We start from the raw sequence: 259,192 nt of genomic DNA, 5'->3' as shown, positions 1-259,192 counted from the left end.
GCCATTCCACATTCCTCCACCAACCTCCCCACATTCTTTCCTTACAAAGAGGGGGCCTTACTGACTCTCTCTCTCTCTCTCCCTTTCTCTCTGTCTCTCTCTCCCTCTCTCTCTCTCTCTCCCTTTCTCTCTGTCTCTCTCTCCCTCTCTCTCTCTCTCTCTGTCTCTCCTCTCCACTCTGTCACTCTGTCTCTCCGTCCCCTTCTGTGCCCTCCCTCACTCTCATTCTCTGCCTTCTCTCCTATAGCACTCCCCTTCTCTCTTTCCCTTTTACTCTCTGTTCCCTTACTCTTTTCTCTTACTCTTTCAATTCTCTCTTGACTTTCTTTCTCTCTCTTTCTACAGATCATGCCATTGCTGGTTTCTCCTCACTTTCTTTCGTGCATATTTTTTAGGGTATTTATTCTGTGTGTGTGTGTGTGTGTGTGTGTGTGTGTGTGTGTGCGTTTCTTTGTGTGTATGTGAATGATTCACACTCCCTCAGTCTTGGAAAAAAAACCTGAAACTTCCACATGTTCTGGAATGTTCTTTTCATTATAGCACTGAGGATGCAGACTCTGTACTTATGAGAAAGAAACAGAGCACATAGAGAAAAAGAAAGGGAAAGAATTTGAATATGGTTAATAATAACCCACAAAGAAAAAAGTAATGGATTAGATAGATAGATAGATAGATAGATAGATAGATAGATACTTTATTGATCCCCAGGGGAAATTCAAGGTCTCAGTAGCATACAGACATCACACACACATTCACTAACAGCAGAAAAAAGTAATTAAAAGTATACAATGTAAAAAACACAACTAAGCAATAAGGACGGTAGAAGATAAAGAATATACTAAATATACTAAAATAAAAATTATACTAAATAACACTTAATCTAAATCAATTCTAAAAACAGTATCCACATAGTGAGTGATTAATCAATCAAGAGGCGCTTGCAATGACTGAGGCAGGGACTGAGCCTGTGATTCTCTGTGCATAGTAAGGTAAGGTAAGGTGCTCTGTGTGAGTCAGTGTCATGGTGATGGTGCAAATGAGTAAGTCCAACAGTGCAACAGTGCAAGAATAAAGTCTATATATATATCTATATATCTATATATATAACTATATTAAGAAAAGGTATAAGTGTGGCCACAGTTCGGTTGTGGCATGGAGGGAGGGGTTATGCATATGTGCTAATATAGCACGCAAACAGTGAGGCAGAAAGACAGTGGTAAAAAGTGGCTAGTGGACAGACAGTATCCAAACATGGAGGGGGTGAAGAGCCAGACAGACTATGCGGAGAAGCTTATCTCTCCTCTTCCCTTAAGTGAAGCATTGAACAGTTCAATGGCCCTGGGGTCAAATGACTTCCTCAGTCTGTCTGTTGTGCAAGGCAGTGAGCGAAGTCTCCAGCTGATCAGGCTCTTCTGCTTTACAATAGTGCTGTGGAGTAGATAACACTCATTGTCCAAGATGTTGATCAGTTTGTTCAGGATCCTTCTGTCAGATATTGAAGTGATGCACTCCAGTTCAGCTCCCACTACAGAGCCAGCTTTCCTTACCAGCCTGTCAAGTCGCCCCGCATCCTTCTTCTTTGTGCTTCCTCCCCAGCATACCACTGCATAGAAGAGGATGCTGGCAACAACAGACTGGTAGAACATCCTGAGGAGCTTGCTGCACACATTGAAGGACCGCAGCCTCCTCAGGAAGTACAGCCTGCTCTGCCCTTTCTTGTAGAGTGCGTCAGTGTTGGCTGACCAGTCCAGTTTATTGTCCAGGTGGAGACCCAGAAACTTGTAGGTGCTTACCACCTCCACATTGACCCCATCAATGGAGACCGGTAGCAGAGTGGGCTTAGACCTGCGGAAATCCACCACCATCTCCTTGGTCTTTAAAGTGTTGAGTTGAAGATGATTGAGTTTGCACCATTGCATTGGAAGTCCTCCACCAGGCTCCTGTACTTCTCCTCCTACCCGTTCCTGCAGGGTATGCTGGGATACGGGAGCGAACATTGGGTTTATGTCTGTATTTCTCCTTAGTTTTGAGTGTAATGTAACGTCGGTGTCGTTTGGACTGAGTGCTAGCCTCCCAGAATGCAATGTGTGTGAATGCTGGTTTGTGTAATGTCGGTTTTAGTGAGTGTAATTGCGTTTACCATGTCATGTATGTGTTAGCTTGTGTAGTCTTTCTTTACGTTGTACCTCATCTATATTACCCGGTGTATTGTATGTGACTACCCTGTTCATGTATCGTGCTTGTTTTATTGACTTCCCTTGTGTTTCCTATGTAATGGTGTCTTGGTATGTCTGTGTCCCTGCTCTCATTCTCAGCTAATAAACCTTTTGATTGGACAGCTGTGTGTGTCGCTATCAAATCGTTACATTGGTGTCAGAAGCGACTTTCAAACATGGCCTCCGCTCAGCGAGAGAAGCTGGGAGCGGGAGACCTCACTACTGGGTGGAGGCCCATGCATGAGGATCCGGAGAGAGTTCTTGTAAGGGCTGCTAAAAAGCTCGGGGCCTTCTATCGCTACTGCCGACGGAGGAGAGGAAGAGGTTCCTGGACGACGGACGGTTGGCAGAGGCGCTGGGGGCAGCGAACTCACGACGGTGGGGCAGCTTCGACGGAATGGCCCTCTGAACTTTAAAACAGTTGGGTGCGTGTGAGAGGCACCGTGCTGTGTGGGCGCCCTTTCTAGTTGGTCTGTTGGCCGGCACCTTTAAAAAAAAAAAGTTTGTGGTGTGGAGTTTGATAGCATGGCCACCTCGGGGGTCGTGCCTTCGCTGAGGCCGCGAGGGAGTGGAACGGGCCAGGAGCAGAGCAGGACGGCTCTGCGAGGAGGCAACACGAGGAGGGACGCCGAAGACGGTAGCTGCAGCGGGAGAGCTCAGCGTGGTCCGGTTGCTGCGGAGTCGGTGCCTGTTTGTCCTGGTCGGTGAATCGACGGAGCGGAGTGGCGTTGGTGCAGCTTCATCTGACCCCCCTCGAACCCCGGTGCTTGGTACAGTGTCGACGGTTGAAAAGGCCACCTAGGGCCCCGTCTGGAAAGGAGGAGTGCCGCGGTGACACGCCGCGGAAAGTGCAGCCTGAGGGCGGCTGCTGAGAGGGAGCTGGTGACGAGCGGGGACGGCCACGTGGCTGCTAGCACGCCCGCACTGGATTGCTAGCAGCGTGGCTCCCCGTTGAGTGAGCTCCTGCGGAGTGCACCCCATGTGAGTTGGCGGTACTGTCGCACTGGACTGAGTGGCGGGCGACGCGCGCCGACGTTAGCATGAGGCTACCTTGTGGTCATTGCCGAGGACGGCAATGGCTTGTTGGGGGAGCTATGTAACGTCGGCGCACAAGACATTGTTAGCGTTCTCCCATGCAGGGTATGCTGGGATACGGGAGCGAACATTGGGTTTATGTCTGTATTTTTCCTTAGTTTTGAGTGTAATGTTAGCGTCTTTATTGTAACATGTTTCCCTTTTAGTTCTCCCTCGTGTGTGATCCTTTTGTGTGGGGGGCTGCGTCCACCCCTGTATGTGTAGCGTGTGTGTGTACTTGACCTGCCCCGTGTGTATTGTGTTCTGTGTCTGTGACTCTGCTCTCGTTCTCAGCTAATAAACCTTTTGATTGGACAACTGTGTGTGTCGCTATCAAATCGTTACAATACGTTTGTACATAACACAATCATCTAGATAGATAGGCTCAACAGAAAATCAGAGAGAGCTGATGTGTGCTTTACACTGAATGTGCACAGATTACCAGGACAGTTAGAATGATCAGACATCATGCAGTAGCCAACTACAGTCGCATCTCTGGAATGTGGAATGTGCAAGGGGTTCTAAGAATACTATCAGTGTTCTCCGTGAAATTCCATACTCAAGTATGCCCGTCTCCCACTTATATATAAAATGCCTTTCAGATACAGTCAAAGCAGTAGCAAAGACATTTGAAGACTATGTGTTGGAGCATGATAATATTTCCACAACAAGAGATGTCGCTGTACAGATAGCTGTTGTCATCAACCCTCATTAGGATAGTTTATGGCCAGATATCATCTTAATTAACAGTCATGTGTCACTCCAATTTTATAATCAGCAAGAAACAGAAACGCTGGTTAAATTTTTGTGTAGGGCTTCTTTTGATTTGTGATGGCATATCTTGATTATTGTGTGTCATGTGTCAGTTGTACTTCAAATCTTCTTTAACAGTCTGCTGGCCTGAGAAGGGCAAGGGCATGCCCATTCTTGTAAACACATGCTGGTACTTGTCCTTGTTTGGCTGTTGACTTAAACGGCGGTTGTGTGTTTGTCTTTGTTTTTATGTGGTCATGCACTTGAACACAGTACAGAGGTCAAATATGCTACATGTAAGAGTGTAGCGCTTAATTCAAAAGACATGCTGCATTTCATTTACATTATTTTGTATAAGAGAGAATGAGAAATGGAAAGAGAGAATGACTATGCACGTGTGTGTGTGTGTGTGTGTGTGTGTGTGTGTGTGTGTGTGTGTGTGTGTGTGTGTGTGTGTGTGTGTGTGTGTGTGTGTGTGTGTATGTATGTGCAGTATTTATGTATTGTATATGGTTAGGTATGTATATGCTTGTGTGACAATATGCATGTATGTTTGTGTATGTGTATGTATGTATATGTATAATATATGTGCAGTATTTATGTATTGTATATGGTTAGGTATGTATATGCTTGTGTGACAATATGCATGTATGTTTGTGTATGTGTATGTATATGTATAATATATGTGCAGTATTTATGTATTGTACATGGGTATGTATGTGGGTGGGTAGGTGAGTGTATGTTTGCGTGGTATAGTGAGGTTTTTATTTAAAAATATATTATTTCCTATGAGACACACTCTTGTATTTACACATACACTAATAAAAAGTTAGACAAACCACAGTGCAGCTAGCATGAGAAAGCACGCTCTCTCATGTAAACACACACATTTCTGCTTCCTGTTGCCTCTGCATTGTAATAACACACAAAACTTCAGTTAGCATCCTCTAGAAACTGAAGCAATGATCACCAGAGGAACATTAAACAAACATACTGACTTTTACACACACACACACACACAGAGAGTTTACAGGCCCACATTGGTCCATACACACAGTACATTCATTCATTCCACAGCTTAATCTAAGACCTCATGACAGGAACATGCCTTGTATGTGTGTGTGTGTGTGTGTGTGTGTGTGTGTGTGTTTTGAATGTGTTTGTATGTTTATGTGTGTGTGTCTGTGTCTGTGTGTGTGTGTGTGTGTGTGTGTGTGTGTGTGTGTGTGTGTGTGTGTGTGTGTGTGTGTGTCTATATCCACAAGTTGTGATGTGTGTTGGATTGAGCAGTAATTGTATGAATTGCTGTTAAGTCATGCCCAGACAAGCAGGAATGTGTAGAATTCAAGCTGGAGCCAGAACAATTTTAGATGTAGCATTCTATTAGATTATTTTTAACAAACCTTGATCACATAACAAACGCGCGCACACACACACACACACACACACACACACACACACACACACACACACACACACACACACACACACACACACACACACACACACACACACACACACACACACACACACACACCCTCCCAGGCACATGCACACACACAAACACACAAACACACACACACACACACACCCAGGCACATGCACAGACACACACAAACACACACACACACACACACACACGCACACACACACACACAAACACACAGACACACACACAAACACACACACACACACACACACACACACACACACACACACACACACACACACACATCTAGGCACATGCACACACACACACACACACACACACACACACACACACACACACACACACACACACACACACACACACACACACACACACACACACACACACACACACTCACAAAACACACACACACACACTAATGGCATGTTGTTTTGTAACATTATGTGGGATTACTCTCTTTAGGTTCAGCTGAACACAGTTACCTCAGAGGTCATTCTCTGCTTCACTATATCAGGACCATTAGGTTTCCACACACTCCACAGTCCTGGAGTTTCCACAGACTCCAGGTATGATACATGCAATCAGTGCCTTGATATGGTCATATTGTCACAGTGTGCTATGAAGAGTCTAAGTGAGTTCTGTGTGTGTGTGTGTGTGTATGTGTGTGTGTGTGTGTGTATGTTTGTGCCTGGGTGTTTGTATTTGTGTGTGTGCATGTACCTGGGAGGGTGTGTGTGCGTGTGTGTGTGTTTGTGTATGCGCCTGTATGCGCCTGTGTGTGTGTGTGTGTGTGTGTGTGTGTGTGTGCGTGTGCGTGTATGTGCATGTGGGTTTGTGTGTGTGTGTGTGTGCTTTTTTAAATGGTCAGTCTGCCGTTAATAAGGCGGACATCTTTCCTTCTCTGGACTGGCCTCACAGTCATCACTTCAGTTTCTTGCTCTTATTGAAACATGGATTAGACCAGAGAGCACTGGCAGACATGCAGCACTGTCAATCAATCAAGCCCTTTCCCACACCAGTTGTTTTTCTAGTAGAGGAGGTGGCACAGGCTTTCCTTTCTCTAACAAATGGAAGTTTACACAGTTGCTGCCTGCACACAGCTATGACTAATTTGAATATGCTATCATGATAACTGAGCCATTCAAGTTATACTTGGTGGTTGTTTATCATCCTCCGGGACAACTTGGCTGCTTTGTGCATGAATTGTTCATTCTGCTGTCTGCAATTCTAATGGATAATTGTTCATTATAATCCTTGGTGATTGGGGATAGATTCATGGACAACTCGCATTCAGTTGATTTCCTGTCCTATTTAATTAATTTGATTATGAGGATGTGCATCCTATTCACAAAGTTAGTAAGGAGCTGGATGTAATTCTGCTAAGTAACTGTACAACAGAAAATCTTATGGTTAATCCATTACATGTATCTGGTCATAACTTTATCAGCTTCTCTGTGTGTGTCCTGGAAAGTCTACCTGTTCCTGCGCCTATAGTTTCATTACAGCGTAGTCCCAAAAGTCTCTCAAGCAATCATCTCGCCACTTTGTTGGAATCTGCTTTACTCCCAGTTCATTCTTGTCACTAGGGGTAATGGTGCTACAGACCAGGGGCGCCACTAGGTGGGGTAAGTTAGGACGATTCTAAGGGCCCAGCACTGACAGGGTGCCCCCAGAGAGTCCCCCCCCCCATCCCCCTCCCCCAATAATACTCAGGGGGTCCAGAATTATTGTCTGCCATGGGGCCCGAATTATCTAGCAGTGCCCCTGCTACAGACACTCTTTGCTCTGCACTGGCATCTCTTCTGAACACTGCATGTCCTCTTTCCACAAGACCCACACGTTCTAAACCCCGTCACCCATGGCTAACTAACACGAGAACCGAGAAGTACGAAAGGAACTTAGAGCTGCTGAGAGAAAATGCCACACATTCAAATGATCTTAGTTACTACCAGTCTTTGCCATCTGCTTGTTCCTCCACAGTAACTCAGTTTGCTAAAAAGGCTTACACAGACATCAGAGTTTCTTTCTCTCTTTTTTGTCTCTTCTCAATCCTCCTCCGCCACCATCAACTACAACTGTCTGCAGATGGCTTTGCAACATTTTTCACTGAAAAAGTTGCTAAGATTAGTGCCCAGTTCAATAAGTCTTTAAAAATGCATTGCCTTATGTAAACATGGAAGCATTGTTGGATTCTTTCTCTCCTCTTAATGAGGAAGAAGTCTCTATACTTCTTCATCGAAAAACAACATGCCCTTTGGATCCTATTCTATTCACTTTTCTGCAATCTACCACACACCCTATTTTTTCGGTGGACACACATATTAAAAATTCATCACTCAGTTCTGGAAAAGTTCCTTTGTCTTTCAAACAAGTGTTACACCTTTGCTCAAGAAAAGTATACTCAATTCAGCTGATATGAAGAGCTATACCTGTCTCCCTTCTTCCTTTCTTGTCCAAGGTTCTTGAGAAAGTGATGTTCAAGCAAGTTTCTGATTTCCTATCTCAGAACAACCTACTAGACCCTAAGCAGTCTGGTTTCAAAAGCAGTCATTGTATCGAAACTGCGCTTTTATCTGTGACTGAAGCATTGAAAGTAGCTAAAGCCTCTACTCAGCCATCAGTTCTAACTTTACTCTATATCATTTGAGCTAGGAATTTTCCTAATGGGTTTACACCCTACCTCAAAGGACATCCATCATGGTATGTCTTGACGAGGACAGGTATCAAAGTTTCATGACCTCACCACAGGTGTCCCTCAGGGATCAGTACTTTGGACCACTTCAGTTCTCCATTTACACGACTTCCTTAGGTGAACACATTTTCTCCCATAGATTTGCCTATTACTGTTATATGGATATGGATACACGTCTGGTTCCAAAAGTGCTAACGCTAAGCCATTGGGCTGAAACATTAACTGACCAATCTAACCAATCAAACTCGACCAATGTTCGACCAAGGGAAAAAAGCTTCTGGGGGTGTGTTTGGCTCGCGGTTATCATGCAAATGACCCTAGAGTGAAATTCACTCCGAACCATTGCTTTAACTTCACCCGTCTTTCACACCTTGTGACTCTAATTTCTGCTCGGATTGCAGCATCCCTCAGGAATATTTCGGTCTGGATGAAAGATCGACACTTTCAGCTCAATCTCTCCAAAACTGAGCTTCTGGTATTGCCAGCTAATACAGCTGTTCCCCAAAATATCAACTTCCAGCATGGCTCATCTTCACTGACTGACCCATTCACAAAGTCATGTTGGTTCATTCTATACAATATTTGGAAGATAAGACCTTATCTAACATAATATTTCACATGTCTTGTGCAGGTCATGGTTCTATCCAAACTAGACTATTGCAATGCATTAGGCTATAGCTGGCCTTCGTGTTTGTGTCATGAGAGCATTACAGATGATTCCAAATGCAGCTGCACGTCTGGTCTTTAATCAGCCAAAGAAGAGATATGTAGGACAATTACGGGTTCTGCACCGTGCTATCTTAATTTTACGGTACAGGTCTACGACCCCCTAGCCTGCTGCAGTCCTCTGATGAGCATCTGCTATGTCTGCCTTTTCTTCTGTGATTCCTCGATGTGGAATGATTTACCGGAATACTCTCCATGCTAGCAATAGTTTGGGGATTTTCAAAAAGTGTCTAAAGACTTATTAAAGACTAAAGACGCAAGAATTATTCTATCTATTACAATTTGCACTGTTAATTTCTGTTCGTTTAAATTTTTGGGCATATGACTTTAACCATAACTATAAACTGTTTAGTTCAATGTTAATGAATGAATGAATGAATGACCTTGTCACTTTGGAGTCAGTTTGGAGAAAAGTGGAGAAAAGTGTCTGCTAAGAACCATAAACACAAACACATGTATGTACAGTATATATGTATATTGTAAAGTATGTTTAATGATTCTTCATGGTAGCCTCCCTTTACCTTCATGACTTGCTTTGCGCTCTATTGGCCTGATCATAACCAGCTTCATAAATTATACACACACACACACATACACGTGTGGTGAGTGTACTTGCTTCACATGGGACAGTGTTTTGGTGACGGTGAAGGGTTTGCCGGTGGTGATTCTATGAAACAGACCATCAGGATGTGCCACTGTATGAACTCCACCCCTGGCACCTTCCAACTTCCCTACTTGCACTCAGAAATGTTTTCTTCCAATACTCATTTAATTATCAGCCTTCTTTCCACTGCAAGACACATGCACAAGCCCAGACTTCCATTGCATAACCCCTGTTTGCTGAACATTGGAGGCATTTCAGTACAGATACTTTGCCCCTTATTTCTGTTGCACACACACACACACACACACACACACACACACATACACACACACACACACACACACACACACACACACACACACATACATACACACACACACACACACAGATGAACACTCACTCCACCTCATGGCAAAGGGTGAAGTGGAGGGAGTGTTAATCTGTCTAATATATACATATTCACTCTCTACAGAGTACACGGTGGCAGTTAGATGGCTGTTAATCTCTAAACCTCCTGCTCTGCATCCCTTTCTCATCCCCTCCCTCTCTCTTCTTCTCTGTTCCTCTCTCCCTCTCTCTTTCTGTCTCACCCTCAATAGTCCTAAGAGAGGAAGTGATGGATGCAAACATGGATCTTTAAATATGTGCATGCACGCACACTGAGAAACACACACACACACACACACACACACACACAGCTAGTGCACTGTTTCCATGGAAACGACGGGAGACAGGTTGACGTCGTTTCGCTTCAGGTTTCCAGAGACTCCAGTCACATTCAAATTCATATGTCCCTCCCTCTCTCTCTCTCCCTCCCTCCCTCTCTCCCTCTCTCTTTCCCTCTCTCCCACACACACAATCTCTTTCTCTAATTTCCCTCTCCCTCTATTTCTGTCTCTCTCTCTCTCCTTTTGCCACCCTCTCAGCCCTCATTCCTTTCTCTCATCCCTCTCTCCCCCTCAACTTCTGTCTTCTTTCCTCTCTTGAGGGAGATGAATACAAAGGCGGGAGAGACAAAAAGGGAGGGAGAGATGAGGAGAGATAGAGGGAGAGAAAGCCAGAGATAGAGAGATAAGAGAGGAAGAGAGAGAGAGAAAGAGGTGGGGGAGAGAGAGAGAGTCAGAATGAGATGCCTGCACTCTAGCTTGCTCAAGCACTGACAATAACAGAATTTAATAATTATTAAAGGTTAGCATTAGCAGCCCATGTGATGCTAAGATCTTCCCACTTGTCCCCTGCTCTGTCTATCTCTCTCTCCCTCCTCGAATACCTCCTTCATCCCTTCCTCTGAGTCGCACAGAGGGATAAGCACCTGGAGGACAGCATGAAGGTTTATATGGAGAGAGGGAGGGAGAGAGGAGGGGAAGGATGGCGTGAATATTACCGCTTCACCTCATGAGCTATAATGACAGCTCAATACTGCTGCAAAGGACACTGGCATTACCTGCAGTGGGATGGCTATTGATTTCAGACACAAAGAGAGAGAGAGAGAGAGAGAGAGAGAGAGAGAGAGAGAGAGAGAAAGAGAGAGAGAGAAGGAAAGAGAGGAACAAAGGAAGACTTACATAACTGACCTGCATTTTAAGCTGAGCCACACTCCTCTCAACTCAGACCTTTGAGACACAAATACACACACATACTCACACACACACACACACACATTCACATAGAAAGAAATACAAAAACAGGCAAGGAGAGAGAGAACGAGAGAGAGAGTGAGAGAGTATGTTTTTAAAACTCCACCAACTCTGTTCTTTTCTTTAAATGCTTTCATCCAGCGAGCTCTTTTCACTCACCTAGTTACAGGCGTTTATTGTGAAGACCTTGACCTCATCTGCTGTTCCATTGGCAGCCATTTTACTGAGCATGGTCCCTGCACACCAATGAGATGGAATGACCCGACTCACCTGGATATTTGTGGTAATGGACATCACGGGTACTTTATGTGTGAAACTGGCAAAATTGAGATCACAGGTCAACAAAAAAACACAGAGACTCACAGACTTGTGCACAATGCATCACAATTCATGGTCACTTCCAAAATGGAACACAGATCAATTGATTTTACACTCTAATGGCCCTAATTTGAATGATAGGCAATGAGCAAAATTATTAAAGGAGTTAAAGTTTCTCATGCATGCGTGTGGGGCATCAAACTGATCCACCAATGTTTCATCCTAAGATCTTGTTCGTGGTATTAAACTAGCAAATAGATTGTTCCTCGTTATTAAATTAGCTCTAGACTGCCCGTCTTTGAAATTAAGGCCCTGTCTACATCAAAAAGACAGACATTGGTTTAGCATCTTACCTCTCCCCAGTTCTTCTCAGCGTTAGGCAGTAGTCCCCCTGTGAGAGTGTCATGTTCTGGTTTGGGTTAGGCCGGTCATTCCTGCACGTTTACACCCTCTCCCCAGCTCTCCCCAGTGGGGGTACAGGAAGAAAAAGTGTGGGTGGGCAAAAACTTCGATCTGAGGGGGGTTTGTGTATAGGCCCTACATCACCTGTTTGTAGCATTTTACACTTAAACATAGTTACTATACACCCTCAGGAAAGTCTTCTCTGAGGACTAAATATAGGTTCTGCAGAGAGGACTTCACAAGCACATATGGTTGTGTTTACGGTTCTTTGTAGCTAACCTACCCAGCTACTTCTCGAAAAAAAAACAAAAAAACACATAAAGCATCGTCATTCGTCACATCTTCATCACCCTCACCATTCTTAAAAGGCGCTTTATTGCACCATTTTGTTTTCCAGAGCATCTGTATCATCCGCTTCTCCACCATGCCGGTGTCCACACAAAAACCCACCCAGTAATAGCTGTTTCTGGGGGGGGTGCCTGACCCTGCGCGCTGTGTGTTCGCCCAGGCAATCAGGTGCGCGCAGCAGAGGCGGCAGTGGCGGAGACAGCAGCGGTCTACACAACAGAGGCTCCAACTGGACTGGCCTCTCATTAATTCAGGCTATGCTGCCATGGAAACTACTCTTCTTCATTTCTCGGGGACTGGACTTGATCTATTTATCTGCCCAGGAGATGAAATGCCCCTCGAAAGACACTTCCACCCGCTCATTGCCACACACGTACAGTAGAAGGCATGCTTTTTTTACTCCCACTCATGTACATACATGCGGCCGAGCACCCTGAAATATCCCCCCATACGAATTCTCTTGACATCTGGTTTTTACAGAAAAGATTAATGAATATCTCATTTTTGTAAACTCTAGAAAGGCTAGATGTCTAAGGAACACACAGAGAGAGAGAGAGAGAGAGAGATGTAACACTACATCAGTGCTGCACTCTCTGCATCACACTCTGCTGCAGCAACAAAACAATTACAAACAGGCTTTTCATGAGGCGGTATTAGCATGGCTGTCAGTCAGGCCAGAGCCCGGTCCTGAGACGCAGTGCCTCCTCACAGTCTGCGGCCATGACACACCAGACACTGACGCAGTAGAGAGAACGTGGGGGAAAAACGGCTTTCCGTTGTCTGAAACGATTCCTCTTGTTTACCGCTATACCTAAGGAATAACAGACAGGCAGACAGAAAGGCTGCAAGAAAGACATAGAGAGAGAGAGAGAGAGAGAGAAAAAATTGAGGAATCTGAGAAATAGAATAGAATAAATTGATATATTGTTTTGAAAGTGTGTGATATAGCATGACATATGTGAATAAATGAACATACTATGTATCTGTCTCTCCCAAAGAGAGAGAGAGAGAGAGAGAGACAGAGACAGGGAAAGGGTCAGCTTTGATTCAATTTCAACATCAGTTTCATTGTGAAGGTCTAGGTGTTACCTTGTACCTTGTATGAGTGGCCAGTCTACACAGATGGAAACAGGAAGGAGGTAGAGAAGCTAAGAACACCAGCCCACTCCTTCCATTAAATCTTTCCCTTCAGCTCACCTCTGCTCTGTGCTTCCAGCGATGAGTTGAACTTTCTTCCCCTCACTTAAGAAAGTGCACAGTCAGCCAAAAACAAAAATAAGGAGGTTTTTGTGAAAACACTGGAACTCTGAGTGCTGAGTGGACAATCCGGATCTTTCCAGACAGAGATTTGGAACCGAAAAAATTAATATGGAAAGAGACAGTTTGTGTGACGTTTTTGTGTGTGTGTGTGTGTGTGTGTGTGTGTGTGTATGTGACAGAAAAAGAGTGGGAGAGAGAGAGATAGAAAGATAGAACGAGAGAGAGAGAGCAGGGTAAATAGGGTCACTGAGCTCACTTACTATCTTCAGTTGCACCACTATCTATCTCACTATCTATCTCCCTAATGGGAAAGTCTCAAATTCCACATGGGAACAAAATCAGTTCCCACAGGGAATATCTGCGCAGATAACTGCTTATTTTAACTGGATAAATTAATTTGTTGAGAATGTTTTGGGCCTTGATGTTGATGAATCTTCATTTTCTCCATATTTATGGGTATTATGTGAAGCAAATCCACTTGGGGGCCACTCTATATTCAAGGGACTGTACTTTTTCAGTTTTTTGCACATGGATAGAAAAACAATACAGATGCTAATTATATTGCTAACTCAAATAAATTAAGTTGAAGACCTGATTTCATAGAGGTATAATCACTAAATGTACAGTATGTGTCTACAACAAAACAGTCGTACATAACTAAAATCACTGATGGTATGTGACTACAGTGTCTCCCTGAAAAAAACAAAACTCTTGAGCATAAACTTCAACATAAATCAGAAATACATCCCCAAACTTTGTGTGAATTCTGCTCAAACACAACGCACCAATGTAAGCACCCACTCACACACACAAACACACAGACACAGTTTCGAAAGCAACTCCATCATTTGAATTTCAGAATCTCTCTTCTCCAGATTTCCCTTTTCTATTAGGGGGTGCTAGAGGGCTCTTTTCTCTCTCCTTTGTCACAAATACACACACACACACACACACACACACACAAACACACAGTGAGAGACACACACTGTACACGGCACCTGAAAGAGACCTCTTTTTGGTGGCCCCCTTCTGCACACACTGACGAGGACATGAAAAGATCTGGGGAGCTGGCTGGGGAGGGGAGGGGGGAGTAGTATAGCAATGGGGGCACCTAAGGGGCTTCGCATCTCCTCTCTCTTACACTCTCCCCTCTTATCTCGGGCACTTGGTACGGTCCAGACATTCATGCCCAGTAGTTTCTAACACATGGTGAAAAGGCTTCCATCCAGCAACTGCTGACAAACCACAAGCAGGACTTTCTCCCTGCTTTCTATCCTACATTGAGTCCCTCTAACACTCTACAGTCCTCACTCACAACTGTTTAGCGAGTGAATCATTACGAAAACAAAGCAGTAAGCTATAAATATACAGACAGCACCATGAATAGATGTGTAAAGCTATGCTTGCAATCCCATTTCAATTTATTTTTAGTTTCCACACAACCTCCCCTCAGGAATGTCTCTCCTGAGCAGACGTAACTTCACTACGATACAAACATTTGTTCATATCACTCTGCTAGCGAGGCACTTTATTAAACGCACAGGTCTAAATAGTGACTGACCGCCACTCACTCTCCTGTGTTTCACAAGGCGTAGTAAAGGGCCTAATACAACTCATGACATGGAAATGGCGTCGCGGCACCCTGACGTAGAGCTGGAGATAGGGGTGAGTGGCCTTTCACAGCTGAGTGAGCATCTTAATGTGATGGCAAGGTGAGTGTGCAGAGCAGTGGGATTAGCTGGCGTTCTATTTCCTCATTTCAGATGGGCCAAGGTTATCAGTGAGGGAATTACCCCCCCCCCCCCCACACACACACACTGCCTATTCAGCAGCTGTGTCTAATACAGAGCTAGTGTCATACCGACTGAGTTTTTCATGCACGTCTAATTGGGTTGCAGGGAAACTCAACTTTCAACCTTCGATCAGGGTACAGCTTAGTCCATCTTGAGCTTCAATAGGAAATCGTAGCATCCTTGTAAGGAGCTGATTCCTCAGCTACAGATGTGGCATTTGTAGGCTACCCCACGATAGGCCTATCTGTTTGCCATCTTTTGGAAGATCAGAAAAGAGCTCTGGGGTTGATTGTACACTCTTAAAACGAATGTGTTGGAAACAACACAAACTGTGTTGACCCTATCTGGACAGAGATGTGTTAAAAACAACGCAAGTTGTGTTGTTTTCAACTCATTCGTTTTAAGAGACTGGGGAAGCAGAGTGAAAGCCAAATGTGAACGTTTCATTCTGGTCTGACTTTTCCAGCCGTAGGAGATTGAGTTACTGGAGTGATTTCCTCTCTGTCGTGGTGTTTATATGCTGCTTTATAATAAATGGGAGAGGATCTAAATTCACACAGATTAAAGTGCCACTAAATGCATTTACTACGAGGTGTCACCCTCTTGTGGTTGTAAGGAGAACAACACCTCAATTGCATTTTATTTGGGACATTTTTGGCATTCCACCAGTGGAGGCAGTCAAGGTTGTAAATGTTTGTTCTGTTGTGACGGCATGACCGTAATCTTTCAATTAAGGGCCAAATAAAATAATAGCAACCCAGTGCTTAAACATTTGCAGAAAATATGACATCTATACAAAAGTAAGCTTACAAAAATATTGTGAAAGGTAATTTCACATGGAAATTTGCAAGTTTTTGTTTGGTAGCTTTTAACATGGACTTGCAAACAAAATCATAATCCAACTCTAAAGATGATTATGTTTCTGAGCACTTTAAATCGGTCACTTGACTGGGTGTCTGTTTGTGGCAATGCTGGGAAATAATAAAAATATACGTATTATGAATGAAGACGCTGCATATGCAAAAATGACTTCAGGCAATACCGAAGGACACTCCCAAGTGGAAAATGCGAAATTTATTCAATTTCAGTCTTGTTGCAGTTGCTGAACCCCAGCTAGACTGTTAGACAAAAACAACATTCTATACATTTTACATGTTTCTCTCCATAAGCTCATCAAAGCAAATGTAAGGGGATTTTTTTTTAAATACAAAAAGGTGGCAAATAACCTTTGAGATTTATAAGAACAAAGAAGTAGTATATTGTGTCAATTACATTGTCAAAAATCAACCATTATCAATATGGCAGTATTCCCTTATGCAAAAGTATAGGCAGTAGACACAAGGTTAATTATGAAGAGCCTGCCATTGGATATTAGCTCTGACCAGTTCATCCAAAACACAAGCAGGAATAACAACCTTCACAATTCACTAGGGACATTCAAAGGAGGACAACTGCACCTAAATCATCCGTTTCTGTTTCCAATCAATTCTAAAGCTCTGGGTTCCAAGCTCTTGGGCTACAGTCAACAACCGATTCAACTGATACACGACAACTCCTAAACGAGTGGGCAAAAGCCCACCCACCATCAGTAGAATATTTCTCTATACACTCATGGCTTGCAATAATCTTTATTAAAACCTTAGGAACAATCTTTACACTCTCCACCTGTTAAAGAGACACCTTCCCCCTCCCTGCATCTATTAAAGTCTGTCCATCCAACAAGAATGACAGCAATAGCAGTCCATATTAAACACAACAAACACTGTCCACCTTTCAAGTATATCCCAGTCCACATCTTTATCCAACAAGGGCCTCTTAGGTTTAAAACAAAGCTACCAGTTTAAGTGCACTCAAAATAACTATATTTATATTTAAAAAAATCAGCATAATAACATTAAGAACGGTAGACCCTAATTACAATAGTAGTTATCATTATTTCAAACCTCCTGAACATTTCACAATATACATATGTAACCATAACAACCAGAATCCACCCCACCCTGAGTGCATTACCACTGGTTTCAGGTTACACCCCTGTAGCCATAAAAATACAACATCATTTTGGTCATTTAAATAACAATAATAAGGATGGATGGAGCCACAATATTAATATTAATCATTACAGTAATAATAGCAATAATTACACCTATCATTTCAGCATATTCTCATACGTGACCAATTCTTTGTCTTCACAGCCATCGTATTTAAAGCAAAATAGAGCACTCTCACTCCTTCCACCTTCACAATATTAAGTAGTAAGAGCCACTTGCTCTTTCAAAGTTAGAACTAGAAACCCTCTGCTCCTGCTCTCTAGATAATTGCAAGATATCTTCATCAGGATTCATGTTACTGCTGATGTCCCTCCTGCAATACAAAACCAAACGCAGTGATTATTATTTAGACGGACAACAAATGGCATTCATGGTTGAATATTCTCAGTGTCGTATAGTCACACTAAGCAAGCACACAGGTATTATCACAAACACCTAACATGTCAATGCATTACATACAAAGCTGTGTAGTAATTGCTGTGTGGTTTGAGTTTGTGTTTGTCTGTATAAGGTGGTGGTGGTAGTGGTGTGTGTGTGTGTGTGTGTGTGTGTGTGTGTGTGTGTAAGGTGGTGGTGGTGGTGTGTGTGTCAGTGGCACCACCAGAAATTTTGAACAGGGGTGGCCAGATTAGGCCATTGCGAATCTTTTTGGTAGCACATCAAAACTGGAGGAGGGGGGGGGATTTAAATGACTAGTTGGCTACTGTAGTAGATCACAGTCCTTTGAGGCCTCTGCTATTTTTAGTGTTATTTTACTATTACTATTACTATTACGCTCTTATCTTGGTCATCGTAAGGGCCATATAATAAGACCAAAACGCTATATCCTCAATTTTAATGCATTTTCATAAATCATTCATTTTTTATTTTGTTTTTGGAACTTTAATTGGGTAATTGTTATTTACTCAATCAAAACAACACAATTGCACTTTTATTGATATTACCTGAAAAATACAATTAAATAACATGACTTTTTTTTTTTTTTTTTTTTTTTAAACGGATTTATAGCGTATTGGAAAGAGTTCTTTATAATGCTAGGCTATATCGTTTTCAAGACAGTCTAGGCTACCCATATCTGGGAAAGTATGATGTGATCATGCTTGCATATATCTTATGTCAGCCTTTATATTAAGGAAAGTACTTTGTCTGCATCCATGTCACCATGGTAGAAATATCTATTCAAAAGCACAGTTGAACTGTGCATGCCATGACCAACTTTTGAGTCTTTGATTTGGAAAGCAAGTTCATTATTTTGGGCTGCTGTTACATTAGAATTTCAGCCCAAAGTTGGATAACATGTAGAAATTTGCTGCAATTTCAAAACCGGATTACTGGGGATCAGCTTACAGTACAGAGGAATGCTTCATGGGATAAATGCAGAGACCAAATTTCCCTCACGGGATCAAAAGAGCATATATACTTTCATATTATCGTATCTGGTAAGGTCTGCTGTTTTATTTTGATATATGGTTTGCTATGTGTTGACTAAAGTGTTGTGAGATATACCACCGAGAGTAATGGGTGTGGAGATGGACGAAGTGCTGTGTGCAGATTGGAAAAATGATTACATTTCATGTCCGTTAATACGTTCATTTTCTCACAAACCAATCACAACACCTAGCCGCTAATATCAGTGGAAAGCTCAGGTTCCACTCTTCCACGTCATATCTGTGTGATTTGTGTGATAAGTACTCCCTGAGCTATAGAGAATAATGGGAATAATTTGGACACATTTTGCGTCCGGTGGCCATGGGGGCCACCCCTGGCCTCTTGGTGGTGCTCCTGGTGTGTGTGTGTGTGTGTGTGTGTGTGTGTTTGTGTGTATAAAGTGGTGGTGGGGTGTGTGCGTGTGGTGGTGGTGGGGTGTGTGTGTGTGTGTGTGTGTGTGTGTGTGCGTGTGGTTGTGTGTGGGTGCGTGTGTGTGTCTGACCTTAGGACATGGCCACCATACACTGACGACATCTGTACAACTTGGGATCATGATTCCGGATATGATTCTTGACATTCTTTTGGCTGAAGAAGGTCTTGCTGCACAGCTACAGAGGGAATAGGACAGAAAATGGAACAAGGTAATAACTGGAAGCGATGACACATGACCATCTTTCCAACTTATGATACCAATGATGACAGAAATTATTTGAAAAATGACTTTACCTTTCCAAGAGGGGGGGGGGGGGGGGGGGTATGACCACCTACCGGGCAGGCGGAGCTACGGGGGGGGGGGGGGGTGTTGACCTACCGGACAGGGCCAGTGCTTGCCCTCGATGTGGCGGATACGGTGCATGATGAGCGCATCGCAGTCTCTGTAGGAGGCGCGGCACTGCTGGCAGGCGTGGGACCCGCGTGGGGCCTGGGCACTAGGACCGCGCAGCTGCTTGAGTCGCGCCCGCCGGATGGACTCCAGCAGGATGGAACGCCGGCTGTGCAGCGGCAGCAGCTTAGCCAGATTCTGTGAGGAAACACACGTGCGCACATTTGCACACCAAACATCAGCATTAACAGTGCTGTAACAGAGGAGTTCAAACATCAGCATTAACACAGTGCTGTAACAGAGGAGTTCAAACATCAGCATTAACACCGTGCTGTAACAGAGGAGTTAAAACATCAGCATTAACACAGTGCTGTAACAGAGGAGTTCAAACATCAGCATTAACACAGTGCTGTAACAGAGGAGTTAAAACATCAGCATTAACACCGTGCTGTAACAGAGGAGTTAAAACATCAGCATTAACACAGTGCTGTAACAGAGGAGTTCAAACATCAGCATTAACACCGTGCTGTAACAGAGGAGTTAAAACATCAGCATTAACACAGTGCTGTAACAGAGGAGTTCAAACATCAGCATTAACACCGTGCTGTAACAGTGGAGTTAAAGGGACACCAGGCAACGTTTTTGTGTTAATTAATCATCTTCGTAAGTCGGTATATGGTTAAATGACTCATTACAGGGCGAATGAAGGCTCTCTCGCCCACCCCTACTGCCTGTAGGAAGAATATCCCACTTGCAAGTTCGGTGTATCCTACCCGCCGACCGAAGCAGGATCAGTTTACAGCACAGAGGCAGGCTAACAAAACGCTAGAGATTGTTGCAAACGTGTGTATAATGGAAGAGCCGGCGAAGAAGCAGCGAAAACCCTTGACGGAAGACGCAAAGAAAAGGAAAAGAGCTTCAGACGAGCGAGGGGGAGTTTCGTAGAGAGAAAAAACATCAGGCTTGCCTGGTGTCCCTTTAAAACATCAGCATTTACGGCTCCTACACACAGTTGCATGTGTTGCAGTGCTGGAGACGCATCCCATTCACTTTACATGGGCTTTCCTCATCCGTTGCCGAACTGAATTGTGGATCCGTTGCATTGCGTTTCTCCCGTTGCTTGTGTTGAGAAGTTCAGCTGTTGCTGCACCGACAGACGGCACTGGCCAATCAAGCCAATCGACGGACGGCACCAACCAATCAAATACGGTTATACTTCAAGTCATTTGCATAGCTACCGTCGGGAACACCCACTGGCATGCGTTGACAGAACGCAACTGTGTGTAGAAGCCGTAACAGTGCTGTAACAGAGGAGTTAAAACATCAGATTAACACCGTGCTGTAACAGAGGAGGAATGATGTGCACTTCGAATAGCCCAGGCTACTTTGGACTGTCTTTAGACTTTGAGTAAGCAAACGACAATTCCAACTGCAAGGTCCTAAATTGATACGAGCGATAAGGGTCCCGAATTAAAGAACGTCTCAGAATGCCACAAATGCAAAGCATAACCATCGACAAGCAACGAGTGGCAGAGTGTGATGTCACTTATAGGCCATCAGAGACTGTTTTTGAGTCACACCGTTGCAAATTTCATATGATGCATCATTCCACAAAATGGTTTGTTTTCTCGATCATCAAGTTATTCAATAGGCTAAGCATATAGCCTTGACTCAAAACAGCTGTTAGGATTATGTCATTTTGATTTGTAAAAAATTTCACATGCAGCCATGCTTAAATTCTGCTCACTTCACATTTATTATATTATTATATTATCTGTATTCATTACTGAATACTTGCCTGGAATTATGTTTTTCCCCATCATCCTATTTTTAAAGCAGGCCTACCTGCAGGCATGTAATTGGGCTACAGGAATAGCATGTTTGAACGGGCACTGCACTAGTCAGTAGGGGTGTGACTTTCGAAACTGACGTCTCGAATCAGTGTCGAGGCTTCGAAGCACAAGTGTTTCGAAACACTGCTCCGAAACGTGGTTTAAAACAGCCATGTCATATGACCAAAGCTAAGTAAACCTTCGGTGCATTTCACCGGTGTTGGCGGCAGGCGTGCCAGCGCGTTCAATTAACAGTGTGCTACTGAAGACTTTTCTTAAGCAATAACCATGATGGTGTAGTGGTTAGTGAGGGTGTTTTTGCACGGCAGTCCAGGCTGCTCAAATGTGGTTCGATCCCCGTTTGATTTGTAAGGTATTGTTTCAGATAACATGTTTATGTTTTCTTACTTCATCATTAACCACTCAGTTTCAACTAAACTCTCAGAATGGTCAAAAAGCAAACACATTGCGACATCGAGAGTTTTTATAAGAAAAAAGTGATTTAATGAATACTAGCGCCAGCAATAAGATTCTCTTTATGGTCACTTCATGTGGTCTCCCATCCAGTAATTGACCAAGAGCATCACTGCTTAGCTTTAGACCAAGACTGAACACAGGTAACACAGTGAGCCACGGACTTTAAAGTCTACGTCTCCGATATGAAGCATGACAGATTTGTTTCACCCTAAACAGCTCTGAAGTGTCGGAATTGTTTCGAAGCTTCGGAACAATTCGGCACAATTGCTTCCAACGTTTCAGTGTTTCATAAAGCCTCGCTTTGCCCATCCCTACTAGTCAGCATTAACACCGTGCTGTAACAGAGGAGTTAAAACATCAGCATTAACACAATACTGTAACAGAGGAGTTAAAGTTATTGGCACTTTGGGGGGGGGGGGGGGGGGGCTGTGGCGTAACTGGCTACAGTGCTCATACCACATTCGGGTCCACGTGCCCACGGGTGGAGCTTAATTTCCCGATCCAACCCCATCCCTCTCTTTCACTTGCTTCACTCTCACTTTGTCACTCTGTTCACTGTTCTATCAGATTAAAAGGCATACCAGCCCCCACAAATATTTCACACTTTTTTTTTTATTTGTGCAGGCAAAAGAACTGCCTGAAAAGAACTGCCTTAACTTGTTATGACTATGGGGTCTAGGTATGACCACATCTGAATGACGTCTGCATTATGTTCTGTGATTGAGAACAGACCTGTTTTAGCTGGGGATTTACGCAACTCTATTACATGTATAAATCACAGCAAAGCTAGAAACAAACAAACAAGAATAAAATACGAACAACAAATCAAGTAAAAACTATTGTTATCTCCTTTTACAGCCAAAGCCTCTAAAACCTCCAACTTAAAACAGATCCCCCTAAACCTTAAATCTGAACACAAAGGTCCAATATGTGGCAGAGGGCAAACCAAACACTTGAGGTGGTTATTAGCAGTTGAAAACCAGCTAATCTTCCCTTTGCACAGCAACTGCTGTGACTGTTGACAGCTGTTAGACATACCATTGACATGTTTGTCAGGAGATAAAAAAGCTTTGGGGGACTTTGGTAGCATGATGCCTCAAGAGTGTTGAGTAGTAGCAACATGATCAGGCAATAATATAATAAAGGTTGCCATCTTAAGATCAGATTAACGAGTACTTGCTTGCACTTATCAAATGTGTAAGAGAAATTCAGACTATAACAAGACCACAGCACACAATAAATATGGTGTCTTACCAAACATGAATGCTAAAATGTTTTTGGTAAAGTATAGCTTGACATCATAAAGTGTTCCACCCTTCAACCACTATGTTCAGATCATAACTTTTACCCTTTATACTATGTGGATTAATACACAAATTCAACACTACTTTCTGACACATTTGAAGAACTTCATCTCCTTCTGAAAAAGTCGATCTGGTAGTTCGTTGCCAATCTAATTGTTATGTCTGACCACTCACCTTCTTAAACTCTGCATTACAGAATGCAAAAGTCAGCCTAACATCAGATACAGGCGGTACGTAGTACTGGAAAGGGAGAAGAGCAGCTGCCAAAACCAGGGCTGCTAACTCAGGCATTGGGTGTGAGACTCACAACTGACACATTTTACATTTCCCTCAAACTACACATTTTCTCATGCTACTTTTAATCTACGCTTTCTCTGACATAGGCTACTTGTGATTTTAAATTAAACTGTCAAAGAGATCCATGTATTAAGGCAGACGTAAGGTGGATTTAAAATATGCTGGCAGCTACGGTATGTAGGAGTGCATATGAGTTTTGTCTCAAAACGAAAGCACAACAGTGTCTCCTTTATCAAGCAATAAACGACCGACTAAAGTAATTAAGAACTGCACCACACCACACCACCTTATCCGATGTATCAGTAGGTTATCTTCACTCACTGAGAAATTTTCAGTGACAGACTGAAACAAACTAACTTTAGGCTATGTGGAAAGGTAACATGAAGCCATGCATAAAGAAAAAGGTAACTAAAGAAATTATACTTTAAGAAATGTCTTTTTACTAAATGCATACCTTTAAATCGCTATATCTTTTTCATGAACATGACCCATCATATACAGTGCAACCGGAAAGTTCAGACCCGGTCCGTGTAACGCTTTGCAGTGCTTTGTTCTATTTGCTCCATCCATCTGATCCAAATAAAAAATGTGTTCAATAATCCAATTTTCAATTTTTTTAACTGGTCAGCAAATAGATAATTGCTGCAATTTTTTAAATGTGTCATTAGTCACGCAAGATAAAGAAAAAAACAGAAACTGGATTGGAAACAAAAGTAAGGGGGGGTGACCTGATACATATTGGCGCGCGGTGTTGGTGATCACATTTTATCAGCGGATGTAGAGATGGAGGGCTATCAAACACAGTTCAGCTTGCATCAAGGTGCCAAGCGATTGATAATGTCAGCTCGAGATCAGAACTTCAGATGCAGAGGGAGACATTGCTGCATCCTGACACTTATGAGTACGTGTTCTAGGCCTACTCATGTTCTGGGAGGCTTTGGAGACCTACATGAGCATTACCAATGAACCGTAGTAGCCTACAGCAATGTAGGCTATTTGCTGTTGAAATTAATAAATGGATAAACTGATAAATTAGGCCTACTCACTGTTGTGTCTTTGTTTAGCCTAATGAAACCTAGTCTAGCGTAAAGTGTTAAATAAACAAAAATGTCCCATATCAAACAGTGCTTGGGGTAGCCCGTGTAGACTGACGTTGATGGCAAAGCATTCTGCTTTGGGCAATTATTTGCTATGGTATGGCATGGCTATGGTATTCAAATATACAGTAGATATGTTCAACATAGGCTGAAAGTTATGTTTAGCGTGCCATCTCCCAAAAATCGGCGAAGTTTTAGTTATTAATCTCTAAAGTAACGAGTCAAAATCACGAACAACTTCAGGCGGCGCTCTCTTCTGGCCCAGCTAGATGGTGTTCTCCCCCCGGTGCTCGTGGTTCAGTCCAACCACAAGCGCAAAAAAGGAAAATTAGAAAATTGATGCATCATTTAAATTTTTAACTTCTGAACAGAAAACCGTAACTGTGCTCAATTGAAAATCAAAATAAGCAACAATAACCCATTTACTGTGCCGTCCTAAAGAATGGATAACGGATTTTTAAGCCTATTTTTATATTTTTTCATGTGAATTCTGCAAATAGAACATAGCACTGCAAAGCGTTACACGGACCAGACCCTTTCAAGTTTTCCACATTTTGATGTGCTTCAGACTCATCTTAAAATGGATTCAATTATTTTCCCCCCTCATCAGTCTACACACAATCCTCCAATACTTCACAAAAAAAACAGGCATTTGGAATGTTTTGTAAATATATAAAAAAAATGACACTTGCAATTGTGCTCTGGTGCATCCTACAGGGTCCTTGGTTACCCGTCTGGCTGAGCAGCCAGATCTAGGAAGACTGTTGGTTGTTCCAATCGTTTCCATTTGAGAAAGATGGAGGCTACCATGCTCTTGGGCACCTTCCAGATCTGTGTCTTAACATAACCCTGTCTCGCAGGTCTATGGACAATTGTCTCGACCCTGTGGCTTGGTTTTCACTCTGCCATACACCATCAACTGTGAGACCTTATATGTGTGTCTCCTAATAATGTCTGATGAATTCATTTAGATTTATTCATTTAGGAATTCATTTATTGCAGGTGGACTCCAATCAAGATGATCTCAAGGATCATTGATAGAAGTAGGATGCACCTGAGCTCGATTGCAAGAGCCATAACAAAGGGTCTGAATACTTATATAAATGTAACTTTTATTTTTTTTATAAACTTACAAAACACCTCAAACACCTGCTTTTTGTGGAGTATTGTGTGATAAGAACCAAAATTAATTGAATCCATTTTAAGGAGTCTGAAACATAACAAAATGTGGAAAACTTGAAAGGGTCTGAAAACCTTACGGTTGTACTGTATCTTCTGGCCAATTGTATAGACTTGTAAAAATGGACAAATACACTCTATGGAAAAACGGTTGCACTGCAGGCTTTTAAATGACACCAACACATGGATTGTTATTTCGACTGTCTCGATTAATGAGAACAGTTTATCCAGAAGAGTTAAGAGGAAAGTAAGAGGGAGCTTCTGAAGAAAGCAGCGAAAGAAGAAGAGTGCAGGAGCAAGTCAGATAACAAGCACGTTGTGAAAAGATGGAAGCCCTGCTGATGTCCAGAGGAGAGAGGAACAATATTAAGCCATGAAGGCTGTGGTAGTACCGGCAAGACTTTAAAAGTACTTTCACCCTGTACATGTATACAGGTTGGCATCAAGTGTACATCCAAATAACTTGTGTACTAAACTCATATTGGTACTATCCATACATACTCCAACACACACACACACAGCATTTACCTTTGTGGGTTCTCTCTTCGTGTCTGACCTCTTCTTGGTCGCAGGTGGGCGAGCGTGACCTTGGGTGACCCTCTGACTCACGCTCCTCTCCGCCGGCTCCTTCTTCACCTTGCGCCGGAGCGCTTTGGTGTTGCGCTGAAACGCCGCCACCGCTTGCGCCGCCTGGCCTTCCCGCCGCAGCCTCGGCCTCATCTCCACTCCTCTCCTGTCGGCCACGTCCCTCCTGCGGAGCCGCCCGGCGCTCAGGACGCTCCCGTGGGCCGGGCTGCCGGGGGGCACGTTGCCGTGGGCAACGGAGCGGGTCAGGCAGATGTCCACGCTCTCCTCCTCCCTCTTGATGCCGGCCGCTGGCCTGCAGAAGCTGATCAGGAAGCCGGGATCCAGCAGCTTCACTGGCAGCTTGCTCTGCCGCTTGCCCAGCTCCGGCGTCTCCTGATCGGGTAGCGGGACTGACAGCGGAAGGGGGTCCGCTGGCTCTTCCTTGATGGCTTTGTACTGAGGGTGCTGGTGGAGACTGTGGTGTTGGCCCCATTCTTGGCTCTCCTCTCCCTTTCCCATCTCCCTAAGCCGTCGTTTCACCTTACCCCTCTGCAAACCAGACTTGTCCGAGGAGCCGATGCTACACTTCTGTCGGCTCTGCTGCACTGCTAGACACCTGCTGTTATACCTCTGCGTGCGTCCAGTCATGCCTGACGACCGCGTGTGCACAACACCGTCACTCAGGCCAGTCTTTTTGGCTCTGGGGGGAGGTGTGAGAGACACTCGTTGCCTCACGTGGCTGGAATTGTGATGCGGGACGGTGACTGTGTGAGCAAAGACTGGGCAGTCCACAGGCTCCTGTTTGACCTTGACAGCGGGCTTCTTTGGGGCTCCAGGTGGCCATTTGGCCGACTTGGCCTGGGCACGCGGCATCTCTCTCGCACGCCTGTACTCCTGTGGCACGCGGTCCTCCGGACGCTTGCAGGGAGTGGGCAGAAGCGGTGGGAGTGTCACCTTGCTGCGGGTGTTCTTCACAGTGGACAACAGGGGCTTGTTGCCGTGGACGGCCACCTTCTTCTTCAGCTTCATGTTGTCAGGCCTGATGAGCTCTGGGGGTTCGGCCTTGATCACCCTCCGCAGAAGCTCCACCCTGGTCATGTCACAGAGCGAGAACGTCGGGTTGATCTCGGCCAGGACGCCGATGCTGGACCCAATGCCACCCGCCATCGCCCCTGGTGCCAAATCGCTCCCTTGGGCTTTCGGTTTCCGCCGGGCAGTGAGCGAGTAATTGTTGACCTTAGGTTTCCTCAGGCGGTTCTTCTGCTTCCAGCCAGTGAGGGCATCTGGACCGGGCAGCAGGGATTTCCTCTGCAGGCCCAGGACGCTGAGGAGACGGTACTTCTCTTGAGTCCGCGGGCTCAGCACCTCTTCCTGCACGCGGGCACCCTGGACCTCTTCCTCCACCGGTTCTTGCTTCACCTTTGTTGGGGTGACCAGCCCGGTCACTTGGCTCTGATCTACCTCAGCCGCCTGAATCTCAGGAGGACTGCTGTGCCTGTGACTCAAACCCTTGGAGGAAGCAGTGGCAGTGGAGCTGGAGCAAAAGGAGGAGCCCAAGCGTCTCCTTTTGCCTTTAAAGGAGCTGTCCAGCTTGGGCAGGAGCCTTCGCAGTGCAAGTGCGGCCCCGGGGGTAGAGCGGAGAAGGCGGGCAGGCTGTCCACGCACGGCCCTGGGCTGAGGAGGAGAAGTGCGTTTGGCTGCAGATGAAGCGGAACCAGGCGTGGGGGAGAGGCTGCACGTGGACAGTTTCCTCTTGCTGGACGGAGACTTGAAGTCCATCAGCTTCAGCCTGCGGGTGGGACTGCAGGGGAAGCCGTTCTCCTCGGGCTGAGGGTGGCTGGACTGAAGTCTGTGCTGAGGCTGGGACAGGCCTGGCCACCTGGAGCACTCCCCTTCGGACTCGTCGGAATCATCCAGGGTGAGCTTAAAGTTGCCGTCGGCATTGTGTTCCCTGCACTGAGCAGCACAGTTCCGGAATGGTCCTGTATGGTGGTGGTGGTGGTGGTGATGGTGGTGGTGGTGGTGGTCGTCACCATCATTCTCCTCGCTGCTCAGCTCCCTCTTTCTCTTCCACTGAAACGCATCCGCTCGTTGTGCAAATGAAGGGAAGGTCCGTCGGCTGTTAGGCACCTCCAGAAGAGGACACCCAGGGGCCAGAGAAAGAGGAAGCCCAGTGCGGTGCACTGCCCCTGGGGATCCATTCTCCCTCTGGATGGCTTTGCAGGCCTCCAGAGCAGGCCACATGCGGAGGTGTCTGGCCATGGTGGACACCTCAGGCAGGTTCTCAAGCTTCAGAGTCAGCGTGGAGGTGTAGGAAAACTCCAGCAAGGGCATGAAGCTCTCCTCACTGAATCCTGAAAGGAGTGCAGATGAGAGAATCACCATGTGGAAAAGAGCCAAAATCAACAGTATTTACATTCTTAAAGAATTTTACACTCTTGCATGCAGTTAAACATATGCAACACATGCTCAATAGTAAAAATGTACTTGAACATCAAAATAAATGTGCTACGTCACATAAAAAAAAACAGACAGGGTTACGAGTTAATAAGCTGTCAAAACCACCCTGACCACCCTGTGCTGTTTTTGAAGATCCCAAAACATTTCTCTAACAAAATAAGTTGCAGTCTCATCAGCCAATACTCTGAACGTAAACAGACTGACAACACAACACTATTTCCTTTCATTCCGTTTCATGTTTTAATAAAACCTCATAAACTGTTTGCTAAACTAAATTACTTTGAGTCATCTAGGGTCATTTCATAACACTGCTCCACAAACATGCCCATGCAGTCACTCATAATAGCTGGGTACTCTGTGTATGCAGGTGTGGTAGCAGTACCTGTGAGATCAATGTATGATTGTGGAACAGCAGCAGAGTCCATTTCAGTAAAAACTTCCTGGAAGTATTCGCTGACGGCAGCCAGAACAGCTTTGTGGGCAGAGAACGCGTGGCCACCGCCCGTCTTCAGCGTGATGTCACAGAAGAGTCCTGCCTCCTGTTGCGCCTTCAGCTTGCTCAGCACTTCCTGGCTGTGTGACATCACCATCCTGGACACACAGCGGTCCTTTAACAACACGAGGGAAATTAAACAAACAAACAGGTGATTTAAAAACTGGCCGAGACAACTGGAGTATAAAATATGTTGCCATGACGTGATTTGAAGATTAACATGCAAGTATACACACAAGGATACAATGAAGTTTATTGTCACATGCATATAGTTACTGACTGTAAGAAATGCAGTGAAATTATGTCTGGTGTCAGCCTATTTGTGCATGTATGGGGGGGGGGGGGGTAAAAAGTGCAGTAGAAGAGGGGTTTAGTAGATTAAGTGGCAAGGGCTGCATAAGAAAGGTGGGGGTGGATTGGGATTAAGGGGGGGGGGGGACACCAACAAGGAGCACCCAAGAGCAACAGGGGCAAGGAAAAACTCCCTTACTAAGGAAGAAACCTTGGGCAGATCCACGGCTCAAGGGGCTAACCCAACTGCCAGGGGTCTTGGTGTGTATGTTGGGGGGATGACAATGAAGATGGGATAATATGCTGTGTATGTGGGGAGAGGGCTGTGTGCAATATGTGTGTTGGAGAAGCTTCCTCATGAGACATAATATGAGCTTCCTCATATTAAAATATCAATGGAATAACAACAACAAAACTAGAGAGGTTCATAATGAATCATTAAAGCTCCATCACTTTCAGCCAGGGCTCGAATTATCTTTTTGTCTTTAAGGGGTCTCTCTATCTCATAAAAAGTTGGCACACCCCGCGCATAGCCTAACAAGGCGATACAATTAAATAGCCAAGGCGCTTTCGCGCAGTATATGCGCACGGTAGGCCTAGGCTTTACCTTGACACACGCACACAACAGGTGTTTCAAAATATCTGGGAACTTTCCGGAGCTCTGAATGGTAGAGGATAGCTACAGATCATCAGTTCACACAATCATTGTAGGCTGCATTATGGGCCATAATTTATGGCTTTGTCAATCAACATAGAAGAGGTGAAGCGCAAGTTCAACAGCAAACAGGACTTTTCAGCACGTTTTAAACCATGCAGGCTAGCCCAATGAACGCCTATGTAAATAGACAAAACACTCGCATCAAAGCAGGGTGACTTCTTCAGATTTGCGAGTGCTGTCAAATACGGTTTGCTCATATAGTCTAGTGGTGTGGTGGTGAAGTGTCATGCTGTGTTCAAGAGCGTAGGGTAGGGGTACGTCGCGTAGTAGCCTATATTTTAATTTCACGTCTTTAATGGTAAGAGATTGCACAGGGATGGATAATGAGCGGTTGTTTAAGATTAAATTACAATGCCAGACACCTTCAGATATGAGAGACCCCCTCAGGTTTTGCCCCTCTCCCCCCTCAGCTACATAACATCCTGGACTTTGGACCCACAATGGCTGCCTTGCACTACTCCACTTGTACACTTGCACACTTTGCAACTTGTTGTTGTTGTCCTGTTGTCCTGAAAACACTTCTGAACACACTTCTGCTGCTCTTACATAACTTGCACCACTATGCTACTTGCATACTTAGGTCAAACAGAATTACCTCAGCCATTTATTGGCCTGACTTTTGCACTATTATATTGACTGTCTACTGTATGCACAATTGCACAATTTCAACTCAAATTTTGCTGCTCTTATTTTCTTTACTGTATGTGCCTTCTTATTTTTACTTTTTATATTGTTTACTTGAATGTTATGTTTGTCTGTGGACCTAATTGGTAAAATATGTCTTGTCTCCACCGTGGGATAGTAGGAAACGTAATTTCGATCTCTTTGTATGTCTTGACATGTGAAGAAATTGACAATAAAGCAGACTTTGACTTTGAGGTTTTTGACTTTGTTGCTTTCATGGGAGCCAGTCCTCACTTTATGGGAGCTCGGCTCCCTCTGGATCCCACATAATTCAAGCACTGCTTTGAGCCTTACCTCTTGTCTGTCGGCCTTCCTGAGTTTGCACTCCTCACACCCAAGGACATACTCCCTCACCTGAAGGTACATTCCTGTAGGGATATTTTAGTGTTAATCAAACCTGTATGACACAAATAAACACATTCAATAACCCTAGAAGTCATGTTAAATGACTAAAAGCAGACAAAGGACACAAAGTTTAGCATCCAAATAGTTACTTATTACTCTGAGGAAGACATTCATATAATCTGGATCATATGCTGTTCACATTAGTAGTAAGCAAAAATGCCTGGGTAATAATCAACATTCTACTGTTTAAGATGGATTCAAAATGCTGGTTAAGTTTAACTTCAGACACAGTCACTGTCAAGGAGGATACCTATACGTATCTGCAACATAACTGTAGAATATGAAGTGGATAGAACGTTGATATTGATATGGTGTTAAGAGTCCTTCAAAAAGTAGGCCTAAACAAGGGCATTTTCCATGAAGCACACGCATAAGCATGTTTGATGTAAGCCTACAAATCCCCTTTTTCTATATACACTAAGGATACGGGATTTGTTTAAAAATCAAGACAAACAGTAGGCCTATAGTCGAAACTAATTTGACGCATCAAAGTGTCTTCACACGAAAGACAGTCTGGCTGAGACCAACTGATAATGTCCTTAAATAACCTATACGCGTGTCGGCGATAAATCACCGGATTTCCGACATTCCCAAAACATCTGGGGGACTTCAGGAAGTGGGCAAGTAAGCAAGTAGCCATCCGAAGAAGAAAGTGGAAGGGCGCTTGACTGCTACGGAGACGTAGTAGCCTACACATGCACACACATAAGTGACATGGAAGTTACCAGTGAAAAGCTTGCTGACGACCTTTCTGTAGCCTACAGAAGGGGCTGCATTTTTTTTTCCTACATAGAATGAAACTGCGTAGCCTACACAACGCATAGGTTACGAAACATATAGCCACTTAAGGGTTCAACGTATGTCGTTTCTGGACAGGAAAACAGGAAAACAACACGAAACAAAGGGAAATAAACAATTTACCTTCCCACCAGTAGTGCTCTGCCACGAATCTGTATGTGTCCTCAAGGGTGTGGTGTCTCCTCCCCGGTCGCTTCTGATGGAAAGTAGCGATGGCGTTCAGTCGCTTCTCTTCGGCCAGTACCTCTCGGTACTGAACAAAACCCCTCTCCAACTTTTTGCGGTACAGAGAACCGCCGATCTCTTCGAAGTACGGTGACGGCGGCGAACTGACGCTGCCCTGTGCCGTGCGGACGCCATTGACATCTCTCACGAGCTCTTGTTGTCCATCCGCTGACTGTTTGATGGTGCCAAAAGTGTCATCATTAGCATAGTGCGTATTATAGGTACAATCGCCAGCCATTTTTGCCCGGTTCCTTTTTTTAATGTGCTTCCTCTTGTCAGTGCCTGTTTACTCCGTACGAGGAGGGGAGAAACCTATCTATAGGCACCTTCCTACCTTCGGATTGAAAGGATGCTTGAAAAACTGCTCGCTACAAACTTTCCACCATCCAAGGAAGTTGGTGATCCACTTGACTCCCCATTGAGATGGCGGGGTCATAAATAGCCCCTTTAGAGACCACGAGCATCACTCCATGAAACTTTAACCATGAAACTTTAAAAATGTAATATGACCTATTGCATAGCATCCATTTACACCAGGGCTATGGTTAAACTAAAATGCAGGGAAAAAACACTGCAAGACTCAATTATTCTGTTTTTCAAACATTTAGACTCCGATATGGCAATAGCCTACCAGGAGTAAGCTTCAATCCAAACAAATTATAGTCAAGTGTACATGGGTTAGGCTATTAAAATATTGCCCTTTAAGCCTTCACACAATACACTACTCAGAATATAGCCCACACCCGTCATCTCACAGAACTGATTACATTTCTTCTATGTAGAAGTATTCCTACATTTCCTTTGTGATAAACGAGAAAAACAAATCTGAGCTAAATCCAACAATAACACTGCACGTGCAGCACAGACAAAAGTCTGATGCTGTCTTCTTCAAGGGAGTCCACCAGAAACATTCAGTAGGATCCGGTGTGTTAGGCTACTGCATTGATTTTGGCACAAAGCAAAAGTTTGACGTACAATCAATTTCGAATTGCACTTAATCCGTGGCAAAATGCTGTTGCGAAGGCGATCATGTAATAATTCTGCGCATTATAAGGTCCATTCTCCCCCCGAAGTGAAGTAGCCTTGGGTACCGCGCCAATGCTCAATGTAAATAAGTCCCGCAATTTTGCCAGATACTGGTTCAAGCGAAAGTGTTTACAACGTTCTGACACAGTTACAGAAGCGTAAACCAAAACCATCGACAGAGGAGGACTAGGGCCAGCGTGCAGACTATCCAATTTCCCGCAAACAATTCCAATAGCGTGGTGATGTAGCCCACTGTCGAGAGACGGCTACCCTCTAGCTGTAACTTGGGATTTCTTTAACTCGGCAGCAACATGCTGCAGCTATCTATCGAGCATCGCGAGTTCAACGACCTATGCGCGAGAAGGTGTCTCCCTCTAAAACACGGAGCCGTCAAGGTGAGTGAGTGGCCTCGGTTTGATAAGAAATCCGTTTCGTTTACCCCTCACACCGTCCAGTATCTCTCGCCTTTACGTGAGGCTAGTCAGATGATCGAATAATCCAATTTTTTAACTCGTAACCTTCTGTTGGTAACCAGATGTCAACCTAACATCGCGCTAACGCCCAGTGTCACTCCCCCTCCCTCACTGCATACCGATTAGCAGACCTTTTAAAGAACTTTAGCTACCGGCAATCCGATTGGTCTTTGGAGCTGCCACTCTATGGTGCCTACTGTTTTTTTCTGGTAGGTTTTTTTTCTTGTTAGGCTATATCAAGATAGGTTGTTGACGTCAATGTTGCCTTACTTGTGTAGGCTATGTCGAATTGTTCTGTATGAAATGGCAGTAATTACAATGGCCACAGACGCTGTAAGCACTATCCTTTTTTGTCGAAACATTACAGGCTACCAAGAGTCACGCACTACTAGCTTATTACGCGCGAGAATTACGTGTGGGCTGGGCCTAGATGAATTATAAGCACTGAAACGCAAAGTCTTATTTACGAGTAGGCTGTTCCATATTCTCTTGGACTTGGGAAATGTCTCGTGTCATATTCCAAACAAGCTAACACTGAGGCTACATTTTTTGTACGTTGTTTGCAATCACAGCAAATCTGTGTGCAGCTTTGGATAGGGTAGCCTATTGAAAATGCATAGGCCTATGTCAGAACAAATAATCATTAAAAATATATATATATTGTAGGAGAACAGCAAAAAGAGGAATAATGATAAAAGCATGTGTGTATGTTTACCCGATTATTATTATTTATTTTTTAAAAATACATACATAGCCTACTGTATCATCTGGGGTGGATATGCCTGAAGCATTCATGTAATAAAATGTCTAAATGTACATCTAAAGAATGTATCTTCCTGGGTTTTTAATAAGTGCTAGCTCTGGGTATCACCATGTTATGCTTTCAAAAAATTCTAGATAACCCTAAAATGCAGAGTTTTTCATAATTGCTATGAAACTATGAAATAAACTGCTGCTAGGAGAAAATAGTCAATGCCGTACAGTATAATCCATACCGCCACACAAACAAGACAGAAACTGACCAATTAGGCTATAGTGCACTGTATTTCTGTTTGCATTCCGGCAGACATAACTTGATGATATAATCAAGTTCAGGAAGTCAAACATTGATCCCGTGGCTTCTCATTGTGATGGCATTCATGATCCAGACACAGCATTATGCCAAATAGTCTTTCAATCCCACAAATTAAGTTTATACACATTGATTATTGTAGTATTGATTATTGATTCGCTTTTATGGAAAGACATGATGTAACATTGAAGGTTCTTACTTTGATACTACAGTCTACACCGTTAGATTTGAAAAGCGGTTGCATCCTTGTTCTAGGTGAGAGCAATCGCATGATGGTTATAGATTCTAAATCTTGTTTTTTTTTTAAGACACTATGGAAAATTTCTCCAGCATCCCAGTCTTTCCCTGGACACTCCATCAGTTTGCTCAGTGGCTCCCAAAGCTGATGCTGTCCACAAACAGGGGGCCCCAGACGGTTTGTAGACCTGTGGCTTTTATGCCACTCTGTGCTACCCTTAGTCACGCCCACATGATGAATGTGATATCATCGAAAGTGATACTGAGGATGGCTAATTTCTGGCCTATAGTTTAGTAAGCCTCCAACTTCCAAAAAAATTAAAAACACTGATGCCCCTCGTCCACACTATTCACAAACCTTACTTCACTTCACAAATCTTTATGGCATAAAGATTGTTTTTGTCTTTATATTACAGATCTTTTGTTCTCCCTATTCCTTGATGGATATTCTGATTTTGCTTAAACACATTTTTATGGTCTGCCAAGGACTCTGCACAGTCTCCTGAGTAGGAATTAGTGTCTGTGTTGAGAAATTCAGGTTAGGGCATGCGTGATCATCTCTCCTTCCCTGTATATCAGATATTGGGTTTCTAGCACTTCGGTTATAAGTGAAAAGGGAGGGCTGTAACTTGATTGGCCATTGCACTCAAATATCAACAACCTATTGCTGAATCGTGGATTATGCCCTTAAAACTGAGAGGGTCTGCTGCTGATTCAGTGCTTGTCCCAATCTTCAAAGGCCAGCTCATGTTTGTGATTCAGTGCAAGTGCATTTGTGAAGGTCCATGCCTTGTGTAGAAAATCGGTGTATGCTCACAGCCCTTATGATTGTGCATTAAAAAAAGATACCACTAGTTTGTCTGTGCATCTGTGGTCTGTGCATTTATCTTACAAAACCTTCTCAGGAAATCAAGTAAACATGTGAGCCGAAAGGATTATTTTGTTGGAGGAGCTGGAAGAGTGGAACATTATGGGATATGAGTGTTTGCTTTCAACACAGGATGAGTCACTTCCAGAGAAGCAGACTTACCCTCACACACACTCCATGAGTCAGACGAGCTCCATCCACGTCTGATGGAAGCGTCTTGATTGGTAAGGCAGCAGGAATTTCCTGGTGCTTTTGGTGAAAGAGCCGTGGCTCTCTAATTCACATCTGGCATGGATCTCACAGCAGCGTCCACTGCACCAACACCACAGCATTAATCTGAGACTAAACTATTTGCCCATGGTATTGATAATCCTCTTCGGCCTGTGCTAGACCAATGCTCAGATGCATACTGTTGAAATGTTGGGCAGCCGTGGCCTACTGGTTAGCACTTCGGACCTGTAACCAGAGGGTTGCCGGTTCGAACCCCGACCAGTAGGCACGGCTGAAGTGCCCTTGAGCAAGGCACTTAACCCCTCACTGCTCCATGAGCGCTGCTGTTAGTGCAGGCAGCTCACTGCACCGGGATTAGTGTGTGCTTCACCTCACTGTGTGCACACTGTGTGCTAATTCACGGATTGGGATAAATGCAGAGACCAAATTTCCCTCACGGGTATATATACTTATAAATGATCTTTACAAGGCATCATCAGGAATTAATACAATTTGTGTTGGTCATATCAGATCATCTCGGCAGAGGAAACTGGACTGACCTTCAAAACTAAAGTTAATATACAGTTGAAACGTTGGCCCCCAAATATATGCGACACTAAGTGTAACAACTTTTTCATACAAACATCAATAAATGCTTCACATTTTCTTAATTTAGTGTCTACCTTGTGATGTGATTACCTGTGATTTACTATAGGCACAATGTGACATGTGACACCATAGGGGGAAAGTCCATTGGATTCAACAGGCAAAAACTGGCAGCTATTACAGCTTTATACACTCTAGATATCAAAACAGTCTGTTTTTTTTATTGTGTATTCACTTGATATAGCATGAAGGACTGCCAAAACATGATTCAAACTGGTTAAACACTGTTACGGACATTACGGTCCAGTTCTTCCCATCGCAAATCAATAGGATAAAGATCACATGGGCACTAGGCAGGTCCTTTATGACAAACAGCCCTCCAGCTGACACTTCTGTATACAGATATGACTTAAACACCTGACTTATATGACATTGTCTTCCTAGAAAGGAAAACGAGAACTATACGAAGCTGACCAGAAGCAGCCTAGATGTCACATGGAACTCTACATTGGTTTTCAGTGTACTTTTGAGTTTGGATGTCATCTCAGGGCAATGTAGGTGTCAGTGAGTTGACAAACTCTTAATTTTGAAGAAACACAAAACAACTGAACAAAAATATAAATGCAACACTTTTGTTTTGCTTCCATTTGAATGGGAATAAAATATTTGTCCTATGCACATAAACATTATATCTCTCCAATTTTGTACACAAATTTGTTCAAATCTGTGTTAGTGGGCACTTTGCCAAGCCTGACACCTTTGCCAAATAATGCAACACCTGACCTGACTATGTGACAAGTCAAAAGATGCCGATGAAAACGATAATTGCAGATATGCCTTGGACTGGTCACAATGAAAGACCACAGTAAAATGTGCAGTTTTATTATACACAATATGCCACTGAAAAACAAACATATTACATTTACAATGTTGTTCCGTACATTAGTGTGAAGCAAATCCTCTCTCAGGCAATAACAATTAGCCCACTGAACTGCCTGGTCTTTTGAATTGATTCTTATCATCAGTTGTGACCTACCCTTAATTTGCAATCATCCAGGAAAAGTATTAAGATTTGCTGACCAGGACCAAGGTCGACCCAGTTATAGCCTACCATAAACTACATTGCAAGTCTGATTATTACCATTATAATGTCATAAAAAAAATAACATAAAATACTAGCAGGTCATGTTATGGATAATGCTTAATACATTTAAACTCTAATATCAATGATAAGCGAAGTCTATAAAGCTAACAAAGCTCAACAACTAGACAGAGTCAATTTGCTAGTTTAACATCATGGGTAAGCAGTGGTGTAGTCTAGTTAGCTGTAGTGGGTATATGATGGTCTAGTTAGCTGTAGTGGGTAGGCTATACTGGGAGTACTGGTGCATTCATGGCACTTGGAAATGACAAGCACCGCCCCCGTGGCTATTTTGTTTTCCCCACAGCAAGTGCGTGCTTTGCCGTCGTAATGTGTGACAAACACGGATGCCACAACAAAGGTTTAAACATAAGCTCACTAATCCTAAATAAACAACTTTATTTGCTTAAAATATAGTGTAAGACGCTTGTGAAAGAAAGATGCAGCTTTCAGGTGACAAAAACGACAAATTCCCAAGTTCACATTAAAACTGTTGGACCAGAGCGGTAGATAAAACATGCTTTTCTATGGCTCTGTGTTGGACATGAAAGGCCATTTGGACTACAAACGAACTACAAAGTGACGACAAAAGTGATGACGAGCCCCTAACTGAGCAACTCTGTTAGCAAAATCTAGCCCCAGTTTCCAACCTCTGACTCACACTATAGCCTACACGACGTGAATGATGCGGAATGATGATGTTTTCACTGGGGAAAAGGTTTTTCCAATGTCCATGAAGGCTAAGACACTGAAGTGCAAACACTGATGAATCAGTTCAATGCTCCCAGTATTTCACGTGAGACCTTTGCTTGCTGACAGACTGCATTTTGCCCGCCAAACAAATTAGGGCCCAATATCTCGAAAGCCAGTTTTCCCAGGGTGCCAGCCTAGGCTACTACAGATCATATCACATACAGTTCACACTGTATTTGGAATCATGATACTGTAGTATTAATAGTCAACATCAATAGCATTTATTTAATATTTACTTGAGTACTGAGACTACAATACACCTGCACACCTCCTGGTCTTTGGAGTTTAACAGCAAATTTTTGAGGTAATGCCAGTTGTCTAGATCATATGGCAAAATATTTTAGGAACCTTACATAAATCTCAGCTGTAATTCAAACTGCATGCTCCTTTCGTCAATGTGACCCAACTTGGTGTCTTTAATGACTCACATGGCTGCAACACCTGGATTGCAACTGCTTAGCAACACATGTTATTCTCTTCTTCAGGTTCAGTTCAGTGCCCAATTAGGAGTCACTTCTTCTGGCCAGTCATGTATTTAGACCCGTTTTTTCCCCACAGTGATAAAAGGTGAGGTTGTACTTTCTTGCTCTGATACTGTAGGAATATCTTGTATTATAACTCGGAAGGTGCAAACAGTCAGCTCCCCAAGGCTGGCACTATAAGCTTCAAGTGTTAACATAAATTAGACTTCGGAGTTCAGTTCTACAGGGTATTTAATTTGCCTAGACTGTGACTGATCCATGATGCTGACATGTTTTTTGCACTTCATGAAGATAATCAAGTCCATCTTACTGAATGGATGTGTAGTGTAGTGTAGACATACTTAGAACAAAAATGTTCCAGAAACGTATATTTTGAAAATTCTTTTATATCACTTTGCAGAATATCAAAAAATAAAAATAAACTGCTTAGATTTTAGAATGTTGCATGTGTTTTAAAGATAAGACAGTGAAAAGGGGACCACATTACATGAAAAAGAAATCTTTCTTTTTTTGTGTGTAGACATTACCAAGTATTGTGAGCACATAGATATTATAATATATACAAAATGCTACCTTACAAAAGAAAAAACAAAAGAGCAAACAGTTTAACAGTTTAACAGCTTTAACGTTAGAATGTAGACCGTAATAATGGTGCTCCGCACGTGTCTGTATGTGTGTGTGTTAGTCCCACATCGACATGATCGTTGCTTGACATTTTAAACCCTTTCTTCACCTCTCCACTTAAAAGGATTCGGATACAGTACTTTTATATAAGCGCACATGCAAATACATGGGCACTCTTAGAAGAGGGCAAATGGTGGCATTGTTGAGTCTGAGTGGGAGCATGAGGTACACAGATCCAGAGGTCTCCAGCCGGTCTCAGCCCGTGCTGGGGTCTCCCTGGACAAGAGCAGGGGCAGGGCCCGCTTCAGGTTCAGGGGCACTGGATGCCTTTGGCTGGGGAGAGTCCGTCTTTGGACGCTTGGACTCCGGAGGGTTGCAGAGAGGGTCACTGGAAGGGGATGGTCTCTCTGAAGAAAACACACACAGACACACACAGACAAACAGTTCAGCTGACAATAGTATGAAAAACAATAGCCTTACTATAGTGACAGAACCAGTTAACATTGCTTTTAAAGTGCTTTGACATCACTTTAGCACTACAACAATACAAATTGCATACCGTTGCTTAAAATGCTTGATACACCTGTCTGAGTCCCGCCCCAGTCGACTGACATGACTCACCGTGTTTGGCCTTTTCAGTGGAGGAAGGTGCGATGGAACTCTGAGAGGGAGCAGGTGATCGCAGCATGACTGAGGTCAGAGAAATACGCCTACAAAACAGGAGCCAAGAGTCAAATCTAAGCACAGATCAAAGCCAAATCTAGCCTAGAAATCTAGACGCACCCATAGCGGCAGCAAATTACATTTGCTTCCAGGGCTAGTCTAGCAACTCTCCGTTGGCTTGTGAGCTCGAAAAATTCAACTTCAAATCAAATCGTGTATAGAGTCCTTAGGCGGGCTTAACATAATGATTGATGGCAGAGTTGCAACGGTTTGGCTTGAATTCCCTGCTACTTGAAAACAAAGAAGATGGATGTTGCTGTTGGACAACAGTGTGACACAAGTTAAGCTTGTTTTAAGTTGGCAAAAGTTTGAACTAGCCAACTAGCTCTGCTGGTGGGAAAACGCATGGGACTCAGCGCTGTCCTATTGCGTGCAGAGGGAATTTGAAAGACAACCGATTATCCCGCCCCTCAGACTGAGCACTGCGAACGGTGAGTGCCCAGACCCTACATTTTAATTTAAGGCTAAGCCAAATCAGCAAATCATGTTCATTCCCAGAATTAAACAAAACAATACTTTAGTTTTCAGTGTATGAGATTATGACCTATTGAGTTGCATCCTCCTTAGGCCACTGTTTGAGATGTCGCTGGGTTGAATTGAAAATATATCTATTGGAAAGTCTTACAATTAAATAAGAGTTATATTCTATTACCAAATTTTGTTTGTAAGTTTGTATTTTCTGAAGATCTAAATCCACATGGAAGTGTGAGATAATTAAGCTTGATGAAAATGCCATCTACGCTGCACCATCAGTGCACAATTCTACATGTCACCATTTAGGTTTCTTTCCTTACAACCACCACCACTTCCTTGTGGTCAAGAAGTCTAAAATCGGCAATAACGAAAGTGTAAGTCTACACTTAAATGTCAAGCCCAAGAAACACTTGGGACAGGCTAAAGGAAGTACGCTACAACATATTTGTTGAGTAGTTTTAATATTTAAAATCAAAAGTTAACTCCACTTACACTCGCAGGTTAGTATACAAGTGTGTTTGTAATAAATTACTTTTGCACCAAGCCCCGAGAGATGCTTGAAAGCACCAAACCTTGAAATTAAGTAATTTCAGTACATTTCATTTCTAGATTTATGTGTAGTGACTAGTGAGGAACCAAAACTCTCTTCACAAAGTGAAATGAAGTAGTGAGTCTGATGGAACAAATGCTACACCTCTTTCTAATGCTGGTAAATCTAAATGTGCTGGACCATATGCTACTTTGGTGCTTATGGTTTCTGCAAAATCAACTGAACAATTGAAGTGTGGAGAATCTAATCGATTTAACCATGTATATAGCATGTCCTTATTGACAGAAGTTTAAACATGCATGAACTCTGGCTAACATTGCCTGCCTTCCATCAGCAGAAAATCTTTTTTAAGCCGTGCCATCTACTCAATCTAAGTAGCATAGGACAAGCTCAAACTGGTGATCTGGAGGGCTTTAAAAGAGAATTCCGGCTATTTTTCACATAGATCTCCGTTTCTCGAGGTCACCAAGTACTGTCGGTACGAACCCCCCCCGAAAACAATCGCTTCTACCTAGCTCGAGTTGCTGCAGCCAGGCCGCTACAGTGCTAGACTCTGGGGGGCATGTTCAAGAGCCCCCATGTTCATACACACCAGGCTAGAAAAGGGACCTGCGTCTGATTGGGACTCGGCTTTTAATAAACTTTTTACAGTATTTTCTACCATCCCAACTTCCTGCTCTTCGCTTTAGTCCCCATCCCCCAACTTTACCTTGTAGCAATCTCACTGCAGTTCCCCACCATTACACTACATTTATTTTTAACTGGGAGGGTGGGAATGAGCATATACCGTCAGCTGTCAGACAGCATTTCCTCAACCTTCACCGTCAGGGGCACAATTGGCTAGAGTCACTGAGGCAATGACTGCTGTTGTATACCCTCTCCATCATTCTAAGGACAATGCAAGACAATAATTGCAAGAGAGGATTCAAAATGTCACCTTAAAGAGCTATATATTTCTAAATCATTATTTCTAAATGAAATGTAGCTATATACAAGTCAAAAGGTTTTAGCCTTTTTTTGGTTTTGACCTAAGCTTTGACCATACTGCTCATCTGGTCCCTCTGGACCATTCATACCTCATTATTTCCCACTCTCCTTCACACTTCCTTGATTTTGTCCACCATCAGTTTTGTCTTTGGCTTTCTCTCTCTATCTCTCTCAAAAAAAAAAACCCACACACACACACTTTCTCCCGTCTCTTGTCCGGTCTCGCAGACCCTTTACGGTACACAAGGACAGACTGGCCATTGTTTTAGAGCGGCGCTAGGGAACTCATTGTTACTGCGCGAGCGGCAGGGGGTCTAACGATCCCTCAGCCTGGGTGTCCCTGGCCATCAGACCTGGCCGGAAAACCAAAACAACACCAGGAGTTCACTGCCAAGTCTGATCCCTAATCCTTTTCATTCACTGCAGCTGCCATGTGCTCTGCTGGCAAAATAAATATATCCTCAACTACAAGCGGTAAACAAAAATGAAGAAAATAGCATTTAGAGTCATATAGATAATAAAGAAGAGTGAGTTAGATGCATTATGATGACAAATACTAGGCAAAACAAGTGAAGTACAGAGACTACCATGTTTTACAACTTCTTGGTAAAAAGCAAATACAACACTGTTTCCAAAAGTTTGGAGGCATCAAATTCAAAACGAAAAATCTACTTCAAAAACAATGACATTTCTCAGTTTCAACAACTGTAGGGTTGGGTAATCGTCAGTGTTGTAATGTAACGGAGTACAAATACTTCGTTACTGTACTTAAGTAGAAATTTCACGTATCTGTACTTTACTTCGCTATTTAAATTTATGTCAACTTTCACTTTTACTCCACTACATTTCCTAGATAAAATGTATACTTTTACTCCGTTATATTTCCACTAAGCATCTTCGTTACTCGTTCCTAAAAGATAGAATTAGAAGATGTGTGCGACTGTAATAAGGGATGTTTGGCGAATCACTGCTCCTAGATTGCATTACGCACGCTGCACGCTCTATTTCAGCGCTTGTTTGTTGCTAAAGGACGAGGACACACAACTGAAACTGCCATGGAAGCACGAGCACCTACTGCAGGACCTCCCATTATCATAGACAACCACCCCGACGATAGTGGTGAACTCGGTGAACAGGGTAGTGGTGAAGAGAACGTCATACACCGGTGGCCGTATTTGCAAGAAATGTTTCTGTACATTGGCAGCTTTCTGTAAACTGAAAACACACTGGGTAATCAGGAGAATCAGGAGAATTCCCGGTGGGCCGCTTCACTTTTGGGCCGGTCGAGGAAAAAAATATTGACATTTGTCACGTTAGTCTATCTTTTCTTAAAGTAGGACACGTTCCGCATTATGTGCATGACACCAATGCAATGCCTCTGCATGGGTTGTAGCCTACGTGAGGGAGTTCTCCCCTCTCAAAAAGATTTGGTTGGGTCCATATAGCCCGTCTTTTCCAAAAAGTTTTCTCAGATACGGATAGCCGAGCCGGCCCTACAGTAGACAAGCGTCAGGAAGGATGGAGGGTAGAAAGAGGCCAGGAGAGACTGAGCAGCAGATCAACCAGTCGACCACTGAAAATGATGAGCCCGAAATTAGTGATGAGGAGGCCATGACTACAGGGACAAGTAGAGGATAAATTAAAGTTATTTAATGTAAGAAAGAGCAATTACCATACATGATAAACCTATATGCCTTGTTTGCTCGGAAGAGGGTGTAGTAGCCTAAAGGAGTAGGCTAAATCACCAAACAACAATATAGCCATGCAAAAAACATGTAACCTAAACATTAGTTCAATATGCCTCTTTGTGGAAGCGTGGGATAGGCTACATTTCAAAGGCTTTCTTTCTTTCTTTCTTTCTGTTTTTGTTAACTTGTGGAATAGTGGAATATTTTTTTGTTAACTTCTCAGTTGAAGTGAATTATTATATAACCTTTACACATTTGTTGAACCATGGTACTAATCAAAACTACAGGAAAGTAAGAGCTGAAAGGTTGCTTAATTTATCCAATTTCCACTATATGGAGAACGTGGGCCAGTCTTGGGCCTGAAACTCCCGGGCACTAGCCTAGAAATCTAGACGCACCCTAGCGGCAGCAAATTACATTTTAATGTGGGTCTGGCTCGTCAGGCTACCCGGGCACTGAATTCTGGCAACTTTGAAAACCAGCTTCTTTTGAAGATGAACAGACACATTTTCAGTTTCAACGAATGACTGGCATATTAGTAGCTGCTGGACATAGGTGGCCTGTGTGTGTGTGTGTGTGTGTGTGTGTGTGTGTGTGTGAGAGAGAGAGTGAGATGGTGACCTGGGGAGTAAGCCCTAGAAATGCTCATACCACATGACCAAAATGTTCTCCCTACCAGCAGGTCATTTTTTTGAAAGAAATAAGTTATTTACTTTTCATTTTTACCTGAAGTTCATGCAAAAGTGAAATTTCTGTTTCTGTTTTTTTCTTTGAAATAAGATATGGGAACCCTGAATATGCTTTATGCTTTACTATAAGAAAGCCAAAATAAAGTTCACAAAAACAATTCAAAATAAAACCGCTTGCTTTTTACTTTTACTTCAAATACTTAAGTACATTAAATATCATAAAATTACTTTTGATACTTAAGTACAGTATACATCAGATACTTTAAGACTTTTACTTAAGTACTATTCTAAAAGGTAACTTTTACTTCTACCAAAGTCTTTTTCTAGTACGATACTTGTACTTTCACTCAAGTATTGCTTTTTAGTACTTTATACAACACTGGGTATCGTTTGGGTTTTATCCGATACCGGTGCTAAATCGATACTTTTAAAACGTTGCCGGTGCCGAAACGGTGCCTGAACAGGTACTTTGTTTTTAAAATGTTTTAAATTAAAATGGTCTAAAGCAAGAATTGCTTTTTTTTTTTATTGATAAGACAAATTTGAACATGAAATTAAACTGTTATATTCAATTTACTATCAATATCTCATTAATAATACATTTAAATGTTAAAACAGCTTGCCATGCATGCACACACAATGGTAAGCTCTGCTTTCAAGTTTACCCAGTGTAGGCGGTTAGCCATAACGTTAAATGTTAAAACCGCTTGCCATAAAACTACCAGGTCATGGACAACGGCATAAAAAGCAAGCTAATCTAACAGGGACTCTACTTTCCAGTTAATTCAGTGTGTTCCCAAATGCTTCAAGAAATAGTCACGTCTTAACCCATAACACGCAGTAGTTTTGAACATGTTAGTCTACATGTCAGTGTTGAAGTGTTTAGATTCCCAGCGCTAGGCTAGTAGGTATTTTAACAGCAACTATGGCTATGCTCTAACACCAGTCAGCTGAGTTTAATTAGAGATAACGTACGGAGATGGTTTCGTAGCCTCTTTGACAGCTCAGTGACATGTAACCTACATATTTATGTTTTTGCCAACTAACTTTTAACATGATCTTCATATTCATTGTGATGCTATGGGCCTCATGCACATGAAAGATTAATATCATGCCATTATGTTGTTTAACACACCGTGAAATAAAGTTTTCACCTTACAACTTTGCTGATAACATTTCAAATAAATGTCAGCAAATGTCAGCGCATTAGCAAGGATATTGTGTAACGTATAGGCTAGCCTACTGTTGATGTTGTTTCATAGCCTTTTGCTTGTGTGTAGTTAGGCCCACTGCTAGATTTTGACAGGAGCTTGCGATATCGCTTTAAAGTAAGCTACTTGGGTTCACACAAGCTGTCAAACACTGTCCACTCGCCTGTGTGGTGCACCCCTCTGGTTTATACATCCAGTGTTTATCATATGTCAGCTAACTGTATCTGGATGTGTTACTATCAGAGCAAGACGTTAGAGATGGCGCATGACATGCAGTCATGCCTCCTATAAACGCTAATAATAAATTAATAATAAATAAATTAATAACGCTATTTAAGCACCGAAATGAGGCACCGAAATCCACGTTGTTATTCGATGCAGTTACTACCGTTTGTGTCGGCACCGGTGCCATATTAGAACCGTGTTTCGGTGCCCAACCCTAAACAACTGATATGTTGATGTCTTGGCTATGATGTGTAAACCATATAGTTTATTGAGATTAGTGCATTCATATCATAGCATCCCAACTTTTTTGTAAAGTACTTTATTAGTCCTGAATGAAATTTGTCCTCTGCATTTAACCCATCGCGAGGTTGCACGCACACAAACACAAACACACACACACGCAAGGAGCAGTGAGCTCACCAAGAGTACACAAACCCTTAGAACACACATACACACCAGAGCAGGGGGCAGATAAGGTAAAATATTCCTGTTACTTCATAACATGTTAAGATAACAAGGTAACATGTTCCTGGTGCTAATGATTAGAAGGTTACGCCTACCTCATTTCACCTCACAATAATCCCTATATCTACTTAGATAACACTCCTTTATGATAACCACATGCCAGTGAGAGAGCTTACATGCACTTACACATTATTATGAGTTGAAGAAGCAGAAGAACCAAATTTTACTGCCACTGCCAGATCCACAGGTAGTCGGATTTCTTATAAGATTTCTGCTCATGCACACACAGGTAGCATGAACACAGAAGGACCGGATTCCCATCCAACCTCTCTTATTGGTCATGTACCTGCAATGCTAAGCTGCTTGCTTGGGATTGGAACATCTGAAACATGTCATATAGCTTCATCTACCCCATCCTTGTGCTTAGGGAGAGAGTTAACCATTAGGCCTCTTGTATTAGTCTTCATATGGCAATCAGCAGGAACATGAATTAATGGAGAATTTTTCAGATTGTTAACCAAAGCCCTACTGACCAGCCATCTTCCTAAAAGCAGCTTATTCAGATCGTTCAACAACTTTGATAACTTTTAATTGAATTTGATGCAGTCTTCAAAATTAATGTGTAAAAAGTAAGGATGGGAATTGATAGGATTTTATCAATATTGATTTCATTGTCGATTCTATTTATTGGTCGGATTCTTGATCATTTATCAATTTTCTGTGTGAAAAAGGTACTCCTTTTCAGTATCTACACAGTTGTCATTATCTATAAGTTTGAATACGGTGTAGAATATACCAAATAAAATTCAAATTCAACTTAAATGTTAAAATAAATGACAATGCTCCTTTTTAAGGGGATATCATTTGAAAAGTATTATTCTTTTTTTCTATTTTTCTTTAAAAATAAACATGTAAACATGTAGCAGCTTCGTCAATTTTGCAAAAGCAAACTGTTTTGTGTGGTGTTCTAGCCTACTGTAGCCTGGCCTTAATTGCCTTTCTACGTACTTCCGCTCGATTTTCAGCATACCAAGGGGATGGCAAATGGCCAGGCTAAGCCTACTGGTAAGACAACCTTTATTACTGCTTCAGAAAAACACATTGTTGGCCTTCAGCTGCTTAGAATAAGGTCAACCACATTGAGCTGCATTGTGTTTCAATTTCACTTTCTGCTCAAGCCAGAAAGAGCCATATACCATGGTCTGAAAAACATGTCAGCATTGATAAGAGGAATTGACAGGGTTCCCGCTCTTAAGTCAAATGTAAAATTCCCTGACAACAAACCTGAATTTCCATGACTTGTAATAAATGGTACAATATACTGACCATTTCAATATACTGAAGATTTCAGAGCAGCCGCGTAGCATTCAATAATCTTTTACTTTTTTTTTTAAGAGTGAAAGATGAATAAATAGGCATTGAAAAAAACAAAGTTGGGCTAACCACAACCACTCAAGCAAGCAGTAAAGCTAATAACCAGATATACACAATTCCTGCGTGGAAATATCTTTAAATCAATGTATTTTGGCAAGTCAATTTTAAACTAAACAACTTTGCCCCAAAGGGATAACATTTCCTGGATTTCCATGTCTAGAATAGACTTTATCCAAAAATTCCATGACCCGTGGGAACCCTGAATTGATAACGCTGATGGAGGTGTCCAGTTCCAATGAATTGAAAAATCTGGAACTGGTTCTACTCGATTCCCACCCCTAGTAAAAAGGGTTGTAGCTGTAAAGCTTTAAATCCTCCATGTCCAAACTGTGCAATCCCACTAGGACTATGATACACTCCTTGTTGATGTATCCATGGATACAGATATGGCACTGAAAATGGAATAATGCAAATGTACCCTACATGCTCATCAGATATGCCAATATATACTCATCAGCCACTTTATTAGGTACACCTTGCTAGTACTGGGTTGGACCCCCTTTTGCCTTCATTCTTGGTGGCAAGGATTCAACAATGGAAACATTCCTGAGATTTTGGTCCATATTTACATGACTGCATCACACAGTTGCTGAATATTTGATGGCTGCACATCCATGGTGCGAATCTCCCGTTCCACCACATTCCAAAGGTGCTCTATTGGATTGAGATCACTTTGGGGGTCATTTGAGTACTGTGAACTCGTCGTCATATTCAAGAAACCAGTATGAGATGATCGAGCTTTGTGACATGGCAGGCTATCCTACTGAAGTAGCCATCAGAAGATGGGTACACTGTGCTCATGAAGTGATGGACATGGTCAACAACAAGACTCATGGTTGGCTAGGTCATTTAAATAATGCCCAATTGGTACTAAGGGGCCTAAAGTGTGCCAAGAAAACATCCCCTATACCATAACACATTGTTTCCCAACCTTGGGGTCCCATGTGGGGTCGCCTGACATTCATATGGGGTGGGCTGAGATACTGGGCATCTTTAAATTGACCAGTACATTACATAAGGAATATATAGTTAGAAAAACCTCATGAAACTAGTATGGATCCTTAATTACAAACAAGCAATGTAAAAATTAACTGAGACAGCACGCATGAGATATTTGATTGATGTTATCAAAGTGCCACTCTCGATTGGATGTTACAGCAGTGATGAGATGCGGGCTCATGTTGTGAATGATTGGGGTGGCCAATGTTTTGTGACATCAAAATAGGAGGATCACCTGCCAAAAAGGGTTGGGAACCCCTGGCAGAACACCACCGCCAGCCTGAGCCTTTGATACAAGGCAGGATGGATCAATGTGGTCATGTACTTTATGCCTATCATCCAAATGTCGCAGCTGAAACAGACTCATCAGACCAGGAAACATTTACACAATCTTCTATTATCCAGTTTTGGTGAGCCTGAACAAATTGTAACCTCAGTGTCCTGTTCCAGGAGTGGCACACGGTGAGGCTGCTGTACCCCTTCTGATTCAAGGTTCTTCACGTTGTGCGTTCAGAGATTCTCCTCTGTATACCTTGTTATAACAATGTTGTCATTTGAGTTACCGTAGCCTTTCTATGAGCTTGAACCAGTCTGCCCATTCTCCTCTGACCTCAGGCATCAACGAGGCATTTCCACCAAGAGAACTCCCGCTCACTGTATATTTTCTCTTTCTCGGACCATTCTTTGTATACCCTAGAGATTAGGGCTGAAACGATTACTGGAGTAACTTGAACAATTTGATTACAAAAAATGTCATTAAATTCCCATCACTTGCATATGTGGCCTGATGGTCAGCTCACGGATCATTGTTTCACAAAATTAAGTTGAAGAAACCGCCCATAAAAGGCAGAGAATGTCCAAAGTTTGGGATCATTTCAAACTTAGAAAAGAAGACAACAAGGTGCAATGTGTCCACTGCAAAGCAGAACTGGTGTACCACAACTGCACGTCAACAATGATTCAACATCTGAGCCAAAAGCATCCAGTTGTTAACTCCAGCTCACCAAGAATTGCCGACACAAGATAATGTAAACATTGATGTTAGCTGATTAATGTACTAGTGCTAGTTAGAAGGTACGGTATTTGTAGCGGCAGTAGCTTAATGTTGTCAGTCGATATGACTTGATATGATGTTAATTTGTATAACCTTCAAGTAGTAAACTAATTAATGTTAAATTACAAGTTAGCAATACAACAAAGAACTCATCACACATACACTCATCTATCTCTGTCATGGCACGCACATACACACACACAAAAACACACACCCATATCCTGCAGCCCTACTAGAGATGGTTGTGAGTGACAATCAGCAGTACATCAGCAGTTCCTGAAATACCTGCCCATGTGGCACCAACAACCATGCCACATTCAAAGCCACTTAAATCACCTTTCATCCCCGTTTTGACACTTCAGCAAATCAGCTTGACCATGGCAACATTAGGTGTGTGTCGGATAGTTGAATCATTGGTTAACCGTTCGAGATGTACTACATGAATATTAATATCCCTATTTGGTTATTCTATGATGCAAAGAATCATGATAAAAGTTGTGGTACCATGGTATCATACCATGTTATGCTACCATGGTAGTTCTGTTAATGTTAGAATGTTGTAATCACAATAAAAAGTAGATGAGAAATTTTTGCGTTTATTTGTCAACTCTTTTAAATAATGTATTTGAGTGCGCAGCCTACACAATGCACAAAAATAATAAGGAGACCCCCGAACTCAGTCTAAGGAACGACCATCTTTGCATTGCGTTGCTAGAGACTCGTTACTAGGCACACCATACCGGAAAAGCCAGAAAGTATCCACCTTATGCTCTTGATAATGCACCCCCAAGATAGCAGTGCTGGTAACACGAATAATCAAGTAATAACCGAATAACAATGTCGGTTATTATAATATTTTAAATTATTTGTATGCACACCCCTAGTCTACATGCCTAAATGCATTGAGTTGCTGCCATGTACCTTGGTTGATTAGATGTTTGTATTAATGAGGAGTTGAACAGGTATGCTGTAGTGTATATAAATACCCATATGGACATCCTAGTGGAAATGTCTTTTATATGACCATATACCGTCAAATTGCCTATAAAAGTATACCTCAGGAAGTGGTAAATTCCTGCATATGGTTTCAAAGCCATAATACATAATCTACATCTACAGGTATAATAAATAAGATAATATAACTAGTTGACAGTTTTGTGGAAACTATTAAGATCTCGTTCGCCCTCCATCTACAATCTTACAAATAATGGACACCACTTATGTTCCTTAAGTGCTAACAGAAAAAACACAAAAGCTTGAAGGAAGCAGAAGGTCAAGCACCAGAGATGCACTGTACCTGGGAGTAGGACCCTTGGCAGAGCTGCTCTTCTGCTGCTGGTTTGTCAGTCCCAGGGGGGTGGAGGGAGCAGAGGAGCCCTTGTTGTTGCAGGGGGTGGATGGGGTAGTTTTGGGGGTGCTCGGTGTTGTTGATGCCAGGGTGCTTGTCGCAGACACTGCAGGGGCATTGGGGACGGGGGTTTTAGGGGTGCCTGGGGTTTTTGTGAGGGGTGTAGCAGCAGCGGTCGCGGCGGAGGCAGAGGCAGCCGGGGTGGCGGGGGCTGAGCTAGGGGTGCTGCCGGTGTTTTTGGGGGTGCTGGGTTTGCTCCAGGCGGTCGTCAGCGTGTTGAGGGTGATACGGCGAGGCTGCGACTTCGCCTGCGGGTTCTGCGGCGTCTTCCTCTCCTCGGCGCGGCTGAGTTTGACAGGCGGCGGGGAGGCTATGGTGGTGCCGGCAGAGGGGGAGACAGCTGCCGCTTTGTCCTTCTCATGACTGCCAGGGGTGATGGGAGTGCGGGGCACAGGCGACGCCGTCCTGCCATTGGAGGTCCTCCGGCCCTTCTTCTCCTGGGCGGAGCCGGGCGTGGGGATCTTAAGGACGGGAGGCTCTTTGAGAGGGGTTCCGAGTTCGCCCTCTGCAAACGTGACAAAAGAGCAGTAGCCGTCCGTCGATGACACAGACAGGATTAAGCCATCTTTGGACCTGCAAGTGAAAGACAAGAGATACTTCCATTCACTTTCATTTAGCATTTAATACTTTACTTTATGAATACTTTCATTTAGTATTTAGACCCTTTGAGAAAGCCAACCTAAAAATAAACATAGAGGCATTGTTAGAGAATAAAAACAGAGTAAACACACTGTTTAAGTGACTTGACCAGGAATGTGGGGAATCGGAGTAGGTATGCAACAATACAACAAAGATGTTTGGGGAAGAGGTTGTTAGGCAAAGGGAATGTATGCAAGAATACAACAACTATTTGTTTGAGAGGATACGCCTTCATAGTCTTTGTGTGTGGTGCTAAACCAAAAATACACAGATTCCAAACTAACTACCCAAAGGTAATGAGGTTGCACACACAATCTTTGTGAAACTAAACTTGTCTGTTTCATTTGTTTACTTTTGGCCAAGTCAACAATCATGTGAAAATAACCCGTTTTAGACTTTAGGCCAGAAATAAACAGGTTAAATAGAGACGAGTCTAGTTTAACAAAGACTGTTTGTGCACAACCTCATTACCTTTGGGTAGTTAGTTTGGAATATAACAACTATGTTAGGGGGAAGTTGGTTCGGTACATGGCACTGACCAGCTGAGGTCACTGAGTGTATGATAGTGTATGTTGGAGACGTAGCCAAACGGGAGAGTCTGCTGGGAGTCGTAGAAGAAGAGGGAGTCTTCCGATGCCACAGCAAACACCACGCGGTACGGCAGCTGGAGGGTGTTTGGCAAGGGCTTGACCTCACCATCTGAAAGAGGTTATGAGTAAGAGAGATGCTTCATATCTGAGGTGGAAAGACTCAATTTGTGAACCTCAAAGCAGCCCTTAGAGACAACTATGATGTTTTAAAATGTGTCTGGATTAAAGTTATGGATGCTGCATTAACACAATGTACACAAATGTAAACACCTAAAATATTGGTCATATATTCATATTTTTGAAGTAGAAAAATAACATTTAAGTGCAGTCTAGGCGTCATTCAAAATAACATTTTGGCAAAGTGATTTTACTCAATCCTTTCCTTGCATCATCAAAGACCATACTGAATGAGATCCATTTGTGCGAGACCTTTGCCAGGTACTTCAGATTAATTGATGGCCCAAAATATATTCAACAGATAATTCAGCCATTTTATTTCACACAAATGAACCATTTTTAGCCCAGTGTCAAAGATACATACGATTAGACTATGGTAAAGAGTTCAAACTGTATTTAGTGCTCACGTAAAACCAGAGTACAGAAACTCGATCACTGAGCTGATCATAGCTAGCTCAACGTCAAAGCTGGTTTTACCCCAAGGTCAAGCCATGACTTCACTCTCCCAAGTTAGACTTGTCAGAGCTTATAGTTAGCATGCTAGTGAGCTCTAACAGCGTATCCTAACTGTCCAACTGTCAAATATGCCCTTCCATTGAGTCATATTTCTCATTCAAAATAGCAATGTCAGCGACAAAGAAAATAGAGACTGTGTGTCTGACAAAAGTTCATAATGTGACAGTTAGGACAATTGAAATCAAACTGATGATGTCACCAACAATCGCTCGCATCGCGTGCCGTTAGGATATGGGGTAAGGTATAGTGATGGTGACACTCTCAAGGATGTATTGTGAATTCTCACCTTCTCCCTTCTTTGTTCGCAGCTCAAAGTAGACAGGGCAACAGCGCACGGCTAGCGTGGCCTTACCAGGACTGGGCAGATGTGCTACCGGCCTATTGGAAAGACAGGCAGATTGATTTAGAGCGTAGACAAGTCATGATGACTTTAATGCTGTAGGGCAGGGTAGTCCAAGTCTCATCATAGAAAACTATCCTGAATTGCATAGTTTAGTTGCCGTCTCATGAGAATACGTCAGACTGAGTTAATAATTCCTTTGGAGCTAACTGAGAAGATGTAGGACAACAGGACAGGACCACTGCAGGAGAATTTGTTAAGGGCCACAGAGCAAAGGATAATACAGACAATGTAATAGCAGGCAGATGAACACACACTTAAACAAAGCTATTCTCACACATGCGCACACACACACCTTTTGAAGCTTTTCCTGGAAAACACATATGTGGTATTGGTGACATTCTCTCCAGCTTCCACACATCCCGCTGAGAACAAGAAAGATTCCACACACAAGTCAACAAAGGAAGGTGATTGCATTAGAATAATGATGTATATGTGAGCATGTACGTGTATGTCAGCATGTTTGGGTGTGTCTTGGGTGTGTCTTGTGTGTGTGTGTGTGTGTGTGTGTGTGTGTGTGTGTGTGTGTGTGTGTGTGTGTGTGTGTACCAGGGGCCAGGAGGAAGGAGCCATCTGGCGTGAAGGTTAACCGTCTGAAGAAGGACTTCATGCTGTCGTCATGAAACATCCTGTAATTCTTCACCTATATGAAAGTGTGGGTAGAACAGAAACAATCAAAGTCTTGGCAATAAATAGGTATTCATGACATCCTTCTGAAATCCTTTATGGCTCAACTGACGCAAAACTGTCCAAACAATTGCCTGCCTAAACGTTTATTCTGGTTTGATTCTCCAAAACTCCTTACTAAACGTTTTGATCCTAAAACTGTTCCAAGATAAACAAAGCATTCAAAATAAATACCTCATACACACTTTGCTTTAGGGGTGGGCGATATGGCAAAAATATCATAAAGATTTTTTTTTTCCACGATTCACAATCTTATCAAGATTCCTTTTCATGTTTTTTTTTTTTTTAAATAAACATTTTATATCTGTATCGTGTCACGCAGAAAAAGTGTAGTGGGAATCTGAGCGCAGTGAGGTCGCTTGAGGTAGTTTGATGAAGCTGGCCCTCGCAATACCCTATGCAGAAGAAAAACCTATGGTTGCATGATACTAACGGTCACTATCGGAAGGCTGATGATCGTAGAGACATTTTGATTGTTTACGATCTAATAGTCATCTCGCACACCTTAATAACTCCTGTGTCTTCATTTTCATATACCTGTATTTTTTCCCCATGAGCTGAGGCTGAGCACAAAAGAAAGGCAAGTTATGACATTATTCACAGACTGGGAAAGGTGACTTCATTCTGTTGCTCAACAAGGGAAAACAAGGGCTGCCAAAGCAGAGTGCTCACTCCTCAGACTGGTCGCAGGAGCAGACAGGCGAAAACGTGGCTAAATCTAGCAATTGCAACATATCCTAACAACCGTAGGTAGTGATCCATTGTGGTGAGCTTGCCTAGAAAGAGTTGGGAGACGGATCTCAGCTTAAGATCATACTGAGTATGGTAGCCTACTAAAGACCAGATAAGAAAAAGATGTAAATCCCTGACTACCAAAACACTTTTTTAAATTAAGATGCGGCCTCTTTGATGGATTTAAAGATGCCCCTCTAGCCTATTTTATGAGCTGTACAAAAATGCACTGGGAGTGTCAAAATTCCAAGGCACACCTCACTTTTCCTTGCGGTACACTGTATACAGTAGATATAGAACCACTGGTATAGATGACAGGATTTAGCAGGCACTAGTCTTTGGCGTTAACTCAAACACTGACTGATTTGAATGAATGGGCCAGCCTAAGTCTTTGCCTAAAGTCAGCCTCAACCTGAATGCGAAATATGAGCCATACAGACAGCGCTGCTGTTAAGTGGACTTTATGCTTTGAAGAAGAATATGAGAACATCACAGTCATACTCTGCACTGAAATAGGGAATGCATCACAATGAATGTCAACTGAGCTGCCCACTGAGAGTTTCTTTCTATTCTGCAGCATAAATCTAAGACTGCCCTTTGTCTATGTGGTGACAAGTTTCTATTAGTGAGACAAACCACAGCTGCACAAAATGTGTAATGAGTCATAAATTCACTACATTGTGAATTGATCTGAACAGACACACACACAGACACAGCAGCAGCAGCCAATGTCACTCAAAAATGGGTGAATCGGGGATTAACAAGGTCTACAAATGCTCAAAAATATCGTCCACGTACCTCTCCCTCTGCTGCAGAGCTAGAGGCCATCTTGCTGATGCTGAAGGCCCTCTTTTTCAGGTGGGTATTAAACACACGCAACACTCTAAATAAAAGGGTAATAAACATAACAGGTGGGAAGTTGTCATTTTCATCATATGCTGTTAAAGAGGCAGCAGGGAATATTTATAATGACATTATTGGCTCTGTCTGTTTTTTCAGCTGCATATAACTATGTTGTGGAAGCAGTTATGTTGGTCAAAGGGGTACATACTGTAAAACATTGTCATCAAAGCATTCTTATCACAAAAATGTTGACTATTACAGTGGGTGCCAAAAACTATTTCTCTACCACAGGCTACAGCCTTGAATGTTGCCTAGGATACAGCGGGGAAAATAAGTATTGAACACGTCAACATTTTTTTCAGTAAGTATACTTCCAATGAGGCTACTTGCATAAAATTTTCACCAGACACTAGTATTAACTTAGATAATCCACCCATATAAAAAAATCCAAACATTAAAGTCCATAGGTAGAGTTATGTGTAATAAAGTGGAATGACACAGGAAAAAAGTATTGAACACGCCTGCTGAAATGTCTTAAATACTTTGTGGAAAAGCCTTTATTCGTAATGACAGCTTCAACGCATTTCCTGTATGATGAAACTAACCAGTTACAGTACTCTGGTGTGATTTTGGCCCATTCTTTTCAACAGATAGTCCTTTAATATTGAAGATTCCAGGGGTCCCTCTTGTGAATCCTGATCTTTAGTTTACTTCTAAAACTGTTCAATTGGATTGAAGTCAGGGCCTTGGTTTCCTTTCTCTGAAACCAATTGAGAGTTTCCTTTGCTGAATGGTTTGGATCATTGTCCTGCTGGAAGGTCTAGCCATGTCTCATCCTCATCATCCTGGTGGATGGTCAAGATTCTCCCGGAACAAAATGACTCAATTCATCATTCCTTCAACTGTATGAAGTCTGCTAGTACCATGAGATGAAAAACAGCCCATACCATGATGCCACCACCTCCAAACCTCACTGTTGGGTATTTTTAGAGTGATGCACAGTGCCATTTCTCCTCCAAATATGGTGTGTAGTATGACATCCAAAAAGTTCAATTTTGCTCTCGCCTGACCAGAATACATTCTCTCAGTATTTCATAGGATTGTCCAAATGTTGTGTAGCAAACTTTCAACGAGCTTTGACATGTTTTTCTTCAGCAATAGAGTCATGCGGGATGAGTGTGCATAGAGGCCATGGCGGTGGAGTGCATTATCTATGATTTTCTCTGTAATAACTGCACCAAGTCTTTTTGGAGCTTTCTCCGAGTGGTCCTTGGCTCTTGGGCTACTCTTCTGACTATCCTTCTGACTTCCTGGTCAGAAATCTTGCAAGGAGATCCTGTGCATGGCCAGTGATGATGCAGTATTGTTCCTTCCACTTGCAGATAATGGCTCCAATACTGCTTGCTGGATGCTTCGGAAGTTTTGATTTGCATCTGTAACCAGTTCCATTGATATGTTTTGCAACAATAAGGTTGCAAAGGTCTTGGGAGAGCTCTTTGCTTTTACCAATTATGAAATGCTTCTTGTTTGACACCTTGGTAAGAAAAAACCTTTTTATAGCCCACCAGTATGTATTAACCCAGCTTATATCAATTTGCACAGATAGGAGGGATAATTTCTCTAACTACTTATAGATTCCAGTTTGTTCCTTGCCATTTCTTGCCTTTGTGTACTGCTTTTTCTTAGTGTGTTCAATACTTTTTCCCTGTGCCATTCCACTTTTTTACTCATAACTCTACTTTTAGACATTAATGTTTGGATTTTTATATATGTGTGGATTACCTAAGTTAATACTAATGTCCGGTGAAGATTTCATGCGAATAGCCTCACTGGAAGTATAGTTACTGAAAAAAATATTGACGTGTTCAATACTTATTTTCCCCGCTGTATATTCAGCAGTTAAATGAGAGCACCTTGCCAGCGGCAACTGGAGCTATTACAGGGTTTCCCCAGGTTTGACCACCCCAAATTTAAGACTTTTTTTAAGACCTTTTTAAGACCACTTACATGAAAATTAAGACCTACATCGCACCCATTATGCGGTTGTAAAACACCAGATCAAATCCATAATGAGAATCAAAACAACACTTCTCCATGATGTGCTGTCTCTCCTTTCAACTGATTATGTTGATTCATTGCAGCCGGTGCGAAAACCCAAAGTATTGTTTGCGCATACCACGTCAAGAATTGCGATTTCGATACTTCGATAATTCTTAAAAAATTTATTTGATTTGGGGGCCCGCACCACCTTGACGTCATCAGTAATATTGAATATAGTGTTATCATTCACACCAGTGGGCATCCTAGATTCTGCTTGACTCTTTCCACAAACGGAAAATGATGGCTTATTTCATATGTTTCTATTTCATATATCTTCAAATTCATATAAAGTGTACATTTGTTAATGTATAGTATTTTTGAATCTGCATAATTACAATTAATCTGCTTAATTGCTAAACATATTTAGTAATTTGAATACTTCATATTTATTTTTAAACTATTACACCTAGGCAAATTTTAATGTGGTGTGGAGGGCTAATTGAGTGTACATTGGTGGTGTGTAGGCCTAGGTGTAATTGAGTGCCTGTCACTAAAGAAATACGCGAGTAATTACTGTAGCCTTCAGTCTCACGGTTTTAGGCTAGTGAATAATAGTTGCACATTGCGCACAAGGATATGTGGATGCAATTCATTATGTTTTCTAAGTCATTAGATAAAATAAATGATAAAAAAAACTAACAAGTTGAAGAAAATCATAGAAGGGATCATAGAAGAGATAAGCGTCTTGCAATGTTCACTAATGATTTTAGTGAGCACTAATGACGAATGACATACATGACCTGAGCTAGCAGGATTAGTTAGCAAGGAGCTCTCTCCAGATGTAAAAGTTTGCCAAGGTTGCGCAGCCTATTTCTAAATGACATTAAACCCAATAGTAGACCTAAATCTCATAGCCTAAGTAGGTTAGCAACACAAACTTGAGAGGTGCAAGTGAGAACATCAACTTGATATTAGCCTATTATTATGTGTTACCACAGAATCACTTAAGCTAAACTAGCAGCCATGTCTCGCTGTTTATGGCATGACAGCTGCGCATATGTGTGTGAGGAGAAAAGACGCACAGCCACAGGCTTGGGGAGGAGGCACTAGAAGCATGCCTTGCGCACACGAACGTTACTTCAAAAGAACACAGTCATTCTTAAAAGTATTGATACTAATAAAATTAGGTATTTTGACAACTGCTAATAGCTATTGCGACACATTTGTAGTATCGGTGCACCGTGCAACACTAAATTAGACGTTCTCTGGCGTTACGCAAACCCCCTGTTGAATTTTCACATTGTTGTTGTTCCCCTCCTCATTTCACCTTGAGTTGCAGGCTAGTTAGTATAATGAAATTTAAGACCTTCGCTTAAAAAATGAAGACTTCGGCAACGGAATTTAAAACTTTTTAAGGCCTTAGTTAAGGAACATGACATTTAAGACCTTTTTAAGACATTTAAGACCCCGCGGCTACCCTGTATTAAACCTATTCTCTATCAAATGCTCGGTGTGTTATGGGATTCAAGCAAATAAACACCAAAAAGTATACTGCATGCTTTACAATGTATCCAATTTGCCTACCTGTCACAACTTAATGTGCAAATATACTGTCCCAAAGGATCCCAGGTCACACCCTGCACATAGCTTTTGTGGTCATTGAAGATGCACAGCTTCTGACCTGCATATAAGCATCAGTCACACACAATAAAACTTAGACAATGTATGGCACATCACAGAAATTGCATGCCTTTACACACACAGAAAACAAGGCAACAGGAAAAAAAGGAATTTATATCCATATACTGCATATTGCTTTCAGAATAAATTAAGAAGCACACAAAAATATACCCTTGGTCACGTCCCACATGATGGCGGTGTTGTCCACAGAACCAGACACCAAAAAGTTTCCATCATTAGTCCAGGATATGTCATAAACATCCTCAATATGACCCCTACCAGAGAGAAAACACAGACCATCATAACACTGGTGTTGGGAGAGGGGGAAGCATTAGCATCCAGCATAGATAGTATGAACAAAACAGGGGTTAACATTAAGGGAAGGATTAGAATAGGGAGGCGGAAAAACACTGAGGATTTCATGCTTTGGTCAGAACTACACCTATTACAACCTTAAACTACATAATATGAGACCTTTGGTCAGAACTACACCTATTACAACCTTAAACTACATAATATGAGACAATTAAGGAAAAGAAAATCATGTCCGGCTCACCTCAGAGTCTTTAGAACATTCCAGCTCTCCTTGTTGAGCTTTGCATCATCTTCCTCGTAGAAGGCTGAAGCCGGCTCAGACTCCTTGGTGTCATTCAGCTTCCACAGCAGGATGACGCCATCTGAGTAACCACACAACTCTCATTAACACACTGCTAAAACATTTCTTACTCCACTCAAGAAAAACCTCGCAGCACTAAACAATTCTAATGGATGTTAGTGACCATTGGCATATTTATGGAAAATGAGTTAAGAACTCTGGAAGAACTCTGTTTATGTAAGCACTGCTAATCACTAATCATTTTCCAGTAAGGCTTCAAAAATGACTGGGATCAGTAAACTCAGCTAATTAACAATATTAAAGAGAAGACCAAAAGGAGTGGATATGTAATCAAATTTCCTGCTTGCTAGAAAAAGGGTGAGTTGAAAAGTAGGCCTACACTGTCAAAAACACACTGTTACAGAATAAATTGCAACAACATAAAATTATTGATTTTACTATAATGTGATGAATAAAATACATCAGAATTGTTGATATAATCAACCATTTCCACAAAACTACATCACCACAAACCCACCATCTCCTCCAGACGCCAGGAGTTCTTTGTTGGGGCAGAAGCGGACCACGTTTACTGCTTTAGTGTGGCGAGCCAAATTGGACAGGAACTCCACAACAGCCTTCCCATCTGGACCTTTGTCTACTCGCCATATCTACAGTACAGGAGGAGGTCAAGGTTAGGATGCTCTGAGTCAATGGCCGTTATACTATGTTATAGTGGATCACATACTGTTGATGACAGTCAGAAGAATCACTAAAAGTGCATCCAACGCTAACTGTATACCGATGTTATCCATTTAGTATTGTAATTCCATCACTTCAAAAATGTTCCCAATGTCTAATTGCAATGTTGGCAGGGATTAATATAATCTGGTCAAGTGTGAATAGCCATGGTTAATTCCTTTAAGGGGCTTCTGCGTCTTCTCTTTTCATCGTCACCGTATAAACGTAGCCTATGACCCAACTCATCCTGAAATTATATGGCACAGTAGCATTCTTTCTTCCACAAAATGATGCCACTAACCTCTCATGTAGCGCTTTCTCACCAGAGGTAGGAAGTAAGGAAGTACTTTGTTACTGTACTTAAGTAGCAGTGTTGATAGATGACTGTTTACTTTCATTCCCCTACATTTTAACATAAATATATGTTCTTTCTATTGCTAAGATTTTAGTGTCTAAAAGAAGTTGCTTATACTTTTACCAGTATTTTTAACACAGGTATCTATACTTCACCTTAAGTATAGAAAGTGTGTACTTTTGCCATCTCTGTCTTCCAAAAAGAACATCCACAGAGCCACAAAACAGACACAAGAAACCCAAGAAACAATACATTGTTGTCCCATCTGTATGTCTTCTTACCCTAACTGTTGTGTCGACGCCAGCGGTGGCCAGCCGGTCTATCCTGGCCTCAGGGTTCCTCTGGAAATCTAAACTGTAGACGGGCTCCTTGTTGTGCCAGGCGATTTCACAGGTTATCACCTTCATCCTTTCTCTTACTACAACCAAAGTAAGCAAAGACAGAAGTTGACAAGGCGATGTGATAAATCACTTGAAAACTAAGATGGGGGACAGCACGAAACTAAGAAAGAAAAATATTTACGTTTAACAAAGCAACACAGTAACCTATGGCTAGCTAGGTATAGGCAACTTCAATCCCTCACACGAAAAGACAACTTACGTTAACGTTAAATGCAACATTGACTTACTCTTTGCTTATAAATAAGTCAAGTTGACGTTAACAAACACCAGCTGCTTACAAATTGGGATTTTTATACATTATAGCGGGCTAACAAGCTAACGGCGCCTGTATAACATCAAAAAATAACGTTAACGTTACTGAACATAGCCAGAAAACTAACGTTAAGTTACCTAACGTTATTTACCTCCACTCTAACTGTTACACTGCACGTAAATATTTGCCAACAGAAACTCAGATGAGCAACTTTGACACAAAGTCAAATGGCTGTAACATTTACTTAGGCCTTGAATGAAAGTGATGTCTATGCATCTCTGGGTACATTAACTAGCTAGCTAGCTTGCATCGCCTCTTCACTGCAAGGTAGGTTAGCTATGCATTAGCTTGCTGGCTATATCTTGCCAAGTAATACATACATTGCCAATTCAGAGTTCTTCAGAGAAAAGTTCGGTGATAACTGCAACACGATCACAACAAATACACTACTGCGACAATTAAGAACATGAAAATTTAGCAACTGTCATCAACAAGGGTTTTTGCTAACCTTAATGTTCTCCGTTCTCAAAATGTTCACAACGCTGGTTGCCCAGCTAGCAAGTTTCCCGCTCTGATTTTCATTCGCGGTCAAAACAGAAGTGTCACTGGAGGACTACGTCACATAATATGTTCATAGCTGCGCCACTAGAGCGCATTTAGAGTGGGCCGAAAAGCGAAAAACAGCCGAAAAAGAGACCAAGCGTCAGCCCAATACTAGAAACATTGTTACTTTCTACATTTTTAACACACTTGAGATGAAGATGCACTTCAAAAAACATCACAAACGCTGACAACACTTAATCTTTTCCACTCATTTTTTATTATTGGTCAAGAAAAATGGTAATGAAATATATGTATAACAGTCTGAAATATGTAAAGTAAGTTAACATCCAGGCAAACATACTTAACAATACAAAAATATCAGGGACATTTACACAGATTGTAAAAGAACTGACAGAACATCTTTTGGCAACAACTTAACATGCCTATGGACTATAAAGGAAAGCACTCAAACAGAGAGGCTGTAATGCAGACAAACCCAGAATGTACTGACTGTTGAAATATTGAATTGGTTCATTTCTTGACCCAACATGACTGATTTCTACTGGGCCCTTCCCCATTTTGCTTGTTAGTTACACTCCAAAAATCAAATGAACATCATAAAACATAACAAAATCTCTCACATGATTACTTAAAGAGATATAGGAAAAATATATGCCTTCCACAACTAATACATTTAAAATATTAACAACAGAATATCTTAGGGTGAAAGCTTATGTAAAACACTAAAAGGAACATTCTCACCATTTAACATGTTTACTGTCAACTACAAAGTATATACCTGGTGGTAATGAGTTGTGCACATTTCTCTGAATTTCATTAATAAAATAAAATAAACAATGAGTTCTTATCCACTGGATTGGTGGCGATCCAAAAGAAAATTACACTTTTTTAATCTTCAGTACAGTAGTCAGTGCAAGTGCATTTTTTTAATGTATAACAAAGTAAGCAGCAGTACAAAAATATTTTTTTGTGAAATTATGTACAATATAGAAAAAAGGTACCGGTACATTCAACAAGGTTATTTTTTCCATTTTTAGATATAAAAGGAAGCATGTTATGACGATCTTTAAAAGACTTGAGTTTTGTTTATTGTTCTTTTTCTACCCCAAGATGGTTTTGGTTTAGACTAAGTGGCATCAATCCCATTCTCACTCTGCGAGATCTCCTGGATAACTTGATCTAGAATTTCATCGATGACAGAGCACTCGTAGTTAACTTGATTAAGGTCAAGAGCAGGCACAAATGTGACCAGAAGGCGACCCACACTTCGCCGAAGTTCACTCAGCCTGAGGAGGGAAGAGAGACAACAATAAATGGATCTTCGGTCACAGAAGTTTTGTCTAAGATGACAGCTGAAGCATCTAGTAACTGCATGTCCTTTGAGACTTTCCCCCTATTTTTAAATCTAAATATACCCATTCACCCTCTACACCAAACACATTCAACCCCCATGCCCTTCATGCTGCATATGACTTCAACCTCAAATGTATCGAAAATACAGTAATCATGGCAAAGGTTATGTTTCTGCAAAACCAGATGAGCCTCTGGGTTTAAAGAAATTAGTCCATACAAGCAAATACTTTGTGATAAAAATATGCTAATTTCTAGTGTCATAACTGAAGGAGGACATAAAATAAAATTATCTGATGGCAAATTTTTATGACCAAAATGAGCATATGTATAGACAGTGGTAGTGTAGTGGTTAAGGAGCTGCGCTAGCGTGCAGTAGCCTGAAAGTTGTCGTTCAAGATCAGGCAGCCTGCCGAGAGACCAGCAACAATAGGCGTCATTTGACCATTAAACCACACAATGATCCAAAATATACAGCCAAACAAGGTGAGAAATGGTTAACCGAGAACAATATCAACATTTTAGAGTGGCAGAGCCAGAGTCCAGACCTCAATCCATCAAAAAAGTGAGCACAAGGCCAGAGTGATGGCAAATAATCGTTCCTGACTGAAAACCCGGATTGCTGTTAAAAAGGTGTGGTCTAGAATGCAAATAAAGATGTTTCCATTGATTATTTAAAAAGGGTATGAATAATTTTTCATAAAAAATGCTAAAAAAAGATATAAACGATTATTTTTTTGATTCCATGTTTCTACCACATTGTCTTACAACCTTTTGTCATGTTGCAGTGTCATTTTCAGTCAGAACAAACATATCAGTCAAGAGAAAATCAACTTTAAATCAATATTTGCCAGGGGTATGAATAATTTTGTTCTTAACTGTAGATCTCCACGACGACACATCTAAATTATGTGTAAACACACCCACCCTGCACAGAGCATAACATTTCTCGACCAATTTAACTCAATGTGAAAAATAGTCTTTAAAAACGGGGGCGGATTAATTTTGCTCAATTCAATTATTCACTTTACAGGCAATTCCTGTCCCATAACTTGTGTTAGGTCACAGGCGATCAAGGATCCACAGCAGCATAAATTTTTGAGTTGAAGTTGAAATAACATCAATTTTTGTGTACTTTTTGTACTTCAGATATTTTTATCAGAGTAATTCTCTACACAAGGACACAATGGTAATTTGTGTGTGTGTGTATGTGTGTGTGCTCATTGCGTACCTCTGCTTTTCCTCTTTGCTAAGCCGGTCAGAAATCCCGTGTGTTTGGCTGTTCCCCTGACCCTTTCTCTCTCCCTGGGTCTCCACCTCCATCACACCTCCATCCTCAACCCCATTCTGCCGACGCTGCTCTACCGAGCCATCGGCCTGCACCTGGCGGCTTTGGGAGGACCCACTGGCTGAGTCCACTCTCGCCTCGGCTGAACTCTGGCCCTGTGCGGCTCCAGCTGGGTCCCTGCTCCCATCTTTTCTCATCTCCTCCAGTTCTTTCTGCAGCTGCTCCATCCGGGAAGCCAAAGCTGCCTTTTCCACCTCCAGGCTGCCCAGCTGTGTGACAGAGGGAAAAAAAAGAGTGTAAGAGAAAAGCGGTTCATCATGTAGTGGTGTCACATCCCCTACGTGCCCCCTTTTTGTCAACTGACCTAGTTGTACAGCTCGAGATCTGGAACAAAAATCTATGTGCAGCTCTGAGGACAAAAAGTGTCCTTTATAGTGTCAACTCACCTTAGATTTCAGTTCATCCCGGTCCACATTACACTGGTCCAGCTCCCTGAGCAAGAAGTCCACTTGCAGGGCCAGTTCATCGTCCACAACGTTAACCTGAGATGAGCACGCCCCCTCTTCCCCTTTTTGCCCTTTTTTTGGCGAGCTGCTGCTCCCTTCCCCTCTTTTTTTCTCTTGCCATTGCCTCTTCTCCTCCGCCAGAGCATCCCTTTCTTTCCGAACCTGCTCTAATTGTCGTTGGAGGCTTTCGTAATCCCTCTCGTCGCCCTTCGGCTTGTCAGTTTGGCACCCCTGATGGCTCACTTCTTGCTTCACGGACTTTTGGGAGAGCTGCAGGACATTCTGCTCCAGGTCCTCCACCTTGACGATGAGCTGGTGCACCTCGTTCTGGTACGCGTCCCTCTCTGAGGCCGTCTTCTCCATCAGCTCCATCAGTTGGTCCTGCTGCTGTTGAGCCTCGATGAGGAGGGCGTTCTCCCGCGGGGTCTGGGGCTCTTGTGGAAGCTGCACGGCCGCCCCTCCCCCCTCTTCGTCTGTCAGCGGGTCCGTCTCATTCGCTTCGGCCGTCACCTCGATTTCACCGCCTCCTTTGCCGCCCACGACCTCTGTAGACCCCCTCGCCTCGTTCCCCGGTGGACTTGCTGAGCGGCCCTCCTCTGCTGCAGCCACGTCCATCTGCGATGCTGATGCTGCCTCGTCCTCCGTTTCCTTCGCTGCCGTTTCTTTTGCGAGTGTTAGAGTGCCCGTGTCTGTTCTCTCCACCTCCGCTTCCTTCGTCCTGTTCTTCTCTCGGTCTTCTGCTGTGCTTTTCACCTCCTCCTTCTCCTCTTTGATAGCAGCGCCCATCTCCGTCTGGGTGGTGGTACTGACCTGCTCCTGTTGCTCTTGCGGGCTTGTCGAGGGTGCGTGGGTCGGGGTCGCTGCAGAAGTCGCCGCCACCGCGGACTCGGGCACCTCCGGGGCCGCGTCGTCGGTACAGTCCAAGAGAAGCCCAGGCACCTCGCTGGTCCGCCGCTCCGTCTTCACTCGGGAGATGTCAAAGGTCGGCACCTTGGGTTTGGGGGTGCTCTTGGTTTCGTCGATGACAATGTCCTCGTCCTCGTCCTCATCGTCATCGTCATCAGGAATGACCACTGTGGGAGCCGGGCAGGCTGCAGCCGGCGAGGACGCGGTCGCGACCTCTGACCCAGGAGAATGGCTGGCACGTGCTTGCTTTGCTTCTGCACCGTCAAGCCCTGAAGTTCGCCTCCTCTTCATTCTAGGAGTGAGTGTGTTTATTAGCATATGACTGTGTTTATTAGCTATTTCTATGATAAAAAATTGTTTATGTTCAGATTTAAGCATTCATTACAAGTTACATGACTTTGTCCTTATGCTATTTTGTAGTACATAGATAGATAGACAGATAGACAGACAGTGATGGGCAAGCTACTTAGAAAATGTAGTGAGCTAAGCTACCAGTTACTCTATATGAAATGAAGCTTAACTACACAAAAGCTTCCTCTAGACAAAATGTAGCTAGGTAAGTTACATACATTTTGCTAAAGTAGTTTACTTTGTATTTTTACAAAAAATTTACATAAACAAAAAAGTGAACCAGCTTCAAGACAAATCAGTGCTTTTTGAATGGCCTAGCCAATATAACTCAAACAGATACAGTAACTTATTTACCTTTATTTACACATGTAGGCTATAACATACAGTTAAGAACAAAATTATTCATACCCCTGGCAAATATTGATGTAATGTTGATTTTCTCTTGACCAATATGTTTGTTCTGACTGAAAATGACACTGCCACATGCCAAAAAGGTTGTAAGACAATGTGGTAGAAACATGGAATCAAAAAAAATAATTGTTTTTATCTTTTTTAACATTTTTATGAAAAATGGCAAGTCCAAAATTATTCATACCCTTTTTAAATAATCAATGGAAACATCTTTATTTGCATTAACGACTCTGAAAATGTTTCTTATAATATCTACCAAGCCTCTCCATGTCTCCACAATGATTCTAGACCACATATTTTTAACAGCAATCCGGGTTTTCATTCAGTATTCATGTATTAGGTGTTTTTCAGACAATGGAACCTGGTGAACTTCTCAAAGTAAACGTTAACACTAAAACAAGGGGCTACATTGAGATTTTTGGTGGAAAAGATCAGGTAGTCTGCCGAAAGACCTGCCCCAATGGGCATCATTGGACCATTAAACCACACAATGATCCAAAACATACAGCCAAAAAAGGCAAGAAATGGTTAACCGAGAACAATATCAACATTTTAGAGTGGCAGAGCCAGAGTCCAGATCTCAATCAGTCAAAAAAGTGAGCACAAGGCCAGAGTGATGGCAAATAATCGTTCCTGCCTCAAAACTCAGATTGCTGCTAAAAAGGTGCAGTCTAAAATCATTGTGGAGACATGGAGAGGCTTGGTAGGTATTATAAGAACCATTTGGAGAGCTTTGATGGTAAATAAAGATGTTTCCATTGATTATTTAAAAAGGGTATGAATAATTTTGGACTTGCCATTTTTCATAAAAATGTTAAAAAAGATAAAAACGATTATTTGTTTGATTCCATGTTACTTTCTACCACATTGTCTTACAACCTTTTGGCATGTGGCAGTGTCATTTTCAGTCAGAACAAACATATTGGTCAAGAGAAAATCAACATTACATCAATATTTTCCAGGGGTATGAATAATTTTGTTCTTAACTGTATGTCCAGTTCAAATACAATAACCCTTGATTGTTACTCACAGCTCCAAAATCAATTTGGGGAAAAAAGACATATACTGTAATAACATTATAACAAAAGGCAGATACTGACAGAGAGTGCATATGGCCCATGGACATGCTCAATTTAGGCATTTCTTAAGCTTGCAGGATCAACTGCAAGCTAACTCAAAACTCCTTAACTATATTTGAAGTACAATGGCAAAGGAATACACTTTGTAACTGTGCATGCATGCATGTTAGCAGCATCTTCATTGTTTGGTGGATTTTTGCCTGTAAAAGCTTCACCTTCTCTTGATTATCTCAGATCCATTGAATAGAACTGAACTTGCATATGAATGTCCAGAAGAAGTTCTACTGTGAGTTCCACAAATGCTCTGGAAAATGTAGCTTCTGTAAAAGCTACTGCACTACATGGTCAAAAATTCTATTAAAAAGCTATCTGCTTCAGAAAATAACTACGCTACCACCAAGCTACTGAGAAATGTAGTTACGCTAATAGCTTCGCTACAAGTAGCAAGCTACTGCCCATCACTGTAGATAAATGGATAAATAGATAGATAGATAGATAGATAGATAGATAGATAGATAGATAGATAGATACTTTAATAATCCCAAAAGAAAAAGTAAAACTTCCAGTCGCTCAGTACCACAATAGTACAGATATAACAGTAGGAAAGCCCTATATCCTTTTAGTGGGCTAAAATGAAGGAATGGCAAGGGTTTTTGGCAAAACAAAATTACTAGTAGACTAGTAGTAATTACTAGGGGGGGGGGGGCAACTGGCTACAGCGCCCGTACCACACTGAGGTCCAAGTCCCAGGTTCGAGTCTGACCGGGGTCATTTCCCGATCCCACCTCTTCCCTTCTCCCTCTCTCTTCACTGTCCTGTCACAATAAAGGCAAACAGCCCAAAAAATATATTTTAAAATAAATAAATAACTGAGTGTTGTGTACCTGGATGGTGTGGAGAGGGAGCAGACACTCGTGATGATGGGCATCCCCTCAGAGGACGGGCTGAGACCTGTCCAATCAGAAACATGCGCAGTCAATCCCAGAGCACAGGAAAATGCCAGCCTCATTACCAAAGCCAATCACACGCGACCTGCCAGAGCACCAATCACACGCCACCTGCCAGAGCACCAATCACACGCCACCTGCCAGAGCACCAATCACACGCCACCTGCCAGAGCACCAATCACACACGACCTGCCGGAGCACCAATCATACACAACCTACTGGAGCACCAATCACGCATCCTCTCATCAGCCTTCTCTCACCTGTCCGACTGTGCCCGCTGGAGCTACGGGGGGCTGTTGCCAAGGCACTCCTCTGGACAGGCACAGCTAACCTGGCAGGCAAATCTCTCTGTGTAGACAGATATATGAGCACACACACACACACACACACACACACACACACACACATACACACACACACACACACACACACACACACACACACACACACACACGTGAGCATTTGAAGGTAAGTTACATAAGCACTCAAGACATCCATAGTTGTCAAACAGCAGCATGCTCAACGGAAACTCAGCCCCTGACTTTTCCTTCAGGTTTTCATAGCAGCTCGCTTGAAGCAGACCACTTGAGGTAGACCCACTGACTTCTGTCATTAGTCACTCTTGTCTTGTGAGTCTGAGTAAAGCACTTGTGCTGTCAGTGCAACTGTGGCCATCTTCAGCAGAGTGGCTCACTGAGCCTCCTGCTCCCACATGAAGCGTCTGTGGCAGCGCACGAGCCCACCCAACCGCCCAACCACCCACCCACCTACCTACCCAACCCTCACCCACCGACCCAACCACCCACCCAACCGCCCAACCGCCCACCCACCCACCTACCCAACCCTCACCCACCGACCCAACCACCCACCGAATTTCTGAGCTGCTGCTTGAGACGCTCGTGCTGCCGTCGCAGCTCGTCGTTCTGCTCCTTCAGCCTGGACAGCCTCTCCATCTCCTCCTTCTTCCTCGCTTCCTCCATCTGACAACACACACAGACACACACACACAAACACGTATTAGTACACAGGCCAGTAATGTTTTTGAACTTCCTTCATCTGACAGTGGGGGAATACATGAACACACTGAAAAGATGATGATTGCAACACACACGCGCACACACACACACAGTCGTGAGGGCTTGTGAGTAGGCTTGTGAGGCCAAGCATGTGTGCAGTACCTGCTGCCTCTGCCGCTCCAGCTGGATCTTGCTGAGGCGTTCACTGTGTGGAACAAGTTGGGAACAATAATCAGGTTACAATTTGCATTGGAAGCAGGGTTCCTACAGGTTTCTTCAAGTCAAATTCAAGTCTTTTTAAGACCATTTATATAAAAACTTAATACCTATTTCACAGATTTACCGGCAAAGAAAAACTATTTTTTTTAATTTGTTCATTTATTTCTCAAACAAATGTGAAAATGTGGACTTTGTAAAGCATTATGGAAGAATGATGTAACATTGCAGCATAGTAGTGAGTACTTACGCTACAACACCACACCACAGACACAGACCACAGCACAGACACAGACCACAGACAACAAGCCAAACAGAGGTGTGAAAAATCAAAGAAAATTTCAGCAGACCACAAATATCTCATATCTCATCTACAAGTGGCTTTACGCTAGATTTACGCTTGGCCCCCAAAACATGTCTGTGGTATATAGCATCTGGCCCGCACAGGAGTACGACATCGTCAAACTATGACCTCCGTAATTTCCCCCATTCATTCTCTATGGCGAGTCTTAACAATACACGTGAAATACTCTTTTTGTCCACTGGTGGTTGTTTTGGCGCTGTTTCACATTTGCCATTGAAAACGGAATGAAATGTAGGCCTACCTGCAAACAATGTAAGAGGCCTATGCTCACTGCATCAGTGCTCAAAGTATTCTAAAAGTTTATCAATTAATTGTTAATAACTAATTAACTTCTATTCAAGTCATATTTCTGGGACTTTCTTGGATAATTATTTCTATTTTTTATTCACTCGTTCAAATGTTCATAGAGTTCACAAAGTTCTCATTAGGTGATTTCAGATGTTTTTGCCAGCACTTAATAAAACTCTCATAGTTTGAGAACTTTGAATTATTTGTAGGATATTGCTTGTTCACAACTTGAGCTGTGTATGCAGACACAGAGTTCAGAGTTCACACATTTTGAATAAAATACTTTTGGGACTCCCTGCTAATACTTTTTTGGAATGCTAAAGTCTTTTTATTAGTATTATTTCATTTGAGCTACATTTTACACTGATAGGATATAATGGCAACATAAACACAGCTAACAATGGTATTAAATTGCAGTAGCCTATGATCAAATGTAATGGAATATTCAACTAAGGTAGACTGCTGTTGTTCACAGCACTAAGCTATTTATGGTTACTGATACTCCGAGTCTCTGGCCCTCTCTTAGACCCAGGCATAGTGAGCTGGCCCTCGGAAGAAAAAGTTTGGGGACCACTGGTGCATGGCATGGAGAAAGATGGGCAATGTCTTAACTGATGTTATATCACATCTAGAGGTTATACATATGCTTTTAGAAAATATATCGTTTATGGTGTTTTGTTTCCCTTAATAATGCAGGCCAAAATGTATCCGCTGTTCACTTGATTCGCCTATACAGAATAGAGGAATATGGTATGGAGGAAGATGGGACATAAGTTGATCAATGCTATATTTCATATACAGGGCATATGCTTTCAGAATATGTATAGTTTTGGCTATTCTATGACTTTGGTAAAACCATGACCCATGCATAGGCATGCAATGTTAATTATTAATCTCAAACTATATTTGTGTTTGTGTTGAGTGAGTGTTACTCATTGCGCGGCTCACGAGCCACATGCGGCTCGTCAAGCTATAATTGGTGGCTCGCATGGTATGAAGCGCGAATGAAGTGGCCACTTCTAAAAGGGACCCACTGTATGTGGTAACACAGCCAATACATTTTTTCAAATGTGCTTCATAAACATACAATACTGCACTGAAAAAATGCAAACATCTGAATTATACTTCTCCCTTCACCCAAATAATCAAGGTGAAGGCTTACAGGATAGTAAAGCAGAGGGTGACTTACTGTTGTTTGTAAGTTTTTGGGTAGGAGGCCTCATCGTCGTAATTTATTAATACAGCATGCACCTTTTTGTCAGATGTCACAACAATAGTCACCTCTTTGGAGGCTAGCTGCAGTTATCTGAATAATGCTTAACTATGTGTTTGTACAGCTTTAACATTGTGGAACACTTACATGCAAAAACACACTGGCTCTATTCAGCCGAGACTCAACAACCATTTCCATTGATTCAAAGGGCCAAAATGTAAAAATAGACACCAATTTTGCAACAAACCAGTCTGAAATAAGCCTGAGAAATGTATTAGTCTAGTTTAGTTAGAGACTATTGTGCAAAAGTGACAAAATGCTTGTTTATCTCGCCACGCTTTGTTAAATTTACATTTCCCGATAACCCCAGCATGAAATGGGTAGCTAGGTAACATAAACAAACGTTAAAAAAAACAATATAACGGCGTTATATACAAACTTTCTTGTGTTCTGGTTAGATTTTCTTTGATTTTCCGCGCTTCTGCTTGGCTTGTTGCTTGTGGTCTGTGTGTTGTAGTGCTGTAGCAAAGTGACGTGTTCGGACCCGGGGCAGCGTTTTCAATTATTGGTTCCGCCACTCTTTATTTAGGCTACGTTATTTAATCAAAATAATAGTGGTTGACAAATGAACCTTTTGAGGAGAATGCGATACGGAGAAGTTACATACTGCACACATTTTAAGACACAGATATCAAAATTCAAGACTTTAAGTCTTTTTAAGGTATTATTTTCAAATTCATAAATTCAATGCTTTTAAGACTTTTTAAGACCCCGCGGGAACCCTGTGGAAGTTCATCATCAGTCATCTTGTATAGGTTAGACAATTATTACTGAAGACGTGAAAAAAACTGAAGGGTATGGTACCACACTGTGAGGATGGACTATTAAACCGGACTTCATCATTTTTTGTGCTCCATTTTATCAGGTGGTCCAGAAAAGGGGCATTGGTGATCCATTCTCTACAGAGCATAAACCCTCCCCTTAAAGGGATACTCCGAAGTAAAAACAACCTGGGGTCTATTACTGCTTGATAACGAGTTTAAACCTTCGTTTGGGACAAAATTACATTGCATTGCCTTCTTTCTGTTCTGGTAGCTTCTTTTCTGCATTCGACATCTTGTAACTGCGTGGATCTGGCTAATTCTTACAACAGAAACAAGCAACACGTTCAGCCAGATCTGCACAACACTTGAAGAAGTTGAACGCGCCTACTTATTTGAAGAAGTTGAACACGCCCACTGATTTGAAGCTACCAAAAGAAGTAAGGCAATGTGTTTTGCATTCAGAAACCTTCCTTGTTATAGCCTCTCTGTTAACAAAGTTTGCAATACTTGGACACTACCATTGAAGTGTAAGGCTATTTTGAACTTTGCCAGTGGTTTAAAAATAGCGATTTATTTTGACATGGCTGTGTGCCCTCCTAAAGGTCTACCTGAAAATTCCTGATTTTGCTCCCAAACGAAAGTTTGAACCTGTTATCAACCATCGGAGCATCCCTTAAAGAGTTGAGTAAGCAGAGAAGTTTAGTTGTGAAAATTAGTTGTCATAATTTTGAAACCTAATTTCATATACTTGGTAGTGTTTTTAATGATTCAGATTTGTCTGAGTGGTTAATGACACATTTGTGATGAGATCTACGAAAACCCTTCACACGGTGGACTCAAAAATCCTTGATTTTTGCTCAGTTTCAACCCTCTCTTAAGGTTCTGATACCATCCTAGCAAAATCCTGGATACCATCCTCTCAGAATCTTAGATGTTGCTAGGATGGTATCAGAATCAACAAAGTTGGTAAAATTGCACCATTTGAAGGGTTTTCACAGATCACATCACATTTTCTGTGGTGTGACAACCTCAGAACATATTTAACCTTGGTTTACAGCAGTGTTACTCCTTTTTTTTTTAAAGTATATTTTTTTGGGCTTTTTATGCCTTTGATGCGACAGGACAGTGGAGAGTGACAGGAAGCGAGTGGGAGAGAGAGTCGGGGTGGGATCCGGAAGGGACCACGGGGCGGGAATCGAACCCGGGTTGCCGGCGTACAGTGCAGGTGCCCCAGCCAGTTGCGCCACTGCTGGGGCCACAGCAGTGTTACTCATTGCGCGGCTCACGAGCCACATGCGGCTCGTCAAGCTATAATTGGTGGCTCGCATGGTATGAAGCGCGAATGAAGTGGCCACTTCTAAAAGGGACCCACTGTATGTGGTAACACAGCCAATACATTTTTTCAAATGTGCTTCATAAACATACAATACTGCACTACAAAAATGCAAACATCTGAATTATACTTCTCCCTTCACCCAAATAATCAAGGTGAAGGCTTACAGGATAGTAAAGCAGAGGGTGACTTACTGTTGTTTGTAAGTTTTTGGGTAGGAGGCCTCATCGTCTGAATCCGCTTGTTCTTGTGGTACATGGCAACTCCTGAAAAGACAAACAAAGAACAAAGAAATATTAAAGTTTTTATTATAAAAAAGTATTGAGAATACACAAGGTTGAGAGCACACACTACAGTATTTCAGCCTTATGATGTGCATGGGAGCCGTTGGTGAAGCATTCCCACAACTGTTATTCAGTCTCAAGCTCAAGCCCATTAACAGCCTTTTGCCAGAATCGTGGTATGGGAATTGAGACTCTCCCTACATTGCATGTGTTTACCATTACATTTTTGTATATTAATGTTTGTTTTAGTTCAGGTTCATGTAAAGTGTGTTCATTTTGAGAAGAACTAGTCTTCATCTTCAGTATCTCACCAACATGACACTAACAACGCATACATTTCTGTGCACCTAATTTTCTCTCTCCATGAACAGCTCTCTAATAAAGATCATGCGATATGTGATATGCAATGCCTATGCTTCTGCAGAGAACAGTGCTGACATATAATTAATATCATGTGATGCAGTCTCCAATAGCAGGAAAGACTGCTTAATCCTTGAGTTGTCTATTATCTCTCCTGGTAGGAGAATGTAAGGTGTCCGTCTGGTACCAATGGCTACTTTCAAATTGATGTCATGTTCTACAACCACAATAAGCATCATATGTCATCCCTCTCCATTTTCAAAAAACTCCTGAAGACCCAGCTCTTTAGAGAACATCTCCTCTCATAGCAACACTTACAACAAGTCTTGCTGATCCTAGCACTCACCAGCCGTCTTAAACTGACACGTAACTGTTAAAAACAGCACTCACTGATGCACTTATTCTTACTGTACTCTAATGTTTTTTAAATTGTCCTAATATTGTTGAGAATTGCTCTAAAACTTAAACTGTTTACCATGTTGTTAGTCGCTTTGGCTAAAAATGCGTCAGCCAAATGTAATGTAATGTAATGTAATGTAATGTCAGGCGATGAGGTTACTAGACATTTAGAAACTACATTAAGCTACTAATTCTTTTAAACTATAGATCGTATGATCCATGGACAGTAAATTGTGAAATTTCGCTATATTGTTGGATGAATAAATTAAGGGAAGCACAGCAGACAAAATGCCCTTTTGTTTTTGCTGTGGTGTCTCACACAACACTTTACTAGAACCCCCCACATAACTAATTCGGAAAATGGCATAAAATAGTGCGAAGAGAGGGGTCACCTGAACTGCGGGTCTGGATTCATGTGGCAGAACCACCGTTCGGGGAGTCTGTCTGGGTCGATGCCGTCCGGGAGCTTCCTCCACTGTAGACACTTGTCACACTGGACCCAGTTCTGATCTGGACGCTTGCTACGAGAAAACAGAAACAGATCAAACTAAATTGCTGATCCATTCCAACATTATGCCGCCCCTTGACCAGAACATGGCATGGCAGGTTTATTTATCCTTTATTGCATGGGGCTTTACATGTCAACAAAGCCACTCTGGGTCATACTGGGAGTTGAGTATGGAATGGTTCTATTTTAATATTAAAGTCAGCCATTTACTCACAGTGACAGTAGTCACATGCGTCACAGTAATACAGCATTCACAAAATGGTCATTGCTGAAGTCATCCTCAATCAACAACGTTATGGGTTACATTCTTCTTCTGCTCTAATTTCATGATGCAAAGTCACTTACAGGGTGTCCTCCAAAGGAATTGTACAGGTAGGGTGTTCTTGGTCCCTCTTGTAGCGAATCTCTTTCCAGTACTCCTCAAGTTTCATCGCAACACTGTTGATAGTTTTCCTGCAAAAAGATTCACCCATCCAATAAAAATTAGAATGCTTGTGTCTTTACAAAAATAGAGGATCTTATTGGACACAAACTGGTACACAGTGATACTGCTACTGCTGACCTGTATTCATCTGTGTAGTCAAAATCCTGTTTGTTGTGAGTTGGTTTGAGGAAGTTGCACTCTATAACACCTATGACACCTACACCCTTGATGTTGGCCTATGAGAGATACAGAAAAAAGTTAGGTTAGACACAACACAACTAAGAACTAAGAACCGATGAAACGCACATTAGAAAGTGTCACCTTCACCCACCTTGAGCTGGCAGCCAACACGCTCATATGCTTTGATCAAGCGGTTTTTATGGTACATCATTATACCATAGTGGTCTTTGCTTTTGGTGTTGTAGCCAAAGGTTATTCTGACACGTGCATTCTGTGCTTAGGAGTTAAGGAGCAATGACATCAACGTAATTCATTACTGCAGCTACCAGTGATGCGCATAAGCGGATGCCCTCGGTGACTAGCGGTCATCCGCCGTTACAAGTCAGATGAAAATATTTTTGATGATATTCGAGTCAGTAAAAATGAACTTTAAACACATTAGTCAAATTTCACCTAAAGGCTTTGATCAAAGTAATAAGCCCGAACTGCTCTCTAAAACATCACTGGGCTAACTCCAATCACAAGAAGATGCAGTGTGTGCTTTTTGTTATTCTTGTGTTTGTCTTACATTTGTTTAACTAAAGGATGCCGTGCATGCTTCAGATAGGCTAAGCTGTAAGAAAGGGCAATTCCTGTGTATGGACCCACGCATCATTGGTAGCTACTATCCACAAGTTCATCAGATCCCCAAAGCAAACATTAAACCCTACGTCATATAATCCCACAATTTAATGCCAATCCCAGATGTTCTCCACCATCATTTATGTCAAACCATTAACATCATAGATTCTGTGAAATCACTGAAACCATCAACAGAACATGAAACCATGTGAAAACATTAATATAACAAATTTCTAAAACCTTCAGACAACGACCAAGTGGTCAAAAGATACGTGAAAAATGGGCCTGTAGCTGTCTTTGCGGCTGTAGGCCAAGTTCTTGGACACAAGCTGGGTCTTAACCTTCTGTCCCCTGATGATGATTTGCATCCTTGGCTTCAGGTACAATATGCTAGTATATGCCTGAAAACAACAATAAAACCATTCAACATCCTCTTGCAGTTTTAATCATATTGAAATAAGTAAATAAATATTTGTACACATCAAACAAATGACAACATATACAGTAAGCGATAAAGAAAAAGGTAGATGTGTGACCTGCCGCAGTTCTGACTCACCCTCAGTGAGAAGTCACTTTCTGGGGGGGACTCCATCACACGCTCTGGCCGTTTGTATGCTTCCCGGTTGGATTCAAAAACAGTCGGAGGGATCCGTATGTCGTACCGGTCTGAGCTGAAGTCAAACTCCATTTGTCCTGTTGTAGTTCTGCAGGACAGTGGGACACAAAGATTATTCGTTCATTTCTCTTTGATTTGTTGGCCCTTCCTCTCTTTGGAACACCTAGCTCAAGTCAGACATGCATACCTAGATATTATTTGACCGTCTAAACCTTTTACTGAAATGTTCTGAAATTACATTTTCTTAAGGAAACTGACAGCGCAAGCAAGACACAGGCATTGTGTGAAACATAAACAAATCAATTAAAACTGCCACCGTCACTAACGTGATGTAACAATGTGTTTAAACATGTTTTTGTATGTGTACGGTTCATATATGCTCTAAAAATACAAGTGAAGTGTAAAAAAAGAAAATTCCAATGGAATTCTATCTCGAAGAATAGACAGACATCAGACTATCCTATCAGATTATCCTCACAATCCTCACAGAGAGCACACTAGCACGCAGTGACACAGTGACTGCAGTCACGTTGATGCTACATGTTTTTGTCTCCTTGTTGAGGTGTAATCATACATTCACTCATTGTGAATAGTCGCTCACTTTCTGAGGTTCCAAATGATGATGCGGGTGCCAGTGGTAGCCATGGTTCCATGGGCGGTGATGGCAAGCAGCTCTGAGTACAGTTCAGACTCCGTCTGAAACAGCGAGTATTTTAGAATGTCCTGCAAACTGGCCGAGTGCTCTGGCGTGGAACTGAGTGGTGGCGAACGTCAAGGTTAAATGAGAACACAGTGACACAGCACAACAGATTCTGTTTATATGTATATGTTATATACATACTTATACAACAGTTAGCGCCACTCAAACTATTCATTCATTTCTGATTGGACAAGAGACATTCCAGAGTGGGGATATGCCAGGACACCCCAACACGGACAGTTCACTGTTAGTGATCACTCCAATGTGAACGCCTCATTAATTCAAAATGAGAGCAGCGTCACATTTGACAGTTATTGAGTGAGAAAATGGAGTAAATGGAATTGGGTGAATGGTAGAAGGGGGTCACTTGCGCTTCAGCCTGGTTGTTGCTCACGGAACAGGACGCAGAAGACCCATGATCTAACTAGGACCAAGAAGCAGGACCGGAGCACACAACTTAAGTGATTTTTATTAGTGCAAACCGACTAACGTTTCGACGCCCATGCGGACTCCGAAGAAGACTCAAAACGTTAGTCGGTTTGGACTAATAAAAATCACTTAAGGCGTTGTGCGCTCCGGTCCTGCTCCTTGGTCCTAGTTAGACCATGGGTCTCTCCTCTTTGGAATTGGGTGAATGTTCAATTTAGCATGAATATTCTGAAAAGGATATACTGGCTTGGTCCCACACGTCTGAAGGCAACGATGGGGACGACCACATGACTAGCTCCTGTCCGTTCCAGGTACGTCTGAGAGAGCATGCCCACACACATGGCATCCCGGGTCTTTGACAACACAATGGCATCCCTCCCCAGGCGCATGGAGCCGGACTTGAAGCCATTACCATACAGACCGACGGGGACGTGGCCATTTATAGTCTGCTTCTCACTGAAGCCAAAGCTGCAAGACAACATTACAGAGATACATTAGAAAGGCCTGTTAATCAGGTATGCTTAAAAAGCAAGGCTCTATGGGATGTACAGTGTTTCCCATACATTGACAGCATTGACCACCACACAATGATTTTCTATGTTGTGTTGTACTACTTAAATTGGATGAACTCCTTTTATTGTAGAGCTATGTGCACTTTTGCGCAGCCTCTCTGTCCCTCAATGAACCTGCATGCACGTTTAAAGAAAACAAAAAATCCTGCAAGGATTGTTGTTGGCATAGAAGACGACTAAGGCTAAATCATGATTAAATCCGGTTAGCATCATAACCATGTTGCACAAATTTGTTCAAAACTGTGAACACCCCCTGTCACCTACCACCACAAATAGAATTACATTCTGTGGGAAACACTGGATGTATGCCATGTCATTATTGTGAGAGAGGCTGCTTCTAGAGTTAGATTATGTACTCTGACCATTCCACACTATAGTGCTTTAAATAATTTATTTAATTCTGAACAAAACATTATCGTAATTTAAAACTGATATTAAGAGATATGCATTCAACAGGTTTCGTGGTGAAACATACTGTCCTTGGATGAGTGTTCCTGGTTTAATGTGACTCACCTCAGCATCTTGTGCATTTGGTCATAGCTCAACCCGTTTCCATTGTCCAAGAACGTCAGACAGTCAGTGTTTCTTATCCGTGTTTTATCGATCCAGAACTGTTGGGCACTGACATCTGGATCATAAGCATTGTCTGGAGAAAAAGAAAGAAAATGGCAACATGGCAGACATCAGAGAGCAGATGCATGCAGCCCCACCCCACCCCACCTCTAGCCTGGCTCTGCACGCCTAGTATCTCTTGTTCATTTTCATTTCATTCCATTTCATACTAGTCTGGCACTTGACAATACACTAACATTTCAGTGGACACCTTCAATTTATTGCAGTGTTTGCGCCGATTTGGCTGAACGTGATACATGTTTGTATTGTAAGATTCAGCCAGAACTGCGCAGCTCTGCAAGAAGTCGAACGCGCCAGCTGATTTGACACTACCGGAACACAAAGTAGGACAAGATGTTGACTTCAGAAACAGTCCTTATTATAACCTAAGTTTACAATACTTTGATTTGTCTGTAGGTACCCTCTCCACACAACCACCGAAGTCTAATGCTATTTTGAGCCTTGTCAGTGGTTTGAAAATAGGTTATTATTTTTATGTGGCTCCATGCCCGCTGCAACAAGCCATTTTGTTGCTAATGCAAACAACGGTCTAGCTCAAAAGTCCTCAATTAATGTAATTTCATTCCCAAACCAAAGTTTGAACTCATTATCAGCCATAAATAGACTCTAGGTTCTCACTGAACCACTGAACCATCCCTTTAAATATGGACACACCATTTTAAATTACACATTTACGACATAGTGGGGGGGCAGTAATAAACACATTGTAGTAATTCATCTATAATCTTTTAATCTATAGCTGTAGCAGATGGGTATGGAAACCAGACATGTTTTCTTTGTTCAGTTCCCTTCCAGCTAAGCACCAGAGCAACAGAAAAGGAGACGCACCACAGAGCTAGGCCGCCAGCCAGCCAAGCTGCATCTGAGCAAACACACCGACAGCGCCAACCACTGCGCCAGGCAGCATTAGAGTCGCTACACTCCTCTGCCAGATGCAGAGCTAGACCACAGGGCAGGAATAGTACTGAGCAGTACGTGCAATTTGAGTATCAGGCTATAGTTTTTGAATCTTAGCAGATGAGTTAGCGGGTGAGTAGGGGTGGGGGGGTTTGATGTAGGATGACGTCCTGACTGTATCCATGTGGTAAAGCTTGAAACAAAAGGCACCAAAGCAAGTCACATGAATTCTGACATGACTGTTCAAACAGTGGCCCAAATCAGAATCCTTGTATGTGCCAGATTCAAAGCCAGATTCTATGTGACTTCTGTTGTACACATGGTTATGAGAAAATCAGATATTCGTCACATTAACTGGAGGAAATAAAATCAGATTTGTCCTGGCATTAATGGAATGTGAACGTAGCCTAACAAGTAAAGCTTCCTTGCACCTTGGCTGCCTTCTCATTCAGGTGGCCCCTTAGGGCTGGAGTGCACTTTCAAATGTCCCTAGTTTTTATAGAGCATTTCAATCTGCTACTGGAGGCACACATGCACTATGGGGGCATGTCTGTGAGCTCCCATTTACATGCCCACATACAGTAGTGTAGCGCTGTAGATGCCTGGCTGCATTAGCTGCTGGCTGTACTAACTAGAGCTACGTAAAAACGATTGTTTTCGTTTTTTATAGTACCGACTCTTTCGAGAAGCGGAGATCTATCTGAAAACTCACCGGATTTCTCCTTTAACATAGTGCTCTACAAAATGTCGACTCTAACTTGTTTTTTTTTTTAAATAAAATAAAATTGTTCCAAGTTACCATTAGCTCAATGGTGTTTTCTGTGCCACTGGAAATGCCTTAGGAACGCACCTGTTTGTTTTACGCAGTTGAAAGGGTCTATAGATACAGATTTCTTTGCCCCTTCATAACCATTTACTCCTCTACCTAAATAGTGATGGCTATCTATCTACCTTAAAATACTGTTGCTGGTAATGTAATCAGCAATGATTCTCTGAAACATGAAATTAATAAAACTAATTTCATCACCAAGTCTCTAGTAGTTCTGTTCCCAGGAAGCAATCATATACTTGGTCTGTGTATTGCTGAGGATCTAAGTGTTTTCTGTGTCGAGTGTGAATGAGTTGAGTGTTTGAATGAGAAATACTAGAGATGCTGTTAAAAGACAAACTTTAGCAGATCTTGACCTGAATAATATGACGACCGACAATGGATGCAGTGTGCCTAGCATTTAGCGGATGTTGACCCCAATATAGTGACCGACTGCATGCAAGTGCCTATGGGCATGCTTCGTATGAGCACTGCACTAGTTTAAATCAGAGTAGACCACACTGTGTGTTTCCATGGAAACAACACCCAGGCTACCCTGCTATGCCCTGCAGGGGGACCAACCCTTGACAGATGGAACACTTCGGGCACACGACAACACATGACAACCTTTCTCCTACTACCACAGAGCATTAAATGGGATATCTGCCTGGCAGAGGTGGATGGCTAATTGGACTATTAGACTAACATTTGGACTATTAGACTAACATGTACCAACTTGCAAAGTAGGGAACCAGCTCTCAGACATAGTCCCTAAATACATTTAACAAACACATACAGCTTTACTGTTTTTCATCTTGTTGATGGGAGAAGTTTCAACTCAGAAAAAGAAAAGGGTGGGGAGGCATCTGAGTCACACTGACTAATTTATTTCTCAACTGGATTGTTCCAGAATTAGATACAAATGGAATACAGGCAAGCAAGCAAGGACAAAAATGTAGATAGTGTTCCACTGGTTTCATGTTATACATTCATTAGTATTCCAGAATAGGCTGTATATTAGCAGGGAGCAATAGATGTAACAGAAATAAGAAACCTTAACTACAGACTCAGACTCACCAACAAGCTCTGCAATAGCACTGAAAGGCCAGGTGTGACTTGTGGAGTTTGTGTGCAGGAATTTCGGGCTGAGCTGTTTAGAATGAAGAAAATAATGGATGCAGGTTAAAGGAAAACAAACAAATAAGTAAACTACCATTCAACATACCCAATATAAATTGAGAAAAATAAAGTTTACAGTACAAAAATGAGTGAGCATAAACTTGTGAACATAGTTCTTGGATGCCTACAAACAAATGTAGGGCCCCTAAGAAAGGCCTAAAATCACTCTCCACCGAAGTTTGTTTGTTGTTTGTTTTTTAGTGACCATGTGTCTGGATCATGATGCAGTCACCTATGGAAAATTACAGGTGCCATATTACAAGATATGGGCGCAACCTGCACTTTGTCCTGCACTGGTCTTGGCATGAAAGTTGGGCGGCAATCGGTGCTGAAGACTTGTTGATGCATCTCAGACACCCTAAGCAAACAAACTAAGTATCTGAGGGCTATTTCACCAATCCTATATAGTGGATTAAGCTGTAATTTTTTTTTGTTATCCTGGCTGAATTTTAACCTGACTCTCGCCAGATGAATTTCGTTCCGCCTAGCTCCACTCACATCCATCTGGGATCGGTTACATTGAGAGTGATTTCAGCACGAGATTGTATGGTATAGCCAATCAGGACGCAGGGCGGGAGTTTCATAGATGCGACGTAGCGTAGAAGCGACTGTGAAACTGTTCTCAGTGTCACGGGTTGGCTTCGATGTGAGTGGTTGAAGTAGCACGTCAATAGATGACGGACAAGTGGCTTATCCAATCTTATGCAAGGATTTTTTAATAAGGCCCAGCCTTCTGAAGCAGCACTCCAATGGATCGATTCCAGATGGATGAGTGGATCTAGGCGGCACGAAATTCATCTGGCGAGAGTCAGGTTGCTGAGAATAGAAAAGTATTACGATTGTGCCGGTTCTCCCCTACTCTCGCATAGTAAATGGAATGTTGGAACATTGCGCTCCCCAACACACACACGGAAGGTCAGGTTTGCTTCATCTTTTGAGAAGTTTTGTTTAGAAAATAGTCAGGGGGCCAATTCTGAAAAGGGCTTCCGTTAAGACTTTTGCGGACATGTTTTGGTACAAGCTGTCACCCTATTTTTTTAGGTAGAAGACACCCATAGGTAAGATATTAGGGTGGTTGTCAAGCTGAATTTTTTTTTGTGTGACTTGTACAAGCAATTTCAGGCCAATTTTTTGGTTTCCTGCTCAACACGACATGCCAGCAATAAATGTTGAATATCTCCACAACCACAAGGACCATATACATAAAAAAGGTATCAAATGAAAGCTAACACCCATGGGCTGTCTGCAGAAGTGTCAGAATTGACATTTATTGTACAGTGTAAGAGATAACAGAACTAGAACATGAAAAAAACAATCTCCGCCTAAAGAGAACCAGTTTTCAAAACCTCTATCAATCAGTACCCCTATCAACCTTTAAACTTGGCTTGACTTAAACTTGGCATTCCCATAGATAGGGGTACTGATTGATAGAGGTTTTGGGATACTATGTCATGTTTCCAAGCTGATATTCACTTTGAAAACTGGTTCTCTTTAGGTGAAGATTGTTTTTTTCATGTTCTAGTTCTGTTCAATACATGTTCATTCTGACAGTTCTGCAGACAGCCTATGAGTGTTGTGATACCATTTCTATGTATATGGTCCTTGTGGTTGTGGAGATATTCAACATTTAGTGTTGGTATGTCATGTTGAGCAGGAAACCAACAAATTGGCCTGAAATTGCTTAAAGTCATACACACACAAAAAAAAAAATCAGCTTGACAACCACCCTAATGATCATGCTTGCACATAAATTGGATTATATTGCACATTTGCCCAAAATTACAGTAGGTAACATGGAAGAAAATGAAAGCACTTTGGGGGAAAAAATCCGCTTTTACCACTTATAAGAATATGGTGTTAAAATGGACAAAAAAACATTTTCTAAGCTGACAACCTGGCTAGAACACATGTTAAGGGGTTAAATATTAATACTGGATAGGTTGTATGCTTGTACCAAAAAGTGTCCGACAGAGTTTTAATATCAGTTTTGGCCCCCTGACTAAAACCTGAATCCATGTCATAAGATGGTCCCTCACATAATACATCACAAAATCACACACTATGTATACACATTTTTTTTTTGTTGCGGTGATGGCGGTGACAAGCTCAGAGCCGCAACTAGGCGTCACGTGACGGCGATATTGCAGTTATGCGGTTACCGTCCCAGCCCTATGCATGTGATGCACAGACCTGGAGGTAGCTGAATTTATCCTTGATTCAGTTTCACAAAAGCAACTTAAAGCACATATAGGCCTGGTCACACCTAGAACTAGAACTGTTATAGCCATTATAGTTATCGGTACCAATGTGAACAGGCCTTTAGTTACCATGGGGATTTGTTCTATGCAGCTAACCTGGTCCAGACTAGGCTAACAGCCAGGCTTGAATAATTCAAGTAAAGAATTGTGGCCTTGATCCTTCTCTCCCTCAAAACTACAGACCGTTATTACCGTAAAACTCCAAATAATAGCCCGGGCTTTTATTTTCCCAAATCGCCAAACTGCACCGGCTAGTATTAGAGACAGGCGTCTATATGAGACAGGTCTTTAATTCCCTTTACACAAAACTTTTCCTCTGCAAAGATGGAAAATATTATCGATTTAATTATTTCAAACACACTGAATGTCTACCTATATGACTAGGCTATCTGATGACAATAATGGATAATCATTCATTTAGTGTTGAGATGTTGTTCATTGAGTGAGATACAGTAAGATCCAAATAGAGGGGATAGCCAGAACAGATGAAACACGTTTTAATTAAACGTAATCTACAAAGAGATCGTATCACACTGAAAGCTCATATTTTGTCACTAGCAAATAGCCTATATCGGTCCTTTGTCAAATACAGTTGCATTATCAGCGCTGACCAAAACTGTTCAGGAATTATTTATGCAAAAGTGGAACGTGTTTAATGTTTCATTCTCCCTCCTTTTCGGCACGAATGAAACAGCATGAGAGAGCATGAACCTTATTGTTTCTCCAGTTTTGTATTTGCCAAATTTGACAACAGTCTACATTCAAATCATAGCCTACTTCCAGGCTCGCGGGAACATATTTTTGACCACGTGTGCTGAATAACAAAATAATCATGGATGTCCGACGATTTCTCCCCCAGCATATGATTCGAATTTAGACGGCTAAATACGCCATTTCACCGCCGTATATGAGTAGGTCTAAGAGTGAGAAGTTTTATAATGCCCTGGGCAGCCACATTCCACTGCAACTATGCGCAGCACTTGCCACTCCGACTCATCAATAAAAACTGTGCGCGTACACAGCAGTCCCATAGAAGCGCACTTGACTTTACATCATTAACCTATTTCAGTAGGTTATATAGCCAGAGAATGTCCGTATACATGCTCTGATATAGCCTAGTCTAAGGTAAATTCCTTTTCTGACTTCTTTCTCTTTATCGCCATGGCATTTAGAATAAAGAATAACGTTCGCGAACCGTTCTGGTTTTGTTGCCAGCATAAAAACAAGCTTACCATCGGCCTATCCGCAAATTTTAAACACAAGGGATGAATTGAACGATGACGAAGTCGGACATATAGGCATAGTTCATATTGGAAAAAAAGTTATACAATTTGGAACTCTAGCTTTTTCCCACCGCACCGCAGTCTTTTAATGCCATCTAATCATAACGTGCACAGTCTGCGCCATACTTAAGCCCAAATCACACCCAAGATGATAAGCAGCAACTTCATGCAACATTCTAAAACCTTGCAACTGTGACCAGACATGTGAATGCTTTGCGACGGCTTGTAACGACGTGCAACATCTAATTCACACTGCTGTATCCTTTCTGTAACGGTTTCGTGTCATTGCGAATCTTTAAACAGACGATCTGACGGGTTTTAGAAGATTAAATACAACCCGAAACTAAAAAAACAGACCAGGCCTCTACTGGAGACCGGCCTTTAACCCAAACCTATAGCCACGCCAGGCGTTTAAAAGAGACAAGCGTCTCTTAGGGACTCGGCGATTATTTGAAGTTTTACGGTAGTCACAATTTGTATCAAAAGTTCTAGAAAAAACAACTTCTGTCTCCACTGGAAAATACAATCTGGTTCTGAAAGTATCACAGCACTGAGACAGCATAATTGACCAATGACCTTTTAAGATCACCTGATGATGGCATTTGCTCAGTCCTTTTTTGTCAACGACGCTGGTTTTTCTGAAACCGGTAAAGTTTTTTTTATCTGTTAGGCCTAGCATCCACACTACCCCGGCAGTTTAGGGGGCTGTGACCGTTTAAAAAAAAAAAAAAAAAAAAAACGGGTTCCAGAGTGTTGAATTGGTTGAATTAGGACAGTGACAAAATACAGCAAATGAGGCAGAAAGACATAGGATGAGGGGAAACCAGTGTGAGGAGTTGGAACACCTGCAACACTACAAACATATTTTTCTTCCTTGTTTTCTTGCTGTAAATCAGTGCACAAATGACTAGGGTAGCTTGTTTCTCAGATAGATATTAATTTATTGTTAGTAATACAGAGTACAATGAAATTAGTAGCAATCCACATGGTGCATTTACACAAAACAGACAGCAATTAAAATACAAGAGTATAAACTATTATAATTAAAGTGCAGAATATATAGAAAATAGAAATGCTGAACTATAAAACCTATAAGACAGAACAATATTAGCCTACACTTGGTTATCTTTTACAATGTTGTTAGTGCACTTGTGAATATTGGACGCAAACAGGGTAAAAAATATCCTATCTTGTGCTTGGTATTGCATCATTCCACATGTCACGTATTGCTTCATGACAAAATGTATTCTGGAGATCAGATAGATCAGGCTTCTCCTGGTGAAAGATCTTCTGATATGTGACCCCGTCAATGATTAATCATGTCCAAGGCATACCACAATGACTCCTAGATTCCTGATTACAAGATGTGTGGTGTGAAGAGTACTGTAGTCTGACAACTCTGAAAGTCACAGTGTTTTTCCGTGACATAACTTAACAAGACCAGTCATAATCATGAGCCACCTCTTTCCATACGAGCATAACTGATGCGCTCCCATGCCAGACAAAGACAGCTTTGCAATGTTGCCATTCACAACACTGTTTCCTTTGGTGTGATCCATCCTTGTTATGAGGCGGCACAGGCCTATAATAGCTCTTCGTTGTCTAGGGGTTGTTGTTACTTAACTAAAAGCCTTCCGCAACTTGCAACACATACCGCTTTAACCCCCAAATGCTTCAGACATAATCAGTTTAACAACAAGGCTATATTCATGATGCTTATGCTACTGTTACAAAGGTAGGCTACCGCACTTTTTAATGGCTGCGTCAGGTTGTAACAAAGGTAGGCGACATGTCGCTAAATTCTTAACAAACTACAACATTTTTTTTTTAAATTCTGTTTCAACTTTCATGGAGTTACAGCTTTCAAGTCTAACGTCTTTGTGTAAATCGAGTTTGAACGGAGAGAATAGAAAAGTATTACGATTGTGCCGGTTCTCCCCTACTCTCGCATAGTAAATGGAATGTTGGAACATTGCGCTCCCCAACACACACACGGAAGGTCAGGTTTGCTTCATCTTTTGAGAAGTTTTGTTTAGAAAACCTGAATCCATGTCATAAGATGGTCCCTCACATAATACATCACAACATCACACACTATGTACACACATTTTTTTTTGTTGCGGTGATGGCGGTGACAAGCTCAGAGCCGCAACTAGGCGTCACGTGACGGCGATATTGCAGTTATGCGGTTACCGTCCCAGCCCTATACATGTGATGCACAGACCTGGAGGTAGGTCCTAACTGTGATGTGTGTCAGCTTGGCAGGAACATCAGAGAGCGGTCACATACCTGCGGCATCCTCACACTCCATTCCAGCGCTACAGCCAAGCCCAATCGTCGGTTTTCTCATAGTTCAGGTTTTATTTGGGTTATTAGTGGTAATCCAGAAACTCATAATCCAAAACTAAAAACAAAACTTTCATAGTGGCAACACAAAGGGGAAACAGGCCTCAGCTCCCACTGAGCCTTCCAAAACTAATTGCGAACCCCCAAAAAGTTAGGACAGGTGTTCAATTTACCGAGGTAAATTAGGTAGTGAGTGACATCACTAAAGCCCCGCCTGTAAGTCACTGCTTTCCCTGCCTTCCCTATGTGTCCTAACCTCTCCTAGCATCCTCCATAACTATATTATGTCACTGATAGCGATACTCTTGGTGTCCACCACAAGGACTGCTCATCGTATTTGTACATCCTTTCCCAACTTCTTGCGCATTTTTTCCCATCCGAAGAGCCAACATCTGAACGCAGTATTTTGCTGCTCTTACCCACCTTCTTTGCATTTATCTGTTCAGCGGTTGGAGAAAGCCAGGGCTTCGTCTGCTGGCGGAGACTGAGGCTGTGGAGTGGGGTCTACTGAAGAGGGTCTTTCAACCACTTCCTCAAGAGGTTCCATGAAGGACTCTGGTTTAAGAGTCCTTACTTCTGCCCTGTGTTTTCTTTGATTTTCCCGCCATTGCTTTAGCGTCTTTTCATCTGTGACTTTTGACAAACTCCTGATTGTTGGATGATCAGGATTTGAACCCAAGGCAGCAAGCTTTCATCTCTGATAGCTGAAATGCAAATTTGATGCCGTTATTGACATATTCTTTTCTGCTTGTCAATATAACAAGCTATCAGGATTAGTATTTGGATGGACAATCTCCTAAATCTTTTTTTTTTACTGTGACAGAACAAGGTAGGACTCTTTGTCCAGATTTAAAGAGTATGCTAAAGGTAGCTATTATTCTGACTATTGCAATCCCTATTACCTTTCTCGTCTCCTTTCAAGCAGCTTGGCCCTTGCTACTAGGTCTACATTTATTTTCTGCCTTTGCCTTGCAGTCCTCTATTTGATGACACCTATATAAAAATCAAAAAATAATAATTTGGTCAAAAATATGCATTCAAATATGAACATGTATTATGTTTAAAACATGTTTAGGCCTATTAATATCAAATGCCTCATTTATCTGGAATATAAATAAGATATTTATAGGCTATTTTATATTTATAGGCTATTTGCTGATGATATTGTGATAGAGCATTGCACTTCTACTCAAATATCTACATCAAACGATGACCTTGACCAATAAAGTGATTCACTATTCACTACATAGCATAAAGTGTTTTCTGGCATTTCACCTAGTGACATACAGGTTACAACACCATGAAAAGGTGGAATGACAAAATGTATAAGAGATTAAACTCACCTTTATGGGAGACTTTAGGGCAAAGATTCTAGGGGTCCTTCTGATGACGTCACAGCTGTTGTTATCATAGACTGTATACAGTCTATGGTTGTTATGGTTTCAAAATGAAGAGTGATGTGGATATGGCTAATGTGGATACTGTAGAGATATTGAATGTTTCAATGCCCATAAAATCCGGCGCAATTTCACACTGATACTAACTGAAAACGTCTGGTCTCTGACCCTTCTAAAATACAACATGCTTACGTCGGTGTTGCAGGCTTTCAGTTGTACCATCAAATATTATGCAAAATGATAGCATGTGATGATCAGGCAGGCCGCTTGTCTCTAACCAGCAAGACAGACAAACTGTTTCCGTTTGACAAGGAAACGAAAGCGAAAGCATTTTATTCATTGGTCTGAGAAATCATTCAGCATCCCCCGGGTTTTTGAAACATTCCGGGCGACGTAGAGATGCGTCGTGTACGTCTTTGACAAAGGAAGATGAGAACCATTGGGCAACACCGTGTGTGACAAGGAAAATAATCCTCGCGTCACCATAACAACTTAGCACATGACGAGATCTTCAGAAACGCCTCTTCTGCAAAACTAAGTTTATTGAAAGTTGAGACAAAATAAAGCTGCCAGACTACGACACATTCGCATGGTAAATAACAACTTAAGTTTGTTGTTCATTTGCTAGCCATTAGATATCTCCTCTTCCGTCCGTAGCCAGCTAACGTTAACGTTAACGTTATGCTAAGTGTTTTGCTGTGATGGTTCTAGTCACATGGTATGTATATGCTACTAATGCAGATGACACGTGGTGGTAGTGCCTCTTTGCACATAACAATAATATAACATCCAATAAATATGCCTCCTAATTGTGTTGATAAAAGTCATTAATGTATCACTTACTGCGCTCAGAGGTATGCCCCGATCAGTCAGCGCCGCCATTTTCCCCGACACAGTTTTCTTTCACGCCTCGCTGGGGGAGGACCGAGGACCGACTGGTTAGCGCAATCGCAGTCGAGAGCCCTGTTCCATCAGAAAAGAGAACGATAAAAAAAGTGCCGTTATAGTGGCTTAGCGAAGTGAAATTACACTGTGCAGTCTGCAACATGAACAGTTTAGCAAAGGCGTTATATTGCAATTCAGTTATGTCTATATATATAGGCATACTAATTTTGTGTATTGTACATGTTATGTTAGCATAGCATAATCACTCTTTCAGAGCCCGGATAGCTCAGTCGGTAGAGCATCAGACTTTTAATCTGAGGGTCCAGGGTTCAAGTCCCTGTTCGGGCGAAATTGTTTTGGGGTGCAATAGCCTAGCTGCTACCCTACCCTACCTGTAGAATGCTTCCAATGTTCACATCACATCACAGCGGGTTGGTTCTTAGCTGCGAAAACAATAACCAACCAAGCAGGGGAAGCTTCGGTTGATTGCAGATTGTTCCATCTAAAATCGAAAAACAGAATTTAGTTTGAAGTAGATTATGTTTCAATTTACCATGGAAACGAGATAAGACAAATTTCACATGACAACATTCAAAAATGGTCATTGAAAAAACAGCCTCGTACAAGTTAAGATTCTAGGCAGATATTCTAGAATTTATCCATCAGTTTATTTCGCCAAAGATCCTTATATTAATATACAACTGTCTCTGATTTCGCTTTGACATTCTTCTTAATATTTTCACAATAAGACCGGTCTGTCCCAGATAAGCTGTGATGGAGACAAGTAGGCCCATTTTTGAATGTGTCAATCATTTGCATCCAGAACAGTTTACCGTTTTAAATGTAAAATATCTAAAAATCTTGAAAATCATGAAAGTCTGTCTGCACTCTCCCATCACTGAGGCTTCTTGTTCATATTTCAGGTGCTGAATACACTCAAAGTCACCTGGAGCAGACACTCAAAATGGAATGAATGCTAGGTCCAGTTTTCATTACTTACTGTAGCTTTGGAAAAGATCTAAGTTATCAAAAAAAAATTTTTTTTTAGATCCCACGGACAAGTAATGGGCATGTGGTAGCGTGTTTTGTTTCCAGTGAAAATGTCAGGCTTATTATGAATAAAAACATCAGTGATTCACTGTGCTGATGCTGAAGCATATATCTGAAGTTGACGGTGTCACAAAATTGCATGGTGTGCTAAGTATTGTTATTGTTACACCCAGATTGTAATGTTGTGCCAAATGTCATTGAGTGACCAAATGTCTGTGATGTCTGGATTTGTGTTGTCTGGATCAGGTATGGACAGCTTAACTACCATTTCAAATATGTTATTATGCTGACAATATAGTATATAAGACTGTCAACTTGGCACAAAGACTAGAGATTCAAAATGGATGTTAGAGCTGTGATAATATTGTTCATCATCACAGTGCAAAGTTTGGCTGTACGCACTCAGGTAAACACTCAAAACTGATAGAATCTGTTAATTTTATATTTTGGCAACAAGGATACCATCGTAATTGGTTCTGTTTAAATAGAGGTCTTCCAATATGAAGGAGAAGAGAAGAGTCCGAAGAAGATTTTCAGGTAATTGCCACCACAAACACAAGACTATTTTTTAATCACAACATGCAGCCGTTTACTTGATTTTTTCCTAATGGTTAGATGATCACACCATGTTCAATGAGATGACAGCCATGGATCAAATCATTGAGGCCAACGAGTATGAAAGAGGCAAGTCATCATTTGTAAACATTTCCCCCTTGATTTCCATTTTTTACTCACTGAATTTACACTGATTTTAAAGCGTAGTTTTATGCTTTTGAGCTAAACTACAATGTGTACATTTTCCATTTCTGCACAAACTCAACATTTCACATATACTTTACTTGAAATAGCATTCTTGTTTTTTTTCTTTCAGCCACCATAGTAACCGAAGGAACAACTTTAAGAGAGGGAGACATAGCTGTCTCCAACATGGGTGGAAGGACATGCTTTGCCAGAAGCTGTTTGTGGTCTAAATCTGTAGATGGCCATGTGTACATAGCTTACACTTTTTCACCAGAATACAGTAAGTGTCAAAGTCAAACGATTATATCTTGGTGTAATAAAGGTGGACTTACCAGTAAATTTTTTTTATAACTTTGAAGATGAATTGGATAAGAAGACCATCACGCAGGGCATGGAACTCATTGAGGAGGATACCTGTGTTCGCTTTGTGCCAAGGACTCACCAGAGGGACTACCTGGACATCAAGCCGAAGTCTGGGTTTGTATCTCACCAATATGTCGTATGCCAGTTTCCTTTCCTTAACACGGCAAGTCCTTGTCAGCTGTCAGGCTTCTTTATACCGGTAATCAAGACTTTGGTGATACTAATACTGATCCAAAAGCCCTCTGGAATACTTCTTAAAATTAAATCTGTGGTACAGGTGTTGGTCCTACCTGGGGGTACGTGGCGGAAGGCAAGCTCTGTCTATGCAGACACCAGACTGCATGTCATCCGGTGTGGCTGCCCATGAGCTCATGCATGCCTTGGGATTTGTGCATGAGCAGTCACGAGCTGATCGTGACAACTTTGTGACCATCAAGTGGTCGAACATCTGGAAAGGTAAAATAGAAATGTATTAATGCAGGGGTTCTCAAAGTTTTGATTGGTAAGGGCCAATTCAGGAACCCAACATTGAACTGAGGGCTGCCAAAGGGGCGGGGGGAGAAAAAGAAAAACAAAACCTGGGAAAAAAATCCCATTTGTAATCATTTTAATGACCAGGTTGCATCTCTACAGTTTATATTTATTGCATTAAACACATTTTAATTCATAACTGAGGCTAAACCTGGCAAAACTTGTGAAAAAATTGCAATTCACACACAATCCCTGGGGTTCTCTACCCTCAACAGACAAATTTGGTTCTGGTTGCAGTCCATTTCAAAAACAAACAGTCTCAGTGTGGATTTAGAACAAACAGTCTCAGTGTGCCTTGCTTCTTATCAGCATAGGCCTTATTCAGGGCAAAGCACCACAGGAAAACCTGACGGCCACAAAACACCACTAAACGGAGATTCATTCTTTTCAAAGCACACAGTACAGTTGTACAGTTTTACAGATGTTATCAGATGTTATCGCGGGCCGCCAGAAATGTTTCCGCGGGCCGCACTTTGAGAACCTATGTATTAATGGAAAATGTACACCAAGGGTTAATGAAGACGGTTATCAGTTTTGGTCATATGATTATTATCATCATTATTAGTAGTATTTCACAGCTTTACTTTTTTATTTTGCTCCGTACAATCAGATCGTTTGAGGAATTTTGAGAAGTTCAAAATGAATAACCTGGACACTCCATATGACTATGGATCTCTGATGCATTATAGCATGTAAGTGGGTTTTACACTATATAAATTCCTCAATATACCAGGGAAAATTGACGTTGTACTAATGACTTTTTTTTTCATCAAGGTATGCCTATTCTGAAGATGGGGATCCCACAATAGTTCCAAAAAACAGCTGGAATGTTCAGATGGGTCAGGGATATGGCCCCAGTCGTTTGGATAAAGTCAAAATTAACAGACTCTACAAATGTGGTTAATGGTTCCTTGTACACAAAAGAAAAACACTGCCTTAATGCTTACTGACTGTGCTCTGCTGTTTGTATTTAGTCATGTTTAATGTGCCTAAGACTGATTAAAATGCTTATCTTGCTTATTACTTATTTGAACCTTTACACGATTTCCTTCTGTGTCTGTTTATCTGGTCTGCCTGTCTTATTCATGTTTATACCATGGTCTAGGTTGAAAAGGGTGTCGTTTAAAAAGTTATATACTACACCTATAAAATTATTATGACGTTGCTTGACAACGCCTGAGTTAGTCCGCTCAGCTGTGACTTATCAACATTCCACAGTGTTGCGATAAACAGCTGAAAAAACTAACGATTTTAGCTCTAAAACTCATTTAGTATTAATAATTGATTTCATATTTATTTATTTTGTAAGTGACCATGGTATAAACGGGATAATGCCCTTCGATGCGTCCATTATCAGAAATAAATGGACTTCGCGGAAGCAACCGCCCTCCGCTTCGCATCGGACGGTTCACGCCTCCGCGTAGTCCATTTATTTTTAACAATGGACACCTCGTCGGGCATTATCCCTTACATAATAAAGACCTTAGCTCTTGCAATATTGCTGTAGTATTTTTTTTAGAAATATAAAATACGCCCCTTATATCTTGGTCATATCTTTGCCTATTTTGGTTGAAAATCAGGAATGTTTACATACACAGATTGGTATTAATAAATGCACAGATGCACCAATATTGCTTTCTTATAGCAACATGATGCAAGAATGTATCTCTTGGGGCCAATTTTCAATGTGGGTACAGCTTTAGCGTAATTTCATCAAAATGAGTAATTATTTTAAAGGTTGTATCAGCGATTTCAGGCACAAAAAAGGCCCAAACATAATTGATCACATATATCTAATCTTTCCTAACAATCCGTTAGCTGCCTGCCCCATAAGCAGGCCGACAAAAAAACGCATCTCTGTAGGCAGCCTAGGCTCCGAGATCTGTACACAAAAACAATAACAGGGGTTGGCAACCACTCAATAGCAAAATAAAGTGTTTCAACCAAAAACCGACAAGATGCGCGTTTAGGAGAGTTTCAATTGCACGGGAGGGAGGGGGAGGGAGTAGCGAGCTAGCTCTCTGTTTTGTTTGAACATCAACAGAAGTGACGTATCCCCGCTATCGCTGATACAACCTTTAAGGCTTGAAAAACAACATAGTATTTCTTTAATGAGAGAACATTCTTAAAAATCATGATTTCACATATTGTCTATTTATCTCAACTATCTCTTTATCGTCTGTTTTGATATGTTGTTCATCTCTTATAAAACAAAATCTCTAATTCAGTTTTAAAAGTAGTGTTTCCATATAATTTCACATAAGACGATTACTCCAAATGGTCTATTTATCCTCTATTTTTAATATTATGTTGTGCAACTTTTATAATCCCAAGAATTAAACATTTTTAAATTTAAGTTGTGCTTCCTATAATTGCAGTTTCATTGCTCATACTAGAGTCTTTTATTCAAATAAATCTCCATAAAATGAGTTTAATCGTTCAACAGAAATTGTATGACATCATAGGACATGTAACTGCAGCCTCAGCATAAATACAGACTTGATTCAACACTATCATTTCAACAGTGCAAAGCAGCCCATGCAGCTGTTGAACTAAATGGCCTGCGATTGGCCAAAGGATTAAGGTGACTCCCTTAAACGCAAAGGTTCGATACAAACCTGAGAATAAGCAATGATTGGGACCATCTTTGCAGTCACCCTCGCAGTGGTGACGGAAATTTGGACTTTTCCTCTGAAGGTAGCTATGAATTAAAGTAATTATAGCGACTTGATCATGTTTAATTGATTAATATACATTAGTACTGATGCATGTTCACAGAATTCCACTATGGTACAAGAAACAGTGGTGAGGGTCAAAAGAAGATACTCCGGTAAGTCACAGTATTCTAGTGATTAAAATGGCATTTACAAACATGAAATTATTATTTTCTGTAGTGATAATATCATCTTAAACAAAGTTATAAGAGTGCTCTTAAGTAGGAGAATTCCTTGAGTAGTCGTTGAATAATTGTGTCAGATTTTGTTCATTTTGCAGGAATGTCTATCGACCCTGAGGACATCAATATCATGGACATGATCATTATGGCAAACAGAAGTGAGTTGGACTACACTTGCCTAAATGTCCTGTTGCAGAAACTTTGAATACAAAAGGTTCCTTTCTCTGCTTCCAATAGGAGTGGGATTTGCAGGACTTTCCATGCGAGATGGTGACATTGCATCGAATTCAAATATACGCAGTGCCCTTATTTGTCCAGCTAACTCTTGCCTTTGGCCAAAATCAGTGGATGGTTTTGTCTATGTTCCTTACATGATTTCTACATTCTATGGTGAGTACATCAAAAAACGTTTTGCAATCACAAAATTAATTCAGAACAAACAGTGAGATAAAAGTATTTATAAGACCCATACTCAGTATACCTAGAGGTCAGTAAAAGATAAAGCATAAATATGACCAGTGGGCTTATCGAGAGAGGTGGTGATTTTCAGATGACATGGACAGGATCGCGATAGAGACAGGTATGCTGGACATCTCGTCTCAGACATGTGTCAAGTTTGTACCACGAACCCATGAAGCCAACTTTATCGACATTCAACCCAAGCGTGGGTAAGAGCCTTTCTGTTTATAAACTATTAAAACAAATTTGACTGTTTTTATTGTGTTAAAACAATGGCTTGTAAGTCTGGCCCACGCAAATAGTCAATTTTCTTTTGATGGAAGAATGAGATGACCACCTCAAAGCGCTCTTCTCTCTCCTGCCTCTCTACAGTTGCTGGTCCTTCTTAGGCATGATTGGTGGACCCCAGACTCTGTCCCTGCAGACCCCGTCCTGCATGTGGTCAGGGGTGGCCTCCCACGAGCTCATGCATGCTCTTAGTTTTGTTCACGAGCACTCGCGCTCTGATCGTGACGCCTATGTCACCATCCTGTGGAGAAATATCATGAGAGGTCAGTATTTGGTTCCCTATACCCTAAGATACACACTGTTCTATCAGATAACACCAGATGCAACTTGAGTGGTGGTTTTGCGTGTAATTTTATGTTTATGTTTGAGTTCATGGACAAATTGCTGGTTACTAAGGCCTTGTTATTTTTTTGCTTACATGTCTGACAGGCCAGACACACAACTTTCAAAAGCATAACACCTACCTCAACACAGCATATGATTACAATTCAGTCATGCACTATGGAAGGTAAGAACTGCCACACAGAGTGTGTGTGTGTATGTGTGTGTGTGTGCGTTTGTCAGCATTACTATTATGGTTCACGATAGATCAATCCAGGAAACAATGGCTGTTTTTTTCAGGTATGCTTTTACTGCAGATGGTGAACCAACCATAATTCCCAAACCAGACCAAAGCATCCCTATTGGACAGAGAGATGGACCTAGTGTATTAGACATTCATAAAATAAATGTCTTGTATAAATGTGGTAGGTCAAATGATCTGTTATCCTGCTGTTTTGATTAAACATTACATAATTAAATAATTACATTCTTTCATGTTTAATATTGTCAGTTTAATAGTATGTCTTCAAATATATTCACATTTTGTCTAAATTACTTTGATTAAGTAAAACAAAGTCTTCCTTTTCTCTCCACTAGGTGGCATGGTGTAACAAGGAAAATTCATCATTTCATTTCATGTTTAGCACAAGTAGTTTACACAAATGAAAATGTACCTCAAAATGAATTATATTCACTTTAATTTGAATAAAGCAATAGAGATTCTGGCATTTTAATGCAGTTTTGTCAATTATTATATGGTCATAGTCATATCAATACGGTCATCTCTCTCTACAGTTAATACACCACCTTTATGTAATACATGTATTGACCTTTATATGTCATTATATGCCTGGTTATCCCCTGATTATAAAAAAAACATTTATAGCTACATAGCTGGGTTTAGACTAAAGGCATGAGTAATTCATAACAGAATGTCAGGTAAGTATTGTGAAAGATCAATCTACAGTACCCTCACTGTGCCATACAGTAACTCCTGCCGTTTACATTGGTAATTAGATGACTGGACAGGCTTTTACCTGACATGCCCTCTAAATAATCTATTAGCAGTGAGGTGACTTTTGAAGATTTTTTGGGGGGACTTGGTGATCCCAAGATGATACCTTTGTCTATAACTCTCCAACAGTGGTTCTTATTGAATGTTTTGCCTACTGTATCTTACCATCCTCCATACTGTACGTGGGGGCAAGATAACCATGGGTCTTTGTCCAAGCATGTTTGTCACTTCCAGTTGATGTCCAGTTGATGAGAACCTTTTAATCATTGTTTTAACTGTAAATATAGGCATTTTCAACAAAGTTCCTAGTTTTTATAGACAGCCGACTTACAAATGTCAACACACTTTCTTTTTATTCAAAGTATTCTATTTTTTCCAATGTTGAAAAATGACTAGCGGATTTAGCCTCTGTGTCACTTTATTTTCATACCTTAGTGAAAAAGAAAGTTACTTCTGAAAGTTCACAGACACTCTGATTACAGTTTTTTCTGATTGCTTAAGCACATTTTTTGTAACTATGGCTTTTTTTGCAAAACTCTATACACAAATAGGAAAACCTTTTACCCAATCAGCAAAACATTGTAGTTCTCTTGCAAAAGCTAACGCACCTTGCTTAACTCTTCACACCTTCATAAAAATGGTGTTTTCGTATCAAACAGTAAACACAAGCCATCACAATAGTAAGCACACAATGTGCCAACTACACACTGATGGTATGAAAAAAAAACACATGGCTTTTGCTTTCTTTGTGCACAAGTTAGACTATGTCAGTTTGAGGTCATACTTTTGTTAGTTCTGTAAACATACAGGGATCCAAACTTCAAGTATTGGAGTTTATTTACACACATCAAAACAAAACACAAGTGTGTTTTTCCAAGTCCAAACACAAAATAGTAATTTCAATGAGACAAAACAAATCAGTCTACATCGGGTCGTCTCTCTCAAAATTTCGTCTACATCACATGCGATGTTCTAGTCCAAGGCACCGGGGAAAATATATTCTGGAATGCCGTATCCACGCCTGACATGACAATATCCCCACATGTAGACTGATTTTTTTGCCTGTAAAAGGGCTATTTCTTACTCTTCTTACCCTTCCTCTTCCCCTTCTTCGTCCTCCTCTTGCTCCTCCTTGTCCTCTTCCTCTAACTTCACCTCCTTGTCCTTGAGTGCAAAGCAGTGTTTGTGCTTTTAGTTTTGCGAACTCAGTGAGTGGTTTTGCTATAAGTATTAATAGTTTTAGAAATTGTGCTATAAGAATCACAGCATTCAGAAAAAAATGTAACTTAAATAAGTTGAAATTAGATAGGAAAATGCTTCTGTTAGGTTTTGTATATAAGATTTTTCTATGGGTGCCAATAATTGTGAGCGTGTTTTTGTTAAAAATATTTATTTCTTTATGACATTTAACCTTTTTCTCAAAATAAATTTGCTTCCCTTTAAGAGTGGATTTTTCCTCCTTGTTTTCGTTGTGAGAGTAAAATAAATCACCAAAATATTATTTTGTATACCTGTTTTTAGTCAACTTTACCAAAGGTGGCACTAATTCTGGAGGATACTGTAACTAACAATTCGTTCTATTCAGTCTTAACAGTGGGCATAATAGTTATGCAAGTATTTCAATTGATATGGTTCAAATAAGGATGTGATTGTAACGTGATTACCACGGCATTGTGATCCGTTCAATCTAGATAATCTTGTTATTTAAAACACCTTGCCCTTCCTACTCTTTTCAACAATAATATTCAGCTTCTCTCTCTTACCTTACAAAAATGAAATGTGTTTGCGGCAGATTTGCTGCAAACTTGTGGGTGATTTGTGGGAAACAAATGAATTCACTAGAAAATATTGCCAGAAATGTTGCTAATGTTGGCCGCTATAGGCAAACTTCCAGCAAAGTTCTGGCAACAATGAGAAGTTTGCCACTAGTGGCAAATGTGTTCGCCAATGGTTTGCCACTACACTTAGCCAATAATGGCAAACTTCCAGTGAACTTCTGGTGACAGACCTAATTTCCATATGACATTGCTGCAAATTTGCTGCACATTGCCAAAAGTAAACCGCAACTGTTTGCCAGAAACCTAATTTGCATGTGAAATTATGACCTTACTGCAAATTTGCGTCAACTGTTCGCCAGAAACCTAACATTTCTGTAAGGGTTCTCTTAATGCACCAAAACACTTTCTTTTTTTTTTTTTTAAAAAGACCCTAAAGTTCTCAATCTCCACATTTATTATGTTTCAGACAGAAAACAGAATCTATTTAAAAAAAAATCAATACACATAATACAATGATATTGACCAAAAAATAATAATTACAACAAATAATTCGAAATAAAAGACTGAAATATCCCACCTCTAAAGGTTCATAGTTGATGATGTATGTCAGTAAAACAAAAAACAAGCCATGAGAGAATTGCCTGTAACCCTGCGAGACAGGATTGCGTCATGGCACAGAACTGGGGACAGAGAATCCTGCAGCATTGAAAGTGCCCAAGAACATGGTAGCCTCCATTCTTTGAGAGATAAGGTAACAATCAGTCTTACTAGATCTGGCTGCCCAGCCAAACTGAGCAATCAAGGACGAAAGGCCTTGGTCAGACAGAACCCAAAGGTCAAAGTTCAATTGCGGAGATAGGAGAAACTTACAGAAGGACAACCGTAAGTGCAGACGTATAGACACAGCTCTGCACAAGGCGTTGGCCTTTATGACAGAGAGGCCAGATGAAAGTAGCCTAGAAATCTAGACGCACCCTAGCGGCGGCAAATTAATTTGCTCAGCCTGTACGTCTAGTTCTATTGGCTGACGCTGTGGACGTCATCCAATCACAGCGCTCTATTTTGTTAGAGTCTTAACAGGATGGCGACAGTCCTGCGACGGTGAACAACAAGGAAGGTGGCTATGGCAAACGAAGAGCGGTTGTTTGAATCCTTAACTTTGGAGGAGTTGGACTTGTGCTTTTCTTTTAAAGTTGAGCAACACAATGCACTTGAGTCATTCCTTTCGAAGAAGGATGTATCTGCCGTTTTGCAGACCGGATACGGATATGGTCGTAGCGCTGGCCTATTGCATGCCTAGGCAGTTTGAAAGACAATTCTCTGCCCGCCCCTTGGATTAAGCGGGGTGAATGGCTCGATTCCAGACTATACATTTCAATGATATAGGATGGCCCGCCAGGCTAAGATGAAAGCCCTTCTAAACTAAAAAGCACATAAGTATAAGTATACTCTTTTGATCCCGTGAGGGAAATTTGGTCTCTGCATTTATCCCAATCCGTGAATTAGTGAAACACACTCAGCACACAGTGAACACACAGTGAGGTGAAGCACACACTAATCCTGGCGCAGTGAGCTGCCTGCAACAACAGCGGCGCTCAGGGAGCAGTGAGGGGTTAGGTGCCTTGCTCAAGGGCACTTCAGCCTTTAGCACTGGTCGGGGTTCGAACCGGCAACCCTCCGGTTACAAGTCTGAGGCGCTAAACAGTAGGCAACGGCTGCCCCCTCAACATGACATCCCATTGGGCGTTTGCCAAAAAAATACCGACCATAGTCCCGTTTCCATTGCCGCACCTGGAACTTGATTTTTACGGGAACGGGAATGTTTGTGCATGTTTCCTTTAGACGAACGGCCCGGTAATGCGACATTCCGGGAACTTCTACGGACTCGAGATGTAAATGAGGAGAGGACTGAGTGAGGGCATGTTCCTGGACAAGTTCCCGCCTCCTAGGTTTTACCCCGAACACTCGCAATGGAAAGGGGCCTCATGAGGCCGTTTCCACTGCAGGAACTCAGTAGTTTCAAGGGTTTCACACCTTTGTTTCCCACCGCAGGAACTGCCCTGTACCATCACTTTTAAGAAACTTTTGCGGGGGGGTGAAATAAGTCTTATGAGTAGCCCTGAAACTGCTGAGTACCACTACAGGCAGAGATGTGAGATGTGAACGAGGCGTGAAACGAGGCATGAGTGGAAGACAACAACAGGTGCCATTTTTTAAACCCAGCAATTCAGAGGTTACACAGACAAAGCTAAATTCATTAGGCCTACATTTAGCAGATGAAAAAAATAACTAATCAGAGTGTTGATTGGTGGGGGGGTGTATGTATGTAGATTGATGAAATTAATTTGAGTTGAATTTAATAAATTTCTGGAATGTAGCAAAATGTGAAAAACTTGAAAACAGAAAACTTTCCAAATGCACTCTAACTCCAAAATGAGCTTAAAGCAAAACACCATGGAAAAATGTATCTATGCCCCTTGACTTCCAAATTCAATGCCTTTTAGTGCTGTGACAGTACCCAGTTAGTCAAAAACTGACTAAAAGGGTCATGATCCTACCCAGTCAACATCACATTGTGCAACATCATGCGTCCCAAGCGTACACTGGCAATCTCAGAGACATCATTCTCCACTGTCGCACCAGAATGAGTTTGAAGGCATTATTTTAAGGTAAAAGACCTGCATTGTGTTGCTTTAAAGAACTAGTGCACCCTGTTTTTGTATTTGCGAACATTACATAAAACCTTAACAAAGCCAGAATGAGGCTGTTTCTTTGTGCTGTATACTTTCTTCAAAGCAGTTTTGTATGATCTAGTAGGAAAAGCCATGTTTGACAAACCTCTGATGATGCGCTCCCCAGTTTTCTGTGCTCTCAGGTCGTTAGTGAGTGCTCTTGCAGAGGGTCATTGAAAGCCAGGACATTCCTCTCCTGCATCTTTTCCTACGAATTTTTGTTGTTTTTTTCTTTCCACTGTCCAGTGCGAGCAAGCTGTGAAGGAAGTTGATGGACAGGTACGGAGAAAGGTATGTAAGGAACAAATAGCAGGACCAAAGAATCAGCATGATGTCAAAATCTTCATGAAATAGCGCTATGTATGAACTAAAACAAAACTGAACAAAAATAAAGTCTTATAGCATATTTAAAATAAAAATAAAGTAAATAAAACAACAAGAAAACTAAAAGCAGATCACAATGGCTGGCATCCTAAATCTCATTTCATTCTTGTGTTCCCTCTCAGCTTTTTTAAGCTGCTTGCACCAAAAAAAAATTAATCATGGGCCTCATTCATTTTTGTAACACTGGATAGTAGAAGCTGGAATTTGTCATTTCATGATTTTGTAAAAAAGGTCGATCAGCAAATTGTTCAGTGAATTCCGTGAAAAGTTGGGGGGGGGGGGGGGGGGGGGTTATATAATCATCATGTCTGCTACATTGTATACAATCTTGGACCCCCTCCAGACAACATATGTCAATCTACAAGTAATAACTAGCCTATTATTCTATATCTTCTCAATGTGTGTGTGTGTGTGTGTGTGTGTGTTTGTGTGTGCGTGCACACGTGCAGGTGTGTTTGTGTGTGCGTGTGTGTAAAAGCTTGCCTCTTGTGGGATTATTTTTTATCTTTTTTTCTTTAATTGTTTCAGGGCTGTCCACATCGTCCTGCCTACAGATGACCCTCACAGGAACACACTGTCAGAACCATGTTGATTTTACAATGCCACAGCAGGGTGGAATGATATGAGGAGTGCATGTTTTTGAAGATTTTGTCTTTGAATGTTTTGGCTGAGCCAGGAGGAAAATAAAGTGGTCTGATGAAAAGTAAAGTTGATAACAGAGAGGGAGTGCTCTTGTTACCTTGAATATCTGCTCTTTGTGATTGTTGATAACTATCATACTAACTACCCGATAAGTCGGCTCTGCTCCTCAACAATTGGGGCCCTAATTTAAATAATGGGCAATGTGCAAAGACACTCAATGAGCAAAGGGTCTCGCGCACACGCTATTGTGTGACGTGTGGGAGCATTGAGTTAGTTGACACACAGCTGCTTGTGCTTAGAATCGTACTCGTGGTATTAAAGTAACAAATAGATTTGGACTTGTTATTAAATTGGCTTTGGTGATACTTTGCACTTTGCCCATCTTTCCTAGTCTGCAAAGATGGGCAAAGTTGTGGTATCTCTTATTCTAAGTAACCACACCAACGACCCTTTTTCTTATGATGAAAGATTTTAGTGTTTGGGGGAAAAGCATTGTATTTTCCCATGTGTTGCTACCCGCTGTTGACCTCTAGTCCTACTGAAGGCTTTGGGCCGAGGTACCCATAGTAGGCTAACCATCGATACTGAAAATGTTGAAAAGCTATTCAGGGTTATTGCCAGGTATTGTAGGCGATTTGTGCTTATAGTTGTAAATTCTACACCTGTACAGGAACTTTTAACAATGAACTTTTAATGTAAAAATGGCAAATCTGCCTATCTTATGGTGTGACAAGTTTGACCAGCAGGTGTCCCCATCGAGCTATGATTAGAAAATCTTGGTGGACCTTGGTTATTTCAATACAATAGTGGTGGTATTGAAAGTATACTACATAGTTCTGCTTATTATAAGGTTGAAAACGTCAGTGTTTAGTTATTTTTTATATATAAATCATACATTTTTGCACGACTGTAAAAATGAGCGTAGTACTGTTGTACAGTAGTAGGTCTAGTAACTTTCCGTCTATTCATAAGTGGTCCTGTAGGAGTCGCCTGGCTCCATTATACTCACTGACCAATAGAATCACAGAGATCGAGCGAGCTCTCCCTAGTAGAAAAGCCCAAGCTAGATTGCAGCACACGCGACCTTGGCGCAACTTGAGGCTAGACTACTTGAGAAGACTTACGAAAGAGCAACTGCCAAAATGAGTGACAACGAAAAGGAATTCGTCGGTCGGGTACGTGTGCTTAAAAAACTGATTTAAAAGTAATATAACGCAGTTAATGTATTTCCCCCCCGATCTTACATCTATCTCAAAAACACAGTTGACGTTATTCATTCGCGACGGAGAAGCTAACGATTTATGCTAGCAGCTAGTTAAAATGGCTAACATTAGCGTGGTTGTAATGTTAACATAATCTGTGATCAACGACTGTTCACAGGCCGTAGAGTTATGTGTCGAAATGAAGCTGAAATATTGCCGTTTGGAATATAATGATGGGTTGTGTTGGTTACCTGAGATTTACTGCGTCGGATTGTATTGGTTTTTGTCCGAGTAATTGCAAACAAAGTAAATGTTCGTCGCAGAGCAATATGCTTACGCTTGTCGCGAAATGTGGCTCTCCTATTGTTGGCTAGCCATGACTAGCCAAAGGAAGCTAACGTTACTTCGTTTCGCGTGCTATCATCCCCGTCGGCCTCGCATCGATTTGCTAGGTCGTATACACTCACATTTGTATTACAACGTCGAATGTCACTTTGGAGGCAAGAAAAACGAAATTTCGATATTTTGGCCATTTGTTTGTTAATATTAGTTTGTATGAACGTAACGACAAAACTCCCTAGTCGACGACGCTTAACGTTACCGCCAGTTGAATAATTCCCAACGTCCTGGATAAGCAGTATCCCCGTGCAAGAAGAGTCTAATGTTAACATTAAAAGTGGGAGAAAATGATGTCATTCTATCGTTTCGTACTGGATTTTTTCTGTCCTGCTAATCGTTATCTAGGCTACGTTACATTATATCCTTCCAGTTGGCTATTCAGATAGGCTAAGTAAGCTGGGCTGGTAACGTTAAAGCTAACACAGGCCAGACTGTCGCGCACACATGTCAGTAAATCAATTGTGGTGTGACATTTTTCCTTCTGATTTTTGTGTACATCGCGTTTTATGTTGCAATTTGTTTAACCTCACATTGCTCCCCAGTGGCCAACTCTACATGCACGGAAGCAATAGGACAACAGCAAAACATCTGATACATGGGCTTAAGGAATACTAGTTCACTAAGGCGTCAGCAATGCTTAACAACTCTGTTAAATGCAGTGCATTTGCATTATTGGCTGAATGTCTGTAGTTTATTTGGGGTCTTATGGTTGCAATAATGTCTGTAGTAAAAACATTCTTTATCCTTTTCTTTTTGTTAAGGTTAAAGTTGGAAGAAGACAAATGTGGAAGAAGTCAAATATGAAGTTTTTAATCAGAATAATTTGAAGCTCGAGTGTGTGAAGCTGAATTTTCAGAATGCATGCTTGTTATGAGGTGGAAAGAAGCTCCTGTGTAGACTATGGGCAGTGTGAGAAATTGGGGAAGAGGATTGAAGTCAGAAATTTGAAGAAAGAAGAAAAGATGTATTTGAAGTAATGAAGTTAAGATCAGAAGTAATCTGGGATATGATCACAGTGCTAAGTAATTATTAGTATGTTTATCCAATGCGTGCATGCAAAATGTTTTACACACAAATGCTAAGGGTAACTATAGTCCCATAAAATTGATAAATAAAATTAAAACGTTAGCATTAATTACACCGTGGCTTTTAATTCTGCACACAACACATCTATTTGACTAGTGTTAGTCTCATGGAACACCTGTTAAGTGTAACAATGTTTTTAAATTCTATTTTGAGAACACACACTCAGCAAATGCCAACGGATATAACTTGACTAAATAGTTGCAAAAAACCATGATAAAGCTGATTTACCCATCATGGGTTGTGCATGTGTTCCTGTGGCTAATTTCATGTCGGTGTGGTTAATCCAGGAGTCCCGCTCAGCGTCTAGGAGTGTTAGCCCCAGGCGCTCTGGCAAGTCTGCCAGCCGCTCGCCAGCACACTCCCCTGCCCACTCCAAGGAGGACTCCCGCCACTCCCGCTCTAAATCCCGCTCTCGCTCCAGGTCGAGGTCCAGGTGAGTTAACGCAACTCAAATGGAAATGAACGTTAAGAATTGTTCTGTTGTCTCGAAAGTGTTCACTGAACCACTTAGTTGGATTTATGATGGTAGGTTAAGGCTAATGGATTCTTCATGAAGGAAATTAAGTTTGTGCTTCCAGATTTCAATAGGGACCTACCTTGGTTATGTTTTTACCATTAGCTAGCCTGTACTTGCACTGCTTCAGCTATGAGGTGTCTAGTGCGTGGGTACAGTCATTTTTATACACCAGCCCAGATTGACTAAGCTTCAATTTGATTACTGACAAAATCCAGAGGCTGATTTAGCCATTGTTGGTTCACTCTGTTGTTATGGTGGTTCTGTAGGTCAGTGTTGGTTCACTCTTACGTTTTGGATAATTCCATGATGTGTTTTTGTTGCTGTTGGGCAGATTAGAATTGCTCGTGGTGATTTTAAATGTGTTGCATGCTGTAGCTGTGATGAGTAGAATAGTCATTGCTAACTTGTTGTAGTTAGTTGAAGTACATTAAGAGCGAGAATGCGGTCATTCCTAGAGCTGTAACGATACACCAACCTCACTATTTTGTGAGGGGGTAGTTAAAATGTAACATTTTATTAAATAACATTTCAATAGCCTACCTTAGAACACCAGAGGATTACAATATAATGTATAATATATCTGTATTATTTTATATCCTGATATTAAGAGAGAGAATACTGAATGTCTGATATGTATGACGGCACACTTTATGCAGATTAGCCTATAGCCTAGGTCTACTATTTTTATTACAACTCTACCTCTTTTATTCAGCTGTCTGGTTGAAGCTTGGAAATATTGTAAACAATCATAGTCTACTGATTGGACTGTTCAGTTTCCCCATGTGAGTTTAAGTTTCAAGGTAATACTTGTTCTCCTTGGGACAGGCCCTTTTGGGAAACATTGGTATTGAGATGATCAGTCAACTTCAATACAAGAGTTTTAAACAAATATGTGCAGCATGCTAATGATGCTAAGCGGATTTAATAGTAATTTATCTAGTCGTCTTCTATGCGTCCTTGCCTTCACGATTGTGAATGTTTTATTTGAGCTGTGTCCATTGAGCGGGAGCGGGGCAAGGAGAGGGTTTACTTCTATACTGTGTGGTAAAGTTGATCACATGGTCTAAAATGAAAGCAGTGAGAGGTATGAGATTATGATTTTCCTTTTTTTCCTTTTGGACAACGTAGGCTACCGGTAAGTAAAGCGGGAGATGTGTTTTGCTTATGCGGTCACGTAAGCTGCAAAGCACTGCGTGAAACACTAGAAAGGGTGTGTCGCGGTTCTGCCTTTTCACACCGCGACACAGGTTCGTGGATATGAGTGTCGCGATTTCGGTTTTGAATTGCATATCTTTACAGCCCTATTAATTCCTGATAGGGTTGAACATTTACAGGATTTCACGTGGCTTAATGCTGCACAACGCAACATGTTGCTTATAGGCTTAAAAAAGAAATGGGTAGGACACTTGTAGGAAAACAAAGAAAAATTAATAACAATAATGAAAACATGGCGTGCCCATATACATTTAACTTTTTAAACTGTATTTGATAGTCACAGCAATTTATTTATTGGCAATTGTAGCTTGCGTGGCTTTAGGCTGCGCAATGGAACATAGCCTGTTGCAGGCTACTTTCAAATAGGCTGGACAGAACTGTGTTGGATAGTCCACAGAAATCTACTTATTGGCAAGTGGTTGGCTATGCAACAAGACACTACCTTGAAAAAATGGGCTGGACACCAAGGGCCTGTACTACGAAGCGGGGTTACTGGCTTATCTGGGTAACTTCGAGAGTAACTTGATCACGTGTGGCGTATCTTCGCCAAGGTGCAAATCGCGAGGTGTTCTCTTCGCAGGGCGAGGGGTTTTAGAGACCGCCATATACAGTATAGACTATATATATATATACACCCGTCATAGCAATGCCCCTACGTGGACATTCATGTTTTCCATCTAATCGGTGATGCTGAACATCTGAGCAAGAATACTGTATGTCCGAAAATAAATCGGGCCTAGCCTAGCCTACGGTATGCTGAACTTCCGAGCAAGAATAGCCTAAAATAAATCGGACATAGCCTACAGTAGGCCTAATAAATTAAAATCACCATTTTAACAAACTTGTTGAATTGAATACTGTACCCTGCACATAAAGGCTACACATTTCCACAGCACCAGAATCCGACCAAATGCCTCCCTCAACCCCTTCCATAATCGGCCTTCCACTATTATTTGCGATGACCAACTCTTCTGCTACTGTAAAACACTCTGGTGCCTTACAGTAGTGTTCAAAGACGCCATTTTCTTGTTAACTGTAAAACAGAGGCCAAGTGAGGGCTATAAGCATACTAGGCCTACATGTTTTCATAATTAAGAAATATTAATGCAAGTTATAACTATATAAACCTACTATTCTGAATAATGTTTTTGTGTTTCATTTTCACCTGCTGCCATGTACATTTGGCAATGGTGTTGCATCTGAAATGTTCACAGGATTAGGCATACACTAAATCAGTCAATGGGGGCTACTTAAACATTCAATTATCCTATTACTGTAATCTATATGCCCACTTCTGAATTGTGTTGCATCTGTAGGCATTTCTAACTAACTCAAAATAGGCAATTTAATTATTTCAACTCATTTCAGACATTCTGCAAGCTATTAATCCTCCGTAACACATATTTGAAGAACATGTGGAAATAAAACTTTACTTTTAGGCATTTAGGCTACCCGATCTGCAAGACATTGCCAACAGCCTTGCCTTGCTTTGTTCACTGCCGACATATTTGATTTTTGTCATAGGGTTTTAATTCCTCATAACTTGTCATAATAATTGTGCATTCCTCATCCGTAAAAAAAGGTGCTCGCGTCATCATTAATGTGGTGACTTGCGCTGCAACCCGCCCCTTTTATGTGAACGCGCACAAACTTCAAGGTTAACCCCGGCTCAACAAATCAACTTCATAATTAGCGTCGTAGTACCGATTAACACCACTTAAGATAACCAGGTTTTGTCAACCCCGGTTTAACAAAGTAACCCTGGGTTACATCTGGGTAGGTTAAGCTCCCTTCGTAGTACAGGCCCCTGTAGGCTAACAAAATAAAAAACATGACCATGAAACCACTGTGATTTCCTAAAGTTACAGGTTGGTTAGTCTATTTGTTCTTATTTAGAAAAATGAACATATCTACATGTTTTGGGGGTGAGGCGTGTACGCAATCACAATTGGGTTACTGTCATTTTGGCAGCTGAAAATACCCGCTCAGATGGACTGAGGTCGCGAGTACACATAGCGCCGTTATGTCAATTTAGCAAGCCTCAGGAATCTTGTTGCCTTGATTTTCCACCACCCGAGATTTGTGCTGTTTTAAAAATGTGCGAGACCTTATTAATTTTATTTAGTTTCGAATTCAGTCGACTAATTTCTTAATGACAAATAATCGATCATCGATTATTTATTAACAACCCTAATTCCTGATATTACTATAAGATGAGAATGGGGAAAACCCGAATGGGGAATGGTGCTGTGGCATTAAATGCCAATTTTAACATTTGTAGAAATTTCGAATGTAAGTGAAAGCTCGGTGAGTTAGAATGTTGTGAATTTTGATTGTATCAGATCATCAGTTTGCGGTTGTCATAGTATGTTCATCCCTCTTTTCTGCCTTGTCTTAGGTCTCGTTCTCACCGGAGCTCCCGCCGGTACTACAGCAGGTCTCGTTCTGGCTCTCGCTCTCGCCGCCGCCGCTCACGCTCGGGGAGCCGCGAGTATGGCCGACGCCGCAGTCACAGCCGCTCGCCCATGTCCAACCGCCGGCGCCACATCGGGAACCGGGTAAGGGATCCCCAAAACCCCCATTCACCAATGCACCTCCGGGTAAGACCTCCACACACACCCCGTTCACCAATGCACCTCATGGCTCATCCACCTGTAGCACAGTGTTAGAAGTATGACTGAAAAGATTCCCTGATAATGGGTTGAATTCCATTGAAGAGAAAATGCAAATGCACATGTAGCTCAGTGTTGCTCTGAAAATAAGCCCTGATAATGGGCTGGAATGGTTTTTCTCTCCATGGAAGAGAAAACAGAAATACACACAAGTATTCCTTCACTAGTACAGGAAGTACAGGGAATGTCCACAGCATTAGTGTTATTGTATGGATAATTGTTGCACTATGAAAAGCTTGTGACTTTCTCTGATGATGAAGAGCTCAGTTCATTCACATTCATCTTTGTCTCCCACGCTGCGGTCTCTCAGGCCAACCCTGACCCAAACAACTGCCTTGGCGTGTTCGGTCTGAGTCTGTACACCACGGAGAGGGACCTGCGGGAGGTGTTCTCCAAGTACGGCCCGCTGGCTGATGTCAGCATCGTCTACGACCAGCAGTCGCGCCGCTCCAGGGGATTCGCCTTCGTCTACTTTGAGAACAATGAGGATTCCAGAGAGGTAATCGCTTTGGTAATGAGACTTTACTGTGGATTTATAGAACTTGGGCTTGTTTGTTTGCTTTGGTGTGACTGCTTTCTGTGATCAAACATGTGGTGTAGGGACTAATGCGCTAATCATCAGTCAATCACAATCTTGTGAAATGTTGTTGGGGTGGGAGTGAACTTGCAGCTAGTTACTGAATTGAAAATGTATTTATTAATAATAGATACAGCATATAGTAAGAGCTTTTTCTTTTAAATCAAAGAAGTTCCTTGACTTCCTGTGCTATTTTTCTAAATATTAACTTGTTATTATTCAGGCAAAGGAGCGTGCCAATGGAATGGAGTTAGATGGTCGCAGGATCAGGGTTGACTACTCCATCACAAAAAGACCTCACACCCCCACCCCTGGGATCTACATGGGAAGGCCCACATAGTGAGTTTTGATTGTTCATAATGTTACCCTAGTCGCATTGACATGGACACATTTTTTTCCTCAATCAGATTAAAATGAATCTAATCAAAGATTTCAACCAAACTGTTTACATGAACACTAAATAAACCGATTGCTGTTTAAACTGCATTTACATGGAACAAGCATTTAATTATCTAGAAGCTCCAAGTCCTATTGCCACCATGTGTTTACGCTACTGTGCATTATGTTTGGGACACCTGCGCAGAAAGAAGAAATATACTCAGAGTTCTTGTTTACATGGGTGAATTTTTCAATTCATCAGATAATCAGAATGGAGTGCACCACCTCTCTCGATCCGATTGGAAATTTAGTCGCATCGGGCCAAATACGATTGGTTGAGGTGTTTACATGAGGCATTTATGTTCCGATTGAGCCATTATTCCGTTTCTAATCAGATTAAACTTATTAATGTAAATGGGGATAGTGTTATTTCTATTAACTATTTTGTCAATCTGTACTGTAATGTCTTGATAAATGCATAGCTGGACTTACATGGAAAAAGCATTGAATTAACCCCCTGTTCCATCCTGCAGTGGTGCCCCCAGCATGTCGTCGTCTTCTCGTTCTTCGCGATCTTCACGCGAGTATGACCGTGGCGATCGTGGGTACGAACGTGGGTACGAACGAGAACGAGGATATGATCGTTACGACGATAGAGAATACTACAGATCTTATAGGTAAGATGAAAGCATGAGAATATTGATTTGCTTATGTTTTGTCTCATCTCATGGTGTGAACATCCCAGTCCATATTGCTCTGGAAAATAATTTATCAAAGATATAGAATTGTATGTTATATCAATGCTTAAATCCTGTGGTTCTTCTTTTCCCCTTTTAATTTAAAGTAGACGGAAGTCCCCATCTCCTTATTACGGCCGAGGGGCTTACAGATCCCGCTCTCGCTCGCGTTCTTACTCTCCCCGTAAGTATAACGAAACTATTAACCACTTAAGTGCTTTATCTCAATATGCTTCCATCACAAATTAGCACCTTTTAGTTGGCTTAAGTATGACTAATATTCTTTACCCCCCCCCCTTTTGTCCACCACAGGTCATTACTGAAAGAAAGGATAATGTGGTGATCGTTACTTTACCCAGAAAGGATCAGTGGTGGTCTGTGACTTTTGGTGTTAGGTTTCATTCTTTAACTTTATGCTATCGTTTTATGTATCCGAGTATGCGCATGTAGTTCCAGTCGTGACATCAGAAGTGAATTGCTGATTTTTTGCACTCGATGTCTCATGGAACTGGTTTCCCTTTGTAATGTAAGGCTTCTGTGAAGGTGTAGAGAGCACACAACCTACAGCTCTCCCGTTTGTAATGTGTATATATTTCATGTAGCCTGTATTCACAAAATAAACTGCGTCTTTACACGTTTTACCCAAGTTTATTGTCCTTTTGTGTCTGGTTTCAGGGTGTAGAAAGATCAAATTTCTCATACAGTGTGATTACATGGAAACTTCATTATTCAAGTGTAACCATTGACAAGTATGCATACAGATTAATAACATGAAGCTGAATTTCTTTTTTTTCGTCTTCCCCACAATTAACACATTTGATACTTGCAGTACATGGTGGTACACATTAACTAAAATGAAGGTCATGCATGCATGCTTTCTGAGAGTAAACTGATTATATGCAGAATTTGGTGCTCATTGGATGTAGGGAAGGAACTCGAGAAATATATATATTTGTGGCCAGTAGGCGGTGCTGTATTAATTCCGTCAATAATCTCATGGAAACGGTACGGTGATGGGCTACCTTTTGTAATTTCTCTAGGTTAACTTGACATTGCTATTGCTCTGAATATTTTAGGAAATCAGGGAACTGCTCATAAGTCTTCCTGATAAGCAGAACAGGAATCCGAGGAAAAGGTAGCTGAATATTGTTTGACTTGTCCAGTATAGTACTATTTACAATCAACTGGTTTAAGAAGTATGCTTAATGAAGTAGAAAAGGCAATGCTGACATTTGTGTAGGCCTATAATAGGCAGCAAGAACAGCGATGTAAGTATTTTAGTAATGACTGTTCTAATTGAATGCACAAGTATAGTATAGGCCTAGTGTAACTTTATTCAAATAAAATTACAACGAATTCTAACGGCTTATGTTTCTTGTATAACATCAAGTATGTTATTACCTGTACGTAGATATAGGGTTTTGTTAGGCTGCATCAACATGCATTATCCTTATGCTGATTGACAATAAATTCAATCAAAAGTTAAATTCTGTTTTCAAAAATCAGGTAAATGTTAGGTAGGTCGTTACTGTTTGCAAAGCCGTGGACATAAAGTTTTATATTATGTTTTTATTATTTATTTACACGTCTTTTAAACATTCCACAAGATGGCCCTAAAACAGTAGAAATCCTTCCATGTAGGCTATAGATGCGCCTTTTCCATATAGGGCCTATGGCTGTGTGGGCGTGCCCTTCTCTAAGGAGATTCCCCGAGTTCCCCACTGCATTCGGCTTGTAGCCTACAGATACCCTGCGCTCGGACCTTGGATGGACATTATCCATTCGCCCTTCAATATGTCATAGCCTACATCGATTGAAGAGACTACGGGGGTGTGATTCCAAATAAGGTTGTAGTTTTTTTCAATGGCCCTGAAAACCTGGGGACTTAAGCGATATGCGGCGTCTCAATCATTCTAAACTATGTTTTAGATATGTGGACCGTATATATGAGCTGTCATCACATTACATGAAGAGCCTGATAGTGAATAGGCCTTCCTTGCGTTTACGTACTTCAGAAACCTACGTTGTAACCTAGGCTATAGCCTATCCCATCGAGATGTATCATAACCTAAGTCCACATGTACCGTGGGGATCCTACAGTTCAGTTCTTACCTTGTTCAACCACTGGTTGAGACACTCCTCAATGGCATGATTTGAATGAACTTCCATAGCGTAGGCCTACAGAGCTCAATTTCATACTCGGGTGTCTGGTCACAAATAGGCTACGCGTGGCCCTACATAAATAATATGATGCTGTATTCCGTAAACACATTCAAACTAATTTTCTGATGTATAAGAGCGATTTTATTTAGAGGCGGCGCTTGTTGGCTTCAGAGTAGCGTCGTAACGACACTTTTTTCAATCCCAGTAAAAAGAGTTTGACCAGGAACCGAGTTGTAGCTGGGGGTCGACTGGATCTGGGGGGTGATTGCTGCTTTTCAGCAGAATTTTCTATTTTATTTTTTATTTTCTTATTGTTTCATATTTTATCGAATTCATTACTTCCACCGTAACTTCTCTACCAGGATTTTATTAGATCATGAACAAACTATATGTCGGGAATTTGAGTCCTTCGGTCACCGTCGAGGACTTGAAGCAGCTCTTTGGTGAGAGGAAGCTTCCAGTGGCCGATCAGGTCCTGCTCAAATCCGGCTATGCCTTTGTGGACTTCCCCGATCAAAACTGGGCCATTAAAGCAATTGAAACTCTATCTGGTAAGTGCATTTTCAATTCCAAGGATAACAAATCCGTCATGTGTTTTATCGGGTCTTCACGTTTGTAGCCCTCTGAGCATAATTGGAAAAGAAAAGCAAAGTAATTGTGATTACCTTACCAGTATTCCGCTCGGGACTGTGCGCCGTTAGGCTACATCAGCGCTCGAGTTCTCACAGATACCATGGACGTAAATATGTGGAAATTTCAAGTCATAAAGCAGGACTATGCAACGCGTTTTTGTGATAAACGAAACAGTACCCAGCAGTTACACTCTTCACCTTTATTTTAGAAACATTCTGTGTTGAATGGGGCTTCTTACCAATCAGCTATAGGAATGTATGGGATGGTCTGATGTTCGGGTAGGCATAATTATTTTTCAGTTATTTTTTATCTTGATTTTATTGAAAAGAACCGACCGTATTAACTGGAAAGAATGTGTCATATCCATGTTCCTACGATGTCTAGGTATGTTTTTACGAGGTGTCTTGAAGGTAGGTGATGGGGGTCCGGAGCAAAGTGCTAATAAACAGGTAGCTGGGGGGACGAGGTGAGATCCCAATTCTAAGCTGCGCCAGGCCACTCATACATAATGGTATCGAAAATGGAAAACACCTCACTTTGCTCTGGACGTATTTCGCACCACCAGAGCTTCATAAACATGATGAGGAGATGCATGCATAGGAGAGAAAGGCACATTCTCGTGGGTACAAATCGGTCCTCTTTGATGTTCCATTCTTTAAAAAAAAAAAAAAAAAAGTATCCTCATTGCTGTGTGGTTTGTGGGAGTGGAAAGCATGGCTGCCCATTCCTCATCGTGAGCTTTTAACTATGAGCTGAAGCATTTGGCGCCGAATTTCCAAAATATGATTTCAAAACTTCTCGCCAATGAATATCACACGTTACACACCTTGAAGCCTTGCTCTGTGTTGAATGGTTAAACTAAAGGCCTATGCCGTCATTTGTTCCAACAGTAATTTAGTCAAGTTCACGTTTACCTCATATGGTATAGCATACCCATAGACTGTACCAATGCACTTGTATGTAGCTTTAGAGGAAATGTAGCTGCTACAATGTGAACATTGCCGTTCTATAAATTCCTATCAGTCGTCCTGTGAGAAATGTTACATTAGGTTACGTATGATTAATGATACTGTCTGTTCCATTCCCCCCTCAGGAAAAGTTGAATTACATGGGAAGGTGATTGAGGTAGACTACTCTGTTCCCAAAAAACTAAGGTAATGTTATTGCTTAATTTATGTTTTCCTTTACCATCTTGCAGCCTTCTTGCTTGTATTTCGCTGTGGCCTATTGCAAATACTTTTCTGTAGGCCTGTGTGGAATTAGTCGCTGTCTCGTTGTCCCAAGACACTGGCAGTGTGATGACATGTAGAATCATTTTACATTAAGGATTCATAGGGTAGCTTAATCGTCTCTTATGCACAACGTAAACAAGCTTGACGTTATACCTCACGTGTAGTTGCCATTACAACAAACAGTAGCCTAGCCTACGCTAGAGTTACTTAGACCAGTGCAGACCTCTCCAAACATGATGTGGCCTTTTACGTTGCAGTTTACATTGTTGGTGGTAATTTTACCTCTTATGAACGTTGTGAATTAAATGGGGACTGAGTATAAGCAATAGAATGTCGTTGATAATTCTGATATGTATATTGTATATTATAGGTGTAGTAGACTATATTTTTACGCTTTTGGCGAACAGTCAGTGAAATACTACGTAAAATGTCAAGCTAATTAAAAACATGAAATGTGGAGTTTTTTTCTGTAGGCTACATCGATATTGTTTGGCTATCCATGTTTGCGATTGTAGTCCTATGTTTATGAGCCACTGCAGTGCTGGAACAACGAACGTACATCGTGTTAAATTATTGGACAGGGCATTTTTGTCTTGGCCGTGAATCAATGTCTCTAACCTACTGATTGCTGATATGTCAGATTCATGTTCGACGGCAGTTTTTGCCCATGCGGTATGGGTTCTCAGTGCGTGACCTCATGGCAAATGGTTAGGCCTTGGTGGTCACGTGATTCCCTCTGTATGTACTTCCTCCATGCACATGCACACATATGAGTAGGCTTGCTAGCGTCTATCAGAATGTAGGGCGAAGTCTGAGGTAAAGATGGGCTATATGCTGTAAGAAATGCACGTCTCGGCCTCGGTGTTTTTGTGAAAGCTTGGCCTCTCGGGAGACTGAGATACTGTTGTTGAAACAAGGTTATTTTTTGTTGCAATTAGATTTGACCCAGACAGTCATCAAAATGTCAATGCGTCCCCAAAACTTCTGACGTAATAGTGTACGTTTTAGGTGTTCTCTTGCAGCGCTGTAAGTTATATTATGTGAAAGCCCTCGCATGTATTTCCACTGTAGCTCAGTTCATGGAGATTGAGTTAAGATGGCCACAGCCTTGATGTGGAAGAGGCGGCCATGGTGGAGAAATAGCCTACGCCCCACAAGCCTCTCCCCTATTCTGCTTGCAGTGTGTGTAGCGAAAGCACAGAATTAATAAGCACTAAATTGTGTGCTCTTTTTTTTATTTTTTTTATTTAATTGATTACGAACCATGCCGTTTCATATTAACATTATAAGTTATTATTTCGCCAATCAACAATGTATACATGGGTTTGTTGAGTATGTTGATGTCACGGCAGCAACATTTGACAGATGCTTAAGAGATGGTGTGTGCTTTACGCAAATCTGGCCTACAGCAGTCAATTAGACTAATTAGGCTCACTGATTAGAACATTACGCTGTAAGATAGAATGTGAATGACTGGTTAAATCAGTGTTTTATTACTGATCATTAATATGAAGCAAACAACTAACTAAATGTAGGCCGAGGACACTGATAGAATAGCGTGCGCAAATGGTTTTGAATGTCGCATTGCGCATGGCTCAAAATGAACACTCAGATTTGGAAACTTTGTTTTACAGAGTCAGTTTGTAATTTCCTATTCTGAATGTTGAGAATATGATCAAGTTTGCCTCAGGTAAACAGGAAATATATATGACAAACGGGAATGTTAATTTTGTAAACATTATTATTTTGCATTAGTACAGCTCCAAAAAAGCAGGCCACCATATGTGTTTAAATGTGCATCAATTGGCTGCATCAGCATAATGTCCACTAGGCCTATTTCACAAAGTTAAGCTGTGATCAGGTTTGATCAAGCACTATGATTGCTGTCTGTTCTCATAAAATGTCTCAGCTGTGGAGAGTCAACATTTAAGTTTAAAAAATTCTGCCTTAAATTCCGTTTTAACAACATCTCTGTTTAGGTTAAGTAATCACAAGCACACTATCTTAAAATGTAATCCAATCATGCAGGGGCATGCAATTAATTACATTTTGAGATATTTTCAACATGTATACTTTTTGTATTTTTTTACAAGAAACATTTTGTACAAGAAATATCCATTTGTGATTATGTTTATTTTTATTTTTTGAGAGTTTTTGCTGCTCGCTGTGCATTTATAATCGTTTTGTTTAATTATTATTATTTTAGAAATTATTTTAGAAAAGTCTTTGCATGGTTTGTAACTTTGCATGGTTTCAAGAACAAAATTTATTTTATTCTGTGCAAACTTTATCACATTACAATGCATTCTGAAAGAGTCCAGCGAGATACACACATGTTGAACTGCTTATGCAGATAGACTAGGCTACTTAGATAGACTAGATATATGTTTATTGAGGAAACATGTTTGCAAAAGTTAGAAACCATTTAAATGTGTTAGACACATTGAGTGCATTTATCAGGGCCTGAGTAATGATCAAATTAAATATGTTGAATAATGACATAATTGTTTAATGGCTGAATATGTTGGAAATGGCATACAGTCTCTGTGGTACATGCTGTCATTGTAAATAGGATTTTTCTTAATGCTTGCCTGAACAAATAAAGTCAGTTGGACAACATTTTCTGGTCGTCTTTTGTATAAGGAACAGATGCAGAGATCTTCCCCTTCTTGAGTGCTTTCTTGTCGCCTTTGCACTATTTTTGAACATTGAACGGTGGGCCTGACAGCACGTCTCGAGGAAGTATGCTATGTAACATGGACCAAAGCACAATAGGGGGCACTGCTGTTTTTTTTTCCTGTGGTGCCTTCTAGGTTAATGATTGCTGTATAAAAGCAATGGGTTAACAGTCTGATATACTCATATTTCATTCATCATTATATTTATCTAACCAGAAACATCACTTTACATCATTGTAGCAGACTTAGTATCATTACAATGTATATAAGTTGCAATGTCACTGAATCTACTAATAGGCTTGATAAAACATTATAAAATAAAGTCTTACAGTCATGCAGATCGAAACAAGTTGTTAAATGCACATTAGAATTTTTTTTGAGATTAAGCATTCACTCAGTTCAATGAAAGGAAACGTCTATGGAAAGTATTACTGTGGGATCTAATGGTGAATGGCAAGTTAGTGGAAATTTAAAGAACCAATTACTACTTTCGCATTAATGTTGTCATATCTGTTTTGTCATAATTGTCCTTTTATTTAATATTCAGAATAACTGAAATCTGTAAGCAGAATATCAATGAAATTCACGTTTATTATTAAGAACTATTGTTGTAATTTATGGTCATGCAAATTAAATTGAATCATCCTGTAGCGTAAATGGTATGATATATTGTTTGAATCAATTTATTTTTGGATTAATTAAAATTAAAATGATATTATTGAAAAGGGAAAATTAGTTTTGTTATATGTAAATGTGTACGGAGCACTATGAAAATAGTGTTTGATAGGTGTCATTGTTGTTGTACAAATGTAAATGGTTAGATCCAACACACCAGACAGGAACAAACTGACAGTTTGTGATTTGTGTTCTCAACAGTTTATAAAACAGCCTTTGCTGGTTAACAAAGTGAGGGAAAGCTTTTACGGTTTACAGCACCATTTATTAAATTAGATGCTTACACTCTATTCCAAAATAAAGAAATGCATATTTTCATTTGAGGTAATTCAGGTTCATCAAAATATGACATTCCATTAATGTGGACATGAAACTAAATTGATAAATCGCAAATGTAAGTGGCTAATCAAGATAATTATTTCAGTGTAGTGCGATAAAAAAACGGACACACTTTTTTTAAAAAAGCTAATAAGTTTCTGAATCCAAGCTGAGTTGGACATTTCGTATCGCATCTTCAGTTTTCCTGGTAATGTTCAGGTAATTGGTGCTTTTGTGACTGATGTATTGATTCAGTAATGTCTTTTGTGAGCTTTTTTAAAATAGATTGAGTTGTGTTAAATTTATCATCTTATGATTATAAGTAATTCAACAGCTTTGGGTAGTGTGTAGGGATGGAATCTTTGTGCTTCTATGACACGCGTCATCTGGAACTGATAAATAATCAGCTTGTGGAAGTGAATTTGTAGGTCCTGAGTTTTGAATTCTCTAGACTGGCATATTGTTCCATGATATGGATGTAAAGATTTCTTCAGTTAACCGAAATTAAATTTAAATATCAATAATTCGTTTATAAATTGAAATTGGGGAACATTCAGATGCCATGCTTTATGGTTATGTAAACCACCACGTATTTGTGTTTGTGTGCGCCTGTGTTTGTGTATACGTAAACAAGGTGTTTTTTGTTGGTTTGATAGCAGTGCTCGCAAAGATATAATAGATGCATCATCCATCAATGCTGAGTTTCAGTTCTAATCTTAAACCACTTCTTTAAGAGGCACAGAATGTCTTGACCTCTTCTCTACAGTCAGTGTCCATTAATGAACCTTTCTCTCTCGCTCTCTCTCTCTCCCTTTCTTTTTTTCTTTCTTTCTGCCTGTCTGTATCTGCCTATCTATCTGTCACTCCACACATATTCACTCATCTAGTTAATGTGAGTCAGTATCCAAACACTTGCTTTGGATCTGAAACCTTCAGCATGTGGAGAACTCTCATGCTGTAGACATAAATCTGACAAGGTTTGTATTTTATAGTTTATAAGTTGGTATAAAACATTTGAAAATCACTTTTAACACATTATGTTTAACATAAACTTTTGTCATAACTCTTGTGAGCGATATTAAAATGATTTCATAATGTATATGATTCTGGTTTCTGTTTTATTGGTATCCAGGTTTGAATGTGCAATCTATGCTGTTAAATCCCTTCCATAAGTATAACCACACTTGTGTGTTCACTGTCTTGGCACTGCAGAGAGGTTTGCCTCAAAAAATAGGTTAGTGTGACATGGTCCCATAGTTGAAATGGACCACTGATTGGAACTTGATTCAGTTTTGTAGCACAAATTTGCTAGGGCGCAGTTGTACTTGGAAGCATGGAAGATACACAATTTATAGAACATCAGTCAGTAGGATACTGGAGACTGAAATTGCGACAATAGCAACGAGTCGTTATCCTGTTTACACATAGAATCTTCAAGCACATCCATCCTCTCATATTTCCAGCGACACCCACCCACACCCGCTTGGAATCTCACTATGCCCCTTTTCATTCATTCGTTAATCCTTTTATCTTTACTACAGTATTACGTTCATTGGGGAGAACAGGATTACCACTGAGAGAATGAGAGAGATTGCCTGCCTTACTGGAGCGTTGTGCTACAAGCTTTGTCACTGTAAACTCACTTCTGCCTGCATAATTGAGGTGGACTGAGCATTTGATGAGCCACAGGTGTTCACCAGCCTCATCTGTGAAAATGGCGCTGAGCCTAATTAGCCTTTTCATCACGGTTTTAAAAATAATTATTCTTTACATTTGCACATTTACATTTAGTCGTGTAGCTCACGCTTTTATCCAAAGCGACTTACAAATAAAGGCAACAATGAAGGTACAGTGTGACATGGATATGTTAGTGCAGCAATAAGTGCTCCTCACATAGAATCAAGTGACAGTTCTAGAAGATTGATAGTCAAGTGTTAAGTGCTAGATTTCGCATGTCCAAGTGTTGGTAGTGCTAGGAAAGGAGGTACTCTCTGAAGAGCTGTGTCTTCAGAAGTTGTATGAAAATAGAGGGACACCCCCTGCTTGGCTTTTGAGGCGACTGGGCCCATGTGTAGCCCTGTCTGTCAGACGTCTCCACCCTGAAGGCAAGATCCAGCACTAGAGCGAGGGATGTTCTGTGGCTGAGGTGATGACAGTCGTGTGTCTCGGCACTGCATAATGGCAGCCTGTGAATCGTTAGCAAGTTATTGCTTTAGATTCATTCATTCATTCACACACACAAAAACACGACGCCAGCGGACAGTAATTAACATGGGCCGCCGGGAGGGGGGTGTACTGCAGAGTGCTGAAAGAGGCTGGGTGAGTGCAGTCTGAGTGTCTGTGCGAAGGCTGGCTAGAGTGCTGACAGTTAAACGTCGGCTTTCGGGTGCCCAGCGCAAAGTGCCACTGGTCAGTAGGTGGGGTGGTGGGAACTGGACAGAGGGCAGGATGTCAAGGGGGTGTTTTTTTTTGTTTTGTTTTTTTCGGCAAATTGTTTAATGACATTCAAATGTATGTAGTATGGAAATTAATGAATCCACTGTCCACAAACCCAAATTGTAAATGCAGTGCAATGATGGGACCATCCATTCCTCAGTCATGAGTCCTTGCGTTGATTACATTTGCCTTCACACTGACCACCTTCTGTGTGTCAGACGTCTGCTGTATTTCAAGAAATAGCTTGTCCTCCACACACCTGACAACCACTATTCACACTGCTGGAGGCCACAGCTAAACAGACCCAGAGCTGTTTTCTTGACACATTCGCACAAAGCACTGAAAAGTGAGGCAACACCTCTCATCGAGCGAAGTAAAAGTCGCTCAAGGCGGAACACTAGCGTTGCCCACACTGTTCCCTGAGCTCCAGCAGACAGGCATGCTGAAAGTCTTTTAATTGACAGGGCCAGAGTGGTGTGGGTGGCACAGGGTTGACGGGCACATAAGGTGCAGCGGGGGCACTAAAACAGGGTGTCGGTCGATGCCAAAGTGCTGGTCGAGAAGGCGGTGGACGTTCCTCTCTCAGATATAGAGGAGGATTTGACTGGGCACCTTTCATTTGATGCGGTGCTGATGGCTTGTTTACGGGTGTTGGTGACGGGTGTTGTGTTGTGGTGTGTGTTGGCCAAGGCCATATGCTCCCCGCATAGTTCAAGAGAGCCTTAGTTCAGTCATCCTGTTTACCTTGACTGCAAATGTTATATCACTAAATGAATCTGAAGTTGCCTCTGTATACTGTATGTTTTCACACTTGTATATGTGCATGTACAAAGCCCCTGGTCACAGCACAGTAGTACACTAGGCATCTATCAGAAAACGCAGGTTTTGAAAAGGTTGGCTTATTGTTGATACTTCCTATAGGTGAGATCACTGACATAAAAGCAAGATGCACCCTCTGCAGTGTTATCCCTATGGTTTCTATGGCAACCCACCAGCAAGGTAAACAACAGACGCTGGGCAGAGATGGAGCACTCTGAGTTGGGTTTAACCTTAGTCATTGGGGTTAAAATACACACATACATAACACGCAGTACTCAGAAGCTGCTAGCTCTATAAGAATATTAGACAAGAAGTTATAGATTCATCTGCCTTTTTTCCCCAACCATTAGTCATTGATTGTCTTAACAGATCGTCTAAGGAGAAGGGGAAAAAACACTCTCCTTCTGCTGCAATATCATAGTTGTTGCGTGTGGATGTGGGGGGACGCTTCTTTCTTGACATGTCCTCATGCATCATCTGAAGACGCAGCGCAATGCTCTGATGTCACCCACTCTGAGGCGCTCAGCTGGCCGCACTGTTCTCTGGTGGCATTTTCATTCACAAACCCACTCAAACAGTTCCATTTACATGTATGGGGGGGGGGGGGAGAATGATCTCAGAATGAAAGGGGGGGGTAGACAAGACGTTCAGTGAAAGCCCATGAGCCACAAGCATTCTAATCGCTGGGGAGAGCACAAGTGTGGGCATTGTTGTGATGCGTTGTGAATGGACCGAGTGCGGGATGTGGTCGGTGTGATCGGAGATGGACTCCAGGAGCCTCAATGAGACTCAGTGTGACGTGGTTGGGAGCTTTGGAGGAGGATTAATTTTTATGTGAATATTTTGTGAAACACTGACGTTGTCCTGGTTTTTTATTCGTTTTCTTGTTTGCGTCATGAAGTGCACCTCTGAGCTCCATCCAGTGTTGAATGTAGCTTAATGGCAAATGGCATTCCTCCCTCCTGCACATTGTCAGTGTAAATTTATGCATGGGATGCATAGAGATTGTCGCTGAAATGTTCGTGCTTGTTTTACTGTGAAGTGGGAGAAAAATGCTCTTTGGGTTCCAGAGGCAATAGGGCTTGTACACGTCGCAAATTGCGGGTGGGCGTCAGGGGTGGATAGAGGGCACTGTTTCTTTGTGATCGGAGCAAGCCCGGGACAAGCTTGTTCAGAGGCCACTGTTTCCACACATTCTCTCTCCATCTCTCTCTTTCTTTCCATCTCTATCTCTCTATCTCTCTCTCAGTTCAATTCAGTTAGCTTTATTGGCAATATTGCCAAAGCATTAATATTAGTAACAATATAAACAGTACTAATAATAAGCTCTTTCTCTTCAACTCTCTCTCTCTTTCCCGCCATCTTTTGTTGCTGAGTGCATTTTGTTTTGTCACTTGTTGTGACAGCCGACTCTTCCGATGGTTTCTTTGTGGCCAGTGGTCTGAGGGTGCATCCAGTGGGCATCAGGCTGATAAATATTTAGTCTCTGCAGTGCTGGGCCTGACAGGAGATGTGCATGAAGAACATGACTCAGCAGAAATGGAGACTGAAAGAGAAGTGAGAGAAGGAGGATAGCTCTAAACATGTTTTCTGATGAGTCATATATACATTTTCATAGGGTATGTTTTTTACATCTTCAGTTGTAATAAGGGTCCTTATTCTGAATATATATATATTTTCCATAGCACAGACAAAAGCAAGGCCACTACAGTTTAGCATTATAGAAACAGGCTTTTACATTGTGTTGCATTTTCTAATCCTGAGATTGGTGGTTAGATGAAATGTTTTATACCCTGTGTAGTTGTGGACCTGTGTACCGCCTTCTTACCATACTTTATGTTTTATTATTGTATGGCTTGGTGGAGTCAGACCTGTAGCAGTAGACTGTGGGGAGCATCATTTTTTTTAAAATACATTTTACATATTTTTTTATTATTACCTTTCACTTTAACACATTAAGTGGTGGACATGTTGATATCCGTTTTTTTTGTAAAGCTACAAGCTGTTGTCTAAAAGCATCATAGCATGGACAAGCAAGCCCATACATTTAGCTGTACCTGGAGAATTGAGCACCCCCTCAGTAAGTGATTTGTAGCGGTATGTGAGACTGGGTTTGACTTGATTGCTTTGCAATTTTGTGGCAGAACCTTAAACAGACCCATGCCCGTCCCTCCGCTGAGCCCTTACTCAACAGCCCATCACTTCCTGGCCATAGTGGTGCACTCTGAAGCTCTCCTTCTCCTGGACAGAAGGGCCGGTAAGCAACCGCTGCGAGCACGTCCGAGTGCTCTTGTCCGGGCTCACTGCTCGTGATCGCCCCAGTCGCACTTTGGCAGAAGGACGCTCCGGCACTTGGCCGTGGGTACATTGTGAGGCAAAGTGTAGAGAGAGTAGAGTTTTTTTTTTGCAGTGCAGTTGCCGTCTAGTAGAGTAGATCCAATCAGTAGGCTCTTCATATTCAGTGTGTGGTTTGAACCTAGAAGAGTTGCTTTTCACATGGCGGCAAGAAACAAAAAAAAAAATGGCGACCAAGTGTCCATGAGTCTGTTCACCCGTCTGTTCTGGAGCCCATCTGCGCTCAGTCATTCACTGTTCCTCTCGGAGACTTTGATACATGCACACAAACACACATATGCATGCACCCTTTCTCACACACTCGCTCAAAACTGACAAAAAGTACACACTCACACTCACCCAAAAAAAAATAAAAAAATGACAAAGCGCCTTACTGATAGAAGTGTGGCGACAGACATGTTGCTAGGTTACTGCACTGGCCCAGTTGGCAGCCTGCATACAGTACAGTAGGCCTGCAGAGGCAAGAAGCAGGAGGATGTGTGTGTGTGTGTGTGTGTGTGTGTGTTTGAGTGTTTGTGTGTGAGTGAGTGAGTGAGTGAGTGAATGAGTGTTTGTGTGTGTGTGTGAGTGAGTGAGTGTTTGTGTGTGTGTGTGTGTGTGTGTGTGTGAATGTGTGTGAGAGAGAGAGAGAGCAAGAGAGCGTGATGCTACTCCACTATCTGCTGTCTCTGAGGTCCGTCATCTCATTGCCCCTCAGCTCGCCACCTGCTCTCCACATGCATGTCCAAACAAACTCCAGAGCATTGCATGGCGAGAGAGAGAGAGAGAGAGAGAGAGAGAGATAGTTTCACAAAGAATATATCAGCAGAAACGGACTGAAATTGAAAGCAGTTTGCAATCAACAGCATGCGGTTTTAAGACTTCATGCTTTGGCTGTGTCTGGTTTTCTACCATTACAACGGGATGAGGGCTATTTGCTGTAACTCATTTAAAAAAGTGACCATGAGGCAGCTCTGGGAAGTGGCATGCCAAAACAAAGTTTCCTCTCCTTTTGTCCATTGTAATGGTTCTGTCACTGTAATGGACTGTGTATCCCTATGGGAGCTGCCTATGCCCAGGATGGATGGCAGATCCCTGCCCGTTGGTGACACTGCCAGATCCTTTGTGAGTATCCCCCGCATGAATGCAAATGCTGGAAAAAGGTTCGGGATGGAGGGGAACGGGGGCTTGAAACAGTGACAGAAAAGGGACCACGCACACGCAGTGTGTAATTTGGAGATTACCTGGTGCCCCGGAATCAGTGATGCCCAAGCCCTGATGTGCGTTTAGAGGAGTCACAGTGTGTCTTAGGCTCTGAAGCTCTCTCCACAGCCCCTACCCACCCACCCCCTACCCCCATGCAATTATTTTAAAGATTAAACTTCAAGTGGGTCTTCATGTCATTCTCTCTCCCTTTTTCTCTCTCTCTCTCTCTCACTCTCTCTCTCTGTCAATTTCTCTTTTTCCTCTCTTGTTTTTTTTCTCTCTCTCCTGACTTAAGGTAGCAGCAGTTGTCTGTCTCAGTATCTCACTGGCTTGTTCTTGATTTCAGTGCACAGCTCCTCAGTGGCACTACAGAGAGACGCACGGAAACAGGAACAAAGATATTTTAGGGCTGTCTGAGCGAGAGTACCACTTGTGCACTTTTAAAAGGCTGTGATTTGGAAAGTTCTTTTTTGAAAACGGATTTACATCATTTCGGAGAACACATTTAGCTTGCTCATCCTTGTGTAGCACAAGTGAGGTAGGGCCTACTCTGACGTCCAACTTCTGGCCACTGATTATCGGAGACAGACTGAATTTCTTGCATGCAGGTGTTAAAAGTGGCTTCTTAGCTGATTGTTCAATTTACACACTCGGTGAAAACTATTTGAACATTAAAACAAAGAATTGTCAATACAATTATAGTACTAAATGCAGACATAGTTAACCACGTTTCTCCAGTGTTTTGTTAGGGCACAGCTCAATAGTATAATAAACTGAAAGAAATTAAGTGATTTTGCAGCTTTGCACCGCTGTTGTATTTCGTGGATGCATTACCAGCAATTAGGCAGAAACTAACCCTCAGAAAAGAGACTTGTTCCCAGGGTTGGGGGGGGGTCAACTTGCCCCTTAATGCAATCCGGCTGCTTTTACGGTAAGCGTCAGCAGCCGTTGGCCTAGACACTGGCCCGCTCGCTCGCACTTGAATAAAGTCAAAGGGCTTGTGAGTTCATTTGCAAAATGTGTTTCCTCTCAAGTACCATATCTTTCTGCCATTTATTCATTTCTCAGACTGAGTGCATTAATTTCTCCCCTCTTCAAGTAGTCAGGTTTAGTCTCTGCCTACAATTTTGACACAAAGCTGTAGCAGCGTCTCTTTCTATGTACGGTCAGAATAGCAGCATGTAACTTCAGATTTGGAGGGTACTTGCTATGTGTGAAAGCCCCTGTCATTAGCCTAATGAGTTCCATGTCAGACAGATTCCATTTCTCACACGTAATGTATGCTAGTCAAGTTAGCATTCCTTCCAGCTGACCTGGCATTTTCTTTATTATTTTGCCCGCGTTTGTGGATAGAAGGTGATAAAAAAAGAAGAAGCCATTTCTTATTCAAATGTCTCCATCCTTTTGGAATGGAAATAAGACATGCCCATGATCACGTAGATGGAGACTTTAAAAACAGTCACTCCTGCTTCTCACTTCAGTTGGCTGGGATGTGATGGGTTGACACTCTGACAGGAGATGCTTTACTTTCTAAAGGGACATGGACTCAGAAAGCTACACATTTTCAAGTAATAGCACTCAGAGAGCTACACATTTCATAACAGTTTTTTCATGGTGTGTGTATGCCCTTGTTGCTTGATCCAGAGAGTTGTAAACTGTCTTGGAAAGAGCTGCTATTGCAGACTGGCTCAGTGTTTTTCAGAAAGAGGCCGTCCAAGTCCGATCTCCGTACCTTCGTGTCGGACCTTATCTCACTTATCGCTCTCAAATGAAGACCTTACACCTCATTTACTCCCAGGCCTCTTGGCCGTGTCTAGCTATGGGTGATGTCGCCAATTGATCTTCTTTGGGACAACCTACCTCTCAGCCAGAATCCCTCACCAGCAGCCCCGACACGATCCTCCTCCTCTGTGCTGAGCCGCGCCTGTGTGCTATGCTCGAGCACTGGACCATTCCTAGGGCCAGGGGATTTGGAGGGCTGAGCCGCAGGATTACAACTCTGTACAACGTCACATAACTGACAGTTTTCTCAACCACTCGCCTGCCACCGGTCGGCCTCAGAGGCATGATTTACTCTTCCCCTGACCTACCATCATTAAGGTGTTCCTCGTCCCTCAGAGAACACACCCACTTTTACTTTTTTGTTTGTGTGTGTGAATCTGCCCACTGCCACCAATGTTCTGCACCGTGTTTAATTCAATCAGTCCAATAAGATGCTCAGCAACTTTCAATGAATGACTGGGGTGTATTGTGAACATTTTTTTTTTTTTTTATCAATTCTGTATCACTAGTTGAGTAAGTTTATTTATGTCTCAGTGAAGTGCATGCACAAATTTGTGTGAAGGTCTGTGTGTGAGGGAAATGGGGAATGCTAAGTTGGTGGCTGTCAGTCGTTGTGAGTGATTGCTTGGGAGTTGAGACTCTGTGCATGCCTCTCACTGTCACTTTGTTGCTTGGAGTGTCAGCCTCGCTCACTCCCATGGCCTGTCTTCTAGAAATAGTCATTATATGTGTGTGTATGTGTGTGTGAGTGTGTGTGAGTGTGTGAGAGAGAGAGAGAGAAACAGAGTTAGAGAGAGAGAGGAATACAGTAGTAAGTGAGTGTTCAGATACAGTATATATTATATTATAGATACACTCTCCCCCTCCTCCCTCTCTCTCTCTCATTCTCTCTCTCACACACACACACATATACAGATCCTATTAGGTGGTATCCACGCAGGTCCATATTGTCCTAGGTTAACCGAGTGAGACCGCTATACCTATGACAAGCCCAGCCTCCTCGCTATAATACTCAGACCTGGGGGATTAAATTAAGAGCTGATGGAGAGAGAGAGGGAGAGAAAGAGTTTGTCACATGCACTGAGACCACACAGCCATGCACAGCACCTAAAGCTGAACCGTCTGGGCCGGGATGAACGGGTACTGAACTCTCTCTTGCTCTCTCTTTCTCTCTCTTTGTATGTGCTTGTTTGGGAGTGAGAATGCTGAGAGTGTGTTTTGGAGATGGAGAATAAGGATGTGAGTGAGAGAAGCTGTGTGTGTGTGTGTGTGTGTGTGTGTGTGTGTGCATGTGTGTGTGTGTGTGCACATGCACAAGAGCTTTGGAATATTTTTCGCTCATGGTGAAAGAAACTTAATTTTCTGGAATGGATATTCACTTAATTTCCTTAATTTAACAAAAAAATGCAGTTTATATTAATCTAGTAAACAAATGCCACCTCTTGATCATTAATTGACAAGCATAATGTAAGAAAGCTGTTAATTTTACAATCTCAAATTGTAAATTGTAAATATAGGTTTGCAGGAAGTTTTTTTTAATAATGTCCTTGGCAAATATTTCGTTTGTATATTGTTTTTACAAATTAATCCTCTCTCGGGTCATGTTTTTTTCATGTGTTGCCGATGAGAGGACTCTGATGCACACTGGAGCACGTTCCCTCAGCCTCTCTCTCGTTTGGATTTGTTACTCGGCCTCGCTGATTGGCTGGGGGCGTTTATGAACCCTGATTGGTTGTGCGGCCAGCGGAGGGTGGGGCTGTGTGTGTGTGTGTGTGTGTGTGTGTGTGTGTGTGTGTGTGTGTGTGTGTGTGTGTGTGTGTGTGTGTGTGTGTGTGTGTGTGTGTGTGCGTGTGTGCGCACGTGTGTGTGTGTGTGTGTGTGTGTGTGCGTGTGTGTGAGAGTGTGTGTGTGTGAGCGCGTGGCAGCTGCCTGTGCGGTAACGGCGTGTTGCCCAGCAGCAAGGGGCAGAGGGACTGTTCTCGGTGTGGAAGCGTTCCTCAAATGCTTTCAGCTCAGTTCTCTGACTGTTGTCGCCTGTTTGGACCGGGGAAGGTGGTTTCTTTACACGGCGCTCAGACACACACCAATTGTGCTCAAAGAAAAGGGCGAGATCAAGCCGAATGGCGCTTTAGTAGGGCCAAACAGGGACTTTCTTGGAGCAGGTCTCCAGTAGAGAGACCACAAGACTGCAGGAGCTGCTTTCTGTCCCCCTTGTGTAGTTTTTAAGTAATGTGTATTGGCATTGAAAACGCCTTGTATTGGTCTTTCTCTTTCTCTCTGTCTGCCTGCCTGTCTCTCTCTTTCTCTCTCCCACCCAAACTGTTTCTTTCTCTCAATCTCACTTTCGTTCATTTTCTCTTCATCTTACTCTCTTTCGCTTTCTCACAATCTCACTCTCTTTCGCTTTCTCTGTTTCCCTGTGCTTGTGAAACACAGATGGTTTTTTGTTAGTCATAAATATTAATATCCTCCCCTGTGGAGAAAGCAACTGTTTTGAAGAGGAACAGGTCGCTTGTTACTAATCCATCCACAAATAATTTATTGACTGACCTGTCCAACGGCATTTTATGCTTACGGGGGGACATTAAGGGAAACAGCGGGCTAATGGAGATAAACTGTGCTTTAGAGAGCATCCCAGAATTGCCAACACTAAGAGTGAGGTGTGGGAACAGTCCACAGTGACTTGTTTATGTTCAGCTGAGCTATTGAACACATGCACTGTCGTCAGTCTGTGAATTCTTACTGTTGTCGCTGAATGAGAGAGGTTATACGAAAGCCCATGAACAATAGAATTCATTACAAAGAAGCAAATAAGCATTTTGTTTGTTATTATTTGCATGAGAATGACACAGTTGTATTGAAGCATCAGATAAGACTGCAATAAAATAGCAAGTTTTTGGGTACAGTTTGTATTTAGACGAATGGATCTAAATAATGGCTGAACATCTTACCAATCAGTGTGATGAATTATGATTCAAAACAGCTACCTTCCACCAGATGTGTTGACTGGCTGTTGGCTACTGCAGCATTTATCTGTAGTGATGGATAGTGCACACACTTCTTAGACCATATTTGAATACCCAACTGTGTATTATAACACTCAGTCAGATCTCAGCCTCTTGTGAGAAAAAACATAGCCTCTATTCTTTACCAGAACTAAGTGCTAACAACCCTTCATTCCATCCAACTCAGCCAAACAACACACCAACAGCCCGACAGTAGTCTGCACATTCCCAATGCTGCCTCTGGGTGTTCCTGCGGGTGCTGGCTTCTTACTTGACTAAGTCCTGCCACAGCTGAGCGGCTTGTATCGACCAAGCCTGACTGCCATTTGTGGTGCGTGCGTGTGTGTGTGTGCGTGTGTGTGTGTACGTGTGTGCGTGTACGTGTGTGCGTGCATGCGTGCATGCGTGTGTGTGTGCGTGTGTGTGTGTGTGTGTGCGCGTGTGTGTACGTGCATGTGTGTGTGTGTGTGTGTGTGAGTGAGTGTGCGTGTGTGTGCGTCCATGTGCATCGTGCACCAGGAGAAGGTGGTCTGACGCGGACAGGTGAACGCTCTCAGCATTCTGATGAGTCAGGGCTGGGCCCAGGGAGAGCATCGCTGTTGATATCAACACAAGCCTGCTGGACTCACCACCACACTCGAAACGCCTGCAATGATTCACTGTTGAAATCATGCTGTGAGAGAGAGAGAGAGAGAGAGAGAGAGAGGGAGGGAGGGAGAGAGAGAGAGAGATGCAGAGAGTTAGTTTAAGACACTTGCTTAAAATTGATGTGTGTTTTTGTGAAGTCTGATGTTTGTTAAGTCTTTTAGTGTTTTCACCTGTCAGTCCTGTCTCACAATCTGCAATATATATTCACTGCATGACCACAGTACACCTAACACTCTGTGAGAAAGTACATTTAAGTGGCTCTTGTCCATAAATGAATTAGAGTGTCAGAGTATCCTATGGTGTCCTCATTGATGAGTAAGGGTAGCTTTAGGCCGGTGCTCGTTGCATATAAGTGGAGCAGAGGCTAAGACCCAGTGGCCTCTTAAGGGTACTCTAGACACAAGGGCCAATGCGCTCCTTCCTGCAGATTCAAGAGTTCTTAACATCTTAAGGGCTTAAGGGACAAAGCTGGAAATGAGGTTAATTAAGATTATATGCATGTCTGGATCTTTGCAGGGGGCTGTCACTCTTCCCCGTCATATTGTGGGCATGGTGGAGCAGCGAGAACGCCACCGATTCACACGATGTTGCGCCTTTGTGTCGCTTTGGATTAAAGTGTTTCAACAACTTTAACTTTAACGAGACAGTTGCACTATGGGACTGGACTAAATGCCCCCCGACCCCCACCCACACACACACACACACACACACACACCAAAAAAGAACTCAAAGCCAGCTCCTGTCTTTTCTGCTTTCGGCCCTTGGTGGTCTACCAGCCTGGCAGTTTGCTAAAGCAGAAGCTGCCTGCTCTGCATCTATTTTGATGTCGGCGGCTGAATCTGTGAATCTCGGGACGCGCGCCCAGAAGAGTCAGGAGATGGCCGGGTTTGATTTATGGCCCTCGTGGTCTCCCTCATCACCCCGCCCTCCTCCTCCGTCGCACGCGGCATAATGAAGCTGGAGATTATCTTTCGCACGCTGAATGATGCATCATTGCCTTTTTCCCTTCCCGGTGAGATATTTTTGGACAACAGAGCAGGGGGTGGTTGGGGCGAAGGGGGAACAAAGAGAGAGTGAGAAATAAAAAAAAAAGAAAGGCTGTTCCAAATCGCTCCCCGTGTGTGAACCATTGACAACGTCTCACTTTTCTGTGCTCTAGCGAGGAACGATAGCAACGTGGTGGTGCAGTGGAGGAAGAGAGTCATAATCTTACCTGTTTGTCCCAATGGGTTTCCCCTCTATCTCTCATCTACTATTTGGCATCATCATTTCAAGGTGTGTTATTATTCCTCGCTTTGATGATTCGACCTGTTGTGGTAACTTGATGCTCAGTGAATTCGCACTTGGTCTCCAAAAACAAATCATACCTGATTCCAGAAAGAAAGATGCTCTGTTTTGCTGTATTGTTCAATTGTTTTGTTTTGCTGCACCATCATCCGATGTGGTCAAGTACTTTTTAGAAGTGGCCAGATGAGTGTGGCTCCAGCAAAGCAGTATATACTGTGTACAGCCAGAAAGTTTCAAACCAGATGAACACACAGAGTTAGTGAGCAGTTTCAGGGTGTTGGTGGGAGAGGTAACTGCTTGCAGACAGGACATGGCAGTGAGACGAATGCCTGTGTGTGTGTGAATCTGTGTGTGTCTTGAACTGGGATGTCACATGGCTGCAGTTTTCAGCAGATGTCACATGACACGGGGTGTGACGGCGGGGATGCACATCCTGCAGCAGCACTCCGCCTTGTCCTCCCACACATGCAGTCATACGAGCCAGAGGACACACACACACAGACACACACTCTCTCTCCCTATCTGTCTCTCTCTGTCTCTCTATCCCTGTAAGTTTCTGTGACTGTGAGTGCATACATAATGAACAGTCAGTCTGTAATGACAGAGTCATTGGCTTGTTTGATACTCTTGTTTAGTCTCTAGTGGGCAGTTTGTTTTTGCCAGGCGCTAATGCTTTTCAGCAGTCAAAGTAGTTACACGTCTGTTGGCAGTTATCTGGGAGAGCACAAGTGAGGGCAATATCAACAAATAGAACCCAATGGGATTGTATAACTGTATGAATAATGGTCATCACCAATTGGTGTTTGAACTGAGATTTATTTCATAGACCCCAATAGTCAGCAATCAGTCTGTGTGGTGTAAAGGCATTTTTAGGTTGTATGCCTTCAAAGCTTTGATGTCTTTGAAAAGACAATCCACTGGAGCAATGTCGGTGTGTTCTGAACAAGTCCGATATCTTACCACCATCTCTTGGTATCGTTATTTCACTTTAGGTCTTTAGATATTATTTCACATATCTCTGAAAGCTGCGATGTGGTAGTTTTCTGGGGCATCCATGGCCCACTGGTTAGCACTCTGGACTTGTAACCAGAGGGTTGCCGGTTCGAGCCCCGACCAGTGGGCCATGGATGAAGTGCCCTTGAGCAAGGCACCTAACCCCTCACTGCTCCCCGAGCACCACTGTTGTTGCAGGCAGCTCACTGCGCCGGGATTAGTGTGTGCTTCACCTCACTGTGTGTTCACTGTGTGCTGTGTGTGTTTCACTAATTCATGGATTGGGTTAAATGCAGAGACCAAATTTCCCTCACGGGATCAAAAGAGTATATACCGGAGCCCTGCTTGTACTGTCGTCTCTTTCGTGTATTCGTATCGTCTGCTTTATGATGTGTTTTTGTATGGCCTGCCTCTGTCTTATTTGTTATATGTTATATGTTTGCTTCCCACTGGTCTCTGTAAAGCACTTTGGTTGATGCAAGTCATGTTTAAACGTGCTATATAAATAAATCTGATTGATTGATTGATTGATTGATTATACTTATACTTGCTGTTTCTCTAAGACCGCATTATTTTCGAAGATTTTTGTATATCTTAAAAACTGTTCCTTCTGACTCTTCTATACTCTTGTACCTTCAGAGGATATCAAAGAAAGATAGTGTGAGAGCGATGGGCACACTCCAAACTGGGACTGTGGCCAGAATATTAAGATCATGTATATCTTTGTGGCCTGTGGTGATAGGTGGATGAATTAGTGTAAAATTACTGAAACACAAAATAATACCAGAAGTAGTGAATGTCATAACTATAGAATGGACAGAGGCCATTGTGAATGCATACTTGTATATGGGACCAAAATGAATTGGGATTTTACGAGACATACTGTCTGACTAAAAGTATCGTTGGTTATACATGAGTATTTCCGTGTGAATTTGTACTTACTGAGAACATGGTACACCCATGATAATGTATGTATGTGTGTATATGGTGTAGGGCTGAATAAACAACGGTTGATATGTTGTAGGGCTGGGCGATATATATACCAAAATCCATATCCTATATTGTTGGCTGAGTGGCGAGATAAAATACTGGTATTTTCTACAAAACAGATTAAATGTACAGTTGTCAAATTCACATGTGAAATGTCACTCACACTTTGACTGTGATCAAAATAACATGCATTTAATCAATAAAAATGATTAAAACCAAATAGCCAATATTACATTTCCCTGAATGCTTTTCAACAACAGATTAAAATAGACCCCAGTAGAATTCTAGAACCCTGCTGATTCCTGGAAATATTGAAGCCCCTAAATTAACTAAGTGTATCAGAGACGTCAATTGCAAGTTCATGTCTATTAAAGGAATCAGATATTTTAAATGATGAAATGTATTGCTGTGACATTGTTTTGCAAAATATGACTTAACTGCATTAATTGTTTGATTTCATGATATTTCATGAATTGGAAAATATAGTTTTTTGTGATATGGTATATACCCGATATTTATTTGCTCCGTGGCAACGTGACCTATATTTATTTAGGCCTACTTTTTATGCTCATTGTCAGTAGCAAGCCTATGCACTCATTAAGGATCTCGGAATCACAGACAACATTTGGAGTAGAGAGCTGAATCAATCAGATTCTTGGTAGAATGATTTGGCCAGGCACGTGTGTACGAGAAGATCTCATTAAGTGTTAGGGTTAGCGCATTAACCCTTTTGCATGTGGATTCCAGGAAGAATGACTCAAAAGACCAGTGATCTAAATAGAATTATTCCACAGTCTTACAGTCTTCTTTGTGTGTGTGTGTGTGTGTTTCTGTTTGTATGTGTGTTTTTGTGTGTATGTCTGATTTTGTTGTGGCTGGGAACATTGGTTCATCTCTGTTTATCAGTTTAAAGTGTCTTCATTTGATATTTTGTTCAAGTCATTTATATTTTATTTATATCAGAGCTTTCTGTAATAATACCACATGCTATCTTGACTCACACTAGACACCCTCATCTGACCATCACATTAATCCACTTAAGTTGACTCTGTTTATCTGGTGTTATCATACCAGTGGTGACCCTGCTGTCCACTAATTTGTGTGTCCATGGTGCCGGTAATACCTAAACGAAGCTCTTACACACAGGTCTGTCCTGGACTTAAGACACACGTCTGCCTGGAAATGGTGTGCTGGCAGCTAATCAATCTGAATCATTCTGTCTCGGCAAGGCAAGCATGTGCTTGAAAATTCCTATCAGCATATTACATGCACTGTAGTCTCCACAATAGGCTCTGTTTACATGCTGTATAAAGACAGAACTGGGCCTTGCTGAGGAGAGGCTATCTGACAACAGGTTGAGCCGTGAAAAAAAACTGATTTGAAATCAGACTTTGCATGAAATTTGCTCAGCATTACACAGTGGATGTTCCATTACTGAGAAAGATAATGACTTAAGCATTCGAAACCAGATTCACATGTTGAACTGAATACAAATGAACTCCTAATAATTCTATGAAAAAAGGGGACCAATTTGAACAACTCATCGCACCCCCCATCCCCTCCCTCCATGTTTATCACACAATCCATTGACTCCGCTGCTGGGTGTGTGAGTTATGCATCCTCTAACTTTGACTCACACTCAGACCATCCCTCTCTCCTGGTCCCCTCTGTGCAGGGCCCTTCACCCCCCTTCCCTCTCTGGTCCTGTAGGCCCCACGCACATGGAACTCACCAGACCAGGTCCAAGCAGGACAGGCCATGACAGCAACTCTGTGGAGGAGCCTAGCAGGCGCTGGAGACGACGTGGAGCAGGAGGAGGAGGAGGAGGAGGAGGAGGAAGAGGCCGGTGACTGGCTGGCAAGCGGTGAATGCCTCCATTCTGGGCCTCCTCTGTCCTCCGCTCTCTCTCTCTCTCTCCTCCTTCTCTTCTCCTCCCCTATACCGCAGTCCCCGCCGTCGAGCCTGACATTCCACTGCATGCGTGCATTAGTATGCCAGCGCGCGTGCCGACCCGCACCCCCCCCCACACACACACACACACCCCCCGCACGACGTTAGCCTACAGCTGGCTGCAATCAATATTAGCTTTTCAGACCAGACATGGCTGCCCACCCTGGTTTATTCAAAGGCCGAAATTTAGAAGGTGTTTTTTTTTCTTTTTTTGGGTAGGCCTTTTTTTCGTCTCCCTCACAACTGGTTTTGGCAGTGGTGGCAGACGGCGTGGTTACTGTAGGTAAACATTAGGTAAGCGTTGCATCTTCATCTTGCAGCCTGCATCTTCAAGCAGGCCCCAGTTGGTGGATTATATTGAGAGCCTGTGTGTGTGTTTGTGTGTGTGTGTAAGGGTGGGGTAAAGTTGATGGGGAGTGGAGTTGCGGTCATGGCTGTGTGAAGGGCACAGAGTTCATGCTGGTCACCAGCCGTAAAAATGCCCCTTGGAGAAACACACGTGAAGCCGTTTCTGTAGTACTTCAGACTCTAATGGCGCTGGAGGATGATGTTAACAAGAGCAGTTTCTGACCTGACTCACCACCCTCGAAATGCCTCCCCAAAATGTGGGCTTGCAAGTGCTTATTTTCGTTGCAGTGTTTGTATATTAACAGGCACTCACAGATTGCACTCCAGACTGTGATTTTATTTGCAGTGTTAATATTAGAATATAGCAGTCCTCTCTCAGTTGAAATGATCAAGAGGATCACAAACTCTGGAAGAGCAAACTTCAGGATTTGTCTTTTGCACACTCTCACACACACACACACACACACACACACACACACACACACACACACACCCTGATTTATGTTAGATACTCATTGTGGTATCTGCCTGTATTTTTTAGAAGTAGCTCAGTGTCATAAATCACTCTGATTACAGATGGCTACACTCATCATGTCGGCCATGCTAACTTGCAAATGCATAAGGATGTCAGACTGCAAAAGATCAACAGTCAATAGCTGAGTTGAGTTGGGCTCGTCCTTCCACCATGTACACAGCTCTCTCTCTCCCTCTCTGTCTCTCACACACTATTTTTCTCTCTTTTTCTCTCACTCATTCCCTTTCACTATCTGTCTCCTTCTCTCTCTCACCTCTCTCCTCTCTCTGTTTCTGATGTGTGAAGATAAAGAGAGAGAGCAGGACTGAGTGAAGATGGGGTTGGGTGTGGAGAGAGAGGGCTGGTCTTGACTGGGCTGAAGGGGGTGGAGATGGGGTTGGGTGTGGAGAGAGAGGGCTGGTCTTGACTGGGCTGAAGGGGGTGGAGATGGGGTTGGGTGTGGAGAGAGAGGGCTGGTCTTGACTGGGCTGAAGGGGGTGGAGATGGGGTTGGGTGTGGAAAGAGAGGCCTGGTCTTGACTGGGCTGGAGGGGGTGGAGATGGGGTTGGGTGTGGAGAGAGAGGGCTGGTCTTGACTGGGCTGAAGGGGGTGGGGTGTGGTCTGGTCTGGGGCGTGCGCCCCACTCAGCTCCTCCCGTGCAGAGGGGTGGGTGCAGCACGGCCACAGGCACGCTGGAAATTAGGGGTCTCCCTGAGAGCTGTGGGGAGGTGCTGCCACTATTTCTGTGGACCAGACCCTTTCCACGAGGAGCCGCCAACCGCGGCGTGATGGCAGACACCACGTGTCTCTCTCTGTGTCTCTGTGTGTGTGTGTGTCTGTGTGTGTGTGTGCATGTGTGTGTGTCTGTGTATGTGTGTGTCTTGTGTCGCACACTCATGCTGTGCGTGGCTGTCTGTATGTCTGCCTTCCAGCTGCAGGACTGTCACTATGGTTTGTCTGTGTGGCTGTACGCATCCGAGAGCTTGAATGTACATCGGTGGGTAGGACGGGTTGCCTGTGCGCCATATGAGTGCACGTGTGTGTGCATTTGTATTTTGCCCCCTGTGGTACAGTGTCTCTGGAATCTACGACTGTGTTGTATGACTGCGAGGAGAGTCTCTAGTGTGGCTTTTACAATTCTCCTCTCCATTCTTCCCCTCTCCTCTCCTCTCCTCTCTTCTCCTCTCCTCTCTCCCCCTCAATCCCCCCTCTCCTCTCCCATCCCATCTACCTGGTCCACTACAATAACTTACACTCTCCAGTTTAAGCCACGGAAGCTACAGGACGCCCAATCTTCTCATGTTCTAATTAATTAATAATTCTGGAAAGTTATTCTTTGTTTAGAGGTTAGGTCTCCTAAACCTAGTGCACCTCAGCTGGATTTCTAGCATTTCTTTCCTGGTTTGTGTATGTGTTTATTTGCACACGACAGTCAAAGTATTCAGCATCATATTTGTAGTTGCATAGATAATGGTAATCGCTTAGCGGTCCAGTCATCGTCACCATAGTCGAGGTAGGCTATTAAGTGACTGAATGACCAAAGCAACTATCAGTCTGCATCTCTCCGAATTGATTCCTCCCCAGTAATGAAAAAGTACTGCATGACTGAAGCAAACAGCAGCGCTCGGAGTGGGAGCATATTAGTTCTGTGGAATGGTAGCAATGCGATAACAGCAAGCAGCTCCCCTGCTGTCATTGTTGTCATGTGGGTGTCTGTTTGGCAAGGCTTCCGTCACTGTCAGGACCTCATTGGTAGCTGTGTCTATGCTTGATTTTGAAATGATGCGGAGTCCGGAATCGTTTTTTTGCGATGCATCTGGCATATTTTCTTCTCCAGCCGGACTTGTCTCAACAGCGAGGTAGTGATTTCTCAGATTCAGATGCAGTATCAGATTGAAAGAGTAGGAGGAGGAAACAGGAGTGAAGAAAAAGAGATCCAGCTATTTCCGTCAAGAAGACCCCTCATTATGCTGACTTTGCTTGTTTACGCTGAGGCAGAAACAAAAGGCAGCACAATGGGGCAGCCGTGGCCTACTGGTTAGCGCTTCGGACTTGTAACCGGAGGGTTGCCGGTTCGAACCCCGACCAGTAGGCACGGCTGAAGTGCCCTTGAGCAAGGCACCTAACCCCTCACAGCTCCCCGAGTGCCGCTGTTGTTGCAGGCAGCTCACTGCGCCGGTATTAGTGTGTGCTTGTTCACTGTGTGCTGAGTGTGTTTCACTAATTCACGGATTGGGATAAATGCAGAGACCAAATTTCCCTCATGGGATCAAAAGAGTATATATACTTATACTTAATGCTGCCCCAGGAGTTTAGTGTGACCTGTAATGTGTTTAAGACCACTTAAGACCAAGCCACTTGGAGCTCCAACTCATACTACATTTTCGGTGGATGGTGTGGATCAATGTAATAACGGCACAATATCCCCGCCTTGATCAGGCTGTGTAAAAGCTCCAAAAGAATAATGTGTGTGCGTGTGTGTGTGTGTGGGTGTGCGTGTGTGTGGAGGATAATAAGTGAGGGAATTGGGCTTTGTAAAAGTGCATAGAGAATAGTGAGAATAGTGTGTGTGTGTGTGTGTGTGTGTGTGTGTGTGTGTGTGTAATTGGGAATTGGGCTTTCCCAGATCTGAGTTCCACTGTGCCTCTCCTCTCCTTGGTGTATTCCTCTGTCTTCCAGCACAGTCGTCAGTCAGTAAGCATAGCCCTCCAACCTCAGGGACAGGAAGCTTTGACTTCCTCTCTTACACACTCACACACTTTTACACACTTACACTAGGCTGCCAGCGTAGTTTAGCGTGCTCTTGAGGGCACCCCAGACAGAAATGAAAATGTAATGAGTGGAGAGGAGAACAACCACACAGTTTGAGAAGGGTTAATTTTTTAACCAAATGCGTAACCTGTATGTAAACTAAACGCTAACTACAGTGTTCTGGAAGTGTGATACTGGAGGCTTCTAGGGGCTGCTGGGCGTCTCAGTGAGGGATGTACTACTCTGCACACACACACACACACACACACACACACACACACACACACACACACACACACACACACACACACACACACACACACACACACACACACACACACACACACACACACACACACACACACGTCCAGAACTAGCTTTGTGTGGATTAGCTCAATACCAGCACAGAGCAGCATGAAGGACTGATGCCAACACATTTACAGCAGGATATAAATATCGCAAACGACAGAAGTCCAGGACGTTTTTGCTCCGTAGTCTTTGAGTGTGTTGTCACAGTGATGGAGTTTTTGTCGGCTCCGGTTTCGAATGCTGCTGCTGCTTCCCTGGGGGTGTAGTAGGAGAGAGGAGAAAGGTGCAGGTCTGCACAGCGGCACTGCACCTTAGCCCAGATGTAATCTCTCTTAATCAACCCTCAGCGTGCTACTGTCAGCTCCCCTGCACACGGCTCTGCTTAGGTCCTCCCAGAGCACAGCCACGCAGGGACCAGAGACTCCCCTCTGCTCTCTCTGCCAACCAAAGAGTTTCGCATTCAAACGCACAAGGAATGGATATAGCCTGAATCAACCCCCTCTTCTTTCTCTCACCCTCTCTACCTCTCTTCTCTCTCCTATTCTCTTTCTCCCCCTCTACCTGTTCTTTCTCTTACACTCTCTACCTCTCTTTTCTCTCTTATTCTCTCTCTCACCCTCTCGTTTCTCTCTTATTCTCTCTCTCATCCTCTCTACCTCTCTTCTCTCTCTCATTCTCCCTATCTCTCTCGCCCTCTCTACCTCTTCTTTCTCTCATCCTCTCTCTCTCATCTTCTCTTCTTTTTCATTTTTCTCACTATTCTCGCTACCTTACTCTCCCGCTCATACATTTCATCATGTTCTCTCCTCTCTAGTGCTCTCTCTCACCTTCTCTGTCTGTCTCTCTTTCCCCCTCTCTTTTACGTTTCCTCTCCTTGTCTCCTCACTAACACTATATCCCTCTTAATAAGACTTATGTTCTTATCCCCTCTCTCTCTCTCCCTCTATCTTTTTCTATCATTCTTCTTGTATCCTCACTTACTCACTCTATCCTTGTAAATAATAGTTCTTCCCCTATCTCTATCTCTCTCCCTCTCTTTCTCCTTCTCTTTTTTACTTTCCCTCTCTTTGTCTCCTCACTAATTCACTATCTTAATAATACTCATGTTCCTTCCCTCTCTCTCACCCCCTGTCTAGCATCTCTTCTAGTCCCTTTCCCCTGCTCGTCTCGATGCTCTTTAAATCTCTCTCCTGGTCGAGTAGGCTCCCTCATGTTAATGCAGTTGTTAACAACTTGTGGTCGGGCGGTTAGTCTGGCTTCTGGTCAGGGAGTGCTGCGCTCGCGCCGTGAGGAGTGAGAGGAGCTCTCGGGTTAGTGCTGGATGAAAGACAAAAAACTATATCTGATTGGTCTAGCCGAAAGCTTGGCACATAATATTTTTTTATTTTTTACATAATATTTTCTTGTTTGCTCTCTTTGTCTCTCTCTCTCCCTTTCTCTCGTTCTCTCACTCACCTTTAAAAATAATATGATAAAATAATTCAGCTTCTGTTTAAATTTGCAAAACATAAAACCTGCATGGGAAGGCTGCAGACTGCTTACTGAGATACAACAAATGTCTTCTTGACAGATGAGATTATTGGCAATGCTGATTCTTTTTTAAAGGCTTTTTGATACCATGAGCTTCTAGTTTGTCAGTAAACTTCAGTAGCTAGTGAATAAATAGCAATACTGTCCGTTTCATTACTTAATGGCTTAATGTAATGTTACTTAATGTAATCATTGGGCTACTAATGTGTGAATTCATCTCAGAGTTCCTAATGTGTGCAAATGCAAACAGAAAAAATCCCCAGGAACTGTAGTTCTAGTGTAGCCTCTTCACTTAGTTCGTAGAACTGTGTTCCTAGAACTGTTGTGTCTGAATGCACCTTATGTGTGCACGTGCCTGCACCTTTTCTTATCAGATACTAGCTATTGCACAGCTGCTCCGGTTCATGCACTCACAGAGGATGGTGATAGGCTCTACAGTATTTATTGAGTGTCTTTTTAGAGCATCATTATATGACAGAGATATTTCTGTTTTTTATGTTTCCGTGCCTTCACATGACGGCAAAACATTTCACTGCTAAGATAAGAGAAGTGCTAAGAGCAGGAAATAGTTTATGGCAAACTTACATTTGTGCCAAATTATGTCACTAATACATTATAGTATAGTTGTTTCTGCTAGTTTGTGAGAATGAGAGTTCTGTTAAATTGCATTGTCTCCCTTTTTAACATGGATAACTGAATGAACTGAAGTCTCAGCATGTCAGCCTACAGAGGGATGACTGTCATCCTCTCTAATCCTCCTCTCCTTCTCTCTCTCCCTCCTTCCCCCGTTTCTCTCGCTCTGCAGGAGTCGGAAGATCCAGATCCGGAACATCCCCCCTCATCTTCAGTGGGAGGTGAGTATGTCAGCTTTCTGCTCAGAGGGGTGTGTGTGTGTGTGTGTGTGTGTGTGTGTGTGTGTGAATGCGTGCCTGCCTGCGTTTCTGTTGTTCTGTGTGTGTGCATGCACACATATATATAGGTGTCTGTGAATCCCAACCCTGACAGTCACCTCCCTGTAAATGACAGACATGTGTTTCTGACATCACACTGACCATCCAGACCAGATGACCTGCTGTCATCTTTACACACACAACCACCCCACCCCACGCTCCAACTCCATTAGCTTTTTACTGAGCGAGGCTTGTTTAACTCCACAACTACTGTGTTGCGACTGCTGTTGTTGCCCACAGCAAGGTCCTGGCTCCAAGGCCATGGCAGTACTGTGTGAGCATGTCTAAGTCATCACCCCTCCGTCTCTCTCCTCTAACTCTATCGCACCTCCTCTTGTATTGCCATCTGGGTCTTTGTAATGTCCATAGCTGGCTCCGTTGTCCGCTGTCCTTCTCATACCTTTCTGTCACTCTCCTCCCCAATATGCAATATGCAGTGTTGCTTTGGGGAGCTTAGCACACACACACACACAGACACACACACACAGACACACACACACACACTAGAGCTGAAGATGTTTGCCCGAACTCGACGGGACCCGACGGGTTTGGACGGGTTCGGGCTTAATTTCTATCATTTCACGCGGGCTCGGCCCAGGCTCAGGCTTTCGTGGTAGGCTAAATGAGCGGTTAGTTGATGCGTTTCCATTAGCTGCGAGAAAGATTTAAAAATGGATGCTGAGGAGGTGAAACGGAGGCTGGCCTCTGGCGATTACGTTTTAGTTGCCCCGGCAAAGAAAGCAAAGTCTGAGGTGTCGAAAAGTTTTGGCATGTCCATAATGAGAATAATGAGCCAGTGGGTTAGCCTATGTGAAATCCAAAGGATGTAACATTCTGCAGAACGACAGGGAATTCGTCACTGATAAGGCATGTTGATCAACGCTTGTCCACGCCTGCCAGTGCCCAGGATCAACCTACAATCACATCGTTTGTTACAGCAACAAAACCCAACCCTACAAATGGTTACGGAGAACAAGTGTGTCAGCTTTCGCTGTAAAGACATTAGGCCTTTTAATATCGTAAATGGCGAGGGGTTTGAAGAGCTGGCGCAAGAACTAATTAATGTCGAGGCTGCATATGGGAGGGTTCCTGCAAACTTCAGAGTGCTGAGATGTTATGATGTTGCAGAGGACTTAGGCTATTTTATTTCTTTGTTCCAACTTCCAAGTGACCTAGCCTCCGTTAGTCATAAATAAATGATGTTAAAAAATGTAGAAATGAATGACTCATTCTTGACAAAAAGCAAAAGAGCTGCGTGCGTGCGGACATTTGAATAATGTCGGGCTGTAAACGGGTTCGGGCTTTTAAAAAGCTGTCAGTCTCGGGCTCTAGCTTGAGCTCGGGCTGATTTCTGTCGGGCTTGGGCCTTCTCGGGACTTTTAAGGCCCGATTACAGCTCAAACACACACACACACACACACACACACACACACACACATATAGTGTAATAGTACATAGCCAGTGTTACTGGTAGGGTATGGATTTCCCAAATGACTACCATGTATCTTTGCTATTGCTAACCCCAGGGGTTAAAGTGTGGGGGGGGGGGGGGGGGGGAGGAACGCAGCCGCCACCTCAGATAAATTAATAATAAATATATTCTTTCATACCAACGATATAACGCGATAATATTGTTAAAATAAATGGTGAGTTAATTTTTCACGTGTACAGAGGTGACCAAGAAGCTAGCAATTCTTGACCAAAAACTATTGCTTCACCACGATCAATATGTTGTCCAACGGGGAGTCATTTTTCCCTGTTGCACCAACACTGGATTTTAGGGTTCCCCCACCTGCCAAATCCCACTTTAACCATTGGCTAACCCCTCACAACTTTAACAAGTCAAAATATGCAAGCTGCTTTGGAAATATACTTGTAGGCCTACGCTCACATTCACATTAGTCATTATCTTACCTGCATACACAGATATCTGGAAGAGACTACGAATGCTGACGGTTGCCAAGACAACTTGAATCAGTTTTTAGTCAAGCACGACAATGTCTTTGTCCCGACAGAGAAGCAAAGTGAAGCCTGGAGTGGAATTTGGAAAGCAGCATCCAGGAGAACATACATCTCACCCCTACATCTCTCTCCCTCTCTCTCTCTCTCTCTCTCCTGTCTCTCTTTGCTCCAGGTTTTGGACAGCCTTTTAGCACAGTATGGTACAGTCGAGAACGTGGAACAAGGTAAAAGCCTCCTTCTTCTGCTTCATGCGTGTGTGCCTGTCTATGGGGTCTTTCATGCTAGGCTGTCTTAGGCTGCGAAGTATGCGCACACAATGTTGAAATAAGCTGTCATTATGTGGCCAAATGTGCTCTTAGCCACAGCTCTATGTCTGAAGTCATTTATCTCATGCAAGATCATAAGGGAATGTGATTTGGGTTATGGGATGTTAATCTATCATGTTGCTGACGTTGGTGTCTATGCGTAAAGTTAAATGAGTAAAAGTTATTTTGTGACATAAAATGTGTGTACTTTTTGCATGTTATACAGTGTGAATGTTTGTATGCATATATTTGTGTATGTGTGTGCATGCATCAGTGTGTGCTCTCGTATACCTGGGTGTGTTTGGGAATATGTGTCTGTGCATACATGTTTGTGTGTGTGTGTGTGTGTGTGTGTGTGTGTGTGTGTGTGTGTGTGTGTGTGTGTGTGTGTGTGTGTTTTTACACGTGGTCATGAGCGCGCATGAACCCTATGCACTCTCCCAATAATGAGCGCTGTGTGGCGGTGCGGGTGGCGTCCAGTGAGGCCGGCAGGCTTGAAGTGGAGAGGGAGAGAGGGAGAGAGAGAGAGAGAGAGACGGAGAGATGGAATGAGAGAGAGAGAGGGAGAGAGAGAAAAAGGGAGAGAGAGATGGAGAAGGAGAGTGGCAGCCAGCCAGCCAGCGGTAATGTGTGTATGTGTGTTTTGCAGGGAGGGAACAGGGAGGGAGATGTAGGCGCCTGCGGTGTGTCTCTCTGCTTCTCTCTCTCTCTCTCTCTCCTCCTGCTCCCTCTCTCTCTCCCTCTCATACACTCCCTCCTTGGTCCTCTCTTTCTCGGCCTCCTTCTACAGCACTTTCCAACACCATCCCTCTCTCTCTCTTGTGTCTTGTGTCTGACCATCTCTCTCTCTCTTTCTCTCTCTCTTCTCTTCCTCCTCATGACCATCTTTTCTACTTTCTCTCTCTACCTACCTACCACCACTGTCTGTCTCCTTGTCTGTCTGCTCTGTCAGAATTGCCCTCTCTCTCACATTCAGGTCCACTCCAACCCCATAGTGTCCGGTGGCGGTCAGCACTCTGGCTCAGTGCATACTGCTAGCTGCCTCTGTGGCTGTGACAGGTGATACATGACAGCTGACAACCAACCATTAAACATGGCCACCAGGCCTGTTAAGACGCTGCTGGGGTCGGATGACTGGGTACTTACCAAAGAGTATACGTAGGCGGAGCAAGATACTTCATCAGGAGCCACTTCCGGGGAAACTTGGACCAAATGGGGGGGAGATATATCTTTATATCTCTCAGACCAGAGGCAGCGACTGTTCCATTCAAGTCTATGGCCATAGCTCAGAATTTCACCACATATGCTAAGATCCTTGTTCTATAGAGTTAGGAATGTGAATTTTAGGCACGGTTTCATGATCCTCAAACCCTTCTAGTATACGTATATATACTCTTTTAATCCCGTGAGGGAAATTTGGTCTCTGCATTTATCCCAATCCATGAAAATAGTGAAACACACTCAGCACACAGTGAACACGTTCGACCTTATATCAGGCGTGTGCCTGTTATTTATTCTGCTGCTGTTGGCCGGTTGCTACGTGTCTGACAGGTGGAACGTCATCAATACGTCAACGACACGCTTCTTTATGCAGACAGGAATCGATCCCCATTTCGCGTCCATAGACATGAACTACGACGAAGTATCTTACTCCGCCTATGTATAATCTTTGGTACTTAATTACGTGCTGTGGACAGTTCAAGCCTTTGCACACTTTAATTGCGGTTCTTTTGTATAGATTAATTTGGATGTGAACGCATTCATCTGAGTATGTCTTTATCTGAAGGTCTGTATTGTGCTTAATGATTTTGTTTTTGTGTGGATCATGGGCAGTTTACTATGTTTTTTTTTTTTTTGTAGGAACTTAACTTCTTGTTTGATTTCTCAGTTTTACGTTTGATCACTATTCAGATGGTGTTCCACTGGTCCATTTCAGTGCCTCCATTGCTTTCATCTAAAATTACATTTGGTTTTGTAGAACTCCAGATTGTACCTGTCGTCTACTCTTTTTAAGTAGATTATTTGCTGCACCTCCCTGTCAACCCCGTATCAGGGTGTGTTTGTGTGTGTGTGTGTGTGTCTGTGTGTGTGTGTGTGTGTCTGTGTGTCTGTGTGTGTGTGTGTGTGTGGGTGTGTGCGTGTGCGTGTGTGTTTGTGTGTGTGTGTCTGTGTGTGTGTGTGTGTCTGTGTGTGTGTGTGTGCGTGTGTGTGTGCGTGTGCGTGCGTGTGTGTGTGTGTGTGTGAGAGAGAGAGTGAGGAGATCTATCTGAGGCGTCACCTCTGATTGATCGCCGTGCTGTTCTAGACGTTCATCCAGTTTCTCTCCAAGAGGCTCTGTGGAAAATAGCCATTGACGGATTTAAAAGCTGAAAGTTACTTAAACCCTTTTTTCACTGTCCAGAAACTGAACAAAAAAATTCTTAGAACAGACAAAACTCAGAGGTTTGATCTGTTGTTGTTGTTGTTGTTGTTGTTGTGCAGAGTGTGAAACAGACAGGCCATAACCAGTCTCCACCTCCTCTGTCTCTCCCTCTCCAGCAGCTGGCTGCTCCTGGCATAATTAACTCCTGTCTCTTGTGTGTGTGTGTGTGTGTGTGTGTGCGTGCGTGTGTGCGTGTGTGTGTGTGTGTGTGTGTGTGCGTGCGTGTGTGCGCGTGTGTGCGCGTGTGTGTGTGTGTGTGTGTGTGTGTGTGTGTGTGTGCTTCTCTGGTTCTTTCCTAACATCTACATGTGTGAGTGTGTGTGTGTGTGTGTGTCATTATCTGTATGTGTGCACACGCTGATAATTGCAGATGAAAATCTGTTTATATGTGCATGCCCACAATTCTGTGTGTGTGTGTGTGTGTGTGTGTGTGCACGTGCCTGTGTGTGTGTATGTGTATTAGAGTGTTTACATACCTAAGCGTGTGTGTGTGTTTGTGTTTGCATGTGCGTGTGTGTCACTCATAAATCGAAGTTAATTTCTCAAAGCACTTGTAGCAGCTGGGCGAGTAGCTCGGCCCTTACCAGTTTTAGCCCATGCTGCGACTCCATGTTGGCCGCTGTGCTTAAGGCTCAATCATTAGCCCAGTGCCTCCCATACGCAGGAAAGAGTAAAAGAGAGAGGGAGAAATGAGAAGAGATGGACAGAGAGAGGGAGAGAGGGAAAGAGAGAGGAAGAAAGGAGGAGAGATGGACAGAGAGAGAGAAATGAAAAGAGAGAGGGAGAAAGGGAGAGAGATGGAGGGAGAGAGATGGAAAGAGATGGGCTTTGATCTCAGAGAGCGCTCTCTTTTTCATGGTGTGGTCATTGTCTGGTGGGCCTGCGGGCCCTGCCTCAGTAATGACCATTATGGATGAGGACGGCAAAGTGGCCCTCCACATCACCGTATGAGGCTGACAGTTAAGCTGTGGACTTGCCACATGAACAGATGTGTGTATGCATACAGGCCAATGTTTAAATGTACTCTCTCTCCTCTCTCTTCCTCCCTCTCTCTCTTTCTCTCTTTCTTTATATCTTTATATCTCTCCTCTCTCTCTCCGTCTCTACCTGCAGTCAACACTGACACAGAAACAGCTGTGGTGAATGTCACATACGCAACAAAGGAAGAAGCGAAAGTGTAAGCCAACATGGGAGTGACTGTGTGAAGTCTGACTCTTTTCCTTTTCCACACATTTCTTTCACATTAATTCAAAAAATAAACAAATTGGAGCAATCCAGTTTTGTTTGGTTTAGAAAATCACTACTATTTATTTTTGTTATTGCTATTGCTGTTTGTATTTAATGATCAGATTAATTCATCTGTCATCATGTGGACTTTCCATGGGGTGAAGTCCCCCTTCTGTCTTCATCTCATCCTCGACCCTTCGATCTCCCGTTTGTCACCAGAGCGATCGAGAAGCTGACTGGACACCAGTTCGAGGACTACTCCTTCCACGTGTCCTACATCATGGACACGGACGCCGCTCCGCCACCTCAGCAGCAGTCTCCGCGCCTGCGTCGGGGCGGACGCTCGTCACGGGAGCAGGACGCGTCCTCGCAGCCCGGTCCGTCGGGCGGACTGGCCTCACAACGCCACAAGGCCCAACACGACTTCCCCCTGCGCCTGCTCGTGCCCACGCAGTTTGTCGGCGCCATCATCGGCAAGGAGGGCCTCACCATCAAGAATGTCACAAAACAGACACAGTCCAAGTATGTGTGGGTTTGCCCATGTTGTCCAGTCTCCTCATCATCTATGTCAGTGTTACTCAAAGTGTGGTCCGGGGATAACTGGTGGTCCGCAAGCTATCCCAAGTGGTCCGCGCACAGACGTGGTAAAATATTATATAGATGAGTTGTTTGCAATATTGAACCAACTTGTATGTTAATCCAAACAGTTAAAGTAAGCTTTGCCAGTTTAAATCATATGAATCCTCACAAAAAATCCACACAATAAGCAAGGTGCAAAGGCAATAAGCAGGTGGTTCAGTAGGCCTATTCTTCTTTTTAACTAAGTGGTCCGTGAGTTTGTGTTTAATTGGTTAAGTGGTCCTTGGTCTGAAAAAGTTTGAGAAACACTCAGGTTTGGAATTTCACCATTTTAGGGGCAAGGCCACTTGGCCTTCAGTTGGACATATTTGGTGGGGGGCACAAAGGCCACATGTCAGGGCACCAAAGCCAAAGTTAACTATACAGTAGTAGGCTATAATATTGTATTTAGCCTAGCAGTAGACCTGCATCACTGAAACATTACAAAACATGAAACAAGACATATTACATAGAACTGTAAATCATCTGATCATCTAATATTTACAGATATCTAGGCTATATTTAACATTTATTTTATATTTGGCCTGTTATGAAATCATGTATTGAACAATTTAAGCACAGCTCAGCTTTAAGAAACTCAAAAAGCCTACAGTAGATGCATGCTTAGCATTTTGTGATCATTAAGGCTACTTTCACTTTTTTTCTTACGTTTAAAAGCTGAGAAAAAACTCTTTCATGTGATGTGATACTTGTGATGTCTGTATGATGAGTAGGCTACTTCGTGAGTAGTTCAGCGGAGAAGAATGGGTGAATTTGGACGCACTTTCTTTCTTGCCGTGCGCTGTCACTTTCTCCACTGCGTAAAAGACTCAATTAATTTGCGCTGTGAATGCTAAGATTATTTTGACAGGCCATAGGCTAATAAAATACGCTATTAGTCGGAAGCAAACCAGAATATTGAAAGAAGAGGGCACCAAGGCCACAGTGGCCTGTAAACCTCTCATTTTCAAAGTGGGCATCACGGCCAACGCTAGGGGCAACCGAGGTGAAATTCCTACCCTGGAAACACTGATCTATGTAACTCACGTGGCATAATAACTTCACAGAAACGCAGTAAACCACAAACATTATAACAAATCTTCACTTTTTATATGTAGTAATCCCACAGACGGAATAATTTTCCGTAAACGTAATCAGTGTTGCCTACACATAATAATTATTTGATTTGCTGGAAATGTGTGGGAAGATTAAAAAACGTTATTACATTAGCTTCCCACAAATGTAATACATCACTCATTTAGTGAAATTCTATCTGTATGTTAGTCAAAAATCGTCTCCATCTAAACAAATTTCATGACCACATAATACCTTTCCTTAGATTCCCCTCTGTGTTCACCTCATTCATCACCTTTACAGGGGCCCAAGCAGAGAAACCCATTCTGTTTCTCTCTTTTTAGTTTTGTTTATTACGCTTGTGGTTTGTTACGCTTGTGGTTTGTTGTGGGAAGTTATTATGTTGGTGGGTGTTACACGTGGATTTGTTAGTAAATATCAGCATGGCCGGCTATGACAAATATGACTCAGACACAAGGCTGATGACTTCCATCTGATCTCAAATGGATTGGGTTACATGGACACCTGATGGTAGTCATTAAAGTATCTGTGATATTTTTATGAGATCCTTGAGTGTATACAGTAAGTGGCTGCATTAGACTCATCATCACATACATTTACTTGAACATCTAACCATTTCGCAAACACATTAACCGATCTTGATTCTGAAGCCCTTCAAGCGACTTCAACAAAGTCTGGTTATAGTGAAACTTTGACACCTCTGTCCTTTTTGCACTCTCTCTCTCTCCCTCTCTCTCTCTCTCTCTCTCTCTCTCTCTATCTCCCTCTCTCTCTCTGCGCTCTGTTATGAACTTTTTGATTGGTCAATCAAAACTGACCATATGGAAGGGTAATAAACTGGAGGAGGAAGGGCGAATTGTTAATCTAGTCGATATGTTTAAAGCTTTAGTGGAATCAAGGGTCAGAGTTGAGTATGCTTTCTTTAAAGTTTCGGACAACATGACCCTTTTCACAGAAATGGTGTATAAACAAAGGTCTGATCTCTATTGCTGATGGCATCCTGACATTTAATTTGTGATATGTGGGGCTGTTCTCTCTCTCTCTCTCTCTCTCTCTCTCTCTCTCTCTCTCTCTCTCTCTCTCTCTCTCTCTCAGGGTGGACATCCACCGGAAGGAGAATGCCGGAGCGGCAGAGAAGCCCATCACCATCCACTCCACCCCCGATGGCTGCTCTGCAGCCTGCCGCATGATCCTGGACATCATGCAGAAGGAGGCCAACGACACCAAGGTGTAAGTCTCCACCACCGACCGTCCACTCCACCAAATCTGTGTCTGTCCATGAAACACACAATCGCCCACCATGGCGTGATGGGAATTTCTTTTCACTGATTTTAAGCAGTGGTTTGAGCTGCAATGTTCATCCTGCACAATGTGCACTTGCACAGATTCACATTAAAGGAGTACATAACGTGTTTACTTGCACATTTATCACTTGGTCTGGTTTGCAAGGTTGTTTTCTGGACGTTTTAAATTGATACTTCAGCATCAGGGGCATTCTTTCAACTCAAGGCTACCCGGTTTCGCAACACCCATACAAAAAGTTCTGCACCGTCTGGTAAACCATCTCCGTCTTTACTTAAGCCCATTGCCAACCTATCCATGGCATTCCACAATCACAATCACATCAATCAAATCGTTGACCCCAGCTTTGCAAGAAGCCTAGTTTAAAGGCTTCGTCTTAGAGGAGGTGGTAGCGTAGTGGCTAAGGAGCTGGGCTAGCATGCAGTAGCCTAATAAGTTGTGGAACCAATTCCTGACTTCCACGGTTGTGCCCTTTGAACAAGGCACTTAGGCCAATGGCCCTTGTAATATAATTGACATATGTAATTCACTTTGGATAAAAAACATCTGCTATACGAATAAATGTAATTGTAAATATCTCTGATTCTTCTCTGGACTCTCACAGAACGGAGGAGATCCCTTTGAAGATCCTGGCTCACAACAGCCTGGTGGGCAGGCTAATTGGGAAGGAGGGCCGGAACCTGAAGAAGATCGAGGAGGAAACGGGGACCAAGATCACCATCTCCTCGTAAGTAGCCATTCTCCTCCTCTAGCTATGCATGCTCATTAGCACGAGGCTAATTATCCTGATATTAAGGTTTTGTGGGCCTTTGTGGAAAATGCGGCTTGCTCACTTTGACTAGAGTGCTTTATGTGACAGAGCAGCAAATTAATTCAATAAACCATTTGATGTAATTGCCATAAACTCTCGGAGAGTATAAACTGCCACCCACTTTACCAGCTTGTGCAAGCTTATCATCAGCATTCGCACAGAGTAGCAGAGTCACTCACAGTAAGGCCCAATCCCAATTCTGTGTCTCATCCCTTCCCCTTAGTTTTGCGCATTCACGTGTAAATATTAGTACCATGTCAGCACAGGGGAGTGTGGGCTGTGGCCAACCTTATTAACTCTACCACATGCGCTAGGCCTGAGGCTGGTCAGCCAATTTAACCTGCACTGATTACAGACATTGCAGTCCTCTCTACGCACTGTCATAAAGTGGGGGATCTGCCCATTCGGGCCATGTTTCTGAGTCCTCATCAATGTGGCCTAATGAATGGCTCTGCGTGGGCAGTGAAAGTCTTTTGAGTGAACAAGTCCCCCCAATTACGAGGATGCCACTGCCGGCTTTGACGAGGTTGTCCCTCTTCAGCCAAGCCTCTCTTGAAGAGTTTTATTAAACTCTCAGCTCTGCTAGTGGCTCCTTGTCTCTGTACATTGTCTCTTTCCTTCCTTTTGACAGTTGATTGTGTCATACAGACACAGAACTTTGAGTTTATGCAGACTTAAAGATGCGTGGGATAGGTAGAAGTGCTCCCCTTTTCTCAGCACAAGGAACAGACTTTTAATCTCACAAACTTCTCTCTCTCTCTCTCTCTCTCTCTCTCTCTCTCTCTCTCTTTGTCTGTCTGTAGATTACAAGACTTAACTATTTACAACCCTGAGCGGACCATCACAATAAAAGGCAGCTTGGAGGCCTGCTGTAAGGCGGAGGTGGAGATCATGCGAAAGCTGAGGGAAGCCTACGAGAATGACATTGCTGCTATAAACGTGAGGCCTCAAGCACACTGTCTCTCTCTCTCTCTTCTCTCCTTCGCCCCCACCTCAATCCACTTGCTCATTCCCTCTATCCTCTGAGCGAGGGAGAGGTGTAGGGGGCTGTGAAAGGGAGGGTGGGTTCTCAGGTCTCACTGCAGAAGAGAGGATGGATCCTCCTGGGGCTGGTCTTCTCACAACTCCTCCTCACGCCTGGGCAGAGTCGTGCTGTCCTCTACAACACATGCTTCACAACCTGCAAGAATGCACTGTGAAGCTCTATGAGATAAATAAGTTGTGGGGAACATTTCCATAGCATTTGAACTCTCTCCATCTATATGGGTTTTAAACTATTTACACAAATTCAATATAGCGACTGATCTGCTAGTTTTCAATTTCTTAATAAACTATGTCCATGGGCTTATAATGGAGCTGTCCTCTTTAGAGTACAGTTAACGCTGGAATCTGCAGTTGTGGTTGTTTCATAGGCTTACTCGAACATATTTCAGGTTCATTATAATTCATGACTTAGTTGTGTGTTTCTGTGCAAGCGGAAGAATGTGTGTTAATAACAGCTATACAATGCAGCACACGCACCATTTCTTGTCACACACACATAGATACACTCTTATATGCATGAACACACAAACACTCATTCTCGCTGTGTTTCTCACCCACACACACACACGCACACACGCACACTCATACCTACATAATACTCTGACGTCAATGTCCCTATTTCCTATATCATCAATACAGCCCCCTGGAGAATTTAAACTGAGGAGTCCAGCAGATTCCAGTTAGGCAGCATATTAATTTTCCGCTGTTTTTTATATGGAATAGCTGTCCGCCCATCCGTCATGCGGGAATAATGTTTACTCAAAGATCAGTTTAGTGCGGATTAGATATTTAATCAGCCTCTTCCTCCATTACTCACTCTTATTGTGTCAGCGGACGGTGTGAATTCCCCCATCTCTATACCACACACATGGGCTGCAGGGCCTCTTCATAGAGAGAGCTGCCTGTCTATTGATACTGGCCGGCTCTCTGATGAGGTCACTGACAGTGACACCCGGGTCGGTGTGGTAAGGGGAAACGTGATTGAAACCTATTGCAGGGAAGATGTTGTGCGGGACGAACCGGATTTGTAGAGTGCAGCGCTGCCGGGGGAGTTTGTGTGTGTGTGTGTGTGTGTGTGTGTGTGCGGGCGTGTGCGTGTGCGTGTGGGGCCACCTAGCGCCACTGCAGAGTCACTGCAATGGCTGGGCCATGGCGTCAGAGAAACGAGCTGAGAACAAGGGAGTGGGCGGAGGAGGGACAACAACACACACACACACACACAACAAACAGACACACACACACGCACACACACACGCACACACGCGCGCAAGCATGCTGCCCGACGCCTGACTGGTTTTTGTTTTGTTTTGTTTTGCTTTTGCAGTGTTTTGTTTACTCTTTGCATTTCCTCTCCTCCTCCTCCTCCGTCAGCAACAAACCAACTTGATCCCGGGGCTGAACCTCAACGCCTTGGGCATCTTTTCCACGGGCCTTCCAATGCTGCCTCACGCTGCCGGGCCTCGCGGGGTCCCCCCTGTGCCTCCTGCGGGATACAGCCCTTTCCTGGTGAGTCTGGGGCGGGCGGGGTGCCTCCCGGGCCCCAGGGAGTGTGTGGGGGGGGGGGTGGGGGGGTTGTGGCCGTGGATCTGTCCAGTAGTGTGAGGAGGGGGAGCCGTATGGGAGGGAGAGTGGATGAGCCGGTGATCCTCAGAATTCCCCTTCCACCAGTGCGAGTCATGAGTCATACACACACTCACACTCACACACTGCAGCGCTCACCAGAAACTCTCCCACACACACAATCCCAGAGTCTTTCTGTTATTGGTACACGCTGTGTGTGTGGCCCGTGGGAAGCCATTTGGTGTGTGTGTCTGGTGTGTGCATGCTTGACACCAGTTGTCTTTCATTTATGTACTTCATCACTGCATTCAGTGATCTACTTGTTGTTGACCCCTTCAAGGGATCTGTTTCTTTGTTTGTGTCCACAGAGTCCCTCGTCACATCTAAGTGGCTTATACGGAGTTCCTCCAGCCAGTGCCATTGCCCACCAGCACACGGTCAGTCCCCTGTCTCCCTTGTATCTAACACACACCAGGGACGTGTAGACACGCTAGCCAGTTAGCTCGTTTTTTTGTTAATGCTGTGGTGTGGAGCACTTTGAAAGCGGCCACACTGGTCATGTAGAATGCTTGTAGATCACAGTGAATAGCTTTCCGTGCCTTATTGTCTTGCCGTGTTAGTATTTTCTGTTGCGTTTTTAAGGTCAAGTTCTTTTGTTAAATAGCTGTCCACACTCCTTCATTAAACCTTTAAGAGCCCCTCTAGTTAAAGGTGGTAGGAAGAGAGCCAGCAAGCAATAACCTTGTGAGCCCTGATTGTAACATCCAGATCTGGTACAATAAAGTTTATTGATGTTACGTTCAAAGAAAGCACTCTTTTTAACCCCTCTCTGCTTCGTCAGACATTTATGCTCATGTATTCATTAATTCACTCATCAGCTCATTCAGCTACTTATTTGCATACAATTTTTAGACACAATGAGAAGTGACGGCTAGATTAGCTGGAATTATTATTATTTATTTATTTTTGCATGGCTAATTCTTAGCAGAGGCAGCCTTTCTAATCTTTGGACAGATGGCTTAGCTGCAGGGTTAGAGTGGAGTCTGGTTGACATTTCCAACGCTGATTTTTTTCTCTTCTCTCTCGCTGTTCTCCCCCTTGTTGTCCACAGTCAGCTCCGGAGCAGGAGGTGGTCTACCTCTTTATTCCAACTCAGGCTGTTGGGGCAATTATCGGCAAAAAAGGCCAGCACATTAAGCAACTCGCACGGTTCGCCGGAGCGTCCATTAAGGTAAGAATCGGCCGCCTGTTTACCTCCGCGCGCTCCGAGTTGTCGGTGCGCACGGATGGCCCTGTCCAGCCCCCGTGTCTCTGTTTTTGGCACACTGTTGCCGTGACCTCGGCCAGACGACTGTGATAATTGCTCTGGCCAATTAGAGTGCGGTCCAGAGAGAGAGAGAGAGAGTGGTCGGAGCTCTCGCATGCGATGCAACGATGCGCTGGACGGTGTCAGAGTGGGCAGGCACTCTGAGAAGGGGAACGCGAGGGCCCCTTTTGACTCATGCGAAAACACTTCCCTCTTTGCGGTTGCCAGCCGGACGCTGAGTCACACGAGGATGTTGTAACGTTTTTGCCGTCTTGACTCACGGAGAGCCATCAGCCGAACAGATTGAACTGGCGGCCCAGGCATTCCTCAAGAACCCCCCCCCAACCCCATCCCCCATCCATTTTTACGGCCACTAGGCAGGGTTCCCACGCACCATGAAAACACTGGAACGCACTGGTGTTTTGAGACAAACTCATTTAAGCCCTTGGAATTTGCCGAAATGTGACTGTTTATGGCTCACTCTGTTTTTCTGTTGTTGTTGTTGTTGTTATTGCCCTCTTCCAGATTGCGCCGGCAGAAAGCCCTGATGTCACCCAGAGGATGGTGATCATCACAGGGCCCCCAGAAGCCCAGTTTAAGGTGACGGCCCTCCTAACACATCCCCATCTCATCTGCACACACACAATAATTAGGGCAGTCAGCAGCACCAGCCATGTGATTGATGTTACCCATACCGTAAGGTGTGTTTGTGTGTGTGTGTGTGTGTGTGTGTGTGTGTGTGTGTGTGTGTGTGTGTGTGTGTGTGTTTGTATGTGTGTGTGTGCGTGTGTGTTTGTGGGTGTGTGCGTGGGTGAATGTGTCTGATAGGATGGGTTATGTGTGTGTGTGTGTGTGTGTGTGTTGGTGTGTCTATGGGGTGTGTCTGTTATCTGCAGTTATTGTGGGCATGTTATACTGTATATCTGGAAAGTATGTTGTTTTCTCTATCCTTGAAATGTAACACCCATGTTGTTAATATCTGATGAAACTCGTAATGTGGAGTCCAATAGTGAAGTATAATTAAAATGTGTTTGTCCACGACAGGCTCAGGGCAGGATATTTGGGAAGCTGAAGGAGGAGAACTTCTTCACGGCGAAAGAGGAGGTCAAGCTTGAGACGCATATCAAAGTGCCCTCTTCTGCTGCTGGCAGGGTCATTGGCAAAGGTGGCAAAACGGTGAGGATTCACAAAGAGGCTCAACAGACAGCTGTCTGATAGGGTTATGGCCAGTGGCGCTGACTGTTGGACCATATTGCCATTAGGATGCGTTGACAGTAGTAGTAGTGGGCAGTAGTGTTCTATGCAGTAGTGTTCTATGTATCACTGAAAGAAATGTCACAGTCCAAAGGAGGAACTGTCACAGGTGGAGATGAGTTTGTACTTTCCTTCAGAGTAGCTAATAGTCTGTATATCACATTGCTCTTCACAGGTGAATGAATTGCAGAACCTCACCAGCGCAGAGGTCATTGTGCCTCGGGACCAAACACCTGACGAAAATGACGAGGTCTTTGTCAAAATCAGTGGGCATTTCTTCGCTAGCCAGGTGTGTGTGGATGCTACTCTTATTTAGAGAAAATGTCTGTGTACGATGTCGTACATGTTCATTCTTCTACCTTGCATTACATTTTAGTCTAGGTCAATTTTTAAAAGAAATTAACCCTGAAGGCAAATCATGTTAATTGGCATACAACATTTTTAGGGGTTTTGAAGGTGAAGCTGAATTCACATCTTCTGTATGCCAGGCTCAAAAATTTCCCATAATGCCTCAAAATGGAGAAATCCAATATGGCCGCCGCCGCCAGGTCAAAATCTAATTAATCACTTATCTTTTGGACTGTACAAGGTAAAAACCTGAATAATATGTGATTTTATAGGGTTTCACATAAAGGGAATTCAATGCCATGCTCAGATTTAAGATCAAGACTAGAGAAAATGCTTGAATTGAATGTACATGGTTAAAATTGTTGTCTCGGATAATGAATATTTCATGAAAAAAGAGGACCATGAAACAGGTTGATGGCTTTCTGAAGAATTTACTTGAAACATGTTTAGAAACAAAGTTGATTACCATATTTTAACTATCTATTTATATTTATCTGTATTTAAACTATTTATTTAGTATTTGAAGAAAATGCTTAAAACTCTTAAGCTAAAGGCCTATGTTTAAAACTGTTACTACTAGATTTGCCTACTAATGAAATATTGTACCTCAGCCTATTGTTTTGATGTCCAGTGTGCTATGATGACATGTTTGCCCATCCCACCCCTACCCTTACCCCTACACACACAAATACCCATATGTAACCCTGAATGAGGCCACACCCTCTACCTATACAACTGAAGTCCTCTCACATGTCCCGCTAATGTTCTGTTGGCGCGAAAACGGCTCGGCTATAATAAGCCACCGCGGCCAACAACAATCACTCTAGTCATTCTGAAGCGACGTAAACACAAGTCACATGCTCCAAGACTAGACGGATAGAAGGGTTAACTCCTCGTGTTCTCCTTCAGAGAACCGTGGTTATGTTCATAACCTTTACGTTCTCTGAAGGAGAACACGAGGCGTTAACCAATGGGAAAACACACTCTTACCTTACCCAGCTAGGCTGTCAGAGCAGAGCTGTTCCCGAGTAGAGAATACACGCTCGCTGCACTGTCTCATGCAGAGCGCCCATCATGTATCGTCCTGGCCAATTCGTTGTAGATAAATAAACAGCCTCCCACGAAACGCTCACTGTGCTCGGGGGCTGTCGGTGAAACACGATAAAACACAGCCCAGTCCACCTGTCCCCACTCAACACACCCAATGTGTGTGTAAAAACGGGGGGCCAACTCCAGTCCTGACCGTGTAAATGCCACAGCGAGCCTCCTTGGGCCAGCCTTGGCTCGATATCACCTGTCGCGATAGCCGTATTGTGTCGGGGATAGCCACGTCCGGCCGGAGCCTTCTCTTGAGTCCGGCCGGGTTCCCCTTCACACCGCGCCTCCGAGGCTATGCCACCGTGCTACGATCGCATGCCACTGATAACACTGAACAAGCCACAGACGCACTCGCGGTGTTCAGGCTGTAGTAACGCGCGAATGTGTCGCCCGTCTTCCACCTGGCAGACCTACATATATCCTCGAGCGCGGCCCCCTTCCAGGCAGCCCAGGACGCCGCCACTCCTCTGGTGGAGTGCGCCCTTAGGTCGCCCGGCTGCCCGGCTCCTGCCACCTCATAAGCCGCTGCTATAGCCTCCACGATCCAACAGATGGGAGAGCCTCTGTTTAGAGATGGGGTTTCCCTAGCGCTTGTGCACCAAAACAGACAAACAGCTGCTCAGTGTCGCGTAGCGCTCTCGTCCTTTCCGTGTAGACTCTCAGAGCCCTGACCGGACACAGGCTACAAAGCCATGGTTCTTCCCGCTGGGCCTCTGGGCAAAAATAACCTCCAGCTCGATAACCCTCAAGCTCGCCGTGGAGGACAGAATCTTGGGCTGATAAAAGGGGTTAGGGTGAAGAATGACTTTCGAGTCATCCACCGCAAATTGCATGCAGGCGAAAACGCACCTGCTGCTTCGACTTTTTAATTTCTTCCTTCAGCACCTGAGAAGTGTTGCCTGCAAAGTTTCTGGGAAGAGATCTAACGAGACCTGCCACCTATTTTTAAACACATTTTTAATATGTCATTGCAGCTCCAAATGGTTCCTGATCTATGGAAGCAGTCTACGATAGTTCCCATAGCCAGTCTTTGAATGACTATAGGCCCATAGCCTTAACCTCACTAGTCATGAAGTCCTTTGAAAAACTAGTTAAAAAGGAAATTATTTTAAAGACTGATCGTCTCCTTGACCCCTTACAATTTGCATACCGATCCAATAGGGGGGTGCAGGATGCAACGATTACCCTGCTCAACTTCATTCTTAAACATCTTGAGGGCTCCAAGACTCATGCCAGGACAGTGTTAGTGGACTTCTCATCAGCCTTCAACACCATACAGCCCCACCTACTGGTGCAGAAGTTACTCGATCGCTTTCAGCTGAACACCAGCATGTCTGGCTGGATCCTAGACTTCCTCACCAATAGATCTCAGAGAGTACGAGTAAATGGCCACCAGTCTGGACTATCCTTTACATCCACAGGCTCTCCCCAGGGCTGTGTTCTTTCTCCTCTCCTCTACATCCTCTACACAGACGACTGTCGATCAGTAATGGACAGCCGTCATATTGTAAAGTTTGCAGATGACACAGTCATTGTGAGTCTGTTGAAGGACAATGAGACAACTCATGCCCCCATCATAGACTATTTTGTGAACTGGTGTCAGGAAGCCTTTCTGGAGCTAAATGTAACCAAGACTAAGGACATGTTAATTGATTTTAGACACAAAGACTGTAACCACACAAACACAAACATCAACGGGCAGGACATTGAGATAGTCCAGCAATACAAGTATCTGGGTTCCATTATTGACAACAAGCTAACTTTTACCCATAACACAGACATGTTGTGTAAAAAAGGTCAGCAGCGTCTATACTGTCTTAGGAAGCTGGCAAGGTTTAATGTAGATAAATCCCTGATGACTCTCTTCTATAGATCTTTCATTGAGTCAATACTTACCTTCTCAGCCATCTGTTGATATATGCCCTGCTCAATGTTAAACAGAAAAATGCCATTTCTAAAGTCATTAAGGTGTGTAGTAGAGTCACTGGTGTCCAACAGAAAAGTATGTAAATGCTGTATGAGGAACAGGCAGTTAAGAAGGCTGAATCCATCCTGTTAAATTATACCCACCCTCTGCACAGCGAATTTGAGATCTTACCCTCTGGTTCCCGTCTTAAATATCCATTAGCCCGAACCAACAGATACAAACACTCCTTCATACCATCTGCTGTTCAGTTACTGAACTCTAGGACACGGAGATAACCCTCTGCCCCATACACTTCTCTTCCTATTTATTATTTTTAATTCTGTGTTTTGACTTATCTTGTGGAAGTGTGTGTGTGTGTGTGTTTATGTGTGTGTGTGTAACCTTGCATGCTACCTCTGAAAAATAATTGCCCTTCTGGGACAAATAAAAACTACTACTACTACTACTAGTGATAAACCCACGAAAATAAATGACCTGATTTTGACCTGGCGTGCATGTCACTGATAGGCTAGTCAGTGACTGATTCGAAACAAAGCGGCAACCATCAAAAGCCGAGTTAAGATCAAACGTCCAGATAAAATGTCTAGATCTTGCGTTTTCATGAGTTTTCGATCGTCATATATTTAATTTCCATTCATCACAGAGTTCCCAAAATCACATATAAGGTGTGTTAGTGTCTAGTTTCGTAATTTAAAAAAAAAAAAGCTAAAAACGTAATATTAAGTTTTTGGCACTCAGCGCATGGGAAGGAAAAACGTAATATTATGTTTTTGTCACTCAATGAGTTAAGAGCTCCAGCGCATTTATGTGCAGCCGCTGTAGCTGCCTGTCCCCCTGATCGCTCGCCCGTCGCATACCCTTCCCCAGCCAAGGAGGCTGGCATCCGTAGTCACCACCTGCCGGTGGGCTATTGGCTACTCTCCCCAGCGGGGCTCCGACTGAGAGGTTCTCGGGGGCACGCCAATAGGCAAGAGCTCTCCAGCATCTCCGATCCACCCGAACGCACTTGTGTCTGTCCCTGACAGGATGAGCGCGGAGCGCTTCGAAACATGCTTGGAGATCCCGCATGTGTAGAAGGCCTAGGGGAACCGCATGCGAAGCCGTCGCCATTAGCCCCAGAAGGCGCTGACATTGGCGCACGGTGACCATAGCGTCTCGGCGAAAAACGCTGATGCAGTGCTGAAGGCCTGCCTGACGTGCCTGAGACAATGTCACTGTCATGCCCACCGCATCGAACTCCAGTCCCAGGTAGGGGATTGCCTTGCCCCAATTCACCTGGAAACCCAGCCACTCGAGATGGCCAAGCGTCTCGGCTACATGCTGTTCCAGAAGGGCCCTGAAGTCTGCTAGTAAGACCCAGTCGTCCAGATAATTCAATATGCGAATACCTCACCTCCTGAGAGGGGCCAACGCTTCCTGAACGACCTTGGTGAAGAGCCAGCCCAAAGCATAAAACCAAAAACTCCCACACCTCGTCCTCGAACGCAAAGCGCAGGTATTTTCTGTGCCGAGGATGAATCGGAACATGAAAATATGCATCTTTCAAATCTATCGTGACCATCCAATGCCCCTGCTGCACGCTCTGAACAATACGCTGCAGCATCAGCATCTTGAACGGAATCTTTGATGCGTTCAGTGGCCGGAGGTCCAGAATGGGCCGAAGGCTGCCATCCTTCTTGAGAACTAAAAAATACTGACTGTACACCCCCTCCATCCACTGGCCCCGCGGCACCGGGCGTATGGCCTGCTTGGCCACTAGCTCCCGGATCTCTGCCTGATGCCCGTGAAGACAGGCAGAGCACGGGCGTACTGTAGCTCGTACCCGTGCTCCAGGGTATGGAGAACCCATTGGGAGTTTGTGCACTTCCGCCACACCGCAATGTGGTTCGCCAGACAGGGCGGCCGTGGGTTTAACCCAGGCCGACCCACTCAAGGTGGGGCATCCACGTCCGGAGCCACAAAGCCTGGGGCCGGCTGTGTGTCTGCTGCAGGCCGTAGCGCCGCGGTAGGCACACGGGCTTGGCCGTGCCTTATCATGATTATAACTCAAATGGAGTGTCAACTTTAACTTTAGGCTACCCTGCATATTGTCATTTGTGTGAAATGTAGGCTAACGTTCTCATGGATCATAAGTCTCTCATTAAAATGATATACTGAGGAATATGATAAAAAAAACACTTTGTTAACGTCACTACCCTATGTTATTTAGCCTACATGACTTGAGTTTTTCCTCTTGAGCATGAAGATAACATTTGTGGCATAACTTCGTAGCTTCATAATGCATGCTTCGTATCCAAATGTCTAGCACCTAGGCCTGCCTACTTTATTGGCGTTTTAAACATTTTTAGCTTTGAACGGACACATCACAAAAAAATGAAATGTCTCCTGTACCACACAGGGGAATTTCCGTCTGCTTTTCTCTGCCAAAAGTTAACAATTTTCAAGCTCCTTGCGTCTTTCTCTCAATGTATTGCTATACGGCTCTGGGTTTGCTTGTCCTCCGAGTTCGTCCTTAACGACGGTTGTTAGGGACCTGAAACCGGTCTATAGCCGAGTCGTTTTCGCGGCAACAGAACCTTAGCGGGACCTGTGAGAGGACTTCAGTTGCGATCACGTGATCGTGGAATGTATTAAATAAATAGTTAAAATACAGATAAATAATATAAATAGATAGTTAAAATATGGTAATCAACCTTGCTTCTAAACATGTTTCAAGTTAATTCTTCAGAAAGCCATCAACCTGTTTCATGGTCCTTTTTTCATGAATTATTCATTATCCGAGACAACAATTTTAACCATGTACATTCATTTCAAGCATTTTCTTTAGTCTTGATCTTAAATCTGAGCATGGCATTGAATTCCCTATATGTGAAAACCTATAAAAGCACATTACATTCAGGTTTTTACCTCGTACAGTCCAAAAGATAAATGATTAATTAGATTTTGACATGGTAGTGGCGGCCATATTGGATTTCTCCATTTTGAGGCATTATGGGACATTTTTGAGCCTGGCATACAGAAGATTTGAATTCAGCACCCTTCAAAACCCCTGAAAATGTTGTATGCCAAAAATTAACATGATTTGCCTTCAGGACTTTAAATAAGCACATTTTTCAAAATCCTGCCTAGTCTATTTCATCATAATGTTATACGAACACACACAAAAGGTGATTAAAAAAAAAAATATATATATATATATATAAATAATACACCCTGGTTTACACCAAACATGCAGTTAGACACTTAGAACTGCAACTGCACCAAAACTTTGCTGAGGAACATGAAAAGATGCTTGAAAACTTTTCTGAGCCCATTCTTTTTGTTGAGATGAGACCAAGATTGGGTCAAGCATGTTTGGCGTTCACCTGGCCAGGAGTAGCACACATAATTCACAGTCCCAAAGGTGAAGCAGGGAGGAGGCAGTGTGGTGATATGGGGCTGTATTGTATCAGTGCAAAAAAGTGTTGCAGAAAAAATGTATAAAATGTATAGATGGCACTCTGAATGTGTGTGAATACTCTATACCAAATTACTGGCTGGCAAAAGAACTCCCAGTGTCAAGGAGCTTGGCAGAAAAGGAATAATCCATCATGATAATGATTCAAAGCACAATGACGAAATTATGCAAGAGTTTTTTTCTAAAGAAAAAAAGAAAACTGTACCCTGGCCAAGTGCATCACTTGACTTGAAATAAAAGAAAACCTTTGGGATATTTTAAAGAGTAAAGCAGCACAATCCGTTTAGTAAAGAGTTGCAGAAAAATCTTTCCAGGAATGAGTGTTGGTATTCTCTTATGTAGTTATGTAGCAGGCTATGCTAATAAATGTCCATAAAGCCTATGACATCTTCAAAAATGCCTGATAATTCAGGCTCAGAAATTGTCTTTTTTTTTTAGGCCTGAACCATGTGTAAATAAAAAAATGTAGATTGCTCACACCCAAATTATATTTTATGTGAAGAGTAGCATTTATGTAATTTGTAAGATAGAGATAGTCTTTACTCCAGAAGCCTCCACCTCCACACACACACACACACACACACACACATAATACAATGCCACTCAAGTAGGCTACCCTGGTTGTAGCCCGTTCACTATTTCTTTGTCTTGTGACTCAACTCTAGATTTCACATACAAGACATTCAATCACCTTTTGTGTGTTGTGTATTGTATAACAATATGATATAACGTAATCGGATAATTTGATTTTCGCAGTGAGAAATCTAAAGCATTTGATATAGCTCTGGGAAATGAAAAACTTGAATAGATGTCTGACAGACAGGTGTAACACTGTATCTCTGTGTTGGAATAGAAGTGTTCCATGGAGTGCATGGAATAGTTCACTAAAGTATATATATGTGTGTGTGTGTGTGTGTGTGTGTGTGTGTGTGTGTGTGTTGCAGACTGCACAGAGGAAGATCAGGGAGATCATCCAGCAGGTGAAGCAGCAAGAACACAAGCACCAGCAGGGGGGTCCCGTGCCACGCCACGCCAAGTGACCAGCAGGGCCGCCCCAGCGGGCACCAGCCAATGAATGTAGCCCTCCCAACTGGAGCGAGAGATTGAGCAAGAGAGAGAACGAGAGCGAGAGAGAAAAGAGTGGAAGAGAGCGAGATGGAGAAGAGTCAGAGGGGAACGAATGGGACAGGCAAGAGGAAGACCAGCGGCATCGGGAACAAAAGAATAACCAAAGAACTTCACATGGGGGAAAAGGTGTGAGCCAAAGGCTAACGGGGCTAAGTCGGCTGCCAGCCTAAGAGGGCTGTGGATATATGCGGAGAGACATGACTGTTCAAAAACTACCACACACACACACACACACACACACACACACACACACACACACACACACACACACACACAATCTGTTCACACATGTGCTAAAACATTGACAAAAAAAAATGGAAAAAAAATGACAAAAAAAGAATTGGGTATCTTGAAAGAATTGGGTATCTTTTGTGTTCACAAGTTTAAAAGCAGGAAGCATCATCCTCCTGTGTTAGGTTATCTCATTTAGTTGGACTAATATAGGCCTAACAACCACACTCACAAGAAAAGCTCTGTTCACACAGACAGTATGTACATTCATGCATAGTGTTTGAGGGATTGGTGTAGACTTAGGTACAGGTGTGGAATAGTGACTAAGATAGTTTTTTTTTAGTTTTTTTATTTCACCAACGGTTTTGATGCTAAGATTGCAAGTGTCGGTTTCCTTAGCAGTATTAACAAACGTTAGAACAAATATACTGTTATATACTGAAAAGATGTACTGTTAATCTTGTTTATACATGGAGTATATAAGCACTTATATACAGACTGATGTGTATATTTGTGTATACATATATAGTTGTATGTATATATAACAGTATATTTTTTCATAGATGATAAAGATCTTTTAAAAAGAAACTTGGGAGGGGATCTTGGGGCATACTTAGGGGGAAGAGTTTGATTCATATCTATTATTTGTTTGCATTTGAGATATTTAAAGTGAAACAAAGATACGCAAAAGCATTGACAAACTTAGAAGAGAGAAAGACAACTTAGTGGATTATTCGGAATCCATGTTATTCAGCCTGTGTGTGCCAACTGCTCTTAGTTCACATATCCAACGCTGGTTACTTGTATTTTGTTGTTACTAACGTTTCAGTCTTTTTGCTTAACTTTCTTTTTTTCACTCTTGGGTGCTGTCATCAGCGTCAGCTGATGTCTGTGTTGTTGTTTTTTGCTTTCTTTTGTTGCGTCACAGTGAAATTCCACATTGCCTGTGATATTACCTTCAGCCTTTTTGACTTTTTGACTTTTACACGGCTGATTTGACTGCCTCTTCTCGGTTAAGAAGACATGAGAGAAATCATTACAGAGAGTGTGAGACTGTAGGCCTATATATACATATATACATATACACATTGATCATCCATACAAGGAGAGTGACCGCTCAATTAGATATTTTGTCGTAGGAGGGGCTGTTGAAGAATCTCAAATCGAGCGTGGAGTTTGTCTGTCCCGGTGCGTTTTGTCATACCCTGAGCAGAGGGAAGCAGTGCAGTGCAAAAGCGTGTGACAGAGGAAAGGGTGGCTGGGTGGGATGTGAGGTGGGGGGTAGGGTTCAGTGAGGAGTGGGTGGGCGCATGCGTGTGACAAAGGGGTTTTGGACATTTGTTGGAGAGAGAATTAGTATGACCTGTGGTACACATACACACCAACCCACACACACACACACACACACACACACACACACACACACACACACACACACACACAACAGCGTTTGGCTTTAAACCTCTTAGTCAGGGAGCTTCTCTAAGTGGCTTGACAGATGTGAATGTAAATATGTACCACCTGCACTATGTGTCTTAGTGCAGTGGTTGGGCCAGCCAGAATGTTTTTTTTTTTTTTTTTTAAATCTTGATACTTTAAAATTTTCTATCATTTCAAAAAACAATCAAACAGACAAAAAGGTCTCAGCTCTTTTCACATTTTCCTGAACACCCAGGTACAGATTTATCCCTTTGTGCTTTTGTTTATTTTCATTTTGTTTATTCTTTGTGCGAGTGAAAGCTTGTGGCCTTAATTGTCACCAAGTCAGTAACCTCACCATGAGTTCCCCTCTCCTTCCCAACCTGCGAGCTACCAGCTGCATCTTCCAGACGCAAGGTTAATGCCAATACGCACAGCTTCCTCCATTGGTGTGTATGCGTGCGTGTGTTTATATTATATATATAAAGAGAAAGAGAAGATATTTATGAATCTATTTTTTTTTTCTATTTTGTGACGATAACTATTACTGATTCGGGGGGACACTGCCATATTGCTTTGAAGGGAAGTGTTTTATTTTCTTGAGAAACTAAAAGAAGAATTAAAAAAATATGACTATGAATAATGACAGTATATTTTACAGGGCCCTTAAAGGGCCATGGTGGGACATTTTTATATGAGGTGGGATTTTTTTTTTGAGCTCTATGTTTGCATTCCCTCATAATATTTTCCGCATTCACTTGCAATAGTTTTGCATTTACCATTCCAAGGGAATGCAAAACTATTGTGAGGGGACCAAAAACTATTGAGAGGGAATGCAAAAGTTATTGTGAGGGAACGCAAAAAACGTTGCAAGGGAATGCAAAACCATTGTTAAGAAAGCAATAGGTGCTTACAAAGTAAATTCCCACCCCAATTAAAAAATAATTACCCACTATGTCCCCATAGAGGCTCTGTAATAATTCAACGCTAATGGGGAGAAAAAAAAACACATGAATCACCGCATTACTTTGATCAGGATGTAAACAGTGCGCATGTTAGTTTTTATGATCTACCTCAGGCTTCAGGGTACCTCAGTCCAATCTTTCATTCCCCCCCTTTTTAAATCCCCCAAACCTTCTCCCTCACAAAAAATATTTTGTATGCCTTGTAAAACTAGTTTTTTAAAAATTTTTTTTTTCATTTTTAAAAATAAAACAAAAAGATTGCAAGTAGAGAGTTGACACTTTTATGTCCAGTTGACTGGAAATGGAAGGATGGGTCTTGAAGCTTTTTGAACACGTAGTGCACCCCTGTCTTAGTGGACATTCACTCTGTCTCTGGTGAAACAAGACAAGATGATTAGTTATGTTTTTTTTTTTTTTTTTTTTTCAATCTTGTTATTATAATTCTTTTTTTATTTTCAAATCAACCTCTGTAGCATAGAATGAATGGGATTGCAGGGGTCCTTACCAGCCCGGAGTGGTTCTGAATATGGGCGCTGTGTGCTGATGTCATGATCAAAGGCAAACAAACAAAAATTATACAAATAGAAAACAGCAATTTTTTAAAATAATAAATTGTCTTACGGATAACTGTCAATATTGCTTCAGACCAGTTGACAAACGTTCTACCGGTTTTAGATTTTGTTTTTCCTATACTGACCTAATCACCAAGTTAAACTTTTAAAAAGAATGTGTGTACTTGATAAGTAGGACCTAAATTAGCCAAAAAAAGAAACACACTGATACTATCTTGAACAATGTGTAACACTCAGTTGTCATGTATAATGAACCACGCTTGTCTCTTTAGGGTGTCACTTTGTCTGGATAAAGAGCAAACTGTATATCTGTAAACATGTACTATAGACTCACAAAATTTCAAATTTCTTTTGTTTGTTTTGTACCGGTTGGTTCATTCGTTTGTGTGTGTGTTTTATCTCTGTAACCACCCTTGTACATCCATGCTCTGTGAAGGAGAGGTTTGGCCAGGTGTGTGAGTGCCTCCTCTGAGGTCTCCCTCCCTGGACTACTCACTATCAGACTCATTCTCCTCACCTTGATGCTGTGCATGTGTGAATGACCTCGCCTACCTTACGGCTGACATTTTAGACCTTAATGAAGGTAACATTTTCAAAGGGAGGGGATAGGTCAATAAAAGACAGAGTACAAGAGGAGACAAACTCAATGTTGTGTGCGTTTACTGTAAAACGAGACAGAAAACATTATTTGGCCGGTGGGTCATATTGTTTCACTGTGCTTTTTTTCCAATTAGCACACCTGGTCTGTGATGTAAGGTGTTAATTATGTGTGAAAGAAGAAGAAGCTCAATGCACATGTCCCTTGAGATATGATTTTAAAACAATGAAAGTTGTATCTACAATCAAACAAATTCTATAGCTATCAATGCTGCAGGAGTTTGCTTTTGTTGACTAATTCTAATTAAGGTGAACCTTAATTGCTCTTTTTGACTAATTAAGGTGAACCTTAATTGAACTCACTTTTGTCACATGTCACTTGCATAGGTTAAAGGAGTCATTTTGATTTAAAACAAGCTGTTGTCAGATCTGTGAATTCTGTGAAAAATATACAATGCTGCTGTATGTCCCAAGTGTATTTCTGGGAAGTTCCAACCCCTAGATTAGTTCTATGTAACAGCATATCCCGCCATTTGTAAGTCTTTTCCTAGGTCTGATTTTCATGGCTCTTTCTTCTATACTGACAGATCTCCCTTGCGTCTCGGGTCTTTTTCTTATAGAGACTGAGGCCAGGTGGCATTACAGTGATGGTGGTAGAGCTGAATCGTTCAGGTGTTTGAAAGCTGTTAACAGTATTGCTTCAGGAGTAGACACAGACACAACATGTAGTCAACAACAAAGCATTTTAATCAAATCTTTCTACAGTGATTCTTAACCTTTTTCTCAGAAATGGATGATTTTTTATTTTTTGTAATGTATGTTAGATTATGAACAGATCGCCCATCTAAGCCAGAGCAAGGCATTATACAAGAGTTATATCACCTGCCAGCCGCCACATCTATTGATGTCTTCATAACAGTGTGTCTTCTATTGTGGTGAACCAGCTGTCTTGTCAATCAGTGTAATGTAGCTCTGAAATGTAGCTGGGTTTTCTTTGCTCAAAATGTTTGTTCTAATCTAGACTACCAGGTGGTATTCAGTGTGGGGTGATAGTTGTAGCCTACATGCAAAAGTGGCAAATGGGAAAGACACACAATGCTGTTTCATCCTCTCAGCTCCAGTGTATGAGAGGGTGCAGGCATGATGCTTATGCCACCATCACTTAAATATATAGCATGGAGCAATTAGGATAGCTCACACTCATTCACAACCTCGTGTCATTATAGCGGCACTTGCAAGGCCATTTTTCCCCTGCTCTTTTTATTGGGGTCTTTTCGTCATCCTTGTACGAGATTCCACAGGAGACATTTGCACGAGCAGTCATTACGCATTCACTAGGCTCTGCTTAAAAAGATCCGAGTCATTTAAACGCTTCACCGGTTTTCACCTTTTTCTACACCCTAGTTTAAACGGAGGATCCATTTCTGAACAGCGACTTTAACTACCTTGAGTTGTCCCCTGTTCTTTTGAAGCGATATGGGGTTGGTTTCTCAGCCCACTGCACTGCCACTGAACGCCCCCCCCCCCCCCCCCGGCAGACATACGCAAACAAACACGCATGATGATCCCAGTTTTAACCTTGGTAGGGGGTAACTAGGGTGTTGTGATGAGAGCTGACTCATGATCACTCTTCTTTGCTAACAGCCATGCTGTTGTTTTGAATAGTAGGTGAACTGTACTGCTGATCAACATGGATCTGAGCAATAAAAAGGTCTTTCTAAAAAATGTAAAAGCAGTGTGTCCTCGTGCCTTTGATTTAGAATTGAATAATTCTCAGGAAACTATTCGTGGCTATCCCTCATTTCTATCTAAAGAAACAGAAAAGACTCAATTACAAAATATTAAAATTATATTTGTAACTATATTACAACAGTAATTATTATACTGACACATTATGATACTTCTCCATTCTTTTCATAGGCTTCTTTGTGCGCAACATCATTTGTGGTGTAATATGACATCAAAAGGTCTAACCACTGAAGGACCTTCGAAGAACATAACTTCTAAAGCAAGACAAACAATAAGCACATTTGCTTTAAATGGTCTTGTGTGTTAGATGACTACACAAAAAAAAACACTGCTAAATGGATCCAGAGACCACTTACGCATCTGGAAGTACTAAAAAATAAAATCACCCACAAACCCAAAATACAATTATATATCATATTAAAAGAGGACATATTCAATTTTCATTTGGAGATAGATCCCTTTTTTAAATAAACACATCACAATTTAGATCCAGGAGGCACTTGCATATCTGAACATATTCTATAAATGGCAGTTTAATACAAAGACCAATACCAAATGCTTTGGATGCAATTAAAAAGCAATCCCTTGAGCAAACATTATAGCACATACAAAATACATACATTTTTGTTGTTTCTATTTGCAACTGAACAACCAACAGGTGCGTTGGGTGCAGTTTGTATTTTGCATTAATGCCCTCTCCATCAGCCATGGGAGAACCAATGTCAAGTTAGTCATGCAGACTTGGACCTTGAATCCACCTTCAGTTGTGGGTTTCCTATAACAATGGCTAGTTCATTAAAAATTCAGCCAGTGTCTTGATACTTGACTCCCAGGTATAAACAAAAGTTTTAAGGAAACTGGTTTGTCAGACATCAAAGCCTGTGATTTAAATAAGACAGCTTTAGTCACATAGTCACAGATTTACAAAGCCCACATCAAATGATTGAATTTTGATAATCAAAATGACAAACACACAACATCAATGTTGTTCTGACCAGTCTTCACACCAAGAATCACACCAAGAATGATAACTATAACGATAACAGCTAAAAAGTATTGCTCGTATGAATTACAACGTCCACTCCACACATAAATTATAACGATAATGACATGAAGAACAATATCGCTGGGGATCACTTTCAGAGCGATTTTGAGAAGGATAAAAAGCTGACATCAAATCAATCACATTTTAGACATCACATTCACCAACAAGAGACTTCCCTTATCGTTGGTCTGTTTGGATACTCATATTGTTATAGTTATCTTTATAGTTTACACACCGAAATACAACATTCTCTATCAAATCTAGGCAGATTAAATGTATGGCCATAGCTCCTTTGGAGGCACATCTTGCTTGGTCCACACTGTGGACATCTGCAGCATCTGCAACAATTAGAACACATTCTCATTTTCATCACTGGCGCTCAGCGTTTGACCCTAGCCAGACTCAAACAAATATTAGGCCACAGACCCGAAGTGAACACTTCATTCAGTCTTTCCCTCATTAAAAAGCACTTCAAAACCACTCTGTGTGGCAGTCCAGTGCTGGTGTTGGTGGTAGTAGTGACGGTGGGCATCACTGGGGGACGTTTATCTGTTCTTGCGGTCCTGGCTGACTCCGTTCTGCTCTACGCCATCCAGCTTGAGGCGGCTCTGGCTGTAGCGGCGGATCAGAGCCCCGGGCAGCAGGGCCATGCAGGCGATAGCCAGCAGCTGCATCACCGTGCCCCAGGTGAACAGGTCGTCCAGCGAGGTGAGCTCAGACAGCATGGAACCTGTCTGAACGCAGATGAAATTGTACGGCATCAAACCTACGGGGAAATGAGGACAGTCAGTGGAAATGCAACTGAAATTCACGCTTGTGATTCAACACACAGAAAAAGTAAGTGAGATTCACACTCGTGATTCAACACAAACACACACACCATATCTTAAGATGGTCATATGTGTTTGGAATGAAGAGCAACTCTATACACTACTTGATTTACTATGGGCTCTGTTGCAATGAATCACAATAATCTACTATGGGCTTCAGGTTGCAATGAATCACAATAATCTACACTGAAGTTACAAAAACACCACTTTGTAAGCTATTGTCTCTTTGATCCGATTCAATAAGTAAAGCACCCACTTCCTTCATTTAGCGAATTCCCGATTGATGCACGTTACTGATATGCTGTTTAGGCTACTAGTTAGCCTACAAACTCGGGTGCTGCTCATCAGGAGTTCTTTGCCTCCGCCTCGTCCGTTAATTGTGAATAACGCGACACCTCGGGGACGTTATCCCTTAGGCCTACATAGTAGACAAGTCCTAAATTATGCGATAGCGAACGTCAAAAGGTCTAGTTGCTCCTTTTTGAAACGGACTGTCAGAAAAGACATGCACCCAGGGCCAGCCGTAATTTAGTTCCGACCTGAACTAAATCGCGTCCTGAGCTGGCTATTAACGTGCCTTATAGGCTTTCAAAAGTGTAGCTTATAGCCTACATATGGACACAAATTGCATGCTTAAATAGCCTAAGAACTATTTTAAAACTGTTTTGTTAAACTATTCAACCGTAACACTTGCCATCACGCATGCACCTCTTCCTCTCCCTCTCCCGTGCACTCACACACACGATGGCAAAGCATTCTCTTTGTGACAGGTCCATTAACAAGCACATATCCCATTGTGTAGGCCTAGTCTATGAAAATAATTGCCATCACTCAGATCTTGGATTAACATGATACACAGGACACTTGTGATGCTGTGAAGCCGATAGACAATTGTGTATCAAAAGAAGAAAAAAAAAGTTTGCATAATTAAATGCTTTTGAATAAAAATGTTGCAGCACATCGCTTTTATCTATCAACCCCCCTTTTTGACAACTGACATATCGGTTTTACATATCGGTTATCGGCCTCCTGTTTCGGTAATAATTGATATCGGTATCGGCCCTGAAAAAAACATATTGGTTGATCCCTAACCGCGATATCAACGAACAGGAAACTGGTTTGCCGACTTCAAGTCAAGTAGCTAGTGCACAGAGCCCATTGTACTGTAACATTGGAATATGTGCTTACCTATGAAGATGGAGAGAGCAAATAACGTGACCGGGATGTTGAGGACTGGTGCCGTCATGTTCAAGAACCAGTTTGGACTCATGGGGAAAAATCGAAGAAAAAGCAAAAAGAACAACAAGCTGTCCCTATTGTCCTCCACCTACAAAGCAAATAGTAGGTGCAGAAGGAAATACTCAATTGTGTAAGCTACTACTACCACCTGGTGGACACACAGACAAAATGCAATTTGAAAATAAAAAAAAAACAGACCAAAAAATATTTTTCACTAAAAGGTCAAATTGATGTCCCAAGATTGGTTATTAGTGACAATGTATGTTTTGCAATGCTTATTTAACATGGTATGCACCTTACTGTTAACAAGAAATAGTAGCCTTGGTCACTCAGTAAGTAACTCACTTGCTAAAACCTAAGGCTAAGTTATTTTACACAACTAGTCATGGTCTGAACATGTAATGGGTCGAACCCATACCTAGGGAATAATGAATAATATCCAAAGAAAGAACATATAACCCAAAACAACACAAGACCACAACTAATCATTTTTCAAGTTATCTACACACCTTTTTCTGAAGCATGGTTACTTTGTCTGGAAAGAGCCTTATGATGTGCTGCTTGCCAAAGGCTTGAGAAAGTAGGTAACAGAAGGTTGCTCCCGTCGTGGTGAGGACACAGGCCAGCGGCAGCCCTTGCCATGGCCCGAACAAAGCTCCGGCCAGGATGTTCTTAGAGAAATAAGAGAGGGTGAGACTAAGTATGTGTGTGTAAACAACAGGCAGACAACAGAACACCTGTCGAATCGCATCAGTGTTCATGCAGTCGTCTCTAAGTTGTGCTAGCTGGGTGAACTCGCTTAACAAATGAAGGGCCATAGTAATGGCTATTGTGCATGTTTCATGTTTGCATGGACAAAGCTCTTACCAGAAATGAGGAGCCAGGGATAGCAAATGACTGCTTGTATAGGTACGCACTGCAGAAGAGGAGCAGCACGTAAGACGTGTGCTCCGTCCTGTAGAACTGAAGGAGTTCAGCCAACTCTTTGAGCTCCACCAGGTCTGACGGGAACTTCAACCTTTAGGTATGCGAGAAAGACAGTTGTCTCAGTTAATTTCCTACATCATTCATTCATACATACATCTAGCAGGTCCATCAAACAAGGAACTGAGCAAAAATAACTAACTACATCATTAGGTAAAAGGTAAAAACAGCAACTATCAGATACCATTTCTCTGGTTTAGTTAGGTTCCATAACTTTTGCATAGCAAGAACGTCAATTCCTTACCTAGCGACGACTAGTGCCTAATAATTCCATATTATGCTGATATTAATCTATGTTGCAAAATACATTGAAACCCATACCCAAACACAAATAATCAATACTTGAATAAATTAAAAGATTAAGCAGATAACATTATTGTAGAAATTACTGAATTTAGCAAACGTTGCCTAGCCTGCAATGCTAGTTTAGCAGGTTAGCTGACCTGTATTCCACTGTTCTGAAGATTTCCTGATTCTGTCCTTCATTATGAGATTGCTCCGCGTCTTCATTTTGTACCCGAACCTGTCGGCGAACAGGAGGTAGGTAGGTAGAGAGCAAATATAGGTAAAAAGTCGCCCCAATTACCACCACAATTAAACCTAAGACAGAACGCATACTGTTGAACCAGTAGGGGATGGAACAGGAGCAGTATGTCAAGCTGAATACTAGAGCGTGAGTCACGTGACACACCAAGCTAAGGAATCATGTTTCCTTCAGAACGTTAGAATGGTGGCTGATCTCAAAGTTGCTAAACTTTGTAGCGCCAATAAGCATTTATGTGGACATTTTCAAAGTAGAGAGAACAGTCCTATAACCTCCTACAAAAGCTACTGCATGTCAAATCTGCCATTTTCCACAAATAGGCTGAAACGAAGAACCAAGTTAGCACCTCTCTGCTGCGAGCGAGCGGGCTGATATATAAAAAGATAGCTTGTGCAAAAGGTTTGTATAAGATGATTTGTAAATCTACTTCACATCCACCAGGAAGTTGCTGCGTGCGGACCACCCACAAACAAGATTGTGACATTCCAAAGTGCGGTTTTTCAAGTTGCAATATTTAGATCTCTGCCTGAGGCAGGATTGCCTGTTGAGGCATAATGGCTCGATATGCACAGGTACAGGGTTCTGTTGCATTGATCACATTGACGAATCCACCCGTAAATGCACTTAGGTAAGTTGTCGTCGTTTAACTCGTAGGCTACTTAGCTAAATAAAGTTAGGCTACCTTTGACCTACTTCGAATGTCGAGGTTAGTGGATACAATGTAGCAATATTGTAACAAGTTAGAAGCTCATTCAGGGTAGCCTACGCTTTGATAGACAGCATTGGATGTTTATTTATGCCCCTGGCTGGGTGTTCAATTTTGTGTTTGAAACAACGTGTTGCAAATCATTGCCTACACCTGTCCAAGTTCACCAAGTTATCTCTTGCCTTGACTTTACCTTGCAGTGCTGCTGATGACAGTGATTGTCAGTTGTGCAGTAAACTCATATTTGTTTTCTTATCACTGTATGCTATCTGCTGTGTGTGTGTGTGTGTGTGTGTGTGTGTGTGTGTGTGTGTGTGTGAGAGAGAGAGAGAGAGAGAGAGAGAGAGAGAAAAAGAGAGAGGGAGAGATAAGCAACTTTAATCATTTGGACTTACGAACAATCACATGAATGTAAAATTAATATGAAATGTATAGGTCTGGATTGAACTGATATTTACAACTGCTCACTTTGTAGTGCTGGCGTACGCCTTGGCATCACAGAGACGGTGACAAGAGCCCTCTGTGACCCCAAGGTGAAATCCGTGGTCATTTGTGGAGAAAATGGTGTTTTCTGTGGCGGTAAAGTATAGACTACTTCTAAACATCAACAGTGAACTGGTGAACACGGATATGTACAGGTAAAGATTAATTTTACATATATGACCCCCCCCCCCCCCCCCCCCCACACACACACACACACCACTGGACATCAGGGGCAGACATCCGTGAATTTGCCAAGCCAATGACTGGCCCTCCTTTGGTGCCCATGATCGCTGCCATTGAGGAAGGAGACAAGCCTGTGGTAGCAGCAATTGAAGGAGTGGCGTTTGGTGGCGGTCTGGAGCTGGCCCTTGGCTGCCACTACCGTATTGCTCATTCAAAGGTCAGTGTTCTGCAGCACGTTGGCCAGGTGCAATGTCCGATGCACTAGCTACTCATTACAATTTTAGCCTTTTTTGATAATCTTGGAATTTACAGAATATCTCATCTGTAAAGTGCAAGTGCATCTGTTGGTAATTAATACCTCAGTGTTAATTGCTAGGTAATTTAACCCTACACTATTCATGGGTTTTTATCAGGTCCCTTTCCACAGGTGTATAAAATCAAGCACCTAGATTATGAATGCAGACTGCATGGTGCTTGATTAATACACCTGTGGAAAGGGACCTGATGAAACCCATGAATAGACAAAAGAATAGGGGCGCCTGCCATTTCACCCACAGAAACGGCAATGACATCTCATTCTAAATCAGTGTTTCTCAAAGTGTGGTCCGGGGACCACTGGTGGTCGGCAAGCTATCCCAAGTGGTCCGCAAGCAGATGTGGTAAAATATAATATAGATGGGATGTTTGCAATATTGAACTAACAGTTCTGCAACACTGCCTATGTAAGCTATGCCAGATTATATGAATCCTCTGACACAATAAGCAAGGGGCAAAGACAATAAGTAAGGTGGTTCAGTGACAAGGCCTATTAATATGTAATATGCTAATTAAGTAGGTCTACACTTTTTGTTTTAGCTAGGTGGTCCGTGAGGGTTTTTTTTTATTGGTGAAGTGGTCCTTGGTCTCTTCGAAATCATTAATATGGAATTGGTCTCCACTTTTCAACTATTACAGCTTCCACTCACCTAGAAAGGCTTATCACACAATTTTGCAGGGTCTGTAGGAATTTTTGTCCATTTATTAAGAATATATATATCATAAACATAGCCCATTACGTGATTTTACTTCTAGTTCATCTCAAACATTGTGTTTGCGAGTTTGGTGTGAATGAGTTTGACTGGCCCACAGAGAACAGGTTTCTTCATGCTATCAAGCACCTTTGGGATGAACTACAAGACAAATCACGTAATGGGTTAAGTTTATGAAAATAGGCTATGTCTAACTGAACATGCATCTGAGAGAAACATACACTTGTGATGTATGCTTGTTGTGATGCAGGCACGTGTGGGACTTCCTGAAGTCACCCTGGGTCTTCTCCCTGCTGCTGGGGGCACTCAGCGTCTGCCTAGACTCATCGGGTTAGCTCCTGCCCTAGAGCTCATCACCACCGGTACTGAACACACCCCACTCACTGCAGCCCTGAGAATACCTCAGCGTCTGCCTAGACTCATCACCACCCGGTACTGAACACACCCCACTCACTGCAGCCCTGAGAATACCTCAGCACAGCTGGTGGCCAGCAACAACAACAACATCAAAAGCTGTAGCTCACTAGTGTGAATGATGCTATTTTCTGCGTCTTTTTTTATTCCGACCATGAGTTCCTTTGAGTAAAGATGAGGATGTGCATATCCTGAATTACTTGACCTAGTCTTGACATAGTCGCTCCTACATATCCTGGCTTGGCGTTCATGAAATGTATAGGATGACCAGACAATGCTAGGTCAAGCCTCGCTTTATCTCTTATCTTGGATTTCTTAATTCTGCTTTTGTGAAATACCCCTCTGGTGACGTGAGACAGTTGTGGTGTTGTATGGTGTTGTAATGTGGTTTTGCATAATGTTGCAATGTGGTGCCTACCCTCACTTTGTTTTTGCAGAAAGCTAACAAAACAATTGGGGATACAGAGAGAGTAGGGGAGAGTACAGCTTTTTGTGAAATAGCAGCTGCCAGCAACAGTTGCAACAGTTGTCTCTCAGACAGGAATATATACAGTGTTTCCCAGAGAATTGAATTCCATGTGTGGTGGTTGGTTTGCAGAATTAACTTGAATACAACAGTTTTTAACAAATTAGCACAGCTGGTTATGATGCTAACCAGATTTAAGCACAATTTAGTACAACCTGGAAAATCATTGTGTGGTGGTCAATGTTGATATTGTGGTGGGCCGCCACAAATAAGTCAATGTATGGGAAACACTGATATATATGACCAGAAGAGGGTGCTGTATTCACAGTGCAGTTGTTGATTGTCTGGGAGAATGGGAGGTTTCTATTATATTATGAAACATTTTAGATGAGGCATGCTTCTGGAATTGGCTCATATTAATATATTTTGTGGTGTAGATTGGTTTGGGAGGATCAAAGTTAAAATGACAGCATCTGCCTTAGCTTGTTATAAACTCATAATCTCAGCGGTCTTAAGGAGCTGAGTCATAACACATTCATGTCATCAAGTTGAGCTGATATCGTCAGTGTATAACATTCTGTTTTTTCATCTTCACAGGGCGTCATGTGACTGCTCAGGAGGCGTTGAAACTTGGTATCGTAGACAAAGTGACTGACCAAAGTGCTCTGGACCTGGCTATACAGTTTGCCCAGGAAGTTGTAGGTACGAGGTCTCTAGGGTCTGCTATCTGCATTAGATCCATGATTAGTCTGTCATGAGAAATCATTGGATCAGTGTTAACAGCCTTTTATTGTTTACTTATGTCAGTGTATCTGTTTACATCTTTGGTCATCATAATCTAAACTTGTGTTGCAGGCCAGCCCCTGCTGCCCCGCAAGCTGAGCACACAGCTGACTCCGTGCCCTCCAGATGTTGATGCCATCCTGGACGAGGCCATGGCCAGAGTGAAGCAGCGTGCGAGGGGCGCCATGGCACCAGTCGCCTGTGTCCAGGCTGTGAGGGCAGCTGTCAACTTACCCTACCAGGCTGGCATGCAGAAGGAGCAGGAGCTGATGGCCTTCCTGTTCCGTTCCAGCCAGGCCCGTGCCCTGCAGTACTGCTTCTTTGCCCAGAGGGCTGTTGGAAAATGGAGTCTTTCCAGCGGGGCTCACAGTGGCAACAGCAAGCCAAGGCCTGTGACCAAGGCAGCTGTCATTGGTGAGAGATGCTTTGTGGTTAGTGATTATGAAATAGATTAGTAATAGTCTCTGCCAGTATATGTATGTATGTTTGTGTATACTTGTGTACACTGGCCTTCACCACACTATTGTCAGCCACTGAGGAGTCCTCCTGTGTCTAAACAGGCCTTGGCACCATGGGAAGGGGCATCACTGTGGCTCTTGTGAAGGCTGGGCTCTCCGTTGTAGCGGTGGAGACGAACAAGAAGCAATTGGAAATGGGGAAACAAATGGTGTCAGCAATGCTCAAGCACGACGCTCAGAAAATGAACGCCGTTTCGCGCCTTGACCTTCTTCATTACACGACAGACCTGAGCGAGCTGAAGAACACCGACCTGATCATCGAGGCTGTGTTCGAAGACATGGCCCTCAAAAAGGAGGTTTTCAAGAAGCTTTCATCTGTGTGCAAACCCGATGCCGTCCTCTGCACCAACACCTCTGGCTTGGATGTGGACGAGCTAGCCAGTGTGACAAAGAGGCCGGAGCTGGTGGTGGGCATGCACTTCTTTGCCCCGGCGCACGTGATGAAGCTCCTCGAGGTCGTCCGCGGAAGCCGCTCGTCCCCCGAGGTCATGGCCACTGCCATGCATCTGGGCAAGAGGCTCGGGAAGGTCAGCGTTGTGGTGGGCAACTGTTCTGGCTTTGTGGGCAACCGCATGCTGAGGCCCTATCTGGACCAGGCCAACTTCCTGCTGGAGGAAGGGGCCACACCTGAGCTGGTGGATGGGGCCCTGGAGGAGTTTGGCTTCCCCATGGGGGTTTTCAAAGTGTCCGACCTGTCCGGGCTTGACGTCGGCTGGAGGATTCGGAAGGAGGCCGGGCTGACCGGGCCGAACGTCGACTCAAAAGATCCCTCGCGGAGACGGCAGGGTCGCCGATACAGCCCTCTGCCTGACCTGGTCTGCGAGCAGGGCCGCCTGGGGCAGAAGAGCGGCCGAGGGTGGTACCTGTACGACAAGCCCGGGGGCAGAGTTGCCACGCCAGATCCAGACATCCATAAGCTCCTGGAGGACTACCGCGTCCGGCACGGCATCAGACCTCGTCAAATCGACAGGCAGGAGGTGTTGGAGCGAAGTCTTTTCGCCCTCATCAACGAAGGCTTCCGTGTCCTGGAGGACGGCATGGCCATGGGGCCTGAGGACATCGACATGATCTACGTGTTCGGGTACGGCTGGCCGCGGCACAGGGGTGGGCCCATGTTCTACGCCGCGATGGTGGGACTGCCCAAAGTGCTGGAGAGGCTGGAGTACTACCAGCAGGTCCACCCAGACGTGCCTCACCTGCAGCCCAGCTCGCTGCTGCGCAGGCTGGTAGTGAATGGCAGCCCTCCTCTCGACAAATGGAGGGACTTCCTCCAGAGACCCCACAGTCAACTCTGAGGTGTTGGGTCTGAGGTCATTTTAATCAACCAAATCCTTTGCACTACTAACAACAACGGCGCTTAACATTCTCAGGCATTGTGTCAGAATTCAGGTGTGGTTTTAAAATATATTCATATAACTTTAGGCAGATTTTTTAATTATTTCTTTAATTCGGTGGCCATGGTGGAGCAGCCATAATGTCACTGACTGACGGTTGGTTGACCCAGATTTGATTCCTGCCGTTGAGAGTCTGTCGCTTTGAATAAAAGTGTCTAAATATCAGTCACCTGTAATTCAGGCATGCTTTCAGCCATAATTTACATAATTCTTAATGTAAATGCAAACACTGAAATAAAACGTTTTTCATACTGTTCTCATGATTTGTTTTCATTGATATATCCCTGAAGATATTGATTTCTTTCTCATTAGATATAAATATATCATGTCATTGTGCAGAGTACAAGTACAGAGACAAAGAAATGCAGTTTGCGTCTAACCAGATGTGCAAAAAAGCAGAAAAGTGCAATGTGATATACACAGTATAGACAGGTGGTGCAGTATAAACAGTATAAGACAGTGCAGTGTGGACATTAGTATACAGTTAAGAAAATGGTACGGTTTACATTGATATAACTTAAATATAAATATGTGCAATGTATTAGCAGTAGCCTTATGAGAGCAGAATAGATATGGATATGCAGTATGAACAATGTATGAAAAACATGTACAGATATGTGTAGTGTTGTAGCAGTAACATTCTAAGAGAAGTAAAATTAATATAGATATACAGTACTCCCAGAATTATTGGCACCTTTGGTAAAGTTGACTAAAAACAGGTATGAAAAATAATCTGTTGGTGATTTATTGTAATCTCACAATGAAAACAATGAGGGAAAAAATGTGCTTACAGGGAAGCAAATTTATTCTGAGAAAAAGGAAAATCTCATAAAGAAATAAATCCTCTAGTCATTTTTCAACATTGGAAAGATAAGAGAATACACTAAATTTAAATAAAAAGAAAGTGTGTTGACATTTGTAAGTCAGGGGATGTCTATAAAAACTAGGTACTTTGTTGAAAATGCCTATATTTACAATTAAAACAATGATTAACAGGTTGTAATTAACTGGAAATGTGGCAAACATGCTTGGACAAAGACCCATGGTTATCTTACCCCCACGCACAGTATGGAGGATGGTAAGATAGGCAAAACAATTCATAAGAACCACTGTTGGAAAGTTACAGAAAAAGGTATCATCTTGGGGTCACCAAGTCCCCCCAAAAATCTTGAAAAGTGACCTCTCTGCTAATAGATTATTTAGAGGGCATGCCAGGTAAAGGCCTGTCCAGTCATTTAATTAACAATATAAACGGCAGGAGTTACTGAATGGTACAGTGACTGTCTGGAAGTGTGGTCTATTGTCAGATTAAATGAAAATTGGGCTCTAGCTAGAAACACTTTAGGTGTGTTTGGCGTACATAGAAGAACGACTATACTGAATAGAACCCCATGCCTAATGAGAATTATGGTGGAGGGGCTTTGCTATTGTGGGGCTGTTTTTATTCCCAAAGGGTACCTCATTTCGGTGCATGGTATCATGAACACCAAGAAAAACCTGAACATTTTCAAAGGAAATCTGTCAATCTCTGCCAAGACACTAAAAGTTGGTCATGATTGTCATCATCATTAATCAGGTCAATGAACCAAAGCAAACAGATCAAAACAAATATGGTTTACTGAACACAAAATCAAGCTTCGGCCATTGCCATCTCAGTCCCCTGATCTAAACTCCATAGAAAAACAGTGGGGTGAGTCAAAGAGAAGAATGCACAAGTGTGGACCTAGGAATCTGGACAATCTGGGGAGATTTGACAAAGACGAACGGTCTTAAATCCCTTGCTTTGTATTTCTCCAACTTTATGGGCTGTCATAGAATATTACAAGCTGTTTTATTGGCAAAGGGAGGCTTAAGAAGGTATTACAAGCAGAGGTGCCAATAATTGTGGGCGATATTTCTTTATTAGATTTTCCTTTTTCTCAAAATAAATTTGCTTCCCTTGAAGGTTAGATTTTTCCTATTTTATTTCATTGTGAGATTACAATAAATCACCAACAGATTTTTTTTTTATACAGGTTTTTAGTCAACTTTAGCGGAGGTGCCAATAATTCTGGAGGGTACTGTATGCAGTGTATTAACAGTAATAGACAGATACTGTATGTACATGTACAGCTATGTGCAGTGTACAGTAACAGTAACATTATAAGAGTAGTAAAAATAAGTGTGTAAAATAAGGTACAGCTCAACCAGGATTATAAAATTTAAATATTTAATAATGACATGATATTACATAACATTACATGAAACGGAGCAGAAAATGCCCACATATGTAAAAATCCAGAGCAAACTTAAGATAGTACCATGAGTTGTAAAAGGTACTAAAAACAGAAAGTAGCAAACTGTAATGCGTTTTTTCAAGCAAACTAATAGTGACACATTGTGAGTGCACAGTACACACTTTCTTTGCAAGAATTTGTTTCATACAATAATCTATCATAATTGTCAGTTATTATTCTGACAAAAGGTAAAAAGTACACTTATGTTCAAACAGGAAGTGTTATCTTAATTACAAATCTAAGTTATCTTTCAGGTGGATATACACACAGATATCTGGTTCATCTATACAACAGAAATAGTCACTCATCTATGGAAAGTAGAAAGTAAAAAGTTATTTAAATTAATCATGGTCCTCAACCACGCAGTGTCTTGTATTTAGACATGTCTTCTTGATTAAACCATCTTTGAGACCTTGTGCCACAGGTCAACAGCCCTCTGCCTAAACAGAGACTGACCAATGCAGAGATTTATACAAGTTCCAAGAGAATAGAGTGACGTAACAGAGTAGAAGATGTAGTCGTTCTTGTCAAATTTGCTTTTGAAGATGTCATTATGTAACATGCTGATGCAGATCCATGTGGCACACATGAAGTAGAAAACAGCTTGCACGATGCCTGTGGTGGTCACCCTCAGTTGACTCTCCAGAGAAGACTTCATGCTTGACTTCATGTTCTCCATGTGACGCCTTAGATAGGACACCGTGGCACAGCCAGATCCCAACATCACAACAAGACTCAGAAATAGATACAGCAGCTCAATCACATGACCAACCAAAGAAATTACATGGTGTGGTGAATATTCATGTGGATCTGTACCATTGCCTGTAGAATTGACAGTATTCTTTGCTTTTATCAATGAAATGAAAACCTCAAATATACCATTGATGAGAAAAAATACCCAGTCAAAGACCAAACCACAATATATGAAAAGTTTGATATTTGACTTCAGCCACACGAAAAAGGCCCTCTGTGCAGGAACAATCTGCAAGAAGTAGAAAACATTGAGCCACACGGTTGTTGTCATACTGATCTCCACAAGGTCTTCGAGCACGATGTGAAATATTGTAAGAGAAAGCAAAGTCTGGGACTGGGACATGGCAATGAAGTTAAAAACAGAAGCTTGAAGGAGAGCAGAGCACAGCGCGACAGAAAGCAGCAGAATTTTCAAGGGTTGTTTGACCTCCGCCGTTCCACACTTTTGAGAAAAAATACAAAACATGAAAAATACATTGATGAAAACACAACAAAGAGAAATAAGCCCATTAAATGCGAAAAATATGACACAAGTCGGATCTACTTCCATGGTGTGGGTGAACGTGCCTCTTTTCTGGCGTCTCTGTCTCTTGTGCTCATTTAGTACTCAGTTAAATACTCTGTAGTAATGCTTTGCATCAGTACTACTGTTTGTTCAACACGGTCTCGCTCCCATTGCGTTACACAAAGATGCTTGCTTGGGAGACAGTCTGTGTAGATTAATTGGATTTCTAAGTAAATCAACTGTATGTAACATAATAGGAACACAATGCATAGCAGGATCACTGGAATATGATCATAGGTGCTGTTTTGATAATCTTTTGGGATGAAGCCATATTTGCCTTTAAGAAGTGCATGATCAGTTTGCATATTTCTTGATTGATTTGTATGTCTTGCTTGTACTCACACATCAGGGACTCATCTCTCATTTGTTTATGTTGATTTAAAAGGATATCATGCTGCTTGGTATCAAATTGTGTTTTTCTTTCAGACTGGTCCTTATTGCTGTGTTACATCAGAATTCAATTAGATCTGATGAAATGTTCCAGTTTTGTTATTCAACTTTTGGTATTGTTGAAAAGTGTTTAAAATAGTGTAGCATCCACTAGTAAAAAAGTAAATCAGTTCTGGATCCATTTTGTGGTCTCATAACAAACTAACATGACAAACCACTCAAAACAGAATGTCCTCAGTGACCTTCTGTCAGTTGAACAAATTTGGCCATAATGTAGCCTATACTGTAAGACTATATGTTGCCTGGATCATTGTCGATTTAATCTTCCTTAATTTTCTGAACTGTTATTACAAATATAAGTATATATTGCAGTAACAGGTTTCAAATAATAATAAAAAAAACATGCAATTATGGAAGAAAACACTTTCAAGTTTTCAGTAAGTCACTTTATTTACAGAGTATGTTAAAACAAAAGGGATTAACCCAAGGTGCTTTACAGGTGAAGCAAACAAGTAGATAATACAGCATATAAGGAAGAACATCTTTAAAAGAGGAATTTCATAAATAGATAAATAAAAGGAATTAAAATAGATAAAAGCAAATAAATCAGCATAAACAGTAGGCTAGTAAAAAACGGCAAATGAATAAGCATAACAAAGTATAGATAGAGATAGATAGAACATAGGCCTAGATAAATAGAAGAATAAGTAAAATAGAGACCATAGAGATCAGCATTCGAAAATCTTTTTTGTTTCTCTGAGGACAAGAGGAAATGACGTCATTGATGCAAATGATTTTTGACGAATTCAAACATGGCGGAATACCTGGCGTCCATTTTCGGAACAGAGAAAGATAAGTGAGTAACATTTATTATTTAATTTCAAAAACAGTATAATTATGTGGACCCCTAGATGTTCTATTGTATGTATTAAAACGATTGACTGTTTGAGAATCAAGCTTACAGAAACTGCTAAAGCAAACGCTAACGTTAGTTCACTAGCGATTTGAACGCTAGCTAGCTGGCTAGCAAAGTTAGCAAGCTCACATGCTTGTTTCCATGTCTCGTTCAATAGTATGTAACAAGCGCCCAGATGCATTTCCATCATACTTACTTAAATAAATAAACAAATAAGTGAACATAATTGGACTTTCGTGGACATTGGCTTAATTGTTTGCACTTTGCGGCCATATATCTGGCGAAGTGACTAACAGTTAATAATGGCTAGCTAGCACAGCTCATTCATTGAGTTTCACCCTGATATAAGATTCAATATATCTCGGATTTATTATTCCGAAACAATGTTTCACATAGCTAGATGTCTTACAAGTGTAACTATCCAAACTGGCCTGTAATAAGTAGGCTAATGGTTGATTTGGTTTTGACATTTTATGTAAAACCATGCGTAGCTGCATTAGCACAAAACTGTGGCTTTGTTGATGCAAAGTTAGCTGGCGTTGTTGTTAGCTGCTACTTGATATAACATTATGGTTTGTTATGCTGCAGACGAGGAAAGTTTTAATTCACGATGGTGTCTAACGTTAAACATGGTCTTTTCATAGAGTCAATTGCTCATTTTATTTCAAAATCGGAGCATGCCGCCATGGGGATCGATGTTCCAGGCTTCACAACAAGCCAACCTTCAGCCAGGTTAGTAACTGAACATCTTAAGTGTTTCTCCATTCACTTTCAGAATATTTCCAAGAGCAAATGTATATAATACACCCTAGGTTTCATCATTCGTTTCTGATGTCTATTGCAAAACCTCTAGATAAGTAAATGGCTTCCCTTTCCAAAATCAAGATGCAAGGAAATGGAAAAACTGGATTGTTAGAGACTTGCATTAAAGCAACACCAACGAGTTTTTTGTACCTTAAAATAATGTTTCCAAAATCGTTTCAGTGGTTCATCAACTCGTAACAGGGTGAACGGCACTTCTGCATTCGCTTTGCGACCCTCTATCGGCTATACACTATGCAAGTTTGCCAGATCGGGCTGCGGATCTGTAGTTCGATGGAATGAGACATAAGAAACTGCAAATTTGACTTGCTTCTGATGTCGAAATACATCATACTTTCATAAAATCATGCAACCTACTCTACCTTGTCTGTGGACATTGTTTTTTGCAAAGCAGGTGCTGGAAAATAACGTGCGTGTGACAGAGGAAAAGTGCTTTGGTGTTGCTTTAACTACCATGAAAACATGCATAGAATAGTCACTAACAAATCTATAAAAGTCTTCAGAATCTTGTATATTTCAAATGCATTTGCAGTCATTTTTTCTGATGTTGTGAGGGGTTAAAACTCTGAAAATTAGGGATGTACTGATACCGGCATCAGGTATCGGTCCGATACTGTGCTTATATACTCCTACTCCTAATAAATGTTCGATAGCTTCCGCCTTCTTACACCGTTTCCTCTTAAGCAGTCTCCAACCTTTTTTCCTCTGAGAACTTCAAATGAACATGGTCGAGAGTTACTTATGATTTGGTAGTCATAGTAGCATTTATTCACTTAGCTGATCTCCACCCAAAACAGCTGAATAAGCTTTATATTCCTTGACTCCTTTATCTTCTCTGTTTGGAGACTGCTGTGGAAATTGATGTAACATTATTTCCAACTGAACTGACACACTTGCACCACCACACACATGCTCTTTTTTATTTACATTTGTGGGGGAAAAAATCTCATGTTCATCAAACATATTTTTGACTTTAACTGGCCTGGTTATTTTCATTAGTCATAGCCAAAAATGGTATCAGTGCATCCCCAATGAAAATAAAAAATAAGCCTTAAAGTAGGCCAGTCTGTTCTCTTCAGATTTGTCCATGGATAAATACTGGGTTTACGTTATAACCTTAAGGGGTTTTTTTTAACAGTTAAATCCCCCAAAAACTTTCGTGGTGTAAAAAATTGAGAGGCCTTGATATCAATGCTGTTCAGGCAATAAGGGTATCCCTGAAGACCAGTATGTGTTAGTTGTACAGCTACAGTCTAAGGGATTCTGAATTGATTTGCTGAAGAGAAGGTTAAATATGGTTACCCATAAATGCTGATAAATCATTAATTTGGGATGTATTGTATTTTCCATTGTTTCATTTGTTCTGTTTGTATGCATTGCTTAGTCTCAACCCTTTTTTGTGTTGCACATGACCTTAGAGAGGGCAATGACAGAGTAGTCAGCTATATGTGGACACACTTTTAGTCTAAATACTGACTTAAAACTCTGCACCCTTTCAGGTTACTCTTAATTTTGTGATTCTTTGTGTTTCAGACTATTGCCCTCCTGAATATTTACCGAAACCCTCAAAACTCTGCCCAATCGGCTGATGGTCTACGTAGTAAGTATTCATTTGTTCGCATGTTGGATGTCAACTATTTAGGTACTGATTAGGTGTATGTGTTTAATTGGATTTTTCTCTGCAGCAGTCCTTGTCTCTATGAACTCACGTTAAATAAAAATCAAAACACATAAATCTACTTTGGCCAGGCTGTAGTTTACCTGCTTAAGATGAAATTGATGACTTCACGGGCCTTGACTAAAAGTTGTAAGTCTTAATGGAATTTGCTTAAATACAGAACATTCTACACGTTTGTGGTCCAGAGTTCTTTGTTATTGTAGAGGAGAGCGGGGTTATTTTTTCCATTGGTGATTGTGCTCTGCTGGTGAAGAGAAGAGAAGTGAACTGATACAAGCTAGTTTGTGTGTGCTTTCCTCCAGCCATTTCAACCTAATGGGCATAGTAACATGTACAGTTAAGTCCAAAATTCATACCCCAGGCAAATATCAATTTAATGTTGATTTTATGTTTCTTCTGACTGAAAATGACACAAACACATGTCAAAAGGTTGTAAGACATTGTGGTAGGGACATGGAACCAAAAGAAAGAAGTGTTTCTATTGTTTAACATTTTTATGAAAAATTCTATGTCAACAATTATTCATACCCTTCCTAAATAATCACTGAAAGCCTTTATTTTGCCATCAAGGCAACCAAAATGTTTTTTGTAATAACCAATGCACTTTTTTGCATGTCACCACAGTGATTTTGGACCACAACTGCCTTGCAACAGTTACCAGGTTTTTTAGTTTGGAATGGTTCTTTGCCATCACTCTGGCCTTGTGCTCTCTCAATAGGTCTTTGATTGGATTTAGGCCTGGACTCTGGCTGGGCCACTCTAAAATGTTTATATTGTTTTCTGAGATTGATATTGAGTCCAGACCTGAATCTGTCAAAAAGGGAGAACAAAGCCAGAGTGGTGACAAAGTACCGTTCCTTCCTAGAAAACCTGAGTTGTTGCTTAAAAGGTGCGGTACAGAATCATTATGGAGACATGGAGAGGCTTGGTAGCTATAATAAGAACCATTGATGAAAAACACTTCTTTTTTAAAATCCATGTTTCTACAACAGTGTCTTCCTACCGTTTGGCATGTGGCAGTATCATTTTCAGTCAGAACAAACATATTGGTCAAACATATTGGAATAATTTTGGGTTCAAAACACCCACCCCGCAGGCCATATCCGGTCCGCCAGGCAGTTTCTTGAGGCCCCTTGAATTTATTTATATTTGTTGATAAGATTTGGCCCACATCTCAGTTTTGCATTTTGTTGGCTGTGGGTCACAAATATGTGGTAGTTGCCCAGAATGTCTTTCTGAAGGAAAGGGAAATGTTGACCAGAACCATTAGCAGTTTCAAGAAGAGTAGACAATGTGACTTGCTCTTCATCATTAAGTAATGAGGCAACAATCTGTCTGTTTTGCGCAAGGACAAAAAAATCTCAAGCCCCATTACCATCAAACATGCAAATTAGTAGTAGTCTATGAGAGGGAGCGAAGAGCAGCATATATAGCTTCAAATACGCGTCTTTCAGTAGAATCAAGAGCCAGAAAAGATGGTGACGCAGCCGTGAAGCAAAGCAATAGGCAAAGGAATTTAATGACTGACTGTTGACTTATGATGCAGTGTGTGTGTGAAGCGGTGTTCACATTGCACGCGCAAACGGCAGTGCTGCGCTATGAAACACATTATTTTCAATGGCTGGCGTGCGCAAGGACTGGTCTGGGCCAATGATTTCAAAGCCCATCGTGATTCAAGTGTTGGAAACGAATCCCAATCATGAGTCCCCAGACTTTGTGAATGAGTTTGGATTTTTCCAGGCTAGCATACATATACATGCCTCTGCACTTAATTGGATAGACCAATCAGAGCAAGGAAATAGCTTACCGTGAGCTGTAGGACAAGGCTCCAGAGTGCGACCAAAATTTTTAAGGGTGCGACTAAAATTTTTCCTGGGTCGCACTGGTGCACCTAATGTCATAAGGTTGAGCGCCTAGAATTTACTCGCATCTGCTGTCTCTCCACGAACTAAGCGGTTGTTCTACTTTGACTAGTGGTGCATGGTGCACCAATACTGCAAAAGTATCGCAATACCCTGAAATTAGAAACTTCACAATACCTAATTGTATTAGTATCGATATAGCTTACGTTTAAGAATGACAGTCGTGCGCTTCCCGTAGCCTGTGTCTTTTCTCCTCACACGCACACAGCTGTCGTGATCCGAGCGAGTAGCGATGTTGATTTTGACCTGCACCTCTCAAGTTTGTGTTGCCTAGGCTATGGAATTTAGTTAATTAGGCCTACTGTTGAGTTTTCCGAAATAAGCTATACAACCTATTGGCAAACGTTTACATCTTGAGAGAGTTCCTTCTAGGTAACTGTTAGCTCACGTCAGGGTTTCCGTTGTCCGGTAATTACCGGACATTGGCCGAAAAAAAAAGGAAATATCCGACAAAATTAAATCTCTCCGGTCAAATTGTCCGATTGAAATTGGCTAATAATCCCGTCCCCTAACGCAATCTGAATTTGAGAATAAGCCTTAATATGTAAGCCCATATTATACGTCCTTTGGCTATGTTTTTAAATGAACAGGCTCTACCATTTGAAAAGTAAGCTATTAAACGACACGCATAGCCTATGCTGCATTTCAAATAGGAAGCGCACGCTTAAAAGTCCATGTTAAACAACGAACAAATGAGTGAGGCGGTTCAAACATGGCCAGGCCCAGGCAGACTAGCCTTAAAAGTTTTTTCAGAGGCCAGACGCGATGGATGATGATACATTGGTAACGTCTGAAGCCTCAGATGTCCGGTCAACTCCACCACCACCAGATAAAAAGCAGAAGTGTCGGGCGTATCTGTCTGAATCAGTGACATTGGAAGTGGAGTTGCGGGCGGTGCGGACGCTCCAAGACACTGTCATTCTCCGTGTACACTGGACATGCAAAGTGTTCTTTACCCAAAGCATACAGTAGGCCTATGCGTTCTCTGTCTATGATCTGCAGGGTTAGGGCCTCCTCGACGAGGCGATTACTGGTCCGTGGATAATTTCTGGCACAATTAAATGGTATCATTGAACCGCGGCCGAAAGAAAAAGAAACTAAACATTTCCCAGAATAGGAAACATTTTTTAATGTATTGTTATCAAATAAAGAGGCATAGCATTAGGGGGTAGTGGTGTGAGCACTCATTCTTGTGTGTGCACATCTGTGTAAGTTAAACAGTCACCACTGGAGATAACGTGGGTAGCAGCAACAAACAACGTAGCCTTTTTAAAACAACGAACGAAGCGGACTCTTGCTGTCCATGAAAAGATGTTAGATCTTGTTAGGCATGTTTAAGTTAGGGTAATGAACATGTTGCATTCTATACAGCCTGATTATGTCATTCTTTAAGCTTTAACATAGCCTGTCTTCAGTTTTCCTTAATTTGACTAATTAAGAACGGATAATAGGATATTTGACCGGCATATCATCAAAATGTCCGCCACCATTTTTTTCTAGCGGAAACTCTGGGCTCACCTGTCATGTCTATCATTAATGTAGTGATGATTTCAACAAAATCATAGAAATTAACATTGCAAGATGATCCCTTCTATGATCCCATAAATATTTTCTTTGACTTGTTAGTTTTTTGAACATTTATTTTATCAAATGACATAGAAAACATAATGAATTGCATCCATATATCCTTGGATGATGCGCGACTATTTTCCTCTAGCCTAAAACCATGAGAATGAAAGCTACTTTGACGTTCCTCTTAAAGTGACAGGCACTCAATTAGACCTACACACCACCACTGTAATAACATTGACACTGATGTGAATTATCACAGTATTCAATATTACTGATGTCGTCAAGGTGGTGGAGGCCCCAAATCAAATCAATACTGTCATTCCTGCTCCACACGGCTCAGAAACGGAATGTATATGGAAAGCAATAAAAAGGGGACCTTGAAATTGTGACGTTAAAGGTGCCGCGATGAAAAATTTGGGTGCACCTAAATTTTGTGCTGGTGCACCTAAATAAAAAAGTTAGGCGCACCCGTGCAACCAATGCAACAAGTTAGTCTGGAACCCTGTAGGAAGAACACACAAACCATCCTTTTTCTCCACAAATGCCTTAACATTGTTTTCTGGTCTTTTTAAAAAGTTATTGTGCTGTCAATATCTTGTACAACACGTGATAGCGAAATCTTGGATAACAAAATACATAGCAGGGTAGGCTATTCAGAAATTTCCCCTCGTTTTTAGGCAAGGTTTTTGTGTTAATTAATCACCTTCGTAAGTCGGTATATGGTTAAATGACTCATTACAGGGCGAATGAAGACCCTCTCGCCCGCCCCTACTGCCTGTAGGAAGAATATCCCTCTTGCAAGTTCAGTGTATCCGACCCGCCGACCTTCAGTCTCACAAAGTCTCAGACATCGCGAGAAGCAGGATCAGTTTACATCCTGCATCCCCAGCACAGAGGCAGGCTAGCGAAAACCCTTAACGGAAGATGCAAAGAAAAGTAAGAGAGCTTCAGACCGAGCGAGGGCTCGCACACGTATCGACACGTACAGACGCTAGGGGGAGCTTCGTAGAGAAAAAGCATCAGGCTTGCCTGGTGTCCCTTTAAACAGCTGGGGAAAGGTGTCGCAAACCCCTCGAGCAAACAGGTGGCCAAACAGAGATATCAAACAAACTAGAGAACAACATGTCACATTGCAAACACGCTGTTTTCCCTTGATGAAAGTGAAACCGGAGTTTTCCCATATATCCACTTTGGCCAAAGTTTTCAGAAATAATCGTTTTCACCTCATGGAAATAATATGCATTTTTCCTTATGGGCTCTTAGAAGCCATCTGAAAAGGAGAGAGAGAATTCCCAGAAATGCTTCTCTGGTTAACATGCAACCATGGGGCTGTTTGGAAATTTCTCTGCATTCAACATTTAACATTCTTTAAAGTTGTATGTTGTGTTGCATGCCTGACTACCGTTGCACAACCTAATGAAATGTAAAGGGCTTCTATATGCCTGTTTTCCGGATCACAACCCAAAGTACATAGTAACGGTTACTCAGAAAACCAAATAGTTTGTGGTTGTTTAGTGTATTAATTTGCCACTGAGGATGTTACATCACATTCACATAGTTGTTTCCTCTGTAAAATGTTTTTTTTTTGTCATTGTGTGGCAGAAAAAAACTGCAGCATGTTTATGCTTATGTAAAACTTTTATTTGTTTATGCTCCTAAAGTGGATCTTGAATTGCTGATTATGAAAAGTGGACCAGCTGTCCACACACAAGCACAGGTATTTTAGTATAGTGAGAAAATGGTTAATGAGTGTGTGCTGTTGTCAGTTCTATCTGGATTTATAGTCCATATAGCAAGAAGAGGCCATATGATTTGCCCTTCTTTATGTGTTGGACTGCCATGTCATTTTTTTTATGTTTTTTCGCCCTTTGTGTTGCATGTTCAGGCACGGTCAGTGATGTGGAGATGCAGGAGCATTACGACGACTTCTTTGAGGTGAGTGCCCAGTAGCACTGTTTGTGTGAGTGTCTGTTGCTCCCAGAGCAAATTTGCTCTCTTCATTTGTTCTCTGTTCACAGTCTGTAATACAAACGGAACATTGTTGCATGCATGTGTTCAGAGTTCACTCTGAAACACTCCACAAATAGGTGCCGACATGAGGGCGCTGTCACTTGCCATGCACGTCAGCACCGACATTTATAATTAGCAACTATTAGATAAACAATTGATTTTACTGAGCGGGGCCGACAAAGTCGAACTGAATCATATTCAGTTCCTGAATCGGCAGCAACAAAGTGCGACACTGCTGTGTTGAGTTGTGTTGAAAACAATAGAATCTAATGATCTCTAACTTAATCGAATATTGAAAGCGTTGTGCACCGCACTCATGTTGGCATCAATGTGCGGAGCGCTTTACATACACTTGCTAACCAGAGTCCGAATCTCCCCCCTCTACTCCATCTCTACCCCTGTCTCTTCCCCTGTTTACCCCACAGGAGGTGTTCACGGAGATGGAGGAAAAGTACGGAGAGGTGGAGGAGATGAACGTGTGTGATAACCTGGGAGATCACCTCGTGGGAAATGTCTATGTCAAGGTGAGTCAAAGGGAGTGGTGGTGGGAGGCAACTTGTTTTTGTATTTCGAAGGGCAGTTTATGGTTTTTCCCAGCAAAAATGTTGGGCCACTCCTACTGACATTGGAATCTTGTTTGCTTTTTGTAGAGTTTTTTTTGGTAAACTTATAACGTGTCTGTGTGTGCTCCCCTATAGTTCCGTCGTGAAGAGGACGCAGAGAAAGCGGTCATTGACCTGAATAACCGTTGGTTTAATGGGCAGCCCATCCATGCTGAGCTGTCCCCGGTCACCGACTTCAGGGAAGCCTGCTGTCGTCAGTATGAGATGGGGTCAGTGGATTTTTTTTTTTAATGTTGACGTGGCTCTTCTCACATCTAACTGTTTCAACACCCACTTACAGGAATTCTGACTTAGTCAGTGCAGGGAGTGAACTGGAGGAAAAGTTCTTTTGTTTTTTTTCCGTTTTTTTAACTTATACTTTACCTCTTGACTTGTATTTGACTGACTGCAGTACCTCTCTCTTCTTGCAGGGAGTGCACTCGAGGCGGCTTCTGTAACTTCATGCACCTGAAGCCCATCTCACGGGAGCTAAGGCGAGAGCTCTATGGCCGGCGCAAAAAAAGGTGTGTGTGTATGTGTGGATGACTGAGTGGGAAAGACAAAAAAAAAAAACATGGCTTTGGTGCTTAGTGTTCTTATTATTTTAGCCAAGTAGCACGACCAGATTATTTGGCCGAATATTTGGTGCCATTTTTTAATTGACTCCATGTATTTGTTTACACTCATGCAAGTTGTGCAATTTGAATTAAGATTAATAGTATATATTTTTACTCAAATTCAGAGATTAAGATAATTGTTTGTTAAAACTGAATGATAATAAATACGGAAACTCGTTTGTTTACTCCTCGTGGTCGAGATCTTCGACTCCTCTCACCGCCATACTCCATAAAGGTGTTCAGGTTTGCGTGTCAAAAGGTGTGAGATTGGGAGGGAAACACTTGGTGCTCTTAATGTGGTCACAAGACTGAGCTTAACCCCCTTTAAGTTGTGTATGTGAAGAATGCTTGTCCTGGAGGATTGGGTGTCACGGAGTGACCTCATTTTGACTGGCCTGCTTAAATATTTACACCTACTAGATAATTGGCTAAAGCTTTTGGTTGGGCAATAATCATTACTGCAAAGTAATATTAGGTAATTGGCCTTTATTACTAAGCTGGATGAGGTTTCCATTATCACCAGCGGTGTTTATTTGCATTTGCATGTTTTAATTTTGAGAAATGACACGAAATAAAGATAGTGGAGGAAAGTGAAACTGTGGCTGTGAGGACGGAACGGTTAAAAAAGTTGGCCAAGGATGGCTCAGGTTACTGAAACTCCTGGCGGCAGTAAAAGGGTTTAAGTTTCTGGACGATGTTTTTAGTAAGGTCCCACCTTTTGAAAGTTTTAGAATATTTTACTAACATAGATAAAAAAACAAAAACATATTTAAACTCCTCTAACACACAATGCTCTGGACATTAAATAGCCTTAGTTTAAACAAACAAACAAACAAAGTTTCTGGACACCCTGACCCTGAAGAAAAAGGCTCACTTGGGCTGCATTCCATCTTCTTGGCTAGTTACATTGAACATTTAAAGGTCTTAGGATGCTGACCCAGGAGGGTTTTTTTTTTTTTTGTACTTTTTAATTGTTTGTTGTTTGTACCATTTATCCGCATTTACTAATCCAACCATTTTGTTAAGCAGACATCGCTCACGCTCACGATCCAGAGAACGCCGTTCTCGCTCCCGGGACCGTGGCAGAGAAGGCGGCGGCGGCGGCGGCGGTGGTGGTGGTGGTGGTGATCGCGGCGGTCGTGGTGGTGGTGGCGGACGAGATGGAGGCGGAGGCGGAGGCGGAGGCAGAGACCGAGAGAGGCGGAGGTCGCGGGACCGGGAACGTTCTGGAAGATTCTAAGCTGATCTGTGGCTTAAACCCCCTCTACCCCACACCCCCTCCTTTCTTGGGTGTAGAAGTAGTCTCATTATGACCAAAATGTGATGGAATTGTTGGATTTGTCTTTTTTTTTTTTTTTTTTAGCTTTCTCCCATTTTTAGTAAAGACATGTCTTCTCAATAAAAAAAGCTTTTTTTGGTGAGTTTTGTACAGTTCTTATTTTTCCATCTGATGTGTTTTGGCATTGCAAACTTCTGAATCTGCTCTTTTGATGGTAAATGTGACCTGATTGAACAGCTACTAAAATTGTGCAAAATTGTTTGGTGAATACACAAGAAAGATTTTTTTAATGTCCTATGCATGTGCGAATGAGGCTGCAAGAGATCAGATGAATTGCATCAGTCTTGGGAGGCTGTCCTTATTGTAAGGTTGTGTGTGTGACTAATACCCAATTCCTGCCAATGCTTTGTTGACACATCACACCAGGGAATAAATGGACAATGTGTCACGTACTTAATAGTTAAACGACACATTCGGTTTCATATTCCTTTTGGTCTTGTCTGCATTTATTTCCTATATGTTTGTAAGTTCTGATTTTGTTATGATGCAATTTCTTCATGGTGTTGGAAGGCTCGTAGGAAACTGACAGCAGATGACCACATTTGCACCTGGACGTTTAATAGAACAAGAACAGGCATCACGTGTTATAGGCTACCAGAACATGTAGCAGACACCTACGATCGTAAAGGGTAGATGTTCTCTGTCAATACGAGATTATTTGGAATGCCCCCCCCCCCCCTTCTTTTTTGCCATAGCGCAGTCTATGGGCTGCACTCAGTGAAAACAAAACCACGTGGTTGTATTTGTGCATTGAAGATGTCAGACAACTATTTTGTTGTATGCTGAGTAAGTGGTCCTACAAACTTCCAGCTGGATCATAGAAAAACGACCAGATTATTTGGCCGAATATTTGGTGCCATTTTTTAATTGACTCCATGTATTTGTTTACACTCATGCAAGTTGTGCGATTTGAATTAAGATTAATAGTATATATTTTTACTCAAATTCAGAGATTAAGATAATTGTTTGTTAAAACTGAATGATAATAAATACGGAAACTCGTTTGTTTACTCCTCGTGGTCGAGATCTTCGAGAAACGTGGCTATCCGAATCGAAGTTGGTAAAAAGAGAGGCACGACAAAAGGCATTGCTGTGATTGGCGGATACATTTCAACAGACGCCCCCTTCATCGCCAATCAACACGTACACCAAACAAGGCGTACTGAGGTTTGATTGGACAAAGGTTTGTCGCTTTAACGCATGTGAACTGACCGGCAGGAGTGCATCCTTTTCATTTTACGAAAGATCGTCGTCGCCGTTATTCAACCTCGTCGTCTTTTCCGAAGTCATTTCAACAACAGGTGAGATGCGTTCTTGTTTTCAGGTTAACGGAATCCTTTTGTAAAAAATGTTTTATGTTTTGTTTCATGGCGCAATTTAGCATCCGTACATAAATTCCACACATGGAGCTCGCTAGCGCCAACGTTTTCGGTTGAGCTACACATTTAAGGACATTAAGAATCCTGATATGTTTGGCGACAATTATTCTGACATGACGTGATTAATAATTGATCTGTATCTGAAATTATTCACACGATCGACACTAGAGACTAGGCTAGGTCGTTCGGGGTGGCATGGAGAACTAACATGATGAAATAGCTTTCACGTCACACCTGAGCATCACCAGTAAAGCATCCTATGCGGATGTGAAATGTGACTATTGCATCATCTGACTGCAGCACCTAAAATATGGTTTACTAGTTTATTCGGGTTAACAAACATAATGCTGAAGATATTGTTGACAGCGAAATAATGCAAATGGTTAACTCAAATGTATAGTTAATTTGCAATGGTAACGTTGGTATCAATGTAACGTTAACATTAAAATTGTTGTTTGATGCTGCTATATATGTGAGAGAGGAGCGAACATTGATGACTGAGGTGCAGTTACGTTAGCTCCTCTGTTGAAAGCATAATGTAACGTAACGTTAACTGGTTGTTACAGCTGTCCCGTTAACTGGCTCGCAGTTAAAGGATTTTCACCTATTAGCAAGTAGGCTACTGCTCACAGATTATCCTAGCTAATTGTGAACAACACCAATTCAAATTCTTAACAAAGGCTTAACAAATCAAGAGCATGTCATTGGAGTGGCCTACTCCCCCCAAATACCAAATATCAGAGCCATATCATGGGGGCAGAAACAGCTGTGTTCTTTTGTTTGTGGGATGAGAATGTAAATGCCCCCAATGGAAAGGCAATATTATTATTATTATTATTATTATTATATATATATATATATATATATATATATATATATTATAGTCAAAGCCTTATTTTGCATTTTCTTATATTACATAAGATGTTACTGACTAAGGAATGGTTCTCTACACTCTAGTGTTGTTGATGTTTTTGGTTTGGAATGTGTTGATTGGCCAAACAGATCTAGCAGTTAATTTTGTATGCTCTAGAACAGTGTTTCTTAACTGGTGGGTCGGGACCCAAAAGTGGGTCGCGGAACCATTCTGGGTGGGTCGTGGAGCTTGTGGGTAAAAAAAAAAATAAATAATCACCCATTTTAAGTGCTACTTTGTCAGATCTACAGTACTATCTTAATGTCCTGAAGACTTCACAAATGTAATGCCAAACATCAGCATGTTCTAAACAAGTAGGCCTACAGGCACTTTGCCTGTCTTACCATGTAGCTCACCTTATCTGTTGGCTTGAACACTAAAAAAAAAAAAAGGGTCGCGACTAAATGAACATGGGAAATTGTGGGTCCCAAAGCCAGACCAGTTAAGAACCACTGCTCTAGAATGATAAAACAATACATGCCACAGCTTGCATGTAGGTTTTAGGTGATTTGAGGCACCTAGGACATAATTCTGACTTGATACTCAAAAATGCATTGGGAAGACAAACAATTGTAGCAGCTCTGAAAAATATGAGGGTCTTATCTTGTGTTTTGAACAGTCTGTGTTTGCCTTGTGACTGTATAGATTGAGATTAGATTAGGCCAATTGATTTGAGTCCATTATGTAAAGTGCCTTAAAGCGCTGAAAAAGATGAATGAATTTAGCACAGCATGGAACTAAACAGCAGTGTTTCTTCTGAATGGCAATAAAGCGCGCTTAAAAGATGTTTCGTTTAAATGTGTCCAGAACTGTTATTCTTTTTCTACCAAAAGAGTCATGACCAACCATTCATCATAGACTTCCCTCACTCTAATTAATTAGGCTGGTTACAGTTATCTGTTATGATTAAGCCACACTAACTCTGACAGTGTTACTGGATTCAATGGTTTGCAGATGTAAGTCAGCACCACCATAAGACAGCTTTTGAACACATGAGCACATGGAACTCTCACCAGTCGTGTGTGTGCGCACAAGCGTGTATGTCATACTCAGGTTTCAAAAATGTTCATCTGAATGTGAAGGGCCAGTTTAAAAATAGCAGTTGTAGTAAAAGGTAATGCTTTGGTGAAGTTAATTCTTCGGCATGCACTGCTCATTTTCATTGCTAGCAGTTTTCTTTAGTTTGGATAGCGGTTCTGTCATGCATTTTAGCTAGGCCTGTGAAATTATTGGTTAAGCTTGCATAGATTGAAGAAGGAACGCATTTTAATAACAGGTTTAGTTTTTGGCCTGAAGCCCTATACTTTCAAGACTGGTAATGTTTTCAAGAGAATTCCAGTTCTTCTGTCTGGTTGTAGCCTAACTCAAAATGGTGTGTTTAGTGTCCTTCGGGTGGTTGTTGCTCCTAATAGTGAATCCAAGCACACCTCTGTTTTCAGTTGGAACTGAATTTCTGTTTACTCACACACCTGCCTTCTTTAGTACTCTGCTTGTCGTTTTAAAGGGTGTGGATATTATATTAATTTAGTCTTAAGTGTGTGTGTGTGTGTTTATGGGGGTGGGGGTGTTAAACGAGGGTGTGTATGCAGGGTGTGCGTGGTCGGGTATGGAGCTTTGATGGACGAATTCAGAACTGTTTCTATGGCTTCTTCTAAAGAAACTTCTAAAGAAAAAACTCTTGTTGTCTTTGCTTTCAGCATTTGCAATTCAGAATGTAATGTTTTCCTCAATGCCTTGGTCTTCTAAACAGGTGAGCCATGCCATCCGTACCCTCCAGTACAGACAATGGTGGCCTGGCCCAAATCTGCCCGCATGCTGCCAAGATGATGCTCCTCGGTGGTGACGCCAAAGCCAACGGGGAGGCCATCTTAAACGGCGACGCCAAACTGAAGATGGCCGCCATGACCGGAGAGAACGGTCGTCACGTGTCCAATGGACACACAAATGGAGAAGGCAATGGCATGGCCCAGGTGCATGCGGAGCTGGGCGCTGAGGACGAAAATGGAGAGGAGGGACCAATGGAAAGGAAGTGGATCAGGCCGGACCTGCCCAGCAGATGCTCCTGGAGACTTGGAGGCCCCAACGTAGGCAACCCTCACCACCACGTGGAAAGGTACTGGGCAGTAACTGTGTGGCGTACAGCTTAACATGCTTAAACATGAATATGCAGAAAAGATGTACTCGGTGATAATGGTGTGCTTCACTCACTAAGCCCAACCACACAAACAGTTTGTTTTGCGTTGGTTCTGCAAGTCATTCTCTCTGTTTTTCCTGTCTGAGCGCTTGCAACACTTCTTTAAGGAAGTATCGAATCACAGTGACTCCGCTGTTTTTAAGCTTCCAGTTTGCCAGGCCAGTGCCCATCAATGCTGGTTGGCTTTAGAAATTCACACCTCATCCACTTTCTCATAGGATTGGTGCAATGACTGTCACATGACGCATATACTCGATCAATGTGACCGTTGCATAAGATTAAAAATATCACCCAGACTTTGTAAGGCTTTATCGCCAGAAAACCTTTAATTTAGGTTCATATAATTGCGCAACCATTAATTGGTTTGGCTGGTGCTAGAGTTAAGCCATTAGGGCTATTTCATATAACTTCCAACAGAGTTCTTGGCCAAAAAGTTAAATGGCTTCAAAATTCAAGAGTAGAAGAGGAGATATTGTAACTGACTGTTTGTTTTTTGTCTCCTCCATTTGCTATTTCAGGGCAAAGCCTCCCAGCATTCTGCCAAACATCTTGACGAGAATTGGAGACACCCCTCTTGTCCGTATCAATAAGATCTCTAAGGCCTTTGGTCTGAAGTGTGAGCTCTGTAAGTATGGTTGTATTCAGATTTTGTTTTGAGATATTATGTTGCAGAAATATGACATTGATTCCTGTTTGGTCGGTTTCCCGAGAAACTGGTTTGAACAAACTAGTGAATATATTTAAAATATTTCACAGATGTATGTTGGGATTATTTGTTTGTTTTTTGCATCTCATTTCAACCTCATAAACTGAGTTTAGTACGTTTTCAAGTTTTGAGCTTCTGTACAAATGTGCCACATTCCATGTTGTTGACGTAGATGTAGATGAATAAGATCCTAAGTTCCTAAGCAGATACCCATGAATGGAACTTGACCACCATGAGCGTCCATGGATAATAATAAAAAAAAACATTTGTCCTCTTTCCACATACCAGATGTACACTGCCCTACAAAGGCAAAAGGCAGTAACTGACCAGAGTGTCAAACTGAGAAAAATGACTTTAAAGTTATTTGTTTTGTCTACACAAATGTATTATAGGTAGAGCAATGAAAATCTGGTGAATTGTTGCCCTGATGAAGAAATGTGTGTATATAAAAAAAAACGTGTGCTCAAAGTTGACCTTTGACCCTTATTTGTCAGATACTGTACTCTGCCTTTGTATTATGTACTAAAAATAAGGAGTCGTGCAAAGGCAAAAGGCAGTAACTGACATATAATCAATATTTGCTACCAAAGGCAGAGTATGGTAACTGTACTTGTACGTCGAAGAACAAAGCCAAAGAACAGTAACTGCAGTTGTGGCTCTCTGCCATGGTTGCTTGTATGGTTTTGGGAGTTATGGTGAACACAACCCTCTATTTTTTTTAAAAAACAGTCAAATTGAGTATAGATATTTATCCACATGATAAAGGAAGTCTTTAATATCCCAAAAATGACATTAACTCATTTTCGACCAAAAATGCAGTTACTGCCTTTTGGCTTTGTAGGGCAGTACAGTACTGTGACTTTCCTAAAAAATGGCAGATAAGAATGTTCCTTTCCCAGCACTTCTCAACGAAACTCCTACCAGCATCCTGCCATAAAACCAGCCTTAGTAGTCCCCCCAGGGCACAGTGGAGTTAACGAGCGTGCCCTTCTCTCCAGGAAGAAGAATGTCTGGTGTGTGAGCGTAGCCTGGGCTGGCCTGTCCCTGGAGCATGGACGCTCCATATGCTATTGTTAGAAGGGCCCAGATAGATGCTGTTCCTGTCATACTGACCCTGGATCTCTGAGCATAGGAAAGGCCTAGATGTATAAGTCTGCACTCTGCAGGAAGTTAGCGTTTGTGTTCAGAGGCGTGTGTGTGTGCGTGTGCGTTGTGGGATGTGAGCAGGCGTGTTGCGGGTGTGTGAGGCGTGGGTCAGATTTCAGCCTCTCAGCTGTGTGCTCTGTGGAAAGCAACAGGTGTTCCTGACTCTGTGTGTGTGTGTGTGTGTGTTCGTTCGCACTGGCCTTCTATATGAACATGCGGAGACATGAAAATACATGTTAAGTAAATACTTTTTCAGAGTGACTTACAGTGAACTTGCAAGTTGGGCAGAGATTTCTAGTTAAGATAATGTTTTATCTGTAGGCCTATTTACTCATGATCTTGCTGTTAGTTTTTTTTATTAGTTTTGCAGCGTTAGCAGATTTCATTGCCAGAGGACATTTCATTCTTGTTATTGGAGCCATTTATTTAGCCTATCTGTCTAAAGTGCTAAATTGTAATAGTTCCCACTTGAAGTCATTAGAAGGCCTTGTTTATAAAGGGGTGTTATGAAGGAGTTATCAGTACACTGTTGAACTTCCATTGCTACTGCCAGGCTATCTCTGTCTGTTCCTATATCGTTACTAGGATAGGAAAGTTGCCATACCTGATATTTGCATAACAGCCAAGCCCTTGGCTAACTCACTCTCCTCCAATTTCCTACCATGAGTGACGTCACTGTGCCAGCTCACGTGTTCCCTCACGAGTCACTCAGACTGGGCACAGGCGGGCCTCCATGTCCCTTTATTTCCATCTCACATGGCCATCTTATCACGTCCGTTTGAGGTTGAAAAAAGACTTGGCCGGGGCCTGAGCACCTGTTTGGGTATGCTGGGCCCTGTCATAAGGGCGTCGGAGTCCTCAGGGTGGTTGGTGGAACAGTTGGGGGTGGGGTGGGGTTTGGGTTGAGGATGAAAGTGTCCAGAAGAGGTCTAAAAAGCTCTCCTAGAAAGCTTTCCCAAAAAGCTCTCTTGTAGAGTTTCACCAAGGTATTGCATTGGATATGTTATCCCCAGATCTCGTTGAGATAGGAGGAGGAATGTTCTAGAAACAGTTGTTTGTTTGTGTGAATGTGTCTGGAGTCAATGTAGGAGATTGCTTTTAATAATAAGAGGCTTGGAGGAGGCTGTAGAACAAGCAAGTGCAAAATCACTAAAACCCTAAGGAGCCTTGTTAAGCCATGTGTCTGCACAGAGAAGGGGGAGAGAGAGAGAGAGAGAGAGAGTTCAGTTCAATATCTATGAAAGGAACAAAACTTTGAGGATGAATTGAATTCTGAAAGTGGAAGCAAAGCTCCATGTTCAATTCAATAATAAGCAGTAGCAAAGAGTACAGGTACTTTGGAATACATGAACAGTGTTTCCTCTAGGATTTTTTTAAGCAGTGGGGGCAGGCCCCCCCCCCCACCGCCCCCCCTCCGGTCCCACGGAACTGACAACTGACACTTCGCTGCAACACAAACAATTATATGTATTCACCTCTATTCACACACAATGAGGCATTATTTTCAGTTGTGATTGAGCTGTATATTTGGAGAATCTACAACAGGTCTGCACAATGAATTTTGAAAGGCAACTGCGACTATTGTACGTCTGCCCCATTTCTGATACCGTGGGGGAAGAAAATTAAACCGTGGGGGGCCGCCACTACCAAATCAACATAGAGGAAACACTGCATGAAGAAACAAAGAAAATGGACAGGAATACAATATTTTCATGAACTTGAAAGCGGGAATTTTCTTTCCTGTGTTTAATAACTATTTGCATTTCTAATGTTTAATAATCTGTTACGGGTAGCTTCCTGTTGTGTAAATTAAGTTCTCACTTACAGATTGAAGTTCCTTTTGAGTTGTGACTCAAAAGCCAGGCAGGGTTGTATCCATTTCTTACAACTATTACGAATAACTACACACTGCAGTTTCAACTAGACAAGAGTCGGCTTGTCTGTGTACATAGAGCAAAGGCTCTTCTGGGGTGGGGGGACGGTTAGTGTTTATAGACAAATGAATGGACTGTTGCAGCCACAGCACATTTGGATGCCGGTGCATATAGGTGAGCGGGTTCACTGCTCCTCTGGTTGAACCACTCTCACCAGCTCTAGGCTAAAGCAAATAAGCCCACTTTTTGTGCTGGCTAAGGCCTAATGTGTAGTCAAAGCCCTAGTTGATTGAAACGGTTTAACGAAGCTCAAAATCAGTGGTGGGGGTTTGAGATTTCTGGAGTTTTCATACGAGCTGGATTGTTGTCTTTGGCAAATCTGATCTTCACTGGATTTCCCTGCTTTACAATTGTGTGCCAACTGGTCTTTGTGTGGGAATTTTAGAGGGAGAGACAGAGTTCACCGACCTTTCTGTGACCCTTTGAGAATTACATCAAAGAACAAAGGAATCCACAATCCCCTATTGTCCTGATCCGTTAAACTTCCCAGAGTCTTCATACGTACAAAATTCGGAGGTCCTATGGACGTCCTACAGTCGTATGGTGTTCATTTTGAATTTGTCATGTATAGACGCTTTAAATCTGTTCCTAGAGGGTTTCCGGTTGAAACGTTCAGAACCAACGCAGATCCTTTGAAATGAAAATGAATCAGACTTTAGCGTAATGCTCTACAAAATGTGAATTTTAAATCTTGTTTTTACAATTTTAGTTTGTCGCCAAGTTACGATTAGCTCAATGTTGTTTTCTGTGCCACCGCAAATGCCTTAGAAATGCACTTGTTTGTTTATGCCGTTCAAAGGGGTCAATAAAGAGATCTGAAAAACATTATCTGGGCAGGTGAATGACTGATCTATAGATTAACAGTAGGCGTTGGCTTTGCTTTTCATTAGACTTGTACACACTGGCAATTACTGCTGGCAAGCCTTTTTTGAAGGCCACTTCCTCAGAAAACACCTCTATCATGCAGTGGTGTATCAGTACCTGATAAGAAGTACACACACAGGCTACCATTTGAGTTGGCCAATCTCACTCAACCTTGTTTTTCTTTCTTTCTTTCTTTCTTTCTTTCTTTCATCCACAGTGGCAAAATGCGAGTACTTCAACGCCGGCGGCAGTGTTAAGGACCGCATCAGCCTGCGCATGGTGGAGGATGCGGAGAGGGAAGGCATCCTCAAACCTGGAGACACCATCATCGAGCCCACCTCCGGCAACACAGGTATGACTTTTGACCTGCCTTTCCCAAAAGAGGTACTAACTTGCTCACGCTACCCCCAGGAAGATCTGCTCTCCTGTTAAAACTTTCATTCTCCCCCTGACCTAATCCATCTAAGGCATCTGATCTGAGAGCAGTTAATCAGGCGCCAGCGGGACCCTCAGGCGAGCACTGTAATATTTATGTACGGTTGCAGCCAAAGCCCTGCTTATCCAGGAAGATAGGTTAGTAAAGGATTAAGCAGAAATTAGTTTTCTCTCGTATATCCCCCATGTTGAACCAAGTGCGCAACCCTTTGCATGCCCTTTAGTGTTCTTGTCCAAGACCTAACATGACAGAATCCTGCAATGCAATTATTAACAAGTAGGGAAAGTATGTGACCTTTAATTTCATGTAAGACAGTGAGATGCATGGTGTGTGTGTGTGTGTGCGTGTGTGTCTGGTTAGTGACCCTGGAGCCAATTCTCTCTCTGGTCCTCCTCTCTGCAGGCATAGGTCTGGCTCTGGCTGCCGCCGTGAAGGGCTACCGCTGCATCATCGTCATGCCGGAGAAAATGAGCATGGAGAAGGTAGTGTGCGTGTGTGTGCGTGTGTGTGTGTGCGTGTGTGTGTGTGCGTGTGTGTGCGTGTGTGTGCGTGTGTGTGCGTGCGTGTGTGTGCGTGCGTGCGTGCGTCGTGCGTGCGTGCGTCGTGCGTGCGTGCGTGCGTGCGTGTGTGTGTGTGTGTGTGTGTGAGAGAGACACAGTAGGTTAATCCTTTTAAGATTGTTAGCAGTAAGTACATCTAATTGAGGGGCGTCCATGTGTGTTTGTGTAGGTGGACGTACTGCGTGCCCTGGGTGCCGAGATCGTCCGAACACCCACCGCCGCTCGTTTCGACTCCCCGGAGTCTCACGTGGGTGTGGCCTGGCGGCTGAAGAACGAGATCCCGAATGCCCACATCCTGGACCAGTACCGTAACCCCAGCAACCCCCTGGCCCACTACGACACCACCGCTGAGGAGATCCTGGAGCAGTGTGACGGTGAGGCCTCTGTTGTGTTCTTATCCAAACAAGTGGGAGGCAGCCCACAACAAGATTACACAACATAGGGAAAATACAGTGTGAAAAAAAAAAAAGAAGCAATTTCTGTACATTGTTATTATGTTTTTTCTCTGGTCCAAGTATGATTCACAAGCAGTTTCTTACCACTGTGTAGATTTGCATGGCAGCTGTATAGTTCTTTGTTGTTGTTTTTGGGGGAATAATAAAGTGAATGGCTTCAGTTCTGACTATTCCTCATGTTGTCCTCTACAGGAAAGGTGGACATGTTGGTGGCAGGAGCTGGCACCGGTGGCACCATCACTGGCATTGCCCGCAAGCTGAAGGAGAGATGTCCTAACATCAAGGTGAAACACCACACCACACCGCTATCTCGCGTTTCCTGGTCAAAGATCAAGTGAATTGCCCTAATGTTGGTCACCTAGTGTGAATTTAATGTGTCGTACATAGCCTACTACAGAGGTCCGAAAGGCAGGAAATGTCCCACATTAGGGCATTTCACGATAGATAGATAGATGGATAGATGGGATTGATTGATTGGATTGATTGATTGGATTGATGGATTTGATTGGATTGATTTGATTGATTGATTCTTTAATGTGCCCTGGGGATAATCGACTTTTACACATCACCCATGTTCACAGCGAAGAATGTGGGTACGACAACACCTATAACATGTAATACATGACCGCACATATGACGTGACATATTCCCAATGTCATGACTGCTCAGATCATTTTTAAGCTGAACTGAATGATGGGCATTTACATATTTGACTGCTTTCTCCTGGACTCTTAGTAATGTTTCTTCTCAGAGTAAAGTAATACTATTATGTGTCTTGTACCATTTTACCAAGTCAAATTCCTTGTCTTTTCTTTTTCGTGTCGAAAAAAAAAAACTTGGCAATAAAATGATTCTGATGTTTCTGTGTCCCCCTGTCTGTGTCAGATTATTGGTGTGGACCCCGAGGGCTCCATCTTGGCAGAACCGGAGGAGTTGAACGTCACAGATAAGACCCAGTACGAAGTGGAGGGCATTGGCTACGACTTCATCCCAACTGTGCTGGACCGATCGGTGAGTGTGTCCCAGTCTGTCAATCTCTCAACAGGCCCAGTTCTACTGTGCCAAGAGTTCTCACTATGGGCACATTCAAATGGACACTTCCTCCGTCCCCTTTTGTGTGTCCCTTATTCAGGTGATCGATGGCTGGTACAAATCGAATGACGATGAGTCTTTCGCTATGTCGCGCATGCTCATCCGAGATGAAGGACTCCTGTGTGGTACGCTAACTTCCCACCTCTCACCCTTGCACCACTTCCCCTCGCACTTCACACACTCCTCAAGAGCTAATGACTCATTACTCAAGCAATAACCTCTCCCTTCCTCCCTCCCTCCTTCCTTCCATCCCTCTCTCCCTCCTCCCCTTCTCTCGGTGCTTTCCTGCGTGTAGGGGGCAGTTCTGGGACGGCCATGGCTGCTGCTGTGAATGTGGCCAAGGAGCTGAAGGAGGGTCAGCGCTGTGTGGTCATTCTGCCCGACTCCATTCGCAATTACATGTAAATGCACATCAGTGCTCTATCTTCTTACAGTTTTGTGCCATGTCTCTGATGGATGTATGTACAGTCGCCTAGAATTGCACAGTAAACTTGGAATCTGCACTAGGCTAACCCGACTGTATTTAATATTACAGTATACTGTATATATTATTATATAATATAGCAATTAACCGTTAACTGCTACGTGCAGTGATTCACGTTCACTTTTAAAAACACTCTAGGAAAGTTTGTAGGAAAGGATGACATTACATGAAAGGGCAATGAGAAAATGTACCCTTAAAGTTGTAGATGGTTCTGTGGTAAGATGATAGCCTGCTGGGTCTATTTTGTGCTGCCTTCATTTTATGGCCTTAGCAAACCATAACAGTGTACTGCTGCCACCTAGTGGCCAGTGGTGTTCCATTACACTTGCATTCCACTGCTAAGTGTTTCAACAATGGCTATTTTTGCCTATGGCTATTATACTGCGGTTAAAATGTATTTGTTCTTAAGCAGTGAACTATTCTGAAACTTTGTGGCATGCAATGTTCTGGTCTGAGGGCTTTGGATGCAAGTGCCCAGCAGAATGCCAAGCACATACAGTTCTCTCTCCTAACTGCCTCTCCCTCCATAGGTCCAAATTCCTGAGTGATAAGTGGATGTGTGACAAGGGCTTCCTGAGATATGAAGACCTGATGGTGAAGAAACCTTGGTAAGTCAAGCTTGCACTAAAAGCGTTATATCCTGCCAGTGATTGCCACCCCACTTTTTACAGTGTTTACTCTCTGTTATCATGCCCCAAATCTTCTTTTTAGAATGTGTCATTGTGTTAGTCATCTTGAGAGTAAAAGTTATAATACTACCCATCATGCTTGAGGAAACACGATAAGCTAGGAAAGTGTGGCTACATACACAGCAGCCGGTTGCACCAGTTGAACGTAAGTTCCATCTTAGCTTAGTTCTGTAGCAACGTGGCACAACCGAGTTTACGAACTAAAACAGTTGCCTTAAACAGGATGGAGTCATCCTACTCGTCATTTTCATTGTCTCTTTTCTCCTCTCTCTCTAGGTGGTGGAACCTGACACTGCAGGTTCTACGCCTGTCCGCTCCTCTGACCGTCCTGCCCACCGTCACCTGTCAGAAGACCATCAAGATCCTGAAGGAGAAGGCCTTCGACCAGGCCCCAGTGGTGGACGAGACTGGGTGAGAGTTCTACCTGTGGCGATACAAGTCATTTTCTGCAGCTGGTTGCACCAGTAGAATGTAAAGTCGATTGTAAGTTTAGGTGTAAGAAACTGCAATGAAATGTGTGGTGCTGATAGGTAGATGTTTGGTATTTGTACTGGTCCATACGATTTCCAGTGAATACAAGATTCAAACACTGTTCAAGTGAGTTAAATGTGTAATCGGTCGTGTAACTCTTCACGACTTATACTTTGTTAAATTTAACATTCCCACCATTTAAATGAGAAAACCATGTTAACAAATTGGACAAGATGGACAAGAATGACCTTACACCTATGGAGAGAGAGGTGTAAAATTTAAGTCATAACTTAGTGTTACGTTGAAACTATTTTGGGTGGTGCAACCCGTTATATTTTAGTAGTTCGTGAACTGGTGCAACCGGCTGCTGTGTATGTAGCCACATTGTTTATCAACTGCCGAACAGTAATACAAATTAAAAAAACAAAGCCATGTATTATCGGCACCCATCTGTTAACTGCAGGGGCCAATATCCCAATGAATCAGAATCAGATTAGTGCTCTAATCATAAGGAAGAATGAAAAAAAAGAAATGCATTCCCATGTATTGCCCACCCCTGTGTATTAAGCTCATAGCTGGAGGAATCTTGCAAAATCAGCGTATAAACCTCGGTTAATAGGTGGGAAATTATGGGTACAACCATTAGATCACTCACTTCAAGTAGCCTTCTCTCCCTCTCACTTTGCCTTCACCTTATCTTCCTCTCATTCTCTCTGCCTCCTCGTGTCTAGTGAGAATATTTAAATTCAGGCCTTTCATTTGCCTCTAACCAATTTCCCTGTAACCGTCTCTCTCTGTCCACAGGGTGATTCAGGGCATGGTCACTCTGGGGAACATGCTCTCCTCTGTGCTGGCTGGGAAGGTCAAGCCATCTGACCCTGTGAGCAAGGTTCTGTACAAGCAGTTTAAACAGGTGAGGATCTCTCTGAGTGAGCTAAAGCCAGAGAGGTGCACAGGCAGGCATATGCTGGACATACACAATGTACCAAAAGCACTTATTTTAACACGAGAGCAGCCATGTCTTGATATACGGTTATTACTTGCTATTTACTTTTACTTACTTACGATCACTATTACTATTACTATGGTTACTGTAAAAAAAAATGAAAATAGAGATTTTTTTAAAGATTTTGTCTTTGTTGGTAGTGGTCAAACTACTAGTAAGATGATGTTGTGCTAGCACTAAAAAGCTATTCATTTAATGTTAATCAGTTGGTTTCCCTCAGGATCTAACCCTCTCTCTTCTCTCAGGTGCGGCTGACTGATAACCTGGGCAAACTCTCTCGTATTCTGGAGACTGATCACTTCGCCCTGGTGGTGCATGAACAGATCCAATGTGAGTCTTTTCCTTTCCAAACATTCTTAACCACTCTTAAACTACTAATATACAAGGCAACTTTTTGAGCTGTGTTGCTGGACAGTGTTCCTGACTACTGTTTGTTTGAGTACATTCCTATTGATAATTGCCATCATTTCTTATGGAGTAATCTAATCATCAGTTGACAAATGATCGAACACATGGAACCGATTATGTGGCTGCCTAACAACATTGCTCAAAAAAGTTGCCCCATTTGTCATCACTTTTACACTATGTCCTAACAGGATGGGATGCGAGCAAACATTAGCGATAAAATCCGTCTTATTACATTGTTTTCAATTGGAGTGTCCTGATGTACAGTATCAACGCGAGCAGCGCGATGCAATACAACGTTTTGAGAACTTTTGTCGGACGCCCCATTTCTATTTTCTTTCTGTTGCTTGCGTTGCTCTGCCATTTTAAATGAGAAATATGCCCTAATGCAATAGAAGGGCATATTTAATGGATTCAGTGTAGACAGACATACAAGACCGTTGCTCGCCCGGATCCTATTAGGACATGGTGTTAGTAGTCACTATCACAGAATAAAAATGGGTCATGGAATCCAGAATTCTCTCTCAACATTCTGTTATTTTGATTCCTTTTGAGAGTTCCACTGAGGCCTCTGGACAGTGCCCTGTTCAGGAGTCACTTTGACCCATAAGCTTGTGCATGTGCTTTCCCTTGTGTCTATAGCCGTGTCTGCAGCCAGCAGCTCTAGTCCAGTGAGTCCGTCCACCAAGCCCTGCATGGCAAATGGGCAGTATTCAGAGGGTGCGTGCGTCCCCACCTAGCTCCTTAAACAGAGCATTCATCCATATACTTCTGATCTCCTTAGGGTTTTAACACTAGCCCTCACACCTTGCAAATCAATTAAACTGCCACTAGCTAATTGTTCCTGTCTCTATCTGAAATTTGAATGTGTTTGCAGTTGAGGATAGTCTTTAAACTTTGTTAGGTGAATCAACTTTCGTTTTGTTGTTTTCCGATAGCCATCAAGCTTTGTTTAGCTTCCTGAAGGACATACAATTTTTTTTTTTGTTATTTGTTTTGTTTTTGTGGGCCGTTTGTGTATCTTATGACTGGCATGTTTGCCATGTTCTTGCAAAGTCCACAGGTTTAGGCCCATGTCAACGCTTGCAGACTTTTTTTTTTATCTGTCTGGGTTACTTCAGGAACTTAGGATGACCGAATAAGGGTGTTTGGGGACAAACACCCCAAGGACGTGTCATGGTCTGGTCAAGGGCACAGGGCGATATGGTCTGATTGGGCTCCAAACAAGTTTTCTGTTTGCTTTTCAGATTTGCAAGCTGGCAGATTGTTCTCCAATGTAGCTTGTTTTGCTGCTGATGTATTTAGCCTACCTGTTTCCGAGAGCCTGGGGCCTGTACTACGAAGGGAGCTTAACCTACCCAGATGTAACCCAGGGTTACTTTGTTAAACCGGGGTTGACAAAACCTGGTTATCTTTAGTGGTGTTAATCGGTACTACGACGCTGATTATGAAGTTGATTTGTTGAGCCGGGGTTAACCTCATTGGAGTTTGTGCGCGTTCACATAAAAGGGGCGGGTTGCGGCGCAAATCACCACTTTCAGTGATGACGCGTTCACCTTATTTTACGGATGAGGAATGCACAAGGTATCTGACTGGCACACTGTGTAAAATTATAGTTTTGGGTCTTTCAAGAGGCAATATCTGTTCATATCTGTTTAGCATGTACTTAGTTAATTAAGCGTTTATGGTTTGTACATTATAGTATTTGTTTATTTTCATTAGGCTATTGTTTGATATGACATTATTGTTTATTATTGCTATTCTCCTTCTTCCTCTTCCCTGATCTCATCTGTGTGACAAATATATAGAATATCTTGTACTATAATATACATAATATGATATAATTACAGTATGGCCAGTCATCATGATACAAGGGTATTTTAGAAGGAATGCATTATCATCTTGACATGGGCGTTTCTAAATTATATTAATTTTGTAATTTAGCAAGATTATTTATAGGTTTCATCAGGTCCCTTTACACAGGTGCATAAAATCAAGCACCTAGATTATGAATGCAGACTGCATGGTGCTTGATTAACACACTTATGGAAAGGGCCCTTTCCTCTCAATATATCATTGTAATGTTTTTTTTTTTTTTAGTTAATAATTAGTTAGGCAGCCAAAAACACATAACATGACTTTTATATTTATGTGGACTCTTGGATTATAAAATCTGTGGTGGATAGGATATCAACAAGGTTTTAAGGTAGGCTAACAGTTAACATTCTTTTGTGCAACATATGACACTGAAAAGTTGACATGGGCAGATAACTGTTAATGGGTTTTTCTGACATTTCAAAACAGTGTAGCCTAATTTATTACAAGACGAAGATCACTTTGTTTTGGGAGCTGGAATTTCTTATTCTGCAGTAGGCTTAGCTAGCCTATGAGAGTATTGAATTTGCCTTTTCCGCCGACTAACGAGGACATTTAACGTTAACGTTAAGCATTTATTTAGGGAGCTAGCCAAGTAGCCTAACGTTAGCCTGCCTAACTGACTGAGCTCTTAACGTGAAATCCCCAACCTGAAACAACACCATCCGTCAGTTTACTGGGCGATGCTGTTGCTTGAACGGAGCTGGGTGGTCTTTTGAAAAACTTTCTAATATCCATAACGTTTCAACAACATGTACACAAAGTGTTTTATCACAGACTGTAAAAGTGACAGACATGACGTAACGTTGTCAAGGCAGCATTTTCACTGGATCTAAACAAATCAATCTAACCATTGAAATCACCATAGCGGATAGCCCAGAGACCTGGCATAGATCGTGTAGCAAGTCAAATTATTTTTCAATATTGGGCTTTGAAAATAAGGGATATATTTCCTCAGTAATAGAGCATTGTGTGACATTTATAGAGAAACCGAGGGGAAGTTATATTGGAAATAAGAGTTGCCGGGAATTTAAAACACTAAAAAAAAGATTCGGGGCTTAAGCCCGCTAAGCCACCCCCTAGCTCCGCCACTGGTTATGAGGAATTAAAACCCACTCAACGACAAAAATCAAATACGTCGGCAGTGAACAAAGCAAGCTGGCAAGGCTGTTGGCAACGTATTGCAGATCCTAAATGCCTAAAAGTAAAGTTTTATTTCCACATGTTCTTCAAATAGCCTACGGAGGATTAATAGCTTGCGGAATGTATTTAATGAGTTGAAATAATTAAATTACTTATTTTTAGTTCATAGAAATGCCTACAGATGCAACACAATTTAGAAGTGGGCATATAGATTACAGTAATAAGGATAATTGAATGTTTAAGTAGCCCCATTGACTGATTTAGTGTGTGAACGTTTCAGATGCAACACCATTGCCAAACGCACATGGCAGCAGGTGAAAATGAAACACAAACACATAGGTGCCAACTCTCACGCATTGGCCGTGAGACACACGCATTTGATTAGTTTCACACACTCACACGCCACACCCCCGATTTATCACGCTCAACCCGGTCGGTCAGATGCATAGGTCAGATGCCTGAAAAATTAGTTTAGCCTATCTATAGATCTACCTGTTGAGCCACGGTTATGCTTTCAGAGACGGTGAGAGGGTTCAAGAGCACCCCCTATCTGTGGAATTTTCTAAATGTTCTCTCATTTGCGATGCTACTTCAGAAGCCGTCCCAGGCGCATTCCCCCCGCATTTCCCCGGCTTCAGGTATGCTTTGAGTATTATTGAGTATTTTTCACGCTGAAGTGTCAACCTGGTAGATAAAATACCTGGCAGATGAGGTTCAACTAAACTAAACCTATACATATGATGTCACACATCAGGTGAACGTGCGGAATCTAAGCTTTCCAATGATATTAGCGCCAAGTTGCTGTGATAAATGGTTCGCGAGAAAATTAACATTGAACCGACGTGCAATTTAGGCTAATCATATTTGCATTTTGCACACAGTGCACACCCATTACTCTCGGTTTAATATTTCACTAACCCTTCACACAACACGTGGCAAACCCAATATCACAATAAACAGCAAACCGTACCGAATACGAGGATATAAAGCATGCCTCTGTGCAATAAGTGGTTTCTGAGTAATCCGGTTTTGAAATTGCAACACATTTCTACATAGCCTCATTGGGGCGAAATTATAATGTATTAATGTAAACTATTTGTCAGTAGGCCTACATACATTTTTGTAAATTGCTCAGCCATAGATTATCCCACTATCATGGTTCTTATATTGTCAGGTTCCAGCCAATCCCATTACAGATAAATGAATATATTTATATTGGCATGCTTCCTAGTGACATTAATGCAAAAATATGAAGAAAATCAAATAACGAGACACAAATATTGATATAAAGCCTGACATAAGCCATATGCTAACATTCACATCATGCAGATATGGGTACATCCTGAAAAAGGAATAGCATGTAGGCTATAGGCTATGGCCATTGCAATGACCAATATATTATCTTAAATAAACTAGCTGAATAACACAGGTGACCACTTCTGCATAATTTCATTAAGTGCTGAAATGTACACACATTTTTGAACATTTCTGAACTGTGAAATGTAGCATATGTTTTTTGTGGTTGTGAACTTATTGCAATATCAACATAACTATTCCACCTGTGTGTGCATGGTTATAATTCTGAAGTGCAAAATAGCTTAGGCTACAGCACAAATATTTCCATAAAAATAAGCAAGTCTGAATTTATTTTAAAAGTGCACCTGATTGATGCATTTAAAAGTTAAAATATACAAACATTTCTTAAATTCTTACAAAACACCCACCCACTTTTTAAAATTGTTAGTTTGGACCCCCCCACACACACACACTTTTGCCGTGCGAAATACCACTGCTGTTTTCAGCATCTGTTTAGTGCTTCATTGTCATTTTCATTGGATTCTCCCATTTGCGCGTAAATCGCTCATAAACTTTTTTTTTTGTTACACGCATTCTCCCATTCCTTTTCTGTCACACACACAGTGACAAGCGCCAAATCTCCCGCAGTGTTGAAGAGATCAGTCATCCCCCTCACTTTTGATAAGGTAAAAAGCCTTATAGGTACGCCAAATAAATAATAACCTATACTGTAGGTTTACGCTAGGCTATGTAAAACTCCCCATTAACAGCATCACGTCACTAACCACAGCTAAGACTGCACAATCTCTATTCACTCTGTTGGATATCTGAAGCCAGTTTGTCTACTTAGATACTGTAAATCCTCAAATTATGGCCGGGGTCTTAAGACAAAGTACAGGCCTTTAGGGGCAGGATTGTATTCGAGACAGCCCTTTATTTCTTATGCAAGTTTTATTTTGAGACATGCGTTTCTTGGAGCGGCATACTGGTAGGCCTTCAAAAGCATGACATTTTCGGTTTAGTTTGATATTTAATTTACTTTTGGACTGTTTGATTATATTGTTAAATGTTGGGACTGATGGGCACTGAAATCTGGGGAGGTATTTGATGATCACTATTACGTTTCATGTAGTTGAAAGAGTGTCGGGATTTCAAACAAACCATTCGCTTTCATGCGTTCATTGAACGTCTGCGGTGCTGTAATGGAAACCTTATTGCGTAGCCAAGTAGAGTTATTTTTAAATTATGCATGATTTACTTTTTATTAATTTCGTAGGCTGGCTTTATTTTGTTATATAGAAGTATCTAAATAACCTGTTAAAATGTACCAGAATTTAGGAAATTGCATCTAGTCCAAAAAAAAATTTTTTTTTGTCCCTGATATGTCCCACCCACTTTCACAATGCCTCCGACGCCCATGGTCCCAGTAGTAGGCTAGATCCCTTTGATACCAATGTTCATTTAACTCTGGGACCCTGGTCCCAGGGATGGATTACTGCACGGGCCTTCTGGGCCCAGACCCAGGGGCCCAAGGTGTCAGGGGGCCCTGAAGCCCAAGCCTTTGCATGGAATCATTGCCTCAATATCAACACATCAGGATGTAGGCTATGAATCTGATTGAATTTAGTATTGGCCATCCCCAAAATGCTAGCCTGACGAGCCAGACCCACATTAAAATGTAGGGTCTGGGCACTCACCGTTCGCAGTGCTCAGTCCGAGTGGCCGGATAATCGGTTGTCTTTCAAATTCCCTCTGCACGCAATAGGACAGCACTGAGTCCCATGCGTTTTCCCACCAGCGGAGCTAGTTGGACAGTTCAAACTTGTCATCTGCCATCTCAAAACAAGCTTAACTCGTGTCACACTGTTGGCCAACAGCAATATCCATCTTCTTTGTTTTCAAGTAGCAGGGAATTCAAGCCAAACCGTTGCAACTCTGCCATCCATCATTATGTTATGCCCCCCTAACGACTCTATAGACGATTTGATTGGCCTGATAGAAGTTTAATTTTTCGAGCTCACAAGCCAACGGAGAGTTGCTAGACTAGCCCTGGAAGCAAATGTAATTTGCTGCCGCTAGGGTGTGTCTAGATTTCTAAGCTACCAAAATGCACCAGAATACAGGAAATCACATCAAACAAATGAAAAAAATTCTGGGGGAGGACCCCCAAACCCCCCTTCCACATATGCGACAATTAGTGGGGAGCCCTTAATACATGTGGGCCAGAGGCCCGAAAGTTCATAATCCGTCCATGCCTGGTCCCTACACCTGAGAACCACTGATGTACGTTTTGTTTACTGTACGGTATAATGCTGAATGAGCCAAACAAAAATTTCCTCAGCAAAATTTTGGTTGGCCCCACCAAATCTCACTCCAAGGTTTTTTGAAAAGTTGGCAGCCCTGCAAACACATTATTCAGAATAGTGGTTTATATAGTCATAGCTTGCATTAATATTTCTTAATTATGAAAACATGTAGGCCTATGCTTATAGCCTTCACTTGGCCTCTGTTTTACAGCTAACAAGAAAAAGGTAGGCCTATACTGTAGGCCTATGTCCGATTTATTGTAGGCCTATGTCCGATTTATTTTAGGACATACAGTATTCTTGCATCACCGAATGTTCACAGGATTAGGCATACACTAAATCAGTCAATGGGGGCTACTTAAACGTTCAATTATCCTTATTACTGTAATCAATATGCCCACTTCTGAATTGTGTTGCATCTGTAGGCCTTTCTATGAACTCAAAATAGGCAATTTAATTATTTCAACTCATTTCAGACATTCAGCAAGCTATTAATCCTCCGTAACACCTATTTGAAGAACATGTGGAAATAAAACTTTACTTTTAGACATTTAGGCTACCCGATCTGCAATACGTTGCCAACAGCCTGGTTTTGCTTTGTTTGCTACCGACGTATATTTGATTTTTTGTTGTAGAGTGACTTTTAATTCCTCGTAACTTGTCACAATAGTTGTGCATTCCTCGTCCGTAAAATAAGGTGATCGCGTCATCATTGAAAGTGGTGACTTGCGCTGCAACCCGCCCCTTTTATGTGAACGCGCACAAACTCCAATTAGGTTAACCCCGGTTCAACAAATCAACTTCTTAATCAGTGTCGTAGTACCGATTAACACCACATATGATAACCAGGTTTTGTCAACCCTGGTTTAACAAAGTAACCCTGGGTTACATCTGGGTAGGTTAAGCTCCCTTCGTAGTACAGGCCCCTGGTCTGTTTTTTTTTAAATTATTATTATTATTATTATTATTATTATTATTGTCATTCATACGTTAAACATCTCACCTGTCGTTTCACTCCTCTTCTCGTCTCTTTCTGTGCTGCAGACATGACTGATGGCTCGCCAACGCTCAAGCAGATGGTGTTCGGGGTTGTGACGGCCATCGACCTTCTCAACTACGTGACCACGCGGGAGAGGAGGGAGCGGTCCCTGTCTGAGTGCTCCATGACCAGCAATGACGAGCAGTGACCACATGTATATACAGATGTTCTGCATTTGACTAATCAGACCTTTTCTGCATTTTCTCTCTTGGTACATGTCATAAATTCTTGCACTATGACAAGTTCTTTCCATCAAGCTTGGGAAAAAATCAGTCGGTACTACTAAAAAAATTACTGTATTACTGTTTAGTCGAGAATGTATAGAAATATATATGATTTATCTGTTTACTTTGCCTTGCGTCATAATAAGGGTTCTTTGGCCAGCAAAATCTAGCAATCTCCTTTTGTTGTTGTCCATAACGTCAGCATTTTATTCTTTCATGAGTACTACATTGAAAACAGAATGCGCAGTAGATTTAGTGAACCAAAGCCTAGCACCAGAGCAAGCGCACACATTATAATCCCATTAGAAAGTATATATATTTGATACTTTTGAGACACTTGTCTTTTTGTCTTGGGACTTCCAAATATCTATCATATTGTTTATGAGGCCATGCGAAAATGTCATAGCTCATACTTCATTTCATGATCAATGGTGTTATACTGAAAGAAAAAAAGCCCTACACTTAATTTCCGACTGGCATTCATTCAGGGGTATGCTGCCACCTGGTGACAGAAAAAGGTAGCACACTTATTGGTCAAGTGTGATGGACAGGGTTGAAGATTTGGCTCACAAAGTCCTCTAAACGCAAGTACTAAGGTGTGTTTGGCAGACACCAAACAGCTCCCAACCAAGGTGACTTGTGTTGGTTAATTTCTTTCTTGTATTGAGACAAGATCTTTTAAAAAAAGTTTTAGTTTTTATGGGTGTATTTAAAGAGAGTACTTGAGGTTAGGTTTATACAGACAGATCTTTTATAGAGATCTCCATGTATGGAACAGGGTTGTTGTTTTTTTTTTTTTTTTTTTTTTTTTTTGGGGGGGGGGGGTGTATTTTCTTACTCTTACAATGTATGGTATTGACTACATGTAAAATGAATAAATGTATCTGAAATTAGATTAAATGTGTCATTTCTTGAATTCTAGAGGGGTAAAATACAGAGTGATTGAGATTAAAGAAATTAAAAATGAATGAATCATATGCTTCAGTTTTTCTTCAGTTATTCTTTTTGTGTTTCCCCCTCATCTGTTTTGCTTTGTAGTTGATGCTTATGTGTACAAACCAATGTAAGTACCTTAGTTTTGTGTTTTGTTTACCAATGTCTCTCATGTCTTTTGTAATTGCATAAGTTTGCTTCAAATAAAGATTTTTTTTCTCCTATGATGCGACCTTCAGATTAATGTGTTTTTCATACTGCTGTGGCCCACTTTGAACACTTGAGGGCAGTATCAGTACAGCTTCAGTGTCCATTCTTGGAATGTGCAGCATTAAGCTTATTACCTACATGCATACACATAGATATTTTGACATACATGATCTCATGTAATCATGTGTTAATATCATACTCCATTGTGCCTATATGTCAGGGAAATCATTAACATCTTTTAAATACTACATCACATGAGTAATGATAATGACTATGAAGTCAGTGATGGAGTTTACAGTCAGTAAAACCGCTAGTGTCCTACAGGGAATAGTTACATTGGCGGTCTGGACACAATTTGCATGTTACGGGAACACATGCTAGTTTTGTGGGACACCCTGTAATTGCGAGCACAAACAGGACATTGCTCATTCCAATCATGTCTTGAATGACCTGCACAGCATGCAACACAACAGCTCAGCTACGTTCCCACTATACCGACACTCGGCTCCTCTGTCGCTCAGCTAATTTCGGTTCCGTTTCTAGTGTCGTCCCCTCGTGCTGTGAGGAACCAGACCTTCGGCTGGTGGCGCCAGACGGCCGTCCGGCGCCTCAGCGCCACTGTGTCCGCTGCTCGGTAACTCACTGCGCCATGAGGAGGGCCTGCCGTGCCGACTGGTCCACACCCAGCCCTGGGGCCCAAGCGCTTTGAGGGAGGCATTTGGTATTCACTAAGCCTCCTCTGGACCTCTTCCCTCATTAAGGTTAAGGGATTACTGTACCCAGTGGGCCATGGGCTGGAGGGGGCAGTGCAGGGGGCCTGGGCAGGGGAAGGGGGCAGAGAGGCTAGCAGGCAGCCCAAGACAAACCATCTGCAGGGGATTGCTTATAATAGTCACATTTTGTATTGTTGAGGTATTGCAAGTCATGCTTTTGTGGAACAGATATTAAATGCAATGTTGCACAATGGAGATTTGCAATGAATGCAAAGTTAGCTTTTTATCACTCGTTAGTAATAACAACGAAACATTTGGGTTGATAAGGTTGATACACCCAGATATCCAGAATATCAGTTCAAGTTCAGATTTCAAGACATTATTTTAAAAGTGCAACCGATGTCAACTCAAATACTGGTCATCAATTTGACCACGCAGGCCACCAGCGAGCACACGCAACTACAGAACAAACAAAAATCCCAAGTAGCAGCAGATCTGACGCTAGTGGAATGTGTGGCTCGGGCGCCAGACCAGGATGGCGTAGTCACCCGCGGTGGAACAGAAAACAGGAAATTGTGAATGGCGGAAAAAGGGTAGCGCCACGCGCGCTTTGTGCCCAGCCAGCGTGCGCGCGTGGCCAAAAGTCCATACAATTCAATAGCACTGAGGAGGGGGAGTCGTCACAGGCAAACCCCTCACGAACAATAACACTTCCACACCTGCAGGAAAACCCCAGGCAGCCAGAACCCCAGGTGGACTGGTAATGTGGTGGAGATGAGTCACTTTTTACACAAACATAAAGACATTACTGAGCTTAGGTCTTTTTATACTCTGCAAACATGCCATCAATTAAGATTACATTTGCAGCTTTCCACTGTATTCAAACCTATAAAAGCCTATTGTTTTATCTGATATCTACACTCACGTCATCATGAGAGTCCCTGAGACAGACCAGGACCTGCACCAACTGCGGTGTTCTTACGGTCGTTTGACCACCAGTTAACCATTTACCTTTATCCGAAACAAATGTCTCCCTAATAAAATAACCTTCAACCTTGAACCTACACATGAATCTTTCAGCAGTGTATCCCTGGATAAGCTGGAGTGTTAATATGTCTTGCTGCTGCAGTGAGGAGAGCTCCTGGTTGTTACCGGTCTCACCTGTGCCTCTTCAGCAATTACGTTGTTTAGGCCAGTTGTCCAGGTAACCTAATTGGGCCCTGAAGCTCAGGAGACAACAGGCAGAGGATGGTAACAAGCAGAAGCCAGATGGGAAAGTGCTTGCAGTCAGTGTTTTCATTTTCCAGTGTTTGCTCGCACTGCTGAATGGAACTTAATGTGAACTACCTCCGCTGTGCTATTGGAGCATAGTGGAGCATCTCCACAGGTGATTACAGGCAGTCTGATTTACCCCTCTAGAGTGTTCTGCACGGTGCTCTAAAACTGTACTTCTTGTGGGACACTGGGGCACAACTGGCTGCAGTGTCTGTACCACATTCGGGGTCCCATGGGGGCCATGGGGGTTACAGTCCAACCTGGGTCATTTCCCAATCCCACCCCATTTCTCTCTCTCCCACTTGCTTCCTGTCAGCATGTCAGCATACGGTACTGTCCTATCACATTAAAGGTCCAATATAACTGTACTATGTGTTGCCTGCCACCATGCAGGGCTAATTGAGGTGTATGTTTTTAATGTGAGTCATGATGCCGCTGAGGTCACTGGCAACTCCGCTGCGGACATTCCGGGTTCTGCAGGCCCCCTGGGTGTCTGAACGACCTGCCCTGCTCGCACTCTCTTGGGCAGAGGCAGCCGGCGTCCCACTTTCACACCATCCTGGAAAGTCATGGTCACGTCACCTTTGCCAGCCAGAGCTGGACACTTCCACACAAGCAAACCCATGCACACACCCGCATAGGCATACACACAAACACACACACAGATGAGCAGTGCTTATGGAGGAAACCTGTCCCCAGTTGCTGGGTTTCCTCTTGCCTGGGGCCCAGTGCCGTTACATCACCACATCACTTCCTCCTGACCTGGTTTCAGTTGGTAAGACCATCTGTGTGCTGCCTGCTCTGTTTGTCTGCCTCTAGGGCTCTCTCTCTCTCTCTCTCTCTCCCTCTCTCTCACTCAATCTCTCTCTCTATTTATGTAGATGTTTTGTTGTATTTGATTGGGTGTGTGTGAATTTGTGTGTGTGTGTTTGTGTGTGTGTGTGTGTGTGTGTGTTCTTCTATGAGTTTGTGCTGTATCTTTCATTCTCCCTTTTTGTTTTGGAAGGTCGACTTCCTCCAGTGGATTCTCCTCTTGTCATCACCCTCTTCTTTTCTTCCTGTGAACCTTCTGGAAACCTGGCCCTCGCTCTCCAGCACGCACATGGGAAATCCCTGCATTGTTCCTTGGCGGGAACATCGTGCACATGTAACACTGCGAGGACATCATCTTGAATTGTGCCTCTTGGAACACTGAGGGGGGAGACAGATAGATCCAAAATACAAAGACGTTTAATCAAAACAGAACCATGGAAAAGAAAAGAAAAACCCTGGGAACATTTTCTCTTTCTCCCCCTCTTTTGTGCCCAGTGTTTCTCACTTACACAGTGGAACATTTCTAACCTGAGAGGTGTGTCTGGCCTTCGTCCAGCCACCTCTGAGAGGAGAACAAACAGAGACGTGGCATTCATCATTTCGTCTCTGTGTGTAACCTGAGTGTCTTCATTTCTTTACCCTGGTACGAGTCATTGACATGGGTGTGGTGGGTCCCATATTCAAGCGGTCGGTCAAATTTTAGTCATACCTCCCGTTTAAAACGGTTTGAGGGAAATGTGTTATGTAATTGTAACATATAATTACGGGCAAATACAGACGCAATATGAAGGCATTTGACATTTCAAAAGTATGTTTGGCGAGGTAGCAAGCTTGCGACATTTCCTGGATGTCAGCAGTGCTGCTGTTGTTTGCAAACTAACCATGTTGGTTGTTGGATAGTCAATAAGAACGGCATAGTGATCTTATAATGTGCCTCTTAAATGTGATCAAACAGTTTTTGGAGTTTCCACTCTGGCTGGCTTTCAAGCATCAATAGTTTGTATGTGAGTGCAGGTGGTTTAGAGAGAACATTACACAGCATCAGTGGTTATCGTCACTGGCCTTAACCCCTCTGGACAACTGTTTTCCTCTCTGTGCATATATCCTTTCACACTGGCGAAATCTCCGCGATTTTATGTACCAGAATCGCGGAACGACTGTCCCTTTCACATAGACCGAGGCGGAACGGCGGGACAAAGTGTCTCGCCAAATTTACTACCAAGCCCCCTAGACATTTTGCCGAGTTTTTTCGTTCCCGGCAAATTTTCATCTCGCTTTCAGACACAAAAAGACGGCAAAAAGACGTCTCCTCTTCCCGCAAATTTAGCGGGATCTCTGTGTGAAAAGGCCTTATGACTGTGGTCTTTTGACATAAGATATGTTCTGTTCTCAGATGGGTTTAACCACTCTTTCACCCTCGACTCAGGCATTAGACAGACTCGGCCGTTGTTGTGGAACAAAAGCTGCATTGTATCTGTGATTGTAGTTTTTGGCTTGGGCCAATTGGTCTGTTTTTGTTGCTCTGCACTTTGGCAGTAATGTGCGTCACATTTGTACCCGTGCCCCCTAAAATCCATGTTTTTGCATTTGACTTTAATAAACCGTCTGGCCTTTCATCCACATTGTATTGTTGTTTTTGACTGTTTTTTTTCGTTGAAATTCAGCAAAGATGCAGTTCCTGCTGATGTTGGGTCAAATTAGTTTGATGACTTTATTTTATGTGTGCTGATGTATGCATGTGTCTGATAGTGTTGATTTGATTGTGTGTGTGTGTGTGTGTGTGTGTGTGTGTGTGTGTGTATAAAGTTAAGTTAATCACAGACTTTTAAATGTTAACTAACAGTCTAAATAAACCAACTGTGGATTCTAACTGCTTCTTGAAGGATGCTAATTAATAGCCTATTAGTCCTGTCTATATTTTACCATTGCCCCTTAATCTATTTCGCGCCTCCCAGTTACCCCTAGTTACCATAGGCCTACATTCAGTTCCAAAACATGAACGATAATTTGTCAAAGTAAATAAGCAAGCATGCCCCCTTTACATTCCCCCCCGCCAAACCCTGCCATCCCATCCACGACTTCTTCTCTGCTAAACAAGAACAAAAAGAAACAAAAGCACATTATGAGTATACATTATATGAGTGTATGTGTGTGTGTGTGTGTGTGAGTGTATGTGTGTGTGTGTGTGTGTGTGTGTGTATGGTGTGTGTGGGGGGAGTTTTACCACTCTTCAGCACCTGTGTGTGGCCTGACAATGAATACTGTCAACTATATGGTGTAGACTCCCAAATATCCGGTATTTTATACCCCTGTGGCTGTGGTTTCCCTCTGTCTGCCAATCAGAAAATAGTTTTGTCTCCGGGGCATTAACTATTATATTTAATAGTTTAATAGATTGACATTTCAGCACCGGCTATGTTTATCAGTGTCAATACACACCCTTTTATGTATTTATTTATTTTAGATTCGACTAGAGTCCATTGATTGCAACAGTGTAAAGCTACCATAGCTATTTTGAAAAGAAAAAGTGATGATCAGGGCCCACAGTACACTAAAAGACCATTAGCTGTTATGAAGAAGAGAGACAGAAAAAGAGAACAGAGAGAGAGAGAGAGAGAGTGAGTGAGATTGAGGTTGAAAACTACAGTATCTGACACCTCCGGATGACATGCGTGTTTGGTAATTCGAACTAATAGACTGCCATATTCCCTCGCCAGCATTGTGGCGCGTCCATGTCCAGACGTAGGCAAAAGGGCATTGGTGTATGTTACATGGCCACGGTCATGGGGCCAGTGTTGCCACAGTTACCTTGAAAAAGTAATCTGATTACTGATTACTCCTTTAAAAAGTAACTTAGTTACTTTACTGATTACTTGATTTTAAAAGTAACTAAGTTAGATTACAAGTTACTTTATTAGTTCCTTTTTCAGCAGCTGCCGACAACACCCCCACCGCCTCAACATAAAAATGATAACCGGTTTTGCCAATGCTCACTATACTGGAAGTGCATTTTAACAGTAATGCCAACAATGTATAGCAGACATCCCAAACTAACCTACTTAGATACTGAAATTCAGATGTTTGTTCAATAATGTCTAGTCAGTAGGGGAGAGTGGGGTGAGTTGTGCCAGTTTTTACTTAAAGTGACTTTAAAGGGAGGCCATTATAGCAATGCTTCCAACTACAATATGAACATATATTTCAGGATGTGGTGCATCTCTGGGAACAATCACTTTCGATCTGAAATATAGTATTTAAGAGATATAGCTTTCTGAAAAAAAGTGGTCTTGTGGCACAACTTGCCCCCGGTGCGGGGTAAGTTGTGCCTTTGAAGAGAATGCATTGGGGTAAATTGTGCCATAGATTATTGAAGTAAAACAGTATATTTTGATCTCAGACACTGTAATGCTTTATAAAAGCTAGACAAATTCAATACAAAATTACTCATTTAAGGTTTATTTAAAGTTATTTTACAACATCAAAGGCCAGTTTTCTACAAGCCTATTGCACCCCATGAGCACATCAAAGGTCATTTTCCGTTGTCACACCATTTCATCCATGTTGTAGATCTTGTGTGGAGGGAAGTCATACCTGAAATGAGATTAAAGTTTTGTTGATCAGAGAAGTTTACAGCAGATTTAGGTGGTTGGATGTGGTTGTGTAGATGTCAACTCTGCTACTACCTAGAGATGATGTTCCCCCTCTCCTTCCCAGGCTTCCTGGTCAGTGTGTGTGTGAGAGAGAGAGAGAGGGAGAGAGAGTATGTGTGTGTGAGAGAGAGTATGAGAGAGAGAGACAGAGAGAGAGAGAGAGAGTCCTGTACACAGGAGTGTCTTTCTGGGGCTGACATGTCAAAGCCATATGATTACCTGTCCATCACTTTAGGTTATCAAATAACTCCCCCACGTTGTGCCTATTAATGGCAGTAGCTCTACCAACAGAGGTTGCTTCAGAAGTGCGGCATGACAAATAACGGCGTGCTTTAAAGGCTCCAAACCTGCTTTTTCCTCTCTGATCCAGCTGGCAGGGATATCGATGTCATTTCTTTTTGCGTACTCAAGAGCAAGTTCACTAGCCTAGAAATCTAGACGCACCCTAGCGGCGGCAAATTAATTTGCTCAGCCTGTACGTCTAGTAGCAAACCATAGGGATTTCTATTGGCTTAACACCGTGGATGTTCTCCAATCACATCGCTCTATTTCGTTAGAGAGTCTTAAGGCGGGCTTAACAGGATAACGACAGTCCTGTGACGGTGAACAACAAGGAAGGTGGCTATGGCGAACGAAGAGCGGTTGTTTGAATCGGCGTTGGCGTCAACTTTGGAGGAGTTGGACTTGTGCTTTTCTTTGAAAGTTGAGCAACACAATGCACTTAAGTTATTCCTTTCGAAGAAGGATGTATTTGCCGTTTTGCCTACCGGATACGGATATGGTCGTAGCGCTGGCCTATTGCATGCCTAGGCAGTTTGAAAGACAATTCTCTGCCCGCCCCTTGGATTAAGCGAGGTGAATGATTCGATGCCAGACAATACATTTCAATGATATAGGATGGCCCGCCAGGCTACAAGTTCACAGCATTTCATGGGACTTAGACCGTGAAACATTACTGCTAGTGCCTTTATATGTTCTCCAAACAGTATGCCCTGCCTGTCTTCCTCTTATAACTCTGTAGCATGATGGTATATTTCTATTTTTGGTCTAAAATTAAGACTGTCACATAGTTTTAGTGATAAAATTTAAGGATAAAATGCACAGTTACAATAAAATAATATGTTTAAAACATTATTTATAAGTGGGGGTGAGTTGTGTCACTGGCACAACTTAACCCAGGCCCTTTGGCACAAATCACCCCAACCCCACCATTTTGGAAAAAATGCATCATCCATCAGATTTGAGCTAACATCATGCTAGCTGTATAGACTCATAATGTAGCTTACCAAAGCACTAAAACATGTGTGAAATCTTTTCAAACTTGTCTATAACTGTTTTGACACAACAATCAAAAAAACATGATCATATAAATTTTACTTTGAAAGGCAAAAAACAGTTTTTTCAACTTAAATGTGCTTACCTGTCATGCAATGAGGCTCTCTTCTTTGCAGGATGAGTGAAATGGCTGAGTCTTCAAAAATGTGTGGTCACATGACCAATTTTTTCTATGGTTCCCTAGAAATAGGGGGTGGCACAACTTCCCCACTGGCACCAATCACCCCCTCCCCTACACCAAATAAGGAAGGCCTATTGATAGAAATTGTGATAGTAGGCTAAAATATGTAGATTTTGGTAGTTTGGCCTTTTCATGTAGCCTTGGCAACTAGCCATCTAGTATAGGCCTGAGTAATATGCAAATGAAATTACACTTGTTAAACTCACCTCAACAAGTCTTTTCCCAGTAAACAAAATAAAGTCCTGGCGACGTCCCCTAAAGGTCCCCTGGCGAACGTCACCTCCTCGACATTGTGTAGGGTTCCCTTTACGTCCCGCGGACCTCTGTTCGGGAGGTCTAAAAGACGTCCACGAGACTTTGAGAGGACGTCCTGTAATGGTCACAGCGTTATGCACGCGACGTTTATATTTCCGCGATGGTTAAAAAAAAAAAAAAAAAACACGAAGCGCGATTTGGTATGGTATTACATCCTGTAAGTCTCAGCGTTGCTAAACGGAACATGAACACACATTAATGAATTGTTCTACAACTACACAATCAACTTCACTCACCTCATATTTTCACGCATGTATGAAATCACGTCCTCCGAATGCATTAAACTAATGATGAGTAGACATGGACATTTATACCGGGCTAGGATGTGCTGCTTTCACATCTACGGTGTCATTTTCTTAATAAACTAATACGACGTTTTAATGGGCATATCCCGTAGCATATTGTTCAAAACATCGTCAGAGTAGGCCTAGGCTAGCCTAAGATAAATTGTTCAAACCATTTGTTTCAAAATATTAAAAACTAATAATAGCCAAAAATACTAAATGAATCGCAATGCATGCTGGGAAGCAAACCTCAACATGAAATAAAGTAGGCTACATGAAACATAACTAGTCCCGCCCACAGGCAAAATGCGGTTAGGTGCCGGATGTAAGATTCCCATTCATTTGTCCCATTGACGTTTGGAAAAATCCGTATCTAAAGAGTTTTACAGCATGTCTTAGGCTAACCAGCTACGGGATAACTCATAAGCATACAATATATCATTTCGAGTGAAAAAACGAAGAGAAAATCCAAAAAAGGTCAAAGGTACAAGACTGTATACATATTTTCATTTCCGAGCGAAGGAACTACTCATCCCATAAACCACCGCGCCTCACTGAATAATATAGGCAAAATCGGCGCGATTTATTTTGCCATTTCCAACCGGCGACAGCACGCAAACCCTTTCCTCTAAACAGTGATTTTTATATAGTGAATGTGCAGTTAATAGCAGTTATTTCAGGAGTAATCGTGTAAATAATAGTGTTTTGATATTGAATTTTATATTTATCATCGTGTATTTTATATGTGTGTGTGAAAGCGGTTAACGTTAACGGCAGTGCTTCGTAACGTTACCTGACTCATCCTATGCTGTCATCACTGCTCAGTCGGGCTGATGCATGGACTGGTGCATGGTCTGCTCTTGGACCACCATATTCAGTTTATTAATTTGCCGTGAATTATTACACAAAATGTTCATTAAATGCACAAAGTATTCCTAGGTTAATGATTGATATGAATCATACAGTATGAAGGCTACAGTAGCCTAGCTAATGTTAACTAGCACTAGACTTGTAGTCAAGACCGCCTAAACCGAGACCAAGACACTACCAAGACCAGAGGGTATCAAGACCGAGACCAAGACGAGACCAAGGCCAAGACAGACTGAGTCAAGACCAAGACAAAGTCAAGACGAGACCGAGACCAAGACCGAGACCAAAAAAAAAAAAAAAAAACAGCTAGCGAGCTAGTGTTACCAAAGTCCTTTTAGGCATGTCCCTCCACTCGGCGGCCATATTGTAACGCTTTTTGGGTACTCATCGGGCATCCTATTCAGCAGAAATGCGCGTGCGCAAGGCTTCACCACACCAACCGTGCTCCAGTGTCGAGTTCACAACACATGATTGGCACAATGTCTGCACAACACAGCACATAATTGGCTCAAAGTAGTCAACTCACACCACATGATTCGCTCAATGTATACACATGTCGACATTTTGGCGAGGAAGGGGTGGGATATGTGTAGACAACGGCCATATTGGCGTTGCAAACTAGCCCCATGCATTTCTATGGAGGATTTTTTGAGTGCTGTGTCTCCACATTACAAAGTCTCTGGTGTTACACCATAACTTGCATCAATTGAAAAAGAGCAGCATACTGGGGCAGGGTTCTCAAGTTTTGAGCTCAGCTTGGAGTGAGATTGGGGGGGGGGGGGGGGGGGTGCACTCACTCACTAATTATAAAAAAAAATTGGAAAGAAGCATTTGAGACCTTGAATTTGTCATTGTAATCTATACATCCTATATCTTGTTTTTGTCTGGGAAAGTATAATGCATAGCCTATGTCTCTTATGTCAGCCTTATCAAGGGAAACCATTTGTTTTTTTATGTCACCAGGAAGCATGTCAGTAGAAATAACTTTTCATATTTAGGTGGGATAGATTGGAATCTTGAAATATAATAATCGTGACGCTGGGATATTCTATGGCTCACCAATTTACGAGATGTAGGCCTATATGTACTGAGTGAGACAAATATTTTATTTATTAGGCTAATTGCTTTATTCACTTGAGTAGCCTATATTGTCACTGAATCATTAGACTAAGCATGTGCATGCCGAAACCGAGGACAGCAAGTTCATTATACATTATGGTGGTTGGCAGGTCATTGTCTGCAGCAGTCCTGTATGTTTAGAAAAAAATGTAGGCCTAGGCTATGTGTAGCATACTCGCTCAAATTGATAACACTCGTTAATAATAAGCTAATTTTCATTCATTGTTGACATGGTCCATGGAGGATCAGATGGGTGTCCGGGACCTGATGAACACGGCGCTAAAAAGCACAAACGAGTGCGAAAGTTGCAGCCGTGACGACAGGGAAAGTGCAGGCAGCCACGAGAGTGATTGGTCGTGTAAAATGAACGTTGCTGATGTCTGGCTTACACAAAGCTATAACGACACAATCATTAGGTTTTCTTAATGACCGACAGTTTAGTTTAGTTTATAGATAAGAAATAATTTTGCCATAAAGTAGGCTAGGCAAAATGTTCGTGAAAAGGCTTGATTTACACACCCTGTAAAGTACCATAAGTAGGCTGGTTTACCAAATGACAGACAGTTGAATTTCTGAATAAAAAGAATGTTGGTGCAGTTTTGAAATCTTAAACGTGTAACCCCACACAAGCATAACGTGGTTGTAGGGAGGGGATGTGCTATTTTGGAATTTTAGCCGGATACAACGAATAGCCTACTATTTTTTGATTGGATGTCGGTGGCTATTTATTTTTTTGATTTTGCTGGTGAGTGGTGCGCTAGTTCTGAACCCTGCGAGAAATCCTCTCGTATCCCTGCGCCTCCTCTAATAATTATGCAGATACCTTGACATCCCTAGTAATATTTCTGCGTGAGAAATGCAAGGTGTGGTGTGTGAGCGTGTGAACTTGTTGAATTGCGTGTGTCTCACGCCCATTGCGTGAGACTTGAGAACCCTGCTGGGGTAAGAGGTTCAGTCCCAGTTTAAATTAAATTTAAGAAGGTATTATTTCAACTACAGACAGAACAATGCAGAGACAGAGCATGTCATGAATGTGTGTGACTGTGAGCACTCACTGTAAATGTTTTCGTAGACTGGGTGAGATAAACTATGTAGGCTATAGCAATTGCATGACAATGATGAGAGAGAGAGACTTTGCAAAACTTGCATTTTGCAGAATGCTTCTTTCTTGCCCCTGGACTGCAAATTTCTTTATGTTCCGTGAATGCAAATTTAATGATGGCGGAATTCGCTGACATTATTATTACTAGGTCTGACTGAGACTGACAGCTACGACGTAAACCTAACGTTTCGCGCTGGCTACACTTGCGTCTTTTGATTGAATGAGCGCCAGTTTCTTAATCACAACAAAATACATGTATGTCATTGATTGGTTGCATTTGAAAGGTTGCATTTGAAGGGCGTGAAAGGCGAAATAATTTAATGTTGCATTATCGAATGTTATGTTTTGTATCATGGACATATTTTTTGCAAATCTCCCGACCACTATGTCGACCCGAGACCACAAGACCAAGACAATGAGACCAAGACAAGACCGATGGATCCGAGACCAAGACAAGACCAAGACCAAAGACGGTCGAGACTGTGACAAGACCGAGACCACGTAAAAGTGGTCTCGAGACCAAGACCGTTCTCGAGACATCAAACTCTAACTAGCACTGCTAGCAGCATTAACGTCAACCTCCCTGCTTAACTCACCACAACTTTGTAGGTCTTGTCCCTCATGCTGGCCCTTACAAAACCCACAAACTGACTCTCGGACACACAACAGTCAATAATGTGACCCGATTTAAAGTGGCTTTCACCCCTTTGGACACTCACTAAAACATAATATATTTCATACCTGTAGGCTAATGTTAATGTTAGCTGCATTATGTAATGACATACAATGTCGGAAATGCTAAAGGTTAGCCTGTCGGCTACCTGAAAAGTTTAAGTGTTTAAACCAGCGTTTCTCAAACTGTGGGTCGCGGAGACATGCCAGGTGGGGCGCGAACTGACGTGAAAAACAGGAGTTTTTTTATTATTTTTTTTATCTGTAGCCTGGGCCCAGGTAGCACCCGATGCGCAATGGACGCACTATGTTATTCACAGGGAAGCGCTCGTGTCAAGGCAGCTTAGTTAGTCCTGACCTACATGAGAATTAGAACGTTGTTGTGAGAGTGGTGAATTTCATCAAAACGCGGCCCTTAAAAGCGTGTCTATTCTCCGCACTTTGCGAAAAGATGGTAGCTGACCAAAAGGCTGTAGCTGCTACTGTTTCACAGCGAGGCAAGGCTTTCCCGAGGTAAAGTGCTGTCGCGCGTGTTTGAGCTCCGAGTCGCCTCTTCTTGGAGGAAGAGCGCATGTTTGAATCTGCAAGCACGTTCACTAATGAACATTTCTTGACGAAGATGGCCTAGGCTATCTTAGCGATATATTTGATATATCTTAGCGATACATTTCAGTTAAATGTCCAGTTACAAGGCAAAGACAAGCACCTACCTCACCTAGCAAATAAGATTACTGCATTCACCAAAAAACTTGAGTATGGGACAGGCGCCTCGATCGCAGACAGTATTATGCCTTTGAGATTTCTGAGCGAAATCGCTGAAACGTCTGATTGGGAGCCACTCTTGTGATCCCATGTATTAAACAGTAGGCCTACATCACATCCCTGCAAAGTTTTTTTCAAAAATATTGCCCAACCAGCAGTGCTCAGTATGACTGGATTATGGATCCATTTAATGCAGCATGTTGGTATTTCATTGAATATATTGTACAATGCTGTAAAATGGCCTATGCTTCCTAATATGTTGCTAGAAAATATATATCTGCAGCACCAGCTGATTTTAACTCTGTTGAAGAGGATATATTTAGAACTTGTCATTATTTCAATAAATTTGACAATTTTAAGCTTGACCTACCACTTTCTTAGAGCGATGAGGGACAGATGGGGCGCCCCCTTGATCAAAGTGGGGAATGAAAGAAGTTTGAGAACCACTGATCTAGTTTGTTAACTACCACAGTCACGAGTTGGGTCGCGATAGTCTGTCATTTTTAAAAAGTGGGTCCCCAGAAAAAAAGTTTGAGAAACACTGGTTTAAACTAACATTTACAGTGGTCTATTTGATAGTGTATTGGCCCTGACTAAGTTTGTGTGATCATTGTTGATACAAGTACCAATATTCGTCAAGAAAGTTTTTAATCACATTAAGATTTTCGCCATAGGCAGTAAAAGACTCCGCCATCTTTGTCAATATTTTTCGCTGAGAAAGTTTCAAACTATGACCATAACGGCCTTTCTACCAATCAGAGGCATCACTGTGGGATTGTTCAGGATTGTGGGTAATGAAGTACTTATCCAAGAGATCGTGAATAAAAGGCATTTATCTCAAAACAAGGTTAGTGCCCCATGGTCTTGGTGTCTATAGGAGCATATACAATCGCTTAGTACAGCCGTAGCTGGTTTTAAGTCTACCACGTGCAGTTAAGTTTTTATGGCTTATACCGCAATTGTCAATGGAGAAATTGCATTGAATTTTTACATCCGGCATCTGCTGTGGGCGGGACTGTGCAGCTCTATGCGTGACACTTTTAAACGCGAGCATGCGTCAAATAAATTACAATGACATTTAAACAAGTCATGAAGAAGCAGTATCCTTAATTCTTCTGCAATGTAGAGCTAGATCGTTTTGCTTTACAAATTAAGTAGTCACTTCTGTTGCTAGACAACCCTAAACAATGCTACGTGGTCTGTTTTTAACATTTCTCTAGTTTTATTGCATCGTATTCAGCTCCAAAAGTCGGTTCAGTCCCAGTTTGGCCGTGTGTGTGTTTCTGAAAATAAAACAGATAATAAGTACGTGACTACGTTAAATAAACCACTGCCTATTTAGAGCATGTTACATGCATCACGTAATGACGGTTATCTGAAGAAATGCGCAGCTAAGCTAGAAGCTAAGAACAGCGACTTTGCTAACGTTACACCAAGCATCACATCAGCTAACATGAATTTGATTAAATCCCTTCCCTAGTTTGTAACGTTACATTAACGTTAAACTCAAAATGTATGTGCTACATAATTCAGCAAACATGCTGAATTATGTAGCACATACATTGAGTTTAACGTTAAACCCTTTTCCCAATTTATGAAGTTGTGCGTCTATGAGCAAAGTAGCCTAGACATATGGTTCTACTTTGCTCATAGACCCACAACTTCATAAACTGTATAACATGTTGCCTTAGACTATGGTAGGCTAATGCAGCTACTGCTAGAGACTAGATAGATAGATAGATAGATAGGCTACTTTAGTCCCCAGACATGTAACGTGAAGTCGTGCATGGATGTGATGTCTCCGTCCTGCAGGCGGTAGCCAGAGCGCTCTCAACTCCGCTGCCATGTGTGAATAAACAAACCCCCCCCCCCCCCCCCCCCATGTCCCCGGTATAACATTATTGTCGTGTCCTTAGGAGGTATTTGAAATGTCCAAATGCAAATGTCATCCGAGGGACCTGACGGTGACGTCCCCAGAAAGTCCTGCACCGGACGTCACGCAATAACCAAACGATAACTTGATCCGGACGTCAATAAGGTCACCGGAACGTCCGCTAGAGAACATGACGTTCGGGACCAATCGGGGACGTCGTGAATGTCGGCATAAGGTCCGGGGGACATCCCGTGTTTGTCTGGTTGCAATCATTTAATCCGCTGTGAGCAATGCTAAAGTCACTGTTACAAACAGTGCAGTGTGCAAGACTATTATGTTTTCCTCTTATAAGACAATTTGGTACACTTTTGTGTAGTCTGATGTTCCTTTAGAGATATAAGCTCACCTACACTGAAAACTGATTGGTTGATTTAGCAAAACAGACCAGGATGCTCTCTGTCTTGGATGCGCTTGCAGGCACACACGCACCACTCCTCTCTCTCCCCCTCTCCATTGTGTGCGCGTTAAACTCAGATGCACACGCGATTTGAAGTCCGGTCTGGCCTGTTCGCTCTAGGTTCCGGGAGATTTTATGTAATTTGCGGGCGTAAGGATATCAATATGTGGGAGACTCCCAAAACTTCGGGAGACTTGGGATGTCTAGCTAGTAGCTAGACAGCACTTTGTCGCCAGCACAGAATGTACAATGTACCTTAATGTTGTCATGTTTAGCTGACACAAACTCAAAATAATGACTAGATAAAATGTGCATCTCTCTCCTCCCTCCATTGTTGTTTACGTTTGTGTCGCTGCATGGTTTTACACGTGAGTTGTCCTCATGCTGAAAAGGTTGGCATATAGCCTACAGTACATGACGTTAATCCCCGAGACAAGAAGAAAGCAAAGAATAAATCTTTTTACTAAGAAAAATTCCAAAAATAGTAACGCACAGTGACTTAGATAAGTAACTTTAATCTGATTACTGGTTTGTAAATAGTAGCGCGTTACATGTTACCGAAAAAAGTGGTCAAAATAGACTAACGCGTTACTAAGTAACGCGTTACTGGCATCACTGCATGGGGCGTTATGTCCCAGAGGGCCATTACTGTATGTATGGGCTGACCGGTGTCAGTGACAGCCCCAAGGAGCCACGGCTCTCCAGTGTAGCCTCTCACTCGGCTGCATATCTGACCAGATGCCTGGAGAGACCCAGTGACAAGCCTCCTGTCTTTTTTCATGTTTTATCTCTGTATCTCTCTTTCTCTCTCTCTCTCTGTATCTATGTTAGTCGTAGAAACAAAATTGAGCAAACTTCTAGTGACAACATAGTAATGTTCTTTTCAATACTTGTGAGGTCTCGCATGTTAATTGATTTTCCTTTTTACAAAAGCCATGATGAATATTGAATCTTTTGAAGAAATTTGGTGTTATAATAGTGTGTTGTGTAGGGTTGCTGATGGTGAATTGCAGTTTGCACATTTCTTGGAGGATTGACTTGCCCCTTGATTTTATTTATTATTTTTTACTTTTAATGCGACTGTACATTGTGACAAAGTGATCATGTAAATACTTTGTGGCAAGAATGTAATAAAGGGTTTTTGAAAATTAAATTAAATTCTCTGTATCTCTCTAACTCTTTCTTTCTCTTTCTCTTTCTCTTTCACACACACACACACACATTTATGTTATAAATAAATAAAAGACATAGATAAAGGTTGCCCAGTTTCTCTTTCACAGCCTCTTTGGGTGGTTCAACATGTGTGCCAAGCTCCACGCTTACTGCTGGCTAGCCAGCATGACCCATGCTGGGACACAGAGAGAAGCCCACAGATGAACAATTTAATGACTTCCTGACCCTAACTGTGAGGAACACAAACACATCCAACTGTTCATAGTCCAGATTTAGAGGAGGTGGGGAGAATGCAAGCAGAAAGGAGCCAGTCTGAAATGCATGTGGCTCAGCGCCCTAGCGATAGCAGTGGTTAGGAATGTTCTTTCTAAAGAATGTACCAAGCATTCTTAAGAAAGCATGTTTCTTCAATGGTAACGTTAATGATGGTAATTTGCTTAGCAACCAGTGAAAGGTTAGTTTCTGGACATTGACACCAACTGTGTATATGTCAGATCTTGGGTGTACTGCTGTCTTCCTTTTGTTGCTATACTAGGAGGAGAGATGAGGCATTGTGTTGTTGCTATGGGGTGAGGTGTGTTTGGTCTGAAGCCAAAACTGATGTAATTTTGTAACTGTGCAATGGAGTGCCAATCATCATCATACATAGAAATACCCATCAGCAGAACTGGGTCTGGAAAAAGGGAACGGAGAGTAGAACGTGTGAGGTCACGTCGTTCTGATTTATCAATAGATAACTCTAGTGAAACACACACACACACACACACACACACACATCCCATTCATCTCTGCTAACTCTGAACAAAAGCATATACTGTGCATATGTCCATAAACTCAGCGATGCACGCAGATGCTGAACTGGGACACATCATTGTGCGTTTTAGCACGCTGACACATCATTGTGCGATTTAGCACGCTGACAGGCTGGGAACGAACGTTCTGCATGTAGGAGCCTTGAGACCTGCGATCCCTGTGGGGTGAAAGCTGCACAATGAAGCACATTGTGTGTGCTGATTTTATTTTGTACTGCAGTAAAGGTGGTGTGGTGACAAATCTGTGCAGAAGTTTCTGGTTGCATGTGTGTGTGTGCGTGTGTGTGTGTGTATGTGTGTGTGTGTGTGTGTGTATGTTGGAGGGGGGGGGGGGGGGGGGTAAAAGGTATCTCTTTTAATTTGGCTGTTTTGCGTCATCTCTACGAATGCCATAAATCATGGAGATGACACTTCTTTATGAGACCCGCTCTTGCATGTTCTTGTGGTTACCAAAAAGAAAGACAGAGACAGAGAGAGAGAGATGATGGAGAGAGAGAAATAATGGGCTTTTAAGGAGAGAAGAGAGTGGAGTGGAGGAGAGAGAGGATGGGAAATTGGAGTTAACCATGAATAAAAATGAATAAAAGTGGAGAAGATGCAGAGAGAGAGAGATGGGGGAAAAAGAGAGAGGTAGAGAGAGAGAGGGGGGGGGAAAGAGAGAGGTAGAGAGAGGGGGGGGGAGAGAGAGGTAGAGAGAGAGGGGAAAAAAGAGAGAGGTAGAGAGAGAGGGGGGGGAGAGAGAGGTAGAGAGAGAGAGGGGGGAAAGAGAGAGGTAGAGAGAGAGAGGGGGGGAAAGAGAGAGGTAGAGAGAGAGGGGGGGAGAGAGAGGTAGAGAGAGAGGGGAAAAAAGAGAGAGGTAGAGAGAGAGAGCACAGCTGCTGTTGATGTTCCCTTGTGCGTCACTCCATCAGCCCTTCTCACCGGCCCCCGGGCGCAGATTAGGCACTGGCTGCCGCACTTTCACCCTCTAGCTCCTCAAAAAAATAAGCTGTACCTCTCCTAATTACCTGGTCATGGGACCTGCTTAAGGCTCGACACGAAGCACTCATGCTGTTCAGTGACCTTTTTCCACTGGGGGTCGGCAGGCAGAGTGAGGCCAAGGACAGCCCGTTTATAACACATGCAAGGTTAATAACCTGTGACACGCTTTTATTTACACGTAAAGAGTAACCTTACTTTCTCAGTGTATGTTATGGAAACATATGGCAGGAAGTTAGAGAGATAGAGAGAAATCGAGAGAGAGAGAGAGAGAGAGAAAGAGAGAGAGAGCAGGCCTTCTTCCAAGACATAGACACTCTTCTAAATGAGTATGAATGACTTTTCTCGTATGACTCCTTTGTGTCCTCCTGATAACGGATATGAAAAACAGATTAGATTGATTGAATTTTGGAGAAACCCATTTCGCTCACAATGGCAGCTTCTTGGATCCAAAGGCAGATGCAGTGACGGGAAAGACGAGATCCCATTTGCGTCTCCGCTTACTTTTGTTTTGTTCACTCTGGTCCTTTAGTCATGGTGTCCTAATCTGCCATTCTGATCATGTATTCTGTAGATCAACTGTTTTGTTGTTTGAAGTTGATTTTGTTGTTTTGTTGGCCTCTGTTGCCTTGTAGCTTAACAGTACAATGTGCTTCTGTTGCATGGCTTTAGTTGATTGACAAAGTTTGATATCATAATTCTGTGTGACGGTGTGGTTGTGGTTGTCAGGTAAGTTTGTGATGCTCTGTGGGGGTGATGGCTGGGCTGAAGGGGGGGGGGGTCTACTTATTGTGCCGTGGTTCATTGACTCATCGTTGACAGCAGGGTGCGATTTGTGTAAAAACCAGAGGGGGGGATGATTTTGAATAAGTTTGTAAACCCCCCACCCAAAAAATAAATAAAAAAATGAACGAACGATTCATAGCCTAGTAATGTCATGGCTAATAATACCCTATATTGTTTTTGCCACCTTTGTAACATTTTAGTTTTAGTTTACCGTGGTGTATGACTTTAAACAGCGAGTGTGCTTGGTATGATGATCAGCTCCTCTAATGCAGGGTAGGACTACGTTTTGACAAGCATACAAATTCACCTTGTTCTTGCCCCATCTGAAATGACTTCTCTACTTTTGCTGCCTCCATCCTTTCTGTATTTCTTGTGTAAAAAAAACGTTGTATATGATGGCACTGAAGTCTTAGTGAATTGGCTAACAGTGTTAGTTGGTAACCAAATAGCCTACACATTGCGCTACACGCTGCGTAGGCTACGTGCATTCTCTCTCCTGCTGATTTGCGTTCTGCCAAGTGCGTAATATTGCAAAAGTTGAAAAAATAAACGTGTTTATTGTAGCCTACAGAAAATAAATAGCCTATCATACTGTCAGTTAATTGCCTACAGTGCAGTTAAAGGAACACGCCACCCAATGTCAGTAGTAATATATGTTCTTACCTTAACTTTCATGAGTTGAGTCATACCTCTCCCGTGTCCGTACGTGCACTCAAACGCTCTGGTGCGTGGCTGGACTGTGTTAGCATGTTGCTATGCTAGCGGGCTTTGACGGCAACTAAGCGTAGAAGTAATCAAAAACATCCACGTTTTACCGACTTAAATACAGTTGCACGAGTAGTTGATAGAAATGCTACGGCCACGCAACATGAAACGTGGCGATTTTCCAAGCGAATAAACCGGAGAACTACAATGTGTGGCGCAATAGCACTTGGGAGTACTTCGACCTAGCGTAGTAGTATTGTTAACACCTAATTGTAGATCCTATCCACCACAGAGTTTAGAATCCATGCTGGATCGACCCTCAGCCTCTCCCTCCCCTCTGAGCGAGAGAGAGGCACACACACTAGAGATGCGCTGATGGGCTATTATTTCAACCATAACTGCATAGCAAAACTTATCATCCATCAGCCATCCATCAACACCAAAGTTTTTTGACCAATCTTCGAAATGGCACCCGCCCACCATCCGCTGGTTGTTTTAATGTAGGGGGTGATGCAGCGCTGCTGACGTGAGGCTAGGAAGCCCTTGCCTGTTCTAGGAAGACTGATCCAATGCAGCAAATATATTAAAAGGCTAAAGTCGTACATTGGCTATGTTGTAGCCTATCCCTAGAATATCAGCAGCAAACTCAGTCTCTGTCTCGCAAAACAGTCTCCAAATAAAACGCACATCGGCCTGTTGCCTATGCCAGCTTGTGACAATATATCGTCCAAAATGCTTGATTGCATTGCATTCTCCACATTTTTAGCTACATTTTCATGTACCACATCAGCATTTTTGTTCAGTAAATCTTTTGTAAATTGCTTTAAAATGAATTGCGCTGTCTGTCTGAAAAAGACGCGCTCGTGCAGTCAAAATGAATGGGAGTCTTCAGAACAGGCTTTCAGTCACCCTGACATAACAGTGTGTAAAGTAGCCTATAATGTGAATGACTTGTTGCAAAAAATAAAGTACAATAGGCATTAATTAGTAGGCCAGGAGCATGTTGAAATTATGTGGCAAATTGCGTTTTTTATTACAATGATAAAATTGTAAAAGGACGTGACGAAGCTGAGGCAAGCCAGGCAATAGGCCTATAGGCCCGACGGTAATTGTAAAGCAATTTACAAAAGATTCACTGAACAAAAATGCTGATGTGGTACATGAAAATGTAGCTAAAAATGTGGAGAATGCAATGCAATCAAGCATTTTGGACGATATATTTTCACAAGCTGGCAGAAAAGGCAACAGGCCGATGTGCGTTTTATTTGGAGACTGTTTTGCGAGACAGAGACTGAGTTTGCTGCTGATATTCTGGGGATAGGCTACAACATAGCCAATGTACGACTTTAGCCGTTTAATATATTTGCTGCATTAGATCAGTCTTTCTAGAACAGGCAAGGGCTTTCTAGCCTCACGTCAGCAGCGCTGCATCACCCATAGCCTACATTAAAACAACCAGCGGATGGTGGGCGGGTGTGGTTTCGAAAATTGGTCAAAAAACTGGTGCTGATGGATGATAAGTTTTGCTATGCAGTTATGGTTGAAATAATAGCCCATCAGCGCATCTCTAGTGTGTGTGCCTCTCTCTCGCTCAGAGGGGAGGGAGAGGCTGAGGGTCGATCCAGCATGGATTCTAAAATCTGTGGTGGATAGGATCTACAATTAGGTGTTAACAATACTACTACGCTAGGTCGAAGTACTCCCAAGTGCTATTGCGCCACACATTGTAGTTCTCCGGTTTATTCGCTTGGAAAATCGCCACGTTTCATGTTGCGTGGCCGTAGCATTTCTATCAACTACTAGTGCAACTGTATTTAAGTCGGGAAAACGTGGATGTTTCTGATTACTTCTACGCTTAGTTACCGTCAAAGCCCGCTAGCATAGCAACATGCTAACACAGTCCAGCCGCGCACCAGAGCGTTGGAGTGCACGTACCGACACGGGAGAGGTATGACTCAACTCGTGAAAGTTACGGTAAGAACATATATTACTACTGACATTGGGTGGCGTGTTCCTTTAATGAAGCTAGCAAACAAGCGATACTACTAACGGTACAAACAAAACTAGTGATAATGATTACTTACAAATAGTTATACTGACAGATTAAGCAATGGCTCCTTGTGGCTCAACATGTGCCATTGTCGGACGCACAAACAACACGCAAGGCTTGTAGAACCCAATGATGTAATAATTTCCAGTAATGCTTTTTAATTATGGTGTTAAAAATTAGCAACACTATCAGTGCCTGTATGCACAGCTTCTCTGATTGTTCCCCATAAGGTAGGCACACAATGGGTGCCTATGTAGTTCACTGCTTGACCCTTGAGGTGGCATGCTACCAAAACATTGATCAAGTTAATACAATGCGATTGTTTTTTTACATTCTCAAAAAGATATGGTAAACTAACATTGTATTACATTATTGGGAAGTGGTTACATGATCAGGTTTTATTGCTTTTTTTATGGAGTTAAGAAGAAATTTGTATGACATTATTGGGTGTTATTACACTACACCATTATTACAAACTTGAGAAATTATAACCTTATTGATACGACCTCGTAGACAGAGCATGACAAATATATCTGGCTGCATGAGTTTCTTCGGAATTGGGATGTCTGCTGATGTTTGCTTCACTCTTGTAGCATTGACTGTTGTAGCATGACAGCCAGCCCAAATGTCTTCCCTCTTCCTTAATGAGCTCTGGCACGTCAGTGTGTTGCTGGGGAGCCAAGTGGCTGTGGTGTTGCAGAGAGACAGGGCTTGTAACCAAGGAAGAAACATGTGCACCTACAGTATGATGATCACACTTGACAACATTTGAAGACTGGAAGGTAGGCGCTATGTTTCCCGTCCGCCAAAAGGAACATCTGATAGCATTTGGAGACTGGGAGGTATGTTTTCCATCTCCCCAAACAAGAACAACATCTGATAACGTCGGTGACATCTTTCCCCCAAGCAAGCGAGAGCTCAGCCCGGCCCAGCCCAGCCTGGTGACGGTGTGACTGCACCGTCTGCGCCCCTTATTCTCCACACACATCTGCCCCGAGGTGAGAGACTACCTCCTTGGCATCAGCACGAAATATGTGCTGACATGAAGTAATAACTGCAAGGGTGAGCAGAACACCCACACACACACACACACACACACACACACACACACACACAGAGGGCAGCAGCGCTGTTTGTGTTTACTTGTCTTCTGGAGTGTGGATTACTCCCCATTTGTCATGGTGTTTTGGTTTTCACCAACACTGGCACATTTTTACCCAAACACAATTAGTCTTCATAATTACATTACTGAAAGAAATGAGAAAGCAGTAGTTTTCTGTGCAAATCACTGGCAGTGAAAAGTAGAAAACCACAAAAAACATCAGTAAAGCAATACATCTCTGTCACAGACAAAATTAGTAAGACATAAGAAGGACGAGTTCCAGTGGCCCTGATTGCAACATGAAAACACAAAAGTTTTAACCCCCCCCCAGGACAAGGATGATTTACTGGGAGAGCGGGCCAGGCTTTTATGGAATGTGAAGCCAAACGAGGGAGGGGTGTGTGTGTGACGTACGTCTCCTCGGTCTCAACCACTGGCCTCACTGGTTCTCTCTGGTCCTCAGCTTCTCTGTCTCCTTCGCCTGCGACTTCATCGACCATTACTCCTGCCGCTGTGCCCTGACCTTCCCAACTTGATGAGGGTTGAGAAAAGGAGAGTGCAATTCAGGATAACCTCTACGCCCCTGGAGAGAGAGAGAGAGAGAGAGAGAGAGAGAGAGGGATAGGGAAAAAAGAGAAAAGGGATTGTGTAACTGTGGCGAGGAGAGAGGGGAGGGAGGTTTAAGTGCATACTGCTGTTTGGTCTGCAGATTTGATTTGAGAACAGCTCCATCATTGGGGTTATCCAGCAGATATGTCCTGTCTGGGAGGGTGTGTGAGGCGGCCCTGGGCTTCTCTTATTCCTTCCTAACAGCCGTCAGCCCTCTTTCTGGGCCTTGTTCATTACTAAAAGGCTGTAGGTCTCCAAGGGAGGTCTTTGAGGAAAAGTATTCCAAAATACACACACACACACGCATGCACACACATACATTCACGCACGCACGCACGCACACATTTATTTGTACAGTGAGCTAGCACATAGGGTGGCAGCCAGAATATGTATGTGTGTGTGTGTATGTGTGTTGTAAGGAGACGTAGTGAATGTGAGAGAGGCTGACAGAAGACAGAAGGCAGAGACACTGTGTATGAGAGAGAGAGACTGTGTGTGTGTGTGTGTGTGTGTGTTAGAGAGAGAGAGAAACAGAGACACAGAGAGAGAGAGACTGTGTGTGTGTGTGTTAGTGTGAGAGAGAGAGACAGAGAGAAAAACAGAGAGATAGGGAGGCTTACGTCATCATAGCATCCCTCACTGACTTCGAAGCAATCGGCACTGACAATCACTGAAAACACTGTTATACTTGAAGCACGTCCACCGATGCAGTCATGTCTGACACAACAAGCCCGATGATGGCACGCTGTGGCCCGGTATGTCTAATAGAGCCAGACAGCTATGACATCAGCACCCCTTTATCCAACATGCGAACAGCGAGCCGAGTGACAGCCATGCACAAAAGCCCCGAGGAGGAAGGCATTTGCATTAGGATTGCTTCTTGTCCTTCCAGCAGCATCCCAGACCTAGAAGAACAGGGGGAAAATCCAGACTGCAAAAACCCAAATTGATGTGCAGTTACACACACACAAACACACACACACACACACACACACATGCACGTACACTCACACACCTCACACGTACGCACACACACACACACACAAACCCCCCTGACACACACACCCACTACACACACTCACACACACACACACAAGTGCATGTACGGGGACTGAACGTTCCAGGGAGAGATCAGTGTGCGGGGAGCCAGGGAAGTAGAGCAGGGCTGTGTGACGCATTTGGGGCCTGCTGCACTTCCACTCTCCGTCAAGTTTCCGTTCGGCACGGAGCTGTACCCACGGTCCCATGTCCTAGCCCATCCACTAGAGTGGAAGAGGCAGCCAGTGGTGACGCTTGCAGAAGGATGGAGAGACTCACCAGAGAAGTTTTGCAGAGGATGATGACGTGTGCTCGAGAGAATAAACTATAGCAAATATGGCTACTAGTGATGCAGTCAAATTGCTTTCATATTTTACCGGTCAAGTTTCTTGACACACGATGCATGCAGAGGAGCCCCACCTTAGGCAGGCTATGCAGCCTTGAAAACGTGACAAGAAAATGCCATCCATCAAGATCTTCTGTGTCAGTGTTAAATATACTGAAACTAACATTTGTTAAAGGGTTCATCTCCATTGCATTTGTATGCAATCCTTGTGAGGAGCAGCTTACGTATTGTCCCCATGTTGCAACAAGCTGGTAGAGACTAACATGTCGGCAAAGGGTACACTAAAGAATATAATGAGGGAGAATAATTTCTGTTTGTGTGTGTGTGTGTGTGTGTGTGTGTGTGTGTGTGGGGGTTGGGTGGCAAGAGAACAAGAGATAAAAGGAGGGTGGGAATTAGCCTCTCCCCCTCTCCCTCTCTCTCTCCCTCCCTCCCTCCCTCCCAGGGTCAGCTGTTTGCTGAATGACGCACGTTGAGCCCCAGTTAATATTGTACAGGAGGCATTGGCGTCTGACTGAGCATTCCATTAGAGCCCTTTCACGCTGAGTTCACTAAGCAGCTGTGTGCTGATTTGGCCTCTCTTTCTCTCTCTCTCTCTCTCTCCAATCTTTTCCCTTCTTCTCTTTCTTTATCCCCATCTCACTTTCCTTCAGTCTCTCTCTTTCTCTCTTGTTTTTCTTTTGAATCATTAGTCTCCTCTTTCTCTCTGCCTGTGCACAATTCCAAAGCCTTATATATTATAAGGTTATATTACCACTACCCCTGCTACGGATCACTGACTAAATTGTGCCGGGTTCTAGATAACAAGCTAATGATTAGCTTTAGTGAAGAATGAATGTGCAGCTATCTGCATAAGCACAGGGAGAACCACTATCTTTAATACTTAGGTTCGCTTGGTCGCTTGGTGGACTTCGACCATGTGTTCTCTGTAAAACTGTGTCCCCTGACAAACAAATTCTAAAACAGTGATTTGATTTGATTGGCATAGAGTATAAAAATGATTCACTTAGGCCAGTGTAAATAAACTCTGACATTTAGAATTGAATTATGCTTGCCGAGGGGGAACTCCTCAATGTCAGACTGATGTCCACAGACAGATCCATTGAAAGAGTGATACTCTCTTTGGGGATAAAATCTCTCTCTAAACTATATTGATTTTTGGCCTATAAGTCAGGAACTAAGGCCCACATCTTCCTGAGTGATACCCTTGTGACAGAAGGCCCATAGTCACACAAATGTATCAGAGACAGGAAGCCAAGATGATACAAATACAGAACTGAAACATGAACAGGCTAGTTCAAAGATCCACTCAAACTCAAATGTTGCTGAAAAAAAACACAAAGTAATTTTTGTTTGGCGCAACTTTTGTTTTCGGAACATGAAGTTAAAATGAATCAGGGTTTAGGTGACATGTTATGACTTGCACGTATTGTGAGAGGTATTGGTGTCGTTGCATTAATGTGGGCTTTTACCAAAGGAACTAACTGGCATTAGTCACAAGTTGTGTTAGTGAGGTGCTGCCATTGTAGGAATGGGTGTGAAAGGCTTAAGTCACTTAAGGGCTGGAACAAACAGTGATGACATACTGTAGACTAATGCACACCCTAATTTGTTATCATTTCTGAGTTTTGCATCATTTTCAGTGCAGTTCATGGGAGAAAATCAGAGCGCTTTGACAAGTTCGGCAGAGTTAAAAGGATTAAGAGTTTCATATACTGAGCTATTGCATCTAAAAGGGTTCTTAAATATCTCAGAATGATTTACTTAGAAGAGAAATCCCCTTGACTCAACACACTTGTATTGGAAAGTAGGCAAGTATTGGTCAATAACATGAACAAGCACTAGACATGAAACCATACATGAGAAACCTATTGATGTAGGAAACTTTAATAGCTTTCTCAATCAAAACCCTTTTGTTAATCTCTAAACTTCACAACTGCTCTTTTGAAGCTTTTGAAACAGGGACTGCTTGGAGGGAAGAGTTTGTATTTGAAAAGCTTTCTCTTTTTCCCCCTTTCCCAGAAATGCTTTTCATGAATACAGCCAAGATTCAAATGGCTGTTGGAATGCCATCAGAGGACATGGTATTTACTACATGCTGGGGATATCTTGATCTCTGTTCTTGCTCGGTACACACACATACTTACTTCTAATGGACAGGCCATGATCTATTAAGGCTCCCTTTGTTTTTGGCATTATATATGGCATCTTAATTACTCCACCATTCACCTGGGTCTGCTTGTACAATGAAGCTAAGAGATTTCTGAACACATATTATCAATACATTCCAAAAGTGTAGTGAATGAGTATGCTGGGTGATGTATATGCAATGGAGCCATAAATCCTTGAAGTCACATTGAGAAGCTGTCATGCAGTGAAGTAAGTTACAGATGTGACAAGCCAATTTTGACAATGACTAGGCAAGGCAAGGCAGTGACAAGGCAGTCGAGTCTCACGGAGCTCCTCTGAACCAAACATCCAGCAATATTGTGCCCTAGGTGTAAATAAGATGAGCATTTTATGGTCCAGTTAGAGGATGTAGTTTTATTACCATAATTTCCCAACTATTAGCCGCGGCTTATACATTGATTCTGCAAATTTCTTCACCTATGAGGTTAATACACAGGGCCAGTTAATATGGTATTAATATGGTTTTGTTTATTTTAACTTGCATAAAACATTGTCATGCGGCTTATGCGGCTAATACACAGGAAATTACTGTATTTGTCAGTGTTTTAGCACGCTGTGTTCAAACAGTGAAGATCTCAATGGCAGGTGCTAGAGAGGAGGAAGACAGCCTGAACTAGAGATACATAGAAAAGAAAGAGAGAGAGAGAGAGAGAGGTAGAGAGAGTACTGAGTTGAAAAGATACAAATGCATAGTGATCCTAATGTCTCTGCTCACACCACTGCTAGTTCTCTGCCCTGTGTGAGAAAATAAATGGGGGCAACATGGCTCCACAAAAGACTTTGTACCCCGGCCATACCATCAGTCACAACATGACAACTTTCACACAGGTCTTGGCTTGCCTGCTTATTACACCTCCCTAAAGGATATGGAGTCCAGGTGGCAGCCAAAATGTCTTGGCACAGGGCTGATCAGTGGTATGAAAATGGGACCTTCTAGAAACAGAGTGGATGTGAAGCACTCATATCTGCATTGTTCACAGATAGATGCTTAAGAACAGCTTATTCATGGCAATAGGTTTCTTTGCTGTACACTAAATCCATAGTTATACTCTAAGGCAGGGGTCTCAAACTCAAATGAGCTGGGGGCCATTTCGGCCAACGTCATCTGATTGGAGGGCCACGCCAGTGTTAAAGAATAATACAAAAAGAACGGCTATTTCTTTTTTTCAAATACTACACAACACTGCAAAGAGAAAGTGCAAATCTGTGCACCTGTGCTAACAACCTTAGCTTATAAATACAATAATTATAAATATTAATACAAATTATAAAAAACAAAAAGCATAAAAACAGGTATGTGTGTGTTTCACTCCAAATAAAAATATTTTCTTCGCATAACTTATTAAAACCTGCATGGCAAACTTTAGGCACCAGGGTTAAGAAAACAACACCATTGGATTTTGACATCAAAATTTCAAAAGGCTTGAAAGTAGTCTTTGTAAGGCTTGAAAGTACTGTGAATCTTTGAGTATAAAAAAAAGTTTATGAAGGGGTAAATGTATCTAATTTGCCACTGGATGGCAAGCACCTCAAATTATGCACCTTTCAGTAAATACTGGATGTTGAACATATTTGAGCAGGTTTACAGGTTTTGTCATATTACCCACATAACAAATTAACAGGAAAACAGTAGGCCTATGTAAACCAACAATAGTAAACTATTACTAGCCTATAACCACAAACCGTTATTATAGGCCTACAAAGTAGCCTGGTCAAATCGGTTCCTATCATGGGTGACTTTGTTCTTCAGAGCCCTATTTTTACTACGCCTGCTGTCTGTACTACGTCCATTATGGACACTTATCATGACGATTACCACTGCCACCACCAGCTATGTTGGGCAGAGGGTCGAAATAAGCATGGTAGGGCCTATGCTTAGTGGACACCGTCGTATACACGCAAAGACGCAGCTCCATTCACAGACGCACCGTGACTATTACTGTCAATAGACGATCGATCATAATCTCCAAAAGGCAGATATTCTCCTTCAGAATCAGAATCTAGGTGAATAACATAGCCTATCCAAGACTTCATCACACGTGAACGTTTTTTCAACATTTGGTGTAGGTCTATTTTTGCTTCAATTTGTGCAAAACTATGGCCTGCATCCTTCCGCGTCATTACAAACAAATGCACGTCTTCGTGTTTCTCGCGTGTAATACAAGTATTTCCTGAAAACTTTGTGCAGCGAATTTGGCCTTGAATCGAAGCTCTGGATGTCTAGCAACTGGTGGAGGAGAGTACAAATGGGATTTGTCACCGTACTTGGATCTTTTGTCTATTTTAATCAGTGTTGTTGTTTGTCGCAATTAAACAATATCCTTAAGGGCAGAATTACATTATTATTTTGACATTAGGCCGCGGTCCGGATTTGGCCCGCGGCCGGAGTTTGAGACCCCTGCTCTAAGGAGATGCACAGACAAAAAAGTTGTAATTTAACTTTGTGCACATGTGTGTGTGTGCATGTGTATGTGTGTGGCATGATGTTTTCTCCTGCAGGCTTTACATGGTTGCGCTTCATAGCAGAGGGACTTTCCTTGTTTATATTCCTAGAGTGATTTAACTGATGTCTCTCTCTCTCTGTCTCTCTCTCTCTCTCTCTCTCTCTCTCACTCAACCCTTATCAGTGACGAAGCCGCCTTTGTTTTCCTATTTACCAAACATCTGCTGTGTACGTCATCACAAACCATTCGGAATGCATTCAAACCTGGCTGCCTTTGAAGTGCTGTGTTGAGCTGTGCTTCCATTAAGCACTATGTTGTCAGTACTTTCCAAACTCAGCGTGGAGCAGTGTCTCTGATCAGAGTGCTGCCTGACGCTAACGGGGTGTACTGTTAGCCGCTGCACCAACTGACCTTGCCAGATTCAGCACATCTCATCCCTGTCCGCAGCTCAGCTTACAGCAAGAACCACAGTGTGTCCCCGCGCTGAGCAGGAGGGAAGGGGCGGGAGGGGGTGTAGCTGCGGCTCACCCGAAATACTTCACATCTACTCACAAAGCACACACACACACACACACACACATAGACACACACACATACGCACAAACACACACACACACACACACACACACACACACACACACACACACACACACATACACACACACACATATAGACTCACATACGTCTACATAAATCTACACACACACACACACCACACACTTAAAACACACACAAACACACACACACAAACACACACACATGCGCGCATACACGCTCAATCACTCACACTCTATTGCAGGGGCAGACTCACAAATCATCACATCAGCCAGTGGCGATCATTTCACTGGCAAAACAGCCTCATTAACTGAAGCTTGAACATGGCCACCTCCTTCCCCAGCCAGACGCCTGAGAATGATGGATCACCGGCGGCTGCCTATTCCACGGTCCCTGCCCTGCCCTGCCCTGCTCCGCCCTGGTGGACCACCTCAGAGCTCAGCATTCCGATCAATCCTCAAGAAAAAAAAGGAAAAAAAAACTCCTGGGCTTAGTTCCAGCTGTCCTCTCAGAGACGCACTGTCAGTAAGTGGAGTGGCCTTGTTTACGCCCCAGAATGCTACCTACCTGCCTTTTACTGGCACTTGCGCTTGATGAGATGTCGGGTTGTTCAACTGGTTAATTGACTTATCTCTCAACAATGCAACAATGGAAACCACCCCTAATGTACGTAGATCTTCACCACTTGTAGGCTGTTCTTGTTAGCCCAGTAGTATTAAAGTGATAGAAATATGATGTAGTTGATGCATTGAAAGAAAGAGATAGAGAGAGTGAGAGAGCTATAATTGGGCTTGTGTATGTTACCACCATAATCTCTCAATCTCTTTAAAATAGACATGTTTCTCTGTCGTGTATAATATTCATAGATGTACACTCTGTGTTACTGTAAAGCGAATGTGTTGAAAACAACACAACTTGCATTGTTTTTTAACACATCTCTGTGTCCAGATAGGGATAACACAGTCTGTGTTGTTTCCAAAACATTCGTTTTATGTAAGAGTGCAGCTATATGTCATGCTGTAGCTTTGATTAGCTTGTGTGCAGAAAGCTCTGGTGTTGCATGAGAAGCTCAGAAGGCTCTCTGGCATGTGTGCCTGTCTCACTCTGGCTCAGATCTGGTACAGCCCTGGCATGGACTCAGTGGACCCTTGGCTGTATGAGTAACACAGGACCAGCAGGGTCACCTGTGCATATCATAGTATCATAGTTTGCACCATCAATATGCGTCATCGCCTCTTCAATAACGTCAATTGGCGTAGATGGTGCTTTGGTATGTATTGGTCATGCATCGGAGGTTTCATTTAGAAGACTTGTTGAAGTCTCTCTCGAACCGCAGCTAATTCATCTGATTGGTTTGAGGACTACTAACTCATGCTTACAGGCTGCAGAAGAAATGCAATTATTTCCTGGAAAAAGAGCACTGGTCCATCAATGCATCAAAGTAATACTTTATCATTGATGTGTATTGGTAATTGGATACTTGTGCTTCAAAAGAAAACTAATGACCTAGCCTACAGATGGCAACTCAGTACCTCTGTGATGTCAGCTAGGTTATGAAACATGTTGTCAGCGGAGGTGATTTTGAAAGAACATATATTTTTGTAAATCATAATTCTTTTGAAATTCTCTAATGTTTATTATTATTTATTGTCTAAAGTTGACTAAGGGAGAATCAGTTCCAAGGAAAACAAGGCATCACGTGAAGTTTTAGGAAGTGAATTTTATTCAAATAAATAGCCACATAAATAAAACAATCTTTTCATTTCTAGTTCACTCTTTCACCTTCATACAAAACACACTTTTCTCACGCACACACACAAACACACACAGCAAGGAAATTGGGAAATTACACCAGCAATTGAAAATAACCAAAAAGAAACAGAGACATGTTTACAGAACTGCATCAACGGTGTAGTGTTTCCCATGGTTACATGTTACATCACTGGTCGTAACCTTCTGAATTCTTCCTCGGAAACAAAGAGGGTTTTTTTTTTCAAATGAGCAATATTCTAATAAAGTGCATTTCTTTCCAACAAAGCAAAGTAAACAGAAGTATCAAAAAAATGGATTTTGTTTAGAAAACCATAGACTGAAGCGTTTGGGTAACCGGTTTATGTGCTTTTCGAATCCTGAACCGAAATCAACCTGTATTTTTTTTCCACATGTAAGATTTGTTCGAAAAAAGGCACAAGCGTTGGTGGTGAGTGCAATCAAACTACATCATTGGACTGAGCACATGTTAACACTGTGTAATGACTGACTGATCCCACCACAAACCTTTTTTCTGAATAAAGTTTTGAACATTGTCTCGTATTGTTCTTGACAAGGAGAAACGCTTTTCAAAGATATTTTGAATCGACCAAGCAGAGCATAAAAGTGGAACACCACTTATGGAGAATTGTCACAGCAAATTCAATGGTGGTGTTTCAACAACATACAGTTCATCTGAAATAAAATAAAAAAAGCACATAAAACTCAGACACAGGGTCGCAATCTACTTCTAGCACCTAAGAGCAATTGTATCTTGAGCAAAACAACTTATCCAGAAAGTCTATTGCTACAAGTTATCAACTCGATTTCAAAAGTAAAGTAATAATAATATATATAAATACAACCATGGTCCTTGTGAGACAGAGAAAGCCACAACATCTAATCATGGAAGTTACTTCTGCTGAAGTGAAATGCTAAGTAAGCAGTATACTGAGAGCTACGGAGAGCTAATGTCAAAAAGGCAGTGATACATCTACCTCCTTCTCTTTGGCTTACACTAGTACTGCCATTTACACCAAGACTCAAAGGCAACCTGTGTTGTGTAGAGACGGAAAAAAAAACGCAAGTCAACATGGCCTCTACTAAACGAATATATGTTATTCTATACTCTGTGTTCAAATAATCTCATACAATCATAAAAAAGAAGTTAGAAAACAACCACTTTAGGCATGTGTCGCCCCTTTGTTTCCTACATGAGCTTTCTCACCTGGTTTCTCTACATTTCAATGTGAAATATTGCACTATTCCCCAAAAAAGCTTTTTTGTTCTCTCTGTTCTGCTAGCATGAAATCCAATTGCTGTGCTGCAATTAGTCACTGCAGAGATAAGCTGGGCTTCTCATCTGCTCATTAATGTAGCACAACACATACTGTAAGCAATAATTTATATATTACAACAACAAAAAAAAAAAGCCTTTTGTGTAGATCATAAATTGAGTTTCTGCTCTGAAATTCTTATTTCTGGTGGAGGAAGAGGTAGTGATATGATGCCACTCTTCAATTATTTTTTTTTTGAGGAGGAGGGATTAACAAAGAAATCAAATAATTGGTCTGAGGTCAAATACTTGATGTCTGAACAGGAGCACATGTCTGTCATCACAGAAGGTGCAGCAAAATAAACTGTGTGTGTGTATGTGTGTGTGGATCAAAGGCTGGACATGACGTAATACAAAGCAGCAAAGCGGCTCATGTTCTCAGTCTTAGTGTGAACACACACAAACACACACACTGCACCAAGCTCAGATGGTCTACCAGTTAAAGTACATTTTGTGTTTCTGTCATCAAGCTAAAAGTTCACATATCCTCCTCCACGTTTTTAAGCATCATAACGTACCAGTTGAATCTCTGTTTTTCTCTAAGAGAAGCAGCTTTAACCCAGCAAAGTGTTACTGAGGCAATCACAGTTAACAATGATAGCATTTTTGTTGAGAATTGTGGAAGTTTTGGATGTCTGATACTGCATTTTCCATACTGGACTGCTACAAAAAATGTAAATCAAAGCAAACCAAAAATCCAAAAACTTTGGTCTTACCTAACAAAATGAAAAACTCACTTAGTTAGCAAAACTAAAAGAAAAAAAATAAAATCAGGAAGACGTGCAGTTCCTGCACTCTCATACAATAAAATAATTAAAAAAAACAGCTCTGACTGACATAAGCATTTTTTTTCTTGGAAGTCAGTCCTCTATTCTTCAAGTGAGTCCATTCGTTTGTACTCTCCATAGCTTTCCCCTTGGGCAAGGGCCGATTCCTTATTGCTTGTAAGGGAAGTCCAGAGTCTGACAGGAGGGGAGGGCCTCCACAGAGAGTTTGGTTATTGCTTCTTCGTTTGAATCCTAGATGCATGAGACAACAAGCACTAACACCGTGTATTTGCATGTTGTTCAAAATGTGGAATTGTCATTTGCATCTTTTTTTGTGTGTTTTCTTTTTTGTAAAATGTAAAAAAAAGAAAAACAAATCTACTGATTGCATCTAAAAGGATGCAATGCCTTCATTTTCTTTCTTTATGTTTTTTTTTGCTACCATCACAAACAAAGTCAGATGGTTACAACTCAACACTTCTGTCTGTTTGATCATGTCAGTGACTGTCCACTTCTCAGCTGGTCAGCTGGTGTCATTCAGCCAATCAAAGACGAGAGAAGGACAGACAGAATGAGAGGGAGAGAGCAAAACTAGTGTGATAAATCTGGCTCTCTCTTGTCATCATAGCCTCTCCATTAGCTTCTTCTATTTCTTCCGCCCTACGGAACTTCAAATGGTGTCCAGTGTGCTACTGCTGCCTGCCTACTCACTTCACCATCACACAGCTGCTGAGCTGCTGCTGCTGCTGTCCACTGCAGACCATCTCCTGGACCTCAGGGTTTTGTGAGGCCCTGTTGCCTAGCCCCCAGCTGCCCTGCTGGGGGAAGAAGGAGAAGGGCCCCTGGGCTTGTGCCAGGGCCTGGAGGTGCTGGTGGCTGTGAGTTACCTGGGGCTGGAGGGGGTGGTGAGGGTGCTGGCTGATGTGCAGATGCGCCTCCAGCAGGTGGGCGGTGGAGACCACGGGGGACAGGGACGAGGAAGACGAGGAAGAGGAGGAGCAGGAGGAGGAGGTGGAGGAGGAGCGGGAGGAGGAGGTGGAGGTAGAAGAGCAGGAGTCCATGGGCTGGCGCCAGAGGGAAGCCTGTTGTTGGGGCTGGGGCTGAAGCGCCAGAGGGGTCTGCTGACACATGGGCAGCAGCACCGGGGCCTCGGAGAACAGGGCGGCCGGGGCGAAGAGGTTGGTGGGGGGAGGGGAGGGTGGGTGCTGGTGCTGGTGCTGGTGCTGATGCTGATGCGACTGGGAGAGGAAGAGGACGGGCTGCTGAGTGGTCACCGTGGCGACCGAGGGCTGCTGGGACTGCACCTGAGGCTGGCTCTGGTGCTGAATCTGGAGCATCCTGTGTAACAGAAAAAAAAGCAAAGAACACCATTAACACCATAGTCTCTTAACTCCCAACTCAGGACTATATGCAACGTGACACATTGAGGTTAATATGAAGACTGCGAGAGGTAAGTATCTGACCTCTGCTGGTGCA

At 42.3% G+C, this 259,192-nt stretch overlaps 12 protein-coding genes and 1 non-coding gene across 27 annotated transcripts in view; 8 read left to right on the top strand and 5 right to left on the bottom strand.

Moving 5' to 3' along the window:
- Positions 1-16,320: 16,320 nt before the first annotated feature.
- LOC143100361 (uncharacterized) lies at positions 16,321-34,008 on the bottom strand. The gene is made up of 7 exons (XM_076263463.1): positions 32,301-34,008; positions 31,269-31,342; positions 29,171-29,396; positions 26,290-28,682; positions 19,564-19,773; positions 19,255-19,360; positions 16,321-17,637 (listed from the first exon to the last, which is right to left on the bottom strand). Exons 1-6 carry the CDS (start codon positions 32,638-32,640, stop codon positions 19,256-19,258), a joined length of 3,348 nt encoding a protein of 1,115 aa, XP_076119578.1. The 5' UTR covers positions 32,641-34,008; the 3' UTR covers positions 16,321-17,637; position 19,255.
- Positions 34,009-39,687: 5,679 nt separating this feature from the next.
- Positions 39,688-63,019, bottom strand: chaf1b (chromatin assembly factor 1, subunit B). 2 transcript variants are annotated; one of them, XM_076263461.1, is made up of 14 exons: positions 62,959-63,019; positions 62,078-62,214; positions 61,239-61,371; positions 60,662-60,782; positions 60,277-60,380; positions 60,010-60,106; positions 56,341-56,425; positions 54,673-54,766; positions 54,419-54,488; positions 54,010-54,101; positions 52,980-53,139; positions 51,691-52,374; positions 40,516-40,604; positions 39,688-40,301 (listed from the first exon to the last, which is right to left on the bottom strand). In XM_076263461.1, the coding sequence occupies exons 2-14, from the start codon at positions 62,201-62,203 to the stop codon at positions 40,150-40,152; spliced, it is 2,007 nt and encodes a 668-aa protein (XP_076119576.1). In that variant the 5' UTR covers positions 62,204-62,214; positions 62,959-63,019; the 3' UTR covers positions 39,688-40,149. The 2 variants fall into 2 exon arrangements, with proteins under 2 accessions (XP_076119576.1, XP_076119577.1); XM_076263462.1 differs by lacking the exon at positions 62,959-63,019 and adding an exon at positions 62,831-62,945.
- A 239-nt stretch (positions 63,020-63,258) lies between these two features.
- Positions 63,259-91,902, bottom strand: morc3a (MORC family CW-type zinc finger 3a). Its single transcript, XM_076263456.1, has 19 exons — positions 91,844-91,902; positions 83,615-83,687; positions 80,713-80,845; positions 79,869-80,095; positions 79,100-79,256; positions 78,439-78,586; positions 78,155-78,283; positions 77,413-77,532; positions 77,220-77,317; positions 77,003-77,110; positions 76,542-76,670; positions 75,301-75,372; positions 71,031-71,073; positions 70,722-70,832; positions 70,113-70,200; positions 69,790-69,856; positions 66,099-67,356; positions 65,596-65,921; positions 63,259-64,300 (listed from the first exon to the last, which is right to left on the bottom strand). Exons 1-19 carry the CDS (start codon positions 91,880-91,882, stop codon positions 64,141-64,143), a joined length of 3,486 nt encoding a protein of 1,161 aa, XP_076119571.1. The 5' UTR covers positions 91,883-91,902; the 3' UTR covers positions 63,259-64,140.
- hce2l2 (high choriolytic enzyme 2-like 2) lies at positions 91,503-95,597 on the top strand. 3 transcript variants are annotated; one of them, XM_076263460.1, is made up of 9 exons: positions 91,503-91,592; positions 92,809-92,865; positions 93,424-93,472; positions 93,551-93,619; positions 93,807-93,956; positions 94,036-94,153; positions 94,317-94,495; positions 95,181-95,262; positions 95,345-95,597. In XM_076263460.1, exons 3-9 carry the CDS (start codon positions 93,436-93,438, stop codon positions 95,472-95,474), a joined length of 765 nt encoding a protein of 254 aa, XP_076119575.1. In that variant the 5' UTR covers positions 91,503-91,592; positions 92,809-92,865; positions 93,424-93,435; the 3' UTR covers positions 95,475-95,597. The 3 variants fall into 3 exon arrangements, with proteins under 3 accessions (XP_076119575.1, XP_076119574.1, XP_076119572.1); XM_076263459.1 differs by having other exon boundaries at positions 92,809-93,181; positions 93,393-93,472; XM_076263457.1 differs by having other exon boundaries at positions 92,809-93,341.
- trnak-uuu (transfer RNA lysine (anticodon UUU)) lies at positions 92,161-92,233 on the top strand. Its single transcript has one exon. It is a non-coding gene; the product is annotated as a tRNA-Lys (tRNA).
- A 1,986-nt stretch (positions 95,598-97,583) lies between the features above and the next one.
- Positions 97,584-99,145, top strand: hce2l1 (high choriolytic enzyme 2-like 1). The gene is made up of 7 exons (XM_076262777.1): positions 97,584-97,624; positions 97,704-97,856; positions 98,017-98,134; positions 98,298-98,476; positions 98,643-98,721; positions 98,835-98,959; positions 99,132-99,145. The coding sequence occupies exons 1-7, from the start codon at positions 97,597-97,599 to the stop codon at positions 99,143-99,145; spliced, it is 696 nt and encodes a 231-aa protein (XP_076118892.1). The 5' UTR covers positions 97,584-97,596.
- A 7,009-nt stretch (positions 99,146-106,154) lies between these two features.
- tra2b (transformer 2 beta homolog) lies at positions 106,155-114,509 on the top strand. Of its 8 annotated transcripts, none has more exons than XM_076263455.1 (8): positions 106,155-106,260; positions 108,060-108,205; positions 111,903-112,062; positions 112,487-112,675; positions 112,977-113,092; positions 113,665-113,808; positions 113,976-114,052; positions 114,181-114,509. In XM_076263455.1, exons 1-8 carry the CDS (start codon positions 106,228-106,230, stop codon positions 114,189-114,191), a joined length of 876 nt encoding a protein of 291 aa, XP_076119570.1. In that variant the 5' UTR covers positions 106,155-106,227; the 3' UTR covers positions 114,192-114,509. The 8 variants fall into 8 exon arrangements, with proteins under 8 accessions (XP_076119570.1, XP_076119567.1, XP_076119566.1 ...); XM_076263452.1 differs by having other exon boundaries at positions 111,903-112,104; XM_076263451.1 differs by having other exon boundaries at positions 111,903-112,104; positions 112,487-112,687.
- Positions 114,510-116,011: 1,502 nt separating this feature from the next.
- igf2bp2a (insulin-like growth factor 2 mRNA binding protein 2a) lies at positions 116,012-173,595 on the top strand. The gene is made up of 16 exons (XM_076263446.1): positions 116,012-116,582; positions 117,758-117,818; positions 145,275-145,323; positions 147,554-147,605; positions 151,222-151,285; positions 151,555-151,857; positions 154,144-154,278; positions 154,955-155,077; positions 155,965-156,100; positions 157,577-157,711; positions 158,134-158,202; positions 158,877-158,996; positions 159,597-159,671; positions 160,116-160,247; positions 160,501-160,614; positions 168,100-173,595. Exons 1-16 carry the CDS (start codon positions 116,408-116,410, stop codon positions 168,193-168,195), a joined length of 1,839 nt encoding a protein of 612 aa, XP_076119561.1. The 5' UTR covers positions 116,012-116,407; the 3' UTR covers positions 168,196-173,595.
- Positions 173,596-174,216: 621 nt separating this feature from the next.
- tmem41aa (transmembrane protein 41aa) lies at positions 174,217-178,629 on the bottom strand. Its single transcript, XM_076263447.1, has 5 exons — positions 178,358-178,629; positions 177,798-177,948; positions 177,440-177,601; positions 176,880-177,018; positions 174,217-175,627 (listed from the first exon to the last, which is right to left on the bottom strand). Exons 1-5 carry the CDS (start codon positions 178,528-178,530, stop codon positions 175,407-175,409), a joined length of 846 nt encoding a protein of 281 aa, XP_076119562.1. The 5' UTR covers positions 178,531-178,629; the 3' UTR covers positions 174,217-175,406.
- A 286-nt stretch (positions 178,630-178,915) lies between these two features.
- Positions 178,916-184,689, top strand: ehhadh (enoyl-CoA, hydratase/3-hydroxyacyl CoA dehydrogenase). The gene is made up of 7 exons (XM_076263444.1): positions 178,916-179,086; positions 179,640-179,743; positions 179,878-180,047; positions 181,109-181,220; positions 182,336-182,440; positions 182,594-182,935; positions 183,082-184,689. The coding sequence occupies exons 1-7, from the start codon at positions 179,013-179,015 to the stop codon at positions 184,332-184,334; spliced, it is 2,160 nt and encodes a 719-aa protein (XP_076119559.1). The 5' UTR covers positions 178,916-179,012; the 3' UTR covers positions 184,335-184,689.
- Positions 184,690-189,214: 4,525 nt separating this feature from the next.
- LOC143100352 (splicing factor U2AF 35 kDa subunit-like) lies at positions 189,215-200,322 on the top strand. 3 transcript variants are annotated; one of them, XM_076263443.1, is made up of 8 exons: positions 189,215-189,273; positions 189,978-190,065; positions 191,689-191,755; positions 197,213-197,262; positions 197,763-197,861; positions 198,036-198,169; positions 198,371-198,463; positions 199,586-200,322. In XM_076263443.1, the coding sequence occupies exons 1-8, from the start codon at positions 189,230-189,232 to the stop codon at positions 199,794-199,796; spliced, it is 786 nt and encodes a 261-aa protein (XP_076119558.1). In that variant the 5' UTR covers positions 189,215-189,229; the 3' UTR covers positions 199,797-200,322. The 3 variants fall into 3 exon arrangements, with proteins under 3 accessions (XP_076119558.1, XP_076119556.1, XP_076119557.1); XM_076263441.1 differs by having other exon boundaries at positions 197,204-197,262; XM_076263442.1 differs by having other exon boundaries at positions 191,689-191,757; positions 197,209-197,262.
- A 771-nt stretch (positions 200,323-201,093) lies between these two features.
- LOC143100350 (cystathionine beta-synthase-like protein) lies at positions 201,094-223,669 on the top strand. 2 transcript variants are annotated; one of them, XM_076263439.1, is made up of 16 exons: positions 201,094-201,196; positions 203,938-204,300; positions 204,900-205,006; positions 209,249-209,383; positions 209,870-209,949; positions 210,197-210,401; positions 210,675-210,766; positions 211,368-211,493; positions 211,615-211,699; positions 211,870-211,975; positions 212,589-212,666; positions 213,024-213,158; positions 214,023-214,131; positions 214,470-214,554; positions 215,272-215,349; positions 222,294-223,669. In XM_076263439.1, the coding sequence occupies exons 2-16, from the start codon at positions 203,945-203,947 to the stop codon at positions 222,434-222,436; spliced, it is 1,920 nt and encodes a 639-aa protein (XP_076119554.1). In that variant the 5' UTR covers positions 201,094-201,196; positions 203,938-203,944; the 3' UTR covers positions 222,437-223,669. The 2 variants fall into 2 exon arrangements, with proteins under 2 accessions (XP_076119554.1, XP_076119555.1); XM_076263440.1 differs by lacking the exon at positions 215,272-215,349.
- Positions 223,670-255,564: 31,895 nt separating this feature from the next.
- sik1 (salt-inducible kinase 1) overlaps positions 255,565-259,192 on the bottom strand; it is a 12,338-nt gene continuing 8,710 nt past the window's right edge. For both annotated transcript variants that reach the window (XM_076263438.1, XM_076263437.1), the window contains 2 exons: positions 259,180-259,192; positions 255,565-259,054 (listed from right to left, as the gene is read on the bottom strand). The exon at positions 259,180-259,192 is cut by the window's right edge and continues 186 nt beyond it. In XM_076263438.1, coding sequence (XP_076119553.1) covers positions 258,424-259,054; positions 259,180-259,192 — 644 coding nt within the window. In that variant the 3' untranslated portion in view covers positions 255,565-258,423. The remainder of the gene's footprint in view (positions 259,055-259,179) is intronic.

The sequence above is a fragment of the Alosa pseudoharengus genome, unplaced genomic scaffold (genome assembly GCF_046254945.1).
Source record: "Alosa pseudoharengus isolate Yale_2024_CS ecotype anadromous, Long Island Sound unplaced genomic scaffold, YU_APseudo_1.1 YU_APseudo_1.1_scf_3, whole genome shotgun sequence".
Classification (NCBI taxonomy): domain Eukaryota; kingdom Metazoa; phylum Chordata; class Actinopteri; order Clupeiformes; family Clupeidae; genus Alosa; species Alosa pseudoharengus.
The sequence above is the reverse complement of the archived record's forward strand: the minus strand, read 5'-3'. Positions and strand labels throughout refer to the sequence as shown.

What these genes read in the sequence shown, in the direction of transcription:
- LOC143100361 (XM_076263463.1), bottom strand. Translation starts at nt 32,640, where the DNA reads ATGGCTGGCGATTGTACCTATAATACGCACTATGCTAATGATGACACT. An exon ending in ATCATACATTGATCTCACAG is followed by an intron (nt 28,683 to 29,170) that starts GTACTGCTACCA and finishes CACTCCTTTCAG; the next exon opens with GATTCAGTGAGGAGAGCTTC. An exon ending in CGAAGAGAGAACCCACAAAG is followed by an intron (nt 19,774 to 26,289) that starts GTAAATGCTGTG and finishes GTTTCCTCACAG; the next exon opens with AATCTGGCTAAGCTGCTGCC.
- chaf1b (XM_076263461.1), bottom strand. Translation starts at nt 62,203, where the DNA reads ATGAAGGTGATAACCTGTGAAATCGCCTGGCACAACAAGGAGCCCGTC. An exon ending in CCTGGCGTCTGGAGGAGATG is followed by an intron (nt 60,783 to 61,238) that starts GTGGGTTTGTGG and finishes GTGGTTACTCAG; the next exon opens with ATGGCGTCATCCTGCTGTGG. An exon ending in CACTGAAAAGGCCAAACACG is followed by an intron (nt 40,302 to 40,515) that starts GTGAGTCATGTC and finishes TGTTTTCTTCAG; the next exon opens with AGAGACCATCCCCTTCCAGT.
- morc3a (XM_076263456.1), bottom strand. Translation starts at nt 91,882, where the DNA reads ATGGCGGCGCTGACTGATCGGGGCATACCTCTGAGCGCA. An exon ending in CAGCGGGCACAGTCGGACAG is followed by an intron (nt 69,857 to 70,112) that starts GTGAGAGAAGGC and finishes CTGATTGGACAG; the next exon opens with GTCTCAGCCCGTCCTCTGAG. An exon ending in AGCAAAGAGGAAAAGCAGAG is followed by an intron (nt 64,301 to 65,595) that starts GTACGCAATGAG and finishes TTCCCTCCTCAG; the next exon opens with GCTGAGTGAACTTCGGCGAA.
- hce2l2 (XM_076263457.1), top strand. Translation starts at nt 93,276, where the DNA reads ATGGATGTTAGAGCTGTGATAATATTGTTCATCATCACAGTGCAAAGT. An exon ending in CACTTTTTCACCAGAATACA is followed by an intron (nt 93,957 to 94,035) that starts GTAAGTGTCAAA and finishes ATAACTTTGAAG; the next exon opens with ATGAATTGGATAAGAAGACC. An exon ending in GACATCAAGCCGAAGTCTGG is followed by an intron (nt 94,154 to 94,316) that starts GTTTGTATCTCA and finishes TCTGTGGTACAG; the next exon opens with GTGTTGGTCCTACCTGGGGG.
- hce2l1 (XM_076262777.1), top strand. Translation starts at nt 97,597, where the DNA reads ATGGACATGATCATTATGGCAAACAGAA. An exon ending in GACATTCAACCCAAGCGTGG is followed by an intron (nt 98,135 to 98,297) that starts GTAAGAGCCTTT and finishes GCCTCTCTACAG; the next exon opens with TTGCTGGTCCTTCTTAGGCA. An exon ending in GTGGAGAAATATCATGAGAG is followed by an intron (nt 98,477 to 98,642) that starts GTCAGTATTTGG and finishes CATGTCTGACAG; the next exon opens with GCCAGACACACAACTTTCAA.
- tra2b (XM_076263448.1), top strand. Translation starts at nt 108,006, where the DNA reads ATGGGTTGTGCATGTGTTCCTGTGGCTAATTTCATGTCGGTGTGGTTA. An exon ending in CGCTCCAGGTCGAGGTCCAG is followed by an intron (nt 108,206 to 111,902) that starts GTGAGTTAACGC and finishes GCCTTGTCTTAG; the next exon opens with GTCTCGTTCTCACCGGAGCT. An exon ending in CCAGAGAGGTAATCGCTTTG is followed by an intron (nt 112,688 to 112,976) that starts GTAATGAGACTT and finishes GTTATTATTCAG; the next exon opens with GCAAAGGAGCGTGCCAATGG.
- igf2bp2a (XM_076263446.1), top strand. Translation starts at nt 116,408, where the DNA reads ATGAACAAACTATATGTCGGGAATTTGAGTCCTTCGGTCACCGTCGAG. An exon ending in AGCAATTGAAACTCTATCTG is followed by an intron (nt 116,583 to 117,757) that starts GTAAGTGCATTT and finishes TTCCCCCCTCAG; the next exon opens with GAAAAGTTGAATTACATGGG. An exon ending in ACCAAGATCACCATCTCCTC is followed by an intron (nt 155,078 to 155,964) that starts GTAAGTAGCCAT and finishes GTCTGTCTGTAG; the next exon opens with ATTACAAGACTTAACTATTT.
- tmem41aa (XM_076263447.1), bottom strand. Translation starts at nt 178,530, where the DNA reads ATGCGTTCTGTCTTAGGTTTAATTGTGGTGGTAATTGGGGCGACTTTT. An exon ending in TCCCTGGCTCCTCATTTCTG is followed by an intron (nt 177,602 to 177,797) that starts GTAAGAGCTTTG and finishes TATTTCTCTAAG; the next exon opens with AACATCCTGGCCGGAGCTTT. An exon ending in TAACCATGCTTCAGAAAAAG is followed by an intron (nt 177,019 to 177,439) that starts GTGTGTAGATAA and finishes TTTGCTTTGTAG; the next exon opens with GTGGAGGACAATAGGGACAG.
- ehhadh (XM_076263444.1), top strand. Translation starts at nt 179,013, where the DNA reads ATGGCTCGATATGCACAGGTACAGGGTTCTGTTGCATTGATCACATTG. An exon ending in AAATGGTGTTTTCTGTGGCG is followed by an intron (nt 179,744 to 179,877) that starts GTAAAGTATAGA and finishes ACTGGACATCAG; the next exon opens with GGGCAGACATCCGTGAATTT. An exon ending in GTTTGCCCAGGAAGTTGTAG is followed by an intron (nt 182,441 to 182,593) that starts GTACGAGGTCTC and finishes CTTGTGTTGCAG; the next exon opens with GCCAGCCCCTGCTGCCCCGC.
- LOC143100352 (XM_076263441.1), top strand. Translation starts at nt 189,230, where the DNA reads ATGGCGGAATACCTGGCGTCCATTTTCGGAACAGAGAAAGATAA. An exon ending in TTCGGAACAGAGAAAGATAA is followed by an intron (nt 189,274 to 189,977) that starts GTGAGTAACATT and finishes GTCTTTTCATAG; the next exon opens with AGTCAATTGCTCATTTTATT. An exon ending in ACAAGCCAACCTTCAGCCAG is followed by an intron (nt 190,066 to 191,688) that starts GTTAGTAACTGA and finishes TTTGTGTTTCAG; the next exon opens with ACTATTGCCCTCCTGAATAT.
- LOC143100350 (XM_076263439.1), top strand. Translation starts at nt 203,945, where the DNA reads ATGCCATCCGTACCCTCCAGTACAGACAATGGTGGCCTGGCCCAAATC. An exon ending in CCTCACCACCACGTGGAAAG is followed by an intron (nt 204,301 to 204,899) that starts GTACTGGGCAGT and finishes TTGCTATTTCAG; the next exon opens with GGCAAAGCCTCCCAGCATTC. An exon ending in GACTCCATTCGCAATTACAT is followed by an intron (nt 211,976 to 212,588) that starts GTAAATGCACAT and finishes CTCCCTCCATAG; the next exon opens with GTCCAAATTCCTGAGTGATA.